Source organism: Pseudophryne corroboree, chromosome 1 (assembly GCF_028390025.1).
Source record: "Pseudophryne corroboree isolate aPseCor3 chromosome 1, aPseCor3.hap2, whole genome shotgun sequence".
Classification (NCBI taxonomy): Eukaryota; Metazoa; Chordata; class Amphibia; order Anura; family Myobatrachidae; genus Pseudophryne; species Pseudophryne corroboree.
Window position 1 is genome coordinate 212160184 of NC_086444.1, and position 288358 is coordinate 212448541.

General features: G+C 45.2%; 1 protein-coding gene, 1 long non-coding RNA gene and 1 pseudogene across 5 annotated transcripts; 2 read left to right on the forward strand and 1 right to left on the reverse strand.

Moving 5' to 3' along the window:
- Positions 1 to 60978: 60978 nt before the first annotated feature.
- On the reverse strand, positions 60979 to 156530 carry LOC135061533 (uncharacterized). Of its 3 annotated transcripts, none has more exons than XR_010247926.1 (5): positions 156371 to 156530; positions 148908 to 149063; positions 137627 to 137654; positions 135455 to 135652; positions 60979 to 63078 (listed from the first exon to the last, which is right to left on the reverse strand). It is a non-coding gene; the product is annotated as an uncharacterized LOC135061533 (long non-coding RNA). The 3 variants fall into 3 exon arrangements; XR_010247920.1 differs by having other exon boundaries at positions 60980 to 63078; positions 135485 to 135652; XR_010247914.1 differs by lacking the exon at positions 60979 to 63078 and having other exon boundaries at positions 134695 to 135652.
- Positions 135439 to 215096, forward strand: RGMB (repulsive guidance molecule BMP co-receptor b). 2 transcript variants are annotated; one of them, XM_063964062.1, is made up of 5 exons: positions 135439 to 135533; positions 136759 to 136812; positions 156850 to 157046; positions 181678 to 182186; positions 212250 to 215096. In XM_063964062.1, coding segments are annotated over exons 2-5 (1371 nt in total). In that variant the 5' UTR covers positions 135439 to 135533; positions 136759 to 136810; the 3' UTR covers positions 212913 to 215096. The 2 variants fall into 2 exon arrangements, with proteins under 2 accessions (XP_063820132.1, XP_063820133.1); XM_063964063.1 differs by lacking the exons at positions 135439 to 135533; positions 136759 to 136812 and having other exon boundaries at positions 156632 to 157046.
- An 11674-nt stretch (positions 215097 to 226770) lies between these two features.
- On the forward strand, positions 226771 to 226888 carry LOC134943019 (5S ribosomal RNA; annotated as a pseudogene).
- Positions 226889 to 288358: the final 61470 nt, after the last annotated feature.

Consider the following 288358-nt stretch of genomic DNA (forward strand, 5'->3'; position numbering starts at 1 on the left):
GGATATGTAGCACAATTCAGCTTGCACATTCTGCGGCGGGACTGCCGCATTCTAGATCAGTAAAAGCCCATTCCACGAGGAAGGTGGGCTCTTCTTGGGCGGCTGCCCGAGGGGTCTCTGCTTTACAACTTTGCCGAGCTGCTACTTGGTCGGGGTCAAACACATTTGCAAGATTTTACAAGTTTGACACCCTGGCTGAGGAGGACCTGGAATTCGCTCATTCGGTGCTGCAGAGTCATCCGCACTCTCCCTCCCGTTTGGGAGCTTTGATATAATCCCCATGGTCCTTACGGAGTCCCAGCATCCACTTAGGACGTCAGAGAAAATAAGATTTTACTCACCGGTAAATCTATTTCTCGTAGTCCGTAGTGGATGCTGGGCGCCCATCCCAAGTACTTGTACATAGTTATTGTTAACAAAAGGGTTATTGTTGAGAGCCATCTGTGCAGAGGCTCCGTTGTTGTCATACAGTTAACTGGGTATAATATCACGAGTTGTACGGTGTGATTGGTGTGGCTGGTATGAGTCTTACCCGGGATTCAAAATCCTTCCTTAGTGTCAGCTCTTCCGGGCACAGTATCCTAACTGAGGTCTGGAGGGGGGTCATAGGGGGAGGAGCCAGTGCACACCAGGTAGTCATAAAGCTCTCTTTAGTTGTGCCAAGTCTCCTGCGGAGCTGCTATTCCCCATGGTCCTTACGGAGTCCCAGCATCCACTACGGACTACGAGAAATAGATTTACCGGTGAGTAAAATCTTATTTTATATATATATATATATATATATATATATGTGACTTGGGGTTTGTTTTATTAGATAGAGCATGTCCCTGTGAAGTGCCTTTTGGGGTTGTGGTTTTTCAGAAAGTTTCAGGTTTTTTTTAATTAAGAGAAATATGCCCCATTATAGAGATCGGGCATTTCAATTTGTTGCGCCTGCGCAGTGGCCGCCAGCAGGGGGTGTACTAGAGTGCCTTCTCTTGAGAGCCGCAATATGGCCGCCTTCTCCCCGGTTATTCTGTAAATAGGAAAATAACCTCACAGGTTCACATAGGGCAGAGTTGCCACTACTAGTGCAGGGCTGTAACTTACAGTACTAAGGAAAAGCCATATACTAAAGCGGCACGGTGACCTCACCCCTCTCAGAGACACCAGGGCGCAGCACACTGGTACACACACCTGTTAGCTCAGGGCAGCACTATAGGACCCTCCTGTAATGCTGTGCTGGCGGCGTGTAGTGATCAGGGCACTGGGAGACTGGCTGGCTGGTCTCTGTCTCTGCTGCCTATAGAACTTCCACCTCTGTTATATATCAGGGCTGCTCTCCTGTTGTTATGATTCCAATACTCTGGTCTGGGGATATCTTATAGCAAGGACCTGAGTACTGGAACGTAATGCTTGGAAAGGGAGTGGGAACGGGAATAGCCCCTGGCGCCCTATCTCCGTTGTCTCGCCCGTGCTGTCAGAAATCTCTTGCGAGACTATGGTTGCTTGAGTCCATGGCAGCCGCGTTTGAAGGGCGGATTACGTCTGCCCAACTCCGATGCCCCCTCAGGTCTTAATGGGAGACAAAGAGAAATCCGAGACAGGGTGATAACAAGGGGCCCTCTACTAAACAACAAAGCCAGGGGCTCAAAACTAACTTTAAACTAGAGTATGTGCGGAAAACCGCCAGGGAAAAGGACAACCAAAATACCCACTTGTCCACTCTTCTACCCGGCACCGGCGAGTTCCGGAGAGGACTGTGGGAGCGGAAACCTCCGCAAATGCACCAACACAGAATACAAAATAAAGCGGCCTAGGCCGCAGCACGCGGCAGAGCCGCCACTCACGAAAACCACACGAGATCCTCTAGCGACTGTTGCGGGTAAATGAGGACTGGAAGACTCCTTGGGAAGAGATGACAACACTAAGATTCAGGAACTCTGAGGACAGGAATGACCGGACACAGCAGAACTGGAACAGACGTCAGCATACCAAAGCAGCATGCAGGAAGCTATTACCGGCGTCTGTGTGAAGCACTGAGAAGGTATTTAGCAGGGAGTCCTCCAATCAGAAGTTCAGAGCCTGATTAGCACAATGCCGTGCAGCTGCCTTGCTGCACGACCAGAAGACAAGTGTGTGTGTGTAGTTCACTTGATTGACCCTGCAAGGGGAGCGCAGTCCGTCCGTGGCGTCCCCGTTGCTAGGGTCCAGGCGGCTCAGCGCGCCCGGCGTCCTAGCGTTGCTAGGGAGCCGGCGGCTAGCACGCTCGGCGTCCCTAGTTGCTAGGCGCCGGGCCGCGAGGACATCGCGGACCACGGCGCCTAACACCTGTGTGTTCTCTTCCTCTCCTACCTCACACTGGAACTGGCCGCCCAGAGAACGAGAGGGCAGCGGCTGACATCAGAGAGGGTGCAGCAATCTGTGTGGGCAGAGCCCCTCACAGCAAGGTGTCCTTATGCTGTGCCCCGTGTAATCACTGTGATCCATACAGACTCTCACCCTGGTATGCTCTCTATTTATTATTTATTTTTTTACACTGCGGCATGCTCGAGGGAAGGGAGAAGGCACCACCCCACCGCCACTACTCCTCCGCCAGCATCACTGCCGAGCCGGTCAGTGTTCCGGCGGCAATGAGCAGTAGGCAGCCACCAGCAACAACAGTCAGGAAGCTGTTACTCCCGGCAGCAGTAGCGTCAAGCTGCAATTCAGCCAGCGGCACGATGATCCGGGAGACAGTGGCAGCACAGGGAAGCAGTACCCCCTCCAATCGCAGCACCAACTAGGAGACTGAGGCAGCAACCTGCCCCCAGCAGCAGCACGACCCTGATGATAGGTAAGATGCATTTTGGTGTCACAAGAAGGTGGCCGGAGTAGTGGCTGGCTGTGGTCACACCCCGGGGAAAAGTGATAGTGATTTCAGTGTTCCCTTGCGCGGGGATTGGATGTGTAGATGCATGGAGGCTATGTATGTATAGATGTGAGCGGCAGTGTGCGGATGTATGAGAGCGGCAGTGTGCGGATGTATGAGAGCGGCAATGTACGGCTGTATAACTGCGTCGGTGTGCGGCTGTATAACTGCGTCGGTGTGCGGCTGTATGAGTGCGATGGTGTGCGGCTGTAAGAGTGCGGCTGTAAGAGTGCGGCTGTAAGAGTGCGGGGTTGTACGGATGTATGAGAGCGGGGTTGTACGTATGTATGAGAGCGGCAGTGTATGGATGTATGAGAGCAACAGTGTACAGTTGTGTGAGAGCGGCAGTGTGCGGATGTATGAGAGTGGCGGTGTACGGATGTATGAGAGCGGCAGTGTATGGATGGCAGCGTCATAGGGAGGGATGTCTGAATGCTGTTATAGGGTTCCTAATACAAAATGCCACGTTGGGCTTGATGGGCAGGTAGTGCGGCAAGCACACCCAAATTGGCATCTGACGTCGCCCGCAGTCCACACTGTTGTGAGGAGTCAGAGTTAATTTTGACTGTGTAGTGTACTCACAGAGGACCTACCGCCCGTCCCCTCCTCGCATCTGAGCAGCAGGTCAGGCTCTTATTTTCTTTTTAATCAGGAGAGGCCGAGTGAACTGTGAGCAGGGGGGCAGAGCTACATGGGACCCAGAGGGGCTGCTGTGCTGTCAGAGAGGGAGAGGAAGAGAGAGATGAAGCTACTGCAGATCCCCAGCTGATTGTGAGGTGCCGGGTTGAAGGGTGATGTGATCACCCTTCTCCCTCGCTGCCGCTGGGGACCGCATCTAGGCTTCCTCCATCGAGGGCATGCGGCGCAGCAGTGGGCAGCGTGTAATGAGTTTGTCTGACTCATTATACTGCTGCCTGTTGTGGACACCTCTGTCCGTACGGACTGGTGTACATGCCCAGCACAGAGGTGACAGTGTTGGTGGAAGTGCTGCCCAGTTCTGACCCTGCAGGCCTCCCTGATCTGACTGCGGCCGCTGCTGCTGCTGCGGCCCGAAACCCCTGCCGGTCCCCTCCATAGACTTCTGCCTGTCCAGCGCTGAGGTACTAGGGGTAGCCCAGCTGCGGGAAGGGTATGTCTCTGGCTTTCTCTCCGGCAGGGGAAGGTGACAGCGGCGGAGGAAGTGCTGCCCACCTCAGACACTGCAGGCCTCCCCGATCCAGCTGCGGCCACAGCTGATGCTGCCAGAACCCCCTGCTGGTCTCCTTTGTTGACTGCCGCATGGCCAGTGCTGAAGTACTGGGGGTAGGCCAGCTACGGGAAGAGTGTCTCTGCCTCGGGCTCTCTCTCTCTGTCAGGGGAAGGAAGGGCTGATTCTCTGGCACAACAGGGAGGGCTAGGCTGCAGGAACACAGCACTGGAAGAAACAGGAGGCCGAACTCATGACCAAAAAGTGAGCAGTGCAGTGATCAGCCCCCTAGTCTTTCCCTCTCTCTGGGTGCAGAGCTGTATTCTACAGAGAGAGCTGGGATGGGAAGAAGGGGAACGGCACCTGACACACACATACACGCGCAACACCTGACACACACACATACACGTGCGGCACCTGACACACACACACACGTAGCATCAGACACAATAAAATAAACATGCAGCACCTGACCCACACATACACGCGCAACACCTGACACACACATATACACGTGCGGCACCTGACACACACACGTACCATCAGACACAATAAAATAAACATGCAGCACCTGACACATGCATATACACGCAGCACCTGACACATGCATATACACGCAGCACCTGACACATGCATATACACGCAGCACCTGACACATGCATATACACGCAGCACCTGACACATGCATATACACGCAGCACCTGACACATGCATATACACGCACACCATCAGACACACACATACACACGCAGTGCCTTACTCACACACACATAGACACGTGCAGCACCTGAGGCACACACATGTACACGCGCAGCACCTGACGCACACATGTACACGCGCAGCACCTGACGCACACTCATGTACACACGCAGCACCTGACGCACACTCATGTACACGCGCAGCACCTAATGCACACTCATGTACACGCGCAGCACCTGACGCACACTCATGTACACGCGCATCACCTGACACAGACATACGTATTCATGCACAGCACCAGACATACACTTGTACACACGCGGAGCACCTGATACTCACACACATATACACCCGCAACACCTGACACACACACACGTGCGGCAGCTGACGCATACACACGCACCATCAGACACACTCATATATACACGCAGCACCTGATACACACAGGAGCTGACACACACATACACAGGCAGCACCTGACACACACACACATATACACGCGCAGCACCTGACACCACGCACTCACACGTACAAGCAATGCATTTCACGCCTACCTCCAGCCTCAGTTACAGGCTGCTGCCGCCTACCCCCCTCCCTGCATCAGCTGCAAAGGCAGCAAAATATTTTGACCAAAGTCTAAAGGCCCATACACATTAAACGATGTCGCTCTGTGAGCGACATCGTCTAATGTTTCCCCTCCCGGGCCGGCCGGCGGCCGACTGTACACACTGAGCGATATGACCGCTCATATCGCTCAGTGACGTCACGCCCCCGCCAGCCCTGCATGAAGGTCGTGGACGACAGTCCACATCCTTCCTGCATGCCCTACCGACAGCGACGATTGTTGCCGACCCGCGGGGCCGCGCATCGTTTGTCGCTGGCTGCATACACACTTAACGATAAAATGAGCGACGTCGCTCATTAAATCGTTAAGTGTGTACGGACCTTAAACAATTCGGTTTGGTTAATAAAATAATTTTGCACAGAACAGTGATGTTATACGAACATTTTCATTAAACATTTAAAAAATCAAATGTTTATTCTTACAGTGAAATTTTACATTTCTGAATAAAAAAAATAAATTTAAAAAAAGCGATGAAATTCCATAGACAAAAAACCTTACGGTTTCACATGTCCCATTAAGGCTTCTTAGACATGATCGAAATTTCAGAAACCTGTTGTAACTCTTCCACTCAAACTCCAAAAAGCAATGAAATTCCGATCATTAAGGCTGACGCCTTAATGGACGTGTTCCTTGCGCAATACAGATATGGTATGCCATCACAGCCTGTGGGTAAGTGCAGATTCAGCACTCTCATAGAGTGAGATTGCTGTCACTCACACAATGGTGGAGCTGCTAATTCACAGATTTGTGTGCTCATTGGAATACACACATGCAGTCTATGCAACTGAAGGTCTGAGCGGAAGACAAAGCTGCTCAGATGAGGTAAGAGTGTTATTGATTGGAGGGAGGAGAGCGGTGTGGATGGGGGAACAGAAGTGTGTGGATAGAGGGAACACTAAGCAGCACTAATGGGGGGGACAGAGAAACACAGGGGGTAATTCAGACCGCAGCAGTGATTGCAGTCTGAATTAGTTTGTGAGGTGCGCACGTGCAATGGCCGCACTGCGCGTGCGTACCCCAGGAGCCCAGTGAGATGCTATCACCCTGCCTGATTGATAGGCAGAGGTGGTTGCGGGGAAGGAGGGGGGCGTGCAAACAGCGTTAGAATGCCATTGGCAGGGCATGGTCTGCACAACGGAGGCGTTTCCGGACCACTGGGGGGTGGGCTGTGGCGGTTATCCCCCTGCCAAGAGCACAGGATCCACTAAATTTACCTTCAGGATGTCACCCCATTCATGTAGCTAAGAGTGGTGTGGATAGGGGGTAGATTAAGCAGCAAGTATGGGAAGGGAGACAGAGCGGTGCAGATGGGGGAAATGGTGCAGATGGGTTGAAAACACTGGCATGGATGGGTAGAAAACTGGTGCAGATGGGAGAGAAGACAGTGTGCCATGTACTGGAGGAGGCAGAGTGACGTTGAAGAAGGAAACACTGAGCAGCACAGAGAGAAGGAAACGGTGGTACAGACAATGCACAGGTGGGGAGAGACAGATGGTACAGATAAGTTAGTACAGACTAGCACAGATGGGAGAACACAGCAGTAGGGATTGGGGAAGACCGGGCAGCATGGGGGTGTATGGGGGAAGTAAGTGTAGATGCATAGACCGTAGATGGGGTATTATAGTTTAGCAATTAACCAAGATGTTTGAGGGAGCTAAATGTGTATACTAAGTGAGATGGATGTATGGAGTTAGAAGGATGTTGTAACAAGGTGGCATTGTTGTGGTGACTGAATGGGATGGTTGTGGGCACTGTGTGGGATGGGAGCACCACAAAACTGCTCAGACCTTCAGTTGCATAGACTGCATGTGTGTATTCCAATGAGCACACAAATCTGTGAATTAGCAGCTCCACCATTGTGTGAGTGACAGCAATCTCACTCTGTGAGAGTGCTGAATCTGCACTTACCCACAGGCTGTGATGGCATACCATATCTGTATTGCGCAAGGAACACGTCCATTAAGGCGTCAGCCTTAATGATCGGAATTTCATTGCTTTTTGGAGTTTGAGTGGAAGAGTTACAACAGGTTTCTGAAATTTCGATCATGTCTAAGAAGCCTTAATGGGACATGTGAAACCGTAAGGTTTTTTGTCTATGGAATATATATATATGCGAATATGTCTGGCACTCACGCTTAGTAGCATCAATAGATCTGTTGCACAACCTCTCAAATGAGTATGTAGATCCAAAAGTAATGGAGGCACTCAGAAAGAAAACAGTCGACACCACCGCTGGTCAGGTCAACGTTTCAGGGACCTCTCCCTTTATTCAAGACACGTGTCTTGATAAAAGGGAGAAGTCCCTGAAACGTTGACCTGACCAGCGGTGGTGTCGACTGTTTTCTTTCTGAGTGCCTCCATTACTTTTGGATCTATCTACCTATCTATCTATCTATCTATCTATATATATATATATATATATATATATATTATATATATATATATATATATATATATATATATATTGCTCCTGCTGAATAACCCCTTAATGTTCACAGCAAACAGAAACTGCACATTATTTTTGGATAAATCAAAAATATAACAATCAAGGCCCAACCCTAACTGAAAAAATATATATACACTGTAGCCCATTTGGCTCTATACAATGACAGTAGTATTAATTGAACATATAGTGGTATACTGCATGTCACTATATACTCCCATGCCAACAATACATCATATGTTAACATCCCAGCCTGTTTCCATGTGATATGTTGCTGGCATGGAACTATGGCCCTCATTCCGAGTTGTTCGCTCGTTCTTTTTCATCACATCGCAGCGATTTTCCGCAAACTGCGCATGCGCAATGTTCGCACTGCGACTGCGCCAAGTAAATTTGCTAAGAAGTTTGGTATTTTACTCACGGCATTACGAGGTTTTTTCTTCGTTCTGGTGATCGAAGTGTGATTGACAGGAAGTGGGTGTATCTGGGCGGAAACTGGCTGTTTTATGGGAGTGTGTGAAAAAACGCTGCCGTTTCTGGGAAAAACGCGGGAGTGGCTGGAGAAACGGGAGAGTGTCTGGGCAAACGCTGGGTGTGTTTGTGACGTCAAACCAGGAACGAAACTGACTGAACTGATCGCAGTGGCAGAGTAAGTCTCAAGCTACTCAGAAACTGCTTAGAAATTCCTATTTGCAATTTTGAGAATCTATTGTTCGCAATTTTGCTAAGCTAAGATTCACTCCCAGTAGGCGGCGGCTTAGCGTGTGCAATGCTGCTAAAAGCAGCTTGCGAGCGAACAACTCGGAATGAGGGCCTATATGAGTGACATATACCTCTATAGTTCACAGCAAAAATAAATTTTTGGATGCAGCAAAAACATTAATCAAAATCCCACTCCCCACAACCCCTTAACCATACAAACACAAACAATATAGGTTTATTCAAAGTATTTTTTTTTTGCCATGGTAGCTTTAAAGGATCTGCCCATACAAATAACGGGCATGTGTAAAGCTTTTTTTATTTTTTTGACATTTTTTTGTGTGCAACTGTGATTTTTTTTTTCTCTCCTATATCTTTGAGGCAGTGATGTAAATTTTTAATTTTCTCCTCAACTGTACACTCATCGATTGAGCTATTAGGTTGATTGATGCAGAACAGTAACTAGACTTTTTGGTGCCCTGTGCCAGAAAGAGAATTGGCGCCCCCCACATTTTTCTAACAGCGACATACATTGCCGAATTAACAATAGGGCAGGTGGAGCTGCAGCTCCAGGACCCAATGAAAATAGGCCCAGACAGTGCTTAGAAATTGGTGACAAGGAAAAACATTTTTTTTCTGTCACCATCAGTGGCCGTCCGCAGGCCCATCCACTCACTCCCTAACCCCCTCCAGCCCACCTAGTGCCCATATACACTCCACCGGGACTGCAGGCTGAAAGTGAAACAAAACAGAAGGAGGCGTTCCAGCCCCTTCCCTCATGTTTCCTCCCCCTCCTTTGCTCTTAGCTCCTCCTCGCTGACTGTTGCCAGGGATCAATGTCACGATCGAGTGCGAAAATCATATGGAAGGGGGCCCCGATGCTGCGGTGCTGAAGATGGGGGGACCCGCTGCCACTGCATTGATGACTGGGGGGCTGCTGCTGCGGTGGTGATGACGGGGGGGCCCACTGTTGTGGCACTGAAGATGGGACTGCTGCCAAAGGTACACAGGGACACTGTAAAGGGGAAGGGGGGAGTACTTAGAGCTGCCTGTACTGGGGGGATAGGGATAGCTGTCTCAACCCTCTCTGTCTCACTCACTCACACTTCTTCCCTCTCTCTCCTCCCTTCTCTCTCTCTGTCTCCCCCTCTCCCCCCTTCTCTCTCTCTGTCTCCCCCTTCACTTCACCTTCTGTCTCTCTTCCACATTCTCTTTCACTCCTCTCCCCCTCTTTTCTTTCCCCCCTTTTGCTCTGACCAGTTTCCCGTCTCCCCCTTCTCTCTCTCTCTCTCTCTCTCTCTCTCTCTTCCTGGGTTCCCCCCCCCCTCTCCCTCACTGTCTCCCCACCTTTCTCTCTCCTTTTAAGTTAATTTAACTTACAGGTAAAAGCAATACCTTGATACACAAATGTTCAGGCCGCTGCGACCGCTAAGCGTGTGTTATACCTCTATGAAATGCATACGTAAGCACGCCATCACACTTTAAGCACAAAGTAGCTACACGTGCTGCTGAATACACTTTAACCCCTAACAGGAAAGGAATGCGACAGCAATTGTATATGTTATGTTGTGGTCCAACACAGCTACAAATATTTACTTAAAAGGGGGGTACCACAGAAATACAACAATACAAGAGAAAAGCTACAACCAATGGATACATACGTTTGTTTGCCTGCGCCACCCGGATCCGGTCCTCAGTCAATCTGGAAAGATGACCTTCAAAGAATAGACTGAGGCCGGCCAGGAGGCTTGGTTTTTATACAATAGTCCAAAGTATGAAACAAAGGAAACTGTAATCTCTTCTTTCATAGGTCAAAGAGCTGGTCATTTACAGTACATGAGGGGTCATAGGTCGGTTTGAATAGGTGGGCGATGCCTGGTCCAGGTGCACTTGCAGGTGTCCTCCACTGGGTTCCCGCTGAATATCAGGAGTACAGTAAATACAGTGTGATATTAATATTGTATTCCTGCGCATATCTATGCACAGGAGCGTGCTACATTCTGCAAACTGCAATCGGAATACTGCCCTTGAAATACTGTACATCTGGATACCAAACACCACATCTTAACCTAATTCTGTCCCCTCATATCCTGTAAAGTTGAATCCCTCTGTTGCTATACCTCTGAAGCAAATGTAACTTGCGGTGTGGTGCGTGTAGGCTATGTGTAAATTATGCACTATGTGGATTAAATATCAGATATGTCTTTGTGGATTTTCCATGCGAATGTGTATGCTACCGTATTTACTCATACCACGTGTTAATACACAGGACTTCGTGAGCCAAAATACGCAACGCGCGGGTATGCGCACGCACGGCCGAACAAGCACATGCACGGAGGCCACTCTGTGTGGTGTTTGCATGTGATGCATGTGGGTATAATATTTTCGACTTCGACAGTCCACCCTTTGGCAGTAAACAATAACTGCCACACATAACTAATAACACTGAAAATATTATATTTACATTATGTACAAAGTTTTTTTTTTTTGTTACATGGGAAGAGTTGTAGGTGGGAAAGATATAGCCTAGTGGGATAGCAAAAGCATGTATGTATGAGTAAATGTCTGAGGGGCATGTATCATCGTGCCGTATATGCTTTAAGTAAGCTTCGAGGTACTGCAAAGTATACATTAAATCCGTCTCATCCCATTATAAGGGTCTGTACATGGGCAAACAAACACTACCAAGCTCTTTCTAGGCAAAGGCCATTAGCCCTCACCTTTCCGGCTTCTTATACCAACAAATGGGGAGCACACTTATCTGATGATACATGTGGGAGAGACGTATGTGTATGCTATTATGTATGGATAACATTTAAAGACAATGTGTGTTATTAACTGAAGTTTGCAGAGATGAGGGTAATACATATAGAAAAAAATACATTTATATAAAGTTGGGTATACTGAAGTCTTTTCCGGTTGGATGTCTCTTGGTAGAGGGTAAAACAGAAAAATGGTGAAAGAAACAGGCCATTAAATTCATTTACAATCCTTATCACAACACTGTTTCTACGGATGGGTCATATATGCCCCTGTTACAACGCCCTCGCTCCTTAGACTCATCAAATTTGTCCTGTGTTTGCATCGCGTCAAAATTCAAACACATCTGAATATCAGACCAATAATTATGACGACACCCAGGATACAGAGGAGAAACTTTCCCACACTTGCAATTACATTTTGGGCCCACTCTCCTAACCCAGAGAACGATTTGAGTGGGTTCAACCATGAGGCCCAGCCGGTCAATTCATTACCCACAGTCGTCAAGGTAAGGTTGTGCTTCCTTCTGACCTCCCACTTCAACTGCAAGATCTCATCCATCTTTTGATCGATGATCTCCGTTGGGTCTTCAGTACTGTTCGTAATGTAAGTACAGCACTTCACACCATATTCAGTTGCCAGAGTAACACAGTACCCACCTGTCACAGCAGTGACGTAATTCAAGACCATTCTATGCTGGACCAGCTCCTTCTTGTAGGCCTGTAGCTCCATACCTGAAGGTGTCATCATACATCTCGGTGATATTATCTATCAAGTTCGCCAGCGCATGGATGTACCTATAATTTATAATTCCTCTGGCAGTATGGGTGATATCTAATGCGAGAAGAATTTGAATCCTGGTGGATTCATGGATCAAATCAGAGGCTGCGGGCTCTGTCCTATCTATTAGGTGTCTCTTGAGAATGTGTTCATAATGTGTATGAGTATAAGGAGTCTGAGCGTTGTGGTGAATATCTTTCATTTTGTCATGTGCAATGGTCATAACCTCTGGTAGTACTCTGCCAATATAACACAACCCTTCAGAACTTGGAGTAAGCCACTTGTACGCTTTCCTTCCACATATGAAGTAGGCATCATCTGGAAGAACATAAGGGACAAAATACAACAACACCATATCACAGATTTTCCTTATAAAGAAACCGGTCCCCAGTTCTCCCATTTGCTCAGTGCAAGTATCAGGCTGGATGATGTGGGCACAATATCCCTGTGACATATTTCTAGCCCACATGGTTTTGATCCCACGTGTATACCTGTATCGGAAGTACCTCCCACTTGTGGCTATCTTACATACAAGTTCGGAGTTGATGGGTACTTTATCAGCTCTATGTGAGAAGAGAAGGTCATTGTCTGGTTGTTCCATGTCACTTCCCAATTTCGCGGTTTTCGGAAATTGGACACGTTAAAGCACAACAGTGACCTATCTAGGTGGTACTGGTGGAGCTTCAAGCTAGGAGGCCTAGATATATTGAATTTCTTGTCCACCGGTCTCCCACCCCATAATTCGAGTACCTCATCTACTGTTAAAGGGTATGGCACTAATACCGACTTATTCTGTCCTTGAGGCACTTGTGAGCACACCCAGCATTCTGTTTGGTTTAAGACCGTACCCACGTCTTAAACCATGTCCGCTTATGTCAATATTACTGTTTGACTGATATCTCTGGATGCACCCATCTTCGACTATTTTATCGCAGTGCGCACCTATGCAGTATTCATCAGACAATAACCCTTCACATTGCCTCCAAGCTCTGTGACTACCAGATCTCTTACTGATACCAGCCTTGAGCAAAGTGATGGACTGATCCTGGGGTCCTACGAATCCATACTCTCCATCAGAACCCATTCCAGATCCTTGCTCGATGTCTCGGGGGCCCTCACAAAAACAAATTGTCCTGATCAAAAACAGAGTCACAAGAAAAAGCCGGAACACAGTCTCTTGGTGTGGATCCATTTCAGTAAGGAGAAAAATAGGAAGGGAGAAAAAAAGAAAAATGCAGTGGGGGGGGGGGGGGGTGAAGAAAAAAGAAAAATGTTACGACAACCGTCCTTGACTTTGCTGTTCTCCACGCTCAGGTGCCGTCCAACAGTCCTGCCTCTCAGCTTTCCCGGAACAGATTCTCTAGTGATACGAGGTTCTCTATACCTTTCTCTTTGTCACGCGTTTTCTCCGGGTCAGCGACCTTCTTGCAGTGGGACGAGTGGACCCAAGTCTCTCTCTCGGCAACCTTTAGTGCTGTCATGCTGGTCAAAAAAACTTGATACGGTCCTTCCCACCTGTCAATGAGGCAACCTAAGCGTAGAAAATTTTTAATCATCACATAATCCCCAGGTTCAATGTCATGACAATTACTGTTTGGTAGGTCAGGAATCGCCAGTTTTAGATTCCTTTGCTGGTTTCTCAGTTGCTGGCTCATCCTAACCAAATATTGCACAGTCATCTCATTATTGCACTTCAAATCATCCTGGGGGGTCTATCATTACATGGGGCTGTCGTCCAAAAAGAACTTCGAAGGGTGATAGGTTAAGTGGTGACCTGGGAGTGGTTCTGATGCTGTACAACATTAGTGGCAGTGCTTCTGGCCACAACAGTCCAGTTTCAGCCATCACTTTGCTCAGCTTGTTCTTAATAGCGAGGTTCATTCTCTCCACCTTCGCACTAGCCTGTGGCCAGTATGGAGTATGCAGCTTACTATTAATACCCATCAGCTTGCACATGACCTGAAAGACTTCACCTGTAAAATGGGTACCCCTATCACTTTCAATTATTTTAGGGAAACCATATCTACACACAAATTCCTGCACGATTTTCTTTGCAGTGAACACGGCAGTATTTGTGGCAGCGGGGAATGCTTCTACACAGTTTGAAAAGACGTCGGTACATACTAAAGCATACTTTAAATGTCTACAGGGTGGTAACTGTATGAAGTCAATTTGTATTACCTGGAAAGGTCCGTCTGTAGGAGGGATATGGGATGTCTCTGTTGATATTGTCTTACCAATATTCTTTCTCAAGCAAGTAAGACATGTCATTGCTTTCTTACCTGCATGAGAAGAGAACCCTGGTGCACTCCAGTAGGCTCTTACCAATTTGCACATACCTTCCTTGCCCAGATGAGTCAGACCGTGTGCCGCATCAGCTAGGCTTGGGAGATATGCCCTGGGGGCCACTGGCTTACTGTGTCCATCTCTCCAAAGTCCTGAGGTCTCCTGACCATATCCCCTCGCCTTCCAGACAGCCTTCTGTCATTTTGCATTTTGATTTAACTGTTGTGTATTTGTTGTGTAGGGTAAAAAAAAACATCTCTAGAGCAGAGAGAAGAAAAGAGGAAGAAAAAAAAAAGAAAATGTCAGGTTTGCGTTCACCAACAGGCTGTCACACCATCATGCATATCAGTGTCTGTACACAATTTCCCTTCACCAGTATTCTCATTTTCCACCCTTTGTGCATGACAAGGCACACTGCAGTAATACTGGTGCCATCGTGCTGGTGAGATATACTGGGTTCGGGCAGAACTCTGACGGACCAATAAGGCATGTGGTGTATGAACTGTAATCGGGTCCATGTATTGTACCCCCCTGTAGGTGAACGTAAAAGGTGAAGAGGAAACTGTGAAGAAAAACAGAATAGAGGTTGGCAACAGATAAGTTTTGTAGAGGTGGAGAGGATTTTACTAAAATGACAACTGGATTGGGCACTACGGGGAATTGATTATCTACTTGGTTTACTCCCTTTAAAGTTTGTGGTTGTTGTATCACTACTGGGACTATCCCAGCCATCAATCCAGTGTCCTGTCCATCCTAAGTTTATAGGAAACCCAGTATTTTGCGAGATAATTTCCCCTACCTGTGATGGACATGAATTTAGAACAGTGGAATGCAACATTAGTCTTTGTGGGTGTCTAACATACTTTGTACTTCCTGAGCGGGAGCACACTATATGTATATCATATTTAACAAAGTCTCTGTCGATTAAGTTAGTCAGGGGCCACTGCTGCTAGTAAAAAAAAAGAAAAGGTTTAGCATCATAGAGGCCCAATCTTAACTTCAGCAGGTTTTGTCAAAGGGTAATGTTGCACTTATCTCGTTCTTCCTATTTACTGAATTAGTGTTTTCTATATGGCTTTAAATTCTTACTATATGTCCCTTGGTCCCATCTATGTGTTTGATAACGTGGCTCGTGTTCTTTGTCTAGGGGGTCTATATTTACTATGTGTCCCATTACTCCTACAATCCCTGGCAAAATGTCCCTCCTTTCTACAAGTATAACATATTCTTGTCCGTTTCCAGTCTTCAAGGGCCTGGGGTCTTGGTTGATTGGACATTCCTTTAAGTGCCTGTATGCTTACCGTCATCAACCTCTTCTCCTGCTGTTCTTTACGTTTGGAGATACTCCTGTCATGCTCAATAGCACACTCCCTGAGAGTATCTACTGTGACCCCTCTCCAATTAGGCAAAGAAGTCTGTACCCTGACTTTCAATGCCTTATTGAACCTGTCCATTAACACAGAGACAGCCACCTCCCTGTAATTCGCATCGTTCCTTATATCTGATACCCCAGTGTATCTAGCCATTATTTGTAAGGCCCTATGGAAATACTCAGATGTCAGTTCATTTTCTCTCTGTTTTATGGAGAAAATTTTATTTCACTGGACGACAATGGGGAAGTACAATCCTAGTTGTATGTTAATTTATTCCACGTTCTCCTGATTGTATTCGTCAGTCAGAGGATCATCTGACTATTTTACAATCCGTGCTTAAATTTTTTTTGGTGTCAATATTAGGGGGTAGGCACGCTTTCAAAATTCTCCGCCAATCTTTGTTTGTAGGTTCATGGGCATTACCCAGATCCTTAATAAACTTCTGACATCTGGCTAAATGTCTCCGGGGATCAGGGAATTCTGAAATGATTGACCGCAGTTCTGATCTGGTCCACGGGCAATACATTGCAGTATTCCTGATGAGGGTTACTCCCTGGCTATCAGTTCTCCCATTGGGAGTTGCTATTACCAAGACAGGATGTAACCCAACCATTCTATTCCTAATCGGCTCACTGTGAGGTGTTACTGTCTCTGCGTAATGAACAGTCTCACACTTACCGGTGGCTGTGATCTCACCTGTCCCTTCAGTGGGAGACACCGTCACTGTTCTTACTGGTTGGGCCGTGCCCACCTGAGTTTCCTGCAAGGTGACTGCCTGGATGAGGGCTGAGATTAGGCTGGATCCATCATATTCCTCCGACCTATGAACTTTGAGAGAACTTAAGACAGGGTACAATACGTATGGGTTAGGGTTAATACAATTTACATGAATGTTCCTATCATTTGCCGATGTACCTTTGGTTGTAGCTGTTTTCTCTTCATCAACATGTGTTGGTGATGGTGTGCTCGCAATCACATTCCTGTTAGGTTTGGAACTTGCTGTGTGAGCTAGCTCCCTTTGCACATCTCCCTCTTGTTGCCATATATTTAAACAGTCGTTATGTCTGATCCTTTGTTCCTTAGTTCAATCAGACATATTCTATACCTTACATTCTGCAGTACCTCTGGTTTAAAACTACCCATCCTAGGAAATGATGCCTTATGCCCAGCAGTCATACTCATCACAAAAAGCCTCTGTACGTGGACCATACTTACCACACATTACTAACCTTGTGGACCCTCATGGCCCTTCTTCTTTTTCAGCCTGAACCCTGGCTGCTGAACGCCTCTCACTTGTGCACTTGGCTCCCATTGTGGGCCTTTTATACACAATCCCCAAATGCACAAGGAAAAACTGTGAAAGTTCTTACCGAGTGCTTTCACTCACTCCAGTCCCTGCTGGCCTATACTACGACCCACTGTAAATAGTGGGATCGCGATGTACCCAACCTTCGGACTGCTATAAGACCCTTCAGCACCATAACTTCTTTCGGTGGAGGTTCTGTTGAAATATTTTTCCTGAGAGAGTCAGCGAAAAAATTCCTTTTCGGTATCTTTCCACTGGAATTTTTGTAGGATGAGATCACCCTTTCCAGTGAATGTCCACCAGGGAGATTTCCTGAAGAGCGAAAAACCCCTTTGTTTACACAATCACGTCTGCGTATGCTTCTACAAAGCGCATATGATGATGCAATTTGCGCAAAAGAATGCAAATGGTATCATGTTGCGCCGCGTATAACACACAGACGTGCGGTCCAATCGCACAACCTATAGATACTTGTTATCTATAAGCTCTACGATCACTATCACGAATCCACTTAGTCCACTTAGACCACCTAGTTCACTTAGACCACCTAGTTCACTTAGATCACCTAGTCCACTTAGACCACCTAGTCCACTTTAGTCAATACGTTAGGTTGCGACCAGTGGCGTAACTTCTGCCCCCGCAGCCCTCACGGTGGCTTGGGGCGAGGGGCTGCGGGGGCGCCGCCACTGATTTAGAGCAGATTGACATGCGGACGAGCGTCCGCATGTCAGTCTGCTGTCTCCTCTCCCTCCCTGCTGTAGTGTAACGGGACACGGAGGGCACAGCGCGCCGCGCGCGCCTCTCCAGTGTCCATCCTGCGTCTCCGTCCATCTGGTCTAATAATGGAAGTGCTGTTCGTGAGCTCTGATTGGCTCACGAACCGGTACTTCCTTTATTAGACCAGAGAGACGGAGATGCAGGAGGGACATGAGAGAGGCGCGCGCTGTGCCCTCCTTGTCCCTCCTTCACAGCAGCGAGGGGGGGGGGCACACTGAGGGGGCATATATGGCACAGGGGACACTGAGGGGGCATGTATGGCACTGAGGGGGCATGGCATGTATGGCACAGGGGGCATATATGGCACTGAGGGGGCCTGTATGGCACAGGGGGCATATATGGCACTGAGGGGGCATGTATGGCACAGGGGGCACAGAGGGGGCATATATGGCACTGAGGGGGCATGTATGGCACAGGGGGCACTGAGGGAGCATATATGGCACTGAGGGGGCATGTATGGCACGGGGCACTGAGGGGGCATATATGGCACTGGGGGGGCACTGAGGGGGTATATATGGCACTGGGGGGAAGTGTGGGGGCATATATGGCACTGAGGGGGCATATATGGCACTGGGGGGGTACTGAGGGGGATATATGGCACTGCATGTGTACCTGGCACATGGGGGGGGGGCTATATTTGGCACTGGGGGCACGTGAGCACCTGGCACTGTGGGGGAATATCTGGCACTGGGGGCATATGTGGCACTGGGGGCATGTGAGTACCTGGCACCGTGGGGGAATATGTGGCACTGGGGACATATGTGGCACTGGGAGCACAGCCCTAGCAACAAGCACTACTCCCTAGCAACGAGCATGGCACCCAGTGCATGAAACTCCTGGCAACGAGCATGACACCCAGTGCATGAAACTCCTGGCAACGAGCATGACACCCAGTGCATGAAACACCTGGCAACGAGCATGGCATGACACCCTGAGCATGAAAACCCCTGGCACCGTGCATGGAACCAAGAGCATGAAACCCCTGGCAACGAGCATGACACCCAGTGCATGAAACCCCTGGCAACGAGCAGGTAATTTAAAAGTAATTAGAAGCCTTACTGTAGGACTTAATGTGTAATGGGCATTACGGTGTGTGACATAATGTATCACGGACATTGCGGTGTGTGTCATAATGTGTCACAGGCATTACGGTGTGTGGCATACTATATCACATGCATTGTGGTATGTGGTATAATGTCTCAGGGGCATTGCAGTGTGGCATAATGTATAACGGGCATTGCGGTATGTGTCACAGGTATTATGGTGTATGGTATACTATATCACGGGCATTGTGATATGTGGTATAATGTCTCAGGGTCATTGCAGTGTGTGGCATAATGTATCACGGACATTGCGGTATGTTTCATAATGTATCGGGCATTACTGTGTGTTGTATACTATATCACGGGCATTGTGGTATGTGGTATAATGTCTCAGGGTCATTGCAGTGTGTGTCATAATGTGTCACAGGCATTGTATGTGCTATAATCTATCAGGGGCATTGCAGTGTGTAGCATAATGTATAACGGGCATTGCGATTCCTGTCGTCATGTGTCACAGGCATTACGGTGTGTGGCATAATGTGTCACAGGCATTACGGTGTGTGGCATAATGTGTCGGGGGCATTATGGTGTGTGCATATTGTGTCATGTGCATTATTGTGCGTGGAATAATGTCTAATGGCCATTGCAGTATGTGGCATAATGTATACTGGGCATTACTATAAGGAGGAAAAATGACAAATAATGTAAGGGGCATGAATCAGGATTATTTTTCTTTCCAGTGGTGGCTAACGTCTGGGCGTGCAGGTTGCAAAACTGGGGTATAAGGAAGTATTTTCCTGCAATACCACGCCCCTTTATGCAAAGCTACGCCCATTCCAACAAAGCCACACACCCTTTTTGGCGCGCGCGCATGTTTGTCCCTTTCATAGTGCCAATTATGGGGGGGGGGGGGCGCCGAAGAATTTTTTGGCTTGGGGGAGAAAAACTTCTAGTTACGCCACTGGTTGCGACCCTTTCACGCCGCGAGCCTCTGCTAACTCAGCGGCTATCACGGGATCCCGATTTTCCCGGGGTTCAATACGTCCATTCCTACTTTCAGCTCACACAAATACACAATGTTTTTCCGTACAGAAAAATATCATTCCCTTCTATTGATTAGTACAGTTTAAACATTGTATTATAATAATCTGCTTTTACAATTGGATAGTTATTTGCTATTGTATAAATGTCTTCTATCCCACCTTAAATTGAACTGCTATTGTGCGGTTATAACTTGCACTCGCAACTTCACGCAACCTTGCATAAACGCGCGACAGTGCACGTCCCTGCGCCACGTGCACGCTCCTGTACGCTCACCTTATGTACCGTACCACGCGTACAACATGCGTTCACAACTCAATAAACCACACTATCACGATAAATGTGAGCAACAAAATACTACTGCTCACTTACACAATACACAATTGTTCCTTACACTCGCCGGAACTCGCCCACAAGGGTAATCCTCCTTCAAGTGTTTACCTAAACATTTAGGCCAGAACTGCGTTTCGTGCTTTTATAATTACCCCCTTAACACACTAACTCAAATATATATAGCAAATAAATGTATCCGACTTTACACAGATCTACAATAACTATTATAACATATGGCAACAATATGTGAGAATGTATGCAAAGTATCGGTATGCTTTGTGTACGCTTCCGCGCCAAAAGTTACATACAAATAATAAACGGCTATTTTCCTGTTTGTCCCTCGGGTTACACCAGCACCTCTAAGACTATACAGAACAGACGTGGTCTAACAACACAAGATGGTTTTAAACACAATGCAAGGTTACTTAAGATGCGTCTCCACCCTGTGTTGATAGACCAAAGTCTATTATGGCCTGCAAGTCTGTAAGAATGTGGTGAACCGGGCGAGTCCCCAATTGTTAAGTTCGTTTAACTTACAGGAAAAAGCAATACCTTAATACACAAATGTTCAGGCCGATGTAACCGCTAAGCGTGTGTGTGTTATACCTCTATGAAATGCGTACACGTTGTGTAAGCACGCCGTCCCACTGTAAGCACAAAGTAGCTATACGTGCTGCTGAATACACTTTAACCCCTAACAGGAAAGGAATGCAACACCAATTGTATATGTTATGTTGTTGTCCAACGCAGCAACAAATATGTACTTAAAAGGTGGGTACCACAGAAATACAACAATACAAGAGAAAAGCTACAACCAATGGACACATACGTTTGTTCGCCTGCGCCACGCGGATCCGGTCCACAGTCAATCTGGAAAGATGACCTTCAGAGAATAGAATGAGGCTGGCCAGGAGGCATGGTTTTTATACAATAGTCCAAAGTATGAAACAAAGGAAACTGTAATCTCTTCTTTCATAGGTCAAAGGGCTGGTCATTTACAGTACATGAGGGGTCATAGGTCGGTTTGAATAGGTGGGCGATGCCTGGTCCAGGTGCACTTGCAGGTGTCCTCCACTGGGTTCCCGCCGAATATCAGGAGTACAGTAAATACAGTGTGATACAGTGTGATATTAATATTGTATTCCTGCGCATATCTATGCGCAGGAGCGTGCTACATTCTGCAAACTGCAATCGGAATACTGCCCTTGAAATACTGTACATCTGGATACCAAACACCACATCTTAACCTAATTCTGTCCCCTCATATCCTGTAAAGTTGAATCCCTCTGTTGCTATACCTCTGAAGCAAATGTCACTTGCTGGTGTGGTGTGTGTAGGCTATGTGTAAATTATGCACTATGTGAATTAAATATCAGATATGTCTTTGTGGCTTTTCCATGCGAATGCGTATGCTACCGTATTTACTCATACCACGCGTTAATACGCAGGACTTTGTGAGCCAATATACGCAACGTGCGGGTATGCGCACGCACGACAGAACAAGCACACGCACGGATGCCACTCTGTGTGGTGTTTGCACGTGATGCATGTGGGTATAATATTTTCAACTTCAACACTCCTCTCATCCCTCCACCTCTCTCTGTCTCCCCCTTTCTCTCTCTATCTCCCACCTCTCTCTGTCACTCCCTTCTCTCTATCTCACACTGTCTACCCCTTCTGTCTCACTGTCTTCCCTTCTCTCTGTCTCCCCCTTCTCTCTTTGTTTCTTCCCCTTCATTCTCTTTCTCTGTTTCTTCCCCCTTCTCTCTCTCTCTCTCCCCTTGACCCCCCACTCTCTTCCGCTCTCTCTTCCCCTTCTCTCTCTGTGTCTACCCCCCCTCCGTACCTTCTCTCTCTTTCTCTGACTTCCCCATTCTTTCCCACTTTTCTTTCTCCCCCTCTCCTTTCTCTCAGCCCTTTTCTCTCTCTCTCTCTCCCTCCCCCTTTCTCTTCCCCTTTTTCCCTCTCCCTTCTCTCTCTTTCTCTCTTTTTCTCTCCCCCTCTCTCTCCCACTTTTTCTTTCTCCATTTCTCTCTCTACCCCTCTCACCTCCTTTATTTTTCTCACTCCCCCCCTCTCTCTCTATCTCTCTCACCCCGTTTATCACTCTCTACCCACCCCATTTCCCTCTCAACCATTTTTTCTCTCTCCCCCTTTTTCTTTCTTTCTTTCTTTCTTTCTTTCTTTCTCTCTCTCACCCTAGGGTTAGGATGTGGGAAGAGGAGGTTAGAATTAGGGTATGGGAGGGGAGGGTTAGAGTCTGTGTACACTGGTAGATAACTGGACATACTACTGAGGACAATAAATCTGCATGAATTGTTGTAATTCTTTGTTCTGCCGGCTCGATAGTCAAGTAATTGGTGAAATCCAACAAGTTAGAATTCCCCAATTCCCGACTCCGACCAAAATATGTTTGGGATAGGCAAGTCTGGATTTTTCAAGATGCTGAATTTCCCCTATTCACTGATGGATCTCCACTCATCAATTTGCGACTCCACCAAAAAATTGATTGGATATGGTAAGTATGGTTTTTTTTAGCATGCATTGATGATCAGCGAAGCCAATCATTCAGTGGGTCAGCATCGGGGAATCTTTATGCTGGTGTATGGCCTCCATATCACCTTTAACATCCAGGTAATATTAATATAACAGGTGCATGCTAAATAAATTACGTTTATGTTATTTTTCCAGCAAGATGGGAGAACCTTACAGCTAATTGTAATACAAAGTACAGTCAAGGCACATTATTATGACCACCTCCTACATTTGACGTCGGCAGTGTGTAGCCCATGAAGTATGTCACTTGTGTGCTGGCTTGGTGGGTATGTAAGGTGTGTGGTAGGCCGTCTACACACATATCACTCATTGCTGTTATGGGTAAAAGGGGTGATTTATCCGAGTTGCAAAAAGAGATGATTAACGGCTTTCGGACCAAGGGTGGCAGTATTTCGGAAACTGCGCGTGTTGCTGTGGTGAAGGTGTATTGTTACTGAACAAATGGCTCCATTGCGAATAACCAAAGTGGAAACTGCAGAGCACCACGTGCCATTGATGTGAGAGGTGAACGTCGGCTACGAAGGTGCATGAGGGCCGACCGACACACTACAGTAGAACAGCTCACTGTCAAAATGAACCTGGGGACTACCAGACGTGTGACTAAAACAAGTTCACCCCGTCTAGCTGTTGTCCGTCCTGCACATGGCCGTTACTTAATTAGCTGGTGGTCATAATAATGTGACTCAACCGTGTTTATTGAATAAGGCATTTATTTATGAAAGGATGCACTTGTTCTTAAACAATGATGATAATATCTTATCTTATTTTATTTTAATAGAAGTTATTTTTGATGATGGACCACTTTAAAAGCCAAATCAAATCAACATACGAAATATATTATCAATCTTCTACATTTACTGAAATTTCTTTCTCCTTTTATAGAGAATAAAAACTTCATAAATAATAGTCAAATAACAACTGTGGTAGCTGTCATAATATTTTATGGTGTTTTATTAAAATATTTTTAGTAATTAGTCTTTATGCTTGTATGTCATGTCATTTATATTAAAACACTAATCATGTCACATTGTACTTATTCATTTGATAATTTGTCACAGTGAATGGGTTATGTTATATGACAAATTATATTCAATTAATTAGCACTGTAGATTTACAGTTGTATGCAATTAGTTTAATTTATTTCTCCGTATATATCACACACTCTAGAGAAATGCTACAAAACAGCTCCTGCCATTGCAGATGGATCAATGCTTTTAATACACAATCACAAGATTGGCACAAGTACTTAACAGGTAAAGAATGAGAAAATCATCCAGTTAAATATAAAACACTTTATGACCAACCACAATACTATATATACTTGTCTGCTTGGTACAAACATTAGTGTATATGATCTTGAAAATCTTTTATATTGTAGCAGATAATAATATTAGCAGCATTGTAATCATTAGGATTGGTAATAGCATTGGCTTTGGATGGGTCCAGTGAAGAGATAGGAATTGATTGATTTAATTTTACATTCCTCCTGTTGACCAATACTAATGCTCTATACTGAATGCTAATCATGTCTACATTCAGTGCAGATGGACAGCCATTTAAATGTTTTAATTTTAATAGTTTTATCCTTGTAAAATAATAAGAGTTGTAGTCAGTGGCATAAGTTCATCACAGTCACCCAGAGGTTCCCCCAAGCCTCACACACTCACTGCCCCCATGGCCGCACACACACAGACTGCCCCCGTAGCCCCCATAGCTTCACACACATACATGCTTGCCCCAAAGTCGCACACACTCACTACCCCCATGGCCTCACACAGTTACTGTCCCATGGCCTCACACATACACACACATACACGCTGCTGCATAGCCTCTCTCTCGCACACACACACACACACACACCATATCTTTACAACTTGCCAGTGAACACAAAACAGTTTCTTACACAGGATGGACTTCCTCCTTGTGCTGGCTCCGCCCCCTAACACCTGTGGAGTCAAGTGTCAGTGATTCTCTGTACCAGCGCGCTGAGCCACACACTGCCCCCAGCATATCCTCTGTGGGACTTCACCTTTCTCCATCTGACTGGCTGCTTCAGCCTGATCCACTGAAAGAGCTGTTGCACGGGGGGTGGGGTGATCCTGAGTACTGAGCTCCCCTCTGCCAACTATGCCCCTTGCTGCTAGGCTAACACAGAGCTGGCAAGGTGACGGCGGCTTCACCCCCTTGAGATGCCACAGCTGAAGGCGCTATGCTCAGTCCCCATGTCACATGTCAGCACAAAGATCCAGAGACAATAAAGAAGTGCCCTCTTCACAGCAGAAGCCCGGCGGCAGCTGACTCTATTGTATCAGTATTGAATGAACAGTATGAAAAGACTGTAGTAAGTTGCTGATAAATGTCATCTGTAATTAAGCCTGTAAGATTCCAATAAGATAAGAGAATAAGAACTCTTAATAAATATTTTCTAGTCTATAGGTTTTAGTTAATTAAGATAAAAGCTAGTGTAATACTCATACCTGATCCTAGTTGAATTATATACAGTAGTGGTTTAGAGAATAATAGTCTTAAGTAGCCTGCAGTAAGTGCCATTGTTATGTGCCATTGTTATGACTGTGACAAATTTACAGTATGTTTTATTTGTATTGTATGTCAAATCCACAAAACATTATTTTAAGTTATTCTTTAATAATGTGCCCCACTTTAGCCTTTATTGTAGAGATGAGCAGTTCAGGTTTGTTAAATACTGAACACACACACAAACTTTGGGGATGTGAATAGAACCGTGTCCTGGCTCTGACCATTTTTAGGAATCCAAGTGGACCAAGTTCTGAGTCAGATCTTCCCTTGGGTTTTGGATTGCATGCAAATCCCTCTATTGGGATTTGAAGTGCCATTTTATTCAGGTGAGTATAGAGTGATGTGGGAAAAATTGACTGGAAATAATTGGAAATTAATGTTATTTATGTTAATAATACAATAGGAACAAAAACAGGTCAAAGTTACATGACTTTAGCTGATTTTATTGATTTTTAGCAACTTTTAAAGAAACCAATATCCAAAACCAAACCCAAAATCGAACCCAAAACATATGAAGGTTGCAAAGCCAAAACGTGATAGGGATTTAGAATCAAAACACAGGGGTCTGGGCACATCTCTACTATATTGTGGAGTCCGTTATAATAAACACATATTTTTGGGCAAAACTTTTGGTCTTATTGCTGTCTTTGTCTGGAGAAGGGGACTTACCTCTCTGTTGTGTTGAGGAAGTAAAAAGAGTGCTCCTGAAAAAAAGAGTTGGGACAAGAGTCATTCCTCCCAGATGCACCATCAAAAGGTAACATCAGGGCCTGTTAGATTCCATATACAACAACATCATACACAAACAAATAAATGTATTCTGGCTACCACATAATAAACAAATTGGGACAAATGTAATTTCCAAAAGTGACACGTTTTCGGCAATTTTACTGCTGGATTTTTTATTTTTAACAAAGTTGGTTTTGACTTTAAAAAAAAATTGTTGTTTCAACCCTTCAGCAAAATCACCAAAGGCTATTACATTTAGCCCATTAACTTTGTTATGTTGCAGATTCTCCAGTGTATAACCCTACATTATTATAACACTCTCCTCCCTAACACACCAATCTTTTGTCATAAAAAACACTGTTTCTTACCATATTGTTTGAATTTTGCTATATTAGGTATTAAAAATATGTTCCACCATTCATCTGCCAAACTAACTGCTATGAATTGGAACTGAATTAGTTAGTTGCTTTGTTGGATGAATCATCAGCTTGTGGAAATAGTCATTGAAAATCTCCAAAGGCTGAACTGCTGGAGTTACTGTGATGTAAAGTACATGAAAGGTTGTTTACAATTAATTAGGAATCTAATTCAAGGCCAAATAAGCACAGCTTATACCATTGTGAAGAGTGTTAAATAAATTAGTGGAAAACCACACTGCTGACTACATCATCGCCAGCAGGTGACTTATTAAAAGAGAGAAGACCTGTGGAAAGAGAACATTTCTAGGTGGGAAGCCAAAGTTTTGCAGATTCAGGGAAGGTTCCAAACAGTCCTGCTGCTTAGTAAAACAGTACACTTCATGGGGAGCAGTTTTGAGAAAGTTTCATGAAAGAAAAAGGTTGATGAGGCCAAATAGTTAAAACATGTTTTTAGATTGATGAAGCTGGTGATTTATAAAATACAGTTAGAATAGTACTGGCACAAAACAAACTGCACTGAAAAAGATATGCAGGTAATCTAATAGTAAGGGGTCTATTTTATTGTTTGACATACAAACCACATATGGCTTTTAGCCATTAATTAATTGACAGCAAACCTGTCCCAAATTATGCTTCATTTGTAGCCCTTATATGATAGGATTTCAGGTAAAAGTACAGTATATAGTATATATCTACAGTAGAATTTTTTTTTATTGTAAATGGAAGTACCAATTATCGCATGCAGGAACAGCGCTTGCAGTCAAGCTCTGTCCCTGCGATGCCTCTTCACAGCATCATTGGGGTATTTTTCGTAAAAGTACCCCGATGGCCTGCTGCGCATGCACCGCCGCCCATCGCTACCGTCCCCGCCAGGTCCCCCCCCCATTGTGGCTACCCCTGCGCCGGATAAAGCACCTCCCGGATTCATACTTACCAATCCAGGGAGCCGGTGTCCGCTGCTCCAGTGAGCGCTGCTGGGCGCCGGGTCCTTCTTTTGCGCTGTGACCTGCGGTGCTGAAAAATGAGCTGCCCTTTTGCAGCGTCACTTTACTGCACCGGGGTCACAGCGCAGCATATGGGGACCCAGCACCTAACAGCCAACACAGGCTCCCTAGACAGGTATGTTTTGTTTTTGTTTTTGTTTTTTTTACAAGTGATCAGTTTGATCGGACCCACAGAGCTGATCACACTCCCAGGGGCAGAGAAAGCTGGGCAAAATGGTGCACATTGCAGTGCAGTGATCAGTATTTGTTTACATTTTTTTTTTTTTTTGTGTGTAAATTTGCCCACATTGCATTTCCCATTATAAGTATGGGAAATGCGATGTGGGTTACTAAAAACATTACAATTAAAGGGTTTGGAGCAGTTTTTCATGAAAACTGCTCCAAATGCCCTTTAATACATTCAGGTGATACTAAAACACCCTTTTTCACATTATTTTAGTAAAAATAATGTTAATAAATACTAGGCCCCTAAATGTCTACTACATACAGTATACCAGGGTTTTCCAACTCCAGTCCTCAGGGAACTGTTACAGTGCATGTTTAACAGATCTCCACAGTATCACAATTAAAATAATTAGCTAATTAGCTACACCTGTGGATCTTTAAAAATGTGTTAGTCAGTAATGAATACACCTGTGCACCTGCTAGGTGACCTGGAAAATGTGAGCTGTTTGGGGTCCCAAGGAAAGAGTTGGGGAACTCTGATATATAGTACAGTATACCATTGCATTTACCTGTGCTGGTTTTCTTTAATTGATGTTTTAAATACTAATGAATGAACTGAGCCCAGGTAACTGTAATAGTCAACAAATTGGGAAATGCAGAAGCAGAGCATTTTGTACCAAATGGAAGGGGTTATGCTGGAGGGTCTGTGTTTGTGGCAGGAAATTACATTCACAATGAAGCATTACGGTTTGTGCCCCTTCCCTCTCATATGAGCCACACGTTGCATGCAGAATGGTTTGGTCAGTTGGTGTTTGAATGCTCCTTATACAAAGTTAACAGATAAAGGGGTTGACATATCAAGCAGCGAAAACAGTGGAGAAATAGACTAGTGGAGTAGTTGCCCATAGCAACCAGTCAGCAACTACCTATGATTTTATAGAATGTACTTGATAAATGCTACCTCAATGCTAAATGTTATGGGCAACGTCAATAGTCCACTTCTCCACTGTTTTTACTGCTTGATACATCAACCCCAAAGCACCATAAAGTGAAGTTTCTAGTTAGCAGAGGTGTACCAGCAATGCTTAAGCTGGCCATACAATTACCATATATGTTCTAGTTGTAATTATTGTCATTTAGTGAATGCTAAACAAAAATGCAAAAAAGAACTTTAATAACCAGTCATTCACAGTCAGCCCACCAAACTAAATACTAATGCACAGAGGGCAAGCTTTGCTGTACTGCTAAACTAAATCTCATGGGTACCATGTTACATTGGCAAATATTTGTGTTTGGAACAAATAAATAAATTGAATGGAATAAACTTGAAATTGTAAATGCCATTTAAGGTGATGCAACATGATAGGGAATAGGTCATTTAGGACACATTGCAATTAATTCATATGCATAGTAATTGCATATTAATTAATAGAGCCAAAGCTATGCAGCATGTGTATTTATTTCGTGATGAGATTTTCATGGCAGTTCAGGTGACCATGCTGGGAATGTGAGGGCACCTTGCTAAAATCTGGAAAAATATTACTGATGTTCAGAAAACGCATGGGTTAAATAAATATTTTAGAGGCATTACTGTAATCTTATTTGCTAAGTCTGTAAAACATGTAAATAATATCTGAGTAGGATATGTACTTAGATTGGGGGTATGTTATAAACTTTTGTATGGGGTTTTAGACACAAATCCTGTAAATTAGAAAGCAACTGGGAAGTCCTGCAGATAGATATTATGAGGTTATCCTTGGTACAAAGTGATACAATTGGCCTGATTAATAGGAGTAATAGGCCCTACACACTGGCCGACATCAGTCAAATTAATGATATGCCGTTCATATCTTTGAGTGTGTAGGCTCCTGCGATGAACGATGCGCGGCCTCGCGCTCGTTCATCGCTAGTCCCCCGTCGGCTGTACATGCAGGCCAATATGGACGATCTCGTCCATATTTGCCTGCACTTCAATGCAGCCGGGTGACGTGGGGAGTGAAGAAACTTCACTCCCCCCGTCACTGCCCCTCCGCTGCTGGGTCGGCCGTATCCGCCGTCGGGCAGCTCGGCGGCGGATCGGCCAATATGTAGGGCCCTTTAGAGTCACAGCTAAGAAATATCAAGATGTGCCAATGCATTTATTTGTTTGCATGCAGGGAAAATACTGGCAGCTTATGCATGTAGCAAACAAATACTGGGTAGCTATGCATTTGAGAATTAGCTAAAATAGGGTGACCATAATATCCCTTTAATCTGGCTAAACTGTAGCCTGAATTTCACCTGGTTTTAGCTAGCCACAGAACCTGTGTAAATCATATGCTTCCCAGATTAAAGGGATATTATGGTCACTCTAGCGCCTCCTAAGACACACCCCACCCAACTATAAATCTTTCTGCCTATTTAAATCTGCGCCACATGCAGTGTAATATGGTATAAATATCTTTTTTGTTTTTGTCCAAAATCTGAATCAGGCTTAATACATGTAACAATGCACATTAAGAGAGGAGGGGCCTAAGTTCAGTCTCTGTCCAGGGCCCCTCCTCTTTAGCAAGCAGCGGCAAGCGCAGCTACAGTATATTGACCCTGAGCACTAGTGGTGCACAGACCTCCGGAAAAATGGTGCGGTCGCCAATTTTCTGGCAATTTTTTCTACTGTGCATGCACAAAATGATGGGAAAATGGCTGCCGCACCAGTTTACCAGTGATTTGTGCAGCGCTGCTGCTATCAATGCAGGACTGCGAAGAGGGAAGTCATGAAGAAATGGTTGCAAGGTATGTGGTGTGGGCCCCATGGACCCAGGAGCCGCATGTACTGCACATACTGCACCCATTATAGATATGCCACTGGAACAGGGACATTAACAAGTATACTTTGCTAGGATGCTAAAGAAGGTATCTGGTTCTTGCATTTTGGGAACATTGGGCATGATCCATGTTTGTTAGCAAAGCAGAAAAGCCCACAACTGGGCGAAACCATGTGCACTGCAAGTTGGGCAGATGTAACGTGCAGAGAGAGTTAGATTTGGGTGGGTTATATTGTTTCTGTGCAGGGTAAATACTGGCTACTTTTGCATGTAGCCCACAAATGTTAGTCAACTTTATTTTTATACTGCAATTTAGAGTTTAGTTTGAACACACCCCACCCAAATCTAACTCTCCCTGCACATTTTACATCTGCCCTACCTACAGTGAAACTGGTTTTGCCCAGTTTGTGCTTTTTAGCTTTGCTTACAAACCTAAATCGAACACATTGAGTACATAAAAGATGGATCAGTCAGAGGAGTGAAAGTGAGGTAGACTTGTAGGGAAACGGTTTTAACTAAACTCTGTATATGATCACCTTGCCTTTGGAATATAAATAGTATAACAAACAAAGTAAAAGTTAACAATTCTAAGATGAGAAAATTTGATATCACATTCTGTTTGAAAACATCCTTGGACGCAGGCATCGGATCAGTGACTCCCCATCGAACAGCTTGCAGAGAATCCTGGCCTCTCCCTCCCCCCTTAGACAGCGACGACATGCCTCCGTTACGGGAAACTGAGGGCATTGCCACCCCTCCCCGCCCCAAAATGTCAGCAGACTGTCTATCACTGACAATCTGATGCCATCCTACTTCCTACATCGCAGGACCCATTTGTGCACGCACTCAACGGGTCCTGCACATGAGCAAAGTACCGATAATAAGTAGCAACATCATCTGGACCAGAATGAGGTCTAATATACTGTACAATTACCACTTCACATCACATTCCTCAACTCCTTCAATGTCCAAATTACATAAAATGTAAATCAATACAAAAAACTGTAAGAAGGTGCAACACAAACACATTCACAGCACTAAGAGATCTATTCATGAAGCAGTGAAAAGTGTGGACAAATATGAACAAAACAAGAAATACCAACTGCGCTAACATATGAATAAATTTTTATATTAATTAAAATCAATATCACAAATACACATGTATATAAACAAACTGAATATTATAAACCGGCACTGATAGTGTCAAAAAACACAATATAAAAACTGAGCCTTAGTAAGCCACTCTCTGAAAGTGATTATTCACTTGGGGCAGTCTTTGTGCAAAAATGACCAGTATAACAACTGATTGTTGGAGGATGATAACAAGTCCTGCAACGCATGCGTTGACGTGAAAAAACAGGTATCCAGGTGAAGGAGAATAATTACCAGGTCCCTGGTGGTGATTCAGCCGGGTATCCCACCTAGCGGGGTTCTGGAGCAATCTCTCTATCCCACGCAATTAAAGATGGTGGTTCTCCCTTTATTAATGTCCACACCGAAGGGACTGGAATCTCCGGATGGTAAACAACGTCCTGTGTATCACTTGTAGGAATCCTCAAGAGTGCCCAGGTCAGAGGTGTGGACAAGTTGCCCACAGCAACCAATCAGCATTGAAGTAACATTTATCATTTGCATGCTATACAATTGTACGGAGCAGCTGATTGGTTGCCATGGGCAACTTCTCCACAGGCTCACTTCTCCACTCTTTCCACTGCTTCATGAATAAACCCCAAAGGCGTTTGAATAAGCAATTCATAAATCACAATAAACCATTAACATGACTGTTCCAGGAGCATACAGATGACACCGTACTGTAACTCATTTCAGCAACTACATGTACGCAGAGTAAACATCAGTTTATAGTTTATGGAGGTAATGCATGTACACAAATGTGTTTTTTTGGCAAAAACGATAGCACCTCTCAAGTTGCTGATGATGTTTAGGTGGTGCTGCATGGTGTCAGTGGGCACAGGTGGGCTGCATTGTACCAGTGTGCACAGGGTGGGGGAACAGAGGGGATGCATGGTGTCAGTGGGCTGCATAGTACCAGTGTACACAGGGGGAGGGCACAGGAGGATGTATGGTGTCAGTAGGCACAGGTGGGGCTGCATAGTACCAGTGTACACAGGTTGGGGGCACAGGGAGGATATACAGTGTCAGTGGGTACAGGTGAGCTCCATAGTACCAGTGTACACAGGGTGGGGGAACCGAGGGGATGCATGGTGTCAGTGGGCTGCATAGTACCAGTGTACACAGGGGGAGGGCACAGGAGGATGTATGGTGTCAGTAGGCACAGGTGGGGCTGCATAGTACCAGTGTACACAGGTTGGGGGCACAGGGAGGATATACAGTGTCAGTGGGTACAGGTGAGCTCCATAGTACCAGTGTACACAGGGTGGGGGCATAGGGGGATACATTTGGTCAGTGGGCACAAGTGGGGCAGCATAGTACCAGTGTACACAGGGTGGGGGCACAGGGGGATGCATTTTGTCAGTGGGCACAAGTGGGTCTGTATAGTACCAGTTTACACAGGGTGGGGGCACAGGGGGATGCATTTTGTCAGTGGGCACAAGTTGGGCAGCATAGTACCAGTGTACACAGGGTGGGGGCACAGGGGGATGCATTTTGTTAGTGGGCACAAGTGGGTCTGTATAGTACCAGTGTGCACAGGGTGGGGGCACAGGGGTATGCACAGTGTCAGTGAGCAAAGGTGGGCTGCATAGTACAAGTGTACACTGTGTGGGGTCAGAGGGGGACTGCACAGTAACAGAGTATACAAAGTGGGGGAACAGGCGGGACTGCACAGTGTCAGTGTAATGGGGGTAGAGCTTTACAGTGGCAGTGTCTACAAGGTGGGGGAAGAGGTGGAGCTTTATCTGCTTTCATTTGCAGACAACTGCTGACTCCCAATACAATGTCTCCAGAGGTGAAGCTGGCCCAGAAGTTCACTCTTTATGCAGGGAGTTCAAATAGCACTATTCTAGACTGCTCCTAACTGTAGGTCACATAGCACTATTTTAGACTGCTTCTAACGGTACTGGCCTCTGCTACCCCCTCCCTGTACATACTCCAACAGAAGGAAGAGCAGCCCAACTCCTCCAATAAGCCCTAACCCCTTTATCCACTCTCCAGCCCCTAGGGTCCTGGGAAAGGATACCTGGCTCCCCATTTGCCAATGGTGGCCATTTTCTTATAGCCTGCTATGGGGGCAGCCATTTTCATAGACCTTGCTGTTCAGCAGCCAGGCAGGGGGGTTAAACATTATAACTCAGAGCAGTCGGACCTCTGTTTGCCTCCCACAGCCAGGCGGCCTAGGATCACTTAAAGTTTACTGGCCCATGGGGCAGATGGCACCCTGCCCCCTTGCCAGCCAGCCTCTGGTTAAAGCATAACAATTTTGTAATTGCAATTACAAAATCTGCAGTTATGGAAGGCAAAATTGCAATTTTGAAACCAAGGGCAAAAATAAATAAATCTTACATTTAGCATAATTCAAAACCATTCTATACAGTTTCCTCATCTTAACTATCTATAAAGGCTAGATGAGTCCTTTGATCAATTAAGTTAATCTTGCTGTCAAATATAAACAATTAAAGTTGATATCAAATTGTCCTGGAATTTGAACGTCTTTATACATTTCTATAATTATTCCAGCTGAAGTCATAATCAGTGTTCTTCACTCTGTATATCAGCCTTCTGTACAAGGTGTTGCATTCATAAGAGCTATTCCTGTTGTTTCTCCTTTGAGACCTATTTATCCTTTATTAAATATTTATTTGTGTCTAACATGTTTACATAAGGTGATTAGTCAGTGCACCGACAATTATATAAATTAGTTTGTGTACCTGAATCTGTAATCAAACGTCATAGGAAGGTAGATCTGTGCATACAGCATACAGTAAATACAATGAGATACTATACATTTGGCCTCTTTAGTGTAGAAAGCAATTATGTAGAAAATGTGACCACTTTTAGTGTAGAAAGGCATAGTGTAGAGAGGAATTCTGCATACTAATGACCGAGGCTGCAAAATGTGCATTTTAAATTACTATTATTCTAAGATATAAACAGCGGAAAATAAAGTGTAGAAATGCGACCATATCAAAATAATGTCAATATATCAGCACCTCCAAATGTCTGATAAAAGACAGAAGTTGTCTTCATAATCATGAAACATAACTATAGCTGCAAAAATCGTACTCATATTGTATATTTACATAGTTAATAAAATTGAAAAGCGATAAACCAAAGTCAGCCTAATACAAGCAGAGGTGAGCGGTTTGATCCAGGTTAATCAGACACATTCTAGATTTAAATACCCGAGTTGAAGGGGCTCATTATACTGACATTTTTCTTATTTTAATCTTATGTGCATTGTTTAGTGATTATAGCAGTAGCATACGTTAATCATAATAACTATACTTCTACTTCTTCATAAAGGGAAAAAAACACATAAAATGTTATGTAGCAATATTTTTGTTTCAAGATAATGCAAATTGGAACATGAGTAGCATGCAAAACTGAACAGTATGAAAAACACACTTTCAAACAACCTAAACAATATTATACTGCTACTGTATTGACTTGAGGAAGTGAGGTTTAAGGGAAGAAGGGAAGCTAAATGAACCAACACAGAGCCGGAAAGCATTTAATGCACCAACAATCTATTCCACTTGTTTGTTTAAAAAAAAAAAAAAAAGCAAAACAAAGAGCAATACAGTAAAGATTTAATATCATTTTCAAAGAACATGATTGTCTTATGCAGGTGTACATCGATGGCCGGTGTCATATTTCTCATTAGGCACATGGGGCACGTGCCTAGGGGTGGCACTTGTTTGGGGGCGCCACTTGGATGCTTGTGTCAGGTCAGCCTGAAATGTACCAGTAACTGCAAAAGCATTTCCACTGTACTGTACCATATGCCATCTTGATTAGAGTGTAAACGGGTAGGACATGCACATACTGCCCCTGTAAGATGTCCTACTTAGTAAATATGTATACATGCAGCAATTAAAAATAAAAAAATGTCATAGTGGCTTTTTTTATTACTCTATTAAATTGGCTATCATAAAATGAGAGCTTATAACCAATCAATGAAAATAATAAAATTGGGCAAGGGGGGTGGGGGAGGGGCAGGTGGGTGCAAGGTGTGTGGAGATAGGGGTGGGGTGGGCACGTCCATTACTGTTGTGCCTAGGGGCACCTTCACCCCTAAATCCACCACTGTCAGTTTGCTGTTTGAATTAATTTCAGGGAATTACCAGCTAAATGACTTTCCTTACAATATCATATTTTTTATAATTCATAATCCACTTAATCTACATATAGGCATTTTATTCCCATACTTAGATGCTAGTGCACAGTCACTGTGATTCTTATAGGGCTATAAAAAAACATTTGCAAGGAAGAATCAATATACTTGCCAGGCTCAATATTTGCCAAAATACCAACTGTTGAGACTTACATAGTCTGACTATTCAATTCCATACAGTATAGAAAACATTTTCTATGATGAAATTTAATTTCAGATGCCGTTTACTGTACCCATCTAGCCTGTACAGTGCGGAGTAGTGCTGAAAGTTTTTCTGCATGTTTTTAGACATGTCTATGTGTGGGACTAATGCTGGGTACACACTATTGCAATATATTGTCCACTCAGCCGACAAGTCGTATATTGCATAGTGCAACTGTGTGTGGGTACAGAAGAGATGTCTCTGAACAACGTTGTTGCACAACGGGCTACCTTCAGAGTGCAGACACATCTTTTAGGCTTGTGCCCAGCCTAAAGGTGCCCACACACGGAGCAATGTGTCCTCCAGGGACACATCATGAGCGATGGGACCCGGTGGGGTGCTGGCATCGGAAAGTGCCAAAACACCAATGCTGGCAACGGCGAGCAGTGGCGAAGGGGGCGGTAGCGTGGTATGTATCATGGCATCATTCACCACCTCCTCAGATTCTTCTGCATGTTGCAGAGATCTGAGGAGGTGACGAGCGACCCACGGGTGCCCTTAACGCGTCATTGACATGCTAACACACGGTGCCATTTTTAAATAATGCGTTGTTCCGATCGGTCAGAACCACGTACATCATTTAAAGAATCTTTCCATGTGTGGACACCTTAACACAGCTCAGTGGTTACACCGATGTCATTGCAGGGCTTGGATGCCAGTAGACTGGTAGCTGAGGGGTTCAGTGGATTCAGAATGAGTGATAAAGCCAAAGGTTTAAAACACCAGTAATCAGTTATTAATTGTGGGATTCAATAAGCAAACAATGTGGTGCATAAGAAGATGTGACCACAAAAATATTAATCAAAGACTTAATCAAATAAACAATAGGCAATGATCCGCTACACGCCACACTTATATGTTGGTTGCATGTGGTATGCGCCTGCATTGTTTAAACAAAAATCACAGTAGCTCACACTCCAAACTATTTCTCTTTCTAAAAAAACAGGGAATGTTAGTTACAATTGTTGCAACATTTATTAAGAAACAGAAAGAGAAATAGTAGTTTGAAGTATGTGTAGGCTTACCATACTATCCCTTTAAACCAGAATGCTCATTAATTACACAGCTTCTGTGGCTGGCTGAATTCAAGCCTGCATTTCACCTGGTTTTAATCAGCCACAGAACCTGTGTAATCCATGAGCATCCCGGTTTAAAGGGATAGTATGATAAACCTAAGTATGTGCATCTATTCTATAGCTGGGTTACATACTATTTACCTGACTGCCGGGATCCTGGCAGCCGGCAAATTGAATGCATCCCCACTAGCTTATACATCCCAGGATCTTGTCAGACCCCGAGACAGCTGTTTGGCACTACATGCTGCTATTTAGCTTACTGGTTGCCAATATACCCACAGGGCTGTCTTTTCGTATGGGCTCAATGGGCTCTTGCCCAAGGGCCCCAGGAGTAAAAGGGCCCTAGGCTGATAGCTGAGGGTCCCCTCTTTCCAGGGGTACCAGATTTTTGAAAATGGGCTCTGGGGAACCGGAGATATCCGACTTCAAAGCAGTGGTCTTCATCCAAGCCTGTTAATTGCTCTTACCAGACAGATATCTCTGGTTCTGTCTGACTTAGAGTTTTTATGAGGGTATACTCCAAAAGCTGTGACTCTCCCCTTTCAGTGGACACTGGCAGCTTGTCTCTACTATGCCCAGAACCAGAGATATCAGCCTTCCAGCAGCTGATCCCTGCACCAGCTCCACACGCCTAATATGCAGTTTTATATTTTTGTTGGTGGATTGCTCTGGCTCCTGAAGTATGATCCCAAAGTACCCAGTACCCGCTGAAAGGGGAGACTCTCTAGTTTTTTTTTATCCCATTAAAGCTAAGAAATCTATTTCCAGGAACTGGAGATATCTGCAGTAAAGCAAGCTGCCCTCCCACCAGAAAATGATGAATATTAAGCCCACTCTACTATCCACCCCTCCCCTGTGTATTAAACACCACCGACCACCCTGGAAGTCATGTACCAGGGCCCCTTCATTCAGCACAATGTCCCCTTCTACAGTTTAGTGTTCTCCCTCCCACCCCATCTGTGCAGTAAAGGAGTAATTAATTAGCAGAAATAATTTCTCCAGGTCCTTAATGCTGTGCGGAAGATAGAATACCCCCTACCACCCGCGGGACATTAAAGCTGCCACTGATAGCACCCCCCACCCCTACCGCTGATGGGTGGGTAGGGGCCCCAGTGCATTGCTGTGCCCATGGGCCTACACTGCTGTTAAGACGGCTCTGTATACCCAAATCCTTTTCCATCTCTATTCCCAATTGTATCCTAATTAATCTGTAAATAACATTTTATACAACAGCCTAGGTGCAAATCCATACATTTATCTATGCTAACCTTCACCTGCCATGTCTCTGGAATGTGCCATTTCTCTAAATCCTTCTGTAGTGACATACTATACTTCTATGCAAATACTGTAACCCCACAAAGTTTAGTCATCTGCAAATATGGACGAATTACTATCTAGGCCATCTACAAGGTCATTAATAATAATTACGTAGGACAGATCCCTGTGATAACCTACTGTGATGTTCCTATCTGAACATGTTCCTTTATACTAGCCTTCTACTTTCTTTCCTGAAACCCGCCCATGTACATACTTTTGCTGAATACTATTATTGACATTGTATGTACCACTCTGTGTTTACGGAGGAGAGAAGTAAATGCATCTGAAAAATTCAAATATATCCTATTTGCTGCATTTACTTGAGCCAGATTGCATTTTACCACCTCATAAAAACGAATCCAATCTGGTATGGCACCACCGTAACTGCACGAACCCATGCAGACATTATATAAGGAGCTTATTTTTCATGACATACTTCTGGATAGCATCCCTTAACATCTCTTCAACTATTCCATCCACCATGACTGATGTCACTGTTTCCAGACTGTAAGTGTCTGGTTCCAAATTTTACCCCTTTTTAAATATCTATATCAGTCATGTGTTATGGACTCAATTGTGAAGGAACAATTAAGTAAAGAAAATTGTGGTCTGTGTGTTAATTCATTAAGACCACATGGGTGTATGCCATATGGGCTGGCAAGTTATCAAGTCTGTTGAAAAATATATTTTAAAGAGATCTGCTTTTGCTTTATCTCATTCCCCAACCCATTCAGTCTGTTTATATTTAACTTTTTTTATAGCTATCTTAGTAGTTGAACATTTTAAACTTACTTTCTTTAGCAATCCATTTCTCAGTTTCCCTTGGCTTGTGGAATTTATATTTTACAGATTTTCTTACTTTTTGCGTGTTATTTTACTCTATTGTATCTTTCATAATCATTATATTTTCCCTTTTCTAGTTTCATCTTTAATGTTTACTTATTAAGCCACATTTAGTTTCCTGTTTTTGCCTCAAATATTGTTGCCATAAGGCTTGATATCCGCTGCAGTACCAACGGTTTATATTTAAAGTGTCCCACATGGACTTTTTGGACAATATTCATTTATTTGTGATGATGCTGGGATTCTAGTCATATTCTCCTTTAGCCAGCTGAACTTTGATGAACCGGCCATCTTTGCTGTAGTCCCTGTAGCAAATTCATCCAACTCTCCATGGACGAAAACCCTCCTCACTACATCAACTTCTCATCCACTCATTAACCTCCCAGGGTACTTCTGTTTATCAAGTATAGCACATGGCACATGTAGAACTTCTGAGCAACTTTTGGTGTACATCTGTGACATTGATACTTATGTACTACGGGGGTCAGTCCGACCCGATTGCTCACTGCAGTTTATCGCAGCGCAGCGATCGGGTCGGAATTGTGCATGCACCGGCACCGCAGTGTGCCGGTGCATGCCGGATGGCCTGAGATCGTCTCTGCCTGATTGACTGGCAGAGGGGGTCGCTGGGCGGGAGGGGGCGGCACGGCGGCGTTTGGCCGCCGTTATGGGGTTGCGGTCCGACCAACGCAGGCGTGGCCAGACCATGCGGGGGCGGGCCGCAGTGGCTGCGTGACGTCACACACAGCCACTGCAGGCCGGGGGGCGACGAGTAGCTCCCGGCCAGCACACTAAAGCTGCGCTGGCCGGGAGCTACTCCTAAAGTGCAAAAGCATCGCCTCTGTGCGATGCTTTTGCACTTCTGCGGGAGGGCCGGCACTGACATGCGGGGCGGGATAGCCCTGTGCTGGGCGTCCCCACGCATGTCTATTGTCATGATTGTAGCCCTGCAAAATTTAGCAGGGCTACGATCAACTCGGAATGACCCCCTAAGCCTTGGATAAAGATAAAGTGCCAGCCAATCAGCTCCTAACTGCCATATTACCGACTGTTTTTGAAAAGTGACAGGAGCTAGTTGGCTGGTACTTTTTCTTCGTCCCCTTTAGCTCTCTCAAAGGCTTAGTGCATAGACGACCCCCTTTATCTCTCTCCGAGGCTTAATACATTGGCCCCTTTGTTCTTTAGGTGTATCAAGGTGACTGGGTCCTCCACAGACCCCAGAAGAGTTTGTCTACCAAATCCACAATATGGAAAAAAAACAGGACCTGGGAGACAAAAATTGTCCAGCATTTATAGTACCTACCAATATTGGTGCAATGCTACAATTGAATTAATGTCCAAAATATCCACTCATTTCGGTTTCAATTACCCTCTTTTCTCAACCCTTTGTTCTAGCTGTGACCTTGCTCCCCACTACCTCTCTCACTTTCTATACTGGCCCCATGAAGCCTGCTCAATGGATCTAGGTCTTTCCAGTTGCTTATATAGATCTGGAATATGGGTTTACATTTATAACAAAACCCATATTATCCCGAGTAAATGAACTAGCCTGTATAAGCAAAATGTATAGAGGAATACTGGGCGGAACCAAAATTACATGGAGAATTATGTACAAAACTTTTATAGTCCTATATTGAAAGGAGAAACATGATCTGCACACAAAGGAGGTAAATATTTCACATGACAGTGTTGCAAATTCCTCTAACATCTGTAACCTATGTTTTTGCTGTCCTCAGTTGGTCAATAAAAATGTGGTCTCATACCTGTCACTTGTAGACACAATTGCTTCATATGGACATAATACCACAGCTTTTCAGCCCTGCAATAAAGTATCTCTACATCACATGAAATTGCTCTGAAAACCAACATACAGCCAAAATCTCTGTGGCAGCTGGCCACACCCCCTCTGGAGACTGGCCACACCCCTTAACATGGGCCCCTACCACTGTATTCCCCCAGTTAGTTCTTCATGTCCCATTACGACACTGACCTCAACACATTAAAGTAATGTCTGACTGCACTCATTGACATTATTTTAGTATGGGGTTTGACATAACTTGAACTAGGTATTTTTAATCCATATGACCAAAAGTGTGCAATCAAGAATATATGAACTGTCTACTACAATTCTAGAGCATTTAGCTTGTGGTGGCACCTACCAGTAAAATTGTCAACATGATATGCTGGCAATGTTATTAAGGTTTGGCATATTTATTCTATGGAATACATAACCAGTATTCCACGGAACTCATCCAAAAGCTTCACTAGAACATGAGAGCCATAGATCTCCAATTTTCATGTTTCTACAATATTTTATTGATATCCTATAATGGTCTTCCCCCGTAATTTTGTAGATGAACAAACTATCGCCACTCTCAGTTTCTACCTAATATTTATGTAGATAAGTCCATCTGAGTCGCCCATTCCCTCTTATCCCTTCTTTTCCTTTATCTGCCCTTTTTTCTGTGGTCAGCCACCCCACTTACCCTACTTTCTCTTTTCTTCTAGATCCTTATATATACACTATAAAATTGGATATTATTTATACTAAAACAAATTGATAAATTAGAGCACAGGTTCTCAAACTCGGTCCTCAGGACCCCACACGGTTCATGTTTTGCAGGTCACCTGTAGATTTTTAAAATGTGACAGTTGGTGATACACAGTGCACCTGCTGGGTGACATGGAAAACGTGAACAGTGTGGGGTCCTGAGGACCGAGTTTGAGAACCACTGAAGTAGAGCATGTGAATTTTTAATAAATTCAAATTAGTCACGCTCCCTATTCAGTTTAGAAAACTGTGACATTAACTATGAAAAAAAAGAGAAGACTTTAACACGTCAATTGGAATCAAATGTATAGACATCATTCCCATGATCTAGATTCTATCGTAATTGCCCTAAATAATTCAATTACTCATTTCCATGACCTTTTTCAAATGTAGGGATGTAGGGCAGGCTCCCAGCTATGTCTTACTGTAAAAACAGAGAGCAGGTCTACTGAGCTTCTGACATATATCAGTAAAAATAACACTGATGTGTCTGAACTGACAGCTCCTTGTGGTATTCTGTGAGCTTAGAAAATGTTTGTTCTAGTGACCTGTTCCCATGAGTTCCCGTGAGAGTTCCATGTGAAGGATCTCTACCACTACAAACACAGCAGCTGTAATACAATTCTTTTTATTTTGACAGCATTCTGTGTCTATACAAAAGCTAAAGCTGGTGCAATACTGTTGTGATTTAAGAGCAAGATACAAAGTAAGTCTGTTGCGTGTCCCTTTATTGAAGTGTACATGTTCTGAAAGTACAATTCTCTTTTCTGTCATACCTCTAGTACATTCACTTCCACTGCACTGAAGTGTCATAAAAATTTTCCCCTACCCTCCATCATAAGGAGAAAAAGAATGCCTGATACAGAAAGTATGCACCTTTTGAGCCTTAATATATATAATATACAGAAAAAAATACAATGACTGGGTAAAAGATCAGTTCACCTGTCACATGATAATGTCATTGCTGTAGAATGGTCTTACATTACAGCCTCTGGAGAATCTAGCATTGCCAGAAAAAAACTGTGCAGTGATATTGTGCAGGCAGGCCTGGTTTCTGGTTGGTCAATGTGTTCTCACTGATGCCATTGCACACATTTTGGTGCAAAGGTTTATGGGAGTGCCAGTCAGGGCTTTCTAGGTCAAGGTCTGGTACTCTATTGTCTCTCAATCTACTTCCTCAACACTAGACAATGAAAAAGGTTTAGAATATCTCTTTCCTCTGTCCCCCACTGCCACCAGGAAATGCCCCTAAATGACTCAATGGACACAAGGAGCACACAAGGAAGGAGTACACAAGGAAAGAGGATACATAAGGATGGATGAGCAAGTGGCCCACCTAGACACAGACCTCATGTGCTCAGTGTGAAATCCAACACTGGTTACAGTAGTGCAGGCACACAGATCAGAACAGAAGGCAGAGCAATAGTAAGCTGGAAATGATCATATGTGAGTGGTTCATTGATATCATATATGGAATAATTTATGTTGAACTGTTCTGTGTAATATGTAATGTGTGTAAAATTGTATCCAGCAATATTAATATGTACTGTAGCCAGTGGCGGAACTAGCGAGCGGTTGGCCCATGTGCAACAAAATGCTTTGCCCCCCCCCCCCCACTCCATGTAAAACAGGGGCGATGCGCGCCGTAGCCGGGCGCAAAAAATAGGGGTGTGGCTTCATGGGGAAGGGGTGTGGGCACAAAATAATACCAATTCATATAATGGTGCACAGTAGTCTCCATTATTCAAATTACACACGGTAGCACCACTACACCAGGTAGAGCCCCTTTTACACCTTACGGCGGAAAGAGTCCCCCTTTTACACATTACGGCAGACAGCGTCCACTTTTTTATACAGTACGGCAGATCGCGTCCCCCTTTTTACACATTACGGCAGACAGCGTCCCCTTTTTTACACATTACGGCATTCAGCGTCCCCTTTTTACACATTACGGCAGATAGCGTCCCCTTTTTTATACATTACGGCAGACAGCGTCTCCTTTTTACACATTACGGCAGACAGCGTCCCCTTTTTTATACATTACGGCAGACAGCGTCTCCTTTTTTATACATTACGGCAGTGTCCCCCTTATTACACATTAAAAAAGAAAGAAAGAATTATACTTACTGTCTCCGCTGGCTCAGGCTCCTCAGTGCAGCTTCTGGCAGAGATCCCGATTCCCGGGCAGGAGAGAAGGAGGGAGGTGGAGGAGGGGGCCGCAGCAGCGCTTTGTTATTGGTTGTGGTGCTGCTGCTGCTGTCCCAGTCCTTCACCATAGGCTGTTCTCCACCACTGTGAATGCTGGGATGCACTTCACAGCGTCGGAAGACAGCTTATGGTGAAAGCAGAGGGACAGCAGCAGCAGCGCCTCAACCAATAACACAGCGCTGCTGCAGCTCCCTCCTCCACCTTCCTCCCGTGGCAGCTGCGCTCCTCTCCTCTCCTATGTGCTGCGGGCGGCGGTTGCCCGCAGCACACAGCGGCATGTAATGAGTCAGTTTGACTCATTACATGCTTTGGGCCCCTGGACAGTGGCGGGCCCCAGTGCAACGCACAGGTTGCACTGGCGGTAGTTCCGCCTCTGACTGTAGCCCTATGCATTGTGAGTAAAAGCTCCTATAACCAGAGCATTGCCACAGTATACAAGTCACATTGCTAATCAGTAGTAATTATGTAGTAACTAATTATTAATATTAGAGATAAGCGGGTTCGGTTCCCCGAGAACCGAACCCCCCCGAACTTCACGTCGTTTACACGGGTCCGAGGCAGCCTTGGTTCTTCCCCCCTACTCGCAAAACCCGAATGGGGGAAAACGTCATCATCCCGCTGTCGGATTCTCGCGAGATTCGGAATCCATATAAAGAGTTGCGCGTCGCCGCCATTTTCACTCGTGCATTGTAGATTGAGCTAAGAGGATGTGGCTACGTTCCCTGAGTGGAAAGCTCAATATCAGCTCAATATCTGTGCTCAGTATCAGTGCTGCATTGTGCTGACCAGTATACTACAGTACAATAGTCCATTGCTGCATCTTGATGCTCCGTGTCAGTTCTAGTATCCTCATCAGTGCTCAGTATCTGTGCTCAGTATCAGTGCTGCATTGTGGTGACCAGTATATAATACTAGTACAATAGTCCAGTGCTGCATCTTGCTGCTCCGTGTCAGTTCTAGTATCCTCATCAGTGCTCAATATCTGTGCTCAGTATCAGTGCTGCATTGTGGTGACCAGTATATAATACTACAGTACAATAGTCCATTGCTGCATCTTGCTGCTCCGTATCAGTTCTAGTATCCGTATCTGTGCTCAGTATCAGTGCTGCATTGTGGTGACCAGAATACTACATTACAATAGTCCAGTGCTGTTCTCGCTGCCCAGTGTCAGTTCTAGTATCCTCATCAGTGCTCAGGATCAGTGCTCATTGTCTTGCTGCTGCATTGTGGTGATGAGTATGCTACAGTACAATAGTCCAGTGCTGTTCACACTGCCCAGTGTCAGTTCTAGTATCCTCATCAGTGCTCAGTATCACTACTCATTGTCTTGTGCTGCATTGTGGTGACGAGTATACTACAGTACAATAGTCCAGTGCTGTTCTCGCTGCCCAGTGTCAGTTCTAGTATCCTCATCAGTGCTCAGTATCACTACTCATTGTCTTGTGCTGCATTGTGGTGACCAGTATACTACAGTACAATAGTCCAGTGCTGCTCTCGCTGCCCAGTGTCAGTTCTAGTATCCTCATCAGTGCTCAGGATCAGTGTTCATTGTCTTGCTGCTGCATTGTGGTGATGAGTATGCTACAGTACAATAGTCCAGTGCTGTTCTCGCTGCCCAGTGTCAGTTCTAGTATCCTCATCAGTGCTCTGTATCACTACTCATTGTCTTGTGCTGCATTGTGGTGACGAGTATACTACAGTACAATAGTCCAGTGCTGTTCTCGCTGCCCAGTGTCAGTTCTAGTATCCTCATCAGTGCTCAGTATCACCACCACAGCTAAGAAATGTGCGTTCTTCTAAATCACAAATCCCCAAGGAGAGTCCAATTGTGTCGGTTGCGATGCCGGACCTTCCCAACACTGGACAGGAAGAGGTGGCTCCTTCCACCATTTGCACGCCCCCTGCAAGTGCCTGAAGGAGCACCCACAGTCCAGTTCCTCATAGTCAAATTGAAGATGTCACTGTTGAAGTACACCAGGATGAGGATATGGGTGTTGCTGGCGCTGAGGAAATTGACAAGGAGGATTCTGATGGTGAGATGGTTTGTTTAAGTCAGGCACCCGGGGAGACACCTGTTGTCCATGGGATGAATAAGGCCATTGACATGCCTGGTCAAAATACAAAAACAAATCACCTCTTCGGCGTGGAATTATTTAAACAGAAATGCGGACAACTGGTGTCAAGCCGTGTGTTGCCTTTGTCAAGCTGTAATAAGTAGGGGTAAGGACGTTAACCACCTCGGAACATCCTCCCTTATACGTCACCTGCAGCGCATTCATCATAAGTCATTTTCACTCGTGCATTGTAGATTGAGCTAAGAGGATGTGGCTACGTTCCCTGAGTGGAAAGCTCAATATCAGCTCAATATCTGTGCTCAGTATCAGTGCTGCATTGTGCTGACCAGTATACTACAGTACAATAGTCCATTGCTGCATCTTGATGCTCCGTGTCAGTTCTAGTATCCTCATCAGTGCTCAGTATCTGTGCTCAGTATCAGTGCTGCATTGTGGTGACCAGTATATAATACTAGTACAATAGTCCAGTGCTGCATCTTGCTGCTCCGTGTCAGTTCTAGTATCCTCATCAGTGCTCAATATCTGTGCTCAGTATCAGTGCTGCATTGTGGTGACCAGTATATAATACTACAGTACAATAGTCCATTGCTGCATCTTGCTGCTCCGTATCAGTTCTAGTATCCGTATCTGTGCTCAGTATCAGTGCTGCATTGTGGTGACCAGAATACTACATTACAATAGTCCAGTGCTGTTCTCGCTGCCCAGTGTCAGTTCTAGTATCCTCATCAGTGCTCAGGATCAGTGCTCATTGTCTTGCTGCTGCATTGTGGTGATGAGTATGCTACAGTACAATAGTCCAGTGCTGTTCACACTGCCCAGTGTCAGTTCTAGTATCCTCATCAGTGCTCAGTATCACTACTCATTGTCTTGTGCTGCATTGTGGTGACGAGTATACTACAGTACAATAGTCCAGTGCTGTTCTCGCTGCCCAGTGTCAGTTCTAGTATCCTCATCAGTGCTCAGTATCACTACTCATTGTCTTGTGCTGCATTGTGGTGACCAGTATACTACAGTACAATAGTCCAGTGCTGCTCTCGCTGCCCAGTGTCAGTTCTAGTATCCTCATCAGTGCTCAGGATCAGTGTTCATTGTCTTGCTGCTGCATTGTCGTGATGAGTATGCTACAGTACAATAGTCCAGTGCTGTTCTCGCTGCCCAGTGTCAGTTCTAGTATCCTCATCAGTGCTCTGTATCACTACTCATTGTCTTGTGCTGCATTGTGGTGACGAGTATACTACAGTACAATAGTCCAGTGCTGTTCTCGCTGCCCAGTGTCAGTTCTAGTATCCTCATCAGTGCTCAGTATCACCACCACAGCTAAGAAATGTGCGTTCTTCTAAATCACAAATCCCCAAGGAGAGTCCAATTGTGTCGGTTGCGATGCCGGACCTTCCCAACACTGGACAGGAAGAGGTGGCTCCTTCCACCATTTGCACGCCCCCTGCAAGTGCCTGAAGGAGCACCCACAGTCCAGTTCCTCATAGTCAAATTGAAGATGTCACTGTTGAAGTACACCAGGATGAGGATATGGGTGTTGCTGGCGCTGAGGAAATTGACAAGGAGGATTCTGATGGTGAGATGGTTTGTTTAAGTCAGGCACCCGGGGAGACACCTGTTGTCCATGGGATGAATAAGGCCATTGACATGCCTGGTCAAAATACAAAAACAAATCACCTCTTCGGCGTGGAATTATTTCAACAGAAATGCGGACAACTGGTGTCAAGCCGTGTGTTGCCTTTGTCAAGCTGTAATAAGTAGGGGTAAGGACGTTAACCACCTAGGAACATCCTCCCTTATACGTCAACTGGAGCGCATTCATCAGAAGTCATTTACAAGTTCAAAAACTTTGGGTGACAGCGGAAGCAGTCCACTGACAACTAAATCCCTTCTTCCTCTTGTACCCAAGCTCCTGCAAACCACACCACCAACTCCCTCAATGTCAATTTCCTCCGTAGACAAGAACGCCAATAGTCCTGCAGACCATGTCACTGGCAAGTCTGACGAGTCCTCTCCTAACTGGGATTCCTCCGATGGATCCTTGAGTGTAACGCCTACTGCTGCTGGCGCTGCTGTTGTTGCTGCTGGGAGTCGATCGTCATCCCAGAGGGGAAGTCGGAAGACCACTTGTACTACTTCTAGTAAGCAATTGCCTGTCCAACAGTCCTTTGTGACGAAGATGAAATATCACAGCAGTCATCCTGTTGCAAAGCGGATAACTCAGGCCTTGACAACTATGTTGGTGTTAGACGTGCGTCCGGTATCCGCCGTTTGTTCACAGGGACTTAGAGAATTGCTTGAGGTAGTGTGTCCCCGATACCAAATACCATCTAGGTTCCACTTCTCTAGGCAGGCGATACCGAGAATATACACAGACGTCAGAAAAAGAGTCACCAGTGTCCTAAAAAATGCAGTTGTACCCACTGTCCACTTAACCACGGATATGTGGACAAGTGGAGCAGGGCAGACTAAGGACTACGCTTTGTATCACCGCTTTCCATAAGAGGCACACAGCTGACAACCTCTTACGGAAACTGAGGAACATCATCGCAGATTGGCTTACCCCAATTGGACTCTCCTGGGGATTTGTGACATTGTACAATGCCACCAATATTGTGCGTTCATTACATGTGGGCAAATTTCAGCACGTCCCATGTTTTGTACATACAATGAATTTGGTGGTACAGAATTTTTTTTTAAATAACAGGGGCGTGCAGGAGATGCTGTCGGCGGCCCGAAGAACTGCAGGCCACTATCGGCATTCAGCCACCGCATGCCAAAGACTGGAGCACCAGCAAACACTCCTGAACATGCCCTGCCATCAGCTGAAGCAAGAGGTGGTAACGAGGTGGAATTCAACCCTCTATATGCTTCAGAGGATGGAGGAGCAGCAAAAGGCCATTCAAGCCTATACATCTGCCTACGATATAGGCAAAGGAGGGGGAATGTACCTGACTCAAGCGCAGTGGAGAATGATTTCAATGTTGTGCAAGGTTCTCCAACCCTTTGAACTTGCCACACGTGAAGTCAGTTCAGACACTGCCATCCTAAGTCAGGTCATTCCCCTCATCAGGCTTTTGCAGAAGCAGCTGGAGAGATTGAAGGAGGAGCTAAAACGGAGCGATACCGCTAGGCATGTGGGACTTGTGGATGGAGCCCTTCATTCGCTTAACAAGGATTCACGGGTGGTCAATCTGTTGAAATCAGAGCACTACATTTTGGCCACCGTGCTCGATCCTAGGTTTAAAGCCTACGTTGTGTCTCTCTTTCTGGCAGACACAAGTCTGCAGATGTTCAAAGACCTGCTGGTGAGACACTTGTCAAGTCAAGCGGAACGTGACCCGCCAACAGCTCCTCCTTCATTTTCTACCGCCACTGGAGCTGCCAGGAAAAGGATAACATTTCCAAAACCACCCACTGGCGGTGATGCAGGGCAGTCAGGAGCAAAAACTGACATCTGGTCCGGACTGAAGGACCTGCCAACGATTACTGACATGTCGTCTAATGTCACTGCATATGATTCTGTCACCATTGAAAGAATGGTGGAGGATTATATGAGTGACAGCATCACTGTAGGCATGTCAGACAGTCCATACATATACTGGCTGGAAAAAGAGGCAATTTGGAGGCCCTTGCACAAACTGGCTTTATTTTACCTAAGTTGCCCCCCCTCCAGCATGTACTCCGAAAGAGTGTTTAGTGCAGGCGGTAACCTTGTCAGCGATCGGCGTAGGAGGTTACTTCCACAAAATGTGGAGAAGATGTTCATCAAAATGAATTATAATCAATTCCTCCGTGGAGACATTTACCAGTAACTGCCTCCAGAAAGTACACAGGGACCTGTGATGGTGGATTCCAGTGGGGACGAATTAATAATCTGTGAGGAGGAGGATGTACACAGTGAAAGGGGTGAGGAATCGGACGATGAGGAGGAGGTGGACATCTTGCCTCTGTAGAGCCAGTTTGTGCAAGGAGAGATTGATTGCTTCTTTTTTGGTGGAGGCCCAAACCAACCAGTCATTTCAGCCACAGTCATGTGGCAGATCCTGTCGCTGAAATGATGGGTTTGTTAAAGTGTGCATGTCCTGTTTATACAACATAAGGGTGGGTGGGAGGGCCCAAGGACAATTCAATCTTGCACCTCTTTTTTTTTATTTATCTTTGCATCATGTGCTGTTTGGGGACTATTTTTTTAAGTGCCATCCTGTCTGACACTGCAATGCCACTACTAGATGGGCCAGGTGTTTGTGCCGCCCACTTGGGTCGCTTAGCTTAGTCATCCAGCGACCTTGGTGCAAATTTTAGGACTAAAAATAATATTGTGAGGTGTGAGGTGTTCAGAATAGACTGGAAATGAGTGGAAATTATGGTTATTGAGGTAAATAATACTATAGGATCAAAATTATCCCCAAATTCTATGATTTAAGCTGTTTTTGAGGATTTTTTGGAAAAAAAAAATACCCAAATCCAAAACGCACCAGAATCCACCAAAAATTCTTAAGGGAGGTTTTGCCAAAATGCATCCGAAACAAAAACACGACCGTGGAACCGAATCCAAAACCAAAACACAAAACCCGAAAAATGCCCGCTGCACATCTCTAATAAATATGCCATGCCATCTTTTCTACAATCTGAGATTAAATATGTTTCCCAGCCATTGCATCTATATGTAGACAGCAAAATAAACACACATTTTTCCTTGATGAAAATTAAAAAAGTTGTTTAAATAATGATGTAAGACTGCCAAACCCGCATCTCAAGCATATGGACAGCTGCTAGCTCAGGCATTTGTAATCGATTATCAATAACCATCACTCAAATCCAAAATTTTTAGGTATTAATGGGCATAATAATATTACAAAAGTATGAATATTTTATTATCAATATATTCTTCAAACAATAATCATATATAACCAACATTTCACTATATAGTAAATATGAAATTGCAGTTCAATACAGCCTGAGTGTCCTTTTAATCACCGGACCATAGAAACATAGAATATGACGTCAGATAAGAACCACTTGGCCCGTCTAGTCTGCCCCCTTTTTTTATCCTTTAGGTAATCTCAACCCTTTTTGTACCTTAATTTTTTGTAAGGTATATATATATATATATATATATATATATATATATATAACAGTCTTAAAACCGCAGTGTTTTGTAACTAAACAGCAATCAAAGTATCTAAAGTCATATAACTAGTAATCACTGTGACAGGCAATTAGTGGATTTGTAAAGAAGGCAGTCTTATGGAACCCTACCCTGCTGAGTACCACTTCTCATTTATCTAACACCTTCTAGAAGGTAATACCTTGAATCTGATTGGTTGCTATGGGCAACATCCCATCTTAAATAAAACTCCCATCTTAGTAAATTTACCCCCAGGTGTGCTGTCAGAACCCTACATCTAGATCTTACTGCTCTTGTTGCTGTGTATTGTAAATAGCGAAATTTACAAAAAAACTTATTTTCAAAGTAGCTGGACAATATTCTGCAGTAAACTGATGTCATTAAAACTATCATCAGAGGAATCCAGGATCCAGTATAACACATCTACACCTTACCACAGTAATTGTCTACTCTCTGTTAACTCAGTGGTGCATTGGCAAAGTCCCTCGCAGTTGAAGGACGTTGATGGACAGTTCAACTGATGAAATGGATACTCTGCTCTGACTACCGATCTCTGTGCTTCCAAATGTCTCTTACTGTATATAGTTTTTATATGTACAGTATCTCAACAAGGGGCACTTAGCTAAGGAAGGGTGGGTATGCAGGCCTTTAAAAGAGCAGACACGTTCTTAGGATTGTCTACCTAGGCCCCCATCAGTGACCAAGACCACACATACTTGGCCATAACCCCTAATTATGGATCCCGAAAACTCTCTGAGAGAAACGCAAATATCTGACCATTGATTGAGTGCCTGCTTCATTATATTAGTGCTTTATGGCACTCCAGTGAAAGCAATATACTACCTCTGGTCAAAGGTGGTCTAGTGTGTGTCAACATATATTGAAAAGGCCCTACGTAATTCTATATATATATATATATATATATATATATATATATATGTGAAAATATGTATGTTTGTTTTTCATTCTTCATAGGCTCCTACATGGCTTACACAAAAGAATGTCTCAGCGCTAGTTGCTGGGTAGAAATAGGTACACATAAATTAAAATCAACATAAAGGAACATACTAATCAATAGCAGCTGTTGAAAGGGAGAGTACTCTACCCTTAAAAAAACAGAAACTAAATACACAGATAACAGCGCTTGTTAAAAAGATATGTACCTTTATTAATACAGTTTAAAAATTTCAATAGTTAATAATAACAAATCTCATCCTACGTGCCGGTCAGTCCTGCAGAGCATTAAACACAAATGCACAAATGCACAAAATCGGACCGGTACCGGGCAAGTATTGGGGGCCCCCAATACTTGCCCGGTACCGGTCCGATTTTTCAACTACCTGCAGGCACCTCCTCCATTGCTTGGATACTCAAGATATGGCACCTATAATGGGATGATTAAAGCACCAGGAGCCGGGAGATACCACTACATGGAACCAGAGGCTAAAACAGGTTTTTCACTTACCAACCAGTGTGGACCACTGTTATTGTTTCAAAGCTAAAGAAAACAGCATGCTGTACTAATTACTAACACTATTTCTGACGTTTGTTGCAACTAATCAGCCAATATCAGTGACACTAATTACTGCACCGCTAATTATTCCTAATCATATAGAGTCAAGAGACTAACTAATCAGCTGAGCTTGAAAAGCCTATGGGGGTTATTCCAAGTTGATCGCAGCAGGAATTTTGTTAGCAATTGGGCAAAACCATGTGCACTGCAGGGGAGGCAGATATAACATGAGCAGAGAGAGTTAGATTTGGGTGAGTTATATTGTTTCTGTGCAGGGTAAATACTGGCTGCTTTATTTTTACACTGCAAATTAGATTGCAGATTGAACACACCACACCCAAATCTAACACTCTCTGCACATGTTATATCTGTTCCCCCTGCAGTGCACATGGTTTTGCCCAACTGCTACAAAATTTCCTGCTGCGATCAACTTGGAATTACCCCCCATATACTAACCATACCAATAAGGCTTGGAGTTAAATTGCATTTGTGTTTAATGCTCTGCAGGACTGACCGGTACGTAGGATGAGATTTGTTATTATTAACTATTGAAATTTTTAAACTGTATTAATAAAGGTACATATCTTTTTAACAAGCGCTGTTATCTGTGTATTTAGTTCCTACATGGCTTGATGGATTTGGATCAAACTTGGTACACAGGGTGTAGTACTGGTGACCGGCCGTCTCCTGACCGCCGGTCAGCTTACCGACGTCGGGATCCCGGCAGCATACCGAAGCCGGGATCCCGGCGGGGAGGTTCGAGTGCAGCAAGCCCCTTTCGGGCTCGCTGCGCTCGCCACGCTGCGCTCGCCACGCTGCGGGCTCGGTGGCGACCTGCGGTCGCCACGGGTTCTATTCCCTCTCTATGGGTGTCGTGGACACCCACAAGTGGAAATAGTCCCTGTTGGTCGGCATGCCGACCATCGGGATAGTGAGCCGACGGGCTCGTGGAGGTCATGTGACTGTCGGTCAGCTGACCGGCGGTCACATGAATACCACCCGGTACACATACCCTTCATTATCCAACTTAAAATACTGGCAGGGTTTAAACTAAAAAAAATCCACCCCTTTCGGGGCCAGGGCCATAAATGTTATATATAAAATTCATTGGTCTATTTGTTTGTTTGTTTGTCTGTCCGGTTATGCATTCGGACACCCCTGTATCAATTGGACTGAAACCAAAGCGAGATGGTCCAGTTGGATCCTAGCCAGGTTTTAAGGGGGTTAGGGTTCCAGTCAGACCTCACGGAGGAATGCACCGGGCAGAACTTTGACCAAGGGAGATGGTTCTGGGCCTTCCACTGGATGGATTTGGAAGAAAACTTCACAGAGTAGTAACATTGGATCCCAGAAGACATACTAGGGTGATGAGGTCCCAGTTGGATCTACCGGTGGTGTATGTTTGGCAAAACTTTGACACAGGGGCCCTGTTCTGGGCCTTCCACTGGATAGAATAGAATTAAAACTTTAATGCACTGTAATAACTGAAAGAAATTACCATAATTCACTGACCTGAAAAAAGTGACTGAAATAACCATTAATTAATCAATTAACTAAAATAACAGACAGAAATGGAGGTGGGAAGACAAAAAGTGTTGCATACCCAAAAGACTTGGAATAACAACATTGATAACAGAAGGTACACTTTGAAACCATCTTGCAGCAGAAAAGTGATTATAAAACTGAACAGACAGAAAAGCTGGAGATCCGGGCTGCTGGCGACACCCCAAAAACTAAAACGACACTAGGCAGCAACCTCATGGGTGTGATGGAAGTGGTACTAAGCAACTAATTATTTTTAATATGTTGACAGAAACATCCAACTCATTGATAACTGGAAAATGTAAACCATGGCAAATCTGGGTACTTCAGCTAGTTTTATATAAAGGTTAACTATATTTGCTGAACTACGTTTACAAGTTTATACACTATGATCAATAGTGGATGCAGGTGTGAAATTATTACCATACTGTTAGGGTAATATAAGTCTTCTTTCATAAAAATTGTGACACATCCAGCCCTCTATCGCCTGTATGCACGTGTGATCGCTGGGACAGCACTGCTGATAAGAGCTGTCCCTTGCGAAGCAAGTACTATTGGGCATGAGTGGCTATCCGCCTTCGTATGTGCAGTCAGCAGGGGATGGAGAAGAATTCTTCAGATCCCCCTCTTGTGGCTTTTTACAAATGAAGCCCTTAGGCTTTTAAAAGCAATGTCATATAAGCTTCCTTCTGCTTAAGCCATGTTTGTTCCAATATTTGAGAAACGCCAAAAATTGGCATTGTTTATTGTGCAGAAACTCCGAAATGTTTTGCTTTCGGAGCTTGCTGCATATGAGCAAATCTCAGTCACATAAAATTCTATGGGGACTGCTGTGCTGGTGAACCTCAGAAAACACAGATGGTAGTTTTACTGCGTTTATGTGATTAGTACATCCCGCCCTTAGTAAAAAGCAGGAACTGGTTAAATACTGAAAAACAAACAAACGTTAGGGCTGAAGTTGTACTCATCAGTATGGCTGGCCCACCCCTATGCATGTACTTGGTTTCAGACCAGTCATCATTATCAGCAAGTGCGCACCTGAACCTACTCTATAATAGGTGCAAAACAATCTATAAAAAACAGGTTTATTTACACATATGCACAACTCTACACAGCCCGCAATTCTGTGAACTTAGTCCAACCCAATTACGCCCCTTCAGTCTCTAACAGAGATATGTTGGGTTTGAATACGAGTCTGAATGGGCTCATGCTTCATATGCAGGCTCCAATTTCCCACAAGTCAACCTGGGCAGGTCCCAAGTGAAGAAAGTTGATAGAAAATGTATTTTATTACCTCGGTAAGCCAGTGTGAGATCTCCATAAAGGAGTATTGTCTCAGAACTGGTATATGCGATTGAGTCAATTTCAGATCATCTGGATCTCAGTTTATCATAGCCATACAAGCTGCGATATTAGTGATGTCAGCAAATTGACCCATTATTACCACAACTGTGGTTCTATTGTACATAGGGGTGATTCAGAGAGGGATGCAGTTCACAGGCCAGAGACGCAGCAGCGATGAGAAAATATGCTAATGTTGCAGGAGTCACCTTGTGCGATCCGCTGCTGCATCCAAAGACATAGCCATCATATCGTTTTTATTAACAACGCAGCAGCATAATCCAGACTTGCAGTGCAGGAAATCTGTGACGGAAGATTCAGAACCTGGCCTCATAGCGCCTACAAAACAGGGGCCACGCGCTTTTGTTTTGTAGAACTGTCCCCATCTCTGTCCCCCAAACAGCCGTAGCATGTCAGTCATGGTGGGGCTTTGGTGGAGTACAAGCGAGATTGTAGACAGAGGTCGGCACATGAGCAGGGCAGACACCCAACTTTTCTGTAGCGTTCCAATAGTGTCTAACAAACATTAGCTCTGTGACTCCTACATCCGATTTATTCAAATTGTAGAGCAGTGTTGTTCTGCCAGTCTGCCTAGATTTTCTACTGATGACATGAGAATTAAAACAGTCTATTAAACAAACCTGAACTGTTTCAATATAAAGATGGTTAAATGCCAATTAACTGTGTTGATTGGACTGAACAACTGTTTGGAGGAAGGAGATTTGTATAGAGAGTTAATTTCAAGTAATTCTAGAGACTAGGGGTACCTTGTGTTATAAATCTGGAAATTAAAGTCACTTTTGTTTTCTAATGAGAAGAGGCAAAAAAGAATAGTTACAGTATATTTGATACATTATTCACAAAAAGCCTAATTTATTGCAATTTTACTTCAAAATGTGAATAAATATTTTTGCTAGACAAAGGTGATATTGTTCATTGTAATGACATAATGTAAGTGATAAGCAACAAGAATTAAAGACCTGAAACATATAATGTTTAATTCTTTATGGCATAATTGCTCACGGGCACAATTATTCAGTAAGAGGGTGTCTTATAAAACATGTTGCCAATTGATCATGGGCTGCTGAGTGCAATTGTTAGATCTCATCACTGCTCCAGTTACATGGCCCCTGGGCAGTTCTCTGCTATGCCCACTATCCCTAGCGTGCACCACTCCTTTGCCGCTGATCATTGCCCTGCTCCTCGAATGCCAACAAGCCAGGCTAAAAGGGAGCTTATGTTTCAGCTGCAAAAAGAAATAGGGGGGGGGGGTAAAACTGAATATAAATTACAGTTAGTGTATGGATGGGGGGGGGGAGCTGAATGGGGCTACACTTAAGAAAAAGGGTAGGATAAGGCTGCCAGATGGGGAATATTGGAGTGAGGTTGATGATTTAGCATTAGGAGTGATGAGATGCTTATGGCTGGAACCCTAGAATATGATCCCATACACAACTCATACACATCTTTTTGCAAATAGTTCAAATTATTCACAAACATGTAATGAACCATCGGACTGTGGCCCTCTCTAACCTGGTCCATGTGGTGGCTGGCTCTCCTGATTAATCCTGCACAGTTCACTGGGTCACACTTCCCTCAGCCCAGGCAGTGCCGATGGTCTTGACTATTCATGCATCAGCACTCAGCAGCACTTTGTGGGAGCAGCCATCTTGGATTTATTTCCATTTTTATCCTGCCAATCCACAGTTAGATTTCTGTTTCACATGTTCACATGTGAGCCTCTAACCAATCAGCTGCCACAGAGGCTGATGATACCGGCACATCATGAGATGCCGTAGAGCGCTGCATGTGACTAATATATGCATTGTTTCTGTGCATGTTCCTTTAGAGCAAACTGCGCTTTCTGATTTTTTGGACTATTAGATTTAACTTAGATAAATGATAGAAGCTGATAAGATGCTTTGGGCAACATCCTCACTTTCTCTCTCCAAGGCTTGATACATCTCCCCAAAAAAGTGTGTTTGAAGGTTTAAGAAATGTACATGGAACTTGAAATATGTACAAGCACTCCATGTTTCCTATATTGATCCTAATCTTATCTTAGCTGTATAGTTTCCACTGATTATATAATGAAGCTTATTAGCTCTCTAAAGTTATTATAATAATTTTCTGAATTTTTTGAGGTGAAATAATGCCACCAATGAAAAAATGGTCTATATTATTTTATATTTTTATATATATTTTATATATATATATATATATATATATATATATATATATATATATATATAAACTCTGGATACGACCGGCACTCCTACAGCAGAAAGTAAATACCAGGGTGCCTTCCCGTTGTACTACAGGGCCCAGCAAACAAAAATAGCGTAAAGGGCGGCACTCCAATGACGAAAGGTGCTAATAAAGACACCTGAAACGTTGATTGAAATGAAGCTGGCTTGGTGAGCTGTTTATTTTTCCAAAACCATTGGAGTGCCGCCCTTTACGCTATTTATATATATATATATATATATATATATATATATATATATATATATATATATATTTATGTATGGTAAATGGGCTATATATACTGTAAATGTCTCATGTGCTTTGATGAGTGCAAAATGAAATAATAATACCATGTAGCCATGTACAGTAGTTAGCCAAGAAGTTATGTATCTCTTACCAACATATTGCTGCAAATAAGTAACATGCTGCATCACATAAGAGTGTTTGTGGCAATACCTTTTTGTATAAAAAAAAAAAAGTTATAATTCTGGGGATATTTTGCAACAACTTTTAATGACATTGTGTCCAAGCTTAAATAATGACAGTATTATAAGAGGTTAGGTAGTAAAGAGGTTCATAATTCTAACCTCTCAGTAGTGAAAATGACAATATTTTCTTGTTAGGAAAATGTACATTGGAAGATGTGACCCTCTCATGACCTGGCTCATAATTCTAGCTCATGCTGGCCTCCTGCTTCTCCATTATGGTGATGATGGAGATCTTTGAAATCCATGAACAGAGTGGTGTAGGGAGGGAATAATCCCAGGTTCCTATCCTCAGCAAGCCCTGAAGCACAGAGGATACAGAGGATGCTCCTCAGTTGGGAGCTCACTTTAGCTCCTGTATTACGTTTAAAATTAGATTGCATAGTGTACAGGTGTGGGTATTAAATAATGAGACTAATACTATAATTTACGTTTAATTATATTAAGTACAATTTAACTCTGTTCCACTTCTATGTACTCCCCTTCTGCATCCACCCAGTGCTGCATTCTTATTTTCCATTGGTCAAAGCCGTGCTGTAGCTCATTATCTGTCATCTGTCTCAACAGTTCCATCCTTTTCTTCTTTAGCTCAGTAACTGATGCAAAACAGGTTCCCCTGAGTACAGATATGAATTCAGGTCAAAGAAAGAAGTCACATAGTGCTAGATCTGATGAGTATGGAGGGTGTTCTAGCACTGCAATCTGTTTATCAGACAAAAACTGCTTCTGTGTTGTTCTGATGGAGGAAGAAACCATTTTCCTGAAACTCTGGCCTCTTTCTTCTGATTGTTTCCATACAAAGTTTCTAGAATATTTTTGTAGTTTGATTCACTGCTGTGCTTTCTGGTATCCAGTCTGCCAAAGTAACACCCTTGATATCAATTAAACAATTAACATGGGGGGTAATTCCAAGTTGATCGCAGCAGGACATTTTTTAGCAGTTGGGCAAAACCATGTGCACTACAGGGGAGGCAGATATAACATGTGCAGAAAGAGTTAGATTTGGGTGGGTTATTTTATTTCTGTGCAGGGTAAATACTGGCTGCTTTATTTTTACACTGCAAATTAGATTGCAGATTGAACACACCACACCCAAATCTAACTCTCTCTGCACGTTATATCTGTCTCCCCTGCAGTGCACATGGTTTTGCCCAACAGCTAAAAAAATTCCTGCTGCGATCAACTTGGAATTACCCCCATGGTTTTGAATTTGGATTTGCTTTGACATGCTTTCTTGGTGATGATGGTGTTTTCCAGTGCATGGACTGGTGTTTTGTCTCAGGATCGTACTGGAAGATCCATGTTTCCTCACAGGTAATAACTTTATCTAAAAAATGTGAATCTGATTGAATTTGTTCCACTTCCAAAATGTCTGTACAAATTTGCTTTCGGCAGTGAGAAGTCTTGATGCCATTTTAGCACAAACTTTTCTCATGTTAAGATCTTGAAAGAAAACTTGCCTAACAGTTTCTTTGCCAGTGTTTACCATTTCTGCTATCATTCAAATGCTGAGTGGACGTCAATTCCCCAAAAAATTCACATTTTTGTTTTTGCTGTGCAAGGCCTTCCGGAACATTCATTATCTTGGACATCCTCACGACCATCACTAAATCTTTGTGCTACTCAAACACCTGTGCACATTACATAGAATCTGCCCCGTAAGCCTTGCTTAGTATACGGACAGATTTGGTGGCCATTTTGTTCAATTTAACTAAAAATTTTAAGTCAACAAGTTTCTCTACTTTTGAACTGAGCATTTTTACGATGCATGGGAAAAACACAACTTATTTAAATGCTGTGTCACAGCAAACTATCTGTGCAAGAGGGGGGAAACTAGCAAAACTGTTTTGGGATAGTCAAAGGTCAGTGTTCCCCCACTCCCTTTTAAATCATGCAGTATGGTTTATTCTTTTATAAGCACAGTCTCAATATGTAATAGCCACACCGCGTAGACTGTCATGTTGGTTTATTGAGTTTTCTTAAGTTCTGCTTCAGAATTGTTATATTTACTGTATCATCAAACATTAGCCATTGTTCTACTAACCAAGTGGACAGAGAGTTACCCCACAAGAGATAGTGTGCTGTAACCATGATTAGTGATACTAATTGTGCGTTAGTCTTTAGGGCATGTCGGTGGGTATTCCTTCTTTAGCTCTCTGTGGGCCAGATGTACTAAGCTTTGAAAAGTGATAAAATGGAGAGTGATAAAGTGGCAGCCAATCAGCTCCTAGCTGCTATGTTACAGCTCTGTTTGAAACATGACAGTTAGGAGCTGGTTGGTTGGTAGTTTATCACTCTCCACTTTTCAAGGCTTAGTACATCTGGCCTTGTGTCTTTCTGTCCTCTTTTCTCATAGTTTCACCCTAGGGCTTGCAAATGTATCAGTTGTATATGATGGCTGGGCAGGGTATAGAGTTTCAATATACTGTCTCATATACTCTAACTAGAATACAAGCTATGTTACTGCTCTTGGAATGGCCACATCCATGTACTGTACTTCTATGAGCACAAATTTGCACCATCTCAGTAAATGGTCTCTCTGGTCCAAGATCTAGAGGGTATCTTGTGCTTAGCCACATGAACAGGCATAACTAGGCCCATGACATTACAAAAAAAGAAAAGAAAAAGTTAAATATAGCAAAACATAATTTAATAAAATGTTAATAATAACACCAAAGAGTTTAACATCTTTAACAGAAACATCTGTTCATATACTGTAGGAATAATATACCACACATGAATTTATAAAGTCACATAACTCTCTGTTGACTTCTAATATCCTAATTTTTTTAAGTAGTGGGTAATTTTTCTCATATATAGTGTATCTAACCATGTAATAAAAATACTGTGTGTACAGTATGTCATGTGTTTGACATAAAAAATATGGTACCAATCAAATTAAATATTTCTTCTACTGTACCAGAAAACCATCCATCATGCTATCTAGGAAGCCTATCAACTTCATTAAGTCAATATTGGTTATTTAGTAAAACACTAGAATGTCAAGAATGTGTAATAGTACAGTTTGATAAGTTGCACCTGTCTCGTGAGAACTTTGTTGTTTTTATTTACTCCAGTTTTGTTCTGTCCTTACAGATTTCCTTCACTGAAGCATAAACTTTAGTTTTCCCTGCTGTTTATGTACATTATTAGTATTTCAGAAAATATAATTTTGGTGTAATTTTTAGCATAAACTATTATTAAAGAGTTAGTTTATTAATTTATTTGTCATCTTATCTACAATGCTTAGAATTTATGTTTAACTATTAGAAAGTCCTACCTGTCTCTACTTTGTAGCTTATGTGATGAGATATAGTATGTGTTCAGGATATTCAAGATAGTGGCACAGCCTAATGGACACATTTTCTCTCTCTTCCTTTTGAAAATGTCAGTAGATGCGGTCACACATACTGAAAGTTTTGTACATACATGCCTATTATTTGTTCTATATATATGCAGTCAGAAGAAATCTATATGCAGGCAGAATGTATCTCAATGAATAATATTCTGCTTTAGCAGACATGCTGGACACAAAAACAGCAGGATAAAAGGGAGTTGTCCCCGGGCAGCCCCGCTAAGTGGTATTGAGAGCTGGGTTTAAAATGCTGCTTTGCAGATGGTCTCTCTTTCTGGACAGTGCTGTTGCATGATTGCAGCTTCTGATAGACAGGTCTCAGGGAAACAAATGTTCAGCCACATGTGGATGGTGAAGTCTCTGTTGACTTTGCTACTATGGCATCCCACCAAAAGTGGGAAGACACTGCCATGTAGAATGTAGAAAGAGAGCTGGCAGAGTAAATATATATATATATCGCAGGGGCTCTGCACTCGCTATATTAACTAACAATAATAAACAGTGGAGTTTTAGTTTATGTATTGATCAATGCATTTAAGCCTGCAGCCCCCAGCAAGGGACCCCACTATACTGCAGGTCCTACTCTATTGCTCAAAACAGTTATCATGAAAATAGCTATCACATTAGTATTAAACTTTAGATATGCTATCGGGTCTAAAGCTCACTGCAACTTTGCTTACTTAGGTGAGACAGTTATCGACACACCTGTTGTAAAGCACTGTATATACAGGTTGAGTATGCCTTATCCAAAATTCAAAATCCCACATTTTTGGGTCCCCTACAGATAAAATTACATATATATTATATATTCTGTGTATACATAGATATATGTATATGTGTCATTATCTCAGTAGGGGAACAAAAAATGTGTGATTTTTAATTTTGGATATAGGATACTCAACCTGTGTGTGTATATATATATATATATATATATATATATATATATATATATATATATATATATAATTATTTCAAAGGAGTGCCAAATAAGGTGACTATTGAAATCAGTTCAGTGTCACTGTTTCATATGTACCCTATGAACCTTATTAGTTCAGAACATTTTGTATCTCTGGGTTACTTCTTTAAACTCCAGGTGGAGGACTGAAGAGATATGGTTTCCAAATTTTGGCATTGGATACAACCCAACAGAACTATCCTGTGTTTCTCTGTAAAGGTAATTTTTATTCTATAAATTATATATAAGTTTTTATTCTATAAATGATATTTTGAAATAATCTTTCTTGATTTACAGGTCATGCAAGAGCCGGATTAAGCCCTGTGGAGGTAGTCAAAATCTCGGGTCCACCCTCGCATATTATCTCCTAATTTGTCTTTAATTTTCCCAACCAACAATTTCAACAAACCATTTTTTTCATTTTCCTGCACTGCTGTGGTGCCTCTTCTTTTTCAAGCTCCGACATTCTGCGCCTACAAAAAAGCAACGACAGACAATATTTACGCTTTGTTCAAGAAAATGAAAGAATTGTTAAGTGTCAGTAAAAAATTAGTAATAGTGCATGAACAAGATAGATTTGCTCTGTGACGGTTGAAATTAGATGATGAAGATAATAAAACTTAATTCTAACTCAGAAAAGCTAACAAATGCAGACGTCAGGTGTATATATTCGTCGATGCTCTTGAAGCTTCTACTCATGAATATTCTAGGAACTCGCGACACACTAACTCACAGAAAGCTTTGTGTTGCTGCCTGGAAATGTATTGAGACGTCCAACAGCAGCTTCGCAGATCAAAGTAATTGCATACAAATACACAGTAGTGTTCACAGATCCTTCGATAACCGATTCCCTGAGTCACGCAGAATGGCCGCTGGAACTGACATGTTGGAACCATGTTTTCTGTGTACAGGATCGCACGCTGTAGGCTGAGGCATGCCCTGAAATCATGCCTGCGTTTTTGCCATCACTCCTTATTATCTCCCCAATACGGTCTCAGAAAGTCAATCACTTTGCAAATGAGTCTTTACTTCGAGCAACATCACTAAAGTAACTTGTCGTGTGCGCAGTGCAACCCGTCCACATGCGCTGTGGGCCAATAATCACTCAACTCTGTAAATACTGCCATTGTGTACAACTCTGAATCCGGCCTTCTGCCAGAAAAGAGAGCTAAAAACCTTTAAAAGCATGTAGTAAGTCCCCAGCTTTGCCACAAGACAAACAGGTTAATGTGACTGTTAAGCCTAAACTACCTGTAAGCTATCATGGTTTGCAAGTATACACACTTGTAAGTCTGACGTACGTCAGACACAAATGCTACTGGTTTTCAGCTGTATATACCTTCACATGCATCTGTCTTACATACAGTATGCCCAGAAATGGGCATTTTCCTGCATTTATCTGGGACACAAAAGTGCCCATTTCTACGTGTGCCCTCTAGGAGTCCACCTAAGTTTGTATGGTCATGCTGTGCAAGAAGCACACTAAAGTTCAAACTCCTACATCTTTATATCCACTCCTTTCATTAAATTAAACTTGTTTCTAGCTTAAATTCATCACCTGAGTTATGGGACATTAGGACAGGCTGCAGTACACACGGTGCTTTTATTTTTGTGAAGCTTTTTCCTTATTAAATAGCCTGAATTGCCCTTAAAAATGTGGTTCTCTGCTGAAGTTTGTACCGTTCCACACAGCAAAGAACACAGCACTCTCCATAGCTTTAACGCATTTCAATTTCAGTTCTGCATGGCCCACAGTGCATCAACATGCCCCACTGAGCACTGCCTACGTGAAAACAGCACATTACATCCCAGTTACAGCTCATCAGTCGTAAGTGGAGATGTGGTTGAAATGCGAACAGCTCTGTGTCACCCATAGCTACATATATTTGCCAGGGCCACCAAGTGTGGCCACAGGCACAGGTAAAAAAAAGTCTGATGTTTGGTTCTGGCATGTACAGCTCAAAACACACAAGACACTATCATGGATAATGAAGTGTTAACGTGCCTTTATCTACTTTATAATGTAAAGTGACTTGTGGACACAGCGAGCCTGGTATGATATACCGGCAGACGGGTAGCTGGCTGTCAGTATCCTGACAGCGGCATCCCATCTGCCGCAATATCGGCAGCGAGGCAACAAGTCCCCTCACGGGCTCACTGCGCTCGCCATGCTATGGGCCCCAGGTTCTATTCCCACTCGGTTGGTGGCGTGGACCTACCAACCAAGTGGGAATTAGGGGCAGGTGTTGGTATGGTGGCCATCGGTCAAGTGCCGGAGGTCGGGATTCCGGCGTCAGGATCCTGAACGCGGGGATCCCAACCGCCGGCATTTTGACTGCATCCAGTCTTGGCACAATGTACATATTTGTGAAAAAATGAGCTAAAAACTGACATTCATGAAATGTAAAGGGGCCATGCATTTTTCTTTTCTCTCATTATGGGGATTTTATATTGCTTTCCAGTGCATAATATAAGTGTTGGTAACGCCGCATCTTCCTGTTTCAGGATAGTCTGAGCAGTGGGATGCAAGTAGAAAAAATGTCTCATAGGTACTGTGTGCACGCGCCGAAGGCGCACTTGCCCAAAAAATGAGTGTGGCCAAATGCCACATGGGGCATGGCCAATGAAAATGGGGGACGTGATACACATATGGGTGGGCCAGATACACATATGACCCCAATAGTGCCAGATACGCCCCCACCGTGCCAGATATGCTCCTACAGTGACTGATATGCCCCCACGGTGCCAGATGCACAAATGCCCCACGGTGCCAGATGCACAAATGTCCCACGGTGCCAGATACACAAATGCCCCACGGTGCAAGATACACAAATGCCCCAGAGTGCCAGATACACATTGTCCCAGAGTGCCAGATACATATTAATACACATTGCTCCAGAGTGCCAGATACACATTGCCCCAGAGTGCCAGATACATAATAATACACATTGCCCCAGAGTGCCAGATACATATTGCCCCAGAGTGCCAGATACACATTGCCCCAGAGTGCCTGATACATATTAGTACACATTGCCCCAGAGTGCCAGATACACATTGCCCCAGAATGCCAGATACATATTAGTACACATTGTCCCACAGTGCCAGATACATATTAATATACATTGCCCCAGAGTGCCAGATACACATTAATACACGTTGCCCCAGAGTGCCAGATACACATTGCTCCAGAGTGCCAGATACATATTAATACACATTACCCCAGAGTGCCAGGTACATATTAATACACACTGCCCCAGAGTGCCAGATACACATTGCCCCAGAGTGCCAGATATACATTACCCCAAAGTGCCAGATACATATTAGTACACATTGCCCCAGAGTGTCAGATACACATTGCCCCAGAGTGCCAGATACATATTACCCCACAGTGCCTCTCCTCCTCCTCCCCCTCCCCGCTGCCTCTGCCGTGATGGTTGTGATGTCCATGCAACCTGCGCTGCTCAAGGAGTGACACGGCCACAACCCGCCCAGCCAGCCCCCAGGGTCTTCTGCGCGCCTGCCGCGGGAGCGTGATTACGCCACGGTCACGCTCCCAGCAGGCTGGGAAGGTGAGGCGCGGAGGCACAGTGGCAGCATTTTAAGTAACTGTAATAGTATTACTTAAAACGCGTAATAGCTGCTAACGGCGGCTTTGGCGAGCGGCGGCCCGCCGGAGGTGGGTACGGCGTACTGGCAGCTAAGTTCTTAACGGTACGCTGTACCCAAGCGTACCCACACACGTGCACCGCTGAGTCTGAGCAACTCATAACAGTTACCTTGCAATCATAGCTAACATTCTAGTACAGTATATCACATTTTACATGGTATTAGTACAATACAGGTGATTTCCTCCGGGTACTCTGGTTTCCTCCCACAATCCAAAAATATACTGGTAGGTTAATTGGCTCCCAACAAAATGAACCCTAGTGAATGTGTCTGTGTGTACATGTGATAGGGAATCTAGATTGTAAGCTCCACTGGGGCAGGGACTGATGTGAATGGACAAATGTTCTCTGTAAAGCGCTGCGGAATATGTGTGCGCTATATAAATAACTGGTAATAAATAATAACTGGTAATAAAAAGCATCAAATTTTAAATGTGGCCCAATTTTTTTAGTTTAAAAAAATTCAAATTCAACCAGAAGTAACAGATTTTTTGACATCTACTTCCCAGGGTGATAGATATAAAACCAGTGGTTGTATTAGCTAAAACATGATTACATAACCTTCTCTGTGCCTAAAGCATACTTTTTACAGCTTTGCCCGGCTATCATTATTATTTTATGCACAGCACACCTTGTGCTGTGAGCGTGATCGGAGAGGGGCTGAATACACTCCTAGGATTTTATTATCAAGCTAACGTCCTGCTTTGCTGATTACTGCAGCTCTGCATTTCATAAATGAAAGCACCGAGTAAATTACCACCTCTTGTTAATACAGACTGCAAGAAGGGATTTCTAAATCCTTCTTAATGAGAAGAACATATTCAATTGTGTGTCTCAAGCCCATCAATTCCAGGTTTGCCTAAGAAAAGAAGCCAACCTATTATGTCCAACAGCCACTTGCTAATTTAACAGTGCCATCGTTAGGAGGATAAATAAACCAAGAACTATTTTCTTTAAGCACGGAAAATAGTTTTGCCTTACAGGAGGATTAGTGTATCCAGTCTTGTGTCTCTTGTCTGGGTGTATTGCACCAGAGTCATTTAAATTTGAATAGATCATCTCGGTTTTGCAGCCTTTCCTATAATTTGTGTCATTTATAGAAAAAAAATATAATATAGGGATTTTGGTTTTAACTGAAAAAGTCCTAAAAATTAGAAAAAAAATACCAATTACTGTAAGAATTTTAGGTTTAAGGTGAAAAAAGCAAAAATCTGATTTCTCTGTGGATCTTGAAGACAGATAATTTGGGTCATCACTTCCTATGCTGGGTTTCTAGGGCTTTAATGTAAAGATATGTACCTCTCCTGCGGTGGAGATGGAGGCCATCAGATTTTCTGGTAAGTAGTTAATGGGCCTCTCTTTGAATTCCTGTTACCTATTTTGCCACCCTTCCTTTAAATGCTTATTAATGTCATCTTGCAGCCCACCTGGCTACATTCTCTGTGGCACCCTATTCCCTTATCAGTCCTCCTCTCCATTGGACATCAAGGGAGATATTCAATTTGCCTGCAACGATTGCTTGTATAAAATGTTGCTGCTGGGGGCTATCTAATTAGCCCCGATAAGCCGGAGCGTGACTCCAGCAGGCGAAGCAAAATACCCGATAACAGCCCCGTTTTCATCCGAAAACTGGGTTATTTCACCCGAAAACACACAGGTTTCACTGAACCTGTGTGTTTACGGGTGTAGCTGCACTCGTTACCGGCCAAGCTAATTAAATAGCCTGACCGCAGACCCGAAGAAACATCGGGGGTTTTTACTCCTGATGTCTCTTCGGAGGCAAATTGAATATCCCCCCAAGTCCTCTTTAATCTTTGTTCCTGGCAATGAAAGGGATTTAGGGGTCTATTTATTAACATTATTTTTACTAAAATAATGTGAAAAAGGGTGTTTTCACATTATTTTAGTATCACCTGAATGTATTAAAGGGCATTTGGAGCAGTTTTCATGAAAACCTGCTCCAAACCCTTTAATTCACTTTTTTTTAGTAACCCACATTGCATTCCCCATACTTATAATGGGAAATGTGATGTGGCCAAATTTACTAAAAAAAAAAAAGTGAAAAAATACCGCAGTATGCCCTGTGATAATCTCGCCAGCTCAGGCTGGTGATTTCACAGAGCAGCACTGCGATGTGCACCCTTTTGCCCAGCTTTCTCTACCCCTGGCAGAGAAAGCTGAGCGGGGACCTGGCAGAGTGATCAGCTATGTGTGTCCGATGGACACACAAGCTGATCACAGTGTAAAAAACAAAACACATACTCACCTGTCCAGGGAGCCGGTGTCTGCTGCTCCGGTGAGCGCTGCCGGGCGCCGGGTCCCCATATGCTGCGCTGTGACCCCGGTGCAGTAAGGTGACACTGCAAAATGGCAGCGCACTTTACAGCACCGGGGGTCACAGCGCAGGAGAAGGACCCTGCGCCTGGCAGCCTCCTGAAGCAGCGCGGACCGGCTCCCTGGATAGGCGAGTATATTGCTCTTCTGGGGGGGGGGGGGGGTCCGTGGCGTGCAGGGGTAGTCTCGACAGGTGGGTCAACCGGGCAGCGGCGGTAGCGGTGATGTCGGCGGGGGCGGCGCATGCGCAGCAGGACGGCGCATGCGCAGCAGGACATTGGGGTATTTTTTACGAAAAATACCCTGATGATGCTGCGAAGAGGCATTGCAGGGACAGAGCTTGACCGCAAGCTCTGTTCCTGCATGCGATAATTGATACATCCCTGCGTTGTAATCAATTATCGCAGTGCGAGTTGGGGTGATTGTATCACCTGTCATCCGCATCCTGGATGCGGATGGTGATAAATAGGCTCCTTAGAGTGAGTCAGGACATATGACTGGCCAGAGTGGGATAGGTCAAGATCCCCAGCGCAGCAGCAGGCAGAGGCCCTCATTCCAAGTTGATTGCTAACTGCCGTTGTTCACAGCACAGCGATCAGGCTAAAAATCGGCTGTTCTGCGCATGCGTACGGGCCGCAGTACGTACGCACGAAGTACTTTCACACAAAACTATGCAGTTTTACACAAGGGCGAGCGACGCTTTTCTGTCGCTCTGTTGATCGGTGAGTGATTGACAGGAAGTGGGTGTTTCTGGGTGGTAACTGGCCGTTTTCGGGGAGTGTGCTAAAAAACGCAGGCGTGACAGGCAAAAACGCAGGCGTGTCTGGGGAAACGGGAGTGGCTGGCCGAACGCAGGACGAGTTTGTGACGTCAAAGCAGGAACTAAACTGTCTGAAGTGATCGCAAGGTAGGAGTAGGTTTGGAGCTGCTCAGAAACTGCTTGAAAATTCTTACGAGCAGTTCTGCTAACCTTTCGTTCGCACTTCTGCTAAGCTAAGGTACACTCCCAGAGGGCGGCGGCTTAGCGTTTGCACTGCTGCTAAAAGCAGCTAGCGAGCGATCAACTCGGAATGAGGGCCAGGGTCCGATGAGAGAAAACATTGAGAAGAAATTTGACAGATAAGGTGAAACGCAGAGATTGAGGGAGATAATTGTATCACAACTAAAAGCAAAAGAGACAGAAGAGCAATAAAGGAGAATTGGTCACAAAGGGGGATATTCAATTGTTTGAAAAGTCAGTTGGGTGTCTGTTTTTTCCTGTCTATTAGATAGGGATAAAAAGACACCCAACTGACTTTTCAAACATTTGAATTTCCCCCAAAGGGTGGAAAATTACATTATTGGAAAAGGATTAATTGCTAATAGATTTATAATCCCTTCTTGTCTGGAACCCTTTCCTTGGCCAATGGCACTGTCTCATTTGAGATCTCTAAGAACATCTGTATTCTGTCACCTGACTCCATTTCCACTGGTCTACTAAAGTGTACTGACAGAAGTTCCGGAAGCAATGCAATTGGTAGTTACAGTGCTACAGCCCTAAAGGGGCACCTCATGCATTGCTCCAGTGTCAGGGCAACCAGTCTGTATTACCTGTTATATGGGGGCCCCGTATGGCTGTCCGGTGGGAGGGAGCGGAGGGCGGATAAGCTGCTGGGAATATGCACATAGAGCAATCGGTGCCTCCAGACAGAGGGCATGGTGTGGGCAGAACAGCATTCACTGCTCCCACTATGTCCACACCATGCTGCCAGTATAAAGGCACTAACCTCTCTTGTGGTTCATTCTCGGCACTCAGCAGGTGATCCACGCAAGGTGAGATTTGTGGGGACATCAGAGTAAGCGTGGAGGAGGGTTTGGTTGTGTCTGTGCAAGAATGCAGCGCAGTGTATCTGTTTGCGGGGAGGGCAGCTGTATGAGTGGGGAGAGAACGGATTGGGGAGAGCTGTCTGTGTGTGAATCTGTGAGAGGTAGGTGGGGACAGGGGTGTAAGAACTACAACTGTCATGGGGCAGAAGTAGGGTTGCCACCTCATCCCTTTAATTCTGGACACATTAATTACACAGGTTCTGTGGCTGGCTGACTTCAAGACTCCATTTCACCTGGTTTTAATCTGCCACAGAACCTGTGTAATTAATATGTGCCCAGAATTAAAGGGATGAGGTGGTAACCCTAGGCAGAAGGCAAAGGACTACTCTAGGGCCTGGAGCCCCTTTTTCTAGCATTTGGTATGTCATTTTATGACAGTTGTAACAATGACTGTAGATATACAATGACTCCCAATGCAAATTTTCGCCAGTGTTTCTAGGGTTGGCCAACACCAGTTTAATTGTTTATTTTACTATAAAATGTATTTAGATATTATTAAATAAATATTATTATTATTATTAACTACAAATTAGTACAATAGCTGTTAGAAAGATAAATTCAATTGATTATCTTAAAAATGTATGTTTTTCATTGTCATTAACCAAGTTTTTGTTCAGATTTCATTGACAGATTAATCTCATTTGATTGGGAGTATTTTTAATCTATAGTCACTGCCTCACTGGTTATGGTATGTGCTATAAATTTAAATTGCTGTATCTCATGTTTCTTACTAGTTGCCACGCACGAAATTCATGGTAAAAGTAAAGTGAATAGTTGTTCATCAATATATGTTATTTATTAAATGTTTATGAATTGTACAGTTTTTTTTTTTAAATCAATCAATCAATCAATCTGTATACTGAGGGAATCTATACAAAGAACATTTGGTAGTTATACTAACACAATCTATATTTTAAAAATGTTTCACATGTTTAGAACAGATACCATGACTTCAGAATGTAGCATGAAGGACCTACTCCTATACTTTGCCAAAAATACGTAAATTCAGCGCAGCTGTGTGTTCTTGATGAACAGGAAGTACCAAGATCTGCATTAGGCATTTCTGTTTCATGGTAGACCTCAGATACATTTTCAGGTGGCGAAGTTCGCTAAAGGTATGCACCAATGTTGCAAATGAAGTGGGCCCAGTCATGACAAGCAACAATAGCAATACCACCTGCTGGAGAAGAGCTCTTGTTGTGTCATACTCCTTACGGTGCTTTTCAGTGAAACCACTGCAGGAGAGGTGCTTTGCCGGGCAGATTCTTCAACAGCTGAAGTGTAGAAGGATATGGGTGAAGGGGGAGCACACACAGTCTTTGCCCACCCAACAAAAATCATGGTTACCCTGGTTCCTATGCCCCTGGGTGGGGATCAGCGTGTGTTTGAGAAGAGGGGAGCTGAGTGAGTTGCTATAGCAGAGTGTGGGGGTAGTCTCATAGGCAAATGCGGGGAAGGGGGTTTCCGGTTGCCCAGACACCCCCTTCCTCTTGGCAAGTGGCTCAAATTATGATACCAAAAGCAATGGTAAATAAAACAATTACTAGAGCCGCCGCCAATTCATGCAGTTTAAGGGACAGAGCAGAGCTGCTGCACATGCCCAGTGGTAGCAGCTTATGCTACCAAGTTGGTTATGTGTGTGGATCTGATTCCCCAATCAGTGCATTGGACCAGAGAGTGGATACCAGGAAGAAGAGAAAGGAGCCTTACCAGGTGGGAGAATGTGTGCTTAGAAAGTGCAGTACTGGTTCTATTATGTTTGTGTATTTATTTATTTATTACGGTACATGTTTAAACTTTTCCTGAGGATTCATTTATATTATTTAAATGTTTAATACAGCCTATACTATAGACCATCTATAGTGTTAAATATTAATACTGTATTCCTTAAAGTATACAGTGTATAAAAAGAGCAATGTTTAAATGAATGTCCAAGGTCATTACTGGATTCTTCAACAACTCCCCCAGACTCCTGCACTGACTCCAATGTTCCGCAGAGTGGGAGATTGTGGACTGCATTTGGAAACCCTTCTGTAGAAATCTGTAGGTGGGGGGAGCTGTGTTGTGGGATCTGAGTGTGTGGGGAGAGCTGTGTGAGGAGAGGAGAGATATTACAGTGCCTTGCTAAAGTATTCACACCCCACCCCACCCTTGGCTTTTTACCTATTTTGTTACATTACAACCTGTCATTTCACTTTTTTAATCTGAATTTTATGTGATGGATCTGCACAAAATAGTCTAAAGTTGGTGAAGTGAAATTAGAAAAAATTATATAAAAAATAATTTTTATAAATAAAAAATTGAAAATTGGCATGTGCATATGTATTCACCCCCTATGTTATGAAGCCCCTCAAAAGTTCTGGTTCAACCAATTACCTTCAGAAGTCACATAATTAGTGAAATGAAATCCACCTGTGTGCAATCTAAGTGTCACATGATCTGTCAGTATAAACACACCTTTTCTGAAAGGCCCCAGAGGCTGCAACACCACTAAGCAAGAGGCATCACACCATGAAGACAAAGGAGCTCTCCAAACAAGTCAGGGACAAAGTTGTTGAGAAGTACAAGTCATGGTTGGGTTATAAAAAAAATCCAAATCTTTGATTATACCCCAGAGTACCATCAAATCCATCATCTTCAAATGGAAAGAACATGGTACCACAACAAACCTGCCAAGAGAGGGCCGGCCACCAAAACTCAGTGACCGGTCAAGGAGGGCATTAATTATAGAGGCAGCACAGATACCAAAGGAAACCCTGAAGGAGCTGCAGAGTTCCACAGCAGAGACTGGTATATCTGCGCATGTGACCACAATAAGCTGTACACTCCATAGAGCTGGGCTTTATGGAAGAGTGGACAGAAAAAAGCCATTACTCAGTGTTAAAAATAATGTATGGAGGAAGGTGCTCTGGTCAGATGAGACTAAAATTGAACTTTTCGCTCACCAAGGAAAACGCTATGGCGCAAACCCAGCACATCCCATCACCCCAAGAACACCATTCTCACAGTGAAACATGGTGGTGGCAGCATCATGCTGTTGGAATGTTTTTCAGCAGCAGGGACTGGGAAACTGTTTCGAGTCGAGGGAAAGATGGATGGTACTAAATACAGGGATTTTCTTGAGCAAAACCTGTTTTAGTCTGCCTGTGATTTAAGACTGGGACGGAGGTTCACCTTCCAGGAGGACAATGACCCAAAGCATACTCGAGTGGTTTAAGGGGAAACATTTAAATGTGTTGTGCTGGCCTAGTCAAAGCCCAGATCTCAATCCAATTGAGAATCTGTGGTCAGACTTGAAGATTGCTGTTCACAAGCGGAACCCACCCAACATGAAGGAGCTGGAGCAGTTTTGCTTTGAGGAATGGGCAAAAATCCCAGTGGCAATATGTGGCAAGCTCATAGAGCAGTGGTTTCCAAACTTTTTTGAATCACGGCGCCCTAGAATATCAGAATTTTTTTCACGGCACCCCTAGGCCAAAAATTTCTTATTGAGAAATTTAGATAGAAATATTACATTAAGTAGATTGCGTTTATATGACATCCTTAGAGTCAGTTGTGTGGTGAGGGACAAGATTTGCTTCTGTTTGGCCACATATTTTATGACTGGCAGCCACCAGCACTGGTTTTGCCTATTATATTGACCATGAATAATTTGAATTGGTCCTGGGCCACCAACCCAGGGCACCCCTGCAAGTGTCCCGAGGCACACCAGGGAGCCACGGCACACAGTTTGGGAACCTCTGTCATAGAGACATATACAAAGCGCCTTGCAGCTGTAAGTGCCACGAATGGTGGCTCTATAAAGTATTGACATTAGGGGGGTGAATATTTATGCATGCTGAAGTTTTGTTATTTTGTCCTATTTGTTGTTTGCTTCACAATAAAAAAAAAATCTTCAAAGTTGTAGGCATGTTCTGTGAATAACATGATGCAAACCTTCAAACAATCCATTTTAATTCTAGGTTGTGAGGCAACAAAACATGAAAAATGCAAAGGGGTGAATACTTTAGCAAGGCACTGTATATTAGGGGCTACAGCTGTGTGAGGGGGAGAGCTGTTAAAGGGGGCTGTGTGGGGGAGATCTTTATGAGGAGGGGATAGCTATATTAGGGGGAGAGCTGTTTGTGTGGTGGGATCTGTATGAGGAGGGAAGAGCTTTATGGGGGGGATCTATGTGAGGGTTAAGAGCTGTATGTATATGTATTCACTCTCTGCCTGTGGCCAGGCTTTCAGTCACTTCCATGCAGCTTGTGGCTGAACACTCCTTCCGAGTCTGCTCCGGTGCTCTGGATTCTTACTGGGTCTGCAACGGTTGCCTGAGCTGCAGAATTGGATGCCCAACATGTAATCCCTCTCCTCTCCACCGGAGTTCCTGTATCTCTGTCCCCTCCTGCTTTACCTTGTCTCTCTGTAGAGACTCTATTCTTCTACTGAATCTTCTCCCTCCTGTCCCTGACCAAAACCATGCCCCCTCATCTTGAGTCCCTGCCCCCTCCTATACCCTGTTTGATTATTCTAATCTACTACCCCCGTCCCTGGCCAAGACCGTGCCCCTAAGTCCCTGCCTACTACTCCATCCTGTACCTGGTCAAAACCCCATCCGCTCTCCCCAAGTATCTGCCCGGTCATCACAGCAACCAGGATAGGGTGATGTCTCTGTATTTTGTTCCTGTACTTTGGATCTCCGAAAGCACAGGGCCAAGACAGAGCCTCCTTCTAGACAGGTACCAGTGGAGGTGCAAAAATGTTTTAAAGCTATGTAGGTGATGGTGTACTTATACAATGGGGAATGGTGTATTTGTTCTTTACTTGTGGTGGGGGGTGTTTTAATACTGTCTGTGCTGGAGGTGGTGTGTTAATGTGTGGGGTGTATTATTGTTATATGTGGGTCACCGGTGGTCTCTGCATTATCTGGTGGTAACTGTGAGACTCTGCATTATCTGGTAGTCACAGCGATGCTCTCTGCATTATCTGGTGGTCACTGCAACACTCTGCATTATCTGGTGGTCACAGCGATGCTCTCTGTATTATCTAGCGGTCACTCTGACACTCTCTGCATTATAGGAAAGGCACTGCAACACTCTCTTCATTATATTACAGGCTCTCTGCAATAAATGGCCGGCGCTGCAAAGCATTCTGCATTTTATGGTGGTCACTGCAATGTACTCTGCATTTTGGGGGTCATTCCGAGTTGATCGCACGTAGCAACTTTTTGCTGCTCGTGCGATCAACTTGACGCTGCCTATGGGGGAGTGTATTTTAGCATAGCAGGGCTGTGATCACTTGTGCAGCCCTGCTATGCTAAAAAAAGTTTCCTGCAGCACAAGACCAGGGTCAGACCTACTTACCCTGTGCGACCGATCCAGTGACGAAGGTCCCGGGATTGATGTCAGACATCCGCCCTCCAAACACCTGCGTTCAGATCTCCACGCCCGGAAAATGGTGAGTAGACGTCCAGGAATGCCTCCTCCCTGTCAATCTTCTTGCGATCGCGCTATCGATCACTTTCTCTTTGTTCTGGCCGTCGCCAGGCAACGACGCGCATGCGCAATGCATCCGCCGTGCATGCGCTGTTCCGACCCCTTTGCACCGCAGCGAAGAACCGCTGCGTGCGAACGGGTCGGAATGACCCCCAATATTGTAGTCACTTAAATGCTTTTTGCATTATATAATGGTCACTGCAATGCTCTCTATTATATAGCAGTCACTGCATTGTCTCTGTATTATACGGTGCTCACTCCACTGTATCTGCATTATATAGCATTCACTGTGTTGTCTCTTAGCATTACATGGCTGTCACGGCGTTATCTCTATATTACATGGTTGTCACTGCATTGCCTCTGCATTATATGGCGGTTACTAGATTGCTTTCTGTATTGTACTGCAGGCATTGTGATGCTCTCTGTATTATATGATAGTCACTGCATTGCTCTCTGTAACATATGGCGGGAATTGCAATGCTTTCTGTCACACCCCTTCAATCAGCTGGTGATATCTTGTTAGCTTTGCTCAGCCTCCTTTCAGTGGGCCATTGCCTTCCCCCTGTAGGTCCTTCATGCCCCATCCCAGCACTGTATGGCTGACAGGTCAACATAATGTCCTTGGTGGCCCAGTAGTCACTTAACTGGTCCTGGCAGCAGCACATCTCTAGCCTTGTCTTCTTGGTGCTGACGTTCAAGTGATGAGCAGTTCCATGCAGACATCTGAAGAGCGGAGTTCCAGTGAGTATTGTCCCCATATCTATAACCTTTACCCCTAACCCTACTCCTAGTGCCATACTTCATTCCCCCATAGCCTATAAAGCTACTGTACAATGTAAGCCTTTCTGGAACAAATGGATATCACTGCATTATATAGTTTGTTTTTAATAAACTACTGAATTCTAGAAGATAAATTACCAGTGAACAAGATAGACGTATGAAACCTGTACTCTGTGCTATTGGGAACACTATGCCTCCCACTGTATAACTGTGACATACGTCTATGCCCCTCCTCACATCATGACATTGCCCTTGTTGTCAGGTGCAGCTCTCACTAATGTAATTACAGATTCAGTATGATTTACTGGCGGACGGGATGCCGGTTGTCAAAATCCCGACAGCGTCATCCCTCCTGCCAGAATGCTGGCAGCGGGGTGAGTCCCCTTGCGGGCTCGCCGTAGGATCTACTCCCACTCTATGGGTGTCGTGGACACCCACGAGTGGGACAGACCTGTTGTGTCGGGATTCCCGCTGGCAGCATTGGTCAGGATTCCAGTATCAGTATCCTGACCGACGGGATCCCGACAGCTAGAAAATTAAATGCATCCCATAATTACACAGTGTACTTTATATGACACTATGGGGGTAATTCCAAGTTGATCGCAGCAGGATTTTTGTTAGCAATTGGGCAAAACCATGTGCACTGCAGGGGAGGCAGATATAACGTGCAGAGAGAGTTAGATTTGGGTGGGGTATGTTCAATCTGCAATCTAATTTGCAGCGTAAAAATAAAGCAGCCAGTATTTACCCTGCACAGAAATAAAATAACCCACCCAAATCTAACTCTCTCTGCACATGTTATATCTGCCTCCCCTGCAGTGCACATGGTTTTGCCCAATTGCTATCAAAAATCCTGCTGCGATCAACTTGGAATTACCCCCTATACACACTAGTATTGGGATGTGCAAATACACAGTAAACAAGAAATGTGCAGCTGATATTTTTAACCAACAAGTGAAACACCGGATACTTGTGGTAATGTAAGAACAAAAAGAAAGGGTATGTATTACAACGCTCTTTCCTGAAGGATAATTCCCTTTAACATAATGTTACTTATGTGTTACCTTTAAATAAGCACACATGCCTTTTTTTTAGTATGGAGAATGAACACACATTTATTATACAAAATTATATACATACAAGTGTTCAAGTGTCAAAGTGCACTACTTCATGCTAAAAATTTTTTTTATAAAGTGCAGAAGTGAATATATTAACATCATATAATAGAAACTCCTAGCTCATACCATATTTGGCTGGTGGTGTGTGCTAGCAGTAGGTGTAACCAGTGCTATTTTCCAGCAGGAACTCAGTTCCTGAACCTCTTATAAAATATGACATAATCAGTAACTGGGTTCCTAAATGTATCCTGGGCCAAAATGTACTTTCCATAAGATAAGTTTTATTTTATAGTCCATTTTGAAAGCCTCCTTTTCTGAAAACTATCATCTATCTATAACATTTTTTAATAGCTCCACCCCCAGACTTCCTGAACCTATTTTTCCAGAAAAATAATACTGGTTGTAACCAAGGTCCATATAGATAGGCAAGGTCAGCGACACACCATCCAGCTTTTGCCCGATTGGTAGGGGAGTCCAAAGGAGTCCATTAAGTATGGCATGGCATCAGTATAATGCGTTTCGTATTAGTTGAATCTTTTATCAAGTGCGGTTGAAAAAGGATTCATCTAATCCGAAACATATTGTGCTGATTTAATGGTAACACATAAGTAACATTATATTAAAGGGAATTATCCTTCAGGAAAGAGCGCTGTAACATACACCCTATAGATGACACTGCCCAATCAACAGTGATCAGCTGCACAGCGGGAGGGTATAAAGATACAGAGGCATAGGCGTTTCTATAAAGGGTGCAGTAAACAAGGTGTCGGCGCCATGTTCCCGGAGACCTGTGCATGCGCAGTATACTACTGCTGCTGGAGAGGGCCTGCGACGGAGGCTGCACGCGGGTCCCCTACTCTCTTGAAATGCCTCTGTACAGGGGGGGCCTCTGAGATTGGCAGATGCTAGAAGATTATCTTTCAGCAGCCGCCCAGTGGGCATTTCTGACTGTTCACACTGTTAACATTCTGCCTGTCGCAAATCAGAACATGTCGACATTCTGAATGGATATCAAATCGCTGACATCTCCCGGGTGCCTACAACTGACAGGTTGTTACATATATAACCCTGTTGCCTCTTAAATGAATAAATCAGATACTGCACGTCACTTCCCGCCTTGGCTTTCAGTACATATGTTTGTTATTCTAACCAGGGTCAGATGATAAACTCTCTAAGAACTATCACCCCTGTTTCCATCTCTGCCATTTACAGAGATCTGGCAGCTGCATGGTGTTGGGGATATGGAGAGTCAAGTGCTTTGGTTTTAGTTGGAATCTGTCAGTATTGACAAAGGACCAAACTTGCAGAAATACAGCGTCTAATTTGTCTTCAGAACATAATTCATTACAGTATATCAATATATACATTGACAATTTACTTTAGATCAGTTTGTCAAGAGCTTATAATAACACAGGTTGATGTAATGAACCTGTTCTGTGGGGCCCTTGTAGCTCATATAATTGTGTCCCATGCTGCAGTTTTTGCGTAAGATTATGTAGATTGACATAAGACATGGATTCTGTGTCAGGTCACTCAGGGTTTTGTAACACTGCAATTATCTGACCAGGAATCTTGGGAGCATGTATCTCAGTGTATCCCGTCTTTAGAATGGTGCAGTTTTCCTTTAAGAAAGAGGCATTATAAAATACCTGTGTGACCCAGCCCAAAGCAATTCTTACATACGACAATTATGTAGTATATCTGAGACATATTTTCCTCCAGTAGGGGACATTGCTCCATTGAAGTTATTAAGGCTCATTAATGATGATGCAAACATGCATGATACAAATACATGGTGCACCAAATTTTTGCATAAATGCATCAGCTTTTACTAGTTAGAACTTGGATTTGCAGGCCAAGATGGTGATGTTTGAGCAGGTGCAAAAGAATACACGTTCAAGTGGAAGGCATTGGACCAATTGCTCAGTGTGAATTATGGGCCTAATTCAGTAATGATTGCAAATTCTGCTAATTAGCAGAATTTGCAAGCCTTTTGCTAGCATGCTGGGGCCCACCCATCGCAGGGCAAGGCCACCCAGCATGCAATTTATGCTTCAATGCAGGAATTAGGGATGCCTCCCTCCATGTTCCCAATCACAACCCCGCCACGCCCCCATTCGCGTTGCACCAGTCTCCATTTAGCCGGCTCCGCAACGCTCCGTCTCCGCTCTGAAAATGGAGCGTAGCCACTGATTGACAGGCAGAGGCGATCGCATTTTCTGTGGGGTGATCGCAATAAATCTGGTTGGATCACGATTTGCGGTCCAACCTGAATTAGCCCCAATATACATAATCCTGTCTAATTTTGCACTAAGGTGCAAAGGGGAAAATTAGCATTTCATTGTTAAGTTTATTTGATAATAGTGGAACAGATTTTTGCAATCACTGACACACAGGTGTGTTTCATGTGATATAGTATTTTGATGTGTTTTGGTTTTGTATCTGTATTAGCTTTGTGCTTTGGTTTTGCCAACGTTTTGGAACTGTATTTTTTTGTCTTCAGAAAAATCATAAAAACAGCTAAAAATCACATACTGTAATTTGTGCCTTTTTTGTTCCTACAGTATTATTAAACTCAATGACATTACTTTTCAGTCATTTTTACTCAATTTTAACCAATATTATTTTCATGCAGTTCAGGCGAAAAGGTTGCACCGAGCTAAGTGGCTGAGTAAGCTACATTACAGTAAGGTGAGGCCTAGTGGCAAAAAGAGAATAAAAGAATTAAAAAAGATTGATTGATTGATTGATTGATTGATAGCAGTAGGCATTGCAACCTGTACGGTCCTTATTCTCTGTGATGGGAGGCCTAACAGCAAAAAGACAAAAAAAAGAAGAATCAAAAAATGATTGACTGATTGATTGTTGTAGGTAACTGTATGGTCCATATTATTTATTCTGCAGCAGGACAATGACCCCAAACATACAGCCAATGTCATTAAGAACTATCTCCAGCGTAAAGAAGAACAAAGAGTCCTAGAAGTGATGATATGGCCCCTACAGAGCCCTAATCTCATCATCATTGAGTCTGTTTGGGATTACATGAAGCAACAGACGGATTTGAACAAACCTACATCCACAGAAGATCTGAGGTTAGTTCCCCTAGATGTTTGGAACAACCTCCCTGCCGAGTGCTCAATTCAATTAGGCATCATCATGTCACGCCAGAGAGAGTGTACAAAATCCTTTACAATGGCAACTCGCTCCCTTTGCCCTTAACTGACTTGAGCCCTACAGGGCATATTCAATTAGTAGGACTTACTGCACTGAGCCGATCCAGTTAGCGGGGATCTAACCTGCCTATGAATCTCTAAGGGTGTATTTTTCCTTGCAGCTTCAGGTTCACATTTATTTGAATAGCCTTTCCCGCTCAGTGTGGTAATTATCTGACAATTAGCCATGGGTTAAACCCTGCGGCTAATTCATGTTGCCCCCATGTCTCTGTTTCATATCTTCATTATTTAGTAGCTGCTGCAAACCTGCTCCTCTGATGTTGTCTCTATGTCAGCCTAGTCAGTAGTTACAGTAGCTGCGGATAGGAGTTCTGTGACCGTCTGGTCTTAAGTGACTTAACTCCCAGTGGAATCCGGTGGATGGTGATACATAAATCAAGGCTAATAATGGTCTCACTTAGTGCTAGCTCTTCAGTCACACACCTGAATAATCTAAATCAGTACTAAACCTAAATGCAGTTGACAAAGTATATATAAATGAAAGGACTATATGTCACTCACTGGCTCAAGTGCACGGGCCCACTGGGAAGAATTAACATTATCTCACACACCTAATAGAAAACTGTCACTTAAGTGTATGCTGTAGATAAGGTATGTTACCTACTCGGGGGAGAAAAACCAGCATGAGCACATAATGGTTCCTTTGTAGGTAATGCATATACTCCTATCTCATGCTATGGGTCTATCGCTTTAGTTCAGTTAGCAGAACGTTGATAATGAGAAATCTTTCTTGCTTCAATGCAATTTCTCCAGGACCCGCACTCGCACATTGCCTTCCTCTTGGAGACTGTGACATTACAAAGTATCTACAAATAAGCGTCAGCATATCTTGTGCAATACTCCTTGGTGCTAGAGTACCATTACTCTTCTAACAATTGATACTTCTTCCTTAACTCAGGTTAGATTTATTTTTAATTGCAATGTCAGGACACCAGCTGCGTGCTGGTTTTTTGGTGATGACATTAAGGAACGTCCCAAGGGGAGCTCTCACTTGTCTTCTATCATTACCAGGAAGTGTGAGCGCAGACGGGCAGTAGTAATACAAAGCTAATACAAATGATATGCGGATTGTAAGAACTGTGATCAAATGAGAATCACGTGCTGAAGTATAATCAGACAATAAAAGTCAAACATAGCCAGAAGAAAAAAAAGGGAAATGTAATGGTTTTCAGCAATTGCCTGGAAAATAATACTATATGATTAAAAGATTATGTAAAACAATGTCCTTTGAGGATCAGTATAGTGGTGTATAAATATGCAGATAAGTAAATTAACATAGAACTGATACTGAATGTGTAATACTTGAAGACAATATATAACATTTCTGTTTAAAATAAATAAATAAAAATAAATAGAATCCTAACATATTTAGCTTCATGGGAAATATTTAAGTTGGCTGCCCCCCAGCAGGGTGTTCTTGTGTGATAATTAGAATATCAATGATAGAATGGATATAACCAGGACTGACCATCCAGTTCCAATTTACCAACTTATCCACAGGATCATTCAAAGGCTATCATTTTCTAGTTAACAATTTATAAAGAAGCCAGTTCCATTTATTAACAGAAATTAATCCTGGATAGACCAGATCTCTCCATTAGATACATGCTTTCTGTTCATATTACATTATAAGACGGAATTAAAAAATGTTATGACAATATACAGTTAGAATCGGGCAGGCAACTTTGTGGGTGACAGATGTTCAACATTAACAGCCCAAAAAAGGAGATTTATGGTAGACTTACCATTGTTAAATCTCTTTCTGCGAGGTACACTGGATTCCACAGAGAACAACATCAGGGGTGTAGAGTTGGATCTTGATCCAGAGGCACCAACAGGCTAAAAACTTTGACTGTTCCCAGGATGCACCACACCGCCTCCTCTATATAACCCCTCCTCCGTGCACAGGAGCTCAGTTTTGTTAACCAGTCCAATGCAGTAGCAGGTAAAGAGACGGTAGATGTTAGTCACATAGAACCACGTTCTCACGACAGGAGAAGGGACCAGTGGCTAATGCCATACAAACCCAAAGAAGCTTAGTGCATCAGGGTGGGCGCCCTGTGGAATCCAGTGTACCTCACAGAAAGATTTAAAAATGGTAAGTTTACCATAAATCTCCTTTTCTGCAGCAGGGTACACTGGTATTCCACAGGGAAGAACATCGGGGATGTCCTAAAGCAGTTCCTCACGGGAGGGTACGCACTGTAGCGGGCACAAGAGCCTGGCGTCCAAAGGAGGCATCCTGGGAGGCGGAAGTATCAAAGGCATAGAACATGATGAACATGTTCACAGAGGACCACATAGCCGCCTTGCACAATTGTTCTGCGGACGCGCCACGGCGAGCCGTCGAAGAAGGTCCAACAGACCGAGTAGAATGGGCCTTGATAGCAGCAGGAGCTGGGAGACCAGCCTGCGCATAAGCGTCTTCAATCACCATTCTAATCCATCTGGCCAAAGTTTGCTTGTTTGCAGGCAAGCCACTTTTGTGAAAACCAAACAGTACGAAGAGGGAATCAGACCTCCGAATGGAGGCAGTCCTTTCCACATATATACGGAGATCCCGTGCCACATCCAAAGACCTTCCTTTGGAAGACAAACCAGCAGAGATAGAGGCCGGAACCACAATCTCTTGGTTAAGGTGGAAAGATAACACCACCTTAGGCAGACAACCAGGGCGAGTACGGAGAACTGCCCAGTCACGATGAAATATCAGGAAGGGCGGACGACAGGACAAAGCACCTAAGTCCGACACTCTTCTAGCAGAGGTAATAGCCAATAGGAACAGGACCTTAATAGTAAGCCATTTCAGGTCCACAGAATCAAGAGGCTCAAAGGGAGACCCTTGCAGGGCATTAAGGACAACAGACATATCCCACGGAGCAACAGGAGGGACATAGGGAGGTTGTATCCGCAAGACACCCTGAGTTAAGGTATGAACATCAGTAATAGATGCAATTTTCCTCTGAAAACACACCGACAAGGCAGATATATGAACCTTGAGGGACGCCACACAAAGGCCTGAATCCAGGCCCTGTTGCAGAAAAGCCAGAAGCCATTAGGTTTTGAACTTGTATACATCGTAGTTCTTAGCAGCACACCAGGTGAAGTAAGAGTTCCAGACCCTGTAGCAAATCCAAGCCGATTTACGGGCCTTCAACATAGTTTGGATAACCACCTCAGAGAAACCTTTGGCCCTCAGGAGCGACGCTTCAAGAGCCATGCCGTCAAAGCCAGTCTGGCCAGGTCTGGGTAGACACAAGGGCTCTGAATGAGGAGGTCAGGGCATTGAGGAAGTAGTAGAGGACGTTCCATCGATAGACCCTGCAGTTCTGACAACCAATGCCATCTGGGCCACGCTGTAGCGACTAGAAGTAGTATACCTCCTCCTTGCTTGAACTTCTGCAGAAACCTGGGCAGGAGTGACAGCGGAGGGAATACGTATGGAAGTCGAAACTTCCATGGAATTGCCAGTGCATCCACGAACACTGCTTGAGGATCCCTTGTCCGTGATCCGAAGACCGGAACTTTGTGTTGAGACGCCATCAGGTCTACGTCTGGTAGGCCCCACTTGTCCACAAGGAGTTGAAACACCTTCGGATGATGGCTCCACTCACGGCCATGACCTTGGTGAAAATCTGAGGGGCCATAGTCAGTCCAAACGGCAGAGCCCTGAATTGATAATAGAGGTTGCCAATAGCAAACCGCAGATATTGCTGATGCGAAATGGAAATAGGTATATGCAGATAAGCATCCTGTATATCTAGGGATACCATGTAGTCCCCAGGTTCCATGGCCAGTACAATGGAGTACAGTGTTTCCATACGGAACTTGGAAACTCTCACAAACTTGTTCAGTGACTTGAGGTTGAGAATAGGCCAGAAAGACCCATAGGGTTACTAGAAACATGGTCGAGTAGTAGTCCCTCCCCGTTTGGGAGATAGGCACCGGCACCACTACGCCTGTCTCCAGGAATGATTTGACAACCAAGTGTAGAGTTTGCGCCTTAAACGAGTCAGATGGGATGACTGTTGCACAGAACTGTCGAGGGGGACGTCTCTTGAAAGAGACCGTGTACTCGTGAGAGACAACTTCCTGCACCCACGCGTCTGAAGTGGTCCTTAACCAGACCTGGGTGAACCCAGGGGGAGGCCCGCCCCGTCATCCTTCAGGCTTGTCCTGTTTGGAAGCAGGCTGACAGGCAGTCCAGGATCGTTTAGATTTGGGATTACCGGTCTTCGAAGTACGAGGCTTGCTTAAGTACCCCTGTCCCTTTGATTTACCTGAGGTCCGAAAGGAACGAAAAGTAGTACTTTTAGCTTTCGGAGCAGAAGGAGTAGTATTAGGAAGGCACGCAGTCTTAGCAGAGGCTTAGCAGATGCTTATTAAGATCTTCTCCAAAAAGGATGTCTCCCTTCTTGGAATCTAGGTCCACCTTCCAGGACCGCATACACAGAATCCGGCGATCCAAAATAGACGTAGTGGACGCTTTGGACGCCAGAAAACCTGCCTCAGAGGACGCCTCATCAATATAATGGGAGGCGGTGGTAATATGAGACAGACACTGTTTGGCAATGTCAGAAATATCCTGAGGTAGCTCTTCTTCCAGTACCTGGACCCATGCATCAATAGCCTTTGCAGCCCAGGAGGCCGCAATAGTGGGCCTGTGAATTGCCCCAGTTGGAGAATAAATACACTTCAGGCATCCATCCACATGCTTATTTGTCGGCTCCTTCAGGGAGGTGACAGTGGGGACAGGCAGAGAAGAAGAAACCACGATCCATGCGACGTGCAAGTCGACCGGCGGTGGAGTTTCCCACTTGTTAGTTAACTCCGCAGGGATAGGAAAACGAGCCAACATCTTCTTGGATAGGGCAAACTTCTTTCCGGGGGAGACCCAAGCCTCTTGACGTATGTCAATTAAAAGGTCATAGTGAGAAAAAACTACCTTTGCCACCTTCTGACGCTTGAATTTATCAGGCTTTTTTGATGCAGTAGTGGGATCAACTTCAACATCAATCTGGAGAACCATTTTGATAGCTTCCACTAATTCAGGGACATCAACCTGAGGTACATGCTCCCCATCAGAGTCCGCTGAGTCAGAATCAGTCTGATCAGTATAGGCCCCATCTTCATCAGAAGAAGTATCTGAAACATGAGTGGATTGAGAGGAGAAAATCACACGCTTAGAGGGCCCCATAGCCCCAGAGGGCTGAGATGTAGACTTCTGTTTAACCAAGGACTTATTCAAAACCTGTATCTTGTTAGATAGTGTGTCCGCCCAAGGCGGATTAGTTACAGGGACAATTTGTGGCTGCAATGGCACAGGCAGTCCCACAGGGGGCGTAAGACGTGTTACCAAAGTATTTAACATACAAGAAAAGGCGTCCCACGGTGGCTCTTGGTTGGCCACGAGGGCCACAGGTGGAGTGGGAGATGTAAGGGACCCAGTACCCACATCCCCAGCAGCAGGTTACCCTCTCGGTATATCTGTGGGAGCAGTACTGCCTGATGCAGGAGCGTCCACGGAATTTCCGCCCTGTGTGACGGACATTATGAGGAATGTAGCCATGGGGCACACAGTACAATATAGCCAAACAATAGTAAAACCGTAATCACTTGGTTTATGTACTAATAAAAGCAGGACACAGAGAAATTAATCGGTATGGGGGTGACTGAAATACACTGAGATGTATAGACTGTGTAGAACTATATATGTATATTTATAGACAAATAAATGTGGACCCTGACGCACTTATCCTCACAGGGGTCAGAATATAGTGATAGCAAGGGTGTGATACACTTGAAAAGGAGAGCACACACAGTAGCTATATGGCACACTCAGTCACAAACGCAATGCAGGAATAATGTACACAAGAATAATACTGCACTGGACAGGCAATTTACATACAATAGCAGATATGCATATGCAGAGAGATATAACAATGCACAGCAGTACTGGATGTATATCACAGAATACTTGTACCACCTATTCTGTCAGTAACACACTTATTTCTTAACTAACACAGTCAAAAGACAGGTAGAATACTCAAGTGTCCTGTATAAGCACGGCGCTGGAACAGGCGGATATACAGAGGAGACAGCACCGAGCAATCCCATAGAGAGTAGCCCTTCAGCTAAAATGGCACCAGGTCTCAGCAGGGAGTGAGGGGAAAGTGAAAGCAGCTCCAGGGCGGGAACATCTGCAGTCGATGGCGCCTGTTGCTGGGGGGAGGGGCTACAGGAAGCGCTCTATCCCCACAATGCTGGACTTCACCACCGGTAACTTAAGTAGCCTAAAAGAAATGCCTGTGCTCCGTTTACTGCCCCGGTGGATATAGTGGGATCCCTGAGCAGTACAGTGTCCACGCGCAGTCCGTCTCCCATGGGCCGTGCGCGAATCGCGATTTGCACCCTCCTCCCCAAGTCCTGCAGCCACGCGATTCTGGAGATGAGCAGCGTCGGTGTGCCAAAATACCGGTGCATCTCCGCTGTAAGTACCCGGGAACCAGGCCGCGGGAGTATGGTATCCGGACTCCAGGTCGACAGCACAAAGGTCGACGCCAATTGGTCGACACACCTTAGGTCGACATGGACAAAAGGTCGGCAGGAACAAGGTCGACATGGAAAAAGGTCGACATGAGTTTTTCACGATTTTTTTCTTTTTTTGAACCTTTTCATACTTAACGATCCACGTGGACTACGATTGGAACGGTAAAGTGTGCCGAGCGAAGCGGTAGCGGAGCAAAGGCACCATGCCCGAAGCATGGGTCGCTTCGCTCGCCATGCGAGGGGACGCGGTGCACTAATTGGGGTTCCCGGTTACTCTACGAAGAAAACGACACCAAAAAAACATAAAAAACTCATGTCGACCTTGTTCCTGTCGACCTTTGTCCATGTCGACCTAAAGTGTGTCGACCAATTGGTGTCGACCTAAGTTGTGTCGACCTTTGTGCTGACGACCCTGATTCCCAGACCCGGGAGTATACAGCGCCGCAAAGGGGAGGTGATGGAGCCGCAGCAAGGCATGTCTCCCAGACATAGAAGTACTGCGGCTCAGTAGCATAGTAAAAGCTTTCTTCATTTCTTCAAAGTCTTCAGGGCTGCCTAAGGCAGCCCCCTATGTTAGTGACCTGCACTGCAGGCACAAACTTTAAAACTGAGCTCCTGTGCATGGAGGAGGGGTTATATAGAGGAGGCGGTGCAGTGCATCCTGGGAATAGGTCAAAGTTTTTAGCCTGTTGGTGCCTCGGATCAAGATCCAACTCTACACCCCTGATGTTATTCCCTGTGGAATACCAGTGTACCCCGCTGCAGAAATGTCCTTATTGCCACCAACATTACAACATATTCAACTACTTACAAAAGTAATAGATGGGTAATAAAACTGTTAGGATTTTCGCGTCCTTCATTTTTTTTTTAAGCTGGCTTGATCAGCTTAGAGCAGTGGTTCTCAAACTGTATGCCGTGGCACCCTGGGGTTCCGCGAGGCTCTTGAAGGGGTGCCATGGATTGTTGGTCCAGAACCAATTCAAATTATTTATGGTCTATGTAATAGGCAAAACCCAGTGCTGGTGGCTGCCAATCATAACATATGTGGACAAACAGAAGCAATTCTTGTCCCTCACCACACAATTCAACCTAAAGATGACATATAAACACAATTTACTTAATTGAATATTTATTTCTAAGTTTCTCAATAAGAAATGTTTTCCCTACGGGTGCCGTGACAAAAATTCTGAAACTCTAAAGCGCCGTGATTCAAAAAAGTTTGGGAACCACTGGGTTAGATTAATAATCTGTAGTCTGGAGATGAAGACGTTTCAGAATTTTGGGCCTGATTCAGAAATTTACATAAATTCAATAGTTATTGAAATCTCCAATGTTTGCAGATTTGTGTAAGTGCAGGAGCCACAATGCAGATCTGTTTCTGCAACATCGGTCGCAGTGCACCAAAAGCCGCAGCATGCTTGTTTTAGAAATGAGGGCGTGTAGGCCTCGTTTTCCGACCGTGCATGATCTCCGCAGACATCCTGAGTAACCCGAGGGTTACTCAAATGTCCGATGTTCATGCAGATGGTCCGCTGCTGCGTCTGCATTTTGTCGCACAGCCACTATGTACAAAGAAGCAGTGACAATAGCTTCCACCTTTGAATCAGTCCCTTTGTACTGTGAGTCACTGTGAGCAGGACTGACTGCGGCTGGGTTCACTCACCAGAGGCCCAGGCTTTGCTGAAGGCCACAATTGTTTTTTCTAGTTTGGAGAGGGACAAAAAAATTGGAACTTAATACCTACCGGTAATTCCTTTTCTCGTAGTCCGTAGTGGATACTGGGGAATGTACTTTAGATCGGGTCCATTGGACCCTGGGCACTTTAAGAAATTGATAGTGTGTGCTGGCTCCTCCCCTCTATGCCCCTCTTGGCAGACTCAGTCTAGAAAAACTGCCCGAGGAGACGGACATAACATGAGAGAAGGAATAACATGTAAAGCAGCGAAGCAACGAACCAACACACAACAGTAAGAAGGAAAGCAGATGCGCGCCAGAAGAGAGGAAAGCAACGCAAACCCTATAAGGAGAACAACAATAACCAACATGGAACTGGGGCAGCAACAGCAGACCCAACCAAGAACAATTACAACCTAGGAATCAGGAAAACGAAGCACTGAGGCGGGCGCCCAGTATCCACTATGGACTACAAGAAAAGGAATTACCGGTAGGTATTAAATTCCTATTTTCTCTAACGTCCTAGTGGATAATGGGGAATGTACTTTAGTACCACAGGGAAGTCACAAAACTCCCAGAATGGGTGAGAGAGTGCTGAGACCCCTGCAAAACCGCGTGACCAAACTGAAGGTCATCCTTGGCCAAGGTGTCGAACCTGTAGAACAAACGTGTTCGACCCAGACCAAGTAGCTGCACGGCACAACTGTAAGGCCGAGACACCCTGGGCAGCCACCCAGGAAGAACCCACCGACCTTGCCGAGTCAGCGTGTACAGAACTTGGCAGCGGCAAAGCAGCTGAAGAATAGGCTTGTTGAATGGTCAACTGAAGCCAATGAGCAATGGACTGCTTAGAAGCAGGGCATCCAACCTTGGCAGCGTCAAAAAGGACAAACAGCGAGTCAGACTTCCTGTGACGAGCAGTCCTCTTGACATAAATTCTCAAAGCCCTAACCACATCCAAGGACTTTGGAGCAACCGACGTATCCGACAGTACCGTAACCACAATCGGTTGATTAATGTGAAAGGCCGAAACCACCTTTGGCAAAAACTGCGGGCGAGTCCTGAGCTCCGCCCTATCATCATGAAATATCAAATATGGGCTCTTACAAGATAAGGCCCAAGTAAGATACTTCAATTCCGCCCTATGTAAGGGCTCAAACGAATCTGACTGGAAAAAAGTCAAGACCACATTAAGATCCCACGGAGCCATGGGAGGAACAAAAAGGTGGCTGGATACGAAGAACACCTTTCAGAAATGTCTGTATGTCTGTACTTCCAGAAAGCACCGCAAGCTGCTTCTGGAAGAAGATGGAGAGCGCCGAAATCTGTATCTTGATGGAGCCTAACCTTAGGCCAAGTTGAAACTCCGCAGGAGAGTATTTTCTACTCTCACACCAGGAAATATATTTCTTCCAGATACGGGGGTAATGCTTTGGAGTGACCCCCTTACGGGCCTGGACCATAGTGGAAATAACCTTGGAAGCTAGACCCTTTCTGGTTAGAATCTCCTTCTCAACCTGCACACCATTAAACGTAGCCGCAGTAAGTCTGGATAGACGAACGGTCCTTGTTGAAAAAGGTCTTCTAGAAACGGCAGAGGCCAGGGTTACCCCAGAGACAGGGTCAGGAGGTACGCATACCAGGCCCTCCAAGGCCAATCTGGAGCAATGAGAATTGCCTGAACGTTTTCCCTTTGAGTCTTCTTAGAACTATGGAAATGAGAGGGATTGGAGGAAACAGATACACGAAGTGGTAATTCCACAGCGCCATCAGATCGTCCACTGGCACAGCCTGAGGATCCCTTGTTCTGGAACAGCATCGACGCAGCTTCTTCTTGAGACGAGAAGCCATCAGGTCTATCTGCGGACAGGTGATGAAACACCCGAGGATGAAGGCCCCATTCCCCCAGATGTAGGTCGTGCCTGCTGAGGAAGTCCGCCTCCCAATTGTCCACGCCTGGAATGAATATCACAGAGATGTCCCTTATGTTGGCTTTCACCCAGAGGAGAATCCTGGACACCTCCCGCATTGCGGCTCTTTGTTCCTCTTTGTCAGTTTATATACGCCACCGCCGTGGCGCTGTCCGACTGCACCTGGATGGCTTGATTCTGAAGAAGATAGGAGGCTCCCAGAAGAGCATTGTAAATTGCTCTGAGTTGCAGGATATTTATCGGGAGCGCAGATTCCTGATTCAACCACTTTCCCTGGAACTGGGCCCCCTGGGTCACCGCACCCCAATCATGGAGGCTGGCATCTGTCGTCAGTAGAGTCCAAGACTGCGAACCGAAACTTCGACCCTCCACTAGGCGAGTTACTTGAAGCCACCATAACAGGGAAATCCGTTCTTTTGGTAACAGAGTTACACTCTGATGCATTTGTAGGTGAGACCCCGACCACAGATATAGGATAGTCCCTCTGGATCACTGGAGGACTTCCAGTGAATCTAGAGCTGCCGGGATATAGTGGCAGTGATGGCCCTTTAAATCATCCAGGGAGTCAGGCAGTGCAGGTGATGATAACTTGCACAGAGTCTATTACCAGCAGGAGATTCTGGAGCTCACTCCAGGCTGAGAGACACCAAAGCACTGACAGCTTGCTAATGCTTGAGACCTGGAACTTATACCCATTGCTTACAGCTGAGTGGATGAGCGGTTCACATGATGCGGAAGTGAATCCGGATTGGACCCTAGAAGCTCAGCTGACCAGGAACTTTCATGGCGACGTCTATAGCTGGTTTTGGAGGGAACTCCAGCGTGGTGTGTGCACAGACAGGCAATAATGACCACAGATCCTGAGAGCACAGGAAGGTATATCTGGTAACCACTGGACTTGTGGATGCTGGCACGGAACTACAGGACAGCATGAGAATTCTCAATGATTGCTATGCAGGCACACCATGCAGAGACTTGCTGAGTTCTGAATTCACACAGAAGGTTAATCAATACAGATGCACTTGTTAGCAGAGAGTGAGCACAGCACACAGAGAAATCATGATACTGGTGAGCTGTTTATCCCAGCCAGCAGAAAACAGCAGGTTACAGGACACACGGCAGAGGTAAGTCACCAAATGATATGATTTTAGTCAGGAATGTGACATAAGCCTGATGAGGAGGCCATATGGGATATGCTGGTGTTCTTGATGTCCAAAGATACCAGGAACTCCCCCTCCTCCAGACCGAAGATCACCGCCCTCAGGGACTCCATCTTGAACTTGAACACCCATAGATACGGGTTCAGAGATTTTAGATTCACGATGGGCCTTACCGACCCATCCGGCTTTGGTACAATGAACAGACTGGAGTAAAAACCCTTGTGATGCAAGATAGGGGGTACTGGGACCACAACCTGCATTGGTCCCAGTTTTTGAATGGCATCCTGTAAGGTAATTCTTGCCAAGGGTGAAGCTGGTGAAGAACCTGTGTGGGGGTGGTGTCTGAAAAATCTAGTGGGTAACCTTGTAATATGAGGTGCCTCACCCAAGGATGCAGACAGGACTGTGCCCACACATGGGCGAAGTAATGAAGGCGAGCACCCACCTGAAAGTCGCTTTGCTTCTGAGGCCAACCGTCATGCGGAGGACTTAGTGGAGGATGATCCAGAGGCCTGATCTAGGGATCCAGCAGCAGCAGGTTTACGGGACTTACAGCGGTTTCCTCTAACAGCATTAGAGGCACCTCTGGCTCTGCCTCTGAATCTTGCCACACGAAAGGACTGCAGCGAAGGTCCAGTGTAGGGATGCCTAGCAGGAGGCGCAGCAGACGGTAAATATGTAGACTTACCCGCTGTTGCCTGGGAAATCCACTTGTTCAGTTCCTCCCCGAACAAGGCTTCTCCTCTAAATGGAAGATTTTCCACACCTTTCTTGGAGTCACCATCTGCTGACCAAGTAGGCACTATATAGTCAAAATCATAAGAAAAGTTAGTACAGATCGCAAGGTGAAAGTCACCTTGCGATCCCGATGTGATGCTGATGCGCGGTCCCGCGCGGTTGGCATCGCAAGCCTAGATAGATTGTGCAGGCAAGTCAATTTTGACTATCTCGTAGATAAGATAGTCAAAATTGACACTTAGCCAAAATCTCACATAGCCAGTATCGCAAGCACAGTCATTATGTGCTTGCGATGCCGACCTAGCCCCTGTCGCATAGTGAGAATCGGGGTTAGCCCGAATCTCACTGTGTGTATGCACCTTAACTCCTTAGAAACAGGAAAAGTGGCCGAGGATTTCGGTTTTACTTTAAAAAACAATTTCTCATCTGGTTCTGCCTCTTTGTCCGGAAGGTTGAGGACCTCCCTAATAGAATAAATCAGGGTCTCATCACCCGGGGACAGATAAGCGTCCTCCTCCATGTCAACCTCTCCCTCATCCAGCTCTGGTAAGTCAGTATCAGAGTCAGACTGTAGCACCTGTGGGAGTGCATGTTTATGAGAGGCCAACAGATCAGCAGTCTGTACAAGCATGGTATCAACACAGTGTCTAAGGCTTTGCCTTTCTTGTCTCGCAGTTGTCAACTCAGTGTTAATATTCTGAATCATGCTTTTGAATGATTCTAACCATTCAGGCTCCTGTACACTACTACCCTGAGAGGGTAGAGACCATTGATTACACAATAGAGATCCTTCCGGGGAAGGAGTAAACTTAGAGTTACAGGAAGGACACATAGGGTGTCATTCCGAGATGATCGTAGCTGTGCTAAATTTAGCACAGCTACGATCAATCACACTGATATGTGGGGGGACGTCCAGCACAGCGCTAGTCCGCCCCACATGTCAGTGCTGGCTCCCCTGCAGAAGTGCAAAGGCATCGCACAGCGGCGATGCCTTTGCACTTCAAGAGTAGCTCCCGGCCAGTGCAGCTTTATCGTGCTGGCCGGGAGCTACTCATCACTCCTCGGCCCGCAGTGGCTGCGTGTGACGTCACGCAGCCGCTGCGGCCCGCCCCCCGTTCGGTCCGGCCACGCCTGCGTTTGTCGGACCACTCCCACAAAACGGCGGCAAACCTCCGCCGTTCCGCCCGCTCCCGCCCATCGATCGCCTCTGCCTGTCAATCAGGCAGAGGCGATCGCAGCCCTGCTACGGCCTTCGCCCGTCTGGCATGCGCCGGCGCACTACGCCTTTTTCCCTGACATTCTAATGCAGAAACACACAGAATGAGTGAATAACACAGTGTAGTGACAACACAGACAGTGAAATACACAGTAACCCCAGACAGTCCGAATGGAGTGACACAGAGAGAAGTGGGACTAGCACACAATACCCAAGCGAAGCAGTACTCCACTGGGTATTATATATATATATATATTTTGTAATGCAGTAGTGTTAACACCGCTGACTATGCTCCCCCTCTTCCTATAAGCCCCTTGGTACCAGTACAGATGGTGGTTCAGCAGGGTTTGTGGAGGAGCAGCTTCCACATGAAGCCTTTCAGTCAGCAGTAGCAAGAAATGGCGCCTTCTCAGACTCAGGTCCCGCTCTCCGGGAAGCCTCGCCACTTCATTGGCACACGGTTCCTATATAGTTTATACTGGCATAAATGCATAAACATTATTAAAAGGAAGTTTAATAACCCGCTTAACATTGGTGCCAGTGCGGAGTCCGCGGTGGGCACCGCAGCCCGTGGCCGCCGCACCCTTCTCCCGCCACAAGTCACAGAGGAACCGCTAGCCGGGACCCTGGTGTAAACGCTCACGGCACCTGGTGTCTTCTTCGGCATCTGTTAGGGGGTGGCGGCATGCTGCTGGCGTGTGCACATACAGTGTGTTGTGTGAAACAGCACCTCAGGAGCTCAGTGTCCTGTCAACGGGATTATGAATCATTAACCCTCAGGAGGTTGGTTCGGTCCTCCCTCTAAGTCCCACGACGCAGGTAAACTGGTTGCCAACCAATACTACCTGAAAATAATAAACTAAATCAAAATCTGAAGAAACCTCTTGGAGCTCTCTAACAATGCACCCGGCTCCTTGGTCACATTTTTCTAAACTGAGGGGTAGATTTATTAAACTGCCTTTTTCGTTCCTTATAGTCATGGAACCGCTTCACCGCATTATCGTAGTGAAGCGGGTCTTCTCTTCGGAAGCATTTATTAAGCCTGGCTTGTTCGTTATGGGAGCGCGCTATCTCACCCTTCTGGTGATACGCGTCCTCCCATAACATCCGTCCTCTTCGACTGCAGTATTTACTTCCGTGTCTGCACCGTCCTGTAACTCCCAGCGTGCCTTTCGAGAGTTATGTTGGCGCATGCACACTTTCATTCTGTGGATGTCTGAGCTTGTAGTGTGTATAGGGGGATGAACTGCTTGGAGACCCACAGCGCCAGATCTGTGAGGCTAAGAGTAACAGGGTAGGAGTGATCAACGTTCGGGCACACCAAACATTCATAAGTTAGCAAGCTGATCGGTGTTCTATCTAAGAGATAGAGGTGCCGATAAGGCAGCGGGCGCATAGGGCCCCCACCTTCTATACCCCATCGCTGGGATACTACATCAGGGGATGCACTATCTACGGCACCTAACGTGTGCAGATAGCGCTTTAACCCCTAAAGAAGTTTAATAAATCTACCCCTGAGTCTACTAGGAGGGGCATAGAGGGGAGGAGCCAGCACACACTATCAATTTCGTAAAGTGCCCAGGCTCCACTGGACCCGATCTATACCCATGGTACTAAAGTACATTCCCCAGTATCCATTAGGACGTTAGAGAAAGATCTCCTCTTTGAGGAAGAGAGGTAGAGCAGGAGGGGGGGGACACGAGCTGCACGCATACTAGGAGAGGGACAAATCTGTGGGTGGTACTCAGAACATCCTCATGTGCAACCTTGTGGCAGTAGGGCCAAGTGTTGCTACGTCTGCTCTATTTGTTGCATTCTCTTCAGCAAAGTAGGCAGACGGGCTCATACATGACAGTGATCCTTTGGCATGCTGGTCTGTGTGCTACTTCTGGAGGTTGCTGGCTCCTGATATAGGAACAATCGACCAATACCCATACACATGTCATGGAATTCTGAAACTCAGAAAAGTAACCAAACATTGTTATAATATACCTAGAACTTCGGCTGTGAAGTATATCCTTATTGTCTGATCGTAACCCTCACCTTTTTATGTGGTCATGGAAATCCTTAGTGACTTATAGAGGGGTATTCAGTTGTTTGAAAAGTCAGTTGTGTGTCTGTTTTTTCCTATCTAATAGACAGGAAAAAACAGACACCCAACCGACTTTTCAAATAATTGAATATCCCACAGAGTATTCTTATCTTATTCCAGGTAACATCTATACAGTAAAATACACATTAAGGATCAAAATGTCATTAACATTATTCAGAAATGGACATATTTTAAAGCACATTACATTTTTCAGAATTGCACCTGTTTGATCAATTTGCTTATACATGTGGGATTCAGACACAAAGCAGAGCAGATGGGAGTAGTAGTCCACAGAGTGGATAGATAGGTTGGGCATAGTTCCCAGCAGTACGGGGCAGACTAGCATACCCTTGGGGGCTGGAAACTACAATTCCTAACACTGAGCTGCGAGGAAATTACATCAGAGCAAGGCAGAAAAGAAGAGGAAGAGGAGATACAGTGGAGGCATAGGAAGGCCATAGTTGGGTCTGGCATCATTCCCAGATGAGCCACTTGCTACCAGAAACCATTTCTCTGTATGTCTGCTGATCCTGCAAAAAATAAGAATTTACTTACCGATAATTCTATTTCTCATAGTCCGTAGTGGATGCTGGGGACTCCGTAAGGACCATGGGGAATAGCGGCTCCGCAGGAGACTGGGCACATCTAAAGAAAGCTTTAGGACTATCTGGTGTGCACTGGCTCCTCCCCCTATGACCCTCCTCCAAGCCTCAGTTAGGATACTGTGCCCGGACGAGCGTACACAATAAGGAAGGATTTTGAATCCCGGGTAAGACTCATACCAGCCACACCAATCACACCGTATAACCTGTGATCTGAACCCAGTTAACAGCATGATAACAGAGGAGCCTCTGAAAGATGGCTCACAACAATAATAACCCGATTTTTGTAACAATAACTATGTACAAGTATTGCAGACAATCCGCACTTGGGATGGGCGCCCAGCATCCACTACGGACTATGAGAAATAGAATTATCGGTAAGTAAATTCTTATTTTCTCTAACGTCCTAAGTGGATGCTGGGGACTCCGTAAGGACCATGGGGATTATACCAAAGCTCCCAAACGGGCGGGAGAGTGCGGATGACTCTGCAGCACCAAATGAGAGAACTCCAGGTCCTCCTCAGCCAGGATATCAATTTTGTAGAATTTTACAAACGTATTTGCTCCTGACCAAGTAGCTGCTTGGCAAAGTTGTAAAGCCGAGACCCCTCGGGCAGCCGCCCAAGATGAGCCCACCTTCCTTGTGGAGTGGGCATTTACAGATTTTTGGCTGTGGCAGGCCTGCCACAGAATGTGCAACTGAATTGTACTACAAATCCAACGAGCAATAGTCTGCTTAGAAGCAGGAGTACCCACCTTGTTGGGTGCATACAGGATAAACAGCGAGTCAGATTTCCTGACTCCAGCCCTCCTGGAAACATATTTTCAGGGCCCTGACAACGTCTAGCAACTTGGAGTCCTCCAAGTCCCTAGTAGCCGCAGGCACCACAAATAGGTTGGTTCAGGTGAAACGCTGAAACCACCTTAGGGAGAAACTGAGGACGAGTCCTCAATTCCGCCCTGTCCGAATGGAACATCAGATAAGGGCTTTTTCAGGATAAAGCCGCCAATTCTGACACGCGCCTGGCCCAGGCCAGGGCCAACAGCATGACCACTTTCCATGTGAGATATTTTAACTCCACAGATTTAAGTGGTTCAAACCAATGTGACTTTTGGAACCCAAAACTACATTGAGATCCCAAAGTGCCACTGGAGGCACAAAAGGAGGCTGTATATGCAGTACCCCTTTTACAAACGTCTGAACTTCAGGGACTGAAGCTAGTTCTTTTTGGAAGAAAATTGACAGGGCCGAAATTTGAACCTTAATGGACCCCAATTTCAGGCCCATAGACACTCCTGTTTGCAGGAAATGTAGGAATCGACCCAGTTGAATTTCCACCGTCGGGCCTTACTGGCCTCGCACCACGCAACATATTTTCGCCAATTGCGGTGATAATGTTTTTGCGGTTACATCCTTCCTGGCTTTGATCAGGATAGGGATGACTTCATCCGGAATGCCTTTTTTCCTTCAGGATCCGGCGTTCAACCGCCATGCCGTCAAACGCAGCCGCGGTAAGTCTTGGAACAGACAGGGTCCTTGCTGGAGCAGGTCCCTTCTTAGAGGTAGAGGCCACGGATCCTCCGTGAGCATCTCTTGAAGTTCCGGTTACCAAATCCTTCTTGGCCAATCCGGAGCCACGAATATAGTGCTTACTCCTCTCCATCTTATCAATCTCAGTACCTTGGGTATGAGAGGCAGAGGAGGGAACACATACCCTGACTGGTACACCCACAGAGTTACCAGAGCGTCTACAGCTATTGCCTGAGGGTCCCTGGACCTGGCGCAATACCTGTCGAGTTTTTCCCAACGTTTATAATCATGTGGAAGACTTCTGGGTGAAGTCCCCACTCTCCCGGGTGGAGGTCGTGCTGAGGAAGTCTGCTTCCCAGTTGTCCACTCCCGGAATGAATACTGCTGACAGTGCTATCACATGATTTTCCGCCCAGCGAAGAATCCTTGCAGCTTCTGCCATTGCCCTCCTGCTTCTTGTGCCACCCTGTCTGTTTACGTGGGTGACTGCCGTGATGTTGTCCGACTGGATCAACACCGGCTGACCTTGAAGCAGAGGTCTTGCTAAGCTTAGAGCATTGTAAATGTCCCTTAGCTTCAGGATATTTATGTGAAGTGATGTCTCCAGGCTTGACCATAAGTCCTGGATATTCCTTCCCTGTGTGACTGCTCCCCAGCCTCGCAGGCTGGCATCCGTGGTTACCAGGACCCAGTCCTGAATGCCGAATCTGCGGCCCTCTAGAAGATGAGCACTCTGCAACCACCACAGGAGGGACACCCTTGTCCTTGGTGACAGGGTTATCCGCTGATGCATCTGAAGATGCGACCCGGACCATTTGTCCAGCAGGTCCCACTGGAAAGTTCTTGCGTGGAATCTGCCGAATGGGATTGCTTCGTAGGAAGCCACCATTTTACCCAGAACCCTTGTGCATTGATGCACTGAGACTTGGCTCGGTTTTAGGAGGTTCCTGACTAGCTCGGATAACTCCCTGGCTTTCTCCTCCGGGAGAAACACCTTTTTCTGGACTGTGTCCAGGATCATCCCTAGGAACAGAAGACAAGTCGTCGGAACCAGCTGCGATTTTGGAATATTGAGAATCCAACCGTGCTGCAGCAACACTACCTGAGATAGTGCTACACCGACCTCCAACTGTTCCCTGGATCTTACCCTTATCAGGGAATTGTCCAAGTAAGGGATAACTAAAATTCCCTTCCTTTGAAGGAATATCATAATTTCGGCCATTACCTTGGTAAAGACCCGGGGTGCCGTGGACCATCCATACGGCAGCGTCTGAACTGATAGTGACAGTTCTGTACCATAAACCTGAGGTACCCTTGGTGAGAAGGGTAAATTTTGACATGAAGGTAAGCATCCTTGATGTCCCGAGACATCATGTAGTCCCCTTCTTCCAGGTTCGCAATCACTGCTCTGAGTGACTCAATCTTGAATTTGAACCTCTGTATGTAAGTGTTCAAAGATTTTAGATTTAGAATCGGTCTCACCTAGCCGTCCGGCTTCGGTACCACAACAGTGTGGAATAATACCCCGTTCCCTGTTGCAGGAGGGGTATCTTGATTATCACCTGCTGGGAATACAGCTTGTGAATGGCTTCCAAAACTGTCTCCCTGTCAGAAGGAGACATCGGTAAAGCCGACTTTAGGAAACGGCGAGGGGGAGACGTCTCGAATTCTAATTTGTACCCCTGAGATATCACCGGAAGGATCCAGGGGTCTACTTGCGAGTGAGCCCACTGCGCGCTGAAATTCCACCGTGCCTGATTCTGCTTGTAAAGCCCCAGCGTATACTGAGGGCTTGGCAGAGGCGGGAGAGGGTTTCTGTTCCTGGGAACTGGCTGATTTCTGCAGCCTTTTTCCTCTCCCTCTGTCACGGGGCAGAAATGAGGAACCTTTTGCCCGCTTATCCACGAAAAGACTGCGCCTGATAATACGGCGTCTTCTCATGTTGAGAGGCGACCTGGGGTACAAACGTGGATTTCCCAGCTGTTGCCGTGGCCACCAGGTCTGAAAGACCGACCCCAAATAACTCCTCCCCTTAATAAGGCAATACTTCCAAATGCCGTTTGGAATACGCATCACCTGACCACTGACGTGTCCATAACCCTCTACTGGTAGAAATGGACAACGCACTTAGACTTGATGCCAGTCGGCAAATATTCCGCTGTGCATCACGCATATATAGAAATGCATCTTTCAAATGCTCTATAGGCAAAAATATACTGTCCCTATCTAGGGTATCAATATTTTCAGTCAGGGAATCCGTCCACGCCAACCCAGCACTGCACATCCAGGCTGAGGCGATTGTTGGTCGCAGTATAACACCAGTATGTGTGTAAATACATTTTAGGATACCCTCCTGCTTTCTATCAGCAGGATCCTTAAGGGCGGCCATCTCAGGAGAGGATAGAGCCCTTACAAGCGTGTGAGCGCTTTATCCACCCTAGGGGGTGTTTCCCAACGCACCCTAACCTCTGGCGGGAAAGGATATAATGCCAATAACATTTTAGAAATTATCAGTTGTTATCGGGGGAAACCCACGCATCATCACACACCTCATTTAATTTCTCAGATTCAGGAAAACTACAGGTAGTTTTTCCTCACCGAACATAATACCCCTTTTTGGTGGTACTCGTATTATCAGAAATGTGTAAAACATTTTTCATTGCCTCAATCATGTAACGTGTGGCCCTACTGGAAGTCACATTTGTCTCTTCACCGTCGACACTGGAGTCAGTATCCGTGTCGGCGTCTATATCTGCCATCTGAGGTAACGGGCGCTTTAGAGCCCCTGATGGCCTATGAGACGTCTGGACAGGCACAAGCTGAGTAGCCGGCTGTCTCATGTCAACCACTGTCTTTTATACAGAGCTGACACTGTCACGTAATTTCTTCCACTCAGGTGTCGACCCCCTAGGGGGTGACATCACTATTACAGGCAATCTGCTCCGTCTCCACATCATTTTTCTCCTCATACATGTCGACACAAAAGTACCGACATACAGCACACACACAGGGAATGCTCTGATAGAGGACAGGACCCCACTAGCCCTTTGGGGAGACAGAGGGAGAGTTTGCCAGCACACACCAGAGCGCTATATATATATATATATACAGGGATAACCTTATATAAGTGTTTTTCCCCTTATAGCTGCTGTATAGTTAATACTGCGCCTAATTTGTGCCCCCCTCTCTTTTTTAACCCTTTCTGTAGTGTAGTGACTGCAGGGGAGAGCCAGGGAGCTTCCCTCCAACGGAGCTGTGAGGGAAAATGGCGCCAGTGTGCTGAGGAGATAAGGCCGCCGATAAGGGGGCGGAGCCTATCTCCCGTTTTTTTATGTATTTTGGCAGGGGTTAAATGCATCCATATAGCCCAGGAGCTATATGTGATGCATTTTTTTTGCCATCCAAGGTGTTTATTATTGCGTCTCAGGGCGCCCCCCCCAGCGCCCTGCACCCTCAGTGACCGGAGTGTGAAGTGTGCTGAGAGCAATGGCGCACAGCTGCAGTGCTGTGCGCTACCTTGTTGAAGACAGGACGTCTTCTGCCGCCGATTTTCCGGACCTCTTCTGCCTTCTGGCTCTGTAAGGGGGCCGGCGGCGCGGCTCTGGGACCCATCCAAGCTGGGCCTGTGATCGTCCCTCTGGAGCTAATGTCCAGTAGCCTAAGAAGCCCAATCCACTCTGCACGCAGGTGAGTTCGCTTCTTCTCCCCTTAGTCCCTCGATGCAGTGAGCCTGTTGCCAGCAGGTCTCGCTGAAAATAAAAAACCTAAACTAAAACTTTCACTAAGAAGCTCAGGAGAGCCCCTAGTGTGCACCCTTCTCGTTCGGGCACAGAGATCTAACTGAGGCTTGGAGGAGGGTCATAGGGGGAGGAGCCAGTGCACACCAGATAGTCCTAAAGCTTTCTTTAGATGTGCCCAGTCTCCTGCGGAGCCGCTATTCCCCATGGTCCTTACGGAGTACCCAGCATCCACTTAGGACGTTAGAGAAAAAAAAAAAACCCACACAGCAACAGTGGGCCTAATTAAAACCTGATCACAGCAGCAAATTTGTTAGCTAATGGGCAAAACCATGTGCACTACAGGTGGGGCAGATAAAACATGTCCAGAGAGAGTTAGATTTGGGTGGGTTATTTTGTTTCTGTGCAGGGTAAATACTGGCTGCTTTATTTTTACATTGCAAATTAGATTTCAGTTTTTACACACCCCACCCAAATCTAACTCTCTCTGCACATGTTATATCTGCTCGCCACCCCCCTTCTCCCTCTCCTGCACTGCACATGGTTTTGCCCATTAGCTAACAAATTTGCTGCTGAGATCAGGTCTGAAGTAGGCCCAATGTCTGCTTACTGTTTGGGCAAGCTGTCACAGAGCCTGCACAACACCTGGGACAAGATTCATCTGAAATCAACTGAATATACCCCAAAGTGGACGAAGATAAAGTAACAACCAAGCAGCTACTAATTGTAATTTTTCAAACACTGTGGGCTAGATGCATCATCACTTCGAGAGTGATCAAATGGAAAGTGATAAACTACCAGCCAACCAGCTCCTAACTGTCATTTTTCAAACAGGGCCTGTGACATGCCAGTTAGGAGCTGATTGGCTGGTGCTTTTTCTCTTTCCATTTTATCACTCTCCAAGTGATGATGCATCTAGCCTACAGCCTGTAAAGTGACAGTTAGGAGAAATTGGTTGGTACTTTGGGGGGAAATGTACTAAGAATCAGGGATAATCTGTCTATCATTTCTCTAGTGCATCCTAGAAAATGATAGACAGAATCTGATTGTTTGCTACAGGCAACATCACCATTTTTCATTTTACTGCCCATATTTATCAAGCCTTGGAGAGTGATAAATTGCACGGTGATAAAGTACTGACCAACCAGCTCCTAACTGCCATGTTACAGGTTGTACAGTTAGGAGCTGATTGGCTGGTCCTTTATCACTGTGCAATTTATCAATCTCCAAGGCTTGATACACGTAAATCACCCTGGCAGCCTCCCGAGGGGCAGGTGACAATGCTAAATTCCCTTGTCGTATAAACAACCCTTTATGAAGCTAAGAACACTGTACGCTGTTTACTTAAGAAGTACCGTAATGGTACGCTAGTTGCGTAACGATCGCTCAGCCGTAGGCGAGACGCTCAAGCGTCACGTTCGCTCACGGCCCAGCGATCACAGGACACGTTATTGGCTATGACTAGAGTAATGATTCGCTATGGCGTAGCGGACGCTCGAGACCACGAGGAGATCACCAGCGGCGCAGACGCTCACAACGCTATACCTTTATGTCTAAACCTTATACCAATGAAATACACGGAATACCTTAATGTGAATACAGGGTGTAAGTGCAACCTTGTGTAACCTGACTAACTACAAAACTGCTTGAGCGTCACCGACGCTCAAGTGAACACTTAACACTATAGGAAATACACAGATACTGGTTTAGGGTCCAAAGCCTATTAACTGTATTATATCTAGTATACTTGTAAAAAGGGGATAACAGTACAAATGATACACTACAATATAACAAAGACTTCCTAACCAAAATACAATACTATCTAATACAATACAATACTAGTCTAGGGGAGATACGAGAGAAAGAGAAGGGAAAGAGAGAGAGAGAGAGATGAGAGAAATTGGCTCACAGAAAGACAATGATTACGGAGAAAAACTTACGCACAAGGGTAAACGATCGCATGCGCCTGGACATCCAGCACCCGATTTTCAGCAATGAGAACCGTTGAAGAGTGAGAGCTGGATGTGGTCGGCTTGCCTATTTATGCCCCACACACAATGCAATCTCATAGTCCCTACAATCCTATTGTCCATTGGATGAAGGAATTCGACCCTGTATCACAACAAAAGGTCATAGGTTGATTCATACAGGTGGGCTGTGACGATTTCAAACAGCTCAGGTGGGTGGGGAACTAGGTTTCCCGCCGCATACCTGAGTATGAGTAAATAGTAGAAATGGACATAAACTTCTTATGTCCATAACTATTCGCACGAGCGATTAATACGCTCCAAACCAACACCGGAATATTGCTAATTAAATACTCTTCCGATGGGTACCAAACACTGCTGTATGAGTCTTGTTAGACCCTTCGTACGATACAAAGAGGGATTACTTTAAACAGGGACCTTCTATATTAACCAAACTTTCAGAAACTATCAAAGGGATCATGATCTATAAACTACATTAATTGTGAAAATATGTAACGAATGAGTCGCACGCTACGACTACATAAACTCTACCGTAAATACGCATACCGCGCCTGCGAGTGCACGCTATTGCGGGTATGCGCCTTCACGGGAGAGCGTACGCATGCGCAGCACGGACCAGTGTGCGGTGCAAATATGGCAACGTGCATAGAGACATTTTTCTGACTTTGACAGTCCACCCTTTGGCAGTCAATAATAACTGCCACAAAACATTTAAGGAGAAAAATGCAAGTCAGGGGTTAATTTTATTTCCATGGTTGGGTAAGGGAGGAGAGAGGAGAAGGTGTGAAGAGGGTATGACCTAGTGAGATAGCAGAAGCATGTGTGTATGAATCCATGTTTGGGGGGTCATGTATCATCGTGCCGTACGTGTTGTACATCAAGCTTCGAGGTATTGCGAAGTATACATTTGAATTCCTTCTTATCCTGTGGTACAGGTCTGTGGATGGGCTGTCAAACTTTACCGAGCTCTTTTCGGATTTTGAACAAAATGGGGAGCACATTTTAGTTGATGATACATGAATGGGGGAGGTATGTGGTTGCTGATATCTGTGCCTGTATTCCCTATCGTCTATGTGTGTCATTACCTGAGGGTTGTAGAGATGAAGATAAAGAACACTTATGGAAAATGCAATGATATTCTATGTCAGGGAAATGTACATCTGTCGTCGAAGTTGTGTTCGGTATCTGTTGAGAGTCGTCTTCTTTGCGCTGTATTGCTCCTTGGGCATGAGCAAATAGCTTTGTCTGAGCCATCAGATTTACAAAAAAAATGTTGGGCTAGCGTGAGTTTAAAAGTACTAGGGAAACTGGGGATCCATGGCAAAGTTCATCAAGTGTCCATATCATAGGTTGTCAAGACTTCATCTTTGGTGCTTGTCTGTTGTCTGTATAGCGTCTCGTCAACTTCCTCGTCCAAGGGGGTCTTTGTATCTTGGAGAAAAGCAGAAAAACAGGTGAAAGAAACGGACCGTATAATCGCATTTTCATCCCATCCTGGTTTCTATCATTGGGTCATAAATCAAATCCAGGTTAATTACAGTTTCCTCGCTCCTCAAGCTCATCACTCTTGTACTTTGTTTGCACCTCATTAAAGCCTGCCCGCATCTAAATATCAATCCAATCGATATAACGACACCCAAGATACATAGTAGAAACTTTCCAACATCCATTATGACTCCTTGAGCCCAGTCCCCCAAACCGGAGAACCAATTTCGCGGGTTCAACCATGACACCCAACCAGTCAGCTCATTACCTACAGCAGCAAGGGTGAGATTGTGTTTTCGACGAAATTCCCACTTCAATTGGAGAATATCGTCCATCTTTTGGTCTATGACCTCTACCGGATCCTCGGTGCTATTCGTGATATAAGTGCAACACTTTATGCCGTACTGTGTTGCCAATGTAACACAATATCCGCCTGTTACTGCTGTAAGATAATTAAGAACCATCCTATGCTGAACTAGTTCTGTTTTATAAGCTTGAAGTTCTCTTCCAGTGTATCTAAACGTGTCATCATACATTTCAGTGATATTATCTAACAAATTGGCGAGTGCGGAAATGTATCTATAATTCATCACTCCTCGAGCGGTGCGAGTGAAATCTAACGCTACCAGAACCTGAATCCCGGTGGATTCATGGATAAGATCGGAGGCCGGATGCTCTAACCTTTCTGACAGTTGTCTTTTAACTCGGTGCTCGTAATGAGTGTGAGTATAAGGAGCTTGGGCACCACGGTGTATGTCCTTCATTTTGTCATGTGTTACAGTCATCACTTCAGGCAATACTTTTCCAATATAACACAATCCTTCAGAGTTTGGGGCAAGCCACTTGTACGCCTTTCTCCCGCATATGAAATATGCGTCATCGGGGAGAACATATGGGACGGAGAAGGACATGACCATGTTACAAACCTTCCAGGTGAAATCTCCTGACCCTAATTCTTCCATCTGCTTAATGCACGTATCAGTTTGTACGATATGTGCACAGTATCCTGGTGATACCTCTCCAACTCTAGTAATCCTATTTCCTAAGGTATATCGATACCGAAAAGATTTTCCTCTACTGGCTATGTGGCGTACCAGCTCTGTATCTGTAGGCATTCTATCTGCTCTGTGTGAAAAGGTCATGGTAAGGTTGCTCCATGACACTTCCCAATTTCCCGGTTTTCTGGGATTGGAGATATTGAAACATAAGAGGGACCTATCCACATGGTATTGGTGGAGCTTCAAACTAGGAGGGCTGGAGATATTAAACCTCCGGTCCACCGGTCTCCCACCACTTAGCTCAAGTACCTCCCCTAACGTTAAAGGAAATGGTACTAGCCCTGATTTGCTATGACCCTGAGGTACTTGAGAGCATACCCAACAATCTGTTTGGTTTAACACATTACCCACTAAAGAGTGATAGTCACTCAATGGATGCCGGTCTATATGGATATTAAAACTGGATTGGCATTTCTTTATGCATCCATCTTCAACCAGATTATCACAGAGCCTACAGATACAATTTTCTTCAGCTAACAATCCATCACAATTTCTTCTATCGGATCGTTTTCTGATACTCGCCTTTGCTTGTTGGTTTGGTTGATCTTGGAAAACTACGCCTCCATCATCATAATCGGAACCCATTCCAGAACCTCTCTTGACCTCTATGGTACTCTCGCCGGAACAGACTGCTCTGGTCAACATCATGGTTAACATCAAAATCCGGATCACAGTCTCTTGGGGCAAGTCCATCTTTGAGGAGGAAATAGAGAAGAATGAGAAGGGGGAAAAAAGAAATTTCAAGGAAGAGGGGATGGGAAGTGGAGAAAAACAATAAAAGGGAGAAGGGAGTCGACAACTGCTTTCGGTCTTCAAGGCTCAGGTGCCGCCTCAGTCCTCCTGGAACAGACACTCCAGTGATACAACCTCTACCGTCTGTTCCTTATCACGGGACTTCTCTGGATCAGCAACCTTTTTGCAGTGGGATGAATGGACCCAAGTCTCTCTCTCAGCCACCTTCAATGCTGTGGTGCTAGTCAATAAGACCTGGTATGGTCCTTCCCATCTATCAATAAGACAACCTGAGCGTAGAAAATTTCGTATCATTACATAATCCCCAGGTTCAATGTCATGACAATTACTATCTGGTAAATCAGGAATCACCAACTTCAGATTATCATTTTGATTCCTCAACTGCTTACTCATGTTAATCAAGTACTTTACAGTTACTTCATTGTTACATTTCAAATCATCCTGAGGGTTAATCATGACATGCGGTTGTCGACCAAACAAGATTTCAAAAGGAGACAGATTAAGAGGGGACCTGGGAGTGGTTCTGATGCTATACAAAACAATGGGTAAAGCTTCTGGCCACGTCAATCCTGTCTCTGCCATTACTTTACTCAATTTATTTTTAATAGTGCTGTTCACTCTTTCGACCTTCGCGCTCGCCTGTGGACGGTACGGAGTGTGCAGCTTGCTATCAATTCCCATCAACTTACACATTCCTTGAAAGACATCACCTGTAAAATGGGTACCCCTATCACTTTCAATGATTCTAGGGATACCATATCTACATACAAATTCCTGCACAATTTTCTTAGCTGTAAACATAGCGGTATTTGTAGCTGCTGGGAAAGCTTCGACCCAATTCGAGAAAACATCTATACAAACAAGTACATATTTCAAATTTCGACATGGGGGTAATTGAATGAAGTCAATTTGTATTACCTGGAAAGGGCCGCCGGCAGGTGGGATATGGGATGGTTCTGTAGGTATTGCTTTTCCAATATTCTTTCTCAGACAGGTAAGGCATGACATTGCTCTTTTACTCGCATGAGAGGAGAATCCTGGGGCGCACCAGTATGCTCTTACCAATTTGCACATCCCCTCCTTGCCTAGATGAGTCAGCCCGTGAGCTGCTTCAGCCAGACATGGAAGGTATGCCCTGGGGGCCACTGGTTTACCATGTCCATCCGTCCAGAGCCCTGAGGACTCCTGGCCATATCCCTTTGCCTTCCAGACTGCTCTTTCCTGTGTGGAACACAAATTCTGCATCTCACACAACTTTTGTGTGTTGATGGTATTAAATACCATCAGTTGTGTGGTGTCTGTCTGTATGGGGGTAGCAGCTGCAAGCTTTGCGGCTTCGTCTGCTCGGCTGTTACCAAGGGATACTGGGTCTTGGCTATATGTATGTGCTTTACATTTGATAACAGCCACTCTGTCGGGTTCCTGTATCGCTGTTAGAAGCCTTTTTATATACGCTGCATGCGCTATTGGTGTACCAGCTGCCGTCATGAAATTTCTGAGACGCCATAGCGCTCCGAAATCATGTACTACCCCGAAGGCGTATCTAGAATCGGTGTAGATATTGGCTGACTTACCCTTAGCCAATTCACATGCTCTGGTTAGGGCGACCAGTTCAGCAACCTGGGCTGAGTGAGGTGGGCCTAGCGGTTCCGCTTCTATGGTGTCTTGGTCATCTACGACTGCGTATCCAGTACACAAGTCTCCCGAGTCTGACTGTCTATGACAACTACCGTCCGTGTAGAACGTTAGTTCTGCATCTTCCAGTGGGTTGTCACTGATGTCAGGCCTTGCGGTGAAATTTTGGGTCAAATATTCCATACAATCATGTGTATCTTCCTTTGCATTAAATCCTCCTTCCCCATCACTCTCACCTTCCACCCTTTGTGCCTGACCAGGCACACCTGGGAGAAAAGTTGCAGGATTTAATGCGCTGCATCTCCTTATGGTGATGTTTACTGGGGCCATTAATGCCAATTCCCATCTTGTAAACCTTGCAGATGAGACGTGTCTGGTTTGGGCAGAATTCAATAAGGCAGATACCGCATGTGGTGTATGGATTGTGAGGTTGTGGCCTAGCACGACATCTTCGCTTTTTGTCACTAGCAATGCTATCGCCGCAACGCTACGCAAGCATGTGGGGAGGGATCGCGCTACCGTGTCTAGCTGGGCGCTGTAGTATGCGACTGGCCTGCTGGCGTCACCGTGTTTTTGGGTTAGTACACCTGCTGCGCACCCAGCACTTTCTGTTCCGTATAGTTCAAAGGGTTTCCCATAGTCTGGCATACCTAGTGCTGGTGCCTGCGTTAGGCACTGTTTGAGTCTCTCAAATGCTGTTTCGGATTCGTCTGTATGCGAAATCCGGTCAGGTTTGTTTGAAGAGACCATTTCCTGCAAAGGTAACGCCAATATGGAAAACCCTGGGATCCAATTACGGCAATACCCACACATTCCTAAAAACGTCCTGATCTGTTGCTGGGTTTGTGGCAGTGTCATGTCTCTAATGGCTTGGATTCTATCAGCGGTCAGGTGTCTCAGTCCTTGTGTTAGACAGTGTCCCAAATATTTTACCTTAGTTTGGCATAATTGTAACTTGTCTTTGGAAACCTTGTGACCTGTGTCTGAAAGATGAAACAGGAGCTGTTTCGTATCCTTCAGAGATGCTTCCAGTGAATCTGAACACAGTAATAAATCGTCCACATACTGTATCAATACTGATCCACTGTCTGGTTGGAAAGACTGTAAACAATCATGCAAAGCCTGAGAAAATATACTTGGACTATCTATGAAACCTTGGGGTAGCCGAGTCCACGTGTATTGGACTCCTCTGTATGTGAATGCAAACAAATATTGGCTGTCAGGGTGCAGAGGTACCGAAAAGAAAGCGGAGCAGAGGTCAATAACAGTGAAAAATTTGGCAGTGGGAGGAATTTGCATTAGGATGACAGCTGGATTAGGCACTACGGGGAACTGACTCTCAACTATTTTGTTAATCCCCCTTAGATCCTGCACTAGCCTGTAACCCCTCCCCCCACTCTTTTTAACAGGGAAGATGGGACTATTGGCTGTGCTGGACGTTCTTACCAGAATGCCCTGTTGCAGCAAGCGTTCTATTACTGGGAAAACTCCTAACTCCACCTCTGGCTTCAGAGGATACTGTGGGATTTTTGGAGCTATCCTACCATCTTTTACTTGTACAACTACTGGAGCTACGTTTGCCATTAATCCAGTGTCCTGTCCATCTTTTGTCCAAAGTGACTCTGGTATCTGAGATGTCATCTCTTCTACTTGGGATGGGTTCCTATTTGTCATAATGGAATGTGACATTAATTTTGATGGGGAGTCTAACATGTCTCGTACCTCCTGAGCGTGATTCTCAGGAATGTCCAAGAATACACCTTCAGGAGTACAATAAATGACGCAACCCATTTTACATAGTAAGTCTCTCCCCAGGAGATTAGTTGGTGCCGATGCAGCCAGCAAAAAGGAATGCTTGGTATGCAAAGGCCCTATTGTAATCTCGGCTGGTTTGCTAACAGGGTAGTGCTGGACTACTCCTGTTACTCCCATGGCTGGAATTGTCCTACCAGTGGTTCTCATGCCCACTGTCGAATTTATCACTGACTTGGCCGCCCCTGTGTCTACAAGAAAGTTTAAAGTTTTACCAGCTACATTGATTGCAATCTCTGGTTCGCTTCCAAGACTGGCAATCAATTTAACTGGCTGCAGATTACAGGTGTGGCCACACCCCTATTGGGTATGCTGACCTCCCTGAATCCCATTGGCAGCAACTACTTGTGGGGGAGTTAGCTGGGAACTACCAGAGGCCTGCCAGTCTCTGTTCGGGGGATATCTTTTTGTTTCCCCTGTATGTGGCTCAAAACTCCGCCTCTGTGGACCCTGCTCCCAATGTCGTGTGTTGTGTTGTTGTCTAGGGGTTTGAAAAGATCTTTGTACATTCTTTGTTCTACATTCTCGTGCAAAGTGTCCCGGTCTGTTACAAGAAAAACATGTTATTACACTTGCCTTACCCACAGGATTCGGTGGTACATACGCAGGCTGCCTTGTGGTCAGCGCCTGTATACTTACGGACATCAACTTATCACTTTGCGACTCCCTGTGTCTAGTGATGTTTTTGTCGTGATCAACAGCAGCCTCTCTCAAGGTGGACACTGACAGACCTCGCCAACATGGTTGTGTGGTCTGTACCCTAGCTTTTAATGTTTCTTTCAAACCATCCATCAGTACAGATACTGCTACTTCTCGATGGTTTGGGTTGGTCTTAATGTCTTCTATACCAGTGTATTTTGCCATTTCTGATAGTGCCCGGTGGAAATATTCTGCTGCCGTTTCGGACTCCTTTTGCTTAATGGAAAATATTTTATTCCATTTAACAACGGCTGGGAAATACTCCTTTAGCTGTAAATTTATCCTTTTTACATTATCCTGGTCGTACACATCTGTAAGCGGTACATCTTTATCTAGTCCACAATCAGCCAAGAATTTAACTGAGTCGACATTGGAAGGTAAGCAAGCTCTTAGCACTATCTGCCAATCCTTATTATTGGGCTCTAAAGTGTTTCCTAGATCCCTGATGTATTTTTGGCTTGCCACTAAATCTTTTCTGGGGTCTGGGAATTCAGACACTATGGTCCTCAATTCCATTCTAGTGAACGGGCAATACATGGCAATGTTCCTGACGGGTGTGGCTCCTGATGCATCTGTTTTCCCATTGGGAACTACTATCACCTTTACAGGAGCAATTCTAACAGCCTCATTCTGCGTAGATTCTACAACTTGTGGTACAATTGTTTCAGTGTAGTGCATGGTGCCGTACTTACCCGTTGACACGACCTCACCTATCCCTCCGCTAGGGGCCTTCACTAATCTCGTGGGTGGTGCAGTTCCTACTGTGGTTTCTGATATGGTGGCCGCTAGAGAGAGCGCTGAAATTGTTGCCGAATCTTCTTCTTGATCACACTCCTGAGGAAGGTTCAAAACAGGGTACATCTTGCACGGGTTAATACTTGCATGAGTTATTTGGTTAACATCATTAACATTTACAGGGTTACTAAGAGTTTGTGTTTTACAACCCAGTGCGTTTCTCTCCGTAATCAGCTTCTCTCCTGCAATGTATGGTGGAGGTGGAGCTGTGGCTATCAGCTTCCTGACTGCCCCAGATCCCGCCGCCAGAGCCAAACCTCTCTGTATCTCGCCTTCCTGGTGCCATAACTGTAAGTAATCATGATGCTGAATTCGTCTCTTTGATGATTTTACGAGACATATCCTCCTCCTTAAATTTTGTAACACGTCTGGACTGAAGCTACCTATTCTTGGGAATTTGTCCCTGTCTTGTACAGTCATTCTCTCCCACTCATCACATAAAGATTCTGTGTGACTTCCGTATTTTTCACACATGATGTACCTTGCCGACCCAACGGGTCGGTTCTCTGAATCAACCCGAACCGAGGTTGATCGCCCCCTACCTGAACAACTGGCCCCCATAATTCTGCAGGTGTTGCTTATTCCTCCTTGGATCTTTATCTCAAGGTTTTCAGCGAACCCTTACAGCAAACCAAATTGTCCAAAAATAGGCCGGCGGTGGCGGTTTACCGAGTACCCCACTCACTCGCCCACCTCGACCAATACGACCTGATCACACCGATATGGTGCTGGCGTACTCGATACAGGGCCCCTATGGAACCTTCAGTTTACTGGAACATATGAGGGTTACCCGCAGGACACTTACTCTTTCCAGTAAAGGTGGGGTTGTTAGATAGTTCCTGAGTGACCAGCGAACTTCCCTTCCAAAAATAAAAAATTACACAAATCACGTCAGAATGTACAGATAGCGTTTGTGACCACTTTACTCTAATGGTATTAGGTCAGATTACTAACTACTGCACACAATTACGTGCGGTCCAATCGTTCAGTACATAAGCACTACTTGTCATGTACTGAAAGATCAATGGAATCGATGTTTCCGGCCGCGATTCCTTCAGCAAGAGCTTATGGCCTATATGGGTTCTGCACCAACACCCCAGGCGTTGTGCCACTGGACTTTTATAGCGGACCTCTTTGTCTATTTTACCTGTTACCTTATGACCTCCTGGTCTGTTACCTTATGGTCCGCTATACTCTAATGCTCAAATATTATTTAACCAAGGATGCCTCCCTAGCCACCGTATATGTCACTTACACGTGTGTCCCTTGACGAGTACCCGACTTTCCTTTTGGTTCAACCTCTTAAGTTATATAAACTTATGTAATAAAAACACACTCACTCAACACATGTACACTTTGTTTCTATATCTATTTCTGCGCAGAAATTGTCTTCAGTCCAACAGTGTTACCAATTAGGAGCAGGATCTGTTAAACTAAATTTCAGATTTTCCAAAAATAGATTTGCGTTATTTACCGCTGTGCGTTACTTATCGCCTTTGCGCTAATTATCGCTTTGCGCTAATTCAACTTTTCGTGACTTGAGCTACGTGGGCGTAACCAGACGCTACGTTGCGTAATGTACGCTGCGTGCGTCTGCCGTTTGGATTGCGTACGCAAGTCTTTTGTTAGGGACACGTGTACGCAAAACAAAGATCCACCGTAACACAATTTCTACCTTTATCAATGTAGATGATCCCTGATCATCTACCGCACACCACACTGACTGTCTTATCTCCCAGACAAGCCGTGTGTTGGTCTATACTTTAACTATTACCTCTACTATGAAATAACAGCAAATCTCTTTTTGCACTTTCTATCAACTATAAAACTTGGCAAACAGGAATAGTGATATACGAAATTTGAAAAAGAAATGCAGATAAATGTATGTGTGCGTGTATACGCAAGACAGAAGAGAAATAAAACAGTTTTAAAAGACACAAGCGTTTTGTTCTTACTTCCGGTTCCCGGATTCCTTCAGCACTCTTTATCTAAGCGAAGCAGACGCTTATCCCGTCAGCACTGCGAGACAACCTCCCACCCTTTGCTGGGGGGATAATGTCTGCTGATCTACCTAGTGCAGATATGAGAAGGATAGGACGAGTCCCCAATTGACAATGCTAAATTCCCTTGTCGTATAAACAACCCTTTATGAAGCTAAGAACACTGTACGCTGTTTACTTAAGAAGTACCGTAATGGTACGCTAGTTGCGTAACGATCGCTCAGCCGTAGGCGAGACGCTCAAGCGTCACGTTCGCTCACGGCCCAGCGATCACAGGACACGTTATTGGCTATGACTAGAGTAATGATTCGCTATGGCGTAGCGGACGCTCGAGACCACGAGGAGATCACCAGCGGCGCAGACGCTCACAACGCTATACCTTTATGTCTAAACCTTATACCAATGAAATACACGGAATACCTTAATGTGAATACAGGGTGTAAGTGCAACCTTGTGTAACCTGACTAACTACAAAACTGCTTGAGCGTCACCAACGCTCAAGTGAACACTTAACACTATAGGAAATACACAGATACTGGTTTAGGGTCCAAAGCCTATTAACTGTATTATATCTAGTATACTTGTAAAAAGGGGATAACAGTACAAATGATACACTACAATATAACAAAGACTTCCTAACCAAAATACAATACTATCTAATACAATACAATACTAGTCTAGGGGAGATACGAGAGAAAGAGAAGGGAAAGAGAGAGAGAGAGAGAGAGATGAGAGAAATTGGCTCACAGAAAGACAATGATTACGGAGAAAAACTTACGCACAAGGGTAAACGATCGCATGCGCCTGGACATCCAGCACCCGATTTTCAGCAATGAGAACCGTTGAAGAGTGAGAGCTGGATGTGGTCGGCTTGCCTATTTATGCCCCACACACAATGCAATCTCATAGTCCCTACAATCCCATTGTCCATTGGATGAAGGAATTCGACCCTGTATCACAACAAAAGGTCATAGGTTGATTCATACAGGTGGGCTGTGACGATTTCAAACAGCTCAGGTGGGTGGGGAACTAGGTTTCCCGCCGCATACCTGAGTATGAGTAAATAGTAGAAATGGACATAAACTTCTTATGTCCATAACTATTCGCACGAGCGATTAATACGCTCCAAACCAACACCGGAATATTGCTAATTAAATACTCTTCCGATGGGTACCAAACACTGCTGTATGAGTCTTGTTAGACCCTTCGTACGATACAAAGAGGGATTACTTTAAACAGGGACCTTCTATATTAACCAAACTTTCAGAAACTATCAAAGGGATCATGATCTATAAACTACATTAATTGTGAAAATATGTAACGAATGAGTCGCACGCTACGACTACATAAACTCTACCGTAAATACGCATACCGCGCCTGCGAGTGCACGCTATTGCGGGTATGCGCCTTCACGGGAGAGCGTACGCATGCGCAGCACGGACCAGTGTGCGGTGCAAATATGGCAACGTGCATAGAGACATTTTTCTGACTTTGACACAGGATTGCCCAAGATACATCGTATTCTGTCCTTTTGCATATGATGTATCTTCGGCGATCCTAGCCATGCCTGCGGGGTCGGACATGATTGAATGTGCAGCACATTCAATCTGGAGGTTCCGATCCGATGCTCACGGGAACGCGCATTCGATCGGAAACCCCTCCAAAATGCCTGATTTCATCCGATATATATCGGTCCGAATGCCCGAAACCGGATGAAATCGGGCATTATCGTCCTAGTGTATGGGGCCCTTTAGAACCTTGAGTAAATTTACCCTTCAGAGAGATTGAGAACGTGGACAGAGATAAAGCACCAGCCAATCATCTCCTAACTGCCATGTTACAGGCGGTCTTTGAAAAATGTCAGTTAGTAGCTGATTGGCTGGTACTTTATCTCCATCCACTTTATCTCTCTCAAAGGCTTAGTACATACTGTAGACCCCTGAGTCAGTCACTGGAGCTACTGGGATAGACACAGTCTGTCCACAGTGTCTGTATGAATACTGTGATAGTGAAAGTCCGGCCGCCAGTCAGCATAGTAGGGAAACCTTTCCCCTCATACAGACAGTGAGAAGGACATCACACTATGAACAGAGTTACAAGTCTCACAAAAAAAGCATTGTAATAATAAGAATTTACTCACCGGTAATTCTATTTCTCGTAGTCCGTAGTGGATGCTGGGAACTCCGTAAGGACCATGGGGAATAGACGGCTCCGCAGGAGACTGGGCACATCTAAAGAAAGATTTAGGACTATCTGGTGTGCACTGGCTCCTCCCCCTATGACCCTCCTCCAAGCCTCAGTTAGGACACTGTGCCCGGAAGAGCTGACACAATAAGGAAGGATTTTGAATCCCGGGTAAGACTCATACCAGCCACACCAATCACACCATATAACTCGTGATAGGAACCCCGGTTAACAGTATGATAACAAAAGGAGCCTCTGAACAGATGGCTCGCAATAATAACCCGATTTGTGTAACAATAACTATTTACAAGTATTGCAGACAATCCGCACTTGGGATGGGCGCCCAGCATCCACTACGGACTACGAGAAATAGAATTATTGGTGAGTAAATTCTTATTTTCTCTGACGTCCTAGTGGATGCTGGGAACTCCGTAAGGACCATGGGGATTATACCAAAGCTCCCAAACAGGCGGGAGAGTGCGGACGACTCTGCAACACCGAATGAGAGAACTCCAGGTCCTCCTCAGCCAGGGTATCAAATTTGTAGAGTTTTGCAAACGTGTTTGCCCCTGACCAAGTAGCAGCTCGGCAAAGTTGTAAAGCAGAGACCCCTCGGGCAGCCGCCCAAGATGAGCCCACCTTCCTTGTGGAATGGGCTTTTACAGATTTAGGCTGCGGTAGTCCTACCGCAGAATGCGCCAGCTGAATTGTACTACAAATCCAACGAGCAATCGTCTGCTTAGAAGCAGGAGCACCCAGCTTGTTGGGTGCATACAGGATAAACAGCGAGTCAGATTTTCTGACTCCAGCCGTCCTGGAACATATATTTTCAGGGCCCTGACTACGTCCAGCAACTTGGAATCCTCCAAGTCCCTAGTAGCCGCAGGCACCACAATAGGTTGGTTTAAGTGAAATGCTGAAACCACCTTAGGGAGAAATTGAGGACGAGTCCTCAATTCTGCCCTGTCCGTATAAGGGCTTTTATAGGATAAAGCCGCTAATTCTGATACACGCCTGGCTGAAGCCAGGGCTAACAGCATTACCACTTTCCATGTGAGATATTTCAAGTCCACAGTGGTGAGTGGTTCAAACCAATGTGATTTTAGGAACCTTAACACTACATTGAGATCCCAAGGTGCCACTGGAGGCACAAAAGGAGGCTGTATATGCAGTACTCCCTTGACAAACGTCTGAACTTCAGGAACAGAAGCTAGTTCTTTTTGGAAGAATATCGACAGGGCCGAAATTTGAACCTTAATGGACCCTAATTTGAGGCCCATAGACAGTCCTGTTTGCAGGAAATGCAGGAATCGACCCAGTTGAAATTCCTCCGTAGGGGCCTTCCTGGCCTCGCACCACGCAACATATTTACGCCAAATACGGTGATAATGTTGTACGGTTACATCCTTCCTGGCTTTGATCAGGGTAGGGATGACTTCATCCGGAATGCCTTTTTTCTTCAGGATCCGGCGTTCAACCGCCATGCCGTCAAACGCAGCCGCGGTAAGTCTTGGAACAGACATGGTCCCTGCTGGAGCAGGTCCTGTCTTAGAGGTAGAGGCCACGGGTCTTCCGTGAGCATCTCTTGAATTTCCGGGTACCAAGTCCTTCTTGGCCAATCCGGAGCCACGAGTATAGTCTTTACTCCTCTCCTTCTTATGATTCTCAGTACTTTCGGTATGAGAGGAAGAGGAGGGAACACATACACTGACCGGTACACCCACGGTGTTACCAGAGCGTCCACAGCTATTGCCTGAGGGTCCCTTGACCTGGAGCAATATCTGTCCAGTTTTTTGTTGAGGCGAGACGCCATCATGTCCACCTTTGGTTTTTCCCAACGGTTTACAATCATGTGGAAGACTTCTGGGTGAAGTCCCCACTCTCCCGGGTGAAGATCGTGTCTGCTGAGGAAGTCTGCTTCCCAGTTGTCCACTCCCGGAATGAACACTGCTGACAGTGCTATCACATGATTTTCCGCCCAGCGAAGAATCCTTGCCACTTCCGTCATTGCCCTCCTGCTTCTTGTGCCGCCCTGTCTGTTTACGTGGGCGACTGCCGTGATGTTGTCCGACTGGATCAATACAGGCTGACCCTGAAGCAGAGGCCTTGCCTGACTTAGGGCATTGTAAATGGCCCTTAGTTCCAGGATATTTATGTGAAGTGACGTTTCCATGCTTGACCACAAGCCCTGGAAATTTTTTCCCTGTGTGACTGCTCCCCAGCCTCTCAGGCTGGCATCCGTGGTCACCAGGACCCAATCCTGAATGCCGAATCTGCGGCCCTCTAGGAGATGAGCACTCTGTAACCACCACAGGAGAGACACCCTTGTCCTTGGAGACAGGGTTATCCGCTGATGCATTTGAAGATGCGATCCGGACCATTTGTCTAGCAGATCCAACTGAAAAGTTCTTGCGTGGAATCTGCCGAATGGAATCGCTTCGTAAGAAGCCACCATCTTTCCCAGGACCCTTGTGCACTGATGCACTGACACCTGGCCTGGTCTTAGGAGTTTCCTGACTAGGTCGGATAACTCCCTGGCTTTCTCTTCCGGGAGAAACACCTTTTTCTGTACTGTGTCCAGAATCATCCCTAGGAACAGCAGACGTGTCGTCGGAATCAGCTGCGATTTTGGAATATTTAGAATCCATCCGTGCTGTCGTAGTACTATTTGAGATAGTGCTACTCCGACCTCTAACTGTTCTCTGGACCGTGCCCTTATCAGGAGATCGTCCAAGTAAGGGATAATTAAGACGCCTTTTCTTCGAAGAAGAATCATCATTTCGGCCATTACCTTGGTAAAGACCCGGGGTGCCGTGGACAATCCAAACGGCAGCGTCTGAAACTGATAGTGACAGTTCTGTACCACAAACCTGAGGTACCCTTGGTGAGAAGGGCAAATTGGGACATGGAGGTAAGCATCCTTGATGTCCAGAGACACCATGTAGTCCCCTTCTTCCATTTTCGCTATCACTGCTCTGAGTGATTCCATCTTGAACTTGAACCTTTTTATGTAAGTGTTCAAGGCTTTCAGATTTAAAATGGGTCTCACCGAGCCGTCCGGCTTCGGTACCACAAACAGCGTGGAGTAATACCCCTTTCCCTGTTGTAGGAGGGGTACCTTGATTATCACTTGCTGGGAATACAGCTTGTGAATGGCTTCCAATACCGCCTCCCTGTCGGGGGTAGACGTTGGTAAAACAGACTTCAGGAACCGGCGAGGGGGAGACGTCTCGAATTCCACGGGCCCCCACCGTGCCTGAGTCCGCTTGTAAGGCCCCAGCGTCATGCTGAGGACTTGGCAGAAGCGGGGGAAGGCTTCTGTTCGTGGGAAGAAGCTGTCTGTTGCAGTCTTTTTCCCCTTCCTCTGCCCCGGGGCAGATATGAGTGGCCTTTTGCCCGCTTGCCCTTATGGGGACGAAAGGACTGAGCCTGAAAAGACGGTATCTTTTTCTGCTGCGAGGTGACTTGGGGTAAAAAGGTGGATTTCCCAGCCGTTGCCGTGGCCACCAGGTCCGATAGACCGCCCCCAAATAACTCCTCCCCTTTATACGGCAATACTTCCATATGCCGTTTGGAATCCGCATCCCCTGACCACTGTCGCGTCCATAATCCTCTTCTGGCAGAAATGGACATCGCACTTACTCTTGATGCCAGAGTGCAAATGTCTCTCGGTGCATCTCGCATATATAGGAATGCATCCTTTAAATGCTCTATAGTCAATAATATATTGTCCCTGTCCAGGGTATCAATATTTTCAGTCAGGGAATCCGACCAAGCCACCCCAGCACTGCACATCCAGGCTGAGGCGATTGCTGGTCGCAGTATAACACCAGTATGTGTGTATATACTTTTAAGGATATTTTCCAGCCTCCTATCTGCTGGCTCCTTAAGGGCGGCCGTTTCTGGAGACGGTAACGCCATTTGTTTTGATAAGCGTGCGAGCGCCTTATCCACCCTAGGGGGTGTTTCCCAACGAGCCCTAACCTCTGGTGGGAAGGGATATAGTGCCAATAATTTTTTAGAAATTAGCAGTTTTTTGTCGGGGGTAACCCACGCTTCATCACACACTTCATTCAATTCATCTGATTCAGGAAAAACTACGGGTAGTTTTTTCACACCCCACATAATACCTCTTTTTGTGGTACTTGCAGTATCAGAGATGTGCAAAACCTCCTTCATTGCCGTGATCATGTAACGTGTGGCCCTACTGGAAAATACGTTTGTTTCTTCACCGTCGACACTGGAGTCTGTGTCTGGGTCCGTGTCGACCCACTGAGGTAACGGGCGTTTAATAGCCCCTGACGGTGTTTGAGACGCCTGGACAGGCACTAACTGAGCTGCCGGCTGTCTCATGTCGTCAACAGTTTTCTGTAACGTGCCGACACTGTCACGTAATTCCTTAATTACGGCCATCCATTCAGGTGTCGACTCCCTAGGGGGTGACATCACCATTATAGGCAATTGCTCCGCCTCCACATCATTTTCCTCCTCATACATGTCGACACACACGTACCGACACCCAGCACACACACAGGGAATGCTCTGATAGAGGACAGGACCCACTTAGCCCCTTGGGGAGACAGAGGGAGAGTTTGCCAGCACACACCAGAGCGCTATATATGTATAGGGACAACCTTACAATAAGTGTCTATCCCTTATAGCTGCTTATATCTGTTATTTTGCCAAATAAGTGCCCCCCTCTCTTTTTTACCCTGTTTCTGTAGTGCAGGGGAGAATCTGGGAGCCTTCCTACCAGCGGAGCTGTGTGGGAAAAATGGCGCTGTGTGCTGAGGAGATAGGCCCCGCCCCCTTCACGGCGGGCTCTTCTCCCGCTTTTTACAGGAAAACTGGCAGGGGTTAAATACATCCATATAGCCCAGGAGCTATATGTGATGTATTTTTTGCCAAATAAGGTAAATTCATTGCTTCCCAGGGCGCCCCCCCCCAGCGCCCTGCACCCTCAGTGACCGAAGTGTGAAGTGTGCTGAGAGCAATGGCGCACAGCTGCAGTGCTGTGCGCTACCTTATGAAGACAGGAAAGTCTTCTGCCGCCGATTTATGGACCTCTTCTTGCTTCAGCATCTGTAAGGGGGCCGGCGGCGCGGCTCCGGGACCCATCCATGGCTGGGCCTGTGATCGTCCCTCTGGAGCTAATGTCCAGTAGCCTAAGAAGCCCAATCCACTCTGCACGCAGGTGAGTTCGCTTCTTCTCCCCTTAGTCCCTCGATGCAGTGAGCCTGTTGCCAGCAGGTCTCACTGAAAATAAAAAACCTATTTAAACTTTTACTCTAAGCAGCTCAGGAGAGCCACCTAGATTGCACCCTTCTCGTTCGGGCACAAAATCTTAACTGAGGCTTGGAGGAGGGTCATAGGGGGAGGAGCCAGTGCACACCAGCTAGTCCTAAAGCTTTTACTTTGTGCCCAGTCTCCTGCGGAGCCGCTATTCCCCATGGTCCTTTTGGAGTCCCCAGCATCCACTAGGACGTTAGAGAAATATAATAAATATAATAACCAAAATAGAAAAGTATAAAGAAAACCTTGTACGAAGCTACCATTTTTCCCAGGACTCGTGTGCATTGATGTACCGACACCTGTCCCGGTTTTAGGAGGTCTCTGACTAGAGATGACAACTCCTCGGCTTTTTCCACTGGAAGAAACACTTTTTTCTGGTCTGTGTCCAGAATCATTCCCAGGAACAGAAGACGTGTCGTCGGGACCAGCTGTGACTTTGGAATACTGAGAATCCAGCCGTGCTGTTGTAGCACTTCCCGAGAAAGTGCTACCCCCACTACCAACTGTTCTTTGGACCTCGCCTTTATCAGGAGATCGTCCAAGTACGGGATAATTAAAACTCCCTTCTTGCGAAGGAGTATCATCATTTCGGCCATTACCTTGGTAAAGACCCTCGGTGCCGTGGATAACCCAAACGGCAGCGTCTGGAACTGATAGTGACAGTCCTGTACCACAAATCTGAGGTACTCCTGGTGAGGGGGGTAAATGGGGACATGTAGGTACGCATCCTTGATGTCCAGGGAGACCATGTAATCCCCCTCGTCCAGGCTCGCAATAACCGCCCTGAGCGATTCCATCTTGAACTTGAACCTTTTGATATAAGTGTTCAAGGCTTTTAAATTTAAGATGGGTCTCACCGAACCGTCCGGTTTCGGTACCACAAACATTGTGGAATAGTAACCCTTTCCTTGCTGAAGGAGGGGTACCTTGACAATCACTTGCTGTGAATACAGTTTTTGGATAGCCACCAACACTGCCTCCCTGGCAGAGGGAGTTGCTGGTAAGGCAGATTTTAGAAAACGGCGGGGGGGGGGACGTCTCGAATTCCAGCCTGTACCCCTAAGATACTACTTGAAGGGTCCAGGGATCCACCTGTGAGAGAGCCCACTGTGTGCTGAAATTTCTGAGACGGGCCCCCACCGTACCCGGGTCCGCCTGTGAAGCCCCAGCGTCATGCTGTGGACTTACCGGACGCGGGGGAGGACTTTTGCTCTTGGGAACTGGCTGTATGCTGCAGCTTTTTCCCTCTACCTTTGCCTCTCGGCAGAAAGGACGCGCCTCGAGCCCTCTTGTGTTTTTGGGGCCGAAAGGACTGTACTTGATAATACGGTGCTTTCTTTTGCTGTGGGGTAGCTTGTGGCAAAAATGTCGATTTCCCAGCCGTAGCTGTGGAAACGAGGTCTGAAAGACCATCCCCAAACAGTTCCACCCCCTTATAAGGCAAAACTTCCATGTGCCTTTTGAATCGGCATCACCTGACCACTGCCGAGTCCATAACCCCCTTCTGGTGGCAATGGACATTGCACTTATTTTTTATGCCAGCCGGCAAATATCCCTCTGTGCATCACGCATGTATAAGACAGCGTCTTTTATATGCTCTACTGTCAGCAAAATATTGTCCCTATCCAGGGTATCAATATTATCCAACAGGGAATCTGACCACGCGGCAGCAGCACTGCACATCCATGCTGATGCAATCGCTGGTCGCAATATAATGCCCGTGTGTGTATATATAGCTTTTAGGGTAGCTTCCTGCTTTCTATCGGCAGGATCCTTTAGGGCGGCCGTATCCGGAGACGGTAGTGCCACCTGTTTTGATAAACGTGTAAGCGATTTATCTACCCTAGGGGATGTTTCCCAACGTGACCTATCCTCTGGCGGGAAAGGGTACGCTGCCAATAACCGTTTAGAAATTATCAATTTCTTATCGGGGGAAGTCCAGGCTTCCGCACACACCTCATTTAATTCCTCAGATGCTGGAAAAACTACTGGGAGTTTTTTCTCACCGAACATAATACCCTTTTTTGTGGTACCTGGGGTACTATCAGAAATGTGTAATATATTTTTCATTGCCTCAATCATGTAACGGGTGGACCTATTGGAGGGTACATTAGTCTCATCGTCGTCGACACTGGAGTCGGTATCCGTGTCGACATCTGTGTCTGCCATCTGAGGTAGCGGGCGTTTTAAAGCCCCTGATGACATTTGAGACGCTGGTACAGTCACAAGCTGAGTAGCCGGCTGTCCTATGTCGTCAAACCTTTTATGTAAGGAGCTGACACTGTCACGTAATTCCTTCCATAAGTCCATCCACTCAGGTGTCGACCCTTCAGGGGGTGACAACACACTTACAGGCATTTGCTCTGCCTCCACATCATTTTCCTCATCATACATGTCGACACAGCGGTACCGACACACAGCACACACACAGGGAATGCTCTGACAGAGGACAGGACCCCACAAAGCCCTTTGGGGAGACAGAGGGAGAGTATGCCAGCACACACCAGAGCGCTATATACCACAGGGATATCACCTATAAAGTGTGTTTTCCCCTTATAGCTGCATATATATTATACTGCGCCTAAATTTGTGCCCCCCCCCCCCCCCCTCTCTTTTTTACCCTTTCTGTAGTGCAGGACTGCAGGGGAGAGCCAGGGAGCGATCCTTCCAGCGGAGCTGTGAGGGAAAATGGCGCCAGTGTGCTGAGGGAGATGGCTCCGCCCCTTTTTCGGCTGGCTTTCTCCCGCAATTTTAAGATTTCTGGCAGGGGTTAATATACACCTATATAGCCTCTGGGGCTATATATGGTGTCAGTTTGCCAGCCAAGGTGTTATTTATTGTTGCTCAGGGCGCCCCCCCCAGCGCCCTGCACCCATCAGTGACCGCAGTGTGTGGTGTGCATGAGGAGCAATAGCGCACAGCTGCAGTGCTGTGCGCTACCTTGGAGAAGACAGAAGTCTTCAGCCGCCGATTTTCCGGACCTTCTTGCTTCTGGCTCTGTAAGGGGGACGGCGGCGCCGCTCCAGGAACGGACGACGAGGTCGGGTCCTGTGTGCGATCCCTCTGGAGCTAATGGTGTCCAGTAGCCTAAGAAGCCCAAGCTACCACCACTTAGGTAGGTTCGCTTCTTCTCCCCTCAGTCCCTCGATGCAGTGAGCCTGTTGCCAGCAGGTCTCACTGAAAATAAAAAACCTAACAAACACTTTCTTCCTAGGAGCTCAGGAGAGCCCCTAGTGTGCATCCAGCTCAGCCGGGCACAGAAATCTAACTGAGGCTTGGAGGAGGGTCATAGGGGGAGGAGCCAGTGCACACCAGATAGTGCTAATTCTTTCTTTAGATGTGCCCAGTCTCCTGCGGAGCCGTCTATTCCCCATGGTCCTTACGGAGTTCCCAGCATCCACTAGGACGTCAGAGAAAAGAAAATGCAACAAGTTTGGAGAGAAAGGCTACCAATCTGTCACACAAGGCTGCAATACTATTTGAACTAGCTCCATGACTATCAAAGGGCATTGGCAATCCCAACCTCATACCACCCAACTGTCTTGATTTTGGCAGGACAGGCCCCCTCTCACCCACTGTTCTGCTTAACACAAGTGGAGAATAGAGGCCGTACACATGCGTAGCGTCGGTTCACCAGAGAGAGGGTCTGGGGCAGCCCAGCAGCTCCGGGAGTGCTAGGCAGTGCAATGAAAAATAAGAATTTACTCACCGGTAATTCTATTTCTCGTAGTCCGTAGTTGATGCTGGGAACTCCGTAAGGACCATGGGGAATAGCGGGCTCCGAAGGAGGCTGGGCACTCTAGAAAGATTTATGACTACCTGGTGTGCACTGGCTCCTCCCACTATGACCCCTCCTCCAAGCCTCAGTTAGGACACCGTGCCCGGACGAGCAGACATAATAAGGAAGGATTTTAGAATCCCGGGTAAGACTCTTACCAGCCACACCAATCACACCGTACAACTCGTGATACTATATCCAGTTTGACAGTATGAAAACAACTGAGCCTCTCAACAGATGGCTCAACAATAACCCTTTAGTTAACAATAACTATTTACAAGTATTACAGACAATCCGCACTTGGGATGGGCGCCCAGCATCCACTACGGACTACGAGAAATAGAATTACCGGTGAGTAAATACTTATTTTCTCTAACGTCCTAGTGGATGCTGGGAACTCCGTAAGGACCATGGGGATTATACCAAAGCTCCCAAACGGGCGGGAGAGTGCGGATGACTCTGTAGCACCGAATGAGAGAACTCCAGGTCCTCCTCAGCCAGGGTATCAAATTTGTAGAATTTTGCAAATGTGTTTGCCCCTGACCAAGTAGCTGCTCGGCAAAGTTGTAAAGCCGAGACCCCTCGGGCAGCCGCCCAAGATGAGCCCACCTTCCTTGTGGAATGGGCATTTACAGATTTTGGCTGTGGCATGCCTGCCACAGAATGTGCAAGCTGAATTGTACTACAAATCCAGCGAGCAATAGACTGCTTAGAAGCAGGAGCACCCAGCTTGTTGGGTGCATACAGGATAAACAGCGAGTCAGATTTTCTGACTCCAGCCGTCCTGGAAACATATATTTTCAGGGCCCTGACAACGTCTAGCAACTTGGAGTCCTCCAAATCCTTAGTAGCCGCAGGCACCACAATAGGCTGGTTCAGGTGAAACGCTGACACCACCTTAGGGAGAAACTGGGGACGAGTCCTCAATTCTGCCCTATCCATATGGAAAATCAGATGAGGGCTTTTACATGATAAAGCCGCCAATTCTGATACTCGCCTGGCTGAAGCCAGGGCCAATAACATAACCACTTTCCACGTGAGATATTTCAGATCCACGGTTTTTAGTGGCTCAAACCAATGTGATTTTAAGAAACTCAACATCACGTTGAGATCCCAAGGTGCCACAAGAGGCACAAATGGGGGCTGAATATGCAGCACTCCTTTCACAAATGTCTGAACTTCAGGTACTGAAGCTAGTTCTTTTTGAAAGAAAATCGACAGAGCCGAGATCTGTACTTTAATGGAGCCTAATTTTAGGCCCATATTCACTCCTGCTTGCAGGAAATGCAGAAATCGACCTAGTTGAAATTCCTCTGTTGGGGCCTTTTTGGCCTCGCACCATGCAACATATTTCCGCCATATGCGGTGATAATGCTTTGCCGTAACATCTTTCCTGGCCTTAATAAGCGTAGGAATGACTTCTTCCGGAATACCCTTTTCCTTTAGGATCCGGTGTTCAACCGCCATGCCGTCAAACGCAGCCGCGGTAAGTCTTGGAACAGACAGGGCCCCTGTTGTAGCAGGTCCTGTCTGAGCGGTAGAGGCCACGGGTCCTCTGAGAGCATCTCTTGAAGTTCCGGGTACCACGCTCGTCTTGGCCAATCCGGAACCACGAGAATGGTGTTTACTCCTCGCTTTCTTATTATTCTCAAGACCTTTGGTATGAGAGGCAGAGGAGGGAACACATAAACCGACTGGTACACCCACGGTGTCACTAGAGCGTCCACAGCTATCGCCTGAGGGTCCCTTGACCTGGCGCAATATCTTTTTAACTTTTTGTTGAGGCGGGACGCCATCATGTCCACCTGTGGTATTTCCCAACGGTTTACCAGCATCTGGAAGACTTCTGGATGAAGTCCCCACTCTCCCGGGTGGAGGTCGTGTCTGCTGAGGAAGTCTGCTTCCCAGTTGTCCACTCCCGGAATGAACACTGCTGACAGTGCTAGTACATGATTTTCCGCCCATCGGAGAATTCTTGTGGCTTCCGCCATCGCCATCCTGCTTCTTGTGCCGCCCTGTCGATTTACATGGGCGACTGCCGTGATGTTGTCTGACTGGATCAGCACCGGCTGGTGTAGGAGCAGGGATTTTGCTTGACTTAGGGCATTGTAGATGGCCCTTAGTTCCAGAATATTTATGTGAAGGGAAGTCTCCTGACTCGACCATAGTCCTTGGAAGTTTCTTCCCTGTGTGACTGCCCCCCAGCCTCGAAGGCTGGCATCCGTGGTCACCAGGACCCAGTCCTGTATGCCGAACCTGCTGCCCTCTAGAAGATGGGCACTCTGCAGCCACCACAGTAGCGACACCCTGGTTCTTGGAGACAGGGTTATCAAGCGATGCATCTGAAGATGCGATCCGGACCACTGGTCCAACAGGTCCCACTGAAAGATTCTGGCATGGAACCTGCCGAAGGGAATTGCTTCGTAAGAAGCCACCATCTTTCCCAGGACCCGCGTGCAGCGATGCACTGATACCTGTTTTGGTTTCAGGAGGTCTCTGACTAGAGATGACAACTCCCTGGCTTTTTCCTCCGGGAGAAACACTTTTTTTTTTTTTTTTCTGGACTGTATCCAGAATCATACCCAGGAACAGTAGCCGTGTTGTCGGAACCAGCTGTGACTTTGGGATATTCAGAATCCAGCCGTGCTGGTGCAGCACCTCCTGAGATAGTGCTACTCCCACCAACAACTGTTCCTTGGACCTCGCTTTTATCAGGAGATCGTCCAAGTACGGGATAATTAAAACTCCCTTTTTTCGAAGGAGTATCATCATTTCCGCCATAACCTTGGTAAATACCCTCGGTGCCGTGGACAGTCCAAACGGCAGCGTCTGGAATTGGTAATGGCAATCCTGTACCACAAATCTGAGGTACTCCTGGTGAGGATGGTAAATGGGGACATGCAAGTAAGCATCCTTGATGTCCAGGGATCCCATGTAATCCCCCTCGTCCAGGCTCGCAATAACCGACCTGAGCGATTCCATCTTGAACTTGAATTTTTTTATGTATGTGTTCAAGGATTTCAAATTTAAAATGGGTCTCACCGAACCGTCCGGTTTCGGTACCACAAATAGTGTGGAATAGTAACCCCGGCCTTGTTGAAGTAGGGGTACTTTGATTATCACCAGCTGAGAATACAGCATGTGAATTGCCGCTAGCACCGCTTCCCTGTCTGAGGGAGCAATCGGCAAGGCAGATTTTAGGAACCGGTGGGGTGGAGACGCCTCGAATTCCAGTTTGTACCCCTGAGATACTATTTGAAGGATCCAGGGATCCACCTGTGAGCGAGCCCACTGATCGCTGAAATTCTTGAGGCGGCCCCCCACCGTACCTGGCTCCGCCTGGGGAGCCCCACCGTCATGCGGCGGACTTGGAAGAAGAAGCGGGGGAGGACTTTTGCTCCTGGGAACCTGCTGTTTGTTGCAGCCTTTTTCCCCTACCTCTGCCTCTGGACAGAAAGGACCCACCTTTTCCACGCCTGTTTTTCTGGGTCCGAAAGGACTGAACCTGATAAAACGGCGCCTTCTTAGGCTGTGAGGGGACATGGGGTAAAAATGCTGACTTCCCAGACGTTGCTGTGGAAACTAGGTCCGAGAGACCATCCCCAAATAATTCCTCACCCTTATATGGTAACACTTCCATGTGCTTTTTTGAATCTGCATCTCCTGTCCACTGGCGAGTCCATAAGCCTCTCCTAGCAGTAATGGACAATGCACTTACTTTAGATGCCAGTCGGCAGATTTCCCTTTGTGCATCTCTCATATATAAGACTGAGTCTTTTATATGGTCTATGGTTAACAGGATCGTGTCTCTGTCTAATGTGTCAATATTTTCTGACAGTTTATCTGACCACGCAGCGGCAGCACTGCACATCCAAGCTGACGCAATAGCTGGCCTAAGTATAATGCCTGTGTGTGTATACACAGACTTCAGGATCGCCTCCTGCTTTCTATCAGCAGGTTCCTTGAGGGCGGCCGTATCCGGAGACGGTAGTGCCACCTTTTTAGACAAACGTGTGAGCGCTTTATCCACTCTAGGGGGTGTTTCCCAACGTGACCTATCCTCTGGCGGGAAAGGGAACGCCATTAGTACCTTCTTAGGAATTACCAATTTTTTATCAGGGAAAGCCCACGCTTCTTCACACACTTCATTTAATTCATCTGATGGGGGAAAAACTACGGGTAGTTTTTTCTCTCCAAACATAATACCCTTTTTAGTGGTACCTGTACTTATATCAGAAATGTGTAATACCTCTTTCATTGCCTCAATCATGCAGTGAATGGCCTTAGTAGGCATTAGGTTAGACTCATCGTCGTCGACACTGGTGTCAGTATCAGTGTCAACATCTGGGTCTGCTTGTGGTAGCGGGCGTTTTAGAGCCCCTGACGACCCATGCGATGCCTGGGCAGGCACGAGCTGAGAAGTCGGCTGTCCCACATTAGGCATGTCGTCAATTTTCTTATATAAGGAGTCTATACGTGCACTCATTACTTTCCATAAGCCCATCCACTCAGGTGTCTGCCCCGCAGGGGGTGACATCCCTTCTAAAGGCATCTGCTCCGCCTCCACATCATTATCCTCATCAAACATGTCGACACAGCCGTACCGACACACCGCACACACACAAGGAATGCTCCGAATGAGGACAGGACCCACAAAAAGCCCTTTGGGGGGACAGAGTGAGAGTATGCCAGCACACACCAGAGCGCTATATAATGCAGGGACTAACTGAGTTATGTCCCCTATAGCTGCTTTTTATATTTTATATATATATATTGCGCCTAAATTTAGTGCCCCCCCTCTCTGTTTTTACCCTGTTCTGAAGTGTAGACTGCAGGGGAGAGCCAGGGAGCTTTCTTCCAGCGGATCTGTGAAGGAGAAATGGCGCCAGTGTGTCTGAGGGAGATAGCTCCGCCCCTTTTCCGGCGCCTATTCTCCCGCTTTTTCCTGGATTCTGGCAGGGGTATTTACCACATATATAGCCTATGGGGCTATATATTGTGGTATTTTTGCCAGCCAAGGTGTTTTTATTGCTGCTCAGGGCGCCCCCCCCCAGCGCCCTGCACCCTCAGTGACCGGAGTGTGAAGTGTGCATGAGGAGCAATGGCGCACAGCTGCAGTGCTGTGCGCTACCTTGGTGAAGACTGATGTCTTCTGCCGCCGTTTTTCCGGACCTCTTCTTGCTTCTGGCTCTGTAAGGGGGACGGCGGCGCGGCTCCGGGACCGAACACCAAGGACTGGGCCTGCGGTCGATCCCTCTGGAGCTAATGGTGTCCAGTAGCCTAAGAAGCCCAATCCGGCTGCAAGCAGGCGAGTTCGCTTCTTCTCCCCTTAGTCCCTCGCTGCAGTGAGCCTGTTGCCAGCAGGTCTCACTGAAAATAAAAAACCTAAATCTATACTTTCTTTCTAAGGGCTCAGGAGAGCCCCTAGTGTGCATCCAACCTCGGCCGGGCACGAAATCTAACTGAGGCTTGGAGGAGGGTCATAGTGGGAGGAGCCAGTGCACACCAGGTAGTCATAAATCTTTCTAGAGTGCCCAGCCTCCTTCGGAGCCCGCTATTCCCCATGGTCCTTACGGAGTTCCCAGCATCCACTAGGACGTTAGAGAAATAAGGCGTGGCTCACAGACAGGGCACTCCCACAAGTCCATGTCCCTTTGCTGTGAGGCCATGCCCCCTTTTCTAAGTGTGCCTTTTCTGTCCCTGATGCATTTCTAAAAAGCTGTGAGGTATGCAACCTGTACAAGCTGTGAGAGGCAGGGGGTCCCCAGGTCCTGCACAAGGGTAGAGATAGAGAGGTAGATATCAGCCCAGAGAAAAAGAGAAAGCAAAACACCGGGTCAGAGGGAAAAAGAATTCCCAGACACACTCCAGAGATACATGCAGGAGATGGTATTAACCTATAGGGCCAAGCTCCAAAAAAAGCTATTCTTTATGGAGCATAGAAGGGCCGTAACTAGGGGGGGGGCTAAGGTGGTATGCGCACCGGGTGCAGGAATTGAGGGGGCGCTGTGAAGAGGAGAAGGGTTTTCTTTTTACCGGCTGTGCTGTGCTGCTCCAGTGAGACTGCAGATGGCTCCCGGGGCAGTGTCTCTGACCCTCCTGATTTCCCGGAATGGCTCCGACGCTGTGCGCGAGAGCTCCGGTACCTGGGATCTCTCCTATGCCGGCTACTGTCTTAAATGCTCTTCTTTGCCATGCAGTGCTGTGACTAGCGTGCTGTGCACCGTACAAGCTATAGAAGTGAGCCGTTGGTGCTGTGTGTTTCAGCAGGCTATAATCCCTGCTGCCTGCCCAGCACCAGCCGATAACAAGCTGCAGGCTACACCACATTGAGAGGACACACTGTCCCGGGCTTATGCTTGTTAACAGGTGCAGTCACCGATGTTACAGAAATCAAAGGTTCACTTTACTAGCTATCCACTTGACAGTGGAAACTTAGAGCCTGGATAACCTCCAACTCTCACAGAGTATCACTACAGCAGCTTTGTGGTGAGTTTAAAGACAGACTTTATTATCGGCACGGTGCTCCCAGTTAGCAGTATCAACCTCCGCTTTGCCTCCCAGGTGGGGGGATTTGGTGTAGCTTATAGGGGGATGTAGTGTAGTGATGTAGTGTACCATATAGGGTATGTAGTGTAGTAATTTACTGAAGCATATAGGGGCATGTAGTGCACTGATGTGGTGTAGCATATAAGGGGATGTAGTGCAGTGTATAGGGGCATGTAGTGCAGTGATGAAGTGTTATGATATAGTGCAATGCATGGGGAGACACAGAGGAGCATGTATTTGAACACGATGCTGGAGGTGCATGAGACGTATAGGGCATTTGAGGCACATAGGGGAATACTGTCCAATAGTATCCCCTTTTTTTCAAAATGTTTTTTTTTTTTTTTGGGGGGGGGGGGATGTTGGGGGGGAGGGGGGCGCCAAATTACTGCCTTGCCCCTAGTTTCGGCCCTGGGCATAGTACATGGGTACCAGACTGCAGTCCCCATTGACAATAATGGAGACTGTGGAGCTAATTAGCCTTTTGATATCTGCAATATATCCTACATTAAGCTTTTGCTATATAGCTCTGATACAAAAAATAATGCAGAAACTGCACTTCCAGTATGATTTAAGTAAAAACAGATTTGATACATAGAGCCCTAGTAGTGATATTTACCATCCATCTCCTTTCCAGGTACAGGCTGGTGCCCAGATGCTACCAGGGGCATCTTAAGAGAGGATGGGGCCGTGTGCACACTCTGGGTGGGCCCCCTCCTCTCCACGGCCCCGTAGGCTCCGGCAATATGCCGGAGTCTACTGCGCATGTGCAGGTCTCCCGAAACATAGCGCCCGCCATGTTTTGGAGACAAAAATTGAACTGCGCACGCGCGGCGGCCATTTTTTATGTGTTCTTTGGCCGCGACGGCTGCCGCTGCAGCGCCCGGCAGTGGACTTTGGACAGGTGAGTATGAAATATGGGTGCAATGTGTGCGGTGTGGGCCCCGTGTGCATCACTCACATTGCACCCATGATAGAAACGCCAGTGCCTGCTACATAGACAAGTATATGCCCACTTTCCCCTTATAGGAAATGCCTCTCTGTAAGTCTTTTGCATGGCTGATGGGACTATGAGCCCGATTCAGACCTAACTGCTGTGCTGCTAATTGTTCTGTCCTGTGATCAGATAGTAGCCGCCCAAGGGGAGTGTAAATTCGCCCGTGCAAGTGTGCGATCACGTGTACGCTGTGCTACAAAACTCCCTCAGTTAGCAGACAGCTGCAAATCCGTTCGCACCACACTCACCATCTAATGATTTTACCACTGTGTGCAGTCTGTGCGCAGCCCAGGACTTACTCCTACAGTGCAATGAGAACAGGCTGATCGGGTCCGGCGCTGATGTCAGACACCCTCCCAGAAAACGCTTGGGCACGCCTGCATTTTCCCTGACACTCCCATAAAACGGTCAGAAACCACCCACAAACGGCCTCTTCCTGTCAATCAGCATGAGAATGGCTGTGTGACTGAAATTTTCGCACCAGCCTGTCACTGTTCGGCGATGCCTGTTGTTGTTTGGCGAGGCGTATGCACATTGAGGTGCATACGCATGTGCAGTCAATCGATAATCGCCCGCTGTGCGAAAACGCACATCGGTGATCAGGTCTGAATCGGGCCCTATGGTGTGACCCTGTTTATGTAAAAGTGCTGAATTGTGTGAAAGAGGATTCACCAATTTAAAGTTATTTTCTACAGAAAAGTATAGTTCTATCACTGTCTAATATATACTATTATAAAGACTATTTGACTTTAGTAGTGCAGATTATTGAACTCAAGTATTTTTTTCATATTAAACAAATATTATAGGGGAGATGTATCAAGCCTTGGAGAGAAATAAAGTGAAGAAGTTGCCTAAAGTAATCAATAAGCTTCTGTCCCGTCCCCCCCTCCCCCCCATAGAATGTGCTAGATAATTGACAGAAGCTGATTGGTTACTTTGAGCAACTTTACTTTATCTCTCTCCATGGCTTGATACATCTCCCCCATTATGATAATGTATGTATTGTACATTCTCTGCTTTGTTTAGTCTGGGCAAATAGTGCACTGAAGCAGCTGACAATTTGCCTTTACCCCAAAGTATCACTTAGTACCAGTTTACATTGTGGTGATATCGTGATTTAATACAACACATCCTATTTGCTTTAGGGGTCTTCAGAGTATACCAAATGGCTAAATGAAATCACTTCCTTCGGAAAGCATAGTAGCCTTGTAGCCATGCTCATCTTACTGCGATGCGGCAGTCACAGCCTGGCACACCGTGCAGCATGCTGCGTCGCAGCAAAGATAAGCATGGCTACATCTTTAGCATAAATCTGTTTCCTAATTTTATCATAAGCAGCACATCCAAAATGATAATCACTATGAAAATTTGCCAACTTGTGGGTTTTATTTTTTATTGAATGGCCAGATTTGCAGCAGTGACCAGCCAACTCACATGTATAGTGACCAGTTGAACAGGTGTGCCATGCTTTACCACTACAGTATCAAGCAGCAAGGGTCTAAGTTTGAAAAAAAGTGAAGGTGCATGACTGTCATATATAAGTGGCAGACATTCATTAACAATGTCTCTGATGCTTCCGACAAATGTTTCACTCTGACAAGCCATTATAATATAAACGTGCCTATATCATTTATGTATTCTCATATCACTCATGGAAAAATAAGCATCATTTAATTCTGCAATACCATGATTTTTATCTATAAGTTTATATTCATTACATAGAAGATAACCTGTTTTTAGCGGTATGAATTGAAAAATATATGTATATAATCTGCAGGTCATGGCCGTAGGTTCATCCATCTGAACGTTGATCAGCTTTTACAAACAATAGGTGTGAATGTAGCCTGCAGCCTAGCTTGGACCACCCTTTGTCTGTTATGATGTGCAGTGAATTTTACACAATCTGGTATCTGGCTACTGACAGTGGCTTATATTTGCCAAAACACCACACTAGGCTGTCTTGACTCCACGCTAGTAAGTGTGTCACTCTTTGCAGTGTTGAGGACCTTAATTTTCCTCTTACAGCTGAGAAATAACACACACACAAAGCAGGAGAGAGCACAGCAACTAGAGGCAATGCAGGCACTTCCAAGCCCCAGATAAAGGCAGCAGCTCCCTGACCTGTCTCTGGTATGTGTCAGCGCCGCTTACATGCAACAGCTGGGCATTAGGCACAAAGTCCTCTTCTTTCTCCTTACTGGTAAGTGACTTCAGAACCATTCTGTTTTTTTCCTCACTTGTTTGTCCAGATGCAGAACAGTATCGTAGCTTCTGAGGTGGGGATACGTAAATGTATTTATTCTTCTTTAATCCATGCACCTGTCATTGCAAATAAATAAATGTCAAAATGATAGAGGTGTCAGGCATGTAGCAAAGGGTGGCACTATTTTCTTTAAAAAATTAAAAAAACATTTGCTATATATTTGTACAGCTTGGTACCTGAACCTGCTAGGCTGCGTGCAAATATTGAATATACAAATATCTTAAATACACATTGCATAGCATTTCCATGTTACTACAGAGGGACATCTTCTGCATTACTTGTAATTATTGTGCAGTGAGACTACAGTATACAGTATAGAATAGTCAATAGCTCTTTGTTTTGTTTGTATGTTCTGTACATACTGTAGTAACTGAGTGATGGGGAACATTTTCTAAATAGACTGTCATGTATTGCAAGTAACATTGTAACATGCTATACTCAACAATTTCTGAACTCGCAGTAAATGGAAGTTGTCATAATACTTATATGGTCTTAGAATGGGACCATGAGTGTTTTTTTTCACTTGTTTCTTTTTTATGTGTGTGATATAGTTAAAAAATATATATATTTTAGTGTGCAAAGCATCAATGGGTGTTTTTACAAAGAGTACAGATAAAAATAGCTTTACCCTTACATTTTTAGAAGGTCTTCCAGAACTGTAGCAAGTGATTTTATATTGGGTATATTGAGTCTTGTGTTTGAACCAATAGTGGCATAAATAAAGATCAGAGGGGCCAAAAAGCATCTGGTCCTGTTGGTAATTGACTTTACATTACTTCACCTTGAAAATACATTATTGACTAAGTATTCACTGCAAAGCTTTCCTGAGTGCTTGACTAATGAGGAGCTAAAAGTGTTTTAGGAGTGGAGGCTGTGTGCCGTTTAGCAACTTACCTTAGGCAATGATAGGCATGCAACTCTGTGCATCTGACCAGGAGATGCAACTTCCCAATCCTTAGCAAATGACTATCATTGTGATTATTTATTTATAATCTGTCCTCCTTCTACAATTAGGAAGTTGTTCTTTAGAGAATGCTGCTGTTGTGGCTTATGTGAGTGCTAATAATGAAGCTGATGTTCTAAAGAGCTTACAATCTCTGCAGCACTATTCTATGTCTGCATAAAAAAATTTATCAAAAATAATTCTGATGATGTTTTACAGCATGAAGACTGCAATGGCTCACTGACTCATATTATCTTACATCTATTGTACTATGTAAGTATTGCTACATGTCCTGAGTGATAGTGTGTTTGTATGTGTGTGCACCTGTTACTATTCCTCCTGTTCACTCTACTTCCACATTCTCTCATTTTACTTTCTATCACTTCATGTTCTTTCTTTCTCCATCACACCGTCTCTTATCTTTCCAGTCTCTCTCTCTCATTTTCCCCTAATGTTACACCCTTTATCTCTCCCGCCCTCATCTCACCATTCCTGGTCTCCTCTCTCCCAATGTGTCTCCTCTCCTCTTCCTTCACCTCCCCCTTTTGTCTCTTTATTCACCTCCATCTCCCTGCCTGAGTTTTTCTTCCTCTTCCCATTCTCTCTCTAATCTATTTTCCTTTCCCCCTTGCCTCTGTCCCAAACATCTGTCTCCCTATCTGCCTAACTTACTTTCTAATATGTCCCACTGCCCTTACCATTCAGCATTTTAGTGGATTGTAAGGATGATGTACTACAATGCCCAGCAACATATTAAATAGTTTTCAGAGATTACAATTCTCTGACCAAGTTTCCAGGATCTGTTTTATACTTGTAAAATGTGACCTTCCCAATAGCAGAGTAACCGTTGGCGTTTCACATATGGCTTCCGGAAAACGAGAATTCATTCCTTTTACAATCCATTAATGTGTGTTGCATGTGTTTCAGCACAGACCAGCTGCATATCCATTTTGCTGTGTTCCTGACAATCCCTAGGCAAAACTAAGGAAGTGTGATGTCGCCAAAGGATCTTTGTTATAACAATATTTGGCAAATCAAAGATGTGTTGAACCAATAAAGGGAAATATCAAAACACTGTATTTCTTACCATGGCTTCAGATCACGGAGTCTCAAAGCTGGAATATGTTGAGAGAATATTGAATACATAAGAGAATATTAAAACACTGATGCATGCAGTTAATCATTTAGAAGATAATGCCCAGAGTCTCACAAAAAAAGTGAATAGTGTAATTGCAATGTAAAAGCGGTGTAATTTTGAAGTATAGCTATGAAAATTAATATTTTGTAACATGGCAATCAATGCATAATAATCATAAATATTCAAATGCAGGCACACTAAATTACTACCAGACTTTACCTTTGCGGCTGAGCTAAAGATGATTTGCTATCTGTTACAATTTCAAATTTTATAACTCAACACTGCCCTCTGTTGTTTGTATTGGGAAAGCACAAATGATTGCCTATAAAACACATAAGTAAATTAAAGCAGAAGACATATATTTGTGACCATTAGCTCTACAGATTTTGTGAATCACAACTTCTAGCATGCCCTGACTGACGCTGTCAGTGAATGCTGTGACTTGTAGTTCAACACCAGTTGAAGAGTTATAACTTGCCTGTGTGTGTCTTAAATATACTTTCACTTAACGTTACAGACAATAAAAAGTAGTGTTTAGATATTTATGGGTGCTTCCCTGTTTGAGTATATTAATGCATTTTAGCACTTGCAGGACCCCACATTTTTGGAAAAATGTAATTCTAATAAAAACCCTACAGACTTATCCCGGATAATGTTAGTGAAAAACACACATGAAAGAGCAGTGATGCAGGATGTGCCCCAGTTCAGTAAGACCATACAGAGAGTTAACAGATTGTGTGAAGATGGGTGTGGGGGATGGGAACAGGCAATGTGTATTCAAGTGGCAGAGAACATTCATGTAGATTAGATGGCACTTCACACTTACTGATAACCAAACACTCTAATCTTTCCTCACTGCCACTAAGTGTGAATTGTGATTTATGGTGATATACTATTTATATAGACTAATTACATACCAAGTTGCGTATACCTATACCAGAACTTAAAGTAAGCTAGTGAACAAATAGCTGGATGCTTTGCATCAAATCCCTGCCTTGTGCACGGCAGGCCACTTTTCCCATCCCCCTCTCTATTATATACATGTTGTCAGTACATTCCTCTTCCTTTGGCTTCCACTAAAACTGTGAACTAATTAGGTGAAGACAGGCCATAGATAATAGACACTAGACATCTAGAAGAGATGTTTGAAAATGCAGAGTAAGCATAAGACACAGTTACTTTGTCTATTTTATATGGCTACTGAGAACAGTCTGACAAAATGTGATTTTTTTTTAAATACATTTATATTTTAGGAAATGTGTTACAGTACAACACGGTCAGCGGTTCTGGGTAAAATTTCCTTAAACGTTTAAGTATAAAATAAATTAAATTAACAAACTAGTTTAAATTATAAAGTATAATAAAAAATAAATAAATAAATAAATACAAAGATAATGAAACAATACAATACAAAGAAAGACTTGATCAAAACAGCTTGTCAGGGAGGAAGAGGTCCATAGAGAACCAAGTATACGGATAAGGCTGCATGGTATAGATCACAGGTTCTCAAACTCGGTCCTCAGGACCCCACACGGTGCATGTTTTGCAGGTCCCCTCACAGAATCACAAGTGAAATAATTAGCTCCACCTGTGGACCTTTTAAAATGTGTACGTGAGTAATTAATACACCTGTGCACCTGCTGGGTTATCTGCAAAACATGCACTGTGTGGGGTCCTGAGGACCGAGTTTGAGAACCTATGGTATAGATCGACCAAAAGGTTTAAAAAGCAACGGTGGCAGTGACCAATGAATACAAAAATAAGATTTTACTCACCGGTAAATCTATTTCTCGTAGTCCGTAGTGGATGCTGGGACTCCGTAAGGACCATGGGGAATAGCGGCTCCGCAGGAGACTGGGCACAACTAAAGAAAGCTTTAGGATTACCTGGTGTGCACTGGCTCCTCCCACTATGACCCTCCTCCAGACCTCAGTTAGGATACTGTGCCCGGAAGAGCTGACACAATAAGGAAGGATTTTGAATCCCGGGTAAGACTCATACCAGCCACACCAATCACACCGTATAACTCGTGATACTATACCCAGTTAACAGTATGAAATATAACTGAGCCTCTCAACAGATGGCTCAACAATAACCCTTTAGTTAGGCAATAACTATATACAAGTATTGCAGACAATCCGCACTTGGGATGGGCGCCCAGCATCCACTACGGACTACAAGAAATAGATTTACCGGTGAGTAAAATCTTATTTTCTCTGACGTCCTAAGTGGATGCTGGGACTCCGTAAGGACCATGGGGATTATACCAAAGCTCCCAAACGGGCGGGAGAGTGCGGATGACTCTGCAGCACCGAATGAGCAAACTCCAGGTCCTCCTCAGCCAGGGTATCAAACTTGTAGACTCTTGCAAAAGTGTTTGAACCCGACGAAGTAACAGCTCGGCAAATTTGTAAAGCCGAGACCCCTCGAGCAGCCGCCCAAGAAGAGCCCACTTTCCTCGTGGAATGGGCTTTTACAGATTTAGGGTGCGGCAGTCCAGCCGCAGAATGTGCAAGTTGAATCGTGCTACAGATCCAGCGAGCAATAGTCTGCTTAGAAGCAGGAGCACCGAACTTGTTGGGTGCATACAGGATAAATAGCGAGTCAGTTTTCCTGACTCCAGCCGTCCTGGAAACATATATTTTTCAGGGCCCTGACTACGTCCAGTAAATTGGAATCCTCCAAGTCCCAAGTAGCCGCAGGCACCACAATAGGTTGTTTCACATGAAAAACTGATACCACCTTAGGAAGGAATTGGGAACAAGTCCTCAGTTCCGCCCTATCCATATAAAAAAATTAGATAAGGGCTTTTGCATGATAAAGCCGCTAATTCTGATACACGCCTGGCCGACGCCAAGGCCAACAGCATGACCACTTTCCACGTGAGGTATTTTAGCTCCACGGATTTAAGCGGCTCAACCCAATGCGACTTCAGGAAATCCAACACCACGTTGAGATCCCACGGTGCCACTGGAGGCACAAACGCAGCACTCCCTTAGCAAAAGTCTGAACTTCAGGCAGTGAAGCCAGTTCTATTTTGGAAGAAAATCGATAGAGCCGAAATCTGGACCTTAATGGAACCCAATTTTAGGCCCACAGTCACCCCTGACTGTAGGAAGTGCAGAAATCGACCTAGCTGAAATTCCTCCGTTGGGGCCTTCCTGGCCTCACAGCACGCAACATATTTCCGCCATATGCGGTGATAATGGTTTGCGCTCACTTCTTTCCTAGCTTTAATTAGCGTAGGGATAACTTCTTTCGGAATGCCCTTTTCCTTCAGGATCCGGCGTTCAACCGCCATGCCGTCAAACGCAGCCGCGGTACGTCTTGGAACAGACAGGCCCCCTGCTGCAGCCATGGGTCCTCTGAGATCATTTCTTGGAGTTCTGGGTACCAAGCTCTTCTTGGCCAATCCGGAACAATGAGTATAGTTCTTACTCCTCTCCTTCTTATTATTCTCATTACCCTGAGTATGAGAGGCAGAGAAGGGAACACATACACCGACTGGTACACCCATGGTGTTACCAGAGCGTCCACAGCTATCGCCTGAGGGTCCCTTGACCTGGCGCAATATCTTTTTAGCTTTTTGTTGAGGCGGGGCGCCATCATGTCCACCTGTGGCCTTTCCCAATGGTGTACAATCATTTGGAAGACTTCTGGATGAAGTCCCCACTCTCCCGGGTGGAGGTCGTGTCTGCTGAGAAAGTCTGCTTCCCAGTTATCCACTCCGGGAATGAACACTGCTGACAGTGCTAACACATGATTTTCCGCCCATCGGAGAATCCTTGTGGCTTCTGCCATCGCTATCCTGCTTCTTGTGCCGCCCTGTCGGTTTACATGAGTGACCGCCGTGATGTTGTCTGACTAGATCAGCACCGGCCGGTGTTGAAGCAGGGGTCTAGCCTGACTTAGGGCATTGTAAATGGCCCTTTGTTCCAGAATATTTTTGTGTAGGGAAGTCTCCTGACTTGTCCATAGTCCTTGGAAGCTTCTTCCCTGTGTGACTGCCCCCCAGCCTCGAAGGCTGGCATCCGTGGTCACCAGGACCCAGTCCTGTATGCCGAATCTGCGGCCCTCTAGAAGATGAGCACTCTGCAGCCACCACAACAGCGACACCCTGGCCCTTGGAGACAGGGTTATCCGCCGATGCATCTGAAGATGCGACCCGGACCACTTGTCCAACAGATCCCACTGGAAGATCCTTGCATGGGACCTGGCGAATGGAATTTCTTCGTAAGAAGCTACCATCTTTCCCAGGGCTCGCGTGCATTGATGCACCGACACCTGTATTTGTATTAGGAGGTCTCTGTCTAGAGACGACAACTCCTTGGACTTCTCCTCCGGGAGAAACCCCTTTTTTCTTGTTCTGTGTCCAGAACCATACCCAGGAACAGTAGACGAGTCGTAGGAACCAGCTGCGACTTTGGAATATTCAGAATCCAGCCGTGCTGTTGTAGGACTTCCCGAGATAGTGCTACTCCGACAAACAACTGCTCCCTGGACCTCGCCTTTATAAGGAGATCGTCCAAGTACGGGATAATTATTTTGGCCATTACCTTGGTAAATACCCTCGGTGCCGGGGACAGACCAACGGCAACGTCTGGAATTGGTAATGACAATCCTGGTGAGGAGGGTAAATAGGGACATGCAGGTAAGCATCCTTGATGTCCAGTGATACCATGAAATTCTCCAGGCTTGCAATAATCGCCCTGAGCGATTCCATTTTGAACTTGAACCTTCGTATGTAAGTGTTCAAGGATTTCAATTTTAGAATGGGTCTCACCGAACCGTCTGGTTTCGGTACCACAAACATTTTGGAATAGTAACCCCGGCCTTGTTGAAGGAGGGGTACCTTGATTTCCCCTGCTGGAAGTACAGCTTGTGAATTGCCGCCAGTACTACCGCCCTTTCTCCGAGGGCAGCAGGCAAGGCTGATGTGAGGTAACGGCGAGGGGGAGTCGCCTCGAACTCCAGCTTGTATCCCTGTGATACTACTTGCAGAACCTAGGGATCCACCTGTGGGCAAGCCCACTGGTCCCTGAAGTTCCCGAGACACGCCCCCCACCGCACCTGTCTCCACCTGTGGAGCCCCAGCGTCATGCGGTGGACTCAGAGGAAGCGGGGGAAGATTTTTGATCCTGGGAACTGGCTGTCTGGTGCAGCTTTTTCCTTCTTCCCTTGTCTCTGTGCAGAAAGGAAGCGCCTTTGACCCGCTTGCTTTTCTGAAGCCGAAAGGACTGTACCTGAAAATACGGTGCTTTCTTAGGCTGTGAGGAAACCTGAGGTAAATTTTTTTCTTCCCAGCTGTTGCTGTGGATACGAGGTCCCAGAGACCATCCCCAAACAATTCCTCACCCTTATAAGGCAGAATCTCCATGTGCCTTTTAAAGTCAGCATCACCTGTCCACTGCGGGGTCTCTAATACCCTCCTGGAAGAATGGACATTGCATTAATTCTGGATGCCAGCCGGCAAATATCCCTCTGTGCATCCCTCATATATAAGATGACGTCTTTAAAATGCTCTATGTTAGCAAAACATTATCCCTGTCTAGGGTATTAATATTATCTGACAGGGTATCAGACCACGCTGCAGCAGCACTATTCATGCTGAGGCAATTGCAGGTCTCAGTATAGTACCGGAGTGTGTATATACAGACTTCAGGATAGCCTCCTGCTTTTTATCAGCAGGCTCCTTCAAAGTGGCCGTATCCTAAGACGGCAGTGCCACCTTTTTTGACAAACGTGTGAGCGCCTTATCAACCCTAGGGGATATCTCCCAACGTGACCTATCCTCTGGCGGGAAAAGGTACGCCAGCAGTAACTTTTTAGAATTACCAGTTTCTTATCGGGGGAACCAACGCTTCTTTACACACTTCATTCACTCATCTGATGGGGGAACAAAACACTGGCTGCTTTTTCTCCCCAAAAATAAAAACCCTTTTATGTGGTACTTGGGTTAATGTCAGAAATGTGTAACACATTTTTCATTGCCGAGATCATGCAACGGATGTTCCTAGTGGATTGTGTATATGTCTCAACCTCGTCGACACTGGAGTCAGACTCTGTGTCGACATCTGTGTCTGCCATCTAAGGTAACGGGCGTTTTTTTGAGCCCCTGATGGCCTTTGAGGCGCCTGGGCAGGCGCGGGCTGAGAAGCCGGCTGTCCCACAGCTGTTACGTCATCCAGCCTTTTATGTAAGGAGTTGACATTGTCGGTTAATACCTTCCACCTATCCATCCACTCTGGTGTCGGCCCCACAGGGGGCGACATCCCATTTATCGGCCTCTGCTCCGCCTCCACGTAACCTTCCTCATCCAACATGTCGACACAGCCGTACCGACACACCGCACACACACAGGGAATGCTCTGACTGAGGACAGGACCCCACAAAGTCCTTTGGGGAGACAGAGAGAGAGTATGCCAGCACACACCAGAGCGCTATATAATGCAGGGATTAACACTATAACTGAGTGATTTTTCCCCCAATAGCTGCTTGTATACACATATTGCGCCTAAATTTGGTGCCCCCCCTCTCTTTTTAACCCTTTGAGCCTGAAAACTACAGGGGAGAGCCCGGGGAGCTGTCTTCCAGCTGCACTGTGTAGAAAAAATGGCGCCAGTGTGCTGAGGGAGATAGCCCCGCCCCTTTTTCGGCTGACTTTTCTCCCGCTTTTTTCATGGATTCTGGCAGGGGTAATTTATCACATATATAGCCGTGGGACTATATATTGTGATGATTTGCCAGCCAAGGTGTTTATATTGCCCTCAGGGCGCCCCCCCCCAGCGCCCTGCACCCATCAGTGACCGGAGTGTGAGGTGTGCATGAGGAGCAATGGCGCACAGCTGCAGTGCTGTGCGCTACCTTGTTGAAGACAGAAGTCTTCTGCCGCCGATTTTCCGGAACACTTCTTGCTTCTGGCTCTGTAAGGGGGCCGGCGGCGCGGCTCCGGCAACGAACACCAAGGTCGGGTCCTGCGGTCGATCCCTCTGGAGCTAATGGTGTCCAGTAGCCTAAGAAGCCCAAACTACCACCAGTTAGGTAGGTTCGCTTCTTCTCCCCTTAGTCCCTCGCTGCAGTGAGTCTGTTGCCAGCAGATCTCACTGTAAAATAAAAAACCTAACACATACTTTCTTTCTCGGAGCTCAGGAGAGCCCCTAGTGTGCATCCAGCTCAGCCGGGCACAAGATTCTAACTGAGGTCTGGAGGAGGGTCATAGTGGGAGGAGCCAGTGCACACCAGGTAGTCCTAAAGCTTTCTTTAGTTGTGCCCAGTCTCCTGCGGAGCCGCTATTCCCCATGGTCCTTACGGAGTCCCAGCATCCACTTAGGACGTCAGAGAAATATAATGTTTATTAATCAATGAATGCAAAAGATAATGTTTATTAGTATGTAGCTGAAGAGATATATCACTATTCAGCTTTGTACTATAAAACATCATAGTCATAGCAGATTGTTATGTATTTATAATACCTCTGCATAATGTAATGTAAGATGGGTTGGGGATGGGAGAGCAGTGCGTTTTATCTATTGTGTAATGTGTGATACAGTACTATCAAGCAGATATCCCTCTATATTTCATGGGAAGTAGACCATTAGGTGTCAGTTTTGATGTCTATGATTATATTCAGTGATGTACGCCGCTCTTTCAAACTCCAGATATGTAAATTGCATGCAAACACTTTTAGGGGCGACACAGTCACTGGAGGAAAAGTTGGGGTAGAAAATGAGGCTGGCCACAATCGCAGTAATATCTGCAGTGATACCGGGCGACTACAAAACAATATATAAACAGCGCTACCAGGTGCTAATATTCATATAAATATGTAAATTTTATTAAAAGATATTCAATACCATAAACACATATAATTAAGATCAAAAAAATCAGATGAATAAAACAAGCCTCATATGCCAGTGGTATGACCAAATAGACTTTCCATGGACTCTTTATAAAAGGCCAAGTGATGATTGAAAATGTTCCAATGCTTTATGATAATTACCAGATCCCAAATGGAAGAAGGCAGGGTATTCCACCTAGCGCGGTGATGATGATTCTGTCCTGCGCAAATGTGAATGGTGGTTCTCCCCTTTTGTTAAATGTCCACATGTATGGATCGGTCTCCGGATAGATGAATGTTAGATGGGTCAGAGCTCTAAAGACCACTGTGGGTCATCCCAAACATCTGTATCCAAATTTAGGAAAAGCAATGGGTAATCAGTTCCATGAACTCACTGGCCTTAGCGACGTCCTGGTCATAGGCTGGCAACCTATGACCAGGACGTCGCTAAGGCCAGTGAGTTCATGGAACTGATTACCCATTGCTTTTCCTAAATTTGGATACAGATGTTTGGGATGACCCACAGTGGTCTTTAGAGCTCTGACCCATCTAACATTCATCTATCCGGAGACCGATCCATACATGTGGACATTTAACAAAAGGGGAGAACCACCATTCACATTTGCGCAGGACAGAATCATCATCACCGCGCTAGGTGGAATACCCTGCCTTCTTCCATTTGGGATCTGGTAATTATCATAAAGCATTGGAACATTTTCAATCATCACTTGGCCTTTTAAAAAGAGTCCACGGAAAGTCTATTTGGTCATACCACTGGCATATGAGGCTTGTTTTATTCATCTGATTTTTTTTGATCTTAATTATATGTGTTTATGGTATTGAATATCTTTTAATAAAATTTACATATTTATATGAATATTAGCACCTGGTAGCGCTGTTTATATATTGTTTTGTTTTGCTTCATGTGGTGACGGACTATCACCTTAATCAAACAGCTGCTCTAGGAAAACAGCCCTGTTAAAGCACCCAGAAAGAATATACTAATTTATTAGTATATTTTTATTAATATTTTTTGATACCGGGCGACTAGCCCAATATTGTGTTGTCACACATAAACAACATGTTGGTAAATGTGGAATTAGCTCTACTGGCCTATATATGTGAAAATCTGCTGAGGGCACTATCCCAGTGTTGCAGGAAGAGAACAGACCAAGGCCCTCATTCCGAGTTGTTCGCCCGCTAGCTGCTTTTAGCAGCGGTGCAAACGCTAAGCCGCCCTCTGGGAGTGTATGTTAGCTTAGCAGAAGTGCGAACGAAAGGTTCGCAGAGCGTCTACCAAAATAAATTGTGCAGTTTGAAAGTAGCTCCAAATCTACTCCTATCTTGCGATCACTGCAGACTGTTCAGTTCCTGATTTGACGTCACAAACACGCCCTGCGTTCAGCCAGCCACACCTGCGTTCTCCCAGGCACACCTGCGTTTTTTCGAACACTCCCAGAAAACGGTCAGTTTCCACCCAGAAACGCCCTCTTCCTGTCAATCACTCTGCGGCTGCCATTGTGACTGAAAAACCTTGCTACAGCCTGTGTAAAACTACTTCGGCTGTTGTGAAAGTACGTTGCGCGTGTTCATTGCGCCGCATACGCATGCGCAGAAGTGCCACTTTTTTGACTGAACGCTGCGTTGCGACCGAAAACAGCTAGCGAACAACTCGGAATGACCCCCCAAGTGACAGGATAGCACCTTGCGTGGCCAGCTTTACCCTTTGTATCTTCATAACCTTTGCCATGCCCACTACCTGCATTAGTGAGTGTCTTAGCCAGATCTTTCGGTCATAACTCCCAACATTAGCCTCCTCATACAAAATGGTGTCCTTTTACCCTCCTGGAATTACTACTTGCACCTGCCTCTGGTGAGCAGGGACAGACCACCCAACTAGGGGCACTGTCTACTAGGACATACCTCCCAACATTTGTGAAATGAAAAGAGTGACGTTTGCACTGAAAAGCGGGAATGGCGTTGAAGGAAATGCCGTACCCACAAGTCACTCCCCTTCTGTTTTCGTCAGGCTGGGGGCATGCCCAACAATCCGGGACCTGCTGAAAACCTCTCCCCAGTGAATAGATGACACGTGCATAGCATCTATTCACTGCTTGCTATGCTAAGCAAGCAGAGCAATGGGTGAGAGGAGGCCGCCCAAGCTCCCCACTCAGTTCAGAAAGAATGGAACATCTCTATGGTTTACATAAAACGTCTACATTGCTAAAATTAGATTTAAATCAGTGTAAGGCAAATTGAAATGAGCTGCACTGGGTGCCCATGGTACAAAGTGGAAGGTGTGCGAATACATGAATGCATGGCCAAAGGTTTTTAATACCACTTTTACTTTAATACCACTTTTACCGCCAATTTGTGTACACAGGTGCTTCCCAGGTGCGACGCGGCTTGAGACCCCTTCAGACTTGCGGCCTCATCCAGCATATTGCCGGGTTGGTGACGTCACCGCTGACACGCTACCGGAGGCGGTGCTTGGAGATTATCATCTCCAAGCATCGCCTCCTCCTATGCAGAGAACGGGTGCCAGGTCACCTTGACCCAGCTTACCTGTTCACACTGCACCACATACCGGGTCGATTCCGGATTCAACCCAGGTCGAGGCCTGGGATGAAATGCCGGGACGTTGGACCCGGGATATTCTTCCAGGACCCTTTCACACTGAGCAAATTCCCGGATTGATGTGCTTTCATGTGCAATAATCCGGTAAATATTTGTCAGTGTGAAAGGGATATAACATTCTACACTTATGCTGGGTACACACTGTCAGATATATCGTGGCCGTGTCAGCGGGTGTGTTACCCTGATTGGTCTGAACGATATCATTCACAAACCTATTGCGTCGGCCCTGCTGCAGAGCCGATGGTCGATATATCTGGGTTGTCCGTACACTTACTGCAGGGGCCGTTGGTGATTGATAACACAACTGGGCGGGCACAAGTAAATGCATGTTCAGTTGTGACATCAGCCTCAACACATTGGGCCGACAATCGGTAACTGAGTATGCACTAGCCGATTGTCAGATAGGTCGGCAGATCGCCGGACAGCCGATCCGATGGCCAAGTGTGTACCCAGCTTTAGATTTTAATGTACATTACAAATACAAGGATAGTACTTGCAAAAATCAGAAATCCTTTCAGTAGCTTGCACATGTCCTATAAGGTTGAGTTTACCTTGGGGCTAAAATATAGAAAAACAAAGTATAAAAGTAATAAATGTAATCATGCTTTTCATTATTTACACTATATCAAGTCAATATGTGATTATACATTACAAGTGCTTCATAATTCTAAAGCAATGCTCTGCCTCTAATTTCTATATGCAAACATTATACAGGTGATAAGTGAAAATATCTCAAATAAATACAGTTTTTCTTACCTTAATACGAAAATATTTTCCCTGGTTAGTAAACATGCGTTAGGCTAGGGAATATTAATCTGTACTTCAGCACATTAACAGGAAAACGACACATTGTAGGTGGCAGTTGTCAACACATTCCTGGAGCAGCCGTGAATGGACACTATTATGAGAAGTCTGGAAAAAAAAAAAGTTGAGTACATAGTTCAGTTCACATAGTTTACTAGTGGCTTCCTCTTGGATGCTGGATAGCATGTAGAAACATTACTTTAGGATAGCTGGAACATGCCAGAATTTTGTCAGAGTAAAATTATTTGGAGGACCACCCATAAATAATAGATTTCACACTGTACAAGCCAGTTATTGCAGGGGCTACGTGCCTCCCAAAGTTTCCACTAGTTAATTCATGTCATTTATACCCCTTTCAGACCGTCAGCTATGAACACGGGTTATTGGCACATGAGCGCGCATAACCCTTGTTCATGTGTGGTCTGAAAGGTGCCAGGGGAAAAATACCGGGTTGAGCGACCCGGTATTTCAACCCTGGTAGCAAGCAGGGTTGAGCTCGTGTTCAACCCGGCTCGCTGTGCGGTGTGAACGGGAGCCGGGTCGATATGACCCGTTTCCCGTTCACTGTGTGTGTACGGGCGGCGCTTGGATCTCCCGTGTCAGGCTCCCGAGAGCGACCCGCCTCAGGCAGTGTGAAAGGGGTATTACTCATTGCACAGAATTTTAACTAAATGTGTAACAATGGGGTCAATTCAGTTAGCTTGCCCCCGCGAGTCCGTGTGGCTATAGCCCGCACTTACAGTAGCTCCAGACTCAGTGGGGTAAATTTAGCAAAGCTTCGAAAACAGAGAATTGGTGATGTTGCCCGTAGCAACCACATAGATGCTGTCTATCATTTTCTAAAAGGCAATAGAGAAATGATAGACAGTATCTGATTGGTTGCTATGGACATCAACATCTCTGTTTTAGAAGCTTTAGTAAATTTACCCCCATGACTGGTGTTTCCAGCCCCATAGGGTCTTTTACAAAAATCCTCACGTGTGGGGTGAGATCAGACGGCAAGGTGAGGGGCGAGTTGAGGTGCCTTTACTAGTGTTTCCAGGCTGTCGCAACATCAAATCGCCCCCATCGCAGCTTACTGAATCGAACCCTATAAGTTCAAATATGAAGGAAGAAAGAAAATAAAGTTATATGAAAGCCTTGTGCTGCATTACCCTCTTCGTAACAGAATCACAATATTCAGAAATTATTGCAAATAAACATATGGATGGCTCCCAACATCTTTGTCTGTTAGATGTATAAATGAGTATTCAGCCAGCAGTGATTTCTCACTCTCAGTACATGGCAAGGCCATGAGGACTGCTGCCTTTTCACTTACGTGTTTTTTGTAAGTCTACTGAAGATCCCTGTATTAGTCAGAAGGGGCCCTGGGTGTTAGAAGGAGGAGTAGGTGGGAGGCTTCAAAGCAGCCTTATTCCTGCCCACTTCCCTCTCTCAGCCAATGACATTTGCTGGCTGACTAAGGTTACATTCCGATTTGGAAGCCTGGACAACACCACGTTCATCATCCTGCAATGAGTACAGGAACTTTCACCTGGTCTCTGTGCTGGCTCAGTGGTTAAGTTACCCGACCTGATACACACATAAAAACAGATGATCATCGTCTTGTGACTTTTAGCAGTAGTGTAACGATCATGCAGCTGTATCACTATTAGCAGTAATGTACCTATTATACAGCTGTGTCACTATCAGTGGTGTAATTATCATAGCTGTGTCACTATTAGCAGTAGTGTAATTATAGTCTTAGCAGTAATGTACTTATTTATTTATTAACAGTTTGTTATATAGTACAGCATATTGCGCTGCAATTTACAGTTGGAACAACAGTACAAGAATAAAACAGGGTAATAACAGACAGACATAGAGGTAGGAGGGCTCTGCTCGCAAGCTTACAATCTATAGACTTATCATGTAGCTGTGTCACTATTGGCAGTGGTGCACTTGTCATGCAGCTGTGTCACTATTAGCTGGAGTCTGGAGCTACTGTAAGTGCGGGCTATAGCCACACGGACTCGCGGGGGCAAGCTAACTCGCGGGGGCAAGCTAACTGAATTTACAGTTGGAACAACAGTACAAGAATAAAACAGGGTAATAACAGACAGACATAGAGGTAGGAGGGCTCTGCTCGCAAGCTTACAATCTATAGACTTATCATGTAGCTGTGTCACTATTGGCAGTGGTGCACTTGTCATGCAGCTGTGTCACTATTAGCAGTAGTGTAGTTATGTACAGTAACTGAGTGGGATATGTACTATAGTGGCACATATTGTGCCATTATAGCTCCTCCTGCTTCGTCTCTTTACCTTGGTGAAACAGGAAGGTACATCGACGAGATATAAGAACAACTCTGGGGTGAAAACTCCCCCCTCCGGCGATCCCTGCCACAGCACATCAGCTTAGTGCTGATGGACTCTGTCTCTCCCCTCAGCCAGCTCCAGGGCGCATGCGCGAGATCTCCTACCGTTCATACATTGCCCTGCATATCACCGTGCAATCTTACAGATAGCAATGCCGGTATTGACAGGGGAGCGTAGCGCCCCTGTCACTAAGCACACACCACTGCTGTAATATATGGGGGGTAGCGGTATTAAAGCACATAATGTGCACTGATACTACTTCTCCCTCGGGTTACTACCTCATTCCTTTAATTCTGAACACATATTAATTACACAGGTTCTGTGGCTGATTAAAACCAGGTGAAATGGAGTCTTGAAGTCAGACAGCCACAGAACCTGTGTAATTAGTATGTATCTAGAATTAAAGGGATCCGGTGGTAACCCTACTTCTCCCCCATATCGAAGGATCACACGTTTACCCAAGTAACTATTAGCAGTAATGTACTTATCATGCAGCTGTGTCACTATAAGCAGCAGTGTAGTTATCATGCAGCTGTGTCGCTATAAGCAGCAGTGTAGTTATCATGCAGCTGTGTCACTATAAGCAGCAGTGTACTTATCATGCAGCTGTGTCACTATAAGCAGCAGTGTACTTATCATGCAGCTGTGTCACTATAAGCAGCAGTGTACTTATCATGCAGCTGTGTTGCTATAAGCAGCAGTGTAGTTATCATGCAGCTGTGTCGCTATAAGCAGCAGTGTACTTATCACGCAGCTGTGTTGCAGTAGCGGATCTTGCCACGGGCAAGCAGGACTTTTGCCCGGGGCGCCGCCTTCCGGAGGGCGCCGCACCATGGCAAGATCCGCTACTGCTGTGCCCCCTGCTGCCCGCTGTGTCCCCTGCTGGTCCCGCTGTGAAGGGAACTAGACGCTACACGTCTGGTTTCCCTTCGTGGAGAGTACCTTTGCTGTGCGGTGCGCGATGACATCATCGCGCACCGCACAGAATTTCAGCGGCGCTACTCTACTGTACAGGGGGCGTAACTGACCACGCCCCCTGTATGAAGCCACGCCCCTATTTCCCGCCCGGTCGCAAAAAGGGCTAGAACCGGCCCTGCTGTGGTGCTATAAGCAGCAGTGTACTTATCACGCAGCTGTGTCGCTATGAGCAGCAGTGTACTTATCACGCAGCTGTGTTGCTATAAGCAGCGGTGTACTTATCACGCAGCTGTGTTGCTAGAAGCAGCAGTGCACTGATCACGCAGCTGTGTTGCTATAAGCAACAGTGTACTTATCACGCAGCTGTGTTGCTATAAGCAGCATTGTAGTTATCACGCAGCTGTGTCATTATAAGCAGCAGTGTACTTATCACGCAGCTGTATCGCTATAAGCAGCAGTGTACTTATCACGCAGCTGTGTCGCTATAAGCAGCAGTGTACTTATCATGCAGCTGTGTCACTATAAGCAGCAGTGTACTTATCATGCAGCTGTGTTGCTATAAGCAGCAGTGTAGTTATCATGCAGCTGTGTCGCTATAAGCAGCAGTGTACTTATCACGCAGCTGTGTTGCAGTAGCGGATCTTGCCACGGGCAAGCAGGACTTTTGCCCGGGGCGCCGCCTTCCGGAGGGCGCCGCACCATGGCAAGATCCGCTACTGCTGTGCCCCCTGCTGCCCGCTGTGTCCCCTGCTGGTCCCGCTGTGAAGGGAACTAGACGCTACACGTCTGGTTTCCCTTCGTGGAGAGTACCTTTGCTGTGCGGTGCGCGATGACATCATCGTGCACCGCACAGAATTTCAGCGGCGCTACTCTACTGTACAGGGGGCGTAACTGACCACGCCCCCTGTATGAAGCCACGCCCCTATTTCCCGCCCGGGGCGCAAAAAGGGCTAGAACCGGCCCTGCTGTGGTGCTATAAGCAGCAGTGTACTTATCACGCAGCTGTGTCGCTATGAGCAGCAGTGTACTTATCACGCAGCTGTGTTGCTATAAGCAGCGGTGTACTTATCACGCAGCTGTGTTGCTAGAAGCAGCAGTGCACTGATCACGCAGCTGTGTTGCTATAAGCAACAGTGTACTTATCACGCAGCTGTGTTGCTATAAGCAGCATTGTAGTTATCACGCAGCTGTGTCATTATAAGCAGCAGTGTACTTATCACGCAGCTGTATCGCTATAAGCAGCAGTGTACTTATCATGCAGCTGTGTCGCTATAAGCAGCAGTGTAATCACACAGCTGTGTTGCTATAAGCAGCAGTGTAGTTATCACACAGCTGTGTCACTATAAGCAGCAGTGCACTTATCACGCAGCTGTGTTGCTATAAGCAGCAGTGCACTTATCACGCAGCTGTGGTGCTATATGCAACAGTGTACTTATCACGCAGCTGTGTTGCTATAAGCAGCATTGTAGTTATCACGCAGCTGTGTCACTATAAGCAGCAGTGTACTTATCACGCAGCTGTATCGCTATAAGCAGCAGTGTACTTATCACGCAGCTGTGTCACTATAAGCAGCAGTGTACTTATCACGCAGCTGTGTCGCTATAAGCAGCAGTGTAATCACACAGCTGTGTTGCTATAAGCAGCAGTGTAGTTATCACACAGCTGTGTCGCTATAAGCAGCAGTGTAGTTCTCACACAGCTGCTAGGGTAGGATAACAGTACTTTTTGGGGGGCTGTCGGTTTTCTGATGGTTAGGATGCCGCTGTCGGTATTCTGACCGATGGCATCTCGTCCACCGGTATATCATACTAATACTTACCATACTATCCCTTCAGACAGGTACACCCATGAATTACACAGGCTCTGTGGCTGATTAAAACCAGGTGAAATTCGGGCTTGAAGCCAGCCAGCCTCAAACCCGTGTACATCAAGCATGTCCCCGTTTAAAGACATACAGTATGTCAAAAGCTTATTAAAATGTAAACACCTTGACAATGTCAACTTACAAAATGTTGAAATTGTCAGAATGTTTACAGTAGCATTGGGACATGTCAGCATATTGCCAGTCACTATAAATTAATTATGAATGTCGACATGATGCATGTTGACCTTATATACCAACCCCCCCATCCCCAACAGGTCATGTTTTGAGGATTTCTTTCTGACCCAGCAAGATAGATAGACTCATCTGTGCTGTGGAGGACTGAAAACAAAATCCACAAAATATTACATGTTGGCAGTACCTGAGTAGAACTGGGGCACAGGGCCAGATTAAGCCTTGGAGGTGCCCGAGGCACTTAAGACAGGGGGGGCCCCGATGGAAGGTGGAGGATGTATATTAACTTGTGCAGACCTCCCAACATGTCCCTTTCCAGGAGGGACAAAATGCTCTCTACCTGGACTTCTCACTTAATAAATGATGGCGTCACTTGTGTTGAACTATTTAATTGATAAGAAAGGTATTTCAACACAGGTGATTGCAATCATAAATTAAGAAGGAAGTCCAGGTAGAGAGCATTTTGTCCCTCCTGGAATGGGTCATGGTGGGAGGTATAGAGTGTGTATATTAAATTTAAACCAATGATGTATATTAGTTTGATTATTCCTGGGTACTGTTTATAGCTCCACCTAATTGAAAGACAACTATTTTAGAAACTTTTCTTGTAGTGGAACAAAGACAACTTAACCATAAAATGCACATAGAAAAATAAAATAATTTATCTTGTCACATGCAAGAATAGCAACAGCCTCTGTACTACTTACACACTGGGACAGGACTCAGGACTACTTTCTGTGTATGTCTCTATCTCTAGACCCAAATGGTTTAGTTGCATAACAGTTTACACAGGACTCAGACACCCTGGCGAGGAGGGGGAGGAGGAGAAGTTGGGATCCATGTGTCACTTACAGCTCTCTCCACCCTCCTATCTCTCCTCTGGTCAGAAAGCTCTGTCGGTAGCTCATGAAACATGATATTCCTGGGTCTCAACCTGCACTGCGTACTGTCCTGGTCGCATTCCAGCTGCTAGTTCTGCTGCTGCTTAAGAGGGACAGCTAGTGATGTCAGTGTACTCTGGCTGGGGGTCCCCTGACAAAGGGGGGCCTGGGGTATAGTATGCCCTGCATCCCCTCCTTAATCTGGCTATGCTGGGGCATATTGGCAGTACATGAGAACTTTGGACATGCTGACAGTACCTGGGGACTCGTGCATGTTGGCAATACCTGGGGACTCGTGCATGTTGGCAATACCTGAGGACTGGTGCATGTTGGCAGTAGCTGAGAACTGGGGCATGTTGGCGGTACCTGAGGACTGGGGTATGTTGGCGGTACCTGAGAACTGGGGCATGTTGGCAGTACCTGAGAACTGGGGCATGTTGGCAATACGTGAGGACTGTGGCATGTTGGCAATACCTAAGGACTGGGGCATGTTGGCAATATCTGAGAACTGGGGCGTGTTGACAGTACATGAGAACTGGGGCATGTTGGAAATACCTGAGAACTGAGGCATGTTGACAGTACATGAGAACTGGGGCATGTTGGAAATACCTGAGAACTGAGGCATGTTGGCAGTACCTGAGGACTGGGGCATGTTGGTGGTACCTGTGAACTGGGGCATGTTGGTAGTACATGAGAACTGAGGCTGGTTGGCAATACCTGAGGACTGGGGCATGTTGGCGGTACCTGTGAACTGGGGCATGTTGGCAATACCTGAGAACTGAGGCATGTTGCCAATACTTGAGAACTGAGGCATGTTGGCAGTGCCTGAAAACTGGGGCATGTTGGCAGTACATGAGCACTGGAGCATGTTGGCAGTACCTGAGAACTGGGGCATGTTGGCAGTACCTGAGAACTGGGGCATGTTGGCAGTACATGAGAACTGGGACATGTTAGCAGTACATGAGAACTGGGACATGTTGGCAGTACCTGAGAACTGGGGCATGTTGGCAGTACATGAGAACTGGGACATGTTAGCAGTACATGAGAACTGGGACATGTTGGCAGTACATGAGAACTGGGGCATGTTGGCAGTACCTGAGAACTGGGGCATGTTGGCAGTACATGAGAACTGGGACATGTTAGCAGTACATGAGAACTGGGACATGTTGGCAGTACATGAGAACTGGGGCATGTTGGCAGTACCTGAGAACTGGAGCTGAGAGACCAGCAGTGGTAGGACGGCGGGAGTGTGTGTGCCGCGTCTCCCACCCCCGGTACTGCGTGATAGGAGTAGTACGGAAGCGCTGCAGAGCTGCTGCCCGGCCCGGACTGGCATAGACAGGAGTGTGACTGGGAGGCGGGGGCTGTGCGGTCCGACCGCTGTCACTGGGGCTGGAGGAGGAGGGGGAGGGAGCGGTGCAGGGCCTGGGAGACGCCCAGTGAGCCGCAGCAGCCTCTCTCTCCTTCCCTCCCTCTTCCTGCACATCATCATCACACTCTCCCCCGGACCTGCCTGCTGCTGCCGTACACCCGTCTAACCATCTCTATCTCTCTCTCTCCCCGTGTCCTGTCTCCCCGCTCCCCCCGTGTCCCGGCTCCTCTTCCCCCGCTCCTGTCCTCTCTCCCCCCCGCTCCCATTGTGATCTGTGTCTCCTGGAAACTTTCCCGCGGCGGCCGCTCAGGAAGAGGAGAAAGCGAGCCGCCCGGTGCGCCCCCAGCCAGCGCTGCCAGCCTTGCCCTGTGCCCCGGAGCCCGGCACTGCGACCTGAATGGATGGGTATGGGGAGAAGGGCCGCACTCTGCTACCCCGGGGCTGACCGCCGCGGCACGCTGGGCCCCCTGCACCTCCTCCTGCTGCTGGCCCTCTGGGGGGACACAGGTAAGCAGCCGCCTTTGTTACTTGTCAGATGCATGATGTGACCTGTGACAGGTCTGATGTCTGATTTATTATGTGTGTCCCGCAGCAGGAACCCCCGCCATCCCTTATCTGGTTCATTAAAGTGCATTTGGGAAGTTTCTGTAATAATAATGAAGGTTCTGTTTATTAAGAGAATGTTTACTTGTATTATATGCATTCCGGTACTGGAGGGCCGCACAGTGCTGCCTGTAATAGTGGCCAGTATGGGCGTCCTGCAGATGGTCCCTGAGAGTGTCCCAGCAGGGTGACAGCACATCATCCAGGCTCATCCCCTAGCTGGTCATTCTGTCACTAGCTTCATCTGGAACCTCAGGCCCATCTCATCTTAATGCTTACACCCCGGGCAGAGGCGTTCTTATGCGGGCACTCACTCCAGACCTCTTATTGATATTTTTTCATTTTATCCTGATTATTTATTGATAAAGTGCCAGCATATTCTGCGGTTATAAACAATATGACGTGCATTCAACTTCTGCTCAAACCGGGGCACGGGCCTGGCTTGTGATCTGCCAACATTTTGTGTGGACAGAGTCACAGACTCCAAGTATTAACAATTACATTTTTAAACCTTTTTTAAGGCCATGTATTTATATTTCTCTAGCGTAAATATTCATGGAATAGACCTGATGGGGCCTAGGGCATCTCCATTCTCAGATGTTAATCATGGTTAAGAAATGATAAAAATTATAAAATATTTATATTTGTCACATGAAGTTAGCAAAGATAGAGGTAACATGATGTGGAAAATAATTAGAATTCTGGAACTGGCACCTTTTGCCCAGGACGGAGTGATGACTTGCTTTGTAGAGTGTATAAAAAGCTTGGAGTTTAAAACAAAAAATCAAATCGGTGTTTTTACTGCTGAGCTTATTATCCATAAGGGTACATTGTACACGATGACTCTGATGGCTAAACATCTGTGTCTTGTACATTAGATGAGGTGTGTAATAAGTCTGATGCCATGGACCGGCACAGCTGGTGGGCAGCCCCAATGGTGTGTCTGTGATCTCAAGGTTGCCGTACATTTAGGTTTCAGTATGATGATTAACCAGAACTCCTCCATGCAGTGTGTTAGGGTCAGAGATTCACCTTTGTTTACCCAGTACCTGATTTAACTACTATAAATATAAAAAATCTGCATTTCACTATTCACACTATTATATATTATTAGTTTAGTGATTATTCCTTAATATTGCAGAGCTATTAGATAATGTGCGTTAGCAAAACTCCATAAAAACTTCAGGGCAGATGTTCTCCGCATCATTCCTGGCACACTGTACTGCAGACAAGAAGGAGTTAAGTCATCTCCGTTTGGTATATGGTGTGTAATGATCCAGATGTCTTTTTTTTTTTTTTTTTCTTCTTCAACCCCCCCCCCCCCCCCCAATTCCTTTCCTGGTGTTTGCTGAGAGTCAGGCTGAGATCAGATTTCTAGCTTCTACAAGGAGAAAGGGGAGCCTTGTGCTGATTCTGCTATGGATGGCAGTTGGAAAGAATTTAACCCTTGCAAGACGTTTGCTGTAATAGACTGTTTTCAAGCTGCAGCTAATTTATTTTTAATACAGTGTTTTAAAATATGCCAACATGGATGGGGTACTGTGCATGGATTCCACTCATGCTGTTTAATTCTAAGGCTTTTTGAAGCTAATCATGGTTGTAATTGTTGCAATTGATATGTGCAATAATATGTGGTTTGCAAGAGCCATTCACAAGAAAGAGATTGTATTACATCTCTGCATCTACTTCCTCCCCTCTGGCAGTGAATGGGTACGTTTGGGCTGCTCAGGAGAGGTTAGGATTGCATACTAGACTTTTTGAAACATGCAGGGTCCACATATGTGATTTGACCTTTGCATAACGTCCTAATATTTGTGGCTTGTGACTAATTTGAACAGTTTGTACTGGGGCTGGACGGCTGAGAGGTGCTTTTGTTCAAGATCATTACCTTGAATAATTCCTGCAGCGATTAGCCGGGGTAAGGTTGAGGCAGGCTAATCTAAATCTGATCAACAAAGACTGATTATCTATTAAATGTTTACATCTGGATTTCTATCAGCAGCTATTAAGTGACCACATTGATAGATCTTTGCAGTGGTTTAAAGAACAAATTTAGGATAACATTTGTTATCTGTACGACATTAATATTGCAATACAGTAGTTTGTGTTAAAGTTCAGGGTTCTAATACTACAGATGAATATTTAAATTTAGATCTGTCTTGGAGTTGAAGACATTTTTGTCTGTTCATGTGTTTTATACTAGTATTGTTCATGTGGAGATAAGTACATCTATGTTAAAATGAAGTACATTGCCTGTATTTGTGCTTGTCAAGGTGATAAATGGAATTTTATATGGACTTTGTTGTGCTCTCGTGGTTTATTGCATAGCAGCTGCCATGATGATTATCTGTGCTGTATACTGAGATAAATAAAAATGTTTTATCAACAATGCTTTGCTCCGGTTGTCTGTCTGATGTTTAAACTATCAATCTGCTGTATCCCATACTTTGCTGGTAACAGGGATGTTTACTTACTTATCCAAGTCACTGACTCTGGTACAGACTTTCACAGAAATATGGCCATGTACACTGAACACCTTTTTATATTTTTTCTGAATAAATTGTGTTCTCTGACAATTTGGGAAATGCTCAGGCAGAATACAGTGGGTGCAGGGGAACTTGAAAAGCTACTAAGTGTATGAACCCGGAAAAGCCATAATTTGTCTGCAAGGCTCATTTAGGCACTTGGTTTCTACATAGGCCTGACTCTCCCGCAGCTTTTCCTTCCCTTCACTTGTTATTGAAGGATGAGCGGTGCAACCAATAGTAATATCCATTAAAAGACAAAGTTGGCCATTACAGCTTAGAACTCTTTTGGATGGCCAAAGTACAGACTTTGCACACATTACTTCTCACATCTCAGGAGGCTGCAAGAAAAAATGTCATCCCAGCGGCTACTGGGTGTCTAAAAGGAGCAACAATTGAATTGCTCTATTTTACACCCCCTAGTGGTAGCCATGTGGTAAAATAATTGAATTGGCCCAATTAAACCACTTAACTGACAATATTTCACTTTAAAACCATTTATAACATTGTTTTTTTATTTATTTTGTATTTGATATAGTTAAAAAGGTATTATTATTTTTAATCTTATATAATGCACATCGACAGAACAGATGTCAAAAATGGGGGGATACAGTGGGGGGCGCGCGGTTGCATGTGATCTGGCATGTGATCTGACCATGCCAGTTAAGTGATTAAATGTTAAGGATAATTTATGCATACATTGGGTTTTTTGAGGATTTTCTCCATAATGTCTTTAATAAATATGCCCTTCAGAATGCTGAGGGAAATATTAGTTTAGCTGGGCATACACTGTACAGTTATCTGGCAGGTTGGAATTAAAATCTGGTCATGGATGAGAGCAAATGACAATCGACCATTTGCTCCCAAAGCTGGAAAACGGTCAAAACCTGTTATTCAGACAAATTGGTTAAGTCACTGATTTAACCAAATTGTATGAACAACAGTTTGCGTCCATTTTCCAGTGTTTGGGTGCAAATGTTCTACGGTCATTTGCTCTCATCCATTACGTGGTTCTCATTCCAACCAGCCAGATGATTGTATAGTGTATGTCCAGCTTTAAAGTTGTTCAAAGACAACTGGTCATTGTTGATCTTGCCCTATTCCAGTCTTTCCTCGCTTACTGATTTCTAAATGAAAATATAGCATAATTACATTTTTAATATGAATTTGCTATTTCCTTTCTAGTGAAAAAAGCCAGACATAAAGACACTTTTCCTGTCACTACTATCATAATACTGTTTAGGAAAAACAGAGAAAATAATATAATTACTGGCCAGCAAACACCCATTTAAAAGCACTTTGTTAGGTAATGCATGGTGTTTATTTCACATTCATGGTGTTGTCACTCAGAAAATGGCCAACAAATGAGGCATTAATCTCTTCTCGGGTGGCCAGAATTGTGAATTTAAAACCTTGCTTTGCTTATTACCAGGATTCCATTTGTTAGTTTAGAAATGTATAATATGTTGAATTAATCAAACAAGATTAGGAAGTGTGATGCTTGTCTCTATGCAGTAAAACAGTGTGGTAACACATTGCCACATTATCTGCCTGACACCTTTCCTTTACTCTTCTTTTTAACAGATTTGCTATAAGGTTGAAGTAAACATGAAAAATACATTGCATTTAATGTGTTCCGTCCATGTTGTCACTCTTCTTTAGAACACCAGATTTGGCCTGGTGTCTAAAATTTAATTTTCTTTTAACTTGTTAAAATGGATATGAGCCATAATGCAAGTATGTATGCGTTTTAGTTGTAAATGCACTAATTAATGTTAAGTGTTAAAACGAGTTGCTAAATAATCATAAACTGGTGTTCTGGAAAGGGGAATTTAGCTGAAAATGTGATAGAGTAAACATTTTTGGCTCCATTCAGGAACGTTGCTTCTTAAGGGTGAGACGTTTTGTTTAGTAACACAGTGAAATAATGAATATACTGCTAGTATATAACAAAACTTATCTGTCCGGCCAGTTCCATAGTGCCATAGGGCTGAAACACACGAGCCGGCTTTTGCCGGCATTGTAATGAACAGTGTGAGGCTACGGGTCCTTTCACACTGCACGGCCCCGGCCCGGCTGCCGGGTTGCAGCCGGAAATATCCACTGGAAGGTCCGGATGCCAGGCCGGGGCCGTGCTGTCTTTACAGCCAGTGGACTGTGTGTGTGAAGGGGAGCTTTCACACACAACGTTTTTTTTACAAGCCGTGTCTAATGCTGCGCATGCGCACAGCATTACACATGGCTCAAAGCCGTTGTGTGTGAAAGACACTGCCGGTTTCTCCCGGATGGCAAAAAGCCGGACAAAGTTTGTCCGGCTTTTTGCCACCCAGGAAAAACCGGAGTGTGTGTTATAGCCTTTAGTGTCCTCTCCTGATCCATTCGCTGTCAGTGATGAGTACTGGTTAATGCACATGTTCAATGGACATCAATGCATTGCACTTCAAACCAGCGGGTCTCTGCAAAGCCTGGAAGGCTTCGCTCAGACCCCATTGCTGGCAAAGTGGTACAATCATAAACACCAGGAAACTAATTATGTCACTAAAATTCTTTACTTGCAGATTTCTGTAATTTTAAAGTAAAATGCTATTATTTGGAAGTTCAGTTGTTGTTTTATCTTGGCCATAGTTCCCTTAGCATTATTCGGTGGTTTGTGCAGCTGGCGCCCATTTATTTCTGCTTTCTCCCTCCTGAGGTGGCAAGCACAAATCTATCTAAAGTTGGGCTTTTGGGCACCCAAAAGCACCGCGCCCCATAGTTTGCACAGGTTTACACATCTAAACCCTGTACAATTTGGCACAGTAAGTGATAAGTGCCCAGTAACAATTGTATGTCACCTGACACTTTAGGTGGGAATCGCCCCCTTAGAATTAATAAGTGATTATGGGACCAATGTATCAAGCAGTGATAACATCTTTATTCAGTGTTTTAATAAAAGAAAAAAAGAAAAGAAAAAAAATTATATATATATATATATATATATATATATATATATATATATATACACACACACACACACACACACACACACACACACACACACACACACACACACACACACACCGCCGGCACTCGGACTGACCCCAGGGCTGGCTTGCTCCGGTGCCCTCCACTAGGGTAGATCCCCCAAATCCATAAGGAACAAATAAGGCGGCACTCGGAGACTTTGAAAACCAAAAAGTGACTTTAGTGCATAAAGTGCTGAATCAACGTTTCGGGGTACTAGACCCCTTCTTCAGGATAACATACAGTGCAAAAAAAAACACAATTTATAAGTGCACTCACCTCCTAAAATGCCCCCATGCCTGGGTCCCGATGGCCACGCCGTTCCGGGCCAGACATCCGTTCATCCGGAGTGACCACTTTCGCCGGAAGTGACGTCGTCTGATGACGTTGCGGGCCCCGGTCACGTTGCCATGGTGTCACTGTTAAACATAAACAAAGTACATTTATCTACGTGCCGCTGGTCATTTTACAGCAGGTGAAGCACAAACACACTGTAGGTCATCTACTCCTGCTGCCATGCACCAAACCAAATAAGAGAGCGCACAGCGCTCATGGTGGACAAAAAACTAAAAAACATAGTGCTAAAAAATTAACTAAAAAGTGACACACCTCAACCTGAAGTATTATACCCTCTGTGTATTAATAAATGTGAACCCTACTAAGACCCACTATAATAGAAGTGGGAAATAACATCATGTAAAGTTAAAATATCGTATGTATATGTGTATAGTGCCAGGCAACCTGCTGTGTGACCAGGAGCACGTGATACAACGTTAAAATGTCCATTTCGGTAAACCTCATAAAAACCAAAGTGTCACGACCATATATATACCAACAAGACATATCTATCCCTGGCACTCCTGCCACTTACCCCTAAACCACCCAACATATCCTTTGTTAAAAGCAATATATTCTAAAACAATAGACATATGTGAAATACATGTAAACTCTACACAGATGAACAAAGCAACGTAGTGCAGCCTATTTGAGCATAGCATAAATTCATTTATAACCAAAAAATACTTAAGGCACTACTTGCTAAACCCTGATCCTTCAGTTCCACCATATTTATAAAAAGTAACTCAGGCCCAATGTTTCATTGAGTCCCTTCGGCCGTAAGGTGTCAAGCCTGAAGATCCAACGGGCCTCAAGTTGGAGCAGTTTGAGGGGCCTATTCCCTCCTCGGATCGACTCCGGTACCTGATCTATAACCCGATATTTGAGGGTTGCCATCCCATGTTTAAACTCTAAAAAGTGGCGTGCCACCGGTTGGTCACTCAACCCGGTGTTGATGGCTGCTCTAATGGCCTGTCTATGTTGAGCCATCCTGATTTTAAACTGGCACTCTGTCTTGCCAATGTAATAAAGTCTGCATGGACATATAATGGCGTAAATAACAAATTTAGAATGACAAGACAGAGGCCAGATTATTGTGAATTTTTTTCCTGACTGAGGATGTGCAATTACATCACTTGGGGACATATAGCTGCATGTCGTGCATCCGATGCACTTATAGCAGACATTAGGTCGACTTAAGAAATGTGAAGGGGCCTGTTTCTTGAATTTACTAAGATCTGTTTTGACCACCAAGTCCTTGATATTTTTCCCTCTTCTGTAGCTAGGCATAATCCTGGTATGTTTCAGTGATTTCAGATCAAGATCTGAGGTGACCATGGGCCATAGTGCTTTGGCCCTTTTGCTAGTATGGTGGCTATTTGTGTCAAACGTGTTAACCCATGGAATCCTATCATTTACCCTTTGGGGGGTTTTGTTTGATAACCGATTACACCTGTTAAGGGCCACTGCTTTGGCCCGAGCTGTTTTTATCAATGGTCTTGGGTACCCCTCCTGTAGGAATTTGCTTTCCATGGTATCAAGTTGTCTATCACGTTCAACAGTAGAACTGGTAATCCTGCACACCCTCAGGAACTGGGAATAAGGTAAACCTAAGACCGTGGGAGCCGGATGGAAGCTACTATAACTGAGAATGGTGTTCCTGTCTGTGGGTTTGGTATATAGACTTGTGCTGATCTTTCTTTCCTGAATGTTAATGGATATATCCAAAAATTCAATCTGTGTGTTGCTGCACTTCATGGTAAGTTTAATAGGACTGGAGGAGTTGTTCTGTGCCGCAATTACTTCACAGAGCATCTGTTCACTACCAGTCCAAAAAACCAGCAGATCATCAATATATCTGTAATAAAGAAAAACCTCCTTGGTGATACTCGGGTTTTCAAAAAACAGACCCTTTTCAACCTCCCACATATACGTGTTGGCGAAGGCCGGTGCCACCGCCGACCCCATCGCACAACCCGTCGTCTGTCTGAAGAACTTATCTTCAAACAGGAAGTAATTATGGGTGAGGGTGAATTCCATCAATTGAATAAACAGGTCAATGTCTGGCCCAGTGTATGCTGTGTTCCCGGTAAGTAGTCTCCTCACAGCCTGCAATCCCTCACCATGAAGGATGCAGGTGTAGAGGATAGTTACATCAATGGTGTCCATGAGCATCCCAAATAGTACCTCGTTAATCACCTCAAACTTTTCAAGTAACATATTAGAATCTTTAAGATGTGTAAATGTTTGTTGAATGCACGGTTGCAAGTATGCATCAAGAAAAATAGCCAAAGGTTCGCACAGAGACCCCCGGGCGGAGATGATTGGTCTCCCCGGCGGCCTCTGTGCGTCCTTATGGATCTTTAGTAACGTATAGAAAATTGGTACCACATCGAATTCCACTAATAACTTCTGGCTAATGGCATTAGATAACAGGCCCTGTTCAACAGCCCTTTTCAATAAGCATGACAACTCCTTCTTATACATCACTGTAGGGTCCTGTTTTAGAGGACAATAAGTATCAACATCCCCCAATAAACGGTAACATTCTTTCACATAATCACTGGTGTTTTGCACCACAATAGATCCCCCCCTTATCCGCCCCTCTAATGATAATGTCTTGCCGTGTACTTAAAGCCTTTAAGGCAGTGTTCTCTTTAGAGAGGTTATTAAAGGTGTGGGGAATATCCTCAGTTCCTGACATTTCTAACAATCTGCTGAATGTTTTTAAGGAAGCATTATTCGACAAAGGGTCAAACCGGGAGCTGGGCCCAAGTTTCTTAATCCGTGTTCGAAGATTACAGGTGGTAGATACTTTCGGTTGTTTTTCAAAGTGTTCTTTTAATTTCAATGTTCGATATAACTTAAACGTGTCTATCTTCCACTGGAATTTATTCGGTCTGTTAGTAGGAACGAACGACAGACCCTTTTCAAGCACACTTACCTCGGCAGAAGACAGTGGCTTAGAAAAGAGGTTGAAGATCAAGTCCTTCTCGATCTCGGTGGTCTTCCCCTTCTTCTGCCTGTTTGTCTGACCGCTCCGTCTGGTATACCTGCGTCTCGGGCCGCTATGATTGCCCGAGTCCTTATCCCTAAAGGGGTACTCTGTGCGGCTCCCATATTTTGCGTGCTGCCTTGATCATCAGAATCGCTCGCAGAAGTGGTGCCAAAACGTACGGTGGGATGCCTCGGACGGTATCTAGGATTACCCCCTGCACTCCCAAGGAGTGCAGGGGGTAATCCTCCTAACAGCAAGACGCCTAGATACCGTCCGAGGCATCCCACCGTACATTTTGGCACCACTTCTGCAAGCGATTCTGATGATCAAAGGGGCAGGTGAGCCCCGAAATGTCGGCTCTCTTGTACACTTTGAATACAACTATTTGTTTTGAAATATCCTGAGTGCCGCTGTCTTCTATGTTGGGACATATATATATATATATATATATATATATATATATATATATATATATATATACGCGCACACACACACTGCTCAAAAAAATAAAGGGAACACTAAAATAACACATCCTAGATCTGAATGAATGAAATATTCTTATTAAATACTTTGTTCTTTACATAGTTGAATGCGCTGACAACAAAGTCACACAAAAATGATCAATGGAAATCAAATTTATTAACCCATGGAGGTTTGGATTTGGAGTCACACTCAAAGTTAAAGTGGAAAAACACACTATAGGCTGATCCAACTTTGATGTAATGTCCTTAAAACAAGTCAAAATGAGGCTCAGTAGTGTGTGTGGCCTCCACGTGCCTGTATGACCTCCCTACAACCCACACAAGTGGCTCAGGTAGTGCAGCTCATCCAGGATGGCACATCAATGCGAGCTGTGGCAAGAAGGTTTGCTGTGTCTGTCAGCGTAGTTTCCAGAGCATGGAGGCGCTACCACGAGACAGGCCAGTACATCAGGAGACGTGGAGGAGGCCGTAGGAGGGCAACAACCCAGCAGCAGGACCGCTACCTCCGCCTTTGTGCAAGGAGGAACAGGAGGAGCACTGCCAGAGCCCTGCAAAATGACCTCCAGCAAGCCACAAATGTGCATGTGTCTACTCAAACGATCAGAAACAGACTCCATGAGGGTGGTATGAGGGCCCGACGTCCACAGGTGGGGGTTGTGCTTACAGCCCAACACCGTGCAGGACGTTTGGCATTTGCCAGAGAACACCAAGATTGGCAAATTCGCCACTGGCGCCATGTGCTCTTCACAGATGAAAGCAGGTTCTCACTGAGCACGTGACAGACGTGACAGAGTCTGGAGATGCCAAGGAGAACGTTCTGCTGCCTGCAACATCCTCCAGCATGACCGGTTTGGCAGTGGGTCAGTAATGGTATGGGGTGGCATTTCTTTGGGGGGGCCGCACAGCCCTCCATGTGCTCGCCAGAGGTAGCCTGACTGCCATTAAGTACCGAGATGAGATCCTCAGACCCCTTGTGAGACCATATGCTGGTGCGGTTGGCCCTGGGTTCCTCCTAATGCAAGACAATGCTAGACCTCATGTGGCTGGAGTGTGTCAGCAGTTCCTGCAAGACGAAGGCATTGATGCTATGGACTGGCCCGCCCGTTCCCCAGACCTGAATCCAATTGAGCACATCTGGGACATCATGTCTCGCTCCATCCACCAACGCCATGTGAGCCCCGAAACGTCGGCTTTCTTGTACACTTTGAATACAACAATTTGTTTTGAAATCCACTGAGTGCCACTGTCTTCTATGTTGGGACTTTGCTAAATTTCTTCCAGAGGGCACCAGGGTAAATTCCAGCCATTGGGAGGAGTGCCGGCCCGCACCTAATAAATATATATATATATATATATATATATGTATAACAATAGAGGATAGCGCCTAGGTAAATTCAGTAAGACCCCCTAAAACAAAGGGATATAATGACTATATGGTCAGGCCTAACACTCCTTACGAGTACGTAAGTGGCAGCTTTTAAACAATATAAAGATAAATATTAAAAAATGAAGTATATAAAAGCGCCTAATAGTGTTGGTGAATCACTCCTCGTGAAAAAATTGTGATAATAAAACAGACAAAGTATAGCAACTTAGCTGCGGATGTTTCTGGTAGATGACTCTTAAAAACCGGACATGTAAAGGAGAGATAAAATAGACATAGTGTGTACTGTTTTTAGATTTCCACAGGTGTTTTTTTTAAAAAACAATTTATAGGAACTATGCAGGTTCCAAATTTATAGTAGAAACTATGTTTAGTTAAAAACAATAGTTTAATAGACACACTCCTGCCAAAACATGCAGGTTACATATATAGATAAAACAGTACACAAATTTTAAAGGACATATATAGCAGCTGATTCAGTTCTAAAAATGCAGGTATTACTCGTACAATATTAAAAAGTATAGCAGGCTTATCTGTCCACAAATATGGGTATTGGATTAGATTTCATCCATGAATGCAAGTATCAAACGTACAAGATAAAAGGTAAAAACATGGCTTATCTGTCCACGGATAGGAAGTCAAAAGGGGTGGGCATCCAGTCCCTGTCCCAGGGACTGCTATATATGTCCTTTAAAATTTGTGTACTGTTTTATCTATATATGTAACCTGCATGTTTTGGCAGGAGTGTGTCTATTAAACTATTGTTTTTAACTAAACATAGTTTCTACTATAATTTTGGAACCTGCATAGTTCCTATAAATTGTTTTTAAAAAAAAACACCTGTGGAAATCTAAAAACAGTACACACTATGTCTATTTTATCTCTCCTTTACATGTCCGGTTTTTAAGAGTCATCTACCAGAAACATCCGCAGCTAAGTTGCTATACTTTGTCTGTTTTATTATCACAATTTTTTCACGAGGAGTGATTCACCAACACTATTAGGCGCTTTTATATACTTCATTTTTTAATATATATATATATATATATATATATATATATACTCTGTTACTGCCTCCCCTATGTATTCAATATAGTCCATAGAGAAATCAGGAAATTTGTCCAGTGGCACCTTTTTAGTTATAATGACACTATTGCCTTAGCTAGATATGGCGGTGAGGCATGCTGGCAAGTAATCAAGCCACAAAAATTGACATATATGCCACTTGTCAAATGACACGTTTTACCTACAGTCCCACTGTTGCCATTGGATGCTACTACTCTGGTGCTCGCTCATGCGCAGTCTTATCAAATTTAAAATCTTGTATTTTCTTAAAATCTTGTGCATGCACAACATGGCTGCTCACTAACAAATGCGGATCCCCCTCCTGAGGGGTGAGTTTATGATAACTGCTGTCCAGGGAGACATCAAGCATTGCTGGAATAAGCGCCAGTGCAGGATGTCTTCATACTGAGATAAGTCCCTTTTTCACAGGTTGACCTGTATGTACTAGCGATGTTGCATTTTGTCAAAGCAATGACTTCTTACTATTACACTGTATTTTTCAGACACCTGTGCTTCATTAGTAAGCAAAGCATAATAAATACATGTGACAAAATCACCACCGCAAAATTAGACGCCTTAGTAACGGGTATGGTCACCTCTCTATCACAGGACTGCAGCCTATCCATTCATTTGTAACTAGCGCCTCATGAACAGTGCTCTTGAAGTTCCTCAGTCAGTCGGCTACATTCTCATGATTATTGGCTAAGCACGTACAAAATGGCTGCCTCCACTGTGTTTATAAGCAACACCTTTTTGCATTTTATTTTTTTTGTTCCATGCATTAAAATGTATTTTATCACACTGCCCTGCCTAAGATCCCTTAGTAAATAGAATTCTGGAGGTTTTGTGGAGGGTACCCCTGGCGCTTGGTCTTTTATGGAGGATTACACATACAACTCAAAATAATCCCATATACCACATGACAGATATTTCTAAATGATCTGATGGTGCTGATATATGACGCAATGGATAAAGAACAATAATTTATTGCTAAAAAGCAAAACACATATACATTTGATAAAAACAATTAAAAAGTGACTTGTGCATTAAATCCTGCTGATCCTCAAACAACTATTTCCTGGTGAGTACCACGATTGGTCGCCCAAAACCTGGTTTGGATCTCTGTGCAAAATCAGGCAATAAGGTGACTGGTGCATACGTGGAAATATGGATCTCTCACCATAGGATGCCCGTGCGGTGGGCTGGTTGAAATAAACAAGCTGGTCCAAGGCTGATAGGCCTGGCACCACCGCCACGGGTTTATCAGCAGGGAGTCCTGGAAGTGTGCAGCTCCTTCTCCAAGAGACCAGCTTGTTTATTTCAACCAGCCCACCGCACGGGCATCCTATGGTGAGAGATCCATATTTCCACGTATGCACCAGTCACCTTATTGCCTGATTTTGCACAGAGATCCAAACCAGGTTTTGGGCGACCAATCGTGGTACTCACCAGGAAATAGTTGTTTGAGGATCAGCAGGATTTAATGCACAAGTCACTTTTTAATTGTTTTTATCAAATGTATATGTGTTTTGCTTTTTAGCAATAAATTATTGTTCTTTATCCATTGCGTCATATATCAGCACCATCAGATCATTTAGAAATATCTGTCATGTGGTATATGGGATTATTTTGAGTTGTATGTGTAATCCTCCATAAAAGACCAAGCGCCAGGTGTACCCTCCACAAAACCTCCAGAATTCTATTTACTGAGAAATAGTGTTTTTTCTCCCTTTGGAGGCGCACCCAGGAAGCTGGTCCTTTTTTACTGCGCAATAACTGGTTGGTAAACATTTTCTCTTGTAAGATCCCTTAGTGTATATATAGACAAATATTTAAAAAAGAAATTGGAACTCTAAATCCGTGCAGATTGTAATCTTATCCACATGCAAAGTTGAGGCTTCTGATTTCAACAAAGCAATGCGGCAGTTTCCTGAATGGAGATCAAATGAGGCATAGGGGTATATGCAATTGCGGTCGAATTCCCGAAATTGTCGAATTTCGGGTCATTTTCGACCAAAAAAAAAAATCGCCTATGCAATTCAGTGCTTTCCGACCAAAAAACGGACTTTCAAAATTCGAATTTTTGCAAATTCGACTTTTCTGCAATGATACAAGTGCTGCAAATCGACCAAAGCATATTCAATTCAAGTTTGGAAATTCGACAGCAGTGCTTTTAGACAGCAAATTCGTAATTTTCAATCCGCCACACTTTGGAGGGTGAAAACAAATAAAAAAAATTTAAACATGTTTTTTTTTTGTGTTTTTTTTTTGGGGAATAGCAGATCTATTTATATTAGAAGGGATTAGGTACGTTTTTTTTTTTTTTTTTTGGAGGCACAAATATTATTTATATATTTTTTAAAATATATATATTTTTTTTTTTTTATGCTGGAACGGTGAAATCATAAAAAAAAATGGCGTGGGGTCCCCCTTCCAAAGCATAACCAGCCTCGGGCTCTTCGAGCTGGTCCTGGTTCTAAAAATGCGGGGGGAAAATTGACAGGGGATCCCCCGTATTTTTAAAACCAGCACCGGGCTCTGCGCCTGGTGCTGGTGCCAAAAATACGGGGGACAAAAAGCGTAGGGGTCCCCCGTATTTTTAACACCAGCATCGGGCTCCACTAGCTGGACAGATAATGCCACAGCCGGGGGTCACTTTTATGCCGTGCCCTGCGGCCGTGGCATTAAATATCCAACTAGTCACCCCTGGCCGGGGTACCCTGGGGGAGTGGGGACCCCTTCAATCAAGGGGTCCCCCCCCCAGCCACCCAAGGGCCAGGGGTGAAGCCCGAGGCTGTCCCCCCCCATCCAATGGGCTGCGGATGGGGGGGCTGATAGCCTTTTGTGATCATGAAAAGAATATTGTTTTTTCCAGCAGTACTACAAGTCCCAGCAAGCCTCCCCCGCAAGCTGGTACTTGGAGAACCACAAGTACCAGCATGCGGGAGAAAAACGGGCCCGCTGGTACCTGTAGTACTACTGGAAAAAAAATACCCAAATAAAAACAGGACACACACACCGTGAAAGTAAAACTTTATTTCATACGCCGACACACACATACTTACCTATGTTCACACGCCGACATCGGTCCTCTTCTCCATGTAGAATCCAGGGGTACCTGAAAATAAAAGATCAATATACTCACCTCAACCAGGCTCCAGAGATAAATCCACGTACTTGGAGAAAAAAACAAACCGAACACCCGCTCCATGCCGGACTGAAAGGGGTCCCATGCTGACACATGGGACCCCTATCCCCGAATGCAGAGAGACCTGTCAGTGACAGCTGTCACAGAAAGGTCTCTATAGCCAATCAGGAAGCGCAACTTCGTTGCGCTCATCTGATTGGCTCTGTGCGTCTGAGCAGACAGCGCATCGCACAGCCCAGTCCATTATATTCAATGGTGGGAACTTAGCGGCTAGCGGTGAGGTCACCCGCCGGTCAGCGGCTGACCGGCGGGTGACCCCCCCGCTAGCCGCTAAGTTCCCACCATTGAAAGTAATGGAGCGGCTTTGCGATGCGCTGTCACATCACAGACAGCGCACAGCCAATCAGATGAGCGCCACGGAAGTAGCGCTTCCTGATTGGCTGAAGGGACTTCAGTGACAGGAGTCACGTGATGTCCCGGCATTCGGGAGAAAGGGGTCTGATGTGAAAGCATTGGACCCCTTTCTAGTCCGGTATGGATCGTTGTTCGTTTTTTTGTTTTGCCAAGTACGTGGATTATCTCTGGACCTGGATGTACCTCTGGACGCTGGAAGGTGAGTATAATTTTTTCACAGGTACCTCGGATCGTCGGAGACCGTGGCAGTCGGCGTGTCAACATAGGTAAGTATGTGTGTGTCGGCGTATGAAATAAAGTTTTACTTTCACGGTGTGTGTGTCCTGTTTTTATTTGGGTATTTTTTTTCCAGTAGTACTACAGGTACCAGCGGGCCCGTTTTTCTCCCGCATGCTGGTACTTGTGGTTCTCCAAGTACCAGCTTGCGGGGGAGGCTTGCTGGGACTTGTAGTACTAATGGAAAAAACAATATCTTTTTATTATCACAAAAGGCTATCAGCCCCCCCATCCGCAGCCCATTGGATGGGGGGGGGACAGCCTCGGGCTTCACCCCTGGCCCTTGGGGGGGGGACCCCTTGATTGTAGGGGTCCCCACTCCCCCAGGGTACCCCGGCCAGGGGTGACTAGTTGGGTAGTTAATGCCACGGCCGCAGGGCACGGCATAAAAGTGACCCCCGGCTGTGGCATTATCTGTCCAGCTAGTGGAGCCCGATGCTGGTGTTAAAAATACGGGGGACCCCTACTCCTTTTTGTCCCCCGTATTTTTGGCACCAGCACCAGGCGCAGAGCCCGGTGCTGGTTTTAAAAATACGGGGGATCCCTGCCCAATTTTTCCCCTGCATTTTTAGAACCAGGACCAGCTCGAAGAGCCCGAGGCTGGTTATGCTTTGGAGGGGGGACCCCACGCCAATTTTTTTTTCGGGTTTTTCCCGTTTTTTACCGTTTTTTAAAATCGCAGCAAAATCCGCCAAATCGGCCGATTTTCGCCCGCGATTCTGGCGAATCCGTTTTTCATTGAATATGGTGAATTCCGGCAGGCACCTGCCGGAATTCACCTGGCGAATTGAGTCGAAAAAAAAAACGGCGAAAAATTGCCGCGATTCGCCGTGAATTGCATATACCCCATAGTCTCCTTACTCGTACAGTTCTTGGCTCTTGCTGGCTGGCTCCCCCAGCGTCTATTTACAAAGTATTATTTTGGTATACTGATATATATATATTCTTTTTTTAATGAATAATGGATATTTCTGGGTGTAGGTTGTTCAGCTCAACAAGTTAAAATGTAAATTGATAATGCTTTTAAATCATAAATTCCTATACAGAGGCTGAGAAGGATAAGGAACCATCTTTATACATCTTTGGTTACAGCACACCTCATGTTAGCTAGTGGAGCATTACACTATTGTTGAGGTAACCTACACAGTGGAAACCACCATGGGAATATATATAGCAGGGTTGCTAAAGGCATCTTAAGTCATAAATATGTAAATGATGTGTATTCCAAGTCATTCACTTAATATGTAAAGTGCCCTGTTAACAGCAATGTATGCTACAGCAGACCTTTTCAATAATTTAATCCTTCACCTGTTTACAGTACATGTTTTTTGAGCAGGATATATTCATTATCATGCAATATTATGCTGTATTGGGTATTATATATACAGTATAGAAGCCGATTTAATTGTTTTACCCAGTGGCTACCACCAGGGGGCACAAAAAGGAGCAATTCAATTGTTGCTCCGTTTAGGCGCCCAGCTGTCGCGGGGCCTTTTTTTTTTTTTTTTTTTTCTCTCGTAGCCTCCTTAGGTGCAAGAAAAAATGTGTGGGTACTTGCCACTTTGAGCGTTCAAACAGGAGTTTGGTCGCCCAAAGCATGGAGTTTAGATGTGTCTAGCCGTTTTAGGCTGCTAAACCCGGTATGTTTGGGTGCGACATGAGCGATGGGCATGGGTGCCCAGACAAAATTGATTAGTGACAATAGTTTAGGCATCTAAAATGTTCTATTTACACAGGATTTTTAGACATCCAAAACAATTGAATTGGCCCCATATAGTCTTAAATAAAGGAAAGCACTCAGCACAGACTTATTATTATTATTATTATTATTATTATTATTATTATTATTGTTTATTTATATTGCGCCACAAACGATCCGCAGCACCCAATTACAGAGTACATAAATGAAAAATTAACACGGGACAATAGTGACTTAGAATTGAAGACCGTATAGGACAAATACAGGATAAATAACGCTGAAATAAATAACACTGAAATAAGTATCAGAGTGGCAGAAAACCGTGGAATTAGGTGCCGTCGGGGATGGTTTAAGTAAGAGAAGGATAAGCACAAGGGTGTGAGCACTGCTCGTGAGATCTTACATTCTAGATGTGCAAATTTACAACTTCATATCAACAAGATACTGGTGCATTGTCAACGTTCCTGTCCAAGCAGAACCCTTTGCAAGACCTCAGTATTGGCAGCTGAAAATTCTCTCTCTCTCTCTCTCTCTCTCTCTCTCTCTCTCTCTCTCTCTCTCTCTCTCTCTCTCTCTCTCTCTCTCTCTCTCTCTCTCTCTCTCTCTCTCTCTCTCTCTCTCATGCAAGAGTAAAGTATGCGTACGTAATCCATTTATACATGTGAACAAGACAATGGATGTCTTAAACAAAGTTATCAAAGGAAGAGTGTGTGTAAAATATATATTTTACTGAAGAGTATCTAGAAAACGAGCACTATTAGAAAAATTAGGCATAAAAGGAGAACACACAAATATTTGCCGGTTTTATTGTAGTTTTGCTGGCATTCATATTTTGTTTCTTTGAGCTCATAAGGAGTTAAAAAGTCAGACCTAATGGAATAAGTGTGATGTGCTGGGGATCAATATGAAATGCCAGCGCATTCAAAATACAGACGCCGGGATCCCACTGGTGAAAAAGCCAACAGGGGTAAGGGACGCCGGGATCCCACTGGTGAAAAAGCCAACAGGGGTAAGGGGTTCCCCCCCCCCCCCCCCTCCCAAACCTAACCTTCCCTACCTGCAGCCTAACCTTAACCACCCCCCCGGAGGTACCTAAACCACCACCACCACCCCGTCCCCGGTGCCTAAGCGTAACCCTCACCCCCTGAAGCCTTACACCAACTCTCCGAGGGGGGTTTCTAACCCAGCCTAACCTCCCAGCCCCCGCAGCTTACCTTTCCAGCGCCGCGGTGTGTCTTCATTTGACATTCTGGTTGTCGGGATTCTGGCGCCGGGGTGGTTCACCCATTCTGGATTCCAGTGTCTGCATTCAGGATAGGGTCGGTGCTGTGAAGAGAGATCCCTAGTGGTGGCGAAGGGGTTGGGTATGCGTGACCGGCGGTCAGCATACCTCTGCCAGTATCCCAGCAGCAGAATGCAAGCGGAGGGCGAGTGCAACAGGCTCCTTGTGGACTCGCCACGCTGCGAGCTCGGTGGTGACCTGCAGTCGCAACACGTTCTATTCCCACTCTATGGGTGTTGTGGGAATAGTCCCTGCTGGTCGGCATGCCGATTGTCGGGATTCTCAGTGGGCGGGATGTAGGGGGAGGTATTGTGACCGGCAGTCTCCTCACCGCCTGTACTACAACCCGTGGCGAAGTGGACATTGCATGTTCTTCGTGGTGGCACAGTGGTTAGCATTCTCGCAGAGTCTGGCAAGGCCCTATCCGTGTGGATTTTGTATAAATCCATGGGGTCGATTCAATTCGGCAACAGATGAATAGCGCCAGGAATTAGCTCCCGACGCTATTCAATTCACCTTAAGTTAAGTCGGTGAATGCCGTTCTCGCCGACTTAACAGGTAGTTTTGTCGGGAGAATGGGCATTTCCCGTCTTAACTACCCACGGCGATGATGATTCTCAACAGAATCGGCGGCGCGCCAGCACTTTTGTCGGTTTTCTTCTCTCACCCCCCGGGGGTGAGCGAAGAATTCCCGACAATTGCGGGTAACTAGTAGCTGAATTGAATAGCGTCTGGAGCTAATTCCCGGCGCTATTCATCTGTTGCCGAATTGAATCGACCCTCATGTGTTTTTGTGGATTCCTCTGGATGCTTTGTCTTTCTGTGTATGTGTGTATATTAGGGAATATAGACTGTAAGGGTGATTCACATGTTTTTTTTTTTTTAATCTGAGCTGTTCAATTATTGTTCTGATCGGGCGCCCATTACTTTTTATGCACCCAAATAGACGGGGTTTATCCCCATATAGTGGCTAATCCTGTCTTAAGTCCTGGTTAGTGGCCTATACTCCCATTTGGGTGACGAAACCACAGACTTTTTGCACATTTCTTCTCACCGCCTCAGGTGGCAGCAATATGAAGTTTCTCTGATTGTTAATGGGTGCCCAAACTGAGCAACAATTGAATTGCTCTCTTTTGTGCGCGTTAGTGGTATCCCTGGTAGAAAACAGTTGAATCGCCCCTAACAGCCCATGGGGTAGGGACTGGTGTGAAAGATGACACATTCTGCATACAGTGCAGTGAGTAATGAGTAATATTATTGGGGCCCTATAAATGAAGATAATGGATAATAAAATGCAGTTTAGAAATGACATCCATGAAAAATAGAACAGTGCTTACCAAGGGCTTTTATTACATCCTATGTCCTACAGATGTGGAAGTGACCTCATTTTACTTAGCAAGAAAGTTCCTTCAGAAGAGTCATTGCTTTAAACATACCTACTTTGTGATTTTCCTCATCTCTGATTTCTGCAAAGCCTCCACATTTGACACCAGCTTACTGATTCTCTTCAGTTCAGTACATGTCGTGTCCGAAATGTTCAATTCTCCCAGAGGTACAATTTTATAGACATGTTTTGTGAGGGAAAACCTCATTTAATCAGCAGAGGCCTGTTAAGTGGCAAGTCTATTTGTTTGGATTTTTCTGACCTTTTGAAGCAGTGACAGCCTGCAAATGTATTTTGTCTGATTGCAGCTTACTTTGTTTTTGTTCCAAGATGTCTTGTAAAAGGCAGAGCAAGCTTCAAATGTGAGTTGCTCCAGGCCCCCCACTGGACTAGATTGTTCTGTCTGTGAGCAGTATAGATATTTATTTTTGCATAGTCTGAAATTGGAGATTATTTTCCCCCCTCTTTTCCCTCTGTATGTCCATGGACTGGAATATTAGCTTACCACCTGGGTTTCTCTGGCAGGCTTTCCCAGGCTGTAAAGTAACATCAGCATGGTCAGACCTAATACCCACAAAAATGTGTTGCAGCAGATTTTTTTTTTTTCCGTGTGATTAGTCAGGGTTTTATTCTGTTGTGTCTACGCTGTGACTTCATAATGTCATGGAAAGGGTTCAAAGAATGGTTAGTCACAAGTTTGGTTCCTTTTGTATTTATTTAAAGTGGATAAGGGACTAACTTACTCTCCTCATGGAAACTGTTGCGTTGTAAATATTTTAGGCATTTTCCTGCTACAAGTACTATTATTACAGTAATTTATACAGTCATCCTGGACATGTAGGAATGCTACCTAAAGGGGGGTATTCAATTGAATGCAATGTTTAGCTCCGGAAATGAGTGCCCGGAGCTATTCAATTGGCCGCACTTTAAACCTGCTATTAGAGGATTTGCGAGCTCCAGATGTGCCATCTGAAATCTGACTAAACTAATGACGCAATGCTAGTTGTGGGCTTACCGCGTGCACTAACAGCATTGAGCTCGGCACTTAAGTTTTAAGCACTGTAAACTTAATTTCCTAACTTAAATTAGGGGCGCTATGCAGGTAATTGAATAGCTCCGGACACTCATAGCCGGAACTACACAATATTACATTCCCACCATAACCCCCCTTTGCTGGTTGTAGAGTGACACCATGCAAATGCAAAAGGAGTCCGACATTTGTTGAAATAAGGCTTACTAACTAAACTGTTCATGACTAACTAACTGTTCATATGTAGGTAGGTTAAGGGGCCCATACATCAGCAATCCATTATGCCAATTCAGAATTTTACAGATGATTTTGTAAAACACATTGGCTATGTATGTGGTTCACCGATCATCGATTCCGATTAAAAAAAATAGGGATACGATCATTAGGTCGACAAGACTTAAGTTGACAGTCATTAGGTCGACCACTATTGGTCGACATGGAAAAAAGGTCGACATGGGTTTTTCACTTTCTTTTTTTCATTATCTTTTTCATACTTTACGATCCACGTGGACTACGATTGGGAATAGTAACCTATGCCGAGCGCAGCAAGGCACCTTGGCAAGCCATGCGAGGGGACACTGTGCACTAATTGGGGTTCCCCGTCACTTTTACGACGAAAACGACACCAAAAAAAGGCAAGAAGCTCATGTCAACCAATAGTGGTCGACCTAGATCTTGTCGACCTAATGACGCATACCCCAAAAAATATCGGAGTTGGTGTATCAATTTCTTCAACATGGGATTGCAACTCAATTGGTGGTGTAGATTGCAAGTGTATGGTAACGATCAGCTGTTTTGCAGACCATCTCTGCGATTGAATGTCCCAGATACTATTAACTGATGACTCTTGAGTTGATTTATGGGCACTTTCATGATTTGCAGATCTGATCTTTGCATGTAAATAATAATTACATGTTTGCACCGTTACACATAACGCATAAGTGCAGTGTAATTTATGTAGCGCCGAGCGTCTTTTTTTAAATGTAATTATTATTATTTTTTATTATTTTTTATTTATATATTTCTTACCCCGCCAAAAGTAATGCAATAGGGCACACAAGCAGCTTCTGCTGATTAAAATGATATGCAGCATGTCTATATTCTGTGTGTGACTGCAACTGTGTGTCTTATTGCATAACTTTGCGACTAAGACGCATTCTCACGTGGAAAAACAAAAGACGCTCTGCGCTACAGAGTCCCGCCACGTCATGGCGCGACTTAAAGGGCTGTTTAGCATGAATGCAGCAAGGATGTAAGAGGACACAAACATCAAAAACATGGCATTTGGTACAAAATGATTTGGTATTACAGCAAGTAGAACCCCTAATCACCCCCCCAAAAAAAAAAACTAGAGAGCACAGTAAGCATAATTCATGGTTGGTGCAGTCATTTTGGGTAATAAATTCCACGAGTTGTATGTTCCACCCATGATAGGTACCAAGCAAGTCGGCAGTCTTGGGCGCACTACGTTGGATTGCCCTGGATGGAATAGGGCACACCTAGAAGGGATGACACAAAATGGGATGGTTGCAGCGTACTCGAGCTTAGAGTAAGGTCCCAACATAAACGTCGTTTCCATGTATTTTTCATCCCATCCAAAAGCAAACCAGGTTAGGCAGCCATGTTGGGCGCACCATGAAGTTTATGCTGTTGGAGATAAGCCATACATAAGGAACTGTCTGAGGCAACCATCTGGGGCACACTGCGTAGGTTGCTGCTGGCAAGGTGTGCAAATAGTAGAGGTATAGCATACAGTGGGGGTTATAGGGAAAGAATATAAGAGACAAGTAAAACACTGTGGTGTAGAAGGCAGTATTGAAGCATTGGTGAGGCCAGTATAAAAATTGAGTCCCAACAATACAGTCGTGGAGTCCAAGTTATCTCAGTGGGAGCCGATGTGGATAGGGAGGGGTTGAAACTAGTGATGAGCGGATTCGGTTTTACTCGGTTTTACTCGGTTCTCAAAACCGAATCTTATTGGCTATCCAAAACACGTGACATCAGTGAGCCAATAAGATTCGGTTTTGAGAACCGAGTAAAACCGAATCCGCTCATCACTAGTTGAAACCTGTTAAAATGTAAAAAAAAAATGATAAATTGTAGTAGACATCACTGATTAGGAGGTTAGACTCCTTGCCACCACAACATGCAGGGATGGTGCAGGGGTACATTTGGGCTTGTTCAGTATCATGTGCGGAATCCCGTTGGAGAGTGTTTTTTTGGATGTTTATCTGTGCAATTGAAAATGTTTTGTATATGCTATATGGGTGTGCTGTATGCACGTTTATATATAGATTTGTATGTGTAGCCGGTAGCTGGGCTCACCCTTGTGGCACATCATGGCTTTGTGACGCATCGTGACACTAGTCCTGCACTATAGAGTGAATTCAAATATGTATCGTACAAAATACTAATTCACCAATCTTTTATTCTTTACTGCCTTATGGAAATTTACATCAGTTTCTAAATGTTTAGTACTATACAGTGTTTTACTCTAATTAAACAAACAACAAAGAAGCTAGTGTTACAGCGCATATGGATTAGAATTATCAGGGTTTTTTATTAAAATATATATATATATATATATATATATATATATATATATATATATATATATATATATATATAATATGCAGTTTATACCACCGGCCGGTCAATATGCCATTACAATAATTAATTCACATATGAACTGGATGTAGCATACATTATAACAAGTTACTCTATATCCACCTAAAATTTTTAACAATACCTGTTGTAATGGTTAAAATGTAACTTATCCGATGTTTACTGAGGCTAAATAGCACACACAGTTTTTTTCTGTGAGACTATGTAACAGTCACTTTAGTGAAGAGAAATGAAATAGGGTTATTCCTCACATTAATTGTGGGTTTTTAGGCTGTCCCATTTGTATAGTCACGGCCTATTAATAATGTGAGCAAATGCTCCCTCTAAAAGCGTGTCTGGCCAGACATTTATGCAGTACGGTCTCGCCACTCCTCTTTATGGATAATTTCACCAAGAATATCCTCCCCGGCTGCTGGTGCTTTCAACCTTTATCGTGCAGTCATCTCTGGGGGATCATGAATAAAGGTGAAGAATTCCTGGAGCGTTAGTGTTAGTTATCGAGACCTCCGGATAGTGGTATGAACAGCAATTTAGATGAGTAATTGACGCGTTTCCCCGCCTCCCTTCGGGCTCAGCGGCTTCATCAGAATGAATGTATTGTCTCCCTTCTCTTCATTTAAGCTAAATTTTATATATATATATATATATATATATATATGTTTTAATAAAAAACCCTGATAATTCTAATCCATATGCGCTGTAACACTAGCTTCTTTGTTGTTTGTTTGATTTTTTAATCTAATAGGGGTGAGTAGCCCTATGTTACTAGCAGCATATTGATTGGAGTGACAGAGCGCTAGATTTAGCATTGGTTGTTTTACTCTAATTGCAGTAGTTTATTAAGATGAAGTTGCTTATGATGTTTTTTTTTTTCTGCCCATTAGGGTACAGTCAGCAGCAAACACAGTGCCGCATTCAGAAGTGCACAACAGACTTTGTCTCTCTGACTTCCCACCTGAATTCGGGGAGCGATGGCTTCGATTCGGAGTTCTGTAAAGCCCTGCGGGCATATGCTGGTTGCACACATAGGACTTCAAAGGCTTGCCGTGGAAATCTAGTTTACCATTCTGCTGTGCTGGGGATCAGTGATCTGATGAGTCAGAGAAATTGCTCAAAGGATGGTCCCACATCGTCTACAAATCCAGAGTTTTCCAATGACGTTTGTAACTTCCACAGTAGGGTGACAGCAAGAGAATTACATGCTGCGGAGCATGCACAGCCCAATTACCTCTTCTGCGGTTTGTTCGGGGACCCACACCTGAGAACTTTTAAAGACCATTTTCAAACTTGTAAGGTTGAAGGAGCCTGGCCACTAATAGACAACAATTATGTGTCAGTTCAAGTGACAAATGTGCCCGTGGTCCCTGGATCCAGTGCTACTGCTACAAACAAGGTAACTGAATGACTAACAGTCTTTTCCTATTGTAGGTCCTTTACTCATTGATGTCAAAATGGGGGCTTCTGCCAGGATTTTCCAATGATAGCTAAGGAGTTTAAACAGGAAATTGAACCCATTGGTTTCAATGACCTCTTGTATTGTGGTGCCGGTATTCCAATGCTCCTGCCCAGGGCCGTAACTACGTGTGTGCCAAGTGGGCCTGGCACACAGCGCAGTTGCCCTGAGGGCACACGGCCAGCGGCATGTAATGAGTCAAATTGACTCATTACATGCTGCCTCTGATGTCTGCGCCGTGCGCCGCCGCCGCACTGGGGAGGAGAGCTGCAACGTTGGGCAGCGGAGGAGGAGGAGGGAGGGGGACTGGAGCCGCAGCAGCGCTATTTCATTGGTAGTAAGCACCGCTGCAGCAGCCCCCTCTCCTTCCGTACTGGCTGCCCGGCGCTGCTGTAAATGCTGGGATGCGGTTCCTCCGTCCCAGCATCCACAGCAGCGCCGGGCAGCCTATACGGAAGGAGAGGGGACAGCTGCAGCGGCGCTTACTACCAATGAAATAGCGCTGCTGCAGCTCCAGTCCCCCTCCCTCCTCCTCCTCCTTCTCACCTGCCTGCACCGAGGGAGCTGCACGAGGAGCCTGACTGCCAGCAGGGAGATGGTAAGTATAGCTCGCTCTCTCTCTCTCTCTCTCTCTCTCTCTCTCTCTCTCTCTCTCTCTCTCTCTCTCTCTCTCTCTCTCTTGGGGACACCGTCTGCCATAATGTGTAAAAAGGGGGCCTGGCTGCCGCAATGTGTAAAAAGGGGGACTGGCTGCCGTAATGTGTAAAAATGGGGACTGGCTGCCGTAATGTGTAAAAATGGGGACTGGCTGCCGTAATGTGTAAAAATGGGGACTGGCTGCCGTAATGTGTAAAAATGGGGACTGGCTGCCGTAATGTGTAAAAATGGGGACTGGCTGCCGTAATGTGTAAAAATGGGGACTGGCTGCCATAATGTGTAAAAAAGGGGACGCTGTCTGCCGTAATGTGTAAAAAAGGGGACGCTGTCTGCCGTAATGTGTAAAAAGGGGGACTGTCTGCTGTAATGTGTAAAAAGGGGGACGCTGTCTCCTGTAATGTATAAAAGGGGCTCTACCTGGTGTAGTGGCGCTACTGTGCAGCGTAATTTGAATAATGGAGACTACTGTGCACCGTAGTATGAATTGCTATTATTTTGTGGCCACGCCCCTTCTCCATGAAGCCACGCCCCTATATATATTTTTGCGCGCCTACACCACGCACTGCTCCTATCTTACATGGGGGGCGCAAATGTCATCTCTTGCACACAGCGCTAAAATGCCTAGTTACGGCACTGCTCCTGCCTATTCCGTATATGTGAATTCACCGCTAGTGAATACTTTTGGGATAAATAAATTACCCTCCATTTCCCACCTGCTGTCCTCCAACCGCAGTGCAAGCATCCACTACCCACTGCATGTCAAAGGTGATTATGGGGGATGCTGTCAACATCCAGCCGGACAGAATCCTGGCGGTCGGAATTCCGACACCGGAATCCCGACCGGCACAATCCCTACATAGAGGGACAATAAATCAGTGTGCCGAGCGCAGCAAGCCCGCAAGGGGCTTCGTTGCGTTTGCCCCCCTGTCGGGATTGTGCTGGTCGGGATTCCGGTGTTGGTATTCTGACCGCCGGGATCACGTCCAGCGGGATTTCGTACTGATCCCGATTTATTGTTTGACATGTGAGGCAGTATTTAGGTGCTGACTGTCCAGGAGTCTCTGTGAGTCCGCCCATCTTTTTAAAGACGCAGTCATTTACAAGGCGAAACCGACCTGGTTTTGATTTGTAAATGATTGCCTCTTTAAAAATACGGGCAGACTAAACAGAAATTCCAGAACAGCCTGCACCTCGCAGGCTATTACATATGGCCCGTGTTGTCACTAGCCTTTAATGCAATACCAACTGGCAATCATCCTTAATGTGCATCGAACTTTGCCTCAGCTATGTCTCTCTTCGGCAGAACAGGGAATTGGACTGTGGGTGTACTGCCCTATTTTTACTTCTTTAAGTTGTAACATCCATGCAAAATCTGAGAGTAGTTTTGCATTTCTTTGATTTGTTAGACAAAGGCTGTTTAAACTTTATGCTGAAAGCACAAAATAAACCTTTCCACATACTGCAAAAACTTTGTAACAATAATAAGAATTAATAATTTTTGTTTTTGAGATGTTTTACTGATATGGAATTTTTTATTTGTTTTGGACTACTATAATTAGCATGTGCTTTGTGTGTTAAACTACATGAGCAGCAATTTGTACCTACCTTTTCTCTGGCTGGGTCCACAGGATAACATTGGGATATTGTCGAGCGACAGCGAAAATGGCACCAACACGGTCACGAGCTTTCTGGCCTCCCAGGATGCATTGGGGCCTCCACTATATAGTCCCGCCCACTGACTCAGTCAGATCAGTTTTTTGCTTGGTGCGGCAGGAAGCCGCAGGGTCACAGGGCTGCTATGAAAGCAGCCTCAAGTTTTCATTACTTTATTTTTATAGACTTACTATAATGTTTTTTAGAGTGACTTCTCTTAACAGCGTCTTAAACGCATATTAGACAGAGTCGCTCCAACAACTCCCCACCGGGTCACAACAACGCTTACCTCCGCGGTACAGTGCTGTCTCGACGGCTAGCAGGTCCAGCAGACGTAACCATGCTGTGGCCGGAGCATGGGGAGGCGGTGAGTCTATGGACTTCCTCTTACTAGAGGGGTCAGGACACCGCTACACTGATTTGGTGGAGACTACAAACAGTGTGTTGATGCGCCGAACATCTCGAGTGTGACAGCGCTACGCTCCGGGGATCATAGGCGCCAGGACTAGGTAGAGGCCGCGATCCTGGGAGTTTAAGTCAACAGGGGGATTCAGACGCTCTCCTGGCCGCCCCTCCTCCGAGTTCATGGCCAGTTCCCGCGTGTCTCTTGTTTCATGAACTGAATGACCTCACTTCCGGCTCAGACGCTACCACGAGGGTACTCGGTCGCAGCTTAGACGCTGCGGTTGTGTACACTGGATATTAACCCGCCCAGACCGAGTCGCAGGCCTTTAGCGTCTGCATACACGTGGAAGTCGCTCAGCGTCCGTGTCCGTTGGTGAGCGTCCGTGTCCGTTATCAGTTACCAAGAGCGGCAGTGTACACCAGTAGCGTGTGAATCCACACAGCGTCTTACGAGCGTATTTGCTTGGATATGGAAGTGTGGTGAGTCTACCTGTATCCCGCTCTCTGGAGGCAGGGTATACAGTACTAAAAATTCTCTCTACTTCTTAGTATGCATTGTTAATTTTTTAGTACCTATTGCATATGAGACCTGTATATTACTGTGTTTTCTGCATGTTATGTTGAAATTAGAACCAGTTAAAACAGAAGTACAATTTTCCTACTTTTGTTTAAGTTATTATGGAAGTTGTATTCTCATATGACAATGTCTAATGCTTTAACATGTGACTGACTGCTAGTATGTGTGCTGACTTTTCTGTGTAATGTCAGTCCTGTTCTGACCCTCAAATCAGGTGCACTGTGGTCAGATTGTTCTCACCTCTATATACTGACATATAGGGTGTTTTTCAGTCACAAAGAATGTAGTCGATAACAGGTTAATACCATGTCTATGAGCGGCAAAAGTGATGAGGAGAATTTACTGAGCACTCCTATAACCCTAACATGCTTATCTTGTAAGTCAGGGGTAATTGATATGAATCAATTGGTCACTTATGAGGGTTTGTGTGCAAACTGTTTCGCTTTTCAGCAAAGTAAAAAACAGGAGTTAGTTCAACCTCCAGTAGAGCCACCATGGAATATGTTCGCAAAGACTCTGTCTTCAATTGCGGACAGGTTAGCTCCGGTAGCACCACCTCAAGGGTTAGGTTACACTATGAACCCATACATGCAGCTCCCTTCCTATGGTTTGGTTCCAGTAGCCTCTACAAGCAACCAAGAGGCAGGTAAGACTAAGACAGATACGTCTGTATGGCAGACTACACAAGATGATACATCAGATGATGATGCGGAAACAATAGATTCAACTCCGTATGATGATCAGTCGCAGAGCTTTAGTTCAGAAGATGTAGCTGAACTTATTAATGCAGTGAAGGCTGTGCTTTCTCTGGAAGAGCCAGCCAAGACAGCGTTAAAAGCAAAAGCACCTGTATTCAAACGAACAAAATCAGTGAAAGCTGAATATCCAGCGTCAGATGAGTGGACGGAAATGATGGATGAGTCTTGGGCAGCGCCCAGTAAAAAGTATAAGATTCCTAAAAGATGGGATTCTTATTATCCATTTCCTGCTGGGGATTGTTCGAAGAGAGAAGTTCCTCCAAAAGTAGATGCACATGTTCTGCGACTCGTGCATAAATCTGCTTTACCACTGTCATCTACCTCATTGAATGATGTCACAGACAGAAGGGTAGAGAGCCTTTTGAAAAATATATTTTCTCTAGTAGGAGCAGTGGTAAGACCTGCTATGGCTTCGGCCTGGGTAGCAAAGGCAATGGGCGAATGGATAGAGGAACTAGAGAATGACATCCCCTCTCCTATTAGGGAGCAAGAGGATCGTTTTTGCCGTTTAAGACAATCTGCCCAGTATTTAGAAGAAGCAGCAATTGATGTAGGCACTGTTGCTTCTAAAGCTTCAGCCTTGACAGTAGTCGCTCGCAGAGCAGTTTGGCTACGGACCTGGAAGGCAGATGCGGAGTCCAAGAAAGAATTGGAAGCATTGCCTTTCGTGGGTAATATATTATTTGGAAAACCTTTATCGGATATCCTAGAATCAGAGGCTGAATCGAAAAAGGTCAGATTTCCGGCTGCTTATAACCCTAAGTCCAAGGGTTTAAATTTCGCTCTTTTCGTTGGCAAAGCAAAGCGAAAGCTAAAGAGGAGCCTAAGCAACCCCAGTTTAAATCCAGGGGTAGGAAGCAGTGGGCTAGCAAGAAGCCAGCTTCCAAACCTGAACAGAAACCCTCAGCCTGAAGAGACGGGCCTCCGCCTGGAGGATTCCAGGGTTGGGGGCCGACTCCTTCAATTTGCACACATATGACAACAGTCAACAACAGATGCCTGGGTGCAGAAGGTAGTATCTCAGGGGTATGGGTTCCCATTCATGAGTCAGCCTCCTCAAAGATTTTTTTGCACCAGCCCGTCTCGTATAGAGTCGAAGGCCAATGCCCTGCAAGAAGCAGTCCAAAAATTACTGCAGTCAGGTGTGATTGTCCCAGTACCTCCATCACAAAAGGGACAGGGGTATTACTCCAATCTATTTCTAATCCAGAAACCAAATGGGTCATATCGACCAATTCTAAATATGTTGAACAACTACATATGGATCCCGAAGTTCCACATGGAGACGTTACGCTCCATAATGTTGGCTATGGAACCGGGAGACTACATGGTATCTCTGGATGTACAGGATGCTTACCTACATGTGCCTATAGCACTGTCACATCAGTGTTACCTCAGGTTTGCCATCCTCCAGGAACATTTCCAGTTCCAAGCTCTGCCTTTCGGGCTAGCTACAGCACCCAGGGTGTTTACCAAGATCATGGTGGTTATGGCAGCTTGTCTGCGCAAGCAGGGGATAAGAATATTCCCATACCTCGACGACCTGTTAATCTTAGCACAGTCACAAGATTTACTGTTGAGCCATCTCCAACAGACGATAGTTTGTTTACAGAGACACGGGTGGCTCATAAATTGGGAGAAGTCGTCCCTGAATCCGTCACAGCGGATGGTTCATTTGAGAGCCATATTGGATTCAGACCTACAGAGAGTTCTCTTACCAGAGAAAAAAATAGTCAAGGTGCAGGTCATGGCTCAGGAAGCGTTGCAAGCCCAGACAATGTCAGTCCATGCAGCAATGCGACTGTTGGGTCTGATGGTATCAACCTTCGACATGGTGGAATATGCGCAATTCCACTCCAGACCGTTGCAGCATCTCATTTTGACCAAATGGAACGGAAATCATCAAACGATGAAGAAGCAGATGAAAAAGATTCCAGTAAATGTAAAAAGGTCTCTAGCATGGTGGCTACAGACAGACCATTTAAACAAGAGGAGACCCTTTTGGATAAGAGTGGCAAGTCCTGACAACAGATGCCAGCCTGCAAGGCTGGGGGGCGGTACTCGGAAGCCTATGGTTCCAGGGAAAATGGACCACAAGGGAAAGTCGCCTGCCGATAAATCTGTTAGAAATAAGAGCCATTTACTTGGCTCTGGTTCAGGCAAAGGACAATCTACAAGGAAGACCAGTCCAGATCCGCTCAGACAATGCGATGGCAGTAGCATACCTCAATCATCAAGGAGGAACTCACAGCAAGAGTCTGATGGAGGAAGTAACCCCCATTCTAAAATGGGCAGAACTCCATCTCCCAGCATTGTCGGCAGTATTTGTCCCGGGTGTACTAAATTGGGAAGCAGATTTTCTCAGTCGGCACACCATTCAGGAAACCGAATGGGCACTACACCCAGAAGTGTTTCAGACACTGGTGAACAGATGGGGGTCTACCGGAGATAGACCTTATGGCGTCTCGTCTAAACAACAAAGTTCCGAGGTACGGATCAAGAACAAGGGACCCAGGAGCGGTCCTGGTAGACGCACGGTCAGTAGAATGGAGGTCTCAGCTGGCATATCTGTTCCCTCCAATATCTGTTACCCAGAGTAGTGTGAGAGATAAAACAGGCAAAAGGAGCAATCATTCTAATAGCTCCAGCTTGGCCAAGAAGGCATTGGTACACAGATCTGTTGAGAATGTCCGTGGAAGCACCGATACTGCTCCCTCAACGTCCAGATCTGTTAATGCAGGGTCCTTGTTGTCACAGTCATCTGGATCGCCTATCTTTGACGGCGTGGCTGTTGAAACCTCTATCTTAGAGGCTAAAGGATTTTCGAAACAAGTAATCCAAACCATGCTTAGAGCAAGAAAGCCTTCTTCGGCTCGTGTGTATCATAGAATATGGCAAGCCTATATTCACTGGTGTACTGGAAAAAATTACAATCCGAGATCTTTTAAAGTAGCTAGGATTTTGGATTTCCTTCAGGCAGGATTGGATAAAGGGTTGAAAGTTGCTTCCTTGAGAGTGCAAGTCTCAGTGTTGACTGTATGGTTTCAGCAGAAGATTGCTGACCTACAGGATGTACGTACATTTTTCCAAGGAGTAGTACATATTCAACCTCCATTTGTTCCTCCTGCAGCTCCCTGGGATTTGAATTTAGTTCTTAAATTTCTCCAGGGTCCTCTGTTTGAACCACTTGAGAGAGCAGATCTTAAGTGGTTAACGGTTAAAGTTCTTTTTTTACTGGCAATGGCGTCAGCCAGAAGAGTGTCAGATTTAGGAGCATTATCATGTAAGTCTACTTTCCTAAGTTTTTTTTCCAGACAAAGCAGTTCTCAGAACGAGATCTAGTTATCTTCCAAAGGTGTTATCAAAGTTTCACCTGAATGAAGAGATTGTAGTCCCAGCTTTTCAGGTATCGGAACTATCTGCGGGAGAAGCGTCGCTGGACGTGGTCCGGGCTTTAAGAATCTACATAGATCGTACTAGTGCCATCAGGAAAACAGATTCTCTCTTTATCCTCTACGGATTCCATAGAAGAGGACGGCCTGCTAGTAAACAGACGCTGGCGAGATGGCTCCGTATGGTAATATCTGAAGCTTATTCTCATGCAGATCTCCCTATTTCGGCTAATGTTTCTGCACACTCTGCACGTAAGGTAGGTCCTTCTTGGGCAGCACAGCAGGGTGCTTCAGCAGAACAGATATGTAGGGCAGCCACATGGTCTTCCATAAACACATTCATCAGACATTATGCCTTGGATACTTTTGCCTCTCATGACGCAGACTTCGGGCGAAAGGTCCTCCTGTGCAATCAGGAGCGTCCCCACCACTAAAATAGCTTTGGGAATCCCAATGTTATCCTGTGGATAATCCTGTGGACCCAGCCAGAGAAATATACGTTATGGTAAGAACTTACCGTTGATAACGTGATTTCTCTTATGTCCACAGGTATCCACAGGGATCCCACCCTGACTCATCTGATTTGAGGATCTAGACAATCACTAAAACCTCTTCCTTTTTGTATGGAAGGGTGTGCATGTGTGTTCTTATCGCCTGTACAGGTCTCTACCTAATGTTCCTGCCTAAAATCGCTCTGGAAAGAACTGATCTGACTGAGTCAGTGGGCGGGACTGTATAGTGGAGGTCCCAATGCATCCTGGGAGGCCAGAAAGCTTGTGACCGTGTTGGTGCCATTTTCGCTGTCGCTCGACAATATCCCAATGTTATCCTGTGGATACCTGTGGACATAAGAGAAATCACGTTATCAACGGTAAGTTCTTACCATAACGTATATTTCTTCTTGGGTTGCATGCGACTAGGGGAAGACTTACTTGCTACATGCGTGGATGGTGCTTGATTACATTATGGGCATCATTGCAGCCCCAACCCCCACTGTAGTACAGTATTGGTGGGAAAAATTTCATCATTCTTTGTTTCTAAATGCAGCTACAGATAAAATACTGTGGTAACTTTTAAACATTTTGGTTATTAAGAGGAGGAAGCTCTAGTGTAAGCAGGAAGCCCAATCACATGCTACAGTTAATGTGTTGTGTTTTGTGATTGGTCCTTCTGCTCACACCCTTCTAATGACATTTTTAATTGGCGGATTTAATTTATTTACATTTAAATATAATGTAGAATCTGATATAGACAGCATGGCCAATTTCCATTTTGGGATCTATGTACTAAGCTTTGGAGAAAGATAAGTGGATGGAGATAAATACCAGCCAGTCAGCTCCTTATTCCCGTGTTGCAGGCTGTGTTTTTGAAAAAATGACAAGAGCTGGTTGGTTGGTTGGTACTTTGGCCCAAATGTATTAAACCTTTAAAAAGTGATACAGTGGAGAATGATAGAGTACCAACAAATCAGCTACTAACTGCCGTTTTTCATACACATCCTGTAACATGGCAGTTAGGAAGCGGATTGTCTGGTACTTTATCACTTTGTCACTATCCACTGTATCACTTCTTAAGGCTTAATACATTTGGGCCATTATCTCAGTCCAGTTTATGTCTAGCCAAGGCTTAGTAAATAGACCCCTTTATATCAGTCCACTTTATCTCTCTCCCAGGCTTAGGGATCTATTTATTAACATTATTTTTACTAAAATAATGTGAAAAAGGGTGTTTTCACACCCTTTTTACATTATTTTAGTATCACCTGAATGTATTAAGGGGCGTTTGGAGCAGTTTTCATGAAAAACTGCTCCAAACCCTTTAATTCACTTTTTATTTAGTAACCCACATCGCATTCCCCATACTTATAATGGAAAATGTGATGTGGCCAAATTTACTAAAAAAAAAAAAAAAAATGGGAAAAAATACTGCAGTGTGCCCAGTGATAATCTCGCCAGCTCAGGCTAGCGAGTTCACAGGGCAGCACTGCAATGTGCACCCTTTTGCCCAGCTTTCTCTGCCCCCGGCAGAGAAAGCTGTGCAGGGACCCGGCAGAGTGATCATCTCTGTGTGTTCGATGGACACATAAGCTGATCACAGTGTAAAAAAAACAACAACCACATATTCACCTGTCCAGGGAACCGGTGTCCGCTGCTCCGGTGAGCGCTGCCCAGAGGCGGGGTCCCCCATGTGCTGCAATGTGACCCCGGTGCAGTAAAGTGACGCTGAAAAACGGCAGCACACTTTACAGCACTGGTGGTCACAGCGTAGGAGAAGGGCCCGGCAACCTCCTGAAGCAGCACGGACCGGCTACATGGACAGGTGAGTATATTATCCTGCTGGGGGGGTCGACCGGGCGGTAGCGGTAATGTTGGTGGGGGCGTCGCATGCGCAGCAGGACATCGGGGTATTTTTTTACGAAAAATACCCCGCTGATGCTGCGAAGAGGCATCGCAGGGACAGAGCTTGACCGCAAGCTCTGTTCCTGCATGCGATAATTGATACATCCCTGCGTTGTAATCAATTATTGCAATGCGAGTTGGGGCAATTTTATCACCTGACATCCGCATCCTGGATGCGGATGGTGATAAATAGGCCCCTAAGTGCATAGATTCCTGAGCCTTGGAGAGAGATAAAGTGGAGAGAGAAAGTACCAGCCAAACAGCTTCTACCATGTTACAGGCTGTGTTTGAAAAATGATAGAAGCTGGATGGTTGGTACTGCGGGGTAGATGTATTAAAATACATGCTTCGGCTGTGTAAGGACCCGCTTAACCTCTGGATTATTGGTGAAGCGTGTCCACATAACGCCAGTATGTATTAAAAACATGTTTGCCTGATTAGTTGGTACTTTATCTCCATCCACTTTATCTGTCTCTAAGGCTGAAGGGGACATTTACTAAGCAGTGATAAGAGCGGAGAAGTGACCCAGTGCAGAAGTGCCCATGGCAACCAATCAGCACTGAAGTAACATATATAATTTGCATACTATAAAATTATACAGAGCTGCTGATTGGTTGATGGGGCAGCTTCTCCACTGGTTCACTTCTCCACTCTTATCCCTGCTTAGTAAATGTTCCCCTGAGTCATAGAACCCCAGTTTTCTCAGCCTGCTGTTTAGGTCCATACACAGCTCTATTCTTGATGCTGAAGTGGGTGTTTTCCAGTCATGTTTGGGGTGTCAGGCTGTGTGAGCCACTTGAAATGAACGTATGTGAATGGATGATTTTAATGTTGGTTCCACTCCAATATGAAAATCTCATTATTAATCATATGGTTGAATGAAAATCTCCCAAAATGTATGTTACAGGTAACTTGGTGCTGTTTTCATCCTCGTGTTATCTGTGGTCTTCACTTATTGGTGGTAGCCATTCTGCTCTTAATTACTGAGGCAAGAGGCACAAAGTAGTGTAACTTGTCCTTTGTGAAATCATAAGTTAAATATTAATTCAGCAGCATTTAAAATGGCTGCTTCCACTATATATATATATATATATATATATATATATATATATATATATATATATATATATATATATATATATATATATATATATATAATAGAGAGAGAGAGTTAAGTGACTGGTATCATATAAGAAACTTCTTAATTTCAGACGGAAAAAAAATGTTTTTTGTTTTTTTTATTCCTTATGCTGTAAAGAAAAAAAAAATGTTTCAAAGCTTGTAAAATTTGTTTGTTTTTGCTCGATTGGCGTGCTCTGTCCGGCATTGTAACCGCCGGCCTCACGGCCCCCATCATATGTCGGTCTTGGTCATTTTCTACCGACAAACCTCATTGGCTTTTAGTTAAGAAAAAGTTGGATGTGTGGAATCTTTCATCCCAATAATATATTATGTAACAACGTGGCAAAGAAAGGGTTAGACTCAGTGGCAGCTAATAACATGTATTTTATTCAAGTCTCTCTTTGTACAAACTGAATGCTGCATTCATGGGCCGTGGGCACCCAGCCCTCGCAAGGTGTGTGTTATGTGTAAACTGTTCGGCATCTGTCTGCTCTGGCTGACTTGTGCATTGTGTTTAGCAAACAGGCATGTTGTTACAATATGCTTTTATAACAGGTTTCAATTTGTGGGTAATCTGTGTATTTGTGCGGTTTATGACAAGTTTCACACTTTACCTGTTTTTTCAGTGATAAATTAATCATTACTAATATAAGGGTGACTCCACTTTGGAGCATGTTTTTATTTCTTTTTGTGGGGGAGGGGTTTTTATTCCTTCTGGTTTGTAGCTTAGCTCTTTGCCATGGTGGACATATGTAAATCCATGCAAGTTGTGTAACCAAAAGGGTATATTTAGAACAGATTATTTTTTTATTTTTAACGCCAGTCCTTGTATAACCCTAACAGCTCATGTTTTCAGGATGTCTGTAATCATGCATAGATGGCTTTTCTGTATACTTGGCTCATCAGAAATGATCCTCCTAGTTTAAATCCTTCTTGTTTAAAAAAATAAATAAAAAAAATGAAATAAAAACATGAGCTGCTGATGGTGGATGAGGACTGGCTCTAAGGAACTCTGATTTTAAAGTTGCCTTCTCTGCTAGTGCACTTTCTGCTATGTAAAGGGGACATTCCACCTACAAACAATGGAGGCATCCATTTTGTGGGCTGACCCTCTTAGTGGCCTGTGCGTTTGGTAGATACCATTGACCTTACTAAGGCACAGCCTAACTAATATTCATTAGACCCAGGGGCGGAACTGTGGGAGGCAATGGAGTCGGCTGTCGCCGGGCTCCTGACCTGCAGGGGGCACTTCTCCATTGCCTCCCACCCGACAATCCATCGCCGCACCGGACTGTTGCTTTGTCCCCACAGTGGCCTGCACTCACCTCTTCAGTGGGTTGCTGCCGTGATCGGAGCTTAGCTCCGACCAGGCAGCGTTTGGTAACAGCACGCAGCACAGCCTGTACCACTGATGCTGCAGCCCGTGCTGATTCTCCGTTCTCTCAGTGGCTGGGCTATGCAGCACTTCCTCCTCGTACTGCAAACCCCGCCCACTGCATGACATCGTGAAAGGGGCAGGGCCAGCACTGCTGCTGTCTTGTCACATGCAATACTGAGGCAGGAAAAGGTGGGAGAAAGAAGTAGCAAGGGAAGTAGAATAAAGAAGGAATGTAGGTAAGACATGAGTACAGGTAAAGAAGAGTAATGTACAGACAGACAGTAAAGTATGAGATTAAGGTATGTTAGAAAAGAAGTAAATAAAGATAAATACTCTTTGTAAGAGATTAGAAAGGAAGGCAAGCATGTGATGTGAGAGATTCAGTAATCACAAAATATGCACTACAGTCATTTTGTGTCCCTGATTTTAAAAATGTGCAGGTGCTGCAGCATATGCTGTGCAGCCAGTAACATTTCTCGGTGTCTGTCACCACTAGCAGCGATCTCATCCAATCGCCGCCTGAGACCTACGGCCTCCCTTCTCTGCTCACCATCGCACACTGCACCGCTTTACAATTTGTATCAGGTGTTACTATGTGCACGTTCGGGGAGATCTTGTCGGTGTGACCCAGGCTGCGGTGTCAGCAGAGCTGTGCTGGTGCTGACAAGGATCATAAAGCTGAGCCAGCAGATCACAGTGCTGCTTGGCAGCGCTTTCTGCATGGTGATCTTCTTCCTCTACCTGATGCTGGACTGGGCCAGTTAGGCTGTAGGAGGAGAGGTTAGGGTTAGGCACTGGGGGAGGAGGGGAGGGTTAGGCTGCTGGAAGGGGAGGTTAGGCTGCAGGGAAGGAGGTTAGGGTTAGGCTGCGGGGAGGGGAGGTTAGGGTTAGGCTGCGGGGAGGGGAAGTTAGGATTAGGCTGCGGGGAGGGGAGGTTAGGGTTGGCTGATGCACTGTGGTGAGTAAGCAGACATCCAAAGTAGTCCCTCCCAGCCCTTCTTACCCCTTATGCTACCTGGACTGCATCATTGTAAACTTCTCCTCCAGAGCTGCTCTGCACGCAAAGACCAGAGCAAAAGATAAAAATAAAATTTTTGTGGGGAGGTAGTGGAGTGTTGTGTATAGTGATGTATTGTGGTGAAGTAGTGATATTATACAGTGTGAGGGAGAGAGTGTAGTGATGTAGTGTGGAGAGTTAGTGCTGAGATATAGAGGTCTATTTACTAAGCCTTGGATGGTGATAAAGCACCAGCCAATCAGCTACTAACTGTAATTTTTGAAACCCAGCCTGTGAAATGGCAGTTAGGAGCCGATTGGCTGGGACGTTATCTCCGTCGACTTTATCTCCATCCCAGGCTTAGTAAATAGACCCCATAGTGCTGAGATGTAGTGTGGGAAGGTAGCATAGTGATGTAGTGTGGGGAGGTAGTGTAGTATAGTGTTGAGGTGTAGTGTGGGGTGGTAACGTAGTGATGTAGTGTGGGGTGGTAGTGCAGTGATATAGTGCGGAGGTAGTATGGGTAAGTAATGCAGTGATTTACTGTAGTGCGGAGATGTAGTGTGAGGAGGTAACGTAGCGATGTAGTGTGGGTTGGTAGTGCAGTGATATGGTGCAGAGATGAGGCGTGGGGCGGTAGCGTAGCAATGTAGTGTGAGATGGTAGTGCAGTGATATGGTGCAGAGATGTAGTGTGAGGAGGTAGCAGAGTGATGTAGTGTGGGGTGGTAGTGCAGTGATATGGTGCAGAGATGTAGTGTGGGGAGGTAGCGTAGCAGTATAGTGATGAGATGTAGTATGGGGAGGTGGTTCAGGGATATAGTATAGGGGTGTAGTGTTGGGAGGTAGTTTGGGTATGTATAGTGCTGGGATGTAGGGTGAGGGGGGGTAACCATGTGATATAGCTCAGGCATGTTTTGCAGAGATGTGGGAGTGATATAGTGCAGAGATGTAGTATAGTGAAGATATGTAATATGGGGAGGTACTGTAGTGCACTGATGTAGTATGCCACCACACCACCCTGGACACACAGGGAGAACTTCTGTGCAGCGATCACACGCCTGGTGGCGGCACTTAATAGGCCCTTCATAAATTTCAGCTCCAGGCCTATGTGGATTTTAATCTGGCACTGTGTGTGTGTGTGTGTGTGTGTGTGTGTGTGTGTGGGGGGGGGGGGGGGGGGGGTGATTACTGGGGGTATCTTTAATAAATGTTGGCAGCACTGTGTTTGTGTGTGAATGTTTTTTTTTGTGTGAATGTTTTTAAGTGAGGTGTGTGTCTGTCTGTGTTTTTTAAAGGAAAGTTGTGTGTTTAAGTGAAAGAGGCATGCGTGTGTAATTGTGTTTAAGTAAAAGTGGCATGTGTGTTTGTGTAATTGTGTGTGTTTAAGTGAAAGTGACGTGTGTGTAATTGTGTGTAAGTGAAAGTGGCGTGTGTGTAAGTGAAAGTGGTGTGTGTAAGTGAAAGAGGCATGTGTGTGAAAGTGACGTGTGTGTGTGTAATTGTGTGAAAGTGGTGTGTGTGTGTGTGTGTGTAAGTGAAGGTGGCGTGTGTGTGTAATTGTGTGAAAGTGACGTGTGTGTGTGTGTGTGTGAGTGAAAAAGGCGTGTGTGTAAGTGAAAAAGGCGTGTATATGTAAGCGAAAGAGGTGTGTGTGTGTGTGTAAGTGAAAGAGGCGTGTGAGTTAGTGAAAGAGGTGTGTGTGTGTAAGTGAAAAAGATGTGTGTGTGTGTGTGTGTGTGTAAAGGAAAGAAGCATGTGTGTAAGTGAAAGAGGTGTGTGAGTTAGTGAAAAAGGTGTGTATGTGTATGTAAGTGAAAAAGGCGTGTGCAAGGAAAAGGTATGCGTGTATGTAAGCAAAAGATATGTGTGTGTGTATCTATACTATTGTAAAAGGCACCTGAGTATGCTGCTACTGTTCACCCTGTGTAACAGATTTATACATATGGCGTATATGTATGTGTATATATGTATATGTGTACATATATATATATAAAATCTCCCTATATGTATGGGGGGGGGGGGCACCAACATTTTATCATGCCTCCGGGCGACTGGGGCGAACTTGCGCCACTGATTAGACCTGATGTATGCATAAGGTACTGATTCCAGGGGAATTGATTAACTACATCACAGATTCCCATGCTCCGCCATTACAGTAGTACAAGTTTTATGGATATCTGTGCTTGGACACAGGTGACTTAATTATTACCTCAGTCTATTTGATTTAACCATCTATACTCAAGCATGGATATCCTTAAAAACTGGAATGTAATGGCAGTTATTGGGAAACTGGTTACATCATAGTTGGCTACTTATCTGAAATATCTGAGAGACTCACCAATTACAAAACACACAGAAAAGAATAGTAGTTATAAGGTGCACAGTCCGATAGTCTATACACAGACCATAAAATATGACTTATTATTATTAGTTTAAAACTAAATCGTTGTCACACGGTGAATTTTAAAAAGTGAAATATTAAAAATGATAAATGATGAAGGATAAGAAGGAAATTAAAGACCGTTCTCCTGTAAGGATGCTTGCCTTTCTCTAAGGTGGGTGTGGACATGATGATGCAGATTGTCACCAAGCCACGCCCACATCCATAACCCCTGAGTATACCATAGCATGATAAGATATCTACATTTGATAAGTTGCAACCTCCTAATATCTGCCCTCCATATCTCCTGGAAGACATCTGGTCATTTAAGTCTGCTACATGTTCCAAACATCATGTATAAAACTTATGTATGTTAATTTTTTTCTTAGCTTTGGAAGTATATTTACAAAGCAATGGATTTCTCTTTGGCATTGACTTCAGAATTTTAAACAGCACCAATATTATGTGCAAAACACACGGGGTTAATATTAGTGCTGCTCGAAACTTTGAGGTCAAACATGCGGAGAAGCTCTGGCTTGATATCTTTCGTTTGTTTAATCCAACAGTAATCTTTAAAATAATTTAACAGACTGTGATGAAAGACTATTCTGTTGATGGAAACGTAGGAAATTAAATTACAGAACACATTAATCTATTGATCTCATGGTTGAAATTAATTTGGAGACCTATTAAAGATGCCATCTAGCAGCAACTCCACGTTATCTTTGAGCACAAAATAAAGGGCATTTCATTGAATGAGTAAAGCCGTTATGCCATACATTAATGTGCGACTATGGCTGGATCTAGGTGTTGTGCTTTCCACCACTGAAAAGCCAGTCTCAATCAAATGGGATGGTCTTGTTTAATGTGCTCAGAAAAAGTCATTGCCTGAACCTAAAAAGTTTAAATAATATTGTTGTTGTTTTTTTTTTTTAAATGGCATATTCAGTTTTACGCTGTTTATTAAGTGATGCCGTCAGTTAAAGCATTGTTTGTTATTTTAATTTGCTTTTGTATTGTGTTTTTTTTTTTTTTTTTTTTGCCCCCCAATTTACAAATGGTAAAACACACGTGCAACAGTAGTACATAGTAACCAATTTGACATTTGATATGTCTGACCTGACAATACAACTTTAGCATTTGAATTTTGATTTATTGGTATCGGCTGTGCTGCAGGTGAATGACTTCTTTTACAGACCTATTGGGTGTACATTTTCATACAGTACAGGTATATCTCTAGTCATTCAAACAAATTGTATATCTTTCTAGTGTGTAACCAGCTTTAGATGTGCACATGGAAATCTGCAGTGTTGCTGTACCGTAATTCTCGGTAATGAATGCATCTGAACATTGTGACTGGTCATGCCCTGAGATTGAACACAGACCATTTCTTAAGTCACTTGGTTGACTGTGTTTAGAGGTTCATGGCTAACACTCGGGGGGAATTCAATTGTTTATCCTCCCGGCTGCGCTCCCAAACTCCTGTCTAAAGTGACTGGAGATTGCGGGGCGCAGTTCAATTTAAAAAAAATATATATATTTTTAGCAGGTGTGCATATGGATCTGCTGTAGCCGCATAAAACAGCTAAACCCGACCAAAGTGTTCAGCGCAACATGAAAAGTGTCATTTGGGCAGCCAAACGGGTTACTTTTCGGGGGAGCAGTGAGCTGAATTGTCGGTACCGGCAACTGTTTGCATCCGAACGGAGCAACAATTCAATTGCTCCCTCAGGTGTTATCTACTGGCTGCCAGCGCAATAAACAATTTGAATACCCTCCTAAGTCTTTGCATCAAACCCTTTGCTGTGTCCTGCAGTCTGGTCTTCCATCAAAGGGGGTTATTCAGTTACTATCGAAGAAGCTTTAGGGGATTTTTCCCGATGTGTCTTCAACGTTTTTTCACCCAGAAAAAACATCCTTTTCACCTGAAGACACACAGGTTCAGCGAAAACCTGTGTGTTTTCGGTAGAAATAGCCCCGTTTTCGGGTGAAAATGTGTCTGTTTTCAGGGATTTTGTTTCACCTTGAAACAAATCCCTGATAAGACGCAGCACGCGCCAGATTATCGGGGCTAATTTAATAGCCCCCTGGCGATACTTTTACCCACGATCAGTGATTGCTGGTAATTGAATGTCCCCCAAAGTGCTGCTCATAGCCCAAGCAGCCAGTGTGTAGAGACTCTTTATCAAATGCTTGTTGCCAGGGGCTATGTGACAAGGCAGAGAAGTCACCAGGAGCTCAACAGGTAATCCCTAAATTCTAAAATTGTTTCAGATTGTGACTACATATGGTTAAACATCACTATGCTGAGAGTGGTTTCCAAGATTTCTGCTGCTCTCCTCCTTTCTCCTAGTCTCCAGTTGTCTCCTGCTCTGCTGTTCCTTAACACCCAGGGCGTTTATTGAGACACCTACTTCCTTCCTGTATAATAATTTGTATGGCGTTTGTTTCAAATGCCCTGGATGCCAATGTTGGCATAGTAGTGAAAACTGTAGAGAAGGGCGGCACAGAGTGCTGTAAGAGTTTCTGTATTTTGATTGTAGTTTACTGGTATCCAGCAAATGCGGTTTGTGTTTATAGGGAGTAGGAGTTGATTGTTTTTTGTTTGTTTTTTCTTCGGAAGATGATTTTTGTGTACAGTTTCCTGATTGACCATACGGATCCTGTACCACACTAATGATGTATGTTCTACAGTTATACATTAAAGCCATTTCTGTGCCATATGCTTTTACTCTGTAAATGTTATTTACTAAACCAAAGGGATTTAATAGTAACAAAGCTTTAATAAACAATTAAATGTGCATCAAACCCAGTGGTTTATAAAAAAAAAAACACATGACATTTGTTTTTAGCTCATTTGCAAATGAAATTGTCCATAAATGGCAAGTTGTATAGCGTTTCCAGGTTTCAGTGCACAATGTGTTCTACTAGGAATTTTTTTTTTTTATCACACACACTGCATTTTTATCTGGGCACATTAGGTCCCCATACTTACTGGAGTTTCTCTCTTTATTTTTATTTTTTTGTCTTTAAAGACACAAGTACAAACACAAATAAAAACACAATCACATGAAGCAGAAGGTTGTTACTTGTGGTTGAGGATCAGCTGGGCTTCGCCCAATACATCCACTTTGCAGAGTGGAGTAGAAATGAGCAGTAGGACATAACAGTACCACAACACACTGGAAAACAAGTGTCAATGCAAGTGTGTATAATAGATAGGGTGATTAGAAACGTTGGTTTCCGTATGTGCTGTTTGCATGACTTACACCCTAGTGGTAAATACAATAGAGGACACACAATGTACAGTATATTCAGTTTTGCAGAATGTTTGCATCATGCAAAGCAACCAGTTCACAGATTGTGTTTCAAGAGACACAGTACATATATACTCTTCTGGAGGGCTTATTACATTACATGGAATGCTAATGGTAACATGAACAGATGTCTTGCTTAATGATTCTAATTGAAGAAAATGAGCTTTTCTAATCATACTGGGATTCAGCAGTTCTTTATATTTTACAGCTGGCTTCCTAACCCCATTGTGATGTGTAAGTAATTACAGAAAAAGACATTCATTGGAACTTGTTGATCACTTATCCAGTATGCTAATTATGGCCAGATGGAGAAGACATTTCCTGATGTGTAATGACTGGGCCAGCATGGATAAATGTGTGTTATAGGATCCGCCTTACACGGTGTTCCATGATACACCATGTATTATTATCTGCTAACATGCTGAAGGACATATATCCATGCTTATTGTTCCTTTTTGGCTAGACCTTTGATATATTCCTCATGGTTTTACCACTAGTGATTGCAGTCTACATAAAGCACCATTAGTATATCTAATATAGAAATAACCCTTGCCTTATACAATAATGTTTATCTCCATGCCAGTCCTCAAGAGCTACCAACAGGTCAGAGCCAACCTATTTTACTGGATCAGTAGCTATCCCACCTGCTTCCACAGACAGAAATCTACATACCAGGACTTGAAGGGAATATTTGAGGGTAGAGTTTGAGAACCACTTTTATAGGATACAGCTGCATGAATATTTCACAAAGTGGTCGCCACCTGCAGGATGGTACCTCTGGCCCACTAATTGGCATACATTTCTACACATTTGGCTCCGCAGTACTGGAATTATTCAGATTGGTATGAGCCATTCTGGTGCCTCTGTCTATGGGAGGTATGAAATATCTACACCAAGGCTAACAACCCTATGAAAGTGTGGATCTCCTCCTGATGCCTCTGGGGTACTGAGCAATATTGGGATCTCTGGAGTAGTAAACGTTCCCGATGGTCTCAATATAATGGACAGGATATCCTAATTGCCCATTTTACAGAGAGGAAAACATGCACCGAGGGATTACAGAGACTTGGCTTTAGTGCCGGTTGCGTCATTTTACCCTGCTAGGTGTTTTGTAATCGACTAGAGCAAAGTTTCCCAAACTCCACCATTGCAGTCCAGGTTTTAAGGATATCCATTTTTGAGCACAGGCGACTTTAATTATTACCTTAGTTAATTTGATTTACTCTTCTAAGTGAAAGTTTACTGTCTATTTTAATCAATTTAAAAATTGATGACAATTGTTTAATATCAACCTTTTAGCAAATTGCCCCCCTGGACTGTTAAGAGAAATAAATAAAGACTATAAAGATGATAAATAGTGTGACCAAGTTACAGCTTCAGAAATCCCAGTTTTGTTTATTACCCTGGACCCACAGGGTATATTCAATTGGTGTCAAAAGCTGCCGTCTGTTGAAAAGACAGCAGTTTTCGACTTTTTAAGGTCGAATCGTGATTCGACTTATTCAATCCCAGCTGTTTTTATTCGACAAGTCGGGGAATTCGACTTGTCGAAAAGTATGTGAATCGGCAGTATAGCTGCCAATTTCACGTACTTTTGAGGGAAACGGGGCCAAATTCGACCATCTCAGTCCGACATAACAAAAAGGGACCTTAGTGGAGGGGGAGACGGGGGAGCTGCGAGCAGCCAGACTCCCCCTCCCCCCCCCCCCCCACCTGGCGGGCAGTGCTGGAGACTGGCAGCTCCAGAGACGGGGAGCTGCGGGCAGCCAGACCCCCGGCGGGCAGTGCTGGAGACAAGCAGCGCCGGAGACGGGGAGCCGCGGGCAGCCAGACCCACGGCGGGAAGTGCCGGAGATGGGCAGCGCCAGAGACGGGGTGAGCGTGCTGGAGGATGTCACAGCCGCCGCTCACAGCAGCGTCCATCTGGCTCCAGCAAGCTAGACCTTGCTTGCTGGAGCCGGTTGGACGCTGCAGTGAGCGGCTGCTGTGATGCGGGGACGACTGTGAGGCAGAGAGATGGGGGGAGACTGGGGAGAGCAGCGCTACAGCATTAAACCATAAAGCAAAGGAAGGCCTACCCCTATGTTATCCTCACTTGAACACTCTGATATTACAGCCTGTTTTCATCAGCGCTTGAGAACTTTACATAAACTTTTCCACCCTATTTGGTGCCAAGTTTAAAATTAAACTTTCTCCCACTCTGTTCCCCACAATCGTATTTTATGTACATTTATTTAGTTTCACAACCATGTGTAACTAACATAACATCACAGAGATAACCATAAACTGCTAGGGAGGGGCCATAGACAGCCCACCTATAGCTGCCAGTAATGTGAGGTGCTACCTACTGAGACTTGTAGTTCTACAGAGAAAAGGGGGGTGTTGTAGGTGCACTATCTCTAGCATTACTGATACCATACAGCTTAGCATATAATAAATAGTGGCGTTTGGTTATGTATTGATCAATGCATGTAGCTGCAGCCCCACGGGAAGGGACTCCACTCTGCTGCAGTACCTAACACTATAGGGGTTCAAACCTAGGGCACCATAATCATAAACTGACAAGCACTGAGAGAGTAACTTTTTAATAAAAAATATAGTCTAAAGGTGGGTACACAAAAGGCCACGTGCTCTCTGATCGACGTCGCCTAGTGTTTCCCCTCCCAGGCCAGGGAGGTCGGAGGCAGTGCATGTACATTGAGCGATATGACAACCATATCGCTCAGTAACATCACGCCGCAGCCGGGTCGTGCATGCAGCTCTTGGACGACAGTCCAAATTGAGCTGCATGCACGGCCACAGCGAGGGTCATTAACGACCTGATAGGCCGCGTAACACTCGTCGTTGCCGGCATACACACTTGTCGAGAAAGTGAACAACGTCGCTCACGAAGGGTGAAAATGAGCGACGTTGTTCCATTTTCTCGGCAAGTGTGTATGCACCTTTACCTATAGATCTTGTCTGACTTTCTGTATATGGGAAAACATAGTGGTCACCGTTTGTATTGCCCTGGAGTAAACTGAACTGATTTTTTTTTTTTTTTTTAGCCACGCATTTTATTGTTTGAAATGTATCAGTTTATAAATGTTCCAAATCTAACTACATGTGAATGGGCTAGACCAGTGACGGATAAGGCATGCTGGGTTTTGTAGTTCCATCACAAATGGCCTGTCAGGGGTTGTGTAGTCCCTGTCAGAGCAAACCTTGGTGATTTATGCTTTCTGCTTTCAAAAGCCTCTACCTTTCAGCTTATTGCCCTCTGGCCCTGCATAAAATGCCTGTGATGTGCATGTTTGTGACTGGGGAAATTGAAAACCCTGCATTAACCCCTAATGTGATCTTTTTCTGGCAACACAAGTGATTGGATGTTTTAATGCTAGTGGTTATGTGGTCGTCTGAAACAATACGTTTCATTCCCATACTGACTTGCATGCTAGGTAAATGGTTTGCAATGCTTCACAGTGGAAGTCTGTAACAAGTAGTTTGGAGATTAGTGTTGTTGTGTCTCGTGTGTAGAGTGTTGTGTTTTGTTTTTGTGTTTTGTTTTTTATATAATGAATAAATGTGAAAAGTATACCACAGTTCCAGATACTTTACATTCTGCTGATAAATCCTATAGGCGCTTTGCCTGGTATTTGATGATCTACTTGATCTATTTGATGGCTCACAGGGGCGGGATAACGATAGAATTACATGTAAATTTTTTACTCAGCAGTTGTGATTGAAAATCCTTATTTGGCCTTGATAAATGTGTATTTCATCTGTCCCCTTGTACCCAATACCAAAGTTCTGTCTCGCAGTTATTCTCTGGTTCCAGAGTTCTAATAAATGATGTTATAAAGATCTGCTGCATTTCAATATCTCCATGGTATTATTTATTACCAGTGATTTATATAGACACACACATTCTGCAGCACTTTACAGAGACTATTTGCCCAGTCACATCAGTTCCTGCCCCAGTGAGTCTTAAGGCCCGTACACACTGGTCGATATATCGGCCGTTCTCCTGAACGGCCGATATATCGCGGGACCGTCGGCCAGTGTGTGCGGCCGATACGTCTGTGAACTCCGTCGTTCACAGACGTATCGCGTCGGCCGCGCAGCACAGACGATGGCCAATATATCTACCGATATATTGGCGCGTCGCTGTGTGTGTACGGGGCGGCCGACCGCCCGTACACATGCTGCGGCGGCCGGCGGTGATTGACAGCTGAACTGGGCGGGCGTGTGTACACGCCCGCCCAGTTCATGACGTCAGTCCCCGACGGATCGAGCAGTGTGTATGTTCAACACACTGCCCGATCCGTCCATAGATATATCTGCAGATCAATTGATCTGCAGATATATCGGTTAGTGTGTACCCACCTTTAGAGTGCTCCCTACCACATGTACTTGCAAACGGGTGGTCTTCAGTATGCCGGCTGTCGGGATCCCGGCGCACAGTATACTGGCGCCGGAATCCCGACAGCCGGCATACCGACACTTTTTCTCCCTCTTGGAGGGAGAATAAATAGCGTGGCGAGTGCAGCGAGCCCGCAAGGGGCTCATTTGCGCTCGCCCAGCTGTCGGTATGCTGGCCGCCGGCATATCCTACTACACCCCTTGCACACACACATACACAGGTAATAAGATACAGTTTGCAATGAATTTAAGGGTCATTCCAGGTCAAATGATCACAAAAAAAACTAAAACTTTTCATCCAGTCTCAGATTTTCTTGAAATTTGGTAGAATGATAGACGCCAAAGTTACTTTCATATGTAAAATTTTAGCCCTCAGTGATACACTGTGTTCATGCAACAGGGTTGCAAACATGACAAAAAATATAAATGTACGCTTGCAAGGTCAACTAAAACGAATCATAACTTTGCTTCTAATTGTGGTAGAACTTCATGTTGATCTTGTTTTGAAGCTAAGGGACCATAGTTTTAGATGTAAATATCGACTTCTACATTTCAAGGTCACATGATTGACCTTGGATATCTATAAAAGTACTTTTCATTTTTTAGTACGTAAGGTACTTAATTTTTTAGTACATGAAGTATGTTATACAGTTAAATACATTCTCTCTTTGGTATAACTTTTATTTTGGGATGCCTTTGGGAACAAGAGTAAAGTAAAAAAAAAAATCAGAAAATTATACAAATCTGAGACGGTCGGGTTGGAAGCTGTGATGATTTGGCATGGAATGACCCTTAGAAAAGTTTTAATGTTTGAGAAAGTTCAGAATTTCTAAACACTGGCTATTATTTACAAAGTCTGTGTATGTGCACCTCATTTTCACCAGTGTATTACACAATTCCTTGACACCAATTGGCCAGTATAATACACAGCAGAAATCTCCATATGAGCATATCCAAATATACACTATATTAAGATAGCATTGTTAAAGCCTTGCAAAATATACAAGAGCGATATTGTGACGATTTGCCTTATTGGAACAACAAATAGTCTAGATCGTCTAGCTGCTAGTAATATTAGCTATAAAATGAAACTTTATTATTATTATTATCTCAAACCTCTTGAAGTTTATGGTGTCTGAACAAGTTTCTAAGTTTTAGTTAACAAATCTACTTAAAAATTGTCCTTTTTTTATCATCAATAGTATTTATTGAATTTTTCCAAACAAAGGGAGATGCAGAAAGAAAAAAGCAAAAAATGTGGGGGTGGGGGACATATAACAAGGGGAAGGGATGCGCACTACCATAATCATAAAAAGGCAAAATTCAGTAATTTAAAAAAACAAAACAAGCAAAGACAGTACATCAATATAGTAACATAGGATAGGAATAACCGCAGCAGCATTAATTGTGCGGCGTACATGCTAAAGATCAAAAATTAAATAAATAAGGGAGTACAAACGCAAGGGATCAGGATGTAGGGGGTTCATTTAGGCTAAACTGCAAAAGGGAAAACTGAAAGGGGGGAGAAATTAGGGCTGCTCCGTCCCCATCAGTGACGTACTTGAAAAATTGATGGACTTGAATGATGCATATATGAACAAATGCTACTGGTTCTCTATAGAAATGCTTACAGAGCATCAGATTCTTTGTGATATTAGGAGCTGTATGAAAGCCCCATGTATTGGCTGTAGTGTGGGGAGACTACAGGTAAATGCTGTAGTGTGAAAGGTTGGCCTGCTCTGTGCCTCGAGGTTCCTGCTTTCATAGCTGGTGAGAAGCCAATTGTTTAAAAATGAATGAATGTAGCAGCTCGTCCGGGAAAGAACTTAACATAAGCATTGATGTTTTAAATAACACACCATTTCTATTTATCAATAAATGACACCAAGAGGGTACAACACTGCCTCGTTCCTGAACATTTTGCGGTCTCTAAAGTACAAGGGCTAAAGACATTTAGCCATATGCAAGGACTAATCATTGCAAACAATTCATCAGTCTGTCTCTGTGTTTGAAAGGATTATTGAACCCAAACTGAAAATGTAGAGTTGGGTGTAATTAGTAAGTTACACAGGAAAATCTGATTTACCCATGATCTTGCTGGGAACAGTTCAGGACCTCTTGTACCAGGTGAGCTCGATAAGTGAGAGTTTTCCTTTTAAAATTGTTTTGTTTCGGGTTGACATGGGAGCATATGTAATCGGGTGCGGGATGCCGGCCAATCTCTGACATTTTTTAAGGGGGCAATCAATTACAAGGCAAAACCATGCCTTGTAAAGGATTACCGCTTTTTTACAAAAATGTCCGAGATTGGCAGGCAACCCGCACCTCCGGCAAACTAGAACTTTACTACATATACCCCCTCTTCTTTAAAGTAAACCTCTCCAACTTGTGTCAGAATTTTTTCAGGGCACCCTTAGGCCAAAAGTTCCTTTCTGAGACAATTATTTAAAAAAAATATTCAATTAAGTAAATTGTATTTAGAAGTTTTCCTTATGTTCAATTGTGTGGTGATGGACAAGATTCACTTCTGTTTGTCCCCATATTTTATGATTGGCAGCCACAAGCACTGTTTTTGCTTATTACATTTACCATAAATAATTTGAATTGGTCATGAAGCATCAACCCATCGCACCCCTGCAATTACCCTGAGGCACCCCAGGGTGTCTAAGCACAGTTTGGGATCCACTTGTATAGACAAATATCCTGTGGGTACTGATATCTTATATACTGTGCTTTTTAAAAAGGTTCTACCATTACATCAGTGCAAGGTCATTGGCCAATAGCTGCTAATCTGGCTATAGTAGTATTCTAAGGTGGAGACACATTAGGGATGGTGAGGACTTCGGTTCTGTTTCCTGTCCAGGTAAAGGTTTGGAGTATTCTCTCAGATGGGTGCTGTCATAGAGTATTAATCACTGACAATAGACTGGTTTCTGTGATACACCCGATGTAAGCTAGATTCTCTGCGGTTATCACAACTAGAATTGCTGTTGTCATGTAGCCTGAATTAAATGATTTTCAGGAGCATATTAATATATTAGCTGTTCTACCCGTCCTTTGCACGGGAGTTTTTGATTTTCACGGTTTTAAATATAACGGAGTGTTAAAAATGTGGTAAATTTGTAGACTTAATGTAAATAAATATTAATCCATGGTTCTTGGCGTTACCCGAGGAGCACCCGTAAAAGATACGGTAAAAAGTGACAGGGCCATTTTTGTAGTTTATTAAATTCTACCCACTGGAGGTGCAATCCAAATTTTGATCCGATTGTCTGTTTGGGCATTATCGTTTACGCAACGCAACCCACATATCGCTAATGACGTCATTATGTCAACCCCCATTTCATCCCCTTAGGGTAGTTTTATTAAAAATCTATTTACGTCGTTTTCCTATTTCTGACATGAAGAATACCTATGTTATATTTAATCTTCTTAACATATTGGGAAGTAAGAGAATTAGTGATGAGTCAGTCAGTCGGTGAGGGCTTTTGCAAGTATATATACTGTAGATGGCTTTTACGCATTCCTGTAAATTGGTAATTAAAAACAAAAATAGCCTGTTTGTAATCGGTGTGTACAGGCAATACACAAAAACTGTAGGCTATACAATGTATAATCTTGGTTCTGTCTTGCATGCATATCCCCAGCCACATGGCAGTCCGGCCAAGCAGGCCGATTGTTCTCTGGTAATTTTTTTTACTATTACTAATTTTACTTCATTTTATTTACATGCATAAAATCCACCGTCCATGTTAAAGCGTGTGTCCTGCTGTTTTCAGAGAACATGTTTCAGTAACAGGAATACACTTGAGAGACTTTTATGAGTCATGGCTGTCAAGCAGACAAATTGCTTAGCTTTGTAAGAAGATTTGATGCTCTAATTTAGTGCGCTAATGTTATGATTGTGGGTTGCCTAAGGTACCTATTAAATGGAGAGACCTGTCATTTGTCTCTCACTATAACTGCTCCTCTTACTTCATTTCACTCTCGCAGTTGAGTAAACCTGAGTAAAATGTTGCAGGGCTGGTCTGTTCTGCTGTGCATGGCGGTGTCCCCGTAATGGGCCCTACACACTGGCAGATATCACTGAACAATATGAATGTTCTCGTTCATTAATGAAAGAGAACTCGTTCATATCTTTCAGTGTGTAGGCACCAACGATGAAGGATGCGTGCGGCCCCGCGCTCGTTTATCGTTGGTGCCCCGTTGCTTATGCATGCAGGCCAATATGGACAATCTCGTCCATATTAGCATGCACTGCTATGGAGCCGGGTGACGGGGGGAGTGAAGAAACTTCACTCACCCCGTATCGGCCGTCGGGCACCTCGGCAGCACATCGCCATATGTGTAGTGCCCTTTAGCTGTCTAAGCTGCAGTGCTGTGAAAGGAAGGTAGCGCATGTAGTTCCACATGTGACTTTTGTGATTCTTTTTGCTTAGTGTGTGTGTGTGTGTGTGTGTGTGTGTGTGTGCCCATAGATGTGGTGACATGAGTGCAATCATTCTTTACTGGAAAATAAATCTGTCTGATTATGTGCTCTTTCCTGAGGATGACTCACAAGTTATCCACTCTGCAGCTAATTACTTTGATGTTTCACTTACAGTAGTTGGAACCAGCAGGATGGAGGATAATGATTTGAAAGCAATCTAGTGATGTTTCATTTATCTTTAATCTGCTTACCCCACAGTGTCTATAAAACACCCCTGGGCAGCACTGATTTACATTTTATACCATTTGAAGGCCAAACTGAAGGGGAAAAAAAAAAAAGATTAAATAAAGTCGCTGGCAATTCTAAAAATCTAATGGAAAATTGCATATGTGTTGTCAGTCATGGTCAGGATATGTGGATGGAAGTTTAGGGAAAGTGAATTCCTATTGAAATAACACCCAGGCACACACACATGGCTACCAAGAGAAATTCCCGGTCCTAGCATGAAGGACAGCATGAGCAAGCTTTGGTGGGGTTGGGACGTGGCCACGTTATTCAAAATGTTGGGATCCTTTAAAGCAGGGGTCAGGGAACTTTTTTACCTTTTACCCCAAAATATATTTAGATGCACCGACGTAACCCTCTTGATTTGAAAGGAAGGAAATCATATATTGTTTTGCATATATACTGGTTATCACTGTTTATGTGGCATTTCTGAGATACTGTGTGTGTGTGTGTGTGTGTGTGTGTGTGTGTGTATGTATATATATATATATATATATATATATATATATATATATATATATATATATATATATATATAATTTTCGCCAACTATTTTTTGGCAATAAATGGATTAATTAACACTTTCTCCCCAAAACATCAGAATGAATGTAAGAAAGATGGATAAGGGGGAGGACACGACTTTTAGGAGACAGATGGTCACATCCTCACCTCAGTAATGTCCGTGGGAATTTCCCACTGTTATGTGGGCCAATGTCTGATCCTGCGGAACTCTGTCAGCGGTCAGCCACAGAACACTTCAAGTTCTGCGGGCGGGAGGACAGGACAGTGCAGGACAGGCGGGCGTGTCACACCATGGCCAGGAACATAGCACAGGGCGGCCAGGAGGGAACGCGGTGTGACATCGGCACGTCACATCGCGAGTCGGCCGGTGCTGGACGGGGCTGTGTCTCGGTAGTGCGACCGGCCATTACCCCCAGGAATTTAATTTTTACCCCAGTAATTTACCCCTGTTCCCTGACCACTGCTTTAAAGCAATTGGGGCATGACTGCATCTTTATGGAGCTATTTATACCCCATTACCACTGCCCACACAATTGCTGCTTTCACTGTACATAGGGGATGAATGTCCCTTAATCTCTGACCGGTAGGCATATGGTAAATTTACTGTATTGGACCTAGCAGGGTGGATGATCATAGTTTGCAGACCTTGTGCTGTGTTATGTGACTAGCAAAACTAATATGTTAGAAGGATCTATTTATGTATGATCTTGGGTATTGAACTGTTTCTATAAAAGTCTGGAAACCTACATATTGCTCACAAAATGTAATAAAATGCCCATATTCCCTTCATTGTTAAAGACGAGTGGGAAATGCCCTCATTGAACATGTCCAAAACCTGAAATGATGCTCTAACACAGTGGTTCTCAAACTCGGTCCTCAGGACCCCATACAGTGCATGTTTTGCAGGTCACCAGGCAGGTGCACAGGTGTATTAATTACTCACTGACACATTTTAAAAGGTCCACAGGTGGAGCTAATTATGTCACTTGTGATTCTGTGAGGAGACCTGCAAAACATGCACCGTGTGGGGTCCTGAGGACCGAGTTTGAGAACCTGTGCTCTAACAAAACTACTTTAACATGGGCTTGTGTGCAGTCAGTCCTAAGGGCTTTTTTATTGGTTTATTTCGCTGTTTGGATAGAGCAGATTTCATTATTGTACACAATTACTTTTACTAATCGATAGGCTAATAAGGTCTCCGGATATCCCACGATTTCTTTTCTCTAATTTTGTCATTCGGGTTTATAACATTTTTGATCAAGAAGCTTTTTTTAATGTCGTAGACCCTACTTGCTCTATTAACTCACTATGCCATTTCTTCTCTTCCAGATAACTATAATATTTAAATCATACCAAGATTGCACAGACCAGAAGGTGTACCAAGCCGTGACTGATGATTTGCCTGCGGCATTTGTGGATGGCACAACAAGTGGTGGGGATGGTGACTCTAAGACCTTGCGGATTATAGAAAAAGTCAGTGGAAAGCATGTTGAAATGCATGCCAGGTACATTGGGACAACGGTCATTGTACGGCAGCTTGGAAACTACCTAACATTAGCAATTCGAATGCCGGAGGAATTAGCAATGGCTTACGAGGAAAGCCAAGACTTGCAGTTGTGTATGAATGGCTGCCCATCTAGTGAACGCATTGACGAGGGTGGACATCTCAGCTTCCCTGTGTCCGGAAAAGATTCACCAAATTCATCTGGGCAAGCTCGTTCAGTGTACACTCTGGAAAGTGCCATTGCTACATGTCTTGAAAAGATTCAAGTCAGGGACATCTACTTTCACTCGTGTGTATTTGATCTCCTGACAACTGGGGATGCGAACTTCACTGCCGCCGCTCACAGTGCTTGGGAGGATGTGGAGGCCCTGCACCCCAAAAAAGAGCGCTGGCAAATCTTCCCAAACAATAGAAACGGGGGAAAGACACATGCTTTGCCTGCTGTTGTTCTTGGGCTTGTGTGCTTGATCTTCGTTGCTTTTTTGTAGGCGTTTTCTTGTGTATAAACAAAAAAAATGTAAAATATATATTGTTATAATATATTGAGCAAGAATAACCGCATATATGTATATACCGTGTATATGAAGGGATGTTTGTCTTAGGATGCCCATGAGATTGTACATATTGTGTCATTGGTTTTACTTAAGCTGGATGTAGTATTATTTGTTTGTTTTTTTGTTTTTTTTATCAGTTGTAAAATGTTTTATATGTTCCATCACTGGAACCTTTTAGAAAGCACTTTATTTTTTATATGATATTTATGTCCAGTGAGAAAATGTGTGAACACACACATACCAAGCTCTGTTTATGTATTGTGGTGAAACCTAAGAACGTTTTGTATTGTGTGACTCGCCAGGTTAGATGTAGTTTCCATGTTATGGTGGAAGAGTTGCCATCATGGATTTTTTTTTTCTCTTTATAGCTGGTTCTTAGAAAACCATGTGAGCAGCTTTCTGTTCTGAAAAGACCATCTGTATGGTCAATATTAGATGATTAAATCCTGATGCTGTCACAGTCATACTATATGTGCTCTAGAGCAATAAAGTACAGAACCTTACCAGGTGACTCATTTAGTCTGATCTCAACTGCTTGTTAGGCCGTGTTCTCCAAAGTGGAGTAATTTTAAATAGTGACAGTTACTGTCATTTCACCTTTATAAATTGGTGTCAACGTAATGATTCTAAGGCATCAACTGAGATGGCATCCTTCCCAACTCTTACGTGAAATCATAAACCTTGGTATTGCGTACTCTAAAAGAGTGTTTAATCATTACTCTAAACCACTCGTTTCTTCTAAGGCAGGAAGAACATATTATATATTGATTCCCTAATTTGGCTGCCCCCCAGATCCTGCTGCTGGATACAGCTGCCTCAGATTCCCTCATTAGTCCCACCCCTACACAGAAATTATTACTTTTTAATATATGTCTACAAAACTTAATTGTGTATTGGTGAATTTGGCAATTTTATAAACTTTTATCTTGAATTTAGTTTATATATTTAAGAAACAAAACTTTATTCCATTTTCGAGAGCATGGTCTATACAAAAAAAAGTTTCCCTATTGTGACTGGGTGTGTATTCTTAAATAAGTTCTTAACCTTCCTGCCTTTGCATCTCAGAACTGTGAATTACAACACAACCCTCTTTTTTTCACCTATACTAATGATGGCTTTTACTAGTACTAAATACACATTTACATTTGTTTAGTTTTGTTTTCATATCCTGTTAATGGGAACAGTTTTACTTTTACAACTGTCTGTTTCATAAACATGAAAATCAATACATGTGCAAAAGTTGCCTCCTTCCAGTTGTCACCATAATGTGTGATTATAGTAAACCCACTTCTTAGGTTTATGGTCTGGTGCAATCAAATTTACATGTGAATTTGCCTAAAAAAAACAAAACACAGAAAAACTAGTAGAACTTGATCTATTAGGACCTCACAGGTGAACAAAAAACCCATTAATTGAATTCCAACAACCCACAATTGTATTTTTGCCTTGAAATATCACTCTCTCTCTTTCTCTTAATTTTTTTATTTTTTTTTTCCCAAAGGAAAATGTTTTGATTGCAATGTTTTGGAATATGACATTCTCAAAAATAGCAGTACTTTTTGGTTTCATGCAGATGCTACATAACTTATATATGTAAAACTGGTGCCTACACTGTCATTGCCACAACAGCCCTAAAAACTGTTGCTGGAGGATTGTGGCTAAATTTCATTTTGTAATCTTAGTATGGAAAAAAACAAGCAGTGACTGAATACACAAGTGTGCCCAGAAAACTCTAAGTGAGTTATGCCTCCTCTTTCTTAGCTTAGCACTTCTTAGTTTCTTCACTCTTGGCCCAGCTCTGGGAATTAAGAAAATTTAATTTGCACATGTTCTTGAAGGCTGTTGTGGCGAAGGGGAGATTTAGATAATGCCAAACATATGGATCTGTAGAACTTAGTAAATGGTCTCTGGTGAGAGCTTAAAAACTTTGAGAGGATGTGCCGAAAATGGCCGCCTCTTCTCATGCTTGGAGAAACCCACAATGTGTTTTTTGCAGAAACTTTTAGATGTGGTTCATAGTTATGCCAATAAGTATCTGTCTGTGTAAGAGTGAATGTGCATTGTGTAAATAGTTTAACTTATTATGCTACAAGAATAAAGTTGATTACCCTAAAGTAATATGTCTCGTGTGTTTTGGTCAAAATTCATACACTATTAATCAGTGTGTTCGGCAGACAAGGTGTGAGGTGGGGTGTTAACAAGTCCTGATAAGTTGTTACGCACCTTGCAGATATGCTATGACTCATACCTTAGCAATGCTTGCTAATTGTAACCATGTGTGTGCTTCAGAATCATTGATCTCCTCTTTTATTTCACTATAACTCTAAATTAAGTCTTGAAGACATTGTGCTTTGTTATTCGCAAAATTAAAGTGACCTTTTTCTGGAGTGGTGGGGAAGGTATTTGTGTAGTGACTAAACTAGGGGGCGATATATCAAGCCTTTTAAAGAGTGGAGAAGTTGCTGATAGCCACCAATAACCTTCACAGTAGCATTTATAAAATGATAGGAAGAAACTGGTTGCTGTTGGGACACACTGGGGAGGATTTCAGTTGTTTTCGTGCACCTGCAGCTAGTCAATATTCACTTGTTTGCACCGATGGGCATGAGTTCGTGCACACTTATTACTAATCGTGCATGGTGTGCCCAAAGGCACCTGGTTTAGACATGTAAACAGGTTAAACCTGTGCAAAGTACTGGGCGTGCTGTATTTGGGCACCCAATATCCCGACTTTGGGCGGATTTCTGCTCGCCACCTCAGGAGAGTGCAAGCAGAAATAATGGAAGCCCGCGGCACTCTCGCCCATCGGCACAAACAATTGAATAGATCCCGTCCCTTTTAGATGGGAGCTGGAGCCGCCAAAAAAAGCAAAAACACATTGAATATCCCCCAACCCCCTCTGTTATGTTGAAGTAGCAGAGCACGGAAGGTTTGGTTTTGTTTGTGGGTAGTTTCATTGCCATAGTAGATTTTTTTATTTTTATTAAAGGATGTGTCCACTTGGGGGATGAATATATACGTTATGGTAAGAACTTACCGTTGATAACGGAATTTCTGCTGCGGGGTACACTGGGCTCCACAAGGATTGGACAATGGGTGTAGAGTAGGATCCTGATCCGAGGCACCAACAGGCTCAAAGCTTTGACTGAATGCACAGCGCCGCCTCCTCTATAACCCCGCCTCCCTGCACAGGAGCTCAGTTTTGTAAGTTGGTGCTGCAGTAAGCAGGCACTTAACAGGGGGGCTGCTCCAGGCAGCCCTAAAAAGAGCTTTTTTTGGTGAGAAAAAAGTAAAGACTTCAAGGGCAGCAGCGGTGGTAAATGTCAGGAGACATTCACTGCTGCTGCTCCAGCTCTCCCCAGCGGCGCTGTACACTCCCGAGCCCTGGTTGCCGGGCACCTACAGCGGAGGCTCCGGTTTTCTTCACGTTAGACACACACGGCTGGGGCTTTCCAGGATCGCGTGGCCGCGCTTCGGGAGGTGGTACCCGGTCTTTATCGCGATCCGGTGTGGGGTCAGTGGGAGGCGGGTCACGCGCGCTGGCGGTGGACACTGGCAGTACAGGCGATCCCACTAGATCACCAGGGCATGGGCGCAGGTCAGGTTTTCTCTCTAAACCGATTTCTCTAACGTCCTAGTGGATGCTGGGGACTCCGTAAGGACCATGGGGAATAGACGGGCTCCGCAGGAGACTGGGCACTCTAAAGAAAGATTCAGTACTATCTGGTGTGCACTGGCTCCTCCCTCTATGCCCCTACTCCAGACCTCAGTTAGAATCTGTGCCCGGCCAGAGCTGGGTGCTCCTAGTGGGCTCTCCTGAGCTTGCTAGAAAAGAAAGTATTTTGTCAGGTTTTTTATTTTCAGTGAGATCTGCTGGCAACAGACTCACTGCTACGTGGGACTGAGGGGAGAGAAGCAAACCTACTCACTGCAGCTAAGTTGCGCTTCTTAGGCTACTGGACACCATTAGCTCCAGAGGGATCGAACACAGGTACCTAACCTTGATCGTCCGTTCCCGGAGCCGCGCCGCCATCCCCCTCGCAGAGCCAGAAGTACAGAAGCAGCAGAAGCAAGAAGACATCGAAATTGGCGGCAGAAGACTCCTGTCCTTCACTTAAGGTAGCGCACAGCACTGCAGCTGTGCGCCATTGCTCCCGCAGCACACCCACACACTCCGGTCACTGTAGGGCGCAGGGGGGGGCGCCCTGGGCAGCAATTCAGATACCTGATGGCAAAGGTATACATATATACAGTCAGGCACTGTATATATGTGCGAGCCCCCGCCATTTTTACACATGAGAAGCGGGACAGAAGCCCGCCGCTGAGGGGCCGGGCCTTCTTCCTCAGCACACCAGCGCCATTCTCTCTTCACAGCTCCGCTGTGAAGAGAAAGGGAGGGAGGGCACATAAATTTAGGCGCAGATATATATATATATATATATATATATATATATATATATAAAACAGCAGCTACTGGGTAAACACTAAGGTACAGTGTAATCCCTGGGTTATATAGCGCTGGGGTGTGTGCTGGCATACTCTCTCTCTGTCTCCCCGAAAGCCTTTGTGGGGTCCTGTCCTCAGTCAGAGCGTTCCCTGTATGTGTGCGGTGTGTCGGTACGCTTGTGTCAACATGTTTGATGAGGAAGGATACGTGGAGGCAGAACAAGTGCAAATAGATATGGTGTCGCCCCCGACGGGGCCGACACCTGATTGGATGGATATGTGGAAGGTGTTAAATGATAATGTAAGCTCCTTACATAACAGATTGGATAAAGCTGTAGCCTTGGGACAGTCGGGGTCTCAACCCATGCCTGCTCCCACAGCGCAGAGGCCGTCAGGGTCTCAAAAGCGCCCAATATCCCAGTTAGTTGACACAGACGTCGACACGGAATCTGATTCCAGTGTCGATGACGATGATGCAAAGTTGCAGCCTAAAATGACTAAAGCCATCCGCTACAGGATTGTGGCAATGAAGGATGTGTTACACATTTCTGAGGAAAATCCTGTCCCTGACAAGAGGATTTATATGTATGGGGAGAAAAAGCAAGAAGTGGCTTTTCCCCCGTCACATGAATTGAATGAATTATGTGAAAAAGCGTGGGATTCCCCTGATAGGAAGGTAGTAATTTCCAAGAGATTGCTGATGGCGTATCCTTTCCCGCCAACAGACAGGTTACACTGGGAATCCTCCCCCAGGGTAGACAAGGCGTTGACACGCTTATCTAAGAAGGTGGCCCTGCCGTCTCAGGATAGGGCCGCCCTAAAGGATCCTGCGGATAGAAAGCAGGAAGCTATCCTGAAGTCTGTTTACACACATTCTGGTACGCTGCTGAGGCCAGCAATTGCTTCGGCCTGGATGTGTAGTGCGGTAGCAGCATGGACGGATACTCTGTCTGAGGAGTTAGATACCCTGGACAGGGACTCTGTTCTAATGACCCTGGCACATATCAAGGACGCGGTCCTATATATGCGGGATGCCCAGAGGGACATTTGTCTGCTGGGCTCTAGAGTAAACGCAATGTCCATTTCTGCCAGAAGGGTCTTATGGACTTGGCAATGGACAGGGGATACCGACTCTAAAAAACACATGGAGGTTTTACCTTATAAGGGTGAGGAATTGTTTGGGGACGGTCTCTCAGACCTAGTTTCCACAGCTACGGCTGGGAAGTCAAATTTCTTGCTTTCTGTCCCGCCACAGCCTAAGAAAGCACCGTATTACCAAATGCAGTCCTTTCGTTCGCAAAAGAGCAAGAAAGTCAGAGGTGCATCCTTTCTTGCCAGAGGCAGGGGTAGAGGAAAGAGGCTGCACCACGCAGCTAGTTCCCAGGAACAAAAGTCGGCTTCCACTAAATCCACCGCATGACGCTGGGGCTCCACAGGTGGAGCCAGGAGCCGTGGGGGCGCGTCTCCGACATTTCAGCCACCAGTGGGTTCGCTCACGGGTGGATCCTTGGGCTATACAAGTTGTGTCTCAGGGATACAACTGGAATTCGAGGTGACGCCACCATTACCTAAAATCGGCCTTGCCAGTTTCCCCCATGGAAAGGGAGGTAGTGCTGGCAGCAATTCACAAGTTATACCTCCAGCAGGTGATTGTAAAGGTTCCTCTCCTTCAACAGGGAAGGGGTTACTATTCCACTATGTTTGTAGTACCGAAACCGGACGGTTCGGTCAGACCCATCTTGAATTTAAAATCCCTGAACATTTATCTGAAGAAATTCAAGTTTAAAATGGAATCGCTCAGAGCGGTCATTGCAAGCCTGGAAGAGGGGGATTTTATGGTGTCTCTGGACATCAAGGATGCTTACTTGCATGTCCCCATTTATCCACCTCATCAGGAGTACCTCAGATTTGTGGTACAGGACTGTCCTTACCAATTCCAGACGTTGCCGTTTGGGCTCTCCACGGCACCGAGAATATTTACCAAGGTAATGGCGGAAATGATGGTGCTCCTGAGAAAGCAAGGAGTCACAATTATCCCATACTTGGACGATCTCCTCATAAAGGCGAGGTCCAGAGAGCAGTTGCTGATCAGCGTAGCACACTCTCAGGAAGTGTTGCAACAGCACGGCTGGATTCTGAATATCCCAAAATCGCAGCTGATTCCTACGACGCGTCTGCCCTTTCTGGGCATGATTCTGGACACAGACCAGAAGAAGGTGTTTCTCCCGGCGGAGAAGGCTCAGGAGCTCGTGACTCTAGTCAGAGACCTCTTAAAACCGAAACAGGTGTCGGTGCATCACTGCACCTGTTTCGGTCCTGGGAAAGATGGTGGCATCATACGAAGCCATTCCCTTCGGCAGGTTCCATGCGAGGATCTTTCAGTGGGATCTGTTGGACAAGTGGTCCGGATCGCATCTTCAGATGCATCGGCTGATCACCCTGTCCCCCAGGGCCAGGGTGTCTCTTCTGTGGTGGCTGCAGAGTGCTCACCTTCTCGAGGACCGCAGGTTCGGCATACAGGACTGGGTCCTGGTGACCACGGATGCGAACCTCCGAGGATGGGAGGCAGTCACTCAGGGAAGAAACTTCCAAGGGTTGTGGTCAAGTCAGGAGGCTTGTCTGCACATAAATATCCTGGAACTTAGGGCCATATACAACGCCCTGAGTCAAGCGGAGCCTCTGCTTCGCAACCAACCGGTGCTGATTCAGTCAGACAACATCACCGCAGTGGCTCATGTAAACCGCCAGGGCGGCACAAGAAGCAGAGTGGCGATGGCGGAAGCCACCAGGATTCTTCGTTGGGCGGAGAATCACGTGCAAGCACTGTCAGCAGTGTTCATTCCGGGAGTGGACAACTGGGAAGCAGATTTCCTCAGCAGGCACGACCTCCACCCGGGAGAGTGGGGACTTCATCAAGAAGTCTTCACGCAGATTGCAAGTCGGTGGGAACTGCCACAGGTGGACATGATGGCGTCCCGCCTCAACAAAACTTACCGCTGCTGCGTTTGACGGCATGGCGGTTGAACGCCGAATCCTAGCAGAAAAGGGCATGCCGGATGAAGTCCTACGCTGATAAAGGCTAGAAAGGACGTGACAGCAAAGCATTATCACCGTATATGGCGAAAATATGTTGCTTGGTGTGAGGCCAGAAAGGCCCCTACAGAGGAATTCCAGCTGGGTCGATTCCTGCACTTCCTACAGTCAGGTGTGACTATGGGCCTGAAATTAGGGTCCATAAAGGTCCAGATTTCGGCCCTATCCATCTTCTTTCAAAAAGAACTGGCTTCACTGCCTGAGGTTCAGACGTTTGTTAAGGGAGTGCTGCATATTCAGCCCCCTTTTGTGCCACCAGTGGCACCTTGGGATCTTAATGTGGTGTTGGATTTCCTGAAATCCCACTGGTTTGAGCCACTTAAGACCGTGGAACTAAAGTATCTCGCGTGGAAAGTGGTCATGCTGTTGGCTTCAGCTAAGCGTGTGTCAGAATTGGCGGCTTTGTCATGTAAAAGCCCCTATCTGGTTTTCCATATGGACAGGGCAGAATTGCGGACTCGTCCGCAGTTTCTACCAAAGGTGGTGTCATCTTTTCATTTGAACCAACCTATTGTGGTGCCTGCGGCTACTCGTGACTTGGAGGACTCCAAGTTGCTGGACGTAGTCCGGGCTTTGAAGATTTATGTAACCAGAACGGCTGGAGTCAGGAAGACTGACTCGCTGTTTATCCTGTATGCATCCAACAAGCTGGGTGCTCCTGCTTCAAAGCAAACTATTGCTCGCTGGATCTGTAACACGATTCAGCAGGCTCATTCTGCGGCGGGATTGCCGCAGCCGAAATCAGTGAAAGCCCATTCCACAAGGAAAGTGGGCTCTTCTTGGGCGGCTGCCCGAGGGGTCTCGGCATTACAGCTTTGCCGAGCTGCTACTTGGTCGGGTTCAAACACTTTTGCAAAATTCTACAGGTTTGATACCCTGGCTGAGGAGGACCTTGTGTTTGCCCATTCGGTGCTGCAGAGTCATCCGCACTCTCCCGCCCGTTTGGGAGCTTTGGTATAATCCCCATGGTCCTTACGGAGTCCCCAGCATCCACTAGGACGTTAGAGAAAATAAGAATTTACTCACCGGTAATTCTATTTCTCGTAGTCCGTAGTGGATGCTGGGCGCCCGTCCCAAGTGCGGACTTTCTGCAATACGTGTATATAGTTATTGCTTAACAAAGGGTTATGGTTATGTAGCATCGGTTGAGTGATGCTCAGTTGTTGTTCATACTGTTAACTGGGTAAGTTTATCACAAGTTGTACAGTGTGATTGGTGTGGCTGGTATGAGTCTTACCCTGGATTCCAAAATCCTTTCCTTGTAATGTCAGCTCTTCCGGGCACAGTTTCCTTATCTGAGGTCTGGAGGAGGGGCATAGAGGGAGGAGCCAGTGCACACCAGATAGTACTGAATCTTTCTTTAGAGTGCCCAGTCTCCTGCGGAGCCCGTCTATTCCCCATGGTCCTTACGGAGTCCCCAGCATCCACTACGGACTACGAGAAATAGAATTACCGGTGAGTAAATTCTTATTTTTTATTTCGCCCACAGTACCCGGTGGTTTTGCCAGCAAGGGGGGATAAGGCTTAGACCTGAAGCCCCTCCCCCAGCCCCAGGGCGCCATTTCTAGCAAGTGTTCCCGTCCTGGAGCTGCATCTCTCTTTTCCTCACTCCCTGTCAGTGTCTGCGGCACCATTATCCCTCAGCTCACTGTTCCTGGGACTGCTTGGGCAAATCCTCCTATGTAAAGCCGCCTGGTTGTCAGTGCTGTGCCTTTACATGACTCTTAAGTATTCTACCTGCCTTTTTAGACAGTGATAGTTAAGAAATAGTGCACTTAGTCAGGGTTTCCTAGTACAATTACCCTGTGATATGCATCCAGTTCTTACTGTGTACTGTTATATCTCCTGTTATATAGCTGTGTAAGCTAGTCCAGTGCAGTATTATTGTCAGTAATAATCTCTGCATTGTACAAACTGTGACTTTCTGTGTGTGCATTTGATAGCTGAGTGTTGTCCATTTCGTGTCTTTTACTAAACTTGCTATCCCTATATTCTATAACCTGAGGGGGCTTGGTGCGTCAGGTTTTATCTAATATAGGATTTTCACAAAGATATACTGTATTACGTATTTTTCTCTGTGATTTAGTCACCATATCTCTCCTTTATCTCTGCTGGTGCTGACTACACTGCGCAGGGGTTTGGGTTTAGAGGTATAGTGCTGCTGATAATTGTACTGTGTTACCTCATACTGCAAGTTATATCATGTCTGCTTCTGAGGGTAACGGTTCTGGGGCTGAACACACTGCCGGTGTTGCTGAAGCCACAGACCCATATGAGAATATAGCAGCTGTGGGCTATGGTTCTGGGGGCTCCTTGCCCCCCAGTGGGGCTGTGGCAACGGAGGCACAAACTGACCCACCGTGGGCCGCTTTTTCCACGCTTCTGCATACGCTAGTTCATAAACTAACACCCCCTATGGGACCCCCAATGCCGGTACAACCGTACGTGGTCCATGCAGCTAACCCGTCGTGGGCGGACGATTTATCTGCTCAATTAAAGAAGTTGAACCAGTCCCTGACTACTAAAAAGTCTGACCATCGCTCACCTAAGTCAAAGGGGTCCTCTAAGTGAGCGCTTGTCTCCTCACAATCCACTGCTGTCACTGACACCTCGTCTGATGAAGACTGCACGTACACTGACCCCACAGGTTCTGACTTGGATACGGCTGATGGGGAGGGTAGTTCACATGTGGATGTTCCTGATCTTTTGGAGGCTATTAAGTTAATTCTACAGCTTACGGATGATCCCGAGCCATCCGTCCCTCCTAAGAAACCAGATAGGTTCAAGCGTCAGAAGGTGGTTAAACAAGTTTTACCTCACTCTGACCACCTAGTAGATATACGTCAGGAACCCTGGGAAAACCCAGGTACGAAGTTTGTGCCTCAAAAGAAGATGCTGGCTCGCTATCCCCTCGCGCCAGAGCTGTCTAAGAATTGGGAAACGCCTCCTCCAGTGGACTCACATGTGGTTAGGATGGTGGTTTCCTCAGCTCTGCCTTTCACTACTGACACGTCTCTAAAAGAGCCTACGGATAAGCGTGTGGTGGGTTGTCTGAAAGCGATTTACACCCTCACGGGTGCTGCACAAAGGCCCACCTTTGCAGCTACATAGGCTGCCGAGGCTATTGAAGCATGGGCCTTGGAGTTTGAAGCTGAAATCTCCTCTGACCATGCTAGACAATGCTTGTCATATATTGTCACAGCTTTTCGCTATATTAAAGAGGCGGCTTCTGATGCCGGTATCCTAGCAGCCAAGTCCTCTACTACGTCAGTCCTGGCTCGCCGGATACTGTGGCTGAGATCCTGGTCTGTGGATCTGGACTCTAGAAAAACCCTGCTGGTACTCCCTTTCAAGGGAGATATTCTGTTTGGGGAGGACTTAAATAAGATAGTGGCTTACTTGGCTACTGCCAAAACTGCCTGTCTGCCAAATACCGCTCCTTCTGTGTCGAAGGCTAAAGCTACGTCCTTTCGCCCCTTCAGGTAAAGCAAAAGGTCAGGCGTAGCACAAGCAGGCCCGTACTTCCAAACCTGGTAAGCCAAAGCCCAAAAGAGCTAGCTTCCAAGACCGATAAGCCTGCCGCATGACGAGGCGGGGCCTCCCCCTGGGGGATCCCAGGGTGGGGGGCCGGCTTCTAGGGTATACCCAGAAATGGTTGAAGACCACTTCAGATGCCTGGGTACGGGAAGTCGTCACTCGAGGTTACGCCATAGCCTTCAAAATCCGACCCCCTCATCGATTTTGCCAGACAGACGTCCCGTCGGACTAGACAAAGGCACTACATGGTCTCCCTGGACATACAGGATGCTTACCTGCATATTCCTATAGCAACGTCACATCAGCAATACCTGAGGTTTGCTATTGGCAACCTCCATTACCAGTTTCGGGCGTTACCTTTTGGTTTAACAACGGCTCCGCGAGTCTTCACCAAAGTAATGGCGGTGATGACGGTGGTACTCTGCCGTCAAGGGGTCAGGACACTGCCGTACCTGGACGACTTGTTAATTCTGGCAAATTCCCAAGAACTTCTCCTACGTCATCTGGATATGATGGTCTGGTTTCTACAAGCCCACGGGTGGCTCATCAACTGGAAGAAATCCTCCCTGGTCCCTGCTCAGAGCATGGTGCACCTGGGAGCGCTATTGGACACTCACAACCAGCGGTTGTTCTTGTCTCAGGAGAAAGTCCTGAAGCTTCAGGACAGGATTCGTTGCTTCCTTTCTCGTCCGCAAGTGTAGATACATTCGGCAATGCAGGTGCTGGGCCTCAAGGTCTCAGCATTCGACATGGTGGAGTATGCTCAATTCCATTCTCGCCCCCTCCAGAGGCTGATTCTAGCCAAGTGGGATGGCCTACCTCACCGGATCAGGTCTCAAATGATCTCATTGACTCCGGAGGCCCGTCTGTCGCTACTTTGGTGGCTCCGGGACCAACAATTGTGCAGGGGCCGTCCCTTCTGGATATCCAACTGGGTTCTGTTGACGACAGATGCCAGTCTAAGAGGTTGGGGCGCGGTGCTGGAGCAACACTCACTTCAGGGTCGGTGGACCAAGGAGGAATCTCTCCTCTCGATCAACATTCTGGAATTGCGGGCGGTCTTCAATGCGTTGAACCTGGCCCAGCATTTAATTCAGAACCGTCCTGTTATCTTCATATTTATTTTTTCATTTTCATTCTTACACCATTTTCAATCCATATATTTACAAACCTTTAATTTATTTTCATCCACTTTTATGTATTCACATTTTTCATTTATAATTCATTTCATTTTATTCCAATTCATCCTTCCACCCATTCCCAACATTTTTTCCCCCCCTCCCTCTTTTTCAGCACATTCAACACACAGTTCTAACAAGTCTCAGTCTGTTTTCCCCTTTTCCCTTTTCCAACATGGCCGCCACCAACATTATGCCAGCACTTTCAGGATAGGAACACTCAACTGTCCTTCATCTCATCTCCACAAATCATACGTCAAAGCGTCACTTAAATATCGGCCACTAGAGAGCGGCAGAGAGATGCTCTCGTGATCAAGCCTCGTAAGGTGAAACGTACGTCGGGGCAACGCGTCACTCAGTGACATCATCGCGTCACCGCCCGATCCGGAAGCGGGCGGCCGCGGCTATCATCGCTCACAGCGGAGAACTCCGGGGGACGCCAATATCAGACACCACTAACCAAAGTGGTGGGGGTAAAGTACACTAGACCACCATGGCAATTGAACATTACTTGCCTAAGGACCTGCTTACTCCTCTCCCATGAACCTCGCTTTTGGCACAGTATGCACCCACCAAGTATTTCATAACAGTACAGCATTGAGGCTATTAGTATACTCTGCCACAAGGCACAATCTTATTATTAATTTTGCATTCTCCGCCTATACCAAGGATAACTACCTGATATCTATTTATCAATCACTATAGGGACCACAGCAATGCTTTGGAGCCAGCCTTGAGCTTTTAAGTGTGTCTCTCTTTATATATGTACCTAGTTTGTCAATACCAATCAAATTAATCTATGTCTAACTTTACCTCCATTAAGATTTCAGTGATTTTTGGAGCCAGCCTTGAGCTCAATTAGTTTTTTCTTGTTATGCTTTTTGGTGTTTCTGCTATGAACTTGCCTTTAATGAATTATTTTTTGTATATTTAATGAACCCAGTGTGCACTATTCAGCGGTTTCACCTCAACTTTACATTGCCCTAATTGGATCCCTCAATTTTTTATTTAATTGATACTTTTTCTCAGAACAATTAATACATTGTCTATTTACTTATTTATTTATTAATCAACAAGATTCTGACGAGCATACTTTCACTATCATAGCTCCGTCAGTTTGGCTTTTACAAGGATTGTCATCTCGGTACTTTGAATTAATTGTCTGTTAATTAACAATTATTTATCAATTAAGTCTAGGACACAATCTTTACGAATTATCAAATTATTCATTCATTTTTTTCATTTATGTCTGCACTGTCTTTTATTGTAAACAGTCAGCCAGCATCCAGCTCCTGTTGAGCCTTTCCATCAGAGTAATACCAGTCTATACAAATTGTTAGAAGACAGGATCCTACAATCATCACCAATTCATATTCAGTATTCACTTTCCTGTCTCTCTCACAACGCTGGTTTCAAATTCCAATATTTTTTCTTCACACACTCTCTCATCTGGAAATACAATTTCGAACTATTAACAGTTTTGATTTAATGTAAAGTACAGATAGCAGAAGTTGAATTTTCTTCTCCTTCAACAAACGGCCCACGGCCATACTACCCTGAATACGCCCGATCTTGTCCGATCTCGGAAGCTAAGCAGATATGGCCTGGTCAGTATTAGGAAGGGGAACCTCCTGAGAATACCAGGTGCAGTGGGCCATTTTCCAAGGAGAACATCCTCTTCACCCTTCTCCTTTTCTCTTTCTCTCTCTCTCTTCTTTTCTCTTTCTTTCTTTCTCTCTTTCTTTTCCCTCTTCTCTTCTTCATCTCTTCATCCGCAGTCAGACACCATCCCCAGATTTGACCATCATTTGCTGGCATTTCTTTGTCCCTTACTATAACAGATGCAGTTATCCAAGGTATACCCATATATTTTCACCTACATAACGATCTTGTACCCCATTTGTTAAAAAGGTCAACAAGATCCTTTTACTAAGAGTATCGTTGCTTGCCATTTCTCTTATTTTTCTATATATTATATTACATTTTTTTATACAAAGATCAATTAAAGGTTAAGTTTTAATTACAATATCTCTATCTTTATCACACCTATACATTTTTCAAGAGTGCTCCCAAAAAAGGTTTTTTGTCTTTTCTCTTTTTTTCAATGTAGTTCATCTACAAATTTCTGGGAGCACCACCAATCGATAAGCAGTTCTAAACTTGTCTTGCTAACTGCTCACATATTGGTTACCTTATCATTCCAATATTTACACATTTATATGATACTGGTGCGGATTCACACTCATCATAGTAGTACCGTCCTGTTCAAGTACAGTCGGACAACGCCACCACAGTGGCTTACATAAATCATTAAGGCGGCACTCGAAGCCGCCTAGCAATGAACGAAGTCTCACGGATTCTACAGTGGGCAGAACGCCATCTACCGGCCATATCGGCAATATTCATTCCAGGAGTCCTGAATTGGGAAGCGGACTTTCTCAGTCGTCAGGACGTGCATGCCGGCGAGTGGGGCCTCCATCCAGAAGTGTTTCAACTCCTAGTGGAAAAGTGGGGTCTTCCAGATGTAGATCTGATGGCGTCTCGACACAATCACAAGGTTCCGGTCTTAGGAGCAAGGACAAGGGATCCTCAAGCAGCATTCGTGGATGCGCTGGCGGTACCGTGGAGGTTTTCGGCTGCCGTACGTGTTCCCTCCGGTGTCGCTCCTGCCCAGGGTAATTCGGAAGTTCAAGCAAGAAAAAGGAAATCTGCTTCTCATAGCTCCGGCGTGGCCCAGACGGCACTGGTTCTCAGACCTGCAAGGCCTATCGTCAGAGCGTTCACTTCTACTTCCACAACGCCCAGACCTCCTCGTTCAGGGCCCCTGTGTCTACCAGGACCTATCCCGGCTGTCTTTGACGGCGTGGCTCTTGAAGCTTCCGTCTTGAGTGCTAAGGGTTTTTCTGAAGAGGTCATTAAAACTATGTTGCAGGCCCGGAAACCGGCTTCTGCTCTGATTTTCCATAGGGTCTGGCATTCCTACTTTGGTGCGCATCTAATAATTATGACGCTTCCAAGTGTAGTACAGCCAAACATTTGGCTTTTCTGCAGCAGGGCCTAGATTTAGGCCTGCGTCTGGCCTCCCCCAAGGTTCATATTTCTGCCTTGTCGGTGTGGTTTCAGAGAAAAATTGCGACTTTACCTGATGTTCATACTTTCACTCAGGGTGTGTTGCGTATCCAACCTCCCTATGTCCCGCCTGTGGCTCCTTGGGACTTGTCGGTGGTTTTGGAGGCGTTGCAGGAGCCTCCGTTTGAACCCCTGGGTTCAGCTGACCTTAAGTGGCTTTCCCGTAAGGTGGTGTTCTTGCTGGCTATTGCCTCTGCTAGAAGAGTGTCGGATCTGGGTGCCTTGTCTTGTAGTTCCCCATATCTGATTTTTCACCGTGACCGGGCGGTTCTTAGGACTCGTCTCAGATATTTGCCTAAGGTGGTTTCTTCTTTCCACCTTAATCAGGAGATTGTGGTTCCGGCCTTTGTCTCTCCTGATTTGTCTCCCAAAGAGCGGTCTTTGGATGTGGTACGGGCTCTCCGTATCTATGTGAAGAGAACTGCTTCTATTCGAAAATCTGATTCTCTCTTTGTTTTGTTTGGATTTCACAAACGTGGCTGGCCTGCTCACAAGCAGACCCTGGCCAGATGGATTAGAATGGTGATTGCACATGCTTATGTGAGGACTGGTCTGTCAGCTCCTGCTCACAGCACGGCCCATTCTACTCGGTCTGTTGGACCTTCTTGGGCGGCCCAACGTGGTGCGACCCTTGAACAATTGTGCAAGGCGGCTACGTGGTCCTCAGGGAACACGTTCATAAGGTTCTATGCCTTCGATACTGCCACTTCCCAGGATGCTTCCTTTGGACGCCGGGTTCATGTGCCCGCTACAGTGCGTCCCCTCCCATAAGGAACTGCTTTAGGACATCCCCATTGTCCAATCCTTGTGGAGCCCAGTGTACCCCGCAGCAGAAAATGAGATTTATGGTAAGAACTTACCTTTGTTAAATCTCTTTCTGCGAGGTACACTGGGCTCCACAAGGCGCCCACCCTGACGCACTTAGCTTCTACGGGTTGGTATGGCATTAGCCGCTGACACTTCTCTTGTCGTGAGAGTGTGGTGTATGTGGCTACTAACCGTTGTCGTCTCTTTTCCTGCTACTGCATTGGGCTGGTTAACTAAAAACTGAGCTCCTGTGCAGGGAGGCGGGGTTATAGAGGAGGCAGCGCTGTGCATTCTGGGAACAGTCAAAGCTTTGAGCCTGTTGGTGCCTCGGATCAAGATCCTACTCTACACCCCATTGTCCAATCCTTGTGTAGCCCAGTGTACCTCGCAGAAAGATTTAACAAAGGTAAGTTCTTACCATAAATCTCGTTTTCTCCTATGTCCACAGGATAACATTGGGATATGCCGGAGCGATAGCGGAAATGACACCAAATAGTCACAAGCTTTCTGGCCTCCCAGGATGCATCAGAGCTCCTCCATATAATCCCGCCCACCGACTCGGTCAAATCAGTTGTTTTCACAGCAATCTAGGCAGGAGCATCATGTAGAAACCTATTCAGGCGATAAGAACACACATGCACACCCTTCAATACAAGAGGGAAGAGGTTTAGTGATTGTAAAGATCCTCCAATCAGGTGCGTCAGGGTGGGATACCTGTGGATACCTGTGGACATGGGAGAAATTCCGTTATCAATGGTAAGTTCTTACCATAACGTATATTTCTCCGGCTGGGTCCACAGGTTATCCACAGGATAACATTGGGATTCCCAAAGCCATTTTTAGTGGTGGGGACGCTCCTGATTAGACAGGAGAACCTTTCGCCCGAATTCCGCATCACGAGAGGCAAAAAGTATCCAAGGCATAATGTCTAATGAATGTGTTAATGGAAGACCATATGGCTGCCTTACAAATCTGTTCTGCTGAAGCACCATGTTGTGCTGCCCATGAAGGACCTACCTTACAGGTAGAGTGCGCAGAGACATTAGCCGGAGCAGGGAGATCAGCACGAGAATATGCTTCTGAAATTACCATTCGGAGCCATCTTGCCAGCGTCTGTTTACTAGCAGGCCATCCTCTTTTGTGAAATCCGTAGACAATGAAGAGAGAATCTGTTTTTCTGATGGCACTAGTACGATCTATGTAGATTCTTAACGCACGGATCACGTCCAGTGACGCTTCTACTGCAGAAAGTCCCGATACCTGAAAAGCCGGGACTACAATCTCTTCGTTAAGGTGAAACTTTGAGACCACCTTCGGAAGATACCCAGATCTAGTTCTGAGAACTGCCTTATCTGGATAAAAGATCAGAAAAGGAGACTTACACGACAGTGCTCCTAAATCTGACACTCTTCTAGCTGACGCCATCGTCAGTAGAAAGAGAACTTTAGCCGTCAACCATTGAAGATCTGCTCTCTTAAGTGGTTCAAAACGGAGCCCCCTGAAGGAGTTTAAGAATCAGATTCAAATCCCAGGGAACTGCAGGAGGAACAAATGGAGGTTGAATGTGCAACACTCCCTGAAAGAAAGTACGTACATCCTGTAGGTTAGCAATCTTTTTCTGAAACCATATAGTTAATGTTGATACTTGAACTCTCAAGGAAGCTACTTGAAGGAAATCCAAAATCCTGGATACTCTAAAAGATCTTGGATCCATACTCCTTTCACTACACCAATGAATATAGGCTTGCCATATTCAATGATAAATACGAGCTGAAGGTTTTCTTCCTCTAAGCATAGTTTGAATTACTTGTTGTGAAAATCCTCTTGACTTTAGGATAGAGGTTTTAACAGCCACGCCGTCAAAGACAGACGATCCAGATGGCTGTGATAACAAGGACCCTGCATTAGTGGATCTGGACGTTGTGGGAGCTGTATTGGAGCATCCACGGACATCCTTAGTGGATCTGTGTACCAATGCCTTCTGGGCCAAGCTGGAGCTAGTAGAATTATAGCCCCCTTTGCTTGCTTTATTTTCCTCACCACCCAGGGTAACAGGGAGATTGGAGGAAACAGATATGCCAGATGAAATTCCCATTTCTCTGACAGTGCATTTACAAGGATCGCCCCGGGATCCCTTTGTCTTTGACCCATATATCGGAACTTTGTTGTTCAGATGGGACGCTATGAGATCTAACTCTGGCAGACCCCATCTGTTTACTGGAGTCTGAAACCCCTCCAGGTGTAACGCCCATTCGGTTTCCTGAATGGTGTGTCGACTGAGAAAGTCCGCTTCCCAGTTCAGCACTCCTGGAACAAACACTGCGGACAATGCCGGAAGATGGAGTTCTGTCTTAGTACGTGAGTTACTTCCTCCATTAACCCTTTTGCTGTGTGTTCCTCCCTGATGATTGAGGTATGCTACTGCTGTTGCATTGTCTGAGCAGATCTGGACTGGTCTTCCTTGCAGAATGTCCTTTGCCTGAACCAGAGCCATATATATGGCCCTTATTTCCAACACATTTATTGGCAGGCAACTTTCCCTTATGATCCATTTTCCCTGGAACCAGAAACTTTCAAACACCACTCCCAGCCCTGAAGACTGGCATCTGTTGTCAGGACTTGCCAATCTGTTATCCAAAAGGGTCTCCCCTTGTCTAGATGGTCCGTCTGAAGCCACCAGGTTAGTGACATTTTTACGTTTACTGGAAGCTTTATCATCTGTCTTTTTATTGTCTGATGTCGTCCGTTCCATCTGGTCAGAATGAGGTGTTGTAGAGGTCTGGAGTGGAATTGTGCATATTCCACCATGTCGAATGTTGACACCATCAGACCCATCAGTCGCATTGCTGCATGGACTGATATTGTCTGACTGTGTAACAACTCCTGAGTCATTCTTGCACTTTGGATATCTTTTTCCAAGGTAAAACTATTCTTTGTAGACTTGAATCCAATATGGCCCCCAAATGAACCATCCGTTGTGACTGATTCGAAGACGATTTTTCCCAATTTATGAGCCATCCGTGTCCTTGTAGACAGACTATCGTCTGTTGGAGATGGCTCAAGAGTAATTCCTGGGATTGTGCCAGGATTAAAAGATCATCGAGGTATGGAAAAATTCTTATCCCCTGTTTGCAGAGATAAGCTGCCATAACCACCATCATTTTGGTAAATACCCTGGGGGCTGTCGCTAGCCCAAAGGGCAAAGCCTGGAACTGAAAATGTTGCCGGAGGATGGCAAACCTGAGGGAACACTGATGGGATCGTGCTATGGGCACATGTAGGTAAGCATCCTGTATATCATGTAATCTGTTGGTTCCATAGCCAAAACTATGGAACGTAACGTTTCCATGTAGAACCTTAGAACCCAAATGTATTTGTTTAACATTTTGAGATTGAGAATTGGTCGGAAATGATCTATTTGGCTTTTGAATCAAAAATAGATTGGAGTAAAAACCCTGTCACCGTTGTGTGTGGGGAACTGGGATAATTACCCCAGACTGAAGCAATTTCTGAACTGCTTCTTGCAGGGTATTGGTCTTCGACTCTATACGAGATGGGTTGGTGCAAAAAAAAAACCTTTGAGGAGGCTGCCTCTTGAAAGGGAAAACGTAACCGAGAGATACCACCTTCTGCACCCAAGCATCTGTCGTCTACTGATGCCATATGTGTGAAAAGTGAAGGAGTCGGCCCCCAACCCTGGAGTCCTCCAGGCGGAGGCCCGCACTCTCAGACTGATGGTTTCTGTTCTGGTTTGGAAACTGGCCGTATATTGGCCCATTGCTTCCTACCCCTAGTTGATTTATTGAACTGGGGTTGCTTAAATTCCTCTTTCCCTTTTGCTCTGCCTTGCCATTGAAATGGCCGAAATTTCGAACCCCTAGGCTTAGGGTTATAACTAGCCGGAAACCTGACCTTCTTGGATTCAGCTTCCGATTCTAGAATATCTGTCAATTGTTTTCCAAACAGAATATCACCAGTGAGAGGCAGAGCTTCCAAAACTTTCTTGGATTCTGCATCTGCTTTCCAAGTACGTACCCAAATTGCTCTGCGAGCGGCTACCGTCAAGGCTGATGCTTTAGAATCAATCGTACCTATATCAATTGCTGCTTCTTCCAAATATTGTGCAGCTTGTTTTATATAGTGATGTGCACCGGACATTTTTCGGGTTTTGTGTTTTGGTTTTGTATTCGGTTCCGCGGCCGTGTTTTGGATTCGGACGCGTTTTGGCAAAACTTCCCTGAAATTTTTTTGTCGGATTCGGGTGTGTTTTGGATTCGGGTGTTTTTTTACAAAAACCCCTCAAAAACAGCTTAAATCATAGCATTTGGGGGTCATTTTGATCCCATAGTATTATTAACCTCAATAACCATAATTTCCACTCATTTTCAGTCTATTTTAAACACCTCACACTATTATTTTTAGTCCTAAAATTTGCACCGAGGTCGCTGGATGACTAAGCTAAGCGACCCAAGTGGCCGACACAAACACCTGGCCCATCTAGGAGTGGCACTGCAGTGTCAGACAGGATAGCACTTCAAAAAAATAGTCCCCAAACAGCACATGTTGCAAAGAAAAAAAGAGGTGCACCAAGGTCGCTGGATGGCTAAGCTAAGCGACACAAGTGGCCGACACAAACACCTGGCCCATCTAGGAGTGGCACTGCAGTGTCAGGCAGGATGGCACTTCAAAAAAATAGTCCCCAAACAGCACATGATGCAAAGAAAAATGAAAGAAAAAAGAGGTGCAAGATGGTATTGTCCTTGGGCCCTCCCACCCACCCTTATGTTGTATAAACAGGACATGCACACTTTAACAAACCCATCATTTCAGCGACAGGGTCTGCCACACATCTGTGACTGAAATGACTGGTTGGTTTGGGCCCCCACCAAAAAAGAAGCAATCAATCTCTCCTTGCACAAACTGGCTCTACAGAGGCAAGATGTCCACCTCCTCCTCATCGTCCGATTCCTCACCCCTTTCACTGTGTACATCCCCCTCCTCACAGATTATTAATTCATCCCCACTGGAATCCACCATCTCAGGTTCCTGTGTACTTTCTGGAGGCAATTGCTGGTGAATGTCTCCACGGAGGAATTGATTATAATTCATTTTGATGAACATCATCTTCTCCACATTTTCTGGAAGTAACCTCGTACGCCGATTGCTGACAAGGTGAGCGGCTGCACTAAACACTCTTTCGGAGTACACACTGTAGGGTGGGCAACTTAGGTAGAATAAAGCCAGTTTCTGCAAGGGCCTCCAAATTGCCTCTTTTTCCTGCCGGTATACGTACGGACTGTCTGACGTGCCTACTTGGATGCGGTCACTCATATAATCCTCCACCATTCTTTCAATGGTGAGAGAATCATATGCAGTGACAGTAGACGACATGTCAGTAATCGTTGGCAGGTCCTTCAGTCCGGACTAGATGTCAGCACTCGCTCCAGACTGCCCTGCATCACCGCCAGCGGGTGGGCTCGGAATTCTTAGCCTTTTCCTCGCACCCCCAGTTGCGGGAGAATGTGAAGGAGGAGCTGTTGACGGGTCACGTTCCGCTTGACTTGACAATTTTCTCACCAGCAGGTCTTTGAACCTCTGCAGACTTGTGTCTGCCGGAAAGAGAGATACAACGTAGGTTTTAAATCTAGGAACGAGCACGGTGGCCAAAATGTAGTGCTCTGATTTCAACCCGTGAATCCTGGTTAAGCGAATTAAGGGCTCCATCCACAAGTCCCACATGCCTAGCGGAATCGCTCTGTTTTAGCTCCTCCTTCAATGTCTCCAGCTTCTTCTGCAAAAGCCTGATGAGGGGAATGACCTGACTCAGGCTGGCAGTGTCTGAACTGACTTCATGTGTGGCAAGTTCAAAGGGTTGCAGAGCCTTGCACAACATTGAAATCATTCTCCACTGCGCTTGAGTCAGGTGCATTCCCCCTCCTTTGCCTATATCGTAGGCAGATGTATAGGCTTGAATGGCCTTTTGCTGCTCCTCCATCTTCTGAAGCATATAGAGGGTTGAATTCCACCTCGTTACCACCTCTTGCTTCAGATGATGGCAGGGCAGGTTCAGGACTGTTTGCTGGTGCTCCAGTCTTCGGCACGCTGTGGCTGAATGCCGAAAGTGGCCCGCAATTCTTCGGGCCACCGACAGCATCTTTTGCACGCCCCTGTTGTTTTTTAAATAATTCTGCACCACCAAATTTAATGTATGTGCAAAACATGGGACGTGCTGGAATTTGCCCAGATGTAATACACGCACAATATTGCTGGCGTTGTCCGATGTCACAAATCCCCAGGAGAGTCCATTTGGGGTAAGCCATTCTGCGATGATGTTCCTCAGTTTCCGTAAGAGGTTGTCAGCTGTGTGCCTCTTCTGGAAAGCGGTGATACAAAGCGTAGCCTGCCTAGGAACGAGTTGGCGTTTGCGAGATGCTGCTACTGGTGCCGCCGCTGCTGTACTTGCTGCGGTAGGCAATACATATACCCAGTGGGCTGTCACAGTCATATAGTCCTGAGTCTGCCCTGCTCCACTTGTCCACATGTCCGTGGTTAAGTGGACATTGGGTACAACTGCATTTTTTAGGACACTGGTGACTCTTTTTCTGAGGTCTGTGTACATTTTCGGTATCGCCTGCCTAGAGAAATGGAACCTAGATGGTATTTGGTACCGGGGACACAGTACCTCAATCAAGTCTGTAGTTGCCTGTGAATTAACGGTGGATAACGGAAACACGTTTCTCACCGCCCAGGCTGCCAAGGCCTGAGTTATCTGCTTTGCAGCAGGATGACTGCTGTGATATTTCATCTTCCTCGCAAAGGACTGTTGGACAGTCAATTGCTTACTGGAAGTAGTACAAGTGGTCTTCCGACTTCCCCTCTGGGATGACAATCGACTCCCAGCAGCAACAACAGCAGCGCCAGCAGCAGTAGGCGTTACACTCAAGGATGCATCGGAGGAATCCCAGGCAGGAGAGGACTCGTCAGACTTGACAGTGACATGGCCTGCAGGACTATTGGCTTTCCTGTGTAAGGAGGAAATTGACACTGAGGGAGTTGGTGGTCTGGTTTGCAGGAACTTGGTTACAAGAGGAAGGGATTTAGTGGTCAGTGGACTGCTTCCGCTGTCATCCAAAGTTTTTGAACTTGTCACTGACTTATGATGAATGCGCTGCAGGTGACGTATAAGGGAGGATGTTCCGAGGTGGTTAACGTCCTTACCCCTACTTATTACAGCTTGACAAAGGCAACACACGGCTTGACACCTGTTGTCCGCATTTGTGTTAAAATAATTCCACACCAAAGAGGTGATTTTTTTTGTAATTTGACCAGGCATGTCAATGGCCATATTCGTCCCACGGACAACAGGTGTCTCCCCGGGTGCCTGACTTAAACAAACCACCTCACCATCAGAATCCTCCTTGTCAATTTCCTCCTCAGCGCCAGCAACACCCATATCCTCTTCCTGGTGTACTTCAACAGTGACATCTTCAATTTGACTATCAGGAACTGGACTGCGGGTGCTCCTTCCAGCACTTGCAGGGGGCGTGCAAATGGTGGAAGGCGCCACCTCTTCCCGTCCAGTGTTGGGAAGGTCAGGCATCGCAGCCGACACAATTGGACTCTCCTTGGGGATTTGTGATTTAGAAGAACGCACAGTTCTTTGCTGTGCTTTTGCCAGCTTAAGTCTTTTCATTTTTCTAGCGAGAGGATGAGTGCTTCCATCCTCATGTGAAGCTGAACCACTAGCCATGAACATAGGCCAGGGCCTCAGCCGTTCCTTGCCACTCCGTGTCGTAAATGGCATTTTGGCAAGTTTACGCTTCTCCTCAGACGCTTTTAATTTTGATTTTTGGGTCATTTTACTGAACTTTTGTGTTGGATTTTACATGCTCTCTACTATGACATTGGGCATCGGCCTTGGCAGACGACGATGGCATTTCATCGTCTCAGCCATGACTAGTGGCAGCAGCTTCAGCACGAGGTAGAAGTGGATCTTGATCTTTCCCTATTTTACCCTCCACATTTTTGTTATCCATTTTTTAATGTGTGGAATTATATGCCAGTATCAATAGCAATGGCCTACTACTATATATACTGCGCACAACTGAAATGCACCACAGGTATGGATGGATAGTATACTTGACGACACAGAGGTAGGTAGAGCAGTGGCCTACTGTACCGTACTGCTATATATTATATACTGGTGGTCAGCAAACTGTGCAAAACTGAAATGCACCACAGGTATGGATGGATAGTATACTCGACGACACAGAGGTAGGTAGAGCAGTGGCCTTCTGTACCGTACTGCTATATATTATATACTGGTGGTCAGCAAACTGTGCAAAACTGAAATGCACCACAGGTATGGATGGATAGTATACTTGACGACACAGAGGTAGGTAGAGCAGTGGCCTACTGTACCGTACTGCTATATATTATATACTGGTGGTCAGCAAACTGCAAAACTGAAATGCACCACAGGTATGGATGGATAGTATACTTGACGACACAGAGGTAGGTAGAGCAGTGGCCTACTGTACCGTACTGCTATATATTATATACTGGTGGTCAGCAAACTGTGCAAAACTGAAATGCACCACAGGTATGGATGGATAGTATACTTGACGACACAGAGGTAGGTAGAGCAGTGGCCTTCTGTACTGTACTCCTATATATTATATACTGGTGGACAGCAAAATTTCTCTGACGTCCTAGTGGATGCTGGGACTCCGTAAGGACCATGGGGAACAGCGGCTCCGCAGGAGACAGGGCACAAGAATAAAAGCTTTAGGATCAGGTGGTGTGCACTGGCTCCTCCCCCCATGACCCCCCTCCAAGCCTCAGTTAGATTTTTGTGCCCGAACGAGAAGGGTGCAGGCTAGGTGGCACTCCTGAGCTGCTTAGAATAAAAGTGTATTTTAGGTTTTTTATTTTCAGTGAGTCCTGCTGGCAACAGGCTCACTGCATCGTGGGACTAAGGGGAGAAGAAACGGACTCACCTGCGTGCAGAGTGGATTGGGTTTCTTAGGCTACTGGACATTAGCTCCAGAGGGACGATCACAGGTTCAGCCTGGATGGGTCCCGGAGCCGCGCCGCCGGCCCCCTTACAGAGCCAGAAGAGCGAAGAGGTCCGGTGAAATCGGCGGCAGAAGACGATCCTGTCTTCAGACTAAGGTAGCGCACAGCACCGCAGCTGTGCGCCATTGCTCTCAGCACACTTCACACTCCGGTCACTGAGGGTGCAGGGCGCTGGGGGGGAGCGCCCTGAGACGCAATATAACAGATAATACCTTAGGTTGGCAAAAGAATACATCACATATAGCTCTTGGGCTATATGGATGTATTTTAACCCCTGCCATTTTTACAGAAAAGAGCGGGAGATAAGGATGTCGTGAAGGGGCGGAGCCTATCTCCTCAGCACACAAGCGCCATTTTCCCTCACAGCTCCGCTGGAAGGACGGCTCCCTGACTCTCCCCTGCAGACTTGCTACAGAATCAGGGTAAAAAAGAGAAGGGGGGGCACTATTGGCAGCTAAAAATTATATAAACAGCAGCTATAAGGGAATAACACTTATATAAGGTTATCCCTGTATATATATATAGCGCTTGGTGTGTGCTGGCAGACTCTCCCTCTGTCTCTCCAAAGGGCTTGTGGGGTCCTGTCCTCTATCAGAGCATTCCCGGTGTGTGTGCTGTGTGTCGGTACGTGTGTGTCGACATGTATGAGGAGGAAAATGATGTGGAGGCGGAGCAATTGCCTGGGTTAGTGATGTCACCCCCTAGGGTGTCGACACCTGACTGGATGATCGTATTTAAAGAATTAAGTGATAATGTCAGCACTTTGCAAAGAACGGTTGATGACATGAGACAGCCGGCAAATCAATTAGTGCCTGTCCAGGCGTCTCAGACACCGTCAGGGGCCCTAAAACGCCCGTTACCTCAGTGGGTCGACACAGACCCAGACACAGATACTGAGTCTAGTGTCGACGGTGAGGAGACAAACGTAATGTCCAGTAGGGCCACACGTTACATGATCACGGCAATGAAGGAGGCATTGAACATTTCTGACACTACAAGTACCACAAAGAAGGGTATTATGTGGGGTGTGAAAAAACTACCAATAGTTTTCCCTGAGTCAGATGAGTTAAATGAGGTGTGTGATAAAGCGTGGGTTTCCCCCGACAAAAAACTGCTAATTTCTAAAAAAATATTGGCACTATATCCTTTCCCGTCAGAGGTTAGGACGCGTTGGGAAACACCCCCTAGGGTAGATAAGGCACTCACACGTTTATCTAAACAAGTAGCGTTACCGTCTCCTGATACGGCCACCCTCAAGGAACCAGCAGATAGAAGGCTGGAAAATATTCTTAAAAGTATATACACACATACTGGTGTTATACTGCGACCAGCAATCGCTTCAGCCTGGATGTGCAGTGCTGGAGTCGCGTGGTCGGATTCCCTGACTGAAAATATTGATACCCTGGATAGGGACAATATACTGTTAACTATAGAGCATTTGAAGGATGCATTACTATATATGCGTGATGCACAGAGGGATATCTGCACCCTGGCATCAAGAGTAAGTGCTATGTCCATTTCTGCCAGAAGAACGTTATGGACGCGACAGTGGTCAGGCGATGCGGATTCCAAACGACATATGGAAGTATTGCCGTATAAAGGGGAGGAGTTATTTGGGGCTGGTCTATCGGACCTGGTGGCCACGGCAACGGCTGGAAAATCCACCTTTTTACCCCAGGTCACTTCACATCAGCAGAAAAAGACACCGTCTTTTCAAACTCAGTCCTTTCGTTCCCATAAGTACAAGCGAGCTAAAGGCCATTCCTTCCTGCCCCGGGGCAGAGGAAGGGGAAAAAGACTGCATCATGCAGCCGCTTCCCAGGAGCAGAAGCCCTCCCCTGCTTCTGCCAAGTCTTCAGCATGACGCTGGGGCTTTACAAGCAGACTCAGACATGGTGGGGGCCCGTCTCAAGAATTTCAACGCGCAGTGGGCTCACTCGCAAGTGGACCCCTGGATTCTACAGGTAGTATCGCAGGGGTACAAACTGGAATTCGAGGCGTTTCCCCCTCGCCGGTTCCTGAAGTCTGCTCTACCAAAGTCTCCCTCCGACAGGGAGGCAGTTTTGGAAGCCATTCACAAGCTGTATTCCCAGCAGCTGATAATCAAGGTACCCCTCCTACAACAGGGAAAGGGGTATTATTCCACGCTGTTTGTGGTACCGAAGCCGGACGGCTCGGTGAGACCAATTTTAAATCTGAAATCCTTGAACACTTACATAAAGAGGTTCAAATTCAAGATGGAATCACTCAGAGCGGTGATAGCAAACCTGGAAGAAGGGGACTATATGGTGTCTCTGGACATCAAGGATGCTTATCTCCACGTCCCAATCTACCCGTCTCACCAAGGGTACCTCAGGTTTGTAGTACAAAACTGTCATTATCAGTTTCAGACGCTGCCGTTTGGGTTGTCCACGGCACCTCGGGTCTTCACCAAGTGATAAAGCTGAATATTTATCTTATATAAAACCCTTTATGAGGTCTAAGAACACTGTACGCTATTTACGTATGAAGTACCGTAAGGGTACGCTCGTTGCGTAACAATCGCTTAGCCGTAGTCGAGACGCTCAAGCGTCACGTTCGCTCACGGCCAAGAGATCACAGGCAGGCACGCTATTGGCTGCTGACTAACGTAATGATTCGCTATAGCGTAGCGGACGCTCGGGACCACGAGGAGATCACCAGCGGCGCTGACGCTAACAATGTTAAACCTTTGTATCTAAACCATAAACAGTATAATATGCAGTAAAAACCTTAGTGTAGATGCAACCTAGTGTAACCTTATTAACTCAAATGCTGTTCGAGCGCCACCGACACTCTGAGAATACTAAACACTATAAGAAATACACAGATACCTGGGCTTAGGGTCCAACGCCTAATAAATATATATTATGAATGATATACTTGCAAAAGAATTTAACACAATACAAGTCATACACTACAATATAACATAGACTACCTAACCAGATAACTACACAGGAAATACAATACAATACACTTACGTTTTAAGGGAAAAATAAGAGAGAAAGAGGAGAAGAGAGAGAGAGAGAGAAATGGCCCATAATAACAGTAAGAACAATATGGTTGCGGAGAAACACTTACGCACAAAGGAAACGATCGCATGCGCCTCTGGACATCCAGCTCCCGATTTTCAGCAATGATAACCGTTGAAAGTGAGAGCTGGATGTGATCGGCTTGTCTATTTATGCCCCACACACAATACAATTCAATGGTCCCTACAATCTCATTGTTCATTGGACACAGGAATTCCTCCTCGCATTATAACAAAAGGTCATAGGTTGATTCATACAGGTGGGCCGTGACTATTTCCAACAGCTCAGGTGGGAGGGAAACTGAGTTTCCCGCCGCATGGATAAGTAAGTGCAAATACAGTAAATGTTCATAAACTTCTTATGTCCATAACTATTCGCACGAGCGATTAATCTGCTTCAAACCAACACCGGAATATTGCTAATTAAATACTCTTCCGATGGGTACTAAACACCACTGTATTACTCCTGTCTGACCCTTCGTATCAAACAAAGAGGGATTTCTCTGTTCATGAACATTCTATATTAACCAAACTTTCAGAATCTATCAAAGGGACCATGATCTACAAAATACATTATATAGTGGAAATATGTAATGATTGAGTCGCACGCTACGATCACATAAACTCTACCGTAAATACGCATACCGTGCGCCTGCGGGTGCCCGCGACTGTGAGTATGCGCACGTACGGGAGAGCGTACGCATGCGCAGCACGGACCTGTGTGAGGTGCAAATATGGTAGTGTGCATAGAGATATTTTCTGACTTTGACAGTCCACCCTTTGGCAGTCAACAATAACTGCCACCTTCTGAAACATTTCAAAAAGAGAAAAATATATGTCAGGGGTTAATACATTTACATGGTTGGGTAGGGGAGGAGAGGAGAAGGTAGGAAAAAGGGTATGACCTAGTGAGATAGCAGAAGCATGCGTGTATGAATCCGTGCTTGGGGGTCATGTATCATCGTGCCGTACGTGTTTTAAATCAAGCTTCGAGGTATTGCGAAGTATACATTTGAATTCCTTCTTATCCCGTGGTACGGGTCTGTGGATGGGCTGTCAAACTTTACCGAGCTCTTTTCGGCTTTGGTTGTAACAAAATGGGGGAGCACATTTTAGTTGATGATACATGAATGGGGGAGATATGTGATTGCTGATATCTGTGCCTGTATTCCCTATCGACTATGTGTGTCATTACCTGAGGGTTGTAGAAATGAAGAAAAGACATAATTACGGTAAATGCGGTGGTATTCTATGTCAGGTAAATGTACATTCGTCGATTGAGGTCTTGTTTGGTGTCTGTTGGTTGCAGTCTTCTTTGTGCTTTTGCCCATAAGGTGCGAGCAAAAGCTGTCAATGTCCATAGATTTACAAAAGTGTTGGGCTAGCGTAATTTTAAAATTTCTAGGGAAACTGGGGATCCATGGCATAGTTCATCAAAAATCTGTGTATCAGGTTGTCAAAACTTCTTCTTTAATCCATCTGTTGTCTGTATATCGGCTCATCAAATTCCTCGTCCAAGTGGGTCTTTTTACCTTGGAGGAAACGGAAAAACAGGTGAAAGAAACGGACCGTAGAAATCGCATTTTCATCACATCATTGTTTCTACATTTGGGTCATAAATCAAATCCATTGGAATTACAGTTTCCTCACTCCTTAAACTCATTACCCTAGTACGACGATTGCACTTCATTAAAGCCTGACCGCATCTAAATATCAAACCAATTGATATGACAACACCTAAGATACATAGGAGAAACTTCCCAACATCCATTATGACTCCTTGAGCCCAGTCTCCTAAACCAGAGAACCAATTTTGCGGGTTCAACCATGACACCCAACCAGTCAGCTCATTACCTACAGCAGCAAGAGTGAGATTGTGTCTCCTGCGAAATTCCCACTTCAGTTGGAGAATATCGTCCATCTTTTGGTCTATGACCTCGACCGGGTCCTCGGTGCTATTCGTAATATATGTGCAACATTTCACGCCGTATTGTGTTGCCAGTGTGACACAATATCCGCCTGTCACTGCTGTGAGGTAATTAAGAACCATTCTATGCTGTACCAGTTCTGTTTTATAAGCTTGAAGTTCCCTTCCAGTATACCTAAACGTGTCATCATACATTTCAGTGATATTATCTAACAAATTTGCAAGCGCAGATATGTATTTATAATTCAACACTCCTCTGGCGGTACGAGTGATGTCTAACGCGATTAGAAACTGAATCCCGGTGGATTCATGGATCATGTCAGAGGCCGGATGCTCTGTTCTTTCTATCAGGTGCCGTTTAACTACGTGCTCGTAATGGGTGTGAGTATAAGGAGTTTTGGCAACACGGTGTATGTCTTTCATTTTGTCATGTGATACAGTCATTACTTCAGGCAATACTTTTCCAATATAACACAATCCTTCAGAGTTTGGGGCAAGCCACTTATACGCCTTTCTCCCGCATATGAAATATGCATCATCGGGGAGAACATATGGGACGGAGTAGGACATAACCATATTACACACCTTCCATGTGAAATCTCCTAACCCTAATTCTTCCATCTGCTTAGTACACGTATCAGGTTGTACGATATGTGCACAGTATCCTGGTGATACCTCTCCAACTCTCGTAATCCTATTTCCTAAGGTATACCTATACCGGAAAGATTTTCCTCTACTGGCTATGTGGCGTATAAGCTCTGTATCTGTAGGCATTCTATCTGCTCTATGCGAAAAGGTCATGGTTTGATTACTCCATGACACTTCCCAATTTCCCGGCTTTCGGGGATTGGAGATGTTAAAACATAATAGGGACCTATCCACATGGTATTGGTGGAGCTTCAAACTAGGAGGGCTGGAGATATTAAACCTCCTGTCCACCGGTCTCCCACCACTTAACTCAAGTACCTCCCCTAACGTTAAAGGAAATGGTACTAGCCCTGGTTTGCTATGACCTTGAGGTACTTGAGAGCATACCCAACAATCTGTTTTATTTAACACACTACCCACTAAGGAGTGATAGTCACTCAATGGATGCCGGTCCATATGGATATTAAAACTGGATTGGCATTTCTTTATGCACCCATCCTCAATGACATTGTTACAGAGCCGACAGATACAGTTTTCTTCAGCTAACAATCCTTCACAATTCCTTCTATGGTCAATGCTATCGGATCGTTTTCTGATACTCGCCTTTGCTTGTTGATTATGTTGTTCTTGGAAAACTACGCCTCCATCTCTGTCATCAGAACCCATTCCAGAACCTCTCTCGACCTCCATGGTACTCTCGCCGGAACAGACTGCTCTGGTCAACATCATGGTCAACAGGAAAATCCGGATCACAGTCTCTTGGGGCAAGTCCATCTTGTAGGAGGAAACGGAGAAGAATGAGAAGGGGGAAAAAATAATTTGAGGGAGAGGGGATGGGAAGTTGGAGAAAAACAATAAAAGGGAACAGGGGATCGACAACTGCTTTTGGTCTTGTGATTTTCAATGCTCAGGTGCCGCCTCAATCCTCCTGGAAGAGACACTCCAGTGATACAACCTCTACCGTCTGTTCCTTATCACGGGGCCTCTCTGGATCAGCAACCTTCTTACAGTGGGACGAATGAACCCAAGTCTCTCTCTCAGCAACCTTCAATGCTGTAGTGCTAGTCAATAAGACCTGGTATGGTCCTTCCCACCTGTCAATAAGGCAACCTGAGCGTAGAAAATTCCGTATCATTACATAATCCCCAGGTTCAATGTCATGACAATTACTATCTGGTAAATCAGGAATCACTAACTTCAGATTATCATTTTCATTCCTTAACTGTTTACTCATGTTAATCAAGTATTTTACAGTCACTTCATTGTTACACTTCAAATCATCCTGAGGGTTAATCATAACATGCGGTTGTCGACCAAACAAGATTTCAAAGGGAGACAGATTAAGAGGGGACCTGGGAGTGGTTCTGATGCTGTACAGTACAATGGGTAAAGCTTCTGGCCATGTCAATCCTGTCTCTGTCATCACTTTACTCAGTTTATTTTTAATAGTGCTGTTCACTCTTTCCACTTTCGCACTCGCCTGTGGACGGTATGGAGTGTGCAGCTTGCTATCAATTCCCATCAATTTACACATTCCTTGAAAGACATCACCTGTAAAATGGGTACCCCTATCACTTTCGATAATTCTAGGGATACCATATCTACATACAAATTCCTGCACAATTTTCTTAGCAGTAAACATAGCGGTATTTGTGGCCGCCGGAAATGCTTCGACCCAATTTGAGAAAACATCTATACAAACAAGTACATATTTCAAAATTCGACAAGGGGGTAATTGAATAAAGTCAATCTGTATTACCTGGAAAGGGCCGCCGGCAGGTGGGATATGAGATGGTTCTGTAGGTATTGCCTTTCCGATGTTCTTTCTCAAACAGGTAAGGCATGACATTGCTCTTTTACTCGCATGAGATGAAAATCCTGGGGCACACCAATATGCTCTTACCAACTTGCACATCCCTTCCTTGCCCAGATGCGTCAGCCCGTGAGCTGCCTCAGCTAAACATGGAAGGTATGCTCTGGGGGCCACTGGTTTACGGTGTCCATCCGTCCAGAGTCCTGAGGACTCCTGGCCATATCCTTTTGCCTTCCAGACTGCCTTTTCCTGTGTGGAACACAAATTTTGCATCTCACACAACTTCTGTGTGTTGATGGTATTAAATACCATCAGTTGTGTGGTGTCTGTCTGTCTGGGGGTAGCAGCTGCTAATTTAGCAGCTTCGTCTGCTCGGCTGTTACCAAGTGATACTGGGTCCTGGCTATATGTGTGTGCTTTACATTTGATAACAGCCACTATGTCGGGTTCCTGTATCGCTGTTAGAAGCCTTTTTATGTGAGCTGCATGCGCTACCGGTGTACCAGCTGCCGTCATGAAATTTCTGAGGCGCCATAGGGCTCCGAAATCATGGACTACCCCGAATGCGTATCTAGAATCGGTGTAGATATTGGCTGATTTGCCCTTAGCCAATTCACATGCTCTGGTTAGGGCGACCAGTTCAGCAACCTGGGCTGAGTGAGGTGGGCCTAGCGGTTCCGCTTCTATGGTGCCTTGGTCATCTACGACTGCGTATCCAGTACACAAGTCTCCCGAGTCTGACTGTCTATGACAACTACCGTCCGTGTAGAACGTAAGTTCTACATCTTCCAGTGGGTTGTCACTGATGTCAGGCCTTGCGGTAAAATTTTGGGTCAAATATTCCATACAATAATGTGTGTCTTCCTTTGTATTAAATCCTCCTTCCCCACCACTCTCATCCTCCACCCTTTGTGCCTGTCCAGGCACACCTGGGAGATATGTTGCAGGATTTAATGCACTGCATCTCCTTATGGTGATGTTTACGGGGGCCATTAGTGCCAATTCCCATCTTGTAAACCGCGCTGATGAGACGTGTCTGGTTTGGGCAGAATTCAGCAAGGCTGACACTGCATGTGGTGTATGAATTGTGAGGTTGTGACCTAGCACGACATCTTCGCTTTTCGTTACTAGCAATGCTATCGCAGCAACGCTTCGCAAGCATGTGGGGAGGGATCGCGCTACCGTATCTAGCTGAGCGCTGTAATATGCTACTGGCCTGCTGGCATCACCGTGCTTTTGGGTTAGTACGCCTGCCGCGCAACCAGCACTTTCTGTTCCGTATAGCTCAAAGGGTTTCCCATAGTCTGGCATACCTAATGCTGGTGCCTGCGTTAGGCACTGTTTAAGTCTCTCAAATGCTGTCTCAGACTCGTCTGTATGCGAAATCCGATCAGGTTTGTTTGAGGAGACCATCTCCTGCAAGGGTAACGCTAGAATGGAAAACCCTGGGATCCAGTTACGGAAATACCCACACATTCCTAAAAATGTTCTGATCTGTTGCTGGGTTTGTGGCAGAGTCATGTCTCTAATTGCTTGAATTCTATCAGCGGTCAGGTGTCTCAGTCCTTGTGTTAGACAGTGTCCCAAATATTTTACCTTAGTTTGGCATAATTGCAACTTGTCTTTGGAAACCTTGTGTCCTGTGTCTGAAAGATGAAACAGGAGCTGTTTCGTATCCTTCAGGGATGCTTCCAATGAATCAGAACACAGTAGTAGATCATCCACGTACTGTATTAATACTGATCCACTCACTGGTTGGAAAGACTGTAAACAATCATGCAAAGCCTGGGAAAATATACTTGGACTATCTATGAATCCTTGTGGTAATCGAGTCCATGTGTATTGGACTCCTCTGTATGTAAATGCAAACAAATATTGACTGTCAGGGTGCAGAGGTACCGAAAAGAAAGCGGAGCAGAGGTCAATAACAGTGAAAAATTTCGCAGTGGGAGGGATTTGCATTAGGATGACAGCTGGATTTGGCACTACGGGGAACTGACTCTCAACTATTTTGTTAATCCCCCTTAGATCCTGCACTAGCCGGTAACCCCTCCCCCCACTCTTTTTAACAGGGAAGATGGGACTATTGGCAGTGCTGGACGTTCTTACCAGAATGCCCTGTTGTAGCAAGCGCTCTATTACTGGGTAAACTCCTAATTCCACCTCTGGCTTCAGAGGGTACTGTGGGATTTTTGGAGCTATCCTACCATCTTTTACTTGTACAACTACCGGAGCTACGTTTGCCATTAATCCAGTGTCCTGTCCATCTTTAGTCCAAAGTGACTCTGGTATCTGAGATGTCATTTCTTCTACTTGGGATGGAGTCCTATTTGTCATAATGGTATGTGACATTAATTTTGACGGGGAGTCTAACATGTCTCGCACTTCCTGAGCGTGATTCTCAGGTATGTCCAAGAATACACCTTCAGGAGTACAATAAATGACGCACCCCATTTTACACAGTAAGTCTCTTCCCAGGAGATTAGTCGGTGCCGATGCAGCCAGCAAAAAGGAATGCTTGGTATGTAAAGGCCCTATTGTAATCTCGGCTGGTTTGCTAACAGGGTAGTGCTGGACTACTCCCGTTACCCCTATGGCTGGAATTGTCTTACCAGTGGTTCTCATGCCCTCTGTCGAATTTATCACTGATTTGGCCGCCCCTGTATCTACAAGAAAGTTTAATGATTTACCAGCTACATTGATTGCAATTTCTGGTTCACTCCCAAGACTTGCAATCAATTTTACTGGCTGCAGATTACAGGTATGGCCACACCCCTATTGGGTATGGTGACCTCCCTGAATCCCGCTGGCAGCAACTACTTGTGATGGAGTTAATTGGGAGCTACCAGAGGCTTGCCAGTCTCTGTTCGGGGGATATCTTTTTGTTTCCCCTGCATGTGGCTCATAACTCCGTTTCTGCGGACCCTGATCCCAATGTCGTGTGTCGTGTCGTTGTCTAGGGGGTTGATAAGATTTTTGTATATTTCTCGATCTACAGTCTCGTGCAAAGTGTCCCTGTTTGTGACAAGAATAACATGTTACCACATTTGACTTACCCACAGGGTTTGGTGATATTAACACAGGCTGTTTTGTGGTCAAGGCCTGTATACTTACTGCCATTAACTTATCACCTTGTTGTTCCCTGTGTCTGGTGATGTTCCTATCGTGATCAATAGCAGCCTCTCTCAAAGTAGCCACAGACAGACCTCGCCAACATGGTTGTGTGGTCTGTACCCGAGTCTTTAATGACTCTTTTAAACCATCCATCAGTACCGATACTGCTACTTCTCGATGGTTTATGTTTGTTTTAATGTCCTCTATGCCTGTGTATTTTGCCATCTCTAATAATGCTCTGTGAAAATACTCTGTAGCTGTTTCTGACTCCTTTTGTTTAATGGAGAATATCTTGTTCCATTTAACTACCGCTGGGAAATACTCTTTTAACTGTAAGCTTATTCTTTTTACATTATCTTTGTTTTACACATCTGTAAGAGGTACATCCTGATCTAATCCACAGTCAGCTAAAAATTGAGTTGCGTCAACATTGGAGGGTAAACATGCTCTCAGCAATATCTGCCAGTCTTTGTTGTTGGGCTCTACCGTGTTACCTAGGTCTCGGATGTATTTTTGGCTGGCAACTAAGTCTTTTCTAGGGTCAGGGAATTCAGACACTATGGTCCTTAATTCCATTCGGGAAAATGGGCTATACATGGCAATGTTCCTAACAGGAGTGACTCCTGAAGTGTCTGTTTTCCCATTTGGAACTACTATTACCTTAACAGGATTAACTCTAACAAGCTCATTCTGTGTAGATTCTACAGGCTGTGGTGAAATAGTTTCAGCATAGTGTATGGTGCCGTACTTACCCGTTGATACGACCTCACCTATCCCTCCGCTAGGGGCCTTTGTTACTAATCTCGGGGGTGGAGCTGTGCCTACTGTGGTCTCTGCTATGGTGGCTGCTAGAGAGAGCGCTGAAATTGTTGCCGATTCGTCCTCTTGATCACACTCCTGAGGAAAGTTCAAAACAGGGTACAACTTGCACGGGTTAATACTTGCATTGGTTAATTGGTTAACATTATCTTTAACATTTACACAGTTGCTAAGTGTTTGTTTGTTACACCTTAGTGCGTCATTCTCCGCAACCAATTTCTCTCCTGATATGTATGGTGGCGGTGGGGCCGTGGCTATCAGTTTCCTGATCGAGCCAGATCCCGCCGCCTGAGCCAATCCTCTCTGTATGTCACCCTCCTGTTGCAACAACTGCAAATAATCATAATGCTTGATTCGTCTCTTTGCTGATTTAATGAGACATATCCTTCTCCTTAAATTCGTTAACACTTCTGTGCTGAAGCTACCTACTCTTGGGAATTTCTCCCCGTCATGTACTGTCATTCTCTCCCATTCATCACATAAAGCTTCTGTGTGACTTCCGTACTTTTCACACATTACGTACCTTGCCGACCCGACTGGTCGGTTTATGGAATCAACCCGAACCGAGGTTGATCGCCCCCTTCCTGAACAACTGGCCCCCATAATTTGCAGGTGTTACGGACCCTTACAAAAAACCAAGATATTCACGATAGGTTGACGGTAAGGTTTACCGAGCACCTTACTCACTCTGCCCACGCCGACCAATACGACCTGATCACACCGATATGGTGCTGGCGTACTCGACCCAGGGCACCTATTTAACCTTTGTTTACTGGAACATGCGAGGGATATCTGCAGAACACTTACTCTTTCCAGTAAAGGTGAGGTTGTTGGATAATTCCTGAGTGACCAGCGAACTTCCCTTTGTAAAAATAAAAAATTACACAAATCACGTCAGAATGTACAAATAGCGTTTATGACCTTCGGACACAAATAGTACCGGTCAGGTTTACTAATGCACACAATTACGTGCGGTACAATCGTTCAGTACATAAGCAACTAATCTTATGTACGGAGCGACCAGTGGAATCGAAAATTGCGGCTGCGAATTCCTTCAGCAAGAGCTTGTATGGCCTATATGGGTGTTGCACCAACCCTTTTTTGGTGTTGTGCCTGTGGACTGTATAGCGGACTTCCTTGTCTGCTGTACCTGAACCTGCTGGTCTGCTATGACCTCCTGGTCTGTTACAGTATGACCTCCTGGTCTGCTATACTCTAATGCTCAAATTTTATGTTTAACCAAGGATGCCTCCCTAGCCACCGTGCATGTCACTTACACGTATGTACCTCACGAGAACTCGATGATTTCTTTTGGTTCAACCTCAAAATTGTATGTAAAAACAATCACTCATCACATGTACACTTTTGTTTCTATTTCTATTTCTGCGCAGAAATTTCTCTTTAGACCAGATGTGTTACAAATTAGGAGAAGGATCTATTAATTTAAATTTCGAATGTTAAAATAAATTTTTCGCTATTTATCTCCTGTTGCGTTATTTATCGCGTGTTGTTTGAGTTACGTGGGCGTACCCAGACGCTCCGTTGCGTAATTTACGCTGCATGCGTCGGCCTTTGCGTACGCGAGTCTTCCTTTGTTAGAGACACGTGTACACCAGTCTTTGTCCACCGTAACACAACTAACACGTTTTATCAATGTAGATGATCCTTGACCATCTACCAAGCACCACACCAATCTCTCTTTATACCTTTAGGTAGAGTTGCGTGTGCGCTTTACACTTTATCCCTTTACTTTTACACTTTAACTATGAAATAGCGACAAATCTCTCTTAGTACGTTTATCAATTATACAATGGCAAACAGGAGAGTGATATATGAAAATACACGAATGAAAAGAAATGCAGATATGCGTGCGTGTGTACGCAAGACAGAAATAAACAGTTTTAAAAGGACACTATCGTTTTGTTCTTACCTCCGGTCCCGGATTCCTTCAGCACCCTTTACTAAGTGAAGCAGACGCTTATCCAAACAGCACTACGAGGAATGTGACCTCCCGCCCTTTGCTGCTGGATAATGTCTGCTGAAATTACCTAGTGCAGATATGTGAAGGACGGGCGAGCCGCCAATTGATAAAGCTGAATATTTATCTTATATAAAACCCTTTATGAGGTCTAAGAACACTGTACGCTATTTACGTATGAAGTACCGTAAGGGTACGCTCGTTGCGTAACAATCGCTTAGCCGTAGTCGAGACGCTCAAGCGTCACGTTCGCTCACGGCCAAGAGATCACAGGCAGGCACGCTATTGGCTGCTGACTAACGTAATGATTCGCTATAGCGTAGCGGACGCTCGGGACCACGAGGAGATCACCAGCGGCGCTGACGCTAACAATGTTAAACCTTTGTATCTAAACCATAAACAGTATAATATGCAGTAAAAACCTTAGTGTAGAAATAGGGTGTAGATGCAACCTAGTGTAACCTTATTAACTCAAATGCTGTTCGAGCGCCACCGACACTCTGAGAATACTAAACACTATAAGAAATACACAGATACCTGGGCTTAGGGTCCAACGCCTAATAAATATATATTATGAATGATATACTTGCAAAAGAATTTAACACAATACAAGTCATACACTACAATATAACATAGACTACCTAACCAGATAACTACACAGGAAATACAATACAATACACTTACGTTTTAAGGGAAAAATAAGAGAGAAAGAGGAGAAGAGAGAGAGAGAGTGAAATGGCCCATAATAACAGTAAGAACAATATGGTTGCGGAGAAACACTTACGCACAAAGGAAACGATCGCATGCGCCTCTGGACATCCAGCTCCCGATTTTCAGCAATGATAACCGTTGAAGAGTGAGAGCTGGATGTGATCGGCTTGTCTATTTATGCCCCACACACAATACAATTCAATGGTCCCTACAATCTCATTGTTCATTGGACACAGGAATTCCTCCTCGCATTATAACAAAAGGTCATAGGTTGATTCATACAGGTGGGCCGTGACTATTTCCAACAGCTCAGGTGGGAGGGAAACTGGGTTTCCCGCCGCATGGATAAGTAAGTGCAAATACAGTAAATGTTCATAAACTTCTTATGTCCATAACTATTCGCACGAGCGATTAATCTGCTTCAAACCAACACCGGAATATTGCTAATTAAATACTCTTCCGATGGGTACTAAACACCACTGTATTACTCCTGTCTGACCCTTCGTATCAAACAAAGAGGGATTTCTCTGTTCATGAACATTCTATATTAACCAAACTTTCAGAATCTATCAAAGGGACCATGATCTACAAAATACATTATATAGTGGAAATATGTAATGATTGAGTCGCACGCTACGATCACATAAACTCTACCGTAAATACGCATACCATGCGCCTGCGGGTGCCCGCGACTGTGAGTATGCGCACGTACGGGAGAGCATACGCATGCGCAGCACGGACCTGTGTGAGGTGCAAATATGGTAGTGTGCATAGAGATATTTTTCTGACTTTGACACAAGGTAATGGCCGAAATGATGATTCTTCTTCGAAGAAAAGGCATCTTAATTATCCCTTACTTGGACGATCTCCTGATAAGGGCAAGGTCCAGGGAACAGTTAGAAGTCGGAGTAGCACTATCTCAGGTAGTGTTACGTCAGCACGGGTGAATCCTCAATATTCCAAAATCGCAGCTGATTCCTACGACACGTCTACTGTTCCTAGGAATGATTCTGGACACAGTCCAGAAAAAGGTGTTTCTCCCGGAGGAGAAGGCCAGGGAGTTATCCGAGCTAGTCAGGAACCTCCTAAAACCAGGCCAGGTGTCAGTGCATCAGTGCACGAGGGTCCTGGGAAAAATGGTGGCTTCTTACGAAGCGATTCCATTCGGAAGATTCCATGCAAGAACTTTTCAGTGGGATCTGCTGGACAAATGGTCCGGATCGCATCTTCAGATGCATCAGCGGATAACCCTGTCGCCAAGGACAAGGGTGTCTCTTCTGTGGTGGCTGCAGAGTGCTCATCTACTAGAGTGCCGCAGATTTGGCATTCAGGATTGGATCCTGGTGACCACGGATGCAAGCCTGAGAGGCTGGGGAGCAGTCACACAGGGAAGAAATTTCCAGGGCTTGTGGTCAAGCATGGAAGCATCTCTTCATATAAACATTCTGGAACTAAGGGCCATTTACAATGCCCTAAGTCAAGCGAAACCCCTGCTTCAGGGTCAGGCGGTATTGATCCAATCGGACAACATCACGTCAGTCGCCCACGTAAACAGGCAGGGCGGCACGAGAAGCAGGAGGGCAATGGCAGAAGCTGCAAGGATTCTTCGCTGGGCGGAAAATCATGTGATAGCACTGTCAGCAGTGTTCATTCCGGGAGTGGACAACTGGGAAGCAGACTTCCTCAGCAGACACGACCTCCACCCGGGAGAGTGGGGACTTCACCCAGAAGTCTTCCACCTGATAGTAAACCGTTGGGAAGAACCAATGGTGGACATGATGGCGTCCCGTCTAAACAAAAAACTAGACAGATATTGCGCCAGGTCAAGGGACCCTCAGGCAATAGCGGTGGACGCCCTGGTAACGCCGTGGGTGTACCAGTCAGTGTATGTGTTCCCTCCTCTGCCTCTCATACCAAAGGTACTGAGAATCATAAGAAGGAGAGGAGTAAGAACTATACTCGTGGCTCCGGATTGGCCAAGAAGGACTTGGTACCCGGAACTTCAAGAGATGCTCACGGACGAACCGTGGCCTCTACCTCTGAGAAAGGACCTGCTCCAGCAGGGGCCTTGTCTGTTCCAAGACTTACCGCGGCTGCATTTGACGGCATGGCGGTTGAACGCCGGATCCTGAGGGAAAAAGGCATTCCAGATGAAGTCATCCCTACCCTGGTCAAGGCCAGGAAGGACGTAACCGCAAAACATTATCACCGCATTTGGCGAAAATATGTTGCGTGGTGTGAGGCCAAGAAGGCCCCTACAGAGGAATTTCAACTGGGTCGTTTCCTGCATTTCCTGCAAACAGGACTATCTATGGGCCTAAAATTAGGGTCCATTAAGGTTCAAATTTCGGCCCTGTCGATTTTCTTCCAAAAAGAACTGGCTTCAATGCCTGAAGTTCAGACATTTGTAAAAGGGGTACTGCATATACAGCCTCCTTTTGTGCCTCCAGTGGCACCTTGGGATCTCAATGTTGTGTTGAGTTTTCTAAAGTCACATTGGTTTGAACCACTCACCACTGTGGACTTCAAATATCTCACATGGAAGGTGACGATGCCGTTAGCCCTGGCTTCAGCCAGGCGTGTGTCAGAATTGGCGGCTTTATCATATAAAAGTCCTTACTTAATTTTTCATTCTGACAGGGCAGAATTGAGGACTCGTCCTCAATTTCTACCTAAGGTGGTTTCTGCATTTCACATGAACCAACCTATTGTGGTACCTGCGGCTACTAGGGACTGGGAGGACTCCAAGTTGCTTGACGTTGTCAGGGCCCTGAAAATATATGTTTCCAGGACGGCTGGAGTCAGGAAGTCTGACTCGCTGTTTATACTGTATGCACCCAACAAGCTGGGTGCTCCTGCTTCTAAGCAGACGATTGCTCGTTGGATTTGTAGTACAATTCAGCTTGCACATTCTGTGGCAGGCCTGCCACAGCCAAAATCGGTAAAAGCCCATTCCACAAGGAAAGTGGGCTCATCTTGGGCGGCTGCCCGAGGGGTCTCGGCTTTACAACTTTGCCGAGCAGCTACTTGGTCAGGGGCAAACACGTTTGCAAAATTCTACAAATTTGATACCCTGGCTGAGGAGGACCTGGAGTTCTCTCATTCGGTGCTGCAGAGTCATCCGCACTCTCCCGCCCGTTTGGGAGCTTTGGTATAATCCCCATGGTCCTTACGGAGTCCCAGCATCCACTAGGACGTCAGAGAAAATAAGATTTTACTTACCGATAAATCTATTTCTCGTAGTCCGTAGTGGATGCTGGGCGCCCATCCCAAGTGCGGATTGTCTGCAATACTTGTATATAGTTATTGTTACAAAAATTCGGGTTATTATTGTTGTGAGCCATCTTTTCAGAGGCTCCTTTTCGTTTTATCATACTGTTAACTGGGTTCAGATCACAAGTTGTACGGTGTGATTGGTGTGGCTGGTATGAGTCTTACCCGGGATTCAATATCCTTCCTTATTATGTACGCTCGTCCGGGCACAGTGTCCTAACTGAGGCTTGGAGGGGGGTCATGGGGGGAGGAGCCAGTGCACACCACCTGATCCTAAAGCTTTTATTCTTGTGCCCTGTCTCCTGCGGAGCCGCTGTTCCCCATGGTCCTTACGGAGTCCCAGCATCCACTACGGACTACGAGAAATAGATTTATCGGTAAGTAAAATCTTATTTATGCACTGTACTCCTACTATATACTACAATGCAGCACAGATATGGAGCGTTTTTCAGGCAGAGAACTTATAATACTGGTGGTCACTGGTCAGCAAAACTCTGCACTGTTCTCCTCCTATATAATACTGCTGGTCCCCAGTCCCCACAATAAAGCAGTGTGAGCACAGATATATGCAGCACACTGAGCACAGATATGGGGGTAAATTTACTAAGGTCCCGATTTTGACCGAGATGCCGTTTTTTCTTCAAAGTGTCATCTCGGTAATTTACTAAACTCAAATCACGGCAGTGATGAGGGCATTCGTATTTTTTTGGAAGGTCATCCAAAAAAATACGAATGAATACACCATCGGTCAAAACGCGGCTGTTTAAGTATGAATCTCGGTCATTTACTAAGAAGTGCAAAGCCAAAAAAAAAAAAAAAAAAACCCGGCCGTGAAAAATTACAACTCGTAAAAAAGTGCAAATAAAAAACAGACCTGCTTTTTATATCCGTGATTGGATAGGCATGCACGGATCCATGAGATCCGTGCATGTATATCAGTGGGAAGGGGTGGGAAAGTGGTTATTTTTAAAAAAAAAATTGCGTGGGGTCCCCCCTCCTAAGCATAACCAGCCTCGGGCTCTTTGAGCCAATCCTGGTTGCAAAAATATGGGGGGGAAAATGACAGGGGTTCCCCCATATTTAAGCAACCAGCATCGGGCTCTGCGCCTGGTCCTGGTTCCAAAAATACGGGGGACAAAAAGAGTAGGGGTCCCCCGTATTTTTAAAACCAGCACCGGGCTCCACTAGCTGGACAGATAATGCCACAGCCGGGGGTCACTTTTATATAGTGCCCTGCGGCCGTGGCATCAAAAATCCAACTAGTCACCCCTGGCCGGGGTACCCTGGGGGAGTGGGGACCCCTTCAATCAAGGGGTCCCCCCCCCAGCCACCCAAGGGCCAGGGGTGAAGCCCGAGGCTGTCCCCCCCATCCAATTGGCTGCGGATGGGGGGCTGATGGCCTTTTGTCAAAATGAAAAGATATTGTTTTTAGTAGCAGTACTACAAGTCCCAGCAAGCCTCCCCCGCATGCTGGTACTTGGAGAACCACAAGTACCAGCATGCGGCGGAAAAACGGGCCCGCTGGTACCTGTAGTACTACTACTAAAAAAATACCCAAATAAACACAAGACACACACACCTTGAAAGTAAAGATTTATTACATACATCCACACAAACATATACACATACTTACCTTATGTTCACACGCAGGTCGGTCCTCTTCTCCAGTAGAATCCAAGGGGTACCTGTTGAAAAAATTCTACTCACCAGATCCAGGGTCCCAGGCTCCTCGTAGCATCCTTTTGTAATCCACGTACTTGAATAAAATAACAAAACGGAGACCCGAGCCACGAACTGAAAGGGGCCCCATGTTTTCAAATGGGACCCCTTTCCCCGAATGCCAGAAACCCACTCTGACTTCTGTCTAAGTGGGTTTCTTCAGCCAATCAGGGAGCGCCACGTTGTAGCACTCTCCTGATCGGCTGTGTGCTCCTGTACTGAGTGACAGGCGGCACACGGCAGTGTTACAATGTAGCGCCTATGCGCTCCGTTGTAACCAATGGTGGGAACTTTCTGCCCTGCGGTTGACCTAAAGTGACGTCACCGCTGAGCAGAAAGTTCCCACCATTGGTTACAATGGAGCGCATAGGCGCTACATTGTAACACTGCCGTGTGCCGCCTGTCACTCAGTACAGGAGCACACAGCCGATCAGGAGAGTGCTACAACGTGGCGCTCCCTGATTGGCTGAAGAAACCCACTTAGACAGAAGTCAGAGTGGGTTTCTGGCATTCGGGGAAAGGAGTCCCATGTGAAAACATGGGGCCCCTTTCAGTTCGTGGCTCGGGTCTCCGTTTTGTTATTTTATTCAAGTACGTGGATTACAAAAGGATGCTATGAGGAGCCTGGGACCCTGGATCTGGTGAGTAGAATTTTTTCAACAGGTACCCCTTGGATTCTACTGGAGAAGAGGACCGACCTGCGTGTGAACATAAGGTAAGTATGTGTATATGTTTGTGTGGATGTATGTAATAAATCTTTACTTTCAAGGTGTGTGTGTCTTGTGTTTATTTGGGTATTTTTTTAGTAGTAGTACTACAGGTACCAGCGGGCCCGTTTTTACGCCGCATGCTGGTACTTGTGGTTCTCCAAGTACCAGCATGCGGGGGAGGCTTGCTGGGACTTGTAGTACTGCTACTAAAAACAATATCTTTTCATTTTGACAAAAGGCTATCAGCCCCCCATCCGCAGCCAATTGGATGGGGGGGACAGCCTCGGGCTTCACCCCTGGCCCTTGGGTGGCTGGGGGGGGGACCCCTTGATTGAAGGGGTCCCCACTCCCCAGGGTACCCCGGCCAGGGGTGACCAGTTGGATTTTTGATGCCACGGCCGCAGGGCACTATATAAAAGTGACCCCCGGCTGTGGCATTATCTGTCCAGCTAGTGGAGCAAGGTGCTGGTTTTAAAAATACGGGGGACCCCTACTCTTTTTGTCCCCCGTATTTTTGGAACCAGGACCAGGCGCAGAGCCCGATGCTGGTTGCTTAAATATGGGGGAACCCCTGTCATTTTTTTCCCCATATTTTTGCAACCAGGATCGGCTCAAAGAGCCCGAGGCTGGTTATGCTTAGGAGGGGGGACCCCACGCATTTTTTTTTGTGATTTTACAGGGTTTAATTTAAAAAAAAAAAATGAACCCCAGCACGGATCACACAGATCCGGCTGAGATTCATTTTTAAAAAGTCGGCAGTGTTTTGCTAATCACTGCCGTAAAAATTAAAAAAAAAACACGTATGACATCGACATCGGAACAAAAGAAAAATCCGAATACGACAGCTTAGTAAATTAGTCGTAATAAATTCAAAAAGTTGCAGTTTTACACTTTCGATGTCATTCGTGATTGAACTTTGACCTGAAACGGGAAAATACGAATCTTAGTAAATTTACCCCACGAAGCGTTTTGCAGGCAGAGAACGTATAATACTGGTGGTCACTGGTCAGCAAAACACTGCACTGTACTCCTCCTATATAATACTGCTGGTCCCCAGTCCCCACAATAAAGCAGTGTGAGCACAGATATATGCAGCACACTGAGCACAGATATGGAGCGTTTTTCAGGCAGACAACGTATACTGGTGGTCACTGGTCAGCAAAACTCTGCACTGTACTCCTCCTATAATACTGCTGGTCCCCAGAATAAAGATATTTGCACTGCAGCCCCCTGAAACAAAGTGAGAGGACGCCAGCCACGTCCTCTCACTATCATTTCCACGAGTGAAAAATGGCGGCGACGCGCGGCTCCTTATTTAGAATCCGAATCTTGCGAGAATCCGACAGCGGGATGATGACGTTCGGGCGCGCTCAGGTTAACCGAGCAAGGTGGGAGGATCCGAGTCTGCCTCGGACCCGTGTAAAAAGGGTGAAGTTCGGGGGGGTTCGGATTCCGAGGAACCGAACCCGCTCATCACTAGTTTTATACGGCCTAGATGAGACTCCTGCTCCCTGGTAGAAGCAGAGAGGCCATTCTCTAGTTCCTCCGCCCATTCTACTATTGCTTTCGCCATCCCGGCTGAAGCCATAGCTGGCCTTACAACAGCCCCTGAAAGAGAGAGAGAGAAAAAAAATATATATATATATTTTTCAAGAAACCATCTACTCTTCTATCTGTGACATCATTCAGTGAGGTAGACGGCAATGGTAAAATAGATGTACGCACAAGTCGACCGACATGCATCTACTTTAGGACGAACTTCTCCTTTTGAACAGTCCGCAGCTGGAAAAGGATAGTAAGAATCCCATTTTTTTGGAATCTTATACTTTTTATTGGGTGTAGACCAAGGTCCTTTCATAATTTCCGTCAGATCTTCAGATCTAACTGTTTTTGGACGTTTAAACATAGGTGCTTTAGATTTTGACACTGCTTTGGCTGATTCCTCCAGAGACAGACTAGCCTTCATGGCATCAATAAGCTCAGCTATATCCTCTGAGCTGAAACCCTTCAACTGATCATCATATGGGGTATTTGAATACACTGTATCCTCCTCTGTTGTATCATTTTGTGTAGCCTGTAACATGGATGTATCTACCTGGTTTTAATAGCCTGGCTACTTGTAGAAGCTGCTGGAACCAAACCATAAGGAGGGAGCTTTATGTATGGGTTAGTAGTGTAACCTATTCCCGGAGGTGGAACTGCAGGTGCTTATCTGTCAGCTATTGTAGACGAGGTCTGTGCGACCACACCACTTCTTGCAGGGTGTTGCAGCCTGGTAACGTCTGCTGGACCTGCTAGAACATCCGTCACAGATGCCCGCCGAGACAGCACTAATACCCGAAGGTAAGCGTTGTTGCGACCCGGTGGAGAGTTGTTGGAGCGACTCTTTCTAGCATGTGTTTAAGACGCTGTTAAGAAAGATCACTCAAAACAAAGTAAGACTATAAAAATAAAATAATAAAAGCTTAGGGCTGCCTTAACAGCAGCCCTGTGACCATGGTCCGGCTTCTGCCGCACCAAACAAAAAAAATTATTTGACTGAGTGGCCAGAAAGCTCGTGACTATTTGGTGCCATTTCCACTGTCGCTCCGGCATATCCCAATGTTATCCTATTGACCCAGCCGGAGAAATATTTGTTACATATCCCAGTGCAGAACAAAATACCTTGCAAACAGCACCATTCATGTAAGGTGGATTCCAGCGCTGTAGGATCACAGCCATCCAGAGTGAGATGGATGGTGAATGCAGCACCTAATGGCATTGGTTTGCAGGTTCCAGCCAACAGCTTGCCTCAGTGCTGGAAGCTCTTTTCACTAATAATGGGATATGGCACAATAATGGAGCAGATGTATTAAACTGGAGAAGGCATAAGGAAGTGATAAATCAGTGATAAGTGCAAGGTGATAAATGCACCAGCCAATCAGCTCCTAACTGTTAATTTACATATTGGAGCTGATTGGCTGATGCATTTATCACCTTGCACTTATCACTGGTTTATCACTTCCTTATGCCTTCAGGAGGCAGTCAGTTTACCGCTTGTCAGGATCCCGGCGGTCAGGATACAGAGGCCGGAATACCGACAACAGCTGAAATACCGGCAGGCGGAGTTCCGACCGCCGGCTGGTAACCCCTCTAGGGTGGTGGTCCATGCTACCACCTGGAGGGAATTAGAACCCTGTGGCGAGCGCAACAAGTCCGTGAGGGGACATGCTGCGCTCGCCACCAGGATCCCGGCGTCTGTCTCCTGACCGCCGGGATCTCGTACTGATCCCATGCCTTCTCCAGGTTAATACATCTGCCCCAATGGTTGTAGTATAGTGGTTTCAGCAGAATGACCACACTTAAGAAGCATATAATAGTAGGGCCCATACACTAGAATCTGTCAACTGGCGCTATAAATTAGTTGCACCTAATGGAAAAGCGGGAAAATTACATGGTGACCAGTAATTGACAAAGTATATACCTGTAGTTTCATTTCACAACTAATAAAATGTGTAAAGTGAATCTATTAAAAGGTTAAAAAATCAAGAGGAAAACATAAAGGTTATTCTTTCAAAATGATTGCATATTCTCACCAATGTATAAATATTATGTTATTCTCTGATATAATACTCATTTCCCAGTATGCACTGTCTACATTATGCAATAACTGTTCAGTAGTAATACACTTTGACAATAATATATGTACTACTTATCATAAGGCTTTATTCATGTGCCAAGTCTTTGCTAGTGGTAACACACTTTTACATATATGTATATAAATTCCTTTCATACAGGCATTTATGGAATTGCATTATAGAAGAAATATTTACATGCATACTCCTGCATGTGTATAAGTAGTAGCTGTGATGATACAATTGCTGAGCCAGTTTGCTGCTGCTACTTTTGGCCAATCAACGCCACCCCCACCGGAATGCCCCTGCAGCTTGTGTAAATGCACGTGTCATTCTGCTGATCTTTATAGTGTTAGTTATGGTGCTATGTTGTGAAAAAAAATCAGAATTAAAAACGTATGTCCTTTGGGTGACCATAGAAACAGAGGAGATGATTTTTCGTATTAGGATGATCTACAGACCACCAGGTCAGGAAGAGGAACTGGACATGAACCTATTTCAGGACATCACTAAAAGGGCATTCAAAGGAGAGGCAATAATCATGGGAGGCCTGAACCTACCTGGGAGGTGTCTGTTGCAAGTTCCATTAGAAGTATGGTCATTTTAAATGCTTCGCATGGAGGATCCCACTGGTAACTTTTGTTGGGTATACAAGTGAAAGAAAATAATACGACTAAAGACAGAGACTGGGAGTCTTGTTGAGGGAGAAAAGTTAATAGCAGATCATCTTAAAGAGTGTTCTCATATTGAAAATTAGTTGAAGGGGCAACAGTTAGGTTGCCAGTATATTTATAAAATTGAGGTTGATACAAGTACTTTTACAGAGGTGAAGGTCCTAACAGAAATCTCAAAACTGAATTGGATAAATCAATGAGGACCAATGAGCTACAACCAAGGATACTAAACAAGCTTAAAGGGGTGCTGGTAACACCATTAACAAAATTATTGAACCACACAAATTGCAGCGTAGTTCCTGCAGACTGGAAATGTAATCCCACTGCACAATAGTGGAAGCAAAGTAGAGACAAACTACTGCTCAGTGAGCTTTACATCAGTAGTAGGGAAAATAAAGTAAACACGTTTAAAATGAAGAGTTGTAGAATATCACAAATCCAATTTACATTTTTTTTGATTGACTAAAGTAATAGATCAAGTGCGGGGCTGTAGACATAGCGGCTTATGGTCATTAAGTCAACAGTCTTTAGGTCGACATGGGAAAAGGTCGACATGAATTTTCAACGCTATAAGAAAATATAACCAGGCGCTAATAGATCATCACCACATCCTGGTGATAAATTAATAATATTAAAATTTGTATACAAATAGTACTATGATTATTAAATACCTAAGCTGCAGGAGAGAGCTCGACTTGGGGTAAATCAAGTCAAAAAGAACCGGCACTTAGAAATCTCCGGTAACACTAAACCACTAAACAAATCCCCTCTTGCGCTATAAATATTATGGTATGGCTCAAAAGTTCAAAAATAAAAACAAATTGATAATTTCATATAATCTATATTTTTTATTTAGTGAAAAATAGACATATGTATATATATATATATATACTCTCAAATAAACTATTAGACCGGTCAATAAAATCACTAACAATATATTTGCATATCTAAAGGAGGTGGATCTAGGTAAACTCTGTGCACAGAGAATAAAAATTTTTATAAAAAAATGTATAAAACTCAGTCCATATATTGAAATAAAAAACAAATTGCCAGCTGTGATTTGCACCCTTGTTGTGTATTGAATTTCCTCTATAAGCTGCCACTCGTTATAAGGAAATATTAATGTGCAGAAATGATCGCTCCACACTGGAGCCTTACGTGTAGCTCACACCGGTTGTTGTACCACGGGAGAATCCAATGACAGACGAGGCGGTCTCGGGCTGCGGGAATGGCGCTGCACTGGCGCCTGCTGTGTTGAGTGTTTTACCCGACTTCCAAGCTCTATGAGTCCACACCTCTATGTGCCGTATGCAGACACCACAGTCGCGGTTGTGATCTCCCGATCTCCGGTTTGTCCACAGATGTTACCGCTAGCTGATGTGGTAATTTGGGGGTGCAATGAAGGCTGGTACAAGGGTCCAATGCTCTGCTTCTGACGCGTTTCGCTCCTCTCACAGGGGCTTCCGACATGAATTTTCACTCTTTACTTTTTTGAACTTTTTCATACTTTATGATCCCAGTGGACTACAATTTGGAACGGTAACCTGTGCTGAGCGCAGCGTGGCACCTTGCCCCGAAGCATTGCGAGCCATGCGAGGGGACACGGTGCACTAATTGGGGTTCCCCGTCACTTTACAAAGAAAACAGCACCAAAAAAAGTTTAAAAAAATCATGTTGACCTTGTTCATGTCGACCTAATGACCATGTTGACTGTCACGATACTGTCAGCCAATTCTACAAATACGCCAATTTGAGAATTGCCTCATGCAACGTGGTGGTCACTTTTGACACACGAGATGAATCAAACACCTTAGCTGCCACCAGCAAGAAGGAATTAGCATCTAAAACGCAAGGGAGTCTTCGTTTCTACCTGTCACACACACACTGCAATATTTAAAAAAGTAGGTAGACGTGGGCCACACGAGGCCTTAGTTCATAAGAATCACAGAATCAGAACTAAACATTAGATGTTTAATTTCAAGAATACTTCAGAGCTTTAGTTATAAAAAGGTGTTACAAAGATTATTAAGAATATTTTAAAATCCCACACAGTTTATGGTATGATCTCAATAAATAAAAATAAATAAAAAATACAGAAAACCTAACTCACTCAAATAAACTTAGGTGGTTCTGTTGTGAGGGAATTTCACAGAATAGGCAATGGTCATCTCCAGCAGGTAGCTGCTGTTTTCCCAAGAGATGCACTCTCTGTCCCAGTGAGAGGGACAGATATAGCCCTCAGCTGCAGCAGGCCCCCACCCTTGGGATTTTTAACCACTTCCCTGCTGGACACTAAACATACACCATTTTTACATACTGTTGGTGAAAGAAAAGAAACAGGAGAAAGGGAGGGGGTATAGCCCAAAGGCATTGAAATCTCCTTCAAGGAGAGTGAGGTCTGTGAGGAGCTGTACCTTGTCACCCCTGGATAGCTTTATGACTAGCTAGCTGCGATTAGTGGCTTAGTCATCTAAACATGTGGCTTAGTCATCTAAACATGTGGAATTCCTTTACTTTCTATCAGGTGATTGATCCGGACATCTTCCACTTATCAGGGTTTATAACCTCAGGTCTGTAGATAAGGGTTGATTTCAGTAAGACAGAATCTACTCTCTCACACAGCCTAGATACATAGAGCTCAAACGCAGAACATCGCCTGTCAACCATTTTGTCACATCTAAGCTGAAAGAATACAAAATTAAATAAATATATATATATATATATATATATATATATATATACATACATATCCAAGTAGAAAAGAAGGCACTCACCAGACTTGTATTAAATGCAGATAAAGCCGTTTATCAAATTCACAACGGTGATTAAATCATGGTTGGTCGACGTTTCGGTCCTAGCCGGACCTTCTTCCAGACCAATATGTGCAACCGTCACAATCACAGATCAAATGACCAGTATTATTGTAGAGCCCTAAATACCCAAACAGAGCCCGCCCTCTAATTAACTAATGATAATGTCGTGCACCTGAGTAAACACATGGTTCTATATTGAACTAGAAGTATAACAAGTAGAACATCACAAGTTTAACACATAGTGGGATGTAAACAATAGTCATGATATTCAATCTTAAAAGCGCTCACCAAGTTCCCTGTAGGTATTAAAATCATCAGTGGAACGCACGCCAGCCGTGACACGCACGGCGCTTCCTCTATATGTAAGAACATTACTTCCGGACTGACGATGCTGCACTAAGTATGCTGGTGGAACGCAGTGCGTCAATGACACGCAAAGCGCTTCCACCTGTGATGGTGTGCATGTTCCCTGTAGATGTAAGTGGAACACCAGCAAGCCGTGACCCGCACGGCAATTCCGTTATAAACAAAGCCATTACTTCCGGAAGAGTGTTACTGAATAATCAGGTGGAACGCAGTGCGTCAGTAACACGCAAAGCGCTTCCATCATAGATCAATATTACAAATACAAAGGGAGAACGGTGGCTCTATATAAAGATAGATACTCAGGCATGAATAAAATAAGTAGAGTGTTTCAAATCTCAACTCAGCCAATATTCAACTAGTAGGGCAGGTTTAAGGGATATATAGAGCTCTACAAGAAACAGCATAATTACTACATATAACATATATAACTAACAAGACAATACATTTAAAAACATATATATTAACCTAAACCATATTAAATAAACTAAACTACAGTGGACTGAAAAGCTAGGTGGCCACAGTGGATACCCTAAAACACAAAAATACTCTCAAAAAAGTTTCAAAAAAATCACAAAAAAATCGCGAAAAATCACGGTTGATTCATAGTTACAGAAACACACTGAGATGGTTCTGTTCGTTCAAACCCCTTGGGGATACAGTGCCCAGGTGATGTATCCAATATGCCTCTTTTTTCAGTAGTGATAACCCTCTATCACCTCCTCGTGGTGGTGGTGGGATCCAATCAATTATCATATGTCGTAATGTAGCTACTTGATGTTTGAACTGTAGAAAGTGAAGTGCTACAGGTTTATCGCTCTTGCCGCTGGTGAGTGCCAACTGTATCGAGGATCTATGTTGGTTGATCCGTTCACGGTACGTCCTAATAGTTTTCCCCACGTACATTTTTCCACAGGGGCATGTAAGATAATAAATCACATGGTCCATTAGGCATGTTAGATGATATCTTAATTCAATTTTAGTGCCGTGCAGTGGGTGATTGAAGAAACGTCCAGTTATCATGGCTCTGCAAGTCATACATTTCAAGCACTTAAAACAGCCAGGGTTCACATTTAGCCAAGTAGTGCCAGAAGATGTTGACGGTCGCATTGTAGGTCTCATCAACATGTCCTTCAAATTGGCACCTCTTTGTACGCTTAGTAGAGGTGGTCGAACGCCAACTTTCTTGAACTTTGGATCAGTGCTGATCATAGACCAATTTTTCTTGATCGATCTCTCCACGTTGCGTAAGCCAGTATTGCAACTGGTTTTAAAGATGACCCGATCACGGGACTTATTTTTGCTACTGGTCTTGTGTATGTGTAGATTGCGAGCCTTGGTCATGCATCTGTCAACCACTGCGGCTGTGTAACCACGTTCAATGAAGCGCTTTCTGCATTCAAATAATTGAGTCTCGGCATTTAACTCATTAGAGTTATTTCTTAATACTCTAAGAAATTGAGAGACAGGTAAATTAGACTTTAAACTGTCTGGGTGATGACTGGAAGCCCATAACAACGTGTTCCGGTCGGTGGGCTTGCGATACAAAGTATACTCCAGTACTGAAGGTAAATCAGGATTCTTGTATATTGAAATGTCCAAAAAATTAATCTTGGACTCACTTACTGTAACAGTGAGTTTAATGGGACTAGTGAGGGCATTTAGGGTATCCACCATGGTAAAAAGTAGTTCAACAGAGCCCCGCCAAACTATAAAAAGATCGTCAATGAATCTTTTGTAACACACAATGTGCTCCGCATAGTTACCCAAGATATTTTCGTGTTCATACTTGGCCATGTACAAATTGGCGAACCCCGGGGCTAAATTCGAGCCCATAGCGGTGCCCGCCAATTGCACATAGTACTCATCCTGGTATTGGAAATAGTTGCATTTAAGAACCAGTCTGATCAAGCTTAGGATAAACTCAATAGGCGGACCCTCGTACGGGCCCTTGATAAGTGCCTCCCTTACGGCAGCAATTCCCTCCTCATGGGGGATAACCGTATACAAGGAAGTTACATCTAAGATGGCTAATGTACAAGATGATAAATCATCAGTAATAAGGGCTAGCGTGCTTAGGAGGTCATTAGTATCACGGATGTAGCTGTCCATGACCCTCACACAAGGTTGAAGGAAATGGTCAACAAATTTGGCCAAAGGTTGTAGCAGTGATCCTTGTGCCGATATAATCGGCCTACCTGGTGGTGTGGTTAAGGATTTATGTACCTTGGGTAAGGTATAAATAATGGGGCAGATAGGATAAGCCACCGATAAATAATCAAAGACCTCATCATTGATCCAAGTGCATTGTAATGCCTGTAATAATAAATCATCTACTTCTTTCTTAAATCTCGGAGTAGGGTTATAGGGAATTTTGAGGTAGGTGTTACTATCAGACAGCTGTTTTCTGATTTCGACATCATAATCAGCGAAATCCTGAAGGACCACTGCTCCCCCTTTGTCAGCATTTCTGATGACCACATTAGTATTTCGTTTAAGATCTCTCAACGCTTGCCATTCACTTTTTGATAGATTTGAGAATCCTTTGTTGTTACTGTGATTCAATAACACCTCATTATCAACAACCTGTAGAAAAGTTTTCAAGCTGGCGTTATTAGAGATAGGATCAAACTTGCTAGTATTTCTAAATATGCCAGATGAGCGTATATACATACATACACACTGCTCAAAAAAATAAAGGGAACGCTAAAATAACACATCCTAGATCTGAATGAATGAAATATTCTTATTAAATACTTTGTTCTTTACATAGTTGAATGTGCTGACAACAAAATCACACAAAAATGATCAATGGAAATCAAATTTATTAACCCATGGAGGTCTGGATTTGGAGTCACACTCAAAATTAAAGTGGAAAAACACACTACAGGCTGATCCAACTTTGATGTAATGTCCTTAAAACAAGTCAAAATGAGGCTCAGTAGTGTGTGTGACTTCCATGTGCCTGTATGACCTTCCTACAATGCCTGGGCATGCTCCTGATGAGGTGGCGGATGATCTCCTGTGGGATCTCCTCCCAGACCTGGACTAAAGCATCCGCCAACTCCTGGACAGTCTGTGGCGTTGGTGGATGGAGCAAGACATGATGTCCCAGATGTACTCAATTGGATTCAGGTCTGGGGAACGGGCGGGCCAGTCCATCAATGCCTTTGTCTTGCAGGAACTGCTGACACACTCCAGCCACATGAGGTCTAGCATTGTCTTGCAATAGGAGGAACCCAGGGCCAACCGCACTAGCATATGGTCTCACAAGGGGTCTGAGGATCTCATCTCGGTACCTAATGGCAGTCAGGCTACCTCTGGCGAGTGCATGGAGGGCTGTGCAGCCCCCCAAAGAAATGCCACCCCACACCATTACTGAACCACTGCCAAACCGGTCATGCTGGAGGATGTTGCAGGCAGCAGAACGTTCTCCTTGGCGTTTCCAGACTCTATCTCGTCTGTCACATGTGCTCAGTGAGAACCTGCTTTCATCTGTGAAGAGCACAGGGCACCAGTGGCGAATTTGTCAATCTTGGTGTTCTCTGGCAAATGCCAAACGTCCTGCACGGTGTTGGGCTGTAAGCACAACCCCCACCTGAGGACGTCGGGCACTCATACCACCCTCATGGAGTCTGTTTCTGATCGTTTGAGTAGACACATGCACATTTGTGGCTTGCTGGAGGTCATTTTGCAGGGCTCTGGCAGTGCTCCTCCTGTTCCTCCTTGCACAAAGGCGGAGGTAGTGGTCCTGCTGCTAGGTTGTTGCCCTACTAAAGCCTCCTCCACATCTCCTGATGTACTGGCCTGTCTCCTGGTAGGGCCTTCATGCTCTGGACACTACGCTGACAGACACAGCAAACCTTCTTGCCACAGCTCGCATTGATGTGCCATTCTGGATGAGCTGCACTACCTGAGCCACTTGTGTGGATTGTAGGGAGGTCATACAGGCACGTGGAGGCCACACACACTACTGAGCCTCATTTTGACTTGTTTTAAGGACATTACATCAAAGTTGGATCAGCCTGTCTCCAAATCCAGACCTCCATGGGTTAATAAATTTGATTTCCATTGATAATTTTTGTGTAATTTTGTTGTCAGCACATTCAATTATGTAAAGAACAAAGTATTTAATAAGAATATTTCATTCATTCAGATCTAGGATGTGTTATTTTAGTGTTCCCTTTATTTTTTTAAGCAGTGTATATATTATCCAGTCACTTGAAAACATTATTGGTGATTATTTCTGCAGGTAATCATCACACCTTAGATCACATATAATTTGTGATCCTCCTTTCTGCGTTTAAACATGACATCTCCCCCAGCAAATGGTGCACAAGGGGCGGTGACCCACGTCACCGACTCATTGCTGCGCTACTGACCACTTGTTCACCTTGCCGCGATAAACCATCCGCATTAGTGTGCTGGATAGTAAAGGCATACTGCTGCAAGGTGAGACTCCATCTAAGGAGTTTCCCATTGTCTACAGAAACTCAAGCCATACGAGTGGGTTATTATCGTGAAGTCTCGTTCATACAGATACGTCTGTAGCTTTTGGAGAGACCACACAATTGGCAAACATTCCTTTTGAATGGTGGCGTAGGCAACTTCGAGGGGGAAGTCATTTTTTACTTAGGAAAATGATAGGATGCTCTTCCGTTTTCTCATTGACCTGACTGAGCACAGCGCCTAGGCCATAATTAGAGGCATACGTTTGTACAATGAACCTCTTTCTGAAATTTGGGGCCTGCAGCACAGGTGACTTAGCTAAGGCAGATTTTAGTGCTAGAAAGGCCTTCACACAGTCCTCTGTCCAATTGACCACTTGGGGCAATTTCTTTTGATCAAGTCAGTCAGTGGTTTGTTTAGTGTGCTTTAGTGGGGTACAAGTTTTCTTTAATACCCTGCAGTACCTAGAAAGGACATGACTTGCTTTGTCTGGCTCTGGACGGAGGGTACCCCCTCCAACACGGTGCCCTAGATATTTCACCTCCCTCATGCCAAGCTGACATTTCTCTGGTTTAATCGTTAACCCGGCCCCCACCGCAGTGTCATCCAGGTAGGCAACTGCGTGTCCCTCCTGGCCTTCCAGCAGGTCATTAACCAGGCTCTGAAAGGACGCAGGGGCATTCTTCATACCAAAGGGCATGACCAGAAACTCGAACAGCCCGAATGGTGTAATAAACGCGGACCTCTCATGGGCCTCAAGTGACAATGGGATCTGCCAGTACCTCCTACTGAGATCCATGATAGTGATGTAACATGCCTGGGCAAGCTGATTTAGTAGTTCATCTATCCTGGGCATGAAATAGGCATCAAACACAGTGGCATCATTTAACAGTCTATAGTCTACACAGAAGTGGGTGCCCCCACATTTCTTCGGGACCAGTACCACTGGGCAGCCCAGGAACTGTGAGACCGTTGAATCACCCCTAGTTGCAGCATCTCATCAATCTCCCTCTTCATTGCCTCCAGCACTGGTGGGGAGGCACGATATGCTGGCTGTCAGGGGGGGGTCTGGTTACCTGTATCTACATGATGTGTGAACAAGTTTATTTTTTTAGGTTTCCCTGTGAAATGGGACTATTAGGGCTGTAGTGTGTCAGCGAGCTGTTCTAACTGCACCTCAGACAGTTCGTCACCGAAGGGGAAATCTGACAGGGATTGCCCCTCTTTAGCCACAGCGGCCAAATCCAGCAAGGGGTCAGATTCCTGGTCATCCTCAAGCAAGCTACACACAGCGAATACACAAGCCCCCCTGTCATGATAAGGTTTTAACATGTTAACGTGATACATCTGCCTCTCACGTCCCTCTCCTTTTTCCACTACATAACTGACATCTTTGACACTCTGTTTTATAGTGTAGGGACCCTCCCTGGCAGCCTGTAGCTTGTTCTGTCGCATAGGGATCAGAGCTAAGACCTTTTTCCCCACCTCAAAGACGCGCTCTCTGGCGTGGCGGTCATACCACTGCTTTTGCTTTGTCTGTACAGCCTTCAGGTTGCTCTGTGCCATCTCCATTAGGGACTGCATTTTCTCCCTGAATTGCACAACATAGTGCACTACAGACGTTTCAGGGGTGACCAATTTCCCTTCCCACTCTTGCCTAATCAAATCCAGGGGCCCACATACACGGCACCCGTACAGGAGTTCAAAGAGGAAGAAACCCGTGGACTCTTGGGGTATATCCTGATATGCAAAGAGGAGTCTCTCCCCTGAGACTCCACAAAAGTCCTCAGCATCTGTTTTAAGGTGCCATTGATATTGTTTGCAGAGACCATTTGGGGGTGATAGGCTGAGGTAATGAGGTGATCCACCTGCATCTTCTTACAGAGACTCTGCATGAGGTTGGACATGAACTGGGTACCCTGGTCAGTTAACATCTCCTGTGGGAACCCCACCCTGGAGAAAATAGTTATGAGCGCATCCGCTACTTTATCTGCGCGGATTTGGTTAGAGTGCTATGGCTTCTGGGTATCTCGTGGCATAGTCCACCACAGTGAGAATGTACTCTTTACCTGAGCTGCTGGGTATAGCTAGGGGCCCCACAATATCAACACCAACTCGTTCAAATGGTTCTGATATAACTGGTAATGGAATGAGAGGTGCTTGGCACGCATCCCTAGATTCCCCAGGTATCTGACAGGCATGGCAGTATCGACAGTAATTGGATACATCATTCCACATCTTAGGTCAGAATAAATTGGGCCTCAAACGAGCATGTTTTTTTTTCTGGCCCATATGCCCTGCTAAGGGAATCTCATGTGCTATCTTCAGCAACCCTTCACTATAGGTCTGGGGAACAATTAGCTGTCTGCGAGGACCCGTATCCTCAGGTACATCTGAGACGGTGAACTCTCGATAAAGTAAACCATTTTTAACAATAATCCTCTCTGATTTTCTTCCCAGGTTTTCCTCATTGACCCGTGCCCTCACAGAGGGCAAGCTAGGATCAGTCTGTTGCTCTGCTTTGAATGTCTCACTTCTGATGAGCTGATTAGTGTGGGGGAATAAAGCAGGTGATGGCCCCTCCCCCTCGGCCAGGGTCTGAGCCTGCAACTTCTACAGGCAGGGAGGGAGGGGGGTGTAGGGGGATCAGTTGCTTGGGATTCACCCTCCCCACCTGCAGGGCTTAAATCACAGCTTTTCTGTGCTGCTGCTCTGCGTGTCATTACTGCTAGTACAGGAGTTTTTACATACTGGATTACATACAGTATTCACCCCACCCCCTGCTAATGGTACATTTGCAGAATTACCTGTCAACACACTTCTACATTAGGACAGGCATTGTGACACATTTCTGCCCTGTGAAAGTGCAAAGGGTTAGATTCTAGTACACACTGATTGGTACCATTCTCAATATCACATACATTTGCATTAATGTTGTGTGGATCTGCAGGGGTCACCTGAGGTGAAGAAGGGTTATCTGGCAATACTGTGTCATTAACATCATCACTTCCAGTTACATAGGCAGTGTGCATCTTTCCTAGATCAGTCCCCAGAAGCACACTGGCAGGTAGATTGTCCAGCACACCAACGTCCTGGACACCCCTTCCAACCCCCCAGTCAAGAAATACTCGGGACATAGGCATTTCTGGGTTGATCCCTCCCACTCCCCAGCAATAGTCTTCCCCAGGATAAGGTTCTCCAGGTCCACCAGCGCTGCTTGTACAAGAGTCAGATCAGCACCCAAATCTAATAGCCCAAACGCCACCTTGTGTCCTACCTGGACTGCTTGTAGATTGTCCCGAGGTCTCTCCTCGGGTCCTTCGACACACAATACGGCTGGCACTGGTTTCACAGTCGGACCCCTGTGGGAAGTTTCTTCTTTTTGGGGCAATTAAGACTGAGGTTCCCCACTTCACCACAATAAAAACACCTGTGGCCATTTGCCAAAACAGGCTTTTCCCCCACCCTCCCAACAAATGCAGCAGCCGCTGGTTTCATTGAAAAGGACCATGGGGGGTGATTCTCCGGGTCTCCGTTCTCTCCACCCGACCTACCCTGGCGTTCCCCAGCTCTTTTTTGCCACAGAAATCCTGGTGCTGTTGTATTGGTCTGCCAGGGTGGCAGCCTCTTCCGATGAAATGGGGTTCTGGTCCAGGACCCACTCTTTAACCTCAGCTGGGCAGAGTGCGATGAACTGCTCCTGGAGAATGAGAACTTTCAATTTATCATAGTCCTTCACTTGCAAGCCCTCAACCAATTGATGCAACAGGGTTGACAATTGCACTAACAGCCCTGCATAGGTATCAGAGAGACTGTGCTTAGAGTCTCTGAACTTTTGTCTGTAAGCCTCAGGGGTGATGTTGAAACGCTTTAACAAGGCTTTCTTAATTGCAGTATGATCATCATCCAGCTCCTGGGGAAGATCTGCAAACGCTTCCAAAGCTTTTCCCCTCAGCACAGGGGTTAAATAGCTTGCCCACTGACTGGAGTCCAGTGCAAAGTGTCGGCAAGTTTTTTCAAAGCTCCTGAAGAAAGTATCCAGGTCACCTTTCTCCAACACTGGAAATTGATCATGCCGGGGCTTTTTCCTACCCGGGTCACCAACAGCACTCTGGCCTCTGAGCCTCACCAGCTCCAGCTGGTACTCGCATTCGGCCTGACGCTCGGCAGCCTCTCGTTTGGCTTTATGCTCTGCAGCCTTTCGGTACTGCTGTATCAGCTGTAGAGGTGTCACATCATCTGTATCCCTTCTATATTTGAGGGCAGTTTGCAAATATTGGTCCAAGGGACAGAGTATTTCCCCCAACTGCATTTGTCTCAGTCTGATCCCTTTCCACATCCTGCCTCTGGTTGGCTTCTTGGAGTGCTTGGATCAGCTGATCCTTTGTCCTGTTGGTGCTGACAGTCCCTCTGTGCTCGCACAGCTCCACAAGGACATCCTTCCTCATTTGCTTATATTCAGACATCTTGGACCTCACTTTTTGCCAAATAAACAGATAGAAAAGAAAAACAAGAGAGGGGGAGGGGAACAGAGATTGCCACTCACTGTGTGGATTCTAAAATTATATTAAAGCTCTAAATTCTGATTCTGGTGAAGTGGGTGTTCCGCTCACGGAATTATTACCACATTCACTTAAGTTCTTAGATAATAAACAATTATCATCCCACCACTGCCACCACTTTGTCATGACGCTGCCGGCCAATTCCTCAAATATGCCATATTTGAGAATTGCCACATGTGATGTTGGGGTCACTTTTGACACACGGGTTTAATAAAACACCTTAGCTCCCACCAGCAAGAGAAAATTAGCGTCTAAATGCAAGGTATCTTCGCTTCTACCTGTCACATACACACTGCAATACTTAGAAAAGTAGGTAGACGTGGGCCACACGAGGTCTTGATTCATAGGAATCACAGAATCAGAATTAAAAATTAGATGCTTAATTTCAAGAATACTTCAGAGCTTTAGTTACAAAAAGGTGTTACAAAGATTATTAAGAATATTTCAAAATCCTACACAGTTTATGGTATAATCTCAATAAATGAAAAGAAATAAAAAAAATACAGAAAATCTAACTCACTTACTCAAATGAATTTAGGTGGTTCTGTTGTGGGGGAATTTCACAGAATAGGCAATGGTCATCTCCAGCAGGTAGCTGCTGTATCCCCAAGAGATGCACTCTCTGTCCCAGTGAGAGGGACAGATATAGCCCTCAGCTGCAGCAGGCCCCCACCCTTGGGATTTTTAACCACTTTCCTGCTGGACACTAAACATACACCATTTTTACATACTGTTGGTGATAGAAAAGAAACAGAAGGGGAAGGGGTGTAGCCCAAAGGCATTGAAATCTCCTTCAAAGAGAGTGAGGTCTGTGAGGATCAGGGTTGGATCTAGACCTTGCTGCGCCCGGGCAAAAAACTAGGGGCGTGGCTTCATGGAGAAGGGGCGTGGTCAGTAGTATTGCCCCCAGTACTGTGCCCCCTGTAGAATTTCCCCCGTACTGTGCCCCCCAGTACTGTGCCCCCTGTAGAATTGCCTCTAGTACTGTGCCCACTGTAGAATTGCCCCCAGTACTGTTCCCCCTGTACAGTAGAAAATAAAAAAATGTATACTTACAATTCCTGCTTCCCGACCACTGCTGCCCTCCATCTCCGGCCACCGGCACCGCTCCTCGGATCTATGGGAGAGATGTCATAACATCTCTCCCATAGCACCGCATAGACACTAGAGGTCAATTATGACCTCTAGCGTCTATGTGCCGCTCCTACATTGCAGTGCAGTGCGCGTTGACTTCATCGCGCACCACACAGCACTGGCACCAGTAGTGGATCCTGTTTGTCCGTAGCAAGATCCGCTACTGGTGAGGATCTGTACCTTGTCATAAAACGGATTGTTTTATGACTAGCCTGGAAGTTTAGTTGCTTAGTCATCTAAACATGTCGAATTCCTTCACTTTCTGTTAGGTGATTGATCCGTACATCTTCCACTTCTCAGGTTTTATAACCTCTGGTCTGTAGATAAGGGTTGATTTCAGTAAGACAGAATCTACTCTCTCTCACACACAGCCTAGATGCATGGAGGTCAAACGCAGGACATCGCCTGTCAACCATTTTGTCACATCTAAGGTGAAAGAATACAACATTATATATATATATATATATATATATATATATATACACATACACACAGTCCCAAAACAGCCGGCACTCAGCATTAAATTCATCATAAATTGAGTGTTCCATTTTTTTGCCTCTTCGAGTGCCTTTGTTTCCCGTTTGGACCAGTATATATATATATATATATATATATATATAGTCACTTGGATGACCCTGAGGACGGGGGATTTACCCCGAAACATGTTGGAATAAACTGACAAAAGTTTTACTGCTTTCCAAGCCTGTCTGAGTGCCGCCTTCTTCATCAATATATTACTAGAGGCCTTCGCCTCCAGGAGGGCACCGCAGCACCTATCAACTTATGAGTGAGTGCCGAGTACATAGTACTTTACTTTATATATATATATATATATATATATAGTCACTTGAAAACATTATTGGTGATTATTTCTGCAGGTAATCACCCCACCTTAGATCACAGTTAATTTGTGATCCTCCTTTCTGCGTTTAATCATGACATCGACCAATAGTGGTCGACCTAATGACTGTAGACCTAATAACCCATATACAATATAGCATATCTAGGTTTTAGTAAGGCTCTGGACACTTTATCACTTTGCAGACTGTCAAATAAACTGAAAAGCTTAGGATTGGTTTTTAAGATGGTTGACAGAAAAAGATCTTGGTTGCAGGATAAAATGAGCAATTCATTTTTTTTTTAATTAATAACTGCAATGCATATTGGGGGTGATTCCGAGTTGATTCCGAGTTGATCATAGCCCTGCAAAAATTTGTAGGGCTACGATCATGACCATAGACATGCTGGGGGACGCCCAGCACAGGGCTATCCCGCCCCGCATGTCAGTGCTGCCCCCCCCCCCCCCCGTGCCCCGCAGAAGTGCAAAAGCATCGCACAGTGGCGATGCTATTGCACTTTAGGAGTAGCTCCCGGCCAGCGCAGCTTTATCGTGCTGGCCGGGAGCTACTTGTCGCTCCCCGGCCCGCAGCGGCCGCATGTGATGTCACGCAGCTGCCGCGCCCCGCCCCCCGCACGGTCCGGCCACACCTTCGGCCATCTGCCATGCACCGGCGCACTGCGGCACCGGCGCATGCGCAGTTCTGTCCCGATCACACCGCTGCGAAAAACTGCAGCGTACGATCGGGTCAGAATGATCCCCATTGCCTCTGCAAATCTATGAATAATTAGCATCAAATGAATTACAATAAAAAAAACTTACTTTTATATTCTATAAACTGCTCTTTATTTTTTTATTTAGGTTTGTTTAAATTTGTGAATCTCTTGTAGGCACATAACTGCTGTGAATAGTGAATGGATAAAGCAGGCAGGTTTTGTGAAGGGTATTGAATCGATTGCAGATGTTTTTTTCACAGGTGGGGGAGGGAATATACTGGAAGCGGGCTCAGCTGCTGGATTAGTAAAGGTTGTAACCCTCCGCTTCCCACGACTCTTATTTAAACATCTTTTTTTATTTGTGTTTGGAATTTGAAGGAGAAATCAAATGAAAAATGATCACAATGTAATTTTCTGCCACATGTCTCATTTCAGGTCATGGCATACACAAAGCTGGTCCAATTTATTCACAGAAGACTTTCAGGAAATGGCATATTTTGGTAAATTACATATACAAAAAAAAGACACAAATATGTTGTTAGGGTAAACAATGTTTTGCGTGTACATTAATAAATGCAAAATCATGCACTTGGGTCTCAAAAACGCAGAGGCTCAATATAGTATCAAGGGTACTATAATGGAAACCTCTAAGGAGGAAAGGGATTTAGGAGTCACTACTTCAAGTGACTTAAAGGCAGGAAAGCAATGCAACAAAGCAATGAGAAAGGCAAGTCAGATGCTTGGTTACATAGGGAGAGGAATCAGTAGCAGGAAAAAGAAGTAATAATGCCACTGTAGGTCATTGGTACGGCCTCATCTGGAATACTGGGTGTAGTAAGGTATGCCGGCGGCCGGGCTCCCGGCGACCAGCACACCGGCGCCGGGAGCCCGACCGCCGGCATACCGATTAGTGTGGCGAGCGCAAAGGAGCCCCTTGCGGGCTCGCTGCGCTTGCCACGCTGCGGGCACGGTGGTTTATTCTCCCTCCAGGGGGGTCGTGGACCCTCACGAGGGAGAATAGCTGTCGGTATGCCGGGTGTCGGGATCCCGACATTCGGCATACTGAAGACCACCTGGAATACTGTGTCCAGTTCTGGAGACCAGGGTGGTCATTCCGAGTTGATCGCAGCTAGCAACTTTTAACTGCTGCTGCGATCAATAGTCCACGCCTATGGGGGAGTGTATTTTAGCTTAGCAAGGCTGCGATCGCTTGTGCAGCCCTGCTAAGCTAAAAAAAATTCAAGCAGAAGTAGACCAGCCAGGACATACTTACCCTGTGCGATGGAACCAGCGATAATGGGCCCCGCTTTGACGTCACTCCTCCGCCCTCCGTTGTCCTGGACACGCCTGCGTTATACTCACCACTCCCTGAAAACGCTCTCCAACGGTCCGGATCCGCCCCTCCACGCCTCCTTGCTGTCAATCTTCTTAGCGGTTGCCGCTTCGACTGCTCCCGTTGGAAGCCACAAAGTAACCCGGCGACCCCTGTCGCCGGGTAACCTCGCTCACGCGCCCTGCGCCTGCCACGCATGTGCATTCCGCAGCCGTTCGCACAGCAGCGAAAAACCGTTGCGTGCGAACAGGTCGGAATGACCCCCCATATCTCCAGAAGGATATAAATACATTAGAGAGTGTACAAAGAAGGGCAACTAAAATGGTGCATGGCCTACATCACAAAACTTACCCGGAAAGGCTAAAAGATGTTAACATGTATAGTTTGGAGCAGAGAAGGGAAAGGGGAACATGATAGAAACTTTCAAATATATCAAGAGTCTTAACAAAGTTCAGGAGGAAAACATTCTTCAAAGGAAGAAGTATTAGAACTCGAGGACATACACTGAATCTGGAGGGAGGCAGGTTCAGGGGAAATTTAAGGAAAAAATACTTCACAAAATGGGTAGTGGATAAGTGGAATAGCCTCCCATCAGAGGTGGTAGAGGCTAAGACTGGAGAGCAATTTAAACATGCTTGAGATAGGCATATAAATATTCTTACACAGAATTAAGGTTCAAAAAGGGTTGAGATTACCTAAATGATAAAAAAAAAAAGGGGCAGACTAGATGGGCCAAGTGGTTCTTATCTGCCGTCAAATTCTATGTTTCTATTAATGTTTTTAAACACAAAGTTTTGGAGAGCCACATACAGATTTTTTTGCAGGAATGATATGTTTATCCATGCTTGGCCACAGTTAACTTAATTAGCACCTCCGTCAATTAAAATGAATCATCTGTGCTGAGCCATGGATATACCTAAAACCTGGACCATTGGGCTGTCTTGAGGACTGCATTTGAGAACTTCTGTTCTAGGATCTAGTTTTGTGTTTCCCAAATCAGTACTTCCCGCACCATCAACTCATGTTTTCAGGATTTCTTTATTTGCCCCCACGGATCTTAGACTCAAATGTAATAGGCTCCAATTTGCTGATCCTGCACAATTCGAACAATATGGCTGCTAGTTTTAAAACATATAGTACGTAATCATTTTAAGGCAAAAATAACTTTGTTATGCCTTTAAGAGTAATTGCCGCTTTAAATCTAGTCACTATGTTGCCGGATTTATTCCGGCACCTGCAAATCAGAGCTTGTTACTTTTTATTTCCACAGACCGATATCCTCAAAACGTGAGCTGATTGGGGTGCCTGGGGAAGGGATTTGGGATACACTGATCTAGGTCACTTGCTTGTCTCCACTGCCGCTGAGAGGTGGGGAGCAGATACTAATTACCTGGGTCTGATGAAGGGGCCCGAGTCTGCAGATCCACTGTCCCCCTTTTCTGTCAGCAGCAGCATTGTTCTCCAGTCAGCACATGCTGTTGTGGCTGTGTGCTGGCTGGACTGTGGTGATGCAGGGAGGCTGCTGCCACTTAGCAGCAGCAGACTCTTCTGCCTGTGCAAGGGGGGTAGGAGGAGGAGCGATCACACTGATCGTGCCCCTCTCTGCTCCTCTGACTGAGGGGCACGATAGCACCCCCCCACCCCCCACCCAAATCTTCGCTGTACTGAAAAGAGTTCTTTCTCGTCATTTGCATAAAGGTGTGTGGCCATGCCACCTAAGATTAGGCCACACCCCCAAACCAGTAAGTGGGCCCGCCATAGCTCTCTACCATGTGACTGTTGCTTTTTGCTCAATGTATGCTTAAGGAAAAAAGGTACTATACAGCTACTCTGTATGCTGAGCCACTATTCATACGGATGCAGCACATCATTTCACCAATTGGTACTACAACCAATACATGAGGCACGAAGTGTGTATGTATAAGTGTTTGTGTGTGTGTGTGTGTGTGTGTGTGTGTGTGTGTGTGTTTTCTGAAAGTAATACGTGGCCCATTTCTGTTTGACTTTATATATGCTATAGATCCATTCAACCAAATTACATTTACAGACATACCTTTCTAAAACCAGTACTGACCTGTTAACGGTTGATCGCAAAAGCAAAATCTTCCTCTAATGGGCAAAACCATGTGCACTGCAGGGGGGAGGGGGCAGATATAACATGTGCAGAGAGAGTTAGATTTGGGTGGGGTGTGTTCAAACTGAAATCTAAATTGCAGTGTAAAAATAAAGCAGCCAGTATTTACCCTGCAGAGAAGCAATATAATCCACTCAAATCTAACTCTCTCTGCATATATCTGCCACACCTGCAGTGCACATGATTTTGCCCATTAGAGGAAGATTTTGCTTTTGCAATCGACCTTGAATTAGGCCCATTATTTCCTATTCTAAAAATGCTTTCAGCTCTTTGCACACCTGAAAAAAAAAAAAGCTTCTGCTTTTCCGAGAAAATACTTTTGTGAAAGTTAGGCCGTGAAGGATCATGCCGTCTATGACACACGACAAAATTAGTAATCTGTTTTTTTCCAAATATACAAATATAATTACTTGCATTCGATGGAAATATTCACTAGTGTAGCGGTTCATTCAGCCTATCCTTTATCAGCAATCCGTCAACAATGTAATAATTTCTTTATGGTCATTAATTCACAGAGAGAAAATAATGATTGCTGACCTAGTTGAAGCTCTATGGTCATGTAATGGCTATTATAGATTGGAAAGATTAAGAAAATTAGCAGGGCCTTCGGAGCCCCATAAAACATCCAGTCTATTTGTTTAGCACAAAGAGGGGGATGTCTGCTTTCACCAACAAAGCTTGAAAGTGGAATACCAGAGTTCTCTAAGGGATAATCTAATGAGCCACTCTACTGAGAAACACTTGTAGGGAATTTATTCCAGCAAGGACTGATAGAGAAACAAAAGTTGTTCTTTGAGAATAATAGATGGAAAAGCAGATGTTCTCACTGAGGTCTGGAGGGAAAAAGAGCCCTTCCCACTAAGGGTTTTTGAAATTGCAAATATATTGTTTTTTTCTGAGAGCTATTTTTTATCATTTCTTATTTTACTCCCAACAGTTTCCGAGTGCTTCATCAGACTTTTTCTTTTACACACAAATAATAGCCAATTAACGCCTACTGTACAGTACACTTTGTAATTGGCCAAAACTTCCCTTGATTTACATTGATCACTTGACATAATAAAGGTTATGTTGGAATTCTATAGTTAAGATCTACAAACTAGCTGCAACATTATATGAAAATTGGTCAATGAGCCCGATACAGGATTAGGGAATGATGTGCTGGATCTTATCCAATTTGTACACCTACTGTATGTGTGTGGTGCTCAGATGAATCAATCTGTGTGTGAGATCTGCTGCTGATGCCCTTCTCATGCTGAACTTCATACCTCACTCTCTGTATGCCGGGCGGCCAAGCAGAGCAATGGGAGGTGGAGCTGCTTGGCCAGCCTGTCTCTGTGTGTGAGACCAGCTGCTGATGCCCATCTCATGCTGCACTACTTACCTCATGCCATGCGGCCGAGTGGAGTGCTAGGAGGTGGAGCTTCTCGGCCAGTCTATCTCTGTGTGTGAGACCAACAGCTAATGGGGATCATTCCGACCCGTTCACATGCTGCTTTTTTTGCAGCCGTGCGAACAGGTCCAGAATGCGCATGCGCAGCAGCCGCAATGTGCAAGCGTGTTGCTGCCCGGCGACAGGGAAAGCCGGGCAGCGACTGAATTAAAGAAGAAAACTATCGCTACCGCGATCGCACCGTGATTGACAGGAGGAAGCTGTTCTGGGGCGTCAACTGACCGTTTTCAGGGAGTGGAGATCGGAATGCAGGCGCGTCGAGGCGTTTAGTGGGTGGATGTCTGACGTCAATTCCAGGACCTGAGACGCTGAAGTCATTGCAGTGGGTTAGTCCAGACCTACTTAGAAACTGCACAAAATGTTTTTGCATAGCTCGGCTGCACAAGCAATCGCAGGCTTGCTATGCAGAAATGCACTCCCCCATAGGCGGCATCTAGTTGATTGCACGGGCTGCAAAAAGCTGCAGCGTGAGATCAACTCGGAATTACCCCCAATATCCTTCTCATGCTGCACTTCCTACCTCGCTCTCTGTATGCCGGGCTGCCGAGTGGAGCGCTGGGAGGTGGAGCTGCTCGACGAGCCTGTCTCTGTGTGTGAGACCAGCTGCTGATGCCTTTCTCATGCTGCACTTCCTACCTCACTCTCTGTATGCCGGGCTGCCGAGTGGAGCGCTGGGAGGTGGAGCTGCTCGGCGAGCCTGTCTCTGTGTGTGAGCTCAGCTGCTGATGCCTTTCTCATGCTGCAGTTCCTACCTCACTCTCTGTATGCCAGGCTGCCGAGTGGAGCGCTGGGAGGTGGAGCTGCTCGGCCAGCCCGTCTCTGTGTGTGAGCTCAGCTGCTGATGTTCTTCTTACGCTGCAAATCCTACCTCATAATATTTCCAAGAAGTTTTGTCTGATAACTGTCCTTCTCCAAATGGAAGTTCTGTTGTAGCCACAATGAGGACTAGAACCATTTGGAAAACAGTAGAGATGAGCGCCGGAAATTTTTCGGGTTTTGTGTTTTGGTTTTGGGTTCGGTTCCGCGGCCGTGTTTTGGGTTCGACCGCGTTTTGGCAAAACCTCACCGAATTTTTTTTGTCGGATTCGGGTGTGTTTTGGATTCGGGTGTTTTTTTTTAAAAAAAAACAGCTTAAATCATAGAATTTGGGGGTCATTTTGATCCCAAAGTATTATTAACCTCAAAAACCATAATTTACACTCATTTTCAGTCTATTCTGAATACCTCACACCTCACAATATTATTTTTAGTCCTAAAATTTGCACCTAGGTCGCTGGATGACTAAGCTAAGCGACCCTAGTGGCCGACACAAACACCGGGCCCATCTAGGAGTGTCACTGCAGTGTCATGCAGGATGTCCCTTCCAAAAAACCCTCCCCAAACAGCACATGACGCAAAGAAAAAAAGAGGCGCAATGAGGTAGCTGTGTGAGTAAGATAAGCGACCCTAGTGGCCGACACAAACACCGGGCCCATCTAGGAGTGTCACTGCAGTGTCACGCAGGATGTCCCTTCCAAAAAACCCTCCCCAAACAGCACATGACGCAAAGAAAAAAAGAGGCGCAATGAGGTAGCTGTGTGAGTAAGATAAGCGACCCTAGTGGCCGACACAAACACCGGGCCCATCTAGGAGTGTCACTGCAGTGTCACGCAGGATGTCCCTTCCAAAAAACCCTCCCCAAACAGCACATGACGCAAAGAAAAAAAGAGGCGCAATGAGGTAGCTGTGTGAGTAAGATAAGCGACCCTAGTGGCCGACACAAACACCGGGCCCATCTAGGAGTGTCACTGCAGTGTCACGCAGGATGTCCCTTCCAAAAAACCCTCCCCAAACAGCACATGACGCAAAGAAAAAAAGAGGCGCAATGAGGTAGCTGTGTGAGTAAGATAAGCGACCCTAGTGGCCGACACAAACACCGGGCCCATCTAGGAGTGTCACTGCAGTGTCACGCAGGATGTCCCTTCCAAAAAACCCTCCCCAAACAGCACATGACGCAAAGAAAAAAAGAGGCGCAATGAGGTAGCTGTGTGAGTAAGATAAGCGACCCTAGTGGCCGACACAAACACCGGGCCCATCTAGGAGTGTCACTGCAGTGTCACGCAGGATGTCCCTTCCAAAAAACCCTCCCCAAACAGCACATGACGCAAAGAAAAAAAGAGGCGCAATGAGGTAGCTGTGTGAGTAAGATAAGCGACCCTAGTGGCCGACACAAACACCGGGCCCATCTAGGAGTGTCACTGCAGTGTCACGCAGGATGTCCCTTCCAAAAAACCCTCCCCAAACAGCACATGACGCAAAGAAAAAAAGAGGCGCAATGAGGTAGCTGTGTGAGTAAGATAAGCGACCCTAGTGGCCGACACAAACACCGGGCCCATCTAGGAGTGGCACTGCAGTGTCACGCAGGATGTCCCTTCCAAAAAACCCTCCCCAAACAGCACATGACGCAAAGAAAAATTAAAGAAAAAAGAGGTGCAAGATGGAATTGTCCTTGGGCCCTCCCACCCACCCTTATGTTGTATAAACAGGACATGCACACTTTAACCAACCCATCATTTCAGTGACAGGGTCTGCCACACGACTGTGACTGAAATGACGGGTTGGTTTGGACCCCCACCAAAAAAGAAGCAATTAATCTCTCCTTGCACAAACTGGCTCTACAGAGGCAAGATGTCCACCTCATCATCATCCTCCGATATATCACCGTGTACATCCCCCTCCTCACAGATTATCAATTCGTCCCCACTGGAATCCACCATCTCAGCTCCCTGTGTACTTTGTGGAGGCAATTGCTGCTGGTCAATGTCTCCACGGAGGAATTGATTATAATTCATTTTAATGAACATCATCTTCTCCACATTTTCTGGATGTAACCTCGTACGCCGATTGCTGACAAGGTGAGCGGCGGCACTAAACACTCTTTCGGAGTACACACTTGTGGGAGGGCAACTTAGGTAGAATAAAGCCAGTTTGTGCAAGGGCCTCCAAATTGACTCTTTTTCCTGCCAGTATAAGTACGGACTGTGTGACGTGCCTACTTGGATGCGGTCACTCATATAATCCTCCACCATTCTTTCAATGGTGAGAGAATCATATGCAGTGACAGTAGACGACATGTCCGTAATCGTTGTCAGGTCCTTCAGTCCGGACCAGATGTCAGCATCAGCAGTCGCTCCAGACTGCCCTGCATCACCGCCAGCGGGTGGGCTCGGAATTCTGAGCCTTTTCCTCGCACCCCCAGTTGCGGGAGAATGTAAAGGAGGAGATGTTGACAGGTCGCGTTCCGCTTGACTTGACAATTTTCTCACCAGCAGGTCTTTAAACCCCAGCAGACTTGTGTCTGCCGGAAAGAGAGATCCAAGGTAGGCTTTAAATCTAGGATCGAGCACGGTGGCCAAAATGTAGTGCTCTGATTTCAACAGATTGACCACCCGTGAATCCTTGTTAAGCGAATTAAGGGCTCCATCCACAAGTCCCACATGCCTAGCGGAATCGCTCCGTGTTAGCTCCTCCTTCAATGTCTCCAGCTTCTTCTGCAAAAGCCTGATGAGGGGAATGACCTGACTCAGGCTGGCAGTGTCTGAACTGACTTCACGTGTGGCAAGTTCAAAGGGCATCAGAACCTTGCACAACGTTGAAATCATTCTCCACTGCGCTTGAGACAGGTGCATTCCACCTCCTATATCGTGCTCAATTGTATAGGCTTGAATGGCCTTTTGCTGCTCCTCCAACCTCTGAAGCATATAGAGGGTTGAATTCCACCTCGTTACCACTTCTTGCTTCAGATGATGGCAGGGCAGGTTCAGTAGTTTTTGGTGGTGCTCCAGTCTTCTGTACATGGTGCCTGTACGCCGAAAGTGTCCCGCAATTCTTCTGGCCACCGACAGCATCTCTTGCACGCCCCTGTCGTTTTTTTTAAAATTCTGCACCACCAAATTCAAGGTATGTGCAAAACATGGGACGTGCTGGAATTTGCCCATATTTAATGCACACACAATATTGCTGGCGTTGTCCGATGCCACAAATCCACAGGAGAGTCCAATTGGGGTAAGCCATTCCGCGATGATCTTCCTCAGTTGCCGTAAGAGGTTTTCAGCTGTGTGCGTATTCTGGAAAGCGGTGATACAAAGCGTAGCCTGCCTAGGAAAGAGTTGGCGTTTGCGAGATGCTGCTACTGGTGCCGCCGCTGCTGTTCTTGCGGCGGGAGTCCATACATCTACCCAGTGGGCTGTCACAGTCATATAGTCCTGACCCTGCCCTGCTCCACTTGTCCACATGTCCGTGGTTAAGTGGACATTGGGTACAACTGCATTTTTTAGGACACTGGTGAGTCTTTTTCTGACGTCCGTGTACATTCTCGGTATCGCCTGCCTAGAGAAGTGGAACCTAGATGGTATTTGGTAACGGGGGCACACTGCCTCAATAAATTGTCTAGTTCCCTGTGAACTAACGGCGGATACCGGACGCACGTCTAACACCAACATAGTTGTCAAGGCCTCAGTTATCCGCTTTGCAGCAGGATGACTGCTGTGATATTTCATCTTCCTCGCAAAGGACTGTTGGACAGTCAATTGCTTACTGGAAGTAGTACAAGTGGGCTTACGACTTCCCCTCTGGGATGACCATCGACTCCCAGCAGCAACAACAGCAGCGCCAGCAGCAGTAGGCGTTACACGCAAGGATGCATCGGAGGAATCCCAGGCAGGAGAGGACTCGTCAGAATTGCCAGTGACATGGCCTGCAGGACTATTGGCATTCCTGGGGAAGGAGGCAATTGACACTGAGGGAGTTGGTGGGGTGGTTTGCGTGAGCTTGGTTACAAGAGGAAGGGATTTACTGGTCAGTGGACTGCTTCCGCTGTCGCCCAAAGTTTTTGAACTTGTCACTGACTTATTATGAATGCGCTGCAGGTGACGTATAAGGGAGGATGTTCCGAGGTGGTTAACGTCCTTACCCCTACTTATTACAGCTTGACAAAGGCAACACACGGCTTGACACCTGTTGTCCGCTTTTCTGTTGAAATACCTCCACACTGAAGAGCTGATTTTTTTGGTATTTTCACCAGGCATGTCAACGGCCATATTCCTCCCACGGACAACAGGTGTCTCCCCGGGTGCCTGACTTAAACAAACCACCTCACCATCAGAATCCTCCTGGTCAATTTCCTCCCCAGCGCCAGCAACACCCATATCCTCCTCATCCTGGTGTACTTCAACACTGACATCTTCAATCTGACTATCAGGAACTGGACTGCGGGTGCTCCTTCCAGCACTTGCAGGGGGCGTGCAAATGGTGGAAGGCGCATGCTCTTCACGTCCAGTGTTGGGAAGGTCAGGCATCGCAACCGACACAATTGGACTCTCCTTGTGGATTTGGGATTTCGAAGAACGCACAGTTCTTTGCGGTGCTTTTGCCAGCTTGAGTCTTTTCAGTTTTCTAGCGAGAGGCTGAGTGCTTCCATCCTCATGTGAAGCTGAACCACTAGCCATGAACATAGGCCAGGGCCTCAGCCGTTCCTTGCCACTCCGTGTGGTAAATGGCATATTGGCAAGTTTACGCTTCTCCTCCGACAATTTTATTTTAGGTTTTGGAGTCCTTTTTTTACTGATATTTGGTGTTTTGGATTTGACATGCTCTGTACTATGACATTGGGCATCGGCCTTGGCAGACGACGTTGCTGGCATTTCATCGTCTCGGCCATGACTAGTGGCAGCAGCTTCAGCACGAGGTGGAAGTGGATCTTGATCTTTCCCTAATTTTGTAACCTCAACATTTTTGTTCTCCATATTTTAATAGGCACAACTAAAAGGCACCTCAGGTAAACAATGGAGATGGATGGATACTAGTATACTTATGGATGGACTGCCAAGTGCCGACACAGAGGTAGCTACAGCCGTGGACTACCGTACTGTGTCTGCTGCTAATATAGACAGGATGATAATGAGATGAAATCAATATATATATGTATGTATATATAATATCACTAGTACTGCAGCCGGACAGGTAGATAATATATTTATTAGGTAATGATGACTGATGACGGACCTGCTGGACACTGTCAGCTCAGCAGCACCGCAGACTGCTACAGTAAGCTACTATACTATAGTAGTATGTACAAAGAAGAAAGAAAAAAAAAAACCACGGGTAGGTGGTATACAATTATGGATGGACTGCTGAGTGCCGACACAGAGGTAGCTACAGCCGTGGACTAACGTACTGTGTCTGCTGCTAATATAGACTGGATGATTGATAATGAGATGAAATCAATATA

Excerpts from the sequence above, each read along its gene's own strand:
- RGMB (XM_063964062.1), top strand. Across the intron at positions 157,047-181,677 it reads GGCCCTCTGGGGGGACACAG|GGTACAGTCAGCAGCAAACA; the intron begins GTAAGCAGCCGC and ends TCTGCCCATTAG. Across the intron at positions 182,187-212,249 it reads GTGCTACTGCTACAAACAAG|ATAACTATAATATTTAAATC; the intron begins GTAACTGAATGA and ends CTTCTCTTCCAG.